The following is a 288358-nucleotide window of genomic DNA, read 5'->3' on the forward strand; positions in this document are numbered from 1 at the left end:
CAAAAAGCCAGAATGCTCAGAAGCCATGTTTTTAAGCCTATGCAAAACTATCATAATTGTCATTACTGCTACAAGGCAGAGGTAATGAAGTGAGTGTGAACAGGATTGCAGGCACCTTTGGCAAGCCAAATGTTAAAACACATATTAGAATTACTCAAAAATTACAATACCATAAAAACCCCAACCCAAAGAAATAGTCTTACTTCTACTGCACAGCCATGATGTTTGCGTGTACTTTTCTCCTATGGATGCACTGATGTCAGATCACAATTCTGAAAAACAAATAAAGCTGCTTTTCTATATTCTCTATTCTGCATTTCTACAAATCATGTTGCTTCCCCCCCTTAATTAAGGAAAGTTAGACTAGATGCTCCTTCTTTACAGAGAGGACTTAATGCTGCATCACTCACTGCTAGCAAAATCTGGTCAGTCTTAACTAGCACGGAGTCTATCGCAGTAGCTGAAACATTTACAGAGTCTAAACATTTTTGCAAGCACTTTAGGATTAACTTTCTACCATTTTCCCAGCAGCCCCATGTATATAGTAGACATGCAACCGCATTCAAATCAAGAAGATCTCCTAGTTAGGCAGTTACCGTCTGACTGCTGTGCACAGCAAACTTCTTCAGGGCAAACGAGTCTCTTACCACCAAACGCTTTTGCCCTCCATTAAAGTTTGGGTAGATGCTTCACCCTCAGGGCTAGGGACTATCCCTCAATATACACACAGCAGATCCACTACACTAGACACTTCTTCCTCTAGGGAAAGCACTTTATAACTATTATGCACCTGATATGCTGTTGACAAGACCAAACTAGTCAGTCATGATCAGACTGAGATGGAAGTTACCTACCTCTTCTGAAGTTACTTGCAGAAATAAGGAGGCAGAAAAGATCAGCCAGATCCTCAGTTCTCTCTACAATTTTTGCATTATATTCATCATTCCAAACTTCCAACATTATGGAATCTGAAGACTTTTTCTCTATTAGCAGAAATATCCTCCTATGAATGCTGAAATTAAGTTCTGGTAATTTTATTGTCGAATTCTTTACAAGTAATTTATGTTTAATGTTTGCATACACATTTTGATTTAGCTGTTTGCTAAGAAAATATTTATTAGGATTGGAAGTTTAACATAGTAAATCAAACACTTAACATTCACTGGACTTCAAACATAGATATAAAATACCTTACAAAATTTTTTATGGAATTACACAAAGCAAATGCACAGGGTTTGTCTGTTTCTACACTGAATTAATCCCAAGCCAAAACCAAAAAAAAACCCCTAAAAGATCACAAAAAAGGCATGATAAACTGCATTTTTGTCATTGTTGCACTGCTATGTAATAAGCCCTTTTTACAAACATTTACTTAATGTTAAAAAAATCAATTAAAAATGTATTCCATCTAAAAGAACTATTGGATTAACAGCTGATTTTTTAACTGACCTTACACCATGAAATTCTATTAATAGAGGTACCTTAGTCACTTAGTTTAAAATAGGGAGAGTAGAGATAGAAAAAAATTAACCTTTAGTAGTCTTTAATATAAAATGCACTAAATTTTCCAAAATAAGAATATTATGACACACTAGTGCCAATTTATGCTGACAAAAGCTGATATCAGCTTCTTTCTAACTAAAATTCATTTCACAAAACCTTTATATATTACATGAATATTCAAGTAAACTATTTAAAAATATTTAAAAATGCAAAAACTGAACTATACAGTGTTTCAGAGAGATGGTTAATTTGGGAATGCTGTCATGTCCAACTAAATATATTTATAGATATACTTTTTCTTATTTTTAAGACCATCATGATACTACCTGATATTGCAAGAACTCCTTGTCATTAACATTTGATTTTTTTCAATGTATAACTTCAAAAAAAATTATAAGGGTTTAACACATCACTCTGTACTTTTTCATCACTGTTTCTGTGTACTGTGCGACACTGAATCACACTACTGGCTTCCCTTTGTAAAGTGCTGAGTAACAGCCAAATTACATCAGATTTAACTGGAGATGACAGTGCTCAGCGTCTTGCAAAAAATCACCATTAAACTGCTACAATCATACAATAAAATAAAAAGTTCAGCTGAATAGCGTGTGTTCACCAGTGTCAAATCTCTAACAAAACCCTGAAAGACTAACAACACTTTTCTTGCTGGCTGCATTCTTTATATCCATTAGCTGCAAGGACATTAAAATATTTTATTAATGATTCAAACACTGGACACCTTCTCTGGTTGAAGGCGAGTTGCTCACTAGTTTTGGTCAAGTGGCTTTTGGGAAACTTTCAGAGCAAAATAACCCAGCAACAGGAAATTGGAATGAAAAATGCCAACCATGCACAGTTATATTACTGCAGGAATTGAGTAACACATGCAAGACAAAGAAAAGGTCAGAACATACCAAAGTAGCAATGGTTAAGAAGTTAGTAAAGTTTTCACAGTGTTTCATACAGCCTTTTACTTTAACACAAGTGCATCACTTACCACCACTATTGCTCAGACATTTTAAAACATCTCTTGGCCATGCAGATCAGTTTGAGAAGAAAACAGCAAATTACACTTCTTAGGCATTTTTAGACATTAAGTACAACTTATAATTTTATTTTTATATTCAGTCTTATCAAACAGATGTTTTCAAGATATAAGCATTCTAAGTGTTGGGCTTTAACATTCCTTCCAATTTTGTTGGATCCTGAGCGCTAAATGCCCAAAGAACTGGCCAAATATACAAAGCTAAGCTTTGTTCAAATAGCCAAGTTATTACATAAACAGAAGGTATAGGGAATTTCTTATTGGCACTCCTAAATTTCTTCCTTCCTAACCTTGAGATGATCCTAACCTTGAGATGGTTGAATTTTATTCTGTTGTTCACATACATCTTTGCCTCCTGGAAACATTACTCTGCTTGGGTGATTTATGAAGAAGTAGAACTAGACTCAAGAACACCACTGACTTTTTTTTTTTTTCTCTCTGTCCAAAGAACAAAATACATATTTTTTCCCCACTTGGCAAATTCTATTTGACGCCACATCACCACCACTCAACATTAACTCGTAAAACAGACTTACTCCACTGTCAGACACAGCAGGGGAAAAATGTCCAGAGGATAAACGGGAGGCTCTTTATCAGATATAATTGCTTGCTCATAAGGAGAGAATCCAGCTTCCCCTTAGTTATTCTTTCATAAATTAATAATTTGTTAAAATCATAGTCACAAGAACTTTAGCTATTACACAAAATTCAAGTTTAAAAAAACCAAGAATAAATTAGTTACAGCCTTGTAAACAATTGTTCATTTATGTAACATACTTGGGGGAAAAAAAAGTTCCTCTACATAATAAATCAGACAGTACAAGGCACACATCACACTTAAGAATCCAAAGTGATAAAACCAGCAGATGCCTTCATCTTCTTTGTTCGCTGGTGTAATTGTGCTATAGACACTGTAAAAATATGTAGATTTTTGTTTACATTACAGTCATTTGAAAATATTTCATGACTGTGCTTTTTCTGGTAAAATATTTGTGCTATTTTACAGTACAGTATGATTTGAAGCTCTTGGAATGAATCTTCTCAAATGTTCTCTACAAAGCTGCCGGGGAAAAGGCCAGTTTTTCCATTTCGTTGCAGAGTACCTTTGAACCAGCCATCCTCACGTTTTTTGTGTACAAAAACAATGTCACCTTCTTTAAGTTCAAGTTCTGCTTCACTCTGAGGAGGATAGGATACCACAACCCTGTACCTGTGTAATTAGAAAAAAAACCCTTCATTTAGGTTTTTTTTTTCCTTAAACCAATGCTGTAAAAAATATTCCTGTCCATGTCAAAACTTATGAAAACAGGAAACTGCCTAGAAGTGTTTGCTGAGTACATAACAACTTATAAATTAAGTACAACTTGAACAGAAAATAACAATAGCAACGTAATGAATTTAAGTCAAATGTATGCATCTCCTATCAAGCTTTTTTCACCAAGATTCCTGTAAAAATACATACAATGGTTAAATAGCAGGAGAAAATTGTAAACATATTTTTGGATATAAATTTGCAGACTCTTCCACTCAGCATGACTCAGCAATAATCAAAGCATTACAGCAGTAACTGGGCATAATTTTACAACTGTATGTCTAATATGATATTATCCCAAGGAAGGCTCTTAAGGAAAGGCACAGAACAAAAAGCAGCAACCAACAAAACCTATTAATTTGCATTGTTGTTTTAAATGATTTTCATTTATCTTAGAAACTTTTCAGGATAGAATGCATACCATCTTGTTTGGACACAGTTGCACAATTTATGTACTACTATATTAAAAAGAAACATTTTTAGAAGTGTTCAACTCAACAATTTTCTTAAGCACCTGATACAAAGAAGTATATTTTTTCAGTTTTTCAAATTAAAATCGCTTTTCAAATATGAGCGCATTAAAAAGAGGCTACATTCTTCTATCTCTATTTTTAAACGTGCATAACACCACTCAATCTCTTCTACCATGGTTTGAGTTCACATCAACCTAAAATTCAAGTGTTACAGCTCTGTAGACAATTGCATCAACTTCTTGATCAAGTTTTCTGATAGATATTATAACTCAGTTTCTAGTTACACAACCAATAATGTCTGCATGTTGAAATCAAGTAGAATCCATGGCTGACTGTAGAATTCAAAAGTTTCTAAGGTTAAGAGCCTTAAATGCAGTGCTAGGAGATCTGTTAGACAAAATCTAATTTCCTGTTAAAATCAGAACACTTTGCACTCATGAAGATTACATATTACTTAATAGATTAAGATAATTATTATCTGAGTAATCTTAAAATAATTTATGATCCTAATAGATTAAGATAAATTAACAATCTGATAAAAACACAAAATAACAGGATACTTCTAGTAAAGGATGGAATAGCAACTATAGCTCAATACACACGTAATAATACAAGTTAATTCTGTAGTACTGAAACGGAGAAAGATACTGTATTATAGTAGTACATTTTGCTTAAGAACATATAAACCAAAAATGAAGTATGTTTATATAGTTAAAAGTATTCAGAAAAGAGTAGCAGCACTGTGTAAATAATTAAAGTCTCTTGGAAAATCTATGTATAGCAAATCATATTAGGACTTAATCAGTTGTCAAGTTTTATTTATTAGTGATTTATAAACTATGACTTTGTTTCAGTTATGACAATCCCCAGATTTCAGAGCACTGGAATTATTAGATTCATGCTTCATAGAAGTTACCAAGCCAATTACAAGATTTATTAGTGTACAGCTTCAGAATGCTCCTCATTCAACCCAGGCAGCATGGCAGATGCCTGCACTAACTTCTGCTGTGGGAAATATGGGTTTTAATGCCGACTTAGGACATAAGAAGCAAACATTTTTAATAGACTAAGTTTAATTAAGACTGTAAACTACTTGAGATAGAACAATAGCCTCTACTCAGGCAGGACAACATAGTAAAGGATAAAGAACTGCAATAAAGCTATGAAGAACTTCTACTATTGCAATAAACAGGTTGCTTTCAGGCTGAAAATTAACCAGCGCACTACATAAGACACCCATAGCACTAGTTTTATCCAAAAGAAAGCCGTTAAAAAAATGGGTTTCAAGAAAGAATACCTGCCTTACTTACCTTGCATTCTGTCAAATCCTGCTCTGTAAACATTTGACTTGAAATATGCTTGGTTTCAGTTTCTAATGCTGTCTGTCAGTAACCTCTACGCTCTCCTGAATTGATAGACTAGTTCTGTTCTTTCCCTAGCTTCTGCTGCTGCCTCCTGAGTGTTAAAACCAACAGCTTTGGAAAAACCCATCTTCTCTTTGCCCTCCCTAGAGGATCACCAACTTGCGCAGAAATACAGTTCTCCTGAGCTTTCCATACAGTTTTGAACTCCCTCAACCCTGCAGTAATGTAATTTAGTGCTTCTTGTTAACTTTTAGCTTCCCGACTACTTTGATATCCATCTTGTAATCTAATGTTTAAAAGCACAACACCCCTCATGTTAAAATGCTGGTTCACTATATTTTTCACTGTTTAATGAGAAGAAACCCAAAGGCTTTACACCTTTAAATCACATCTCCTTCTTCTTTTGTTATGAGAAGCCATCAATTTTTTTTTGCCACATTTTACAAATTCTATTTGCCCAAATAGAGGTGATCAGATCCAGACTCATCACACATTCACACAGCTGTCTACTCAGATCACCTTTGATCAGCTATGGAACAAAACCTATTTTTCCATTACCTATTTCATCATCTACAACATACTGCCAAAAGTACCAATTTCATGCAGGGTAAAAAGCTTATGCTTCAGCTCAAAAGTTCATTGCCAGGTCCCTGGAGAAAAATAATCACATTTACTAAGCATGACCTATGTTTTGGAAAAACTTGTTCGTTCCCACATGTTTGACTCTTCTAAAACACTTCCTTGTTTATCTCCCTATTCAGAATTTGCAAATGTTTTTGAAGGTCAAATTTGCAGATCTTTTGTGGTCACCTAATCTATAATATTTTATATGCACCTAAGCTGCACAGTATACATTTTCTTCCTTCTATTTTCTTTGACTGTCTTACGGTATTTTTCATTCATTTTCCAAATATTATCCTAATTCTTTTTAATCAGCTAGTGATAAAATATTAATATTATAAGAATAAAAGTACTTTATCTTCCCAGAAGCAGCCCCTATATTTGCCATCAGTTCTTTTGTGATATTCCTAATGTGTCTGGCTGTATCCCACAGTGCTTTTGCACTTTGTATTTGCAATTTTTTTTTTTTTTTTGAGGAGGGGAGTGGTGGCAGTGGTGGTCTGTCTTCACATTTCTCCATTCTACTTTTCATTTTTAATATTGGCATTTCTCACACTTTTCAGTAACATGAAAAAGATTATATCTTTCATGTGTTTCACCCTTTCTTCATTGCTTCTGTTTCACTAGACACAAAATACTGCTTTTCTTCCCAGCTATTTGTAGTTGATTTTTGGACAATTATCTGTGATTTTCCTGATCACCAAGTGGATAAAAATATTATCTCACATGCAGATAATTTTAGCTGAGGAAAACACAGAAAGTTGGAATTACTATTATTATACAAGTTAAATTCATACTTATTATTCAACTTCTTGCTTTAGTTTCTTTTTCTTGCACTGAATTTTCACTTTTCAGCTCACTTATGCCCTGCTGCTGTGCAGCTCTCTCCTGTCTGCTGAGTAGGTGCCTTGACTCCTACAGATGATCAATGCCCATCTAGGGCAGACTGATTCTCAGCATTTAATTAACAGCATTAAATGCTGCCAGATGTGATAAAACCTGCTGCCCTCTAAAGCCTCTGGCCTGCTCACTACAAGCAGATGTTACACCGGTCATTTTGTGGTGGATAAAATCACAGAACAAAATTACTGCTGTCTTTCACTGTAACTGGATGAAGGATTCATATTATAGTTTAGGATATGCAGTGATGTGTATTTAGGTTTAACTTCAGGTCTTTAACACCCTTGTGGGATGCTGGGAAATTTACTATTATAGTGCTGTATATTTACTGTAAAACTTAAGGCTATTTAATCAATGTTCCCCTCTAAAAGAGAAAGCTCATAAAAAGAGCTTGAAATATTCTTTTACCCCTTGTCATGGAAAAAACTAAACCCCTCAGATAAACAAACTACTGTGTATTCATAGCATAACATGGCTCCCTCTGGGAATTGCAGAGAGTTGGGTCTATCTTTATAATGAAAAGACAGTGATCCTTGGTTTTGTCAGTGCTGCATCAACACAAAAAAATCACACAACTTGTGTCTTGGCTGGAGAATCAGAAGAAATGACCGAACACCACTGCAAAATCTCAGGTGACAAGAATTCTCCAAACTGCTACAAACTGGAAGCAAGGCTTGGCTGAAATTTACGTTTAAGTTCTCTGCTCCTTCTACACAAGGAACATATGAAAGACCATGGACCACAGTGAGCAAACAACCCAGTTCACAGAAGAGTGTATATAGGAATGGGAACTACAGAGAAGACCTGCAATAGTAAGATGGAAGGGAGTGTCATCACCTTCCCTTCCTTTAGCGAAATCGCCACTGGTATTAAATATCCACCTGTAAATCCATGTCACAAAGAGCTTGTTTGCTATCCAACAAATCAAATGCCCATCCATTTATTCTGTATGATAGGAAACAAGTTCACAATTTTTATTTCCAATTTTATGTAGAACATACAGGAAAGACATACTCTAGGACAACTTGCAATTCTAGTGAATGAAGAAACAGTGGGATTAGAGTAAAAATGTGATATTGCATCTTAAGGGAAGCAAAGCGTTTGGGGAAAACTCCATATCCAAAACAGGAACATTTCAAAGCATTTTCAAGTGCTTTCCAGAGTTGAGCAAGCTACTTTTGCTCCTAATTCATGCAGAATAATCAGCACAACCTGACTCCTAAATCCTCTAGTCACCTTCGAAAATAAAACTTGAACACTAACAATTACACTGCAAAGCCAGAGCCAGAATAGAAAGAGTACTGCTTCTTTTTCCAGTCAGATTATAGCCTGTGATTGGAATTGTGATTCGTAAGAGCAGAATAATCTTAGCAGGAGATTTCTGTTACTCAGCTTTTTGTTGAGCTTATCCTCATGAGTACTTTCCTCCTCAACCCCAAATTTTCATTGAAGATACTACTGCATCATCAGTATGTTTCTTACCCACCTCTTCTTCCAGACTCATGAAGATTAATCAATGCTTATAAATTACTTTGAAAATACTGAGTACAATGTAAGTAGTAAGTATTATTAAGCAACATACTTTAAGCAATTTGGCCTAAGGAAATGGAAACATGACAAGAGAACATCAGCAGGAAAAACATTAACCCTGCCCTGAAAAGGACTAAGGGAACCCAGATGAAATTCTGTCTAGCTACTGACCAAAACGCAACAATTCTGCACGACTACCAGGGAGAATGATCTTGTGGTAGCACTTCTTTGGTAGCAATTATCACTTAAATAATAGTAAGGATACTGAGATATAGTAAAAAGAATGTTTGAGTGTATGTTATTATAAGATCAATAAAAATATACAGCACCATTTTCTGTAAGTAGTTCTGAGAAAAAATTTCCATCATGGAAGTGAAAAAACTACTTTTTGTGAGGATGCAAATAGCTTTACACAGATAGCCACTGGTCATGCCAGAATGAATTTGATATTATTTTCACATTCAAAGTATAAAAACATATTACAGTGCGAAACAGACTTACGATAATGTGAAAATAAATGATGTTATTCTTACAGAATAGTCTTTCAGATTTTATTTTCCATCTGTAAGTGTAAAACTACTTCAGAAATCCAGTACAAAATAGAAATTTCCTGCAAGGAAACTGCATAGAAACAGTAATAACCTTTTAGAAAATATTAAAGGTATGACAGAAGTAAAATAAAAGACAAAGTAGAAACTTACATACTGTCTGGCTCTTACTACAGGAATATAGCTTAAGATCAATGGGCCTCTGGAAGTATAATGGTATGCCCACACACCATGAGTTAATAGTACCAGAACAAAGTCTACAATAGTCGGCATGAATCAGTTCAGTCCTACAGCTGTTAACATTGCAACTCCGCATTTTTGTTCTGTACACCACAATCCTGCAGCTACTGCAAAAGAAATCCTATGACACTCTACATACTGCTTGTCTACTACCAGGAATAATAAAAAGAGACAGTAGTTAGAAAACAGCCACTTTCTTCACAGTCCATGCAATCTACTGAGGACTTGGAAATTTGAAAATAGAAGGTGGACACAAAAGAAGTGATGGAACTTTAAAGCAACTGCCTGGCAGTTTCAGAGTCCAGACAACTTATGTGTTTTTCAGGCTCACTTGCCAGGACACAGAGGCTGCCCTAGAGCTTGCTATGTAGAGTGCACAGTAATGGGGCATTTGGGTAGTAAAAGTATCTTTGCAGCAGCTCAAGAAATCACATATTAAGCCTACTCATCGATAAGGATCTCATTCACCATATATTTAGGTTGGCAGTTATGCACTTCTAATAATCTTAAAGGACTAACCTGATATTCATAAATCCAAGAATATAACGTGTTCATGTTTTGCCAAATAGGAGGCCTATTTTATCTACCTCAGTTCTCATATCAAACCTGTGATCACCGTATTTGAGTGTCTATTCATTCCAAAACCTCAAAGTAACACAAAAAGTAAACAAACATGAGTGTTGGTTGATAAGCATATAAAGCATTTTTTAAAAAGTTTCATCTTGCTACAAAATCTCAGCATTTTGAAGCAGTTCTAATATACACTGCAAGTGTCAGAAAGTAGATTTTTTTCTTGGTTTGCCTGAGTCTAGCTGTGTAGGATAATTTACCTTTCACAGACAAGAGGCCTGGATTCATTCAGGACCGGACCCAGGGATGAGCAAGGCTGCCGAGGCGGCGGTGCTATTGGAATAGAGGAATCCAGGGAACTTGTTTTCCGATGCAGTGTCTCCTGTGCCAGCCCAGAGACCTCACTGTCGGTGGGACAGGATCCAGCTTTGCTGTGACCACCTGTTGATGGAAGCTCTGGCCCGACCGCACCTTGCAGGGCTAACTCTGCAGCTGCCTGCTCAGCCTCCAGTGTTGGTGATGCTGGAGGTGACAATCGGGGCTTGCGTTTAGTGGATGCTCCAGAAAGCAGTTTCAGCAAACCTTTTTTTTCTTTCTGTAAACCAAAAGCAGTGCCTCATTTTAGAACAAAAGTCTCCTGTGAAGAGCTGAACACTGTCTTCTGATAGATGGCATCATGATCAGAGAGGACTTGGTAAATTATGAGGAGATATTTGAGATTGTACAAATTACAAAAGATAATTATGAAAATTATAAAAGAGAAAGATAATTATTAGAATTCTAAAGAGAAAAACAGTAAGTAATTTAGACCATAAACCGGCTAAGTCCTTTCACTTAGTTAAGTTAAGGCTTACCTTAAAAGCCAATGGCACTGGCCCAAAAGGTTGTCTAGAAAAAGGAGTGAGGAGTTAAGATTCCCACAATGGGAATCTAAGTAGTAAAACATTTCCTTAACGTGGAAGTTTCTAGGAAGGCATAAAGAGTCATTTCAAACCAAGGAGGGAGAAAAGTCTGCCCTGGAGGCTGCTGTTTAGATAAGTGTCTTTTATTTATCCTCTCTCAGTAAAGGGAAGACCTTCATGATTTAACAGAAATTTGCCGCAAGGGGAATGTATTGTGTTTTGCTGCTCTGCTAGAGGGGAGAATTGTAAACATTCTTTTTGCTTGTCCAGACAGGAATCCCTGAAGACTATTACTTACCCTGAAGAGAATTATTTAAGTAGCTTTTGTATTTCTTGTCTGTTTTTTAAAGGGGTGTGGCAGTGATCTTCTTACCAACCCTTTGACTGAGTGAATTTAGTGCTTATGAGAGGTGCCAGATTGTAAGCCCTGGAGACAAAAATAAGCTATTAACCACAGAAAGAGAAAAGCATGAGCAATGTGAGATTTTTAGTATAGCTTGGGATGCAGTGGAATTGGTGAACTGTGAATGAAAAATCCTAGGTCCTTCTTCCAAGTCTCCAATAACTTAAAGCTAGTTCAGCAGAGAACTGCTGTCTAGCAAGTGGGAAAGAAAAAGAGAAGCTCAAAAAAACTAACAGTCCAAATATGTTAGCATCTTTAACCTTAAACTATAAGTTTTCTAAAAGCCCTGCCTAAGGGCACCTCAGTCTGATTTCAGTGGCTATGGCTAAAGCAATTTTAAAACAAAGTTCTAAGTACCTCCATTCAACAATAATCAACAAAAGTAATTAAAAAGTGGGTGAGATTAGTGTACAGCCTATGATTAAAACTTTCATAAACTTCATTAAGGAGTGCATGAGGCTGAAGAGTAGGAAGGTAAAGTCTAAAACATTTGAGATGTAAAGAAAGTTGTCAAAAGGAGGAAAAAAAATTATAACTACACCCCAACTATAAAACAAAACCAGTTAGAAAGTTGGAGGAATGTTTCTGCCTACAATATATATAACATAATCACATGGCTTGTTGGACAGTGACAATGAGTTTAGACACAGAGGAAAACACTTCAAATAGAAGGAAGGAAAGCAGAATCACTAGAGACTCTACTGGTCGACAGTTAGAAAAGACAGTTCCGTGCGTTTTTATTTTTGTCCAATAAACACTGCTGGTAATATGTTTTTCATAATCTCTCAGTGTGTCTGCTTAAAAGGAAGGCAACCTAAAAGAAAACTGATTTTCACTAAATATTAGGTTTATTTTACTAGACTGAACTTTTTATGTTCCCACAAGTTCATGGGGGTTTTTTCTTTTTTTTTTTTTTTTTTTTTTTTCCATTACAGGCTTTTTAGTTTACAGATACTTACTGATAACATTTGCTAATCACACAACTTTCTAAAGTATTCAGGAAACTGACTGCAGGTAAAGAAAACCAAAATACTTAAAATTCCAAAAATTCCAACAGTCAATCTAATAGTTCTTCTGAACTTCATCCATTCACCTTTTGTTTTTCCTGCTTAAGGCATGAACCTGCTACCCTGTACTAGCCCTTCTCCAAGGTCTGCTCTGTATTTTACCCATCCTAAATTACTCTTGTATGGCCCAGAATAAATTTGCCCATAGCTGTAGTCACAAAACAGCTGCCTGAGTTTCAGGCTCAGTCTTAAAAACCTTACAATGCTGCTACTCAGCAAATGTAGGAAAAAAATATGGATCTCTTAAAAGTCTGCATGATGAAAATGGGAGAATTCAAGGGAATGATTTTATTCTTTACCCACCTTGCCATCCTTGTCTGCTTTACTGGCAGCAGCATTTCCACCAGCTGCTAAAGCACTCTCTGGAGATGCAGGAGCTCCAGGGTGAGTGTTTACAGTTCTTCCACTAACATCTCCCTCCAAAGATGAAGCAGCAATGTTGGGAGAATTCAAAGAAGCTGCTGCACATGCCAGTGGGATGGTTGAGCGGTTCACATTCACAGCCGTGACATAAGCAGCAGTATTTGGAAGCTGGGGCTGGAGCTGCTGGGAGGCAACAGAGTGGTGGGGAATGATCACAGCTGCAGGAATAAGGCATGTTGGACTCTGTGCTTGTATGGGTGTGACTGCTGCCGTAGGTCTTTCTTGACTGTGTGCAGCAACTAGAACAAAAGCATAAAATGTGAAAACATGAAATCTCCTACAAGACACACAAAGTGAGGTAGGTACAGTCACTGTGTTATAGCGGATCAGGCATAAGAAGCTTCCTTCCTACCTTTGTAACTTCCATTTATATTACTGTAAGGACATCTTACACAGCATCAAATTTATCTCACAAGAATAAAGTAGCAGCATATGCTACCATACTTGCATCAGTATGCAACAGAAGAATAACAGCACTGCAACTATTGTGGAGAAATTCAAGCTGCTAAGCAAAATGCTTCACATACAGACAGAGATGCAAAGTGAAGATTACATTTTAGTTCATAAGAGCTAGCTAAATACTGCCTGGGACTTGTTTGTTCCTTTTAATATGCTGTGTAGTTGTCAGGGCACATAAAACAAAGTTGGAAGAAACACTCCTTATAGAAGCTGCTAAAAATATAATTGGAATGTTTTCCCTAAACTATTCACAAAATCCACAACAGATTTAGTGGGTCTTTCAAACAATAAGTACAGTGGCAATTACTGCTATGAGTGGTTTCTCTGAAAATGTAACCTATTGTCTCTTGGGATGTTTAAATATGGAACGGGATTTAGTCATACCCCTGTGAAATAAAAGGAACATCTACACTGGAAGCTGGAGAATAGCACAGGGCTGAATACACTAACCTGGGCTCCAGCCTAGCTGCAAAGCATAGAGCTCTGCATAAACTAATTTACCCTTTCCAAGAAGCAAAATTGCTATGATAGTTATATGGTCAACCATACATGCTTTTGGATCATTTCAACAGCTTGGGTATCTCTGTACCACTGGGTGGTATGAAGTGCAGACATCTTAACTGAATAATGAGGCAAAATGCAGCATTCCAGTGCTGCCCAGCCTCTTTCCTTCAAATACTCTGAAACTTAGTATGTAAGGAGGGGTCATCCCTCTAGCTTTGTGCATGTAGGTCTCAAACATATCAACTCACTCTGATTTTTCAGATACTAATTAGAGTTTGGGGCTTGTTATAAGTGATATCCTGGAATCAAGCCTCCAGCACTTGCTCTCTTTATCCTGCTCTCTACAAATTCCCCTGGTAATTTGGTTAGATTGCATCAACAGTGTATTAGAGAAGACTGACAAAGTTCACAAATTTGACATAACAATCCAACAGTATTATAACCAATTACAATCTCTATGATAAGAAACACAAATTTTTTCTTAAAAAAAAGCACCACTGAATGCTATGTCTATTTTTTGATACATAACCTCTTCCCCTGTAGCAGACCCTTCCTATGTCTGAGTACCATGAACATTTCAAAAAGGAAGATAGGGAGAGTGCAGCAAGATTTTTTGTAACAAACAATTTTTAACGCTGCCTTCTGTTTATGAGACAAAGTCAGTTTTCTTACAAGCAGCTGCTATTCTTCGAGATATGACTATACTTACATGCAATCAGTGGAGTACAAACATGGAATAGCTTTCTGGTTTTGTTTTCTTATCCCTGATGGAATCCATAGGAAAAATGCTTCAAGTCACCCTGCTTTCTGGTTTTGTTTTCTTATCCCTGATGGAATCCATAGGAAAAATGCTTCAAGTCACCCTATTTTCACATAGTTCATCCTTTAATGAAATAGGCAGAATATACATTTTCTTCTCAGTTCCTTTCCATCAAAGAATGCATACCCCCTCAGCGAGGGTGATGTCAAGCAATGTCTCACCAAGATCATTTGAATAAGGGTCCTCGAAGTCCTGAGCTAAACTGAAACTGAAGAACAGCCCTGCAAAATGCAGCATCGATCTGTGAAGCCTCATCAAGAGAGTAAGACTCAGCAAAGGTGCTAGGGAAAGCTCAGGATGATCACATTTCAGATGCTGACTACAAAGTTCTCTGTACCATTTGAACATAAGCCATTATTGCTTTAGTTCTCAGGCCTTTAGATGGGACAGATCTGTACTTGTGACCGAACTGTACACCTTTACACCACAATCCAATGCTAAGTTCTCTGTGAAGAGAGTGCAGCCCCTTTGATTTTTCCATTTTGGACCTGAAAAGTTGGTGGGAAGTATGTTGTCATGTCTTCCAGCTGAATGAAACTGTAAGAGCTTATTCATCTTGACAGCGGTGCAGAGATGCGGGGACAGAAAGGCCTTTGGAGCCCACATGAGCCTTCTCCTTTGTGCTGTCACTTGCAAACTTCTAGGCAGCTCAAAAGAATGATTTAGAGTAGAAACCACCTATGTCTGAGAGGCAGGAAAGTACAGATGCTTTGCTTAGTTTCTCTTACCAGCTGCCAATAGCACCTGGTTATTTTTATTTAAAGGTAGAGAATAAAGTTGTTACAGAGGACTATCACATCTGTTCCAGCGTAAAATCAGACGGCAGGAATATGGGGCCAATTAAGAAAATAAAATATCTAAAGACATATGTACGTATCCTACCTCCAAAAGCAAACCTGGTGCTGACATCTGAACATGCACAGGGTGTTTTAGGAGATGCATGACTCCAAAGAGGGAGTGCGCTAATTCATGGATCTTGAGATCATAAGAAACAGTCATCCTTAAGGGGATAACAGAGAATACCATTTGCATCTTTTGCTTTCTCTTCTACTCTGCCAGTAAGAATTTCGTGATTAAAAAAAGCCTTTGTCATGACTCTCTCAGCCAAGAGATCTTAGGCCCCAAATTCAAGGCTGAAAGAGAGAACACTGGGATAGTTTGAAATGGAGGTTTGTTTTTTTTTTTCTTTTTTTTCTTTTCTTTTGATGCTCTAGGAGCAACTGGAACAGATTAGGCTCCAGTTGTGTGGTATTTTCCTAGCCTGGCAAATCCACAGAGGAGTGCATGGATTTGGTAAACAAAAACTCCTGAAAACACCACTATCAATCTTTTTGGATCTGGGTTTAAATAACAAGGAGGCATGTTTCACTATGATGTGGCCTGCCCCAGACAGTAAAGGCAGAGTTATACTTGTCAGAAATATAGAATTTTATGACATAGATTGTATGGATCTTGAAGCCAGTATAGCCTTAGTGTTTCAGAGTCAAAGCTGAAAGAAGTTGCAGTCAAGGTTAGAGAACAAACTGGAATGCCTAAGGACCAACCCTGAGTCAGAGACCTGAAAAAGAAGAAGGAATGAATGCTAAAGGTCTTCAAAGATATTAGGAAATAATTTAAAAGTGAATGCTAAATCAGAGCAATCTGTAGCTGTTATGCAGTTAACAAGAAAAAATAAGCTATGACTCAGATGTTCTTATCACTTTTATTACTATAAGAATTGCATATAAGGGGGGATGCTCAAAGAATGTCCCCATCCCAGATACTGCTGGAATAAAAAAAATTCCACCTGAAGTACTTGCATATAAATTCCTAACAGTAGGAGTATGTACATACACACAGTTGCTTAGAGGAGAATAATAAAAGATTCAACTATCCAGAGAGATATATTGTCATTCCAGAAAGCATTCAACTCTAAAAAACCAACATAAAAAATACCTTAAAAAAACCGCAACACATATTTACACACACCTTGACTCCAGCCACTTGCCCAGACAGACCCTACAGTTTGTCTACCACACATAAAAAAGCTTTATTTTATTTTATTTTTTTTTTTTACCTGTTCTAACTGCATTGCGAGCCTGGTTGACTGTCATTTGTCCTGTCACGTGCATAAGGACCTTGGTTTGCGGACTAGTTTGGATATGTGCTGCAGAAACCACAGCTGTGGGTACTGTGCTGGAGTTCACTGCCACACCATTCCCCTGGAGCTTCTGAGATGTTCCACTAGCAGTGGAAGGGCTGACCATAGTTACCACTCGTCCAGTTTGGCCAGCGGTAGACATGGGGACTTTTGTTTGTGATGCACTTGTCACTGTCCTGCCAAAATTAAAAGCAAAACACTAAAACACAACTGAAAAAAGAGCTAGTTACTAAAACCTGCAGGTCTTTTATTATCCAATTTTAGCATTAAATACAAGAACAGAATCAGTTTGGACTTGAAACTAGATAAACTATTTAGACACTTGTATAAAAATATACCTTGTAACTGGAGCCACATAATTTCCAGGAAAAACACCAATCTTGCTTGTATGCATGGAAGTTCCTTTGAACCAGCCATCTTGACAGCGTTCAAACACTAAGAACATTTCTCCCTTCCGCAGTTCCAGTTCATCTTCTTTTCGAGGAGTGTAAGGGTATATAGCAATATACCTAAAAGACAGGAAAGTAGATGCAATTGATAAACCTAAAACAATTGAAAACATCACTTGTGTTTTCTGGCAGAGAGAGTTCAGTCAGAGATGAGAAGGCATGGCAGAAAGGGTTATGCATTGGTTGATCCATCGTACTGTTACAATATTAAAACAAGTTATGGCAATATTAAGGGAAACAATGACCTTTAAGAATATCCTCCTAACTGCACCTTAATGTAATGTACAATACTCCTAAAAATACTGTCCACTTTCTTAATTTAGTGAACTTAATTAAATAGGTGTTTATCAACTACAGATCCCAGCATATCCCACCTTTCTCTCCCTACACCTGCTTCTAGTATCACTTACACTTTGTAACATGCCAACTTCTTTTTTTTTTTTTTGGAAGGATGGGGAGCATGGAGAAGTTCTGTTAGTTGAGAGTGAAAGATCAGTATCAGAACTACTTTTCAAATTGCAAAATTGGAATCTCCCTGTGCGACTGCAGTGCCAAAAAAAAGGTATGTTACTAGAACTTGAAGGCTATGGGTAAGGTAGGTAGCAGTTATTCACTTGTAAAGTTTATTTCCCCTTTTTCCTTCTAAGCGACATTAATGTATAATACAGTGCATCTGAAATGATAGTGAGAGTTCAGAAACATTTTGCATTTTTCTTTTTAAAAACACAGTCTTAGAAAAAAAAAAAAGTAAAAATAAAACTGAAGCTCCTGCAGTTGCATGCTGGAATATTCCTAGGGAAGTCTTCAAATAAGATTGCACAGTCTCCTATTATCACATTAAAAAGCGATAGTGTTTTAACCACCACAGTGTTCTATTTTCTGCCACAGTTTGAATGTAAGAAAACTGTTTTAACAGTTTATATAAAAATGTTTATATAATTATGGACCCAGACCTATGGGAAATAGCATTCTAATAAATCACTTTTTCTCAAAAAGAATATAATTTTCACAAGAGGTAGCCAATTAGGGTAGATGGGTAGAATATCTCCTTTTTTGAAAAAGGATCCACAATTACCTGCAATGCTAGTCTTTCCCACTCCCCTTGTAACCCCAAGGGTAAAAAAGCAGCTTTACAAAACATTCTTTCGCCAAAATTGTCTCTTGTGCATAGTAAGGATAGCATTATCTGTATGCTTCTCCTTTTTGCTTTCTATTTTTTTCCTTGCTGTCCACCCAGGAAACTTTGCATTACCTGCAAAAATGCTTTAAAAGCAATATAGGTACCTGGTAAGACAAGTCCAAAATATGCTTTAAAGGCAACATACGACACACTGGCAACAAAAGGCTTCACTGGCATGTGATTTAGGGGTGATCTACAAAGCCACATACTCTATGGGAAAGCAACTGATGTGCTTTAATTGGTGTTCATTAACTTCCCTTTTAGTTAAATCATTCCAAATTTCATTAGTATCCTCATATAGAGCAACCCTTTGAAGATGGAGGATGGAAATAAACGAGATGGGAACTTGATTAACTGCACTAAGCACAATAATCCATAAGAAGCAGTGTTAAAATGCTTGACACCAAAGAAACAGCCCAAATCCAGATGCACCTGCTATACAAGAAGGGTGCTCTTTTGGAGTGGGAGGAAACTGGGTGGGAAGATAAAAATAAAGACACAGAACAAAAGCGGTCCTTGCATTATTCAAATATGTCCTGTTAGATGGTTCAGCCACTCCTGATTTTTATTTTTTCTTTTATCGTTCTTATTCTCCAGGCTGCACACAAAGAAGTTTCCAAGAACAAAGATGTCGTCAGCAGCACGTTAATATACAAAATATTTTCACCCAGAAGGATGACACGCATTTGCTTGCGTTACAAGTACGAAGACATAATGCTAACTAGCAGCTTTCTGCCTTCATTCCAAATTGCTATCCACTAATTAAGTGAACTGTAGAATCTTCAGTCAAATTTCAATTGCAACTTACACAAGCAGTCTGACAATGACATGCTAATATAACAGTCTAAATGAAATACAGCACTTTCTGTGTTTTGGCATAGGTTATTCCATACGAGAATAGACTTTTCATACCTTACGTAACAGAAAACATTGCATAAATTCACTCCAGTATTTGCCACTTGCGAGTTACACAGTCTTCATCACTAACTCAAGGATTCATTCATTTTCTGCATGATAAATACGTCATATTTTTGATGTGAGTCCTTTCTATACACAGCAACAGCTGATTATATTTATCTCAGACATAAATAATCCTCAGTATGAAGGCTATTTGGGGATGTCACCTTTATGTATGTTTTGGTGCTTTTGTTCTCAGTTGTGTGCTTGACTTTCTGGGAATTCTAGCAGAACATAGCCAACTGGCATGATATAAGTATATGTGAAATTATTGATCTTGTTCCATATTTCTGACTGGTGAAGTTTCAATTTTACTTACACACTTGGACGAGTTTGTGGTCGTAAATGTGCCATTTGGTCAGTTGATCCTGATGTAGGCCTTTGTATTACACCTGCAGACTGAGGTCCAGAAGAGGCCGATGCAATGATTGCAGCAGACAAGAGAGGTGGTGGCGGAAGTGGGGGATTCATATTCTGATTTTATGAGAACAAAAAAAAATAGCAACAGATGATCAATAGTGTTTGATTAATTGAATCAGCTGCAAAAAAAAAGTATGATATTCTAAGGAAATGGGAAAAAAACAGCTGAGTTCAGTATTCCTTTACCTACTGGTACGATATAACTGGAGAGTTAGGTTTGTCTGTATTTCTCTTTTTCCAGTTTAAAATCTTGAAGTCTTGGCAGCTAATTAAGCAAATGACAAGCAGTTTCTCAGCACAGGAAAAATGGAAAGCATTATTTGTAATTATAACATCTTTAGGATAGGACTCCACAAAAATTCAGAAGCCTTCCAGGAGGTAGATTTTGCATCCTACTGCTGACTGTACTTCAAAACATGATTGTTTTTGTAACCTGAAGCTGAGACCTAATATACAACTCAGCAGCAGTGCACCCAAACCTACCCCTTCTGGGGAAATTTTCTTTTGATGTATGGGTTACAAAAATGAGCACAATATGAGACCGTAGTCACTGAGCTATTGTTACCACTTTCTCTTATGCTTCTAGTTTAAAGAGTTAGGTTTTGAAATTCAGTATTATCAGATTGGTAATCTTTAACAAACACCCCAGTAAAAAGGCACGGTTCCTTTACAGGGAGATCGTAGTGGGGGTCCTGCCTACAGGCTTCTATGCCTTTTGAGAATCAATGGAGCAATTGTTACCTTCTGCGCTGTAAAACCTCAGACAATTCTTTAGGACCTTGTGTACTGACACTCCTGGGAAAAGTCTCTCACAAAAGGAGAACTTTTCCTTCCCCGCTTCCAAAAGTAATTATTTGTGTTACAACGCACACAAAAAGATTAATAAAAAACCTCCAACATTTGAAAATGTAAAAATTAATTTCAAACATGATCTTCAACTTAACGCAATCCTTTAATACTGAAACAAAACTCTAAACCACCCCATTTCAGGTTTAAAACCCACATAACAAAAACATAAATTAACAAAATGTCCTGAAGTACTGCCTGGCTGTTCCAGTACATCAGCATATGAACGCACAGCATTACATTATCAGTTTGGAAAATATATAATTGAAAGTCATTTTAATTCCCCTCAAACAGCCTACTTCTAAAGGTTGGGTTTTTTGTTTTTCTAAACAAAAACCTATAAGGAAAATAAGTTTTACTTCTACACTGTGTGATTACTACCTTGCTGCATTTGGTGAAAGTGTTAATAAAAAGACAGCTCTCTGAACTAGTCTTAAAGTCAAGACACAGTGAAGAACTGCATGATTAAAAGCTTTCAAGTCTAGAGAAAACTGATTAACTCTTATAATTTTTCAGTCAAAATTCTCATGCTTAGTTATGATATAAATTGCATGGTATATTGTGAAATATTCCTGGTTTATTTAAAGCTTTTTTCCTGATCGTACATTAAGAATTTCTTAAGACCAAATAGGTGTCCTGTATCCAACACAAAGCAGACATGACCTGCTTGAGAAACATCATTGTGTGCTTTGATACTAATAGTTGAGTTATTTACAAGAATGGCAATCGCATTTGCTTCACATTCTAGATCCCCATCCATCCAACAATCTTTTAAAATAAGTTGATAATTCATACTGAAATACCAACATTTCTCCTTCAGTTGCTTTACAGCAGAAGTTATCTCCCCCCCTTCCAGTCAGCTTCAACAAATGTCTTAGCTGAATCCAAGCTGAATGTGAGCATCTAACTTTTAGGCAACCCGTCTATAGAATATAAATTCAAATCTTTTTTTAGGCATCTAGATTCCTTTATACATGGTAGAACCTGTAAATCCACATGAGGAGATGACTAGCTGGAAATCTTAAAATTAAACCTATTCATACACAACATCAAGGTTGTCACGATTGCACACTTCCTGCATCTCTAAAGATATAAATGCTGGGCGTTGTATTTTTTTCTTTTGAACATACAATATACATTTAATTTTTAGCTGCAATAAAGGCACCTTCCCAGCTCTATTTTATTCTTCTTTATTCAGGTTCTGCTCCCCTCCCGTGTCTATTACTATGGTAATGAAACCTGCAGTAGAGCCACAGCCCAATTAAACTCCTAAAGACTTGGCAAGTACTTAGAAATCTAAATAGACTACCTGATAGTCTTTAGAGGACTAATGCTCCTCAGCTTGCACTGCTGCAACTTGATAAAATAGATCCAAATGCTCTAGCCAAGTTTTCAAGAAGTCTTCTGGCATGTAACCATTTTTCTAGCTCTTGAGAAACATACCTACCTCCAGAGCACAAGCTAGTTTTGATGGTTCCCATATTCAACATTCTGTGAAAGAATATATGCAAACCTCATGTGATTTAATAAAATATGCTTCTCAAATTAATTAAGAGTATTTTTATTTTAGCTAGTTGAGGGGGAAAAATTGAAAGTTTCTGCAACTACTTTTCAGACAAGTGTACTTTCAAGCATATAAAACAGCAAATAAGTGATAATTTATTTTTTTTTAATTGGAAGATGAAACATTACATAATTTGATACTTAATTTATGTAAAAACTTCAAATAGTACCTATACTCATGCCCTAGAAACACATATGTATTACTAAGTTTAAGTATCATTAGGCTGCATTCCTGTATCAGTCAACGGAAGATCAATAATCAGTTTATCCAAAGAATAACAAAAGGCACAGCAGCGAAAAAAATCCCATTTGTTAACTGCCTTCACTCCCACAGGGTCTAGGACAAAATATATGACTTGCAAAACCCCCTGAAGGCTAACAAATTAAGGGTCATATTTAACAAAATTCCTGAACTATAAATATATGTTATCAAAAACAGGCCTCTCATACAAAACCTCATTTCTTTCATCTGCTTCCTCTTCCCAATAAAAGTTGAATTTTTGTTGGTTAAAACTCAGACAGTTCTCATTTAAACCTCCTCCTGACTTACTTATGCTATTGAATCAGCTGCAACTACATGAAAGAGAGCTAAATGTCATCAGTATACTATAGCCCTCACAGCTTGTGCCTCATTAATAATAATTCAGACTACCTTATATACTTTAACATAGGGGAGCAATTTTTTTGTGTGTGTGGGCAAGAGAACAGGACCAGAAAAAACAGGGATTTTTAAATTTTTGAAACCTTCAGCACGTAAGTGAATGTAAACCACCCAAATATAGACCACCTATCTCTGCTAGTTAAGTGCACATACCAAGACACCATTTCAAAGTCAACATATTCAATCTGCAGAAGTAGCAATATGGATATCTAGGTCAATTGCTGTCCAAAATACTTTTAACTTCTCAAGAGACTGTAAAGACAGAATGAAAGGAAAGTAAGTTATCTGTCATTGCTACATTCCCTTTTTCTTCTGCTGCTTTTGAATGTAACTCTAACTTTGCTGTGGTGTCTTTTGTCTCTGTTTTTCCCATATCATGGTTCAAATCACATACTTCCCTTAAGAGTTTTTTCAGCAAAATCTATGGCAACTAGATCTCCTCCATTAGATAACTACCTTATAAATTACACCCAAGAATTTCCTCCCAAGTAAATGAGCCTTACATAATTGTACGTGCATACTTTCACCCAACAACTACTGAACCTGACATCTGCTATTTATATTTTATAAAGAACTTTAAATATACTAAGCACCTACAAGGTTCAAAAATGCCAGTGGCCAAGAAGAGAAGACCGATTAATGCCCCCATTAAGGGCAAAGTTGTGGTTTGAAGTCCCAGAGAACAGTGCAACTGATAATATCACAGTCAAAAGCCTCAGCTGTGAGAAGTTTGTCTCAGTTCATAGCTTCTTCAATTTCAAAGAATCGAACCTCAAAACACAAAACAAGAATTAATGCTGCCAGCTAAAGAACTAGGCTAAAGAACTGCTGCTGTAAAATAAAACTTTTAAATAAATTATCACAGCTTTTCTGAATGCAAATTAAAATTTGCTTAAGTGATACAAGCAGCAGATAGCATATATGGTTACTCAACAAAAGCACTCTCATTCCTAAGTCTTATTTGTATCAATTTTGGCTGCAAATTTGGAAATTACTTACTTCATACAACATTTGGTGCCAAATAGCATCTACAAAAGATTATTATGGACAAAATAAAATTAATGCAATTGGCATTTTTTTGAACCACCATAATATATCCCAAAATAACAATGTAACAAACTAAAATGTGATCCTATACATGTACACAGATAAAAGACTCACAGGCTCCTTTGGGCTAGGAATTAATTTCAACTGTCTTAGAGAAACTTGCTACCCAACAAGACAGCTCAAAATATCTCCTCTCAACAACAAAAAATCCATCTTTCTTACAGAAGATAAGACACTAGCTTTTCTTTGCTTCTAGATTCAGGACAGATAAACGTAGCAAAGATGCATAAATTCAGGATTACTGTAAATGACTATGTCCTTCTCTTCTTCACTGATGGGGAATCATGCTCATCATCTCTGATATCTTCCTTCTCCCTTAATCTGAGTTTGGCATGAAGTAAAACAAGTTGTATAAATGGCTTGCTCTCAAAGAACAATCAATTACTTTAAATAGTATTATAAACACCAAAACGACTGACAGGAAGAAGATCCAATTAAACCATCTTCATGCTAAAGAGAAACTCTCCCTGTTCAATCCAACTCCCTTGTCATTTGCTTAGTATTCAGAAATGAAGAAAAAGCTAAAGGGAGAAGCTTAGAGAAATGCAGGACTTTATACTTACAAAAGCGAAAAATACAAAAGCAAAAGACTCAAGCCAGCCACTTCTGATGTATTAAATAATACGATCACAATTGTTCCATAGCTTAAAATTAATGCTCAGAATGTCAGGGAGGGTTTTTCCAGAAGGGAAAGATCTAGAGAAACAAGAACACCACTTTGTCTCTTGACCTGTCAGAACTGTTTTGCACATTTCTAAAATTAAGACAAGAGTTTATGAAGCAAGAGGAAGAGTGGACGTAAAAGACACACTTCACAGTCTGTGACTATAAACTGCATCATCATCTAATATCATCTATAATAAAAGAGCACAGGAACGACCTGACTGTAGCCTGAGCTGCCAGCTTGTATTTTAGTCATGCTGAAAACAAGTCAAGAAGAAACAGAACATTATGTACAGAAGGTTATTGACTTTTAAAGAGGGTGGCAGAGAATAATTCAGATTCTCAATGGGAATTATATGCCTAATTGGAAACATAACCAGGAACATGGTTATCACAAAGAGAAAGTAGCACTCCAGGATACAGGACGATCATGTGGCAAGAGTTTCACTCCATGCTGCACTTAGCACTGTAATTTAATTCCTGTGGGTACCAATGGTGAGATTGCTTTTGAACAAGCTTATGCAGCTAAAGCACCCGAGGTGGTTTAATGACTGCACCAGCACCAAAATAAAGTATTTTTCCATGTTGGCATCAAAGAAAGAACTACTGATTCTTAATAACTAACAGAAGTGTTTGTTACTGAGAGGAAAAAAAAAAAAAAGGAACTTCTGACAGGCCTTTTGAATTATGCTTTGAATCCTGCCTACCCCATCCTCTCCAAAACATATCTCAGCCACAAATCAAATCAGTCACTCAATGTTTGCAGCATATATGTTAGCTAGGCTTGTATTCTGACCAATAGCACAAATGATACAAAAAGTGGTTTTGCTTGCTCAGTTCTCACAGGTATTTTCTGAAGGACAGGATGAAAGAAGTATAAAAGATGACATGGATTAGTATATAAGCAGCTAATTGTTTCTAGTATTAGATGTATACCTCATATGCAAAAAAAGGACCTGGGGATCCTTCCTGGTGGACACCAAGTTGAACATGAGCCAACAATGTGCCCTACTGGCAAAGAAGGGTAATGGTATCCTGGGCTCCATTAGGAGGAGTCTTGCTAGCAGGTCAAGCGATATGATAGTTCCCTTCTCTTCAGCACTGATGAGGCCAAACCTGGAGTACTGTGTCCAGTTCTGGCTCCAGTATGTCCCCAGAGATACATGGGCATACTGGAGGGTCCAGCAAAGGGTCACTAAGATAATTAAGGGACTGGAGCATCACTCCTATGAGGAAAGGCTTAGAGTGCTGGGACTGTTCAGCCTAGAGAAGGTTCAGGGGGATCTCATCAACATATATAAGTACCTGAAGGGAAGGTACAAAGATGACGGAGCCATGCTCTTTTCAGTGGTGTCCAGTGAAACACAAACTGAAACACAGGACATTCAGTCTGAATATCAGGAAACAGTTTTTCACCGTGAGGGTGACTCAACACTGGCACAGGTTGCCCAGAGAGGTTGTAGAGTCTCCATCCTTGGAGATATTAAAAAGCTGTCTGGACACCGTCCTGGGCAACTGGCTCTAGGTGGACCTGCTCGAGCAGGCGAGGTAGACTGGATGACCTCCAAAGGTCCCTTCCAACCTCAACCGCTCTGTGACGTTAAAATATGATTCTAAATATAAGGAGATTATTAATTGGTTCCAGATGAGCATACATTTAACAGTAGGATTGCACAGATGATGCACAGACTGAATGAGTTGTTAACAATAAAAGGACACAGCACTGCTACAGCACAACCTGCATTACTTAGTAAGGCAGGGCAAAAGCACGCCATCTGTATAATTGTCAATAATAAGGTCATCTGTCTGAAGAACAAAGAATGCGAAATACATTTACTTGGATGAGAGCAACTACTACATCACTAATGACAATGAAAATTTGTGGGATCATGGTGGATATTTAGCTGAACACAAACTTTGTGCTACACTCAGGCTGAATGAATGGATGCAAATTCTCAAAGATATAAACATCAGACTAACAGGATAAAAGTAAAATGGTCATACAATCAATAGTTTCATCAGTGAAAAAGACCACGCAGTACTGTACCCAGTTCTGGAACGTGCTTACAATGTGCTTATCATGCCAGAAGGAACTACTGCAGATAATTCAGAAAATAACAGCATCATAATTTTAAGGACTGAAAAACATAACTTAGAGTCCCAAAGAAATCTATCAAAATGCAACCTCTCAGCTGCAACCAAGCCACACCTAAGCATTTACTTAAAAAAGTTGATAATAGAAGACAGACAATTCTGCCTTCGGTTTTGCAGACAAATGTGTAAAATGATCCAAGTGCTGAAAGTTGGAAAAAAAACAAAACCCAGACACATTTAGCAGCAAGGCTATTCATCATGTTTTACTTGCTTTAAAGACTGCAAGGATAATTAGACACCTAAACAAGATCAAGCCTCGGGTTTTTTTGTTTGGGTTGTTTGTTTTTGGGTTTTTTGGGGGTTTTTGTTTGTTTTAAACTAAGTGGAGATTTATTATTTGACTGTGCCCCCCCCGCCCCAAGGTTAGGGGCGCAATTTTTGGACTCAGAACAAGAATTAAATTTTGAGAATTCCTATGATCAGAATAAAGGCTCATTAAGTTCCCTTGAAGATCTCTGAAAAACTGGTATCCATAATCTTTACTGCAGTTAAGGTCAGGCTCTGATAAGTGAGGTATGATATAGGGCATTCCAGAGCTTCTCTACCACAAGCATAGCAAAATAAAGAGTTTCAGTTGGTTTTGGAATGAAATCCTACACTTTTTGAAGACAAATGTAATTTTCTTTGTCCAAAGGAAACAACATGGCAATGTATTCCTTCCTTTAAAAGATGGCCATTTGCAACAGTTTTTCATATCTATCTCCAAGATCTCATATGTTCTTCATCTGCCACAGGTGTACACACAACTAAAATCATCTTATCCAATTAGGAGAAAGCAGAGTTTTGAAACTTATTTCAGAGAATCTTGATAATATTGAGTTAAGTAAGGCAGAAATATCTGGCAGCTGTGGTCTCAAGGTGATGTTTTTTGTAAGATCTTGCTTGTTTCCCCTAACCTCCCTCCCAGCATAATCTCTTTCTACTTATGCTGAAAAGAACCACTGTTCTGGAAGGAAGTTGCTTCTTGTGTTTACTACAGAGAAATGACAGAGGAAAGCTGGAGAAATGGATACACACGACAGGATGCAAACATTACTGTATCAGTAATGCTTTTGCTATAGTTCAATTTATACCATCATCTATCCCATAGATAATCATCATAAAATCATCATTTCAAATCAGTGTATCAGAACTCGAGAAAAAAAAAAAAAAAAGGACTGTACAGACCAAAGATAAATGGGAAGGCTGAGTTTTTTTAAATGGTACTTACACCAAGAGCAGCTTGGTAGGTAACTTCTGATGGGAAGGTAAATGAAGGCCCTGTTGTGACTGGGCTGCTAGGAGGTGGAGTCACAATTAACCCTGTAGTACCGATATGAACCTGTCAAAAAAAGAAAACCAAACCCCAGCAGGGTCAGTTCTGAGTAGTTTAATAACAGCTGGTTTTGACACAGCTGCAAGCTTCACGGTCAAAATCACCAGTACTCTACTATCTTTAACTTTAGACTAGAACTGATTTTTTGTTAGATACTTATACAAACAATATTGGATCACACTGCTCACTTTTTTTTTTTTCCTGACATTTCAGAAACTTTGGAGATGTATTGAACTAGCAATGTGAAACACACTTTTACCAATGTCAGTTTTCTTTTTTTTCCATAAAAAGCTGTCAGATCCCAAAGACATGCAAATAAAACATATTTACTAGCTCATGTAAAATGACACCAAGACTTCTTAGTCTCCATTAATATCTCTTCTCGCAAAGTGTAGTCTCTATGTGAAACAGGCAATTGTTCACTAACCAATGTAGCTTGTAACTAAAAGCTTTGAAGAAACAGGAGATTAAAAAATAAATAAAGCTAGATAAATATTTCTGCTTATCACAATCTGATTAATATGGTACATTTCTGGAATTCATGCAGTTTTCAAGTTGAATTTACCTTTTACTTGCAGGCAAATTATTAATATCCAATATTATATTCAATTTAGAAAAAACCCAAGAAATTAAATCACTCCAGTTTCTAGTTTCCACAGTTTAATAAAAATTTTTGTGGCACTTAAGAAATTAACAACTGTGAAAAAAATTAGCTTACAAGACCAAAAATATTTGCTAGCATTGTATAAGAAGTGTTATAAAATCTTTGCCTTAAATGCTCTCATGTTGGAAGATAAACTTCGTGAAAGCGTACATTAATATTCATTACATATAATTAATAATTTGAAGTAAGTACTCTGACAAGATCAGAAGCCTTATAGTAATTTAAAAAAAAATACACACATGATTTATATTTTATTTCATGTAAATTACCTGAGAAGGGGCACTACAGGAAAGTCCCGTCAGCTCACTTATGCGGGCTGCTGCGGTTGGGTTGCTGGAGCTGATGAGGACAGGAGGACTAATTTCCATTGAGTGGCGATTCTGAGAAGACTGTGAAGACTTGTTGGACATAGTGAGGGAGGTAAAAGAGTGCCGTTTTTTGGTGTTTTTCTTAGTATCGGTGTGCTTTTGGGTTGAATTGTTGTGGGCTGCCCCAGAGGTACCTTCTCCAGAGTCAACAGCAGAACCTGAAGGCTTGTCCAATTCTATCAGCTGTTTGGCTGCTGTGTTAAACTACAAAAGATAGTCACGCATTACTAATTTTTTATTTATAAAAATCACCTGAATATAAAAAAAAAAATCTATTTTCCTTTTATTCATAATATAATAGAATTTAAACCATGCAACTTAAAACTGTGACATACTGACCTACTCTACAAATTAGTCATTACACAGAGTGACAAGCCTTTCGCTACAAACTCAACACACCTACTGTTGGGCTGGTGTGGACTACCCATCAGAGGTAAAATTTCAATCAAGGAAAGACACTATGCTTTAGTCCAGACATGGCTTAATTCAGCAATTTCCGCTGCCTGTGTTATCTAGAAGTCAGACTAAATCACAGCGATCCCCTTTGACCTTATAATATAAAAATCTCTATTATAAAACTTCTTGAATGTTCATTTCATTTTAAGCCTTTTTTGTTTTGCTTGTATGACATAAGCCCACACCTTTGCATGTGGGCTCTTGAAGACATTCCTCCTACTATACCTTGGTAGGTATGCACATATCTTTAACACTACCAGTAGTAAAAAAAAGGCTTCCTAAATGCAGATTTAAGAACATAGTAGGATAGACTAAATATCCAGCTATACCAGTATACTGCCTGACAACACATAGCTACACAAGCATAGGACCGTAAAGGGAGAAAAGAAACATATATTGGCAATTCTGTGGAAAAACCTTCTCAGCTTCTGAATTTTCTAATGCACAGGCAGCATCTCTATACCTAGGAACCCTCAAATGGATTTTTCTTTTTTTAAGCTTATCTAATGAATTTTTGTTCACAATGAAATTTTCTATTTGTTAATTTGTTACAACAATATTATATTAAATGCAAACAAATGTTTCCTTTCCAATGAAGAAATACAGACTCCCACACATTTTCTTCTTACAACGAAATGTAAGTTATGTAGGGGAGGGGGCGCAAAACAAAATACAAAACCCCCTACATTTTTCACAAACCCTTTATTTCCAGAAGATCTTATTTATATTTTAGAGCTATTGGAAATAATAATGTCAGAACTCTCATTTATTCATGAGCTGAAGTAACACCAGTACCAGTTTTCTGAACAAGTTAACTAATGTTAGTATGTACCACTAAATATGAATACTGTTACTTGGGTAAGTGTAGCAAATTATGAAGAAGGGAAAAATCTTTTCTGAAGAACATCAGGATGAAAGAATGAAATTAATTACTGTGGAAGTACGATTTCTATTTCTTCAGCATATTATTTCTTCTATTTATTTCACCCATTTTTCCACAAGTCTTGAGATACGTACTATGCTCATGAAGAGTTTTAAAGCAGTATTTTACCCCATCAAAACTTTGCTAGACAAAACCCATGTCATTAATCATGACAGCATCAACACTGATTTAAACACAGCTCCCACAAACAACAAGAGCTTATACCCTGAACACTTTCCTATATCTGAGGACAAGTAGATATATATAAAGTGGTACAAAAGAATAAAGAATATATTTTTTTAATATAGAAAAGGTTTTCAAGTGGTATTTGAAAGATGAGATCTGGAAAGAAATTCCATGCACACACAGAAAAAATAAGACTGAAAAAGTTCAAAACTAGAACTACTGGAACAATGAGGAGTTGACATAAAAACCTACTAGGATGCAACAGCAGGAAAATTAAAATTACGAAATGCTCAAAGAGGAAGAACTACCTAGAACATACTGCAGTTGAAGAGGGGCATAATGGGGGATTTGAAAAAGGATATGATGATGAGAATGTAGAATTTTTTCCTAAATGTTGTTACTGTTGGTCCTTTAGAAGGCAGCTGAAGAGAACAGGAAGGATAGGGGAAGACAATGTCACAGTAATAAACATTCCTAAGAAAAGGGTGGACGCTAGATTTTCCTTCCTGCTAATACTGGACATGGATCATATGGACAAAATAATTTTGTACCACTTGTGTAGTACAGAAGACATAATCATACAGCCTTCTCCAATTAACTTGCAAGCCTGTTATCTAGATAATTTTGGGGTTTATTTATTAAATTTTAAAATTAGAGCGGACATACTTCTAAAAGACCAGTGAAAACAATGGTATTTTATCACAGAACTCTGTTATGAGGCTGAAGGATACAAAACAAGTAGAAAATAAGACCAAAAAAGCCTGCTCTGCTACTCATCCTGTCAGGGTCCTATCCTTCATCATGGAAGAACATGCAGGCTTTTCAAAGAGTAATCATTTTATCTCTTTTGCACATTTTATTTTTTTCAACTCAGATTGAAATTCTTCATGTTCTTCCTGAGAATGTGTGTCTTCCATATTGTCTCATACAATGGCTGCAACCACTTCTATTCTTACCTAATCTACTCCCTTATTTAGCAAATAGCCTGTTCACAAATAACACAGATCAGAGAAAGAAAAGCACTACTCATTTCTAAAACAAGAACTACCTAATCGGAAAAGTTAAGGGATCACTCAGGAATAAAAAACAAAAAACAAAACCAAAACCCACTCTGCGAAAAGCACCCTGAGGTACCTGTTACACCTAATTATGTTTGTTTACCTCCTGAAGCTATTAATGCCTGCAGAATCTGGTTATTCTATGCAGTGAACAACCTATTAGAGAAAAGTTAAGGCTTGCCCATGGGATTGATTCAAGACTGATTCAAATATAAGCAACATACTGAGCTTTCTTATGTAGAGAAGCAAGCACAGGACAGTAGCATGAACCTAAACATGGAAGTGAACCGATTACTGGGCTTTTCTTAGAAGCAACCTGAGGACAGCAATAGTTGCAGGATACTTTGCAGAGCACAGTTTCCTTCTTCCTTGAGAATAGAAATGAAGAACTTGCATGCATTCTCCAATGAAATGGCTAGCAACCATTCAAGGTCACCATGGGAATGCATCCCACTCATGCTATGAAGTGTTTCAATACAGCATTCCCTTCTGCAACAAATACCCCAGTATCTATTGCCACATTTTCTACGTCAGCCGTTTTCCTGAACAGACGTATTTGAACCGAAGCTTCTTTAACATTTACATTTATTTGGTTTTTCCACTCAACAAAAGCTTTGCTGTAACAGGTAGCCTGAAATCCAATTCCCCTTCCTATCAAAACCGAGAAAACAGAACAACTTCCCCAACGGGGGCAAGGCAGAGGGGCCTACTGAGCCGCATCTCAGTGCTGCAGTAGGGGATGAGGCTAGCACATAGGTTTCAGCCTGCTTGCAGCCATCTGGAGAAATTACCAAGTAGACTACCATGCAAGACCTATTTCAAGTCTCTTATAACTGTGCTTTACTGTACTTATTTTACAAATGAATTCAGGTGTTCTTCACTCACATATAGATAGTTGGAATTCAAATATCATCACTTTCTGAAATTAAGTGAAAACACCATCTTCTCCCTCAAACGATCTTTCTATTCACGTTCATCCAAAGTTTTTATTTATGCAATTTTACTACATCACCATACGTCAAGGAGTTATTTTTCCACGTTACCAACACTATTGTTAGCCAAATTCCAATTTCTAGACATTTCACTTTCACATATATTTGGAAACAAAGGAGTAAAGTGTAAGTAGAACTAAAGCAAACGTTGTCCTTATCTGATAATATTATTTTTGCTAAATATCATCCTGGAGGATAGGTAATAGCTTAGAAACTCAAATGCAGCTTTGCAATTAAAGTTTTGGAACAAATATGTTTTGTCCAAACCAATGGAAAAATCATTTTGCAAATCTTAAACAGATCACAATCATGAGCAAAACTGCATTTATATTAATTTTTGAAACAAATGAAATAGTTCTATATTGCAGATTTTGTTAGGGAAATTAATCAAAACTATGACGCTCAGAAGTTGTCACTGGAATGATAACATTGAGATTATCACATTCAAATATAGTGGGGATTAGACTATTATTTTCTACTCAGAATTAACAATTCTACTCAATGTGGCATAATATACAACATTTAGCTTTTGCATAAATTTTCTGTTTTAAGTTCTGGGCATGCAAAACAGTCAAAAAGTAGAGGAAAGCTTCCATAAAAGGTTTTATCTTATTCATCTTGAGTTAGTATTGTTACAAAAGTCTGATTTTTTTTTTTTTCCTAAGCAGGTTAAATCAGATCAAATCATCTACCGGTGGCAGGCAACGTTTAGCCTAGTAAGTACAACGTTACAAAGACCATGCTAGAAATCCAGCCAAAAATCCGATCTAAAATGTATAGACACAATAAAAAATAAGTATGTTTTGAAACACTCCTGTTTGGTACAGGAGGAGGTGCTAATAAAAAAACCCAACCTGACACACTAGGTACATAAAATCTTATGTTCCCGTTGATTAAAATTGTGTTAACTGATGGATGTAGTCATATAAAATGACAATGAACTTAAAATTCTACTACAGTGAATATTTTAGATCATTTGGAGGTTTTTTCCCTACATTTCTGTGAGATTGTTTATAAATAAAGCTAGAGGAGCTGGATTAATACAAAGGTGTCTCCCAGTTGTTCATGTTAACTTGGGAAAACAAAAGCTGTCATTATTTTCTACTGACATTTTGATTGAAAAGTGATTCATTTTCCCTGATTTTTCTTTTTCTGTTCTGGGCATTTATATTTTTCTAGTTGTTCTGTATGAGTGCTGAATAACCTGTAAAAATTTAAATACTTTTTAGATTTGGAGTGTGTTTACTAAGTGTTAAACCACATCAAAATGTCAAATTTGAGGTCTTTCTAAGAAATTTATACTGTAGCCAGAACTGTACTCTATGTAGAAAAATTCTAATAATATCTGTTTAGTTCTGATTAATCATTTTTTTTGGAACAGAGATAAACATAAGTGTAACAAACTTAATCATACAGTTTCTAGACTCACTGCATTTTATTGTCACTGTACAAGAACCTGGTTGACCTGCTTTTAATGCAAGCATGTTGAAATTCCATCAGTCAGGAGTCTAGTAATTTAGGTATGTTAATCAGGTCTTACTCTAGTAAAACTAAAGGGTTTGTTTGGTTTTAGCACTTCTTAGAAGACAGAATTTCATTTTTTGCAATGTTTGCATTACTGATTTTTCATTTGCAGATAGAAGTAATTATTTCATAGTGCTATGTGCCTACAGATAAAGATGTAAATGTTTTGTGAGTCAGTTAACAAACTATATTTTTAATGGAATCACTATTAAAATTCTTCTCAAAATGTTTTCAGTCTTAGCTTTTATTATTACCACAAATTTAATAAGTGAAAGTGATATAAAATAATAGAGCAGACTAGCAAACGTTGAATCATAAAATGTTCCTCCAGGTAAAAAGTTGTCCTCAAATATAATCAGTTTTTCATGGACTTCAACATATCTAAAATTTTATCCTGTGACCTCATCATACAAGAAATATCGCAAGTATCAGACTTATACTACATAATAAACATCACAGACTACACTCATTTTAAAGTTAACGACTTCAGAAAATCTCCAGTAAATGCAGCTACTAATTCACATTTTTAAAAAAAAGGGAAAAAAAGGATGTGGACTAATATACACAAGGCAAAGATATGTCTGTCATTACAACAAAAATAGGCAACGATTACAGGATTGGGAAATATAACTAATAATACCATATAAAAATACCTCAAAAAATATGAATTACTTCTCATCTTTGGTGTCTTTAATAGTGACATAGGTAAGCATGGTTTGATATACTTGTTTGTATTAACTGTCTGTGTATTTTCCAGAACAATAGTTATACAATCTCAGAAAACAGGTATTTAAAAATTCAAATTGGTAAGTTTTCTGCATATCTCACTGCTCTTCACCACAGCACGTCTTTTGGTTTAGTATATACTGAAAAAAATCACCTATCTGATCTGAAGTATCTCTTTGGGTATTATTTATCATTCTAGATTTCCCGTATCATTTTAGTGGGGATTTGCTACTGTGTACACAAGTGCTTGTGCCTGTTCCTAAAGGGTTAATTGAAGATACATTTTCTTAGTTGACGGAATTTGTCTGAAAACATCAACCTTGAAATGTATTTTGTGACTGAGTATCATTTTTGCATAATTTTTTTCAAGAGTATATCTCCATTTTGCCAACTTTTGTAGAGGTGGAAAGGGAGTTGTTAGCTAAATAGTTAGCCCAAGTGGCAGCCCTAGGAAAGGCCTTTTTCTAACTTGGCTAAGTTCAGTGATTTAGTTTTAAAAAGCACCACAAAAAGCTTTACTGGCTGAACTGAAGGGGCAGTTAATTGCAAGGAGCTAGGAATGAATAGCCAGGGGCAAGAACTTCTTAAATTGGCTTTTAAAAACTTCTTAAACTGAAGCCAGATTTGCACTAAGCAGGTTGAAACCCTTTTGGTTTTGTTGTTTTTCAGTCATGTGAAATTTTCTATCCCCAGATATACAGATCCTTACATCAACATATAAAAATGAATATACATATTTTCCCTTTTAAAAAGAATAAATTCTATGTTGGCTGAACACAGTAATCTTTTTAAAAGTTCCCATCTCATCAGGGCATTCAGAAATTGAATTAATAAAACCTGACTTGATTATTAGTACGGTTACACATTTCTTCTGTGACCTGAGGTACATATTTCTCATCCCACAGGTAATGTGAAAATACTTTTTTCTTTCATCATTCTGCCGCATTTATTTAAATAAAATCTTGTCAATGCAAGAAGCGTATCTTACCAAGTATCCATAGCATACCTATCAGAAAAAGACAAACACTGTTCCAAACCTCTATATATTTCTGTAATAAAAATTTTAATAATCATTGTTGCAGCTGTACACACTGTTCTTAATCACCTATGTCTTTCTGTATAGAAGATACAGCTTTCAACTCTTAAACCTTAAAAGGTTCAGGAAACTTTCTCAACTGCTACCTCTCACTGCATATCGTTGCATCACATATGAGAAATGCAGGAAGATACAGAAGATTTTATATAAGGGTCTGTTGGATGTAAAAGTCAATGCTTTACCTGCTTAACAACAGCCTTTATTCTTTGACTTTCTAGTTATGCTAATTTGCTTTTGGGAAGCAGATATTAGGGACAGTGCAAAGCTTACTATTCCTCTGACTTGCTGATTGCTTTCATTTTGCAGTTAAGTGTGGTTTGTGATTGACTGCATGACTCCAGTATTAACAAGAAAACACACTGACTGCCTCCAAGTACTCTCATTCCAATTCCATTCAATGAAAATAGGTATCAAACAGCTAAGTAAAAATCACTGGTTCAACTGCTGAGGTCATTAACCTTCCCAAACTAAGCACACAGATCTTAGATTATTTTAGGTCTAAGGCTATTTATATCTCAGGCGATTTTAGAATCATCACCTGTACTGATTATTTTTCTGTTTAGAAAATGAAATTCACAGTGGACACAACCCTGCTGAGGGCCCAACTTTACTCACCTCAACATACGAAATTGGAAATATTCCTATCTTGTCAGCCAGCATTCCTTCTGCCCAGTTTTCATCCACACGGCGAATTACAGTCAGAACATCATCCTGTGTGAACATGCAGTGATTATGTCTCCCAGCTCTAATTAAACTAATTTAATTTCCCTCCATAATGCACGGGTAATCAGAGAAGGCAGTACATGGACAAGAACCACCGAGTAGGCACTCTGTAACAGGAACATGCTGCTTTGGGGGTTGAAGTCGGTTCCAGCCATTCCTCTTCCTATTTTGTCAGAGTTCAGCTAACTGTCCACAGCTAATCTCAGCCATCTGACTTTGTCCTTAGTGCCAGATTTCCTGCCATGTTCTGTCCATGGTATTCATCAGCTCCCCTTTAAGTCATTGGCATTAATCAACAGAACTGCAATCTTTTTCCTTCTCAACTGACTCATTACCTAATCTTCCCTAGATGTTGCTTTTCTGCTTAAGTACTTAAGAACACTGGTAAGTGATACGATTCTTTCACATGGAGCATTTGGATTAGATATGGTTTTGAGAAGGTCACATAAAAACAGGATTTACATGGACATTAAACATTGCTCTCACTTATACTGAGATATGTAATTGTTTCATATGCAAGTTAAAATATTTAGAAACATATATGCTTACTCAAGCGAGACCAGATTTAAAAAAAAAAACCGACAAGTCTGCCAACAAGTTAATCAAAATATGCAAGCTAGTGCCAATCATCCTCAACAGTATTGCTGTTCTGTGTTGTAATAACCGTTGTCTGTCCAGATGTTAATATCCTTCTTTTTTAGAATTTTAGCCATCCTTTTCATTTTTAATAGGCAAGGGTAGAAAAGCGATTAGTTCACATTTGATCTTGCAACATTTTCGTGCAATTTGATAAACTAAAGAATCAGAAACTGAAAAAAAGGAACAGCTCTGATTCCTGTTAAAATTCTGTATCATTATATGCCTTGCAAGACAGAAAATTAATTACAATAGAAACAATATAAGAAGAAACGTCATACTTCCCAGAAGGCAAGTAGTAATATGATAGAATGACACAATTTAGTAGTACTTTGTGTCTAGTATCTAGATCCTAAAAATGTTGCTTACTGAATGCAAAGCTGAAAATAGTACCAACTTCAATAATTTACTTTTAATTCATAACATAGGTTATTTCTCATAAACTAAGAGCATTACTACTGCAATTATGAAAAACTGCGTTCTCAAAAATAAAACCTCAGAGAAATTATATGTAATTTAGGAAGAAGAGGAAGGCAAAACTAATCAACATAGGAGAAATACCTGCAGAATTACTTGCTCTTTTCATATTTGTGCAGCTCCATTAAAAAAAATGCAGGAAAGACTACAGAACAGTCTTATTATTTCTTATTCAAGTGAATGAAATCATTAAAAGAAAATAATAATCATATTCTGTTTTTACCTTTGCAAACGGTAAACAGTCTTTATCTGCTTCCTTGTCTTTTACTTCAAAGTCATAAAGTGCTTTGCACTGAGGCGGAGGTTGAGGTAAAGGTTTAATAATCTGAACAAAATTGGTAGGAAAAAAGCCATGGATGCCATTGACTTCTCCATGATACCAATTTTCATCCACCTGTCGACGCAAAATGATGATGTCCCCTTTACTGAATTTAAGATCTCCAGGTTCTTTTCCCTCGTAGTTATACAATGCTTTGGCACATGGTAACTGAGGTACACCCTAAAGAAGAAGAAAAGAAAGCACTAGAATTAGATGAGTAGTAGTACATACAATTTGTATTACATTCTTTGGAAGACTATGAATGAAAGTGTATAAAACTGCAAAGTAAAATTATACACAATAGAATTATTTTATTGCAGTGATTCTACTGATTTTAGCCAAACAGGTAGGAAGAGCTTCAGTTCTATATAGTCTTAACATCCCCCTAAATTTCATGATGATTTTCAGTAATGGTACAATGTGGATAGACACAAGACAGGCAAAAGACTGTAATACCTTAACCCTCATGTACTAATTCACTAAGTTTAAACATTAAAAAACCAAAACAAACCAAACTGGAAAGTATCCTGACCACCTGACACTGGACAGAAAAATACTGCAAGAAAATATAGCACTAGAATAACAAATTTGCTGTAAGACCTTTAAGGCATGTTTTCTGCCTTTCTTATTATTTTCCTCAACTTATTTATTTCATGGGCACAGAATGCTAAGGATGAGGACGTAAGGGAGGTGTTTTCCAGCTTTAAAAACAAGTGTCACTTCATTAAAGGTGAGATATTTCATCCCGGAACAACCCTTCTAATTTAATTATTTATTTTAAAACCCAGATAAAAAGAGTTACTGGAAAAAAATCTGTTGAAGGTGTGTATGGTTGGGTTTTCTACACTTGATTCCTCCATAATATCTGAAAACTATGGGTCATTGGTGCTGCTCTTGAATGCATGTCAGAAGGATTACAATATAATACTGTATCATCCTCCCTTATATAGACGGCAGGTATTATTTTTTAATTGCTCAGTCTGTGCCTCGACATTTTGCAAGAGTGAGCCATAAAACTCTACAACTTTAGTATTAGGGCTGCTGCCTTCAAAACTCTCTTTTCTCTCCAACTTTAGATTCCTAGAGGGGAGCTCACCCCCTTAATGATGCAAACAGCAGTAACCTGCACGAGTAAGACAGTCTTTCCATAGCAAAGACAGCATTTATAGTCAACTAGAGCACAGAATTTCACATCTTTAATGCTATCCCTTACAGAAAAGGCAAATTTTAATGAAATCCAATGCTGGCAATATTATTCGCCACATCTACCCCATGGTATGTCTCTCCTCTCAAGTATTCTATCAGTTCGGATTGTAAATTGGAGTGGACTTGCAATAATATCTCAAGAGGTACACACACAATGCAAGGAAATTCTCAGAAGGAATTACCACTTCAAGTCTGTCTCATTGGTCAGAAGACAGTGTGCTTGATAATTTATTTCACATTTAACACTTCAAATTCTGTCTTTCAATATAATCCAATTTGTTTGGACATCTTTAATTTTTGTGTATGATTTTATAAACAGATTAATGATTTAATGAATGGATAAATAATATCTTAAAGATTAGCTTATTAAATAATTTTCTTTCCACACCAAACAAAGTAAAACCATATGTATATACATAGGTACAGATGAGTATGATTTACATATGAACACAAGAAAATCACAGTTCATTCTATTGCATCTGGGATGGGTACTAAAACTATTATATTAGCAGGATCCATGCAATTGGTCACAAAACCCAGTGATCTTCAAACAGAAGCAAACAGTATTTTTCTTCATGATCACATTTAACTGCATCAGTGCAGAATGTAAACACTACTGGCATACTCTGTATAAACCTGGATAGGGAAAAAGACTAAGACGACATCAACTAGAGAATTTGTGGGCCCCAACTGATTGACGGGGAAATTCATGGCCACAATAGAAGAATTAAAAAATATTGTATGTATGTATTTTTAGTCCTGTGTGCTCTCTGCAGAGTAAACAGACAGAATGAAGGAAGGAGTCAGTGTAGATGTAGCAAGGACAAGTGCAGAGAGAGAACTGGGTGGGGACAGGGCAGGTTGGAAGCAAAAAGAAACACACCTCTACACAAGAGAGGAAACACTGCTTGCTTATCCATTTCCATCCCACTAACAAACCAACCAACCAAAAAACTTACAGCCCTTCAGTGATTACGAGCCAAAGAATTACTTGGTAGAAAAAGGGCCCCAAGCAATTATGGCTACTACAAGGCATACGCATCTCTCTTGCACTGGAGGGAATAGCTGGAGTTCTCCCAGGAATCACCCCGTTGTCCCGGGAGAAAGCTTTCTATGGCCCTGTACTGAGGAAGAACTTTAAGATTGCTGTGTGTATGAAATACAGTTGGAAAAAAAATCGTTTTAAAAACAAAGAAAACCAAAACAAACCAGGAGTGCCAGCACAGCAGATCACGTCAAAGCAATCAAATTCATCAATTAGTCATCATTTAATTGTTAGGAACTCGGTATCGCATTTATAGAGTTTATCACAAAGCCTCCCATGAACAAACCTTCTTCACTCAAACGTACAAACATCTGTTTATATTTTATAGGAAGTTCCTTTCCCAGTGTATACGTTGAGTTACTGCAAAGCTTGTTTCCCACGTTAAATAATAACGGTTCCAGTCCATAATTTCAAACAGAACAAAGTACAACAAAACACACTTAGTTCTCAGTCAGACTGCCAGGGATTAAAGAGAAACGGTTAAACGACTCCGAAGAGAAGTGAAGCAAATGCCTTTTCCTTCTGTCCCGGGGGAGGATGAAGCGAGAAGGAGCGGGTGCGATGGGGAGCGCCGCTCAGTTCTCAGGGGTCTGGTACCAAGGGCCCTAGAGCACCATCTTCACATTCCTCCTCCGAGAAACCTGGCAACCTGGGAGCCGCGGCTCACGGCCGGTGCCTTCCGGGCCACTGCGGTTAGCAGCCTTGGGCAGCTTCGGCCCCCCATCTGCTTTACCCGCTGTTCACCAGGAGAGAAGGCCATGAGGATACGCCGAGCCGGAGTTTACATTTCACTCCCTGTCTCTCACTTGGCTAAACATGAAAGGCAGGCTTTGGAAGAAAAACTTTGCAGCCTACCCTTAGGTTCACAGCTGCCATTCACCCTGCCAGCTCTTTGAGAAAGCAACAACAACCAAAAAAAACCCCCAAAAACCAAACCCCCAGACAAAAACCATTTTAGGAAATTAAAATATGAAACTCAGAAAGACTCCACACAAAATAGGTTCTTAGAATTATTTCCTCAGTCCTTATGCAAAATCCTTACGCAAAAATATTTGAACATCTCATGCTACTGCTGACATACAAACTGTTTAAAATTCATGTTTAGCTAAGGCATGGATATACATACATGTCACATGCCAGATTCCTTTAAAGAAAATAAAATTAGTAATATATGATGACATCAAAACAAACGGCTTAACAAGAATATGAAAAAATGCGTATGCATTCACATATATGAGGCTCAGGTCCCTCAGATTTCTTCTCCCAACCCAGATATTTTGTCTTAGAAACCTACAGAATTCGCTTACAATTTTCCTCTTTGGATTTATACTTTGTCTTCAGTCACCTTATTTCAAACTTTACTCTTATTTTTTTAACGGACAATATGCAACTGTATGTATTTTTCATGAGCTTAAGCCAAGACAAACTTATGCCTGCACAGAAACATGAGATCTGATTTCCTTTTAAAAAGGAGTTTCTGTGGCAGAAGCCCAAATGTAAATATGCTTACACTGGCATAAAACAGCGTTCATTGTGTAACTTACTGCACTTGGAGAACCAGCATAAGCTAAAGTAGCAAAAATAGTAAATCCCCTCCCAAGGAAATGAATGGAACAGTTACTGGGTCATCTGCATCTCTGTTTCCTTCCAAGCCTCCCCGGCTGCAGTGCTGCTGTTATCACTTTTCCAAGCAAGCAAGGCATTCCCTGTTCTTCGGCTGTGAGACTGGGATGTGGCCTGGGCTGCCCTGTGAACCAGTTGAACTTACCCCGAGTATCTATGCCATTTTCACCTGTTTGAGGTTCTCAGACACTGAGTGTCTTCAAGAGGCCAGGAAGTCTTCTTTTTACCAAAGTACTGTTTATGTTAGTAGTGGGACAGACAAAAAAGATTCCTGAAACTGTCTACATGCACAACCAAAGCACTATCAGCCTCCAAAAAAGCTGGCCTTCTCAGACACCTCAGCAGCAGTTTTTATGCCTAGCTTTCCTAAATAACTTCTGCCTTTCTTTAAAGAAAATCTAAAAACTGGAAGTTACTATCATTTTGATCCATGTTATCAGAGGATCTTTAATAATCATCAGTTATGTGTAATTTTCTTACAAGTGAAGACAGAAAAATTATTTTTCTTCATCTATCTTTTTTTTTTCTTTCCATGCAGTTCCTAAATCAAACCAAGTCACATTAATAACCAGGACAAGATGAGAAACTATTACAAAATATCTCCAACTACACAGCAATTTTAAGTATAGTAACTCTGGTGCTACAGAGGCGCTTTTACCAGTCTAACTTTTTTTTCCCAAAGAACCAGTACTGTAAGACATACTTGGTTGCCAGTAAAAGTTGCCCTTACATAAGGAAAGGAGCTTGTTAATATGCTGCAGCCAACTTGTTTGCAAGGCAGATTTGGGTCAAGTGGGTTCTTCATGTGTACATTCTCCAGCAGATACAGGTATACCCAAGATTTCCTCTTCAGACTCCTAGTCATTCAAACCTTTTGAATGACAATATTGCTTCTTTTAATCTTCTAGTCCATTCTCTTTCATGTTGCTGCCTTCCTGACTCAAATCTTTCAAATGCATCCTTTTTATTACATTTATTAATGTGTATTTTAGCTTTCTTGCCTTCTTTGGCCTTTACCAAGCTGTCCAGTCCCACATGCAAGAACATCCCGTTTTGCACCTATACTTTTTTCATGTCTCTTTCATCTTGCTGGCTCCAATGCTCATTTTCAAGTCTTAACTTAAAGCCATCTGATCTGTCTAGTTCCATTTTCTTTGTTTCAGCCTCCTTTGTTCCTTCTGTACCTGCATTTAAATTTTCACGTATTTTGAGACACAGAGTTTATAAGAATACTTCACTGAAGACCTTCTTAAACTGCTTATATTAAAAGATGTGTTTCCTTCAGTAGGACTGCCTTCTAAAGGAAGGAAACATGCTCCCTGTGTTAAGCTATAGATACACTGCTTTCACCTGAACAAATTAAATACTCAGTTTTGCAGAACACACCAACCTAGAGGCAATAACATTTGAAACTAAGTCTCCCCATTTCTTTTTGAGTTCCAGAACACAAAGTGTCTCCATAATCCAAGAAGAATGTTAAAAGCTGGCTCCCAGCATTTATTTTTCTCATCTAAGGAACAAAACAAACGTGGTCAGATTTGCTCAAAGAAAGGCTAACTGAAGCGTTATTAATCTGTATCTGACACCAAATTATTAGTGGAATCAATTTTACATACTTCTACCATAAGAACTATCTTGGAAGACTGCAGAGATCATCAGTGCAAATGAAATTATTTCTAGTTAAAGCACCTCTGAGGTTCCTGTTATCTGAATGATAAAAATGTAAGATATTTTAAGTCAGGAGGCTGTTATCAAGTTGCCAGTATGCTGTAAGAACCATAAAACCAAACCTTTGGTATCATCTGATATGAATTACTATTGCTCTACTGAATACAGTAAACCAGTATTTTTTATATGACAGTTCACTAGATTAAGGAAGTAAGCATTGTTAATGTTGGCAAGTACATTAATTTCTACTAGTTTCTAATGATATAGTTGTACTAAATCTCATTCTTCTCAGCACATAAAATAAATAACCAAACATTTTACTTAAAACAGTAAAAAATTTGCAGTTGTTTTGAAATGCCATATTCAAATATGGTTAGTCACAGCTTGGTACAGTTTTTTATTTTAATAGAAGTTGTGCATTGAGAGGAAACTAGCCAGCCAGGTTACTCTGATTAAAGAAACCCATCTGTGTGTAACTTAACTGTGACCTACATAACAATAATAATTTTGAACAAAGATTACTTTAGGAAAAAAATAGGATGCAGGATAAAAAACACAATCAAGCCAACATATTCGTTACACTTTTGGAAAAGCTGAACAACTGCAATCAGTAAAAATTTTAGGTTCTTGATAAATGAAGAAATGGGATGATATTTTTACAATTATTTAATTCAACCATCAAGTTAAAATTTATTTAGTAGACATGCAAAGCTTCTCTGCTACTAGCTAACTACTACAGAATATGGTAAATTTTCTCTAATGCTTATACATAACACCAGTACTAGCTCTAGATGTAATAGTGTGTGACATATCAGAATACTCTTTATTAATTTCCAGGTTTCAGCCATCTAATGCAGGTTGAAATGCCAAGCACTCATAAAGCCCTTTGCCCGATCTTTTGAGGACTTTATCAGTTAACTTTGCTCTTGGTAACTTGCAGAAGAACCTCATAGCACAGGCTCAGAGAAACCCTGTGTTTTGTAATAGAAGGGTAGCTCCTCTCTTCATGTAAACAATTTTTGTGCGTTCTTTTGAGGTAAACTATCAATGACCTACTTAAAGTGGCCAGTTTATGAAAGTCCTGTTTGCTTCCTCTGTCTTAACAGCTTTTAGAAGAAAACATTTTGGCATTTTTTCTTGTCTGCTGTCAAGGAATACATTTAAGGTTGTTTAATATAAGTATGAGCAACTCTCGCCCACAAAGTTGTTTTGAAATTAAAAGCTGGAATACAGGAGAATGAAAGGAATTTAAAAATGCTGCCTTAAGGCCTAAGCAATCAGACTAATAATATGGAAGGTTAGAAAGGGACATTTACAAAGCTTTCCAAAGGCACTTAGCCCAGTCTCTTTCTGTGCAATACCTGTGGTTTTGAAAACTTTTTCTCAAATGAAAAAATGAGTGTCTTCAGAATGCTGCCTTCTTTCCTTTGCCTATCTGAAATGCAAAGTTCTCAGCTACTTACTTTTCTGAGGTTTGTTAAAGAATATTTTGAACACTTTCCACTAAACTAAGCTCTCAAAATAACCGAACAAGTAAGTAAAAAATAGGAAAAAGTAGAAAGGAGAAAATAATAATATCCTGCATGTCCCCAAATATTTTAATTGTATGCACTTTGACAGGTTAAAGATTGCTTCTTTCCATGGGCAAAAAACCCAAGAAGTGTGAGAAAACTGCTCTGCACAGGAAAAACTGAGAAGGTAATTTTCAAGATGCAGAAGAGAATTTGGGTCTGTATTCCCATTGATTCTGAAAAGGAAAGCCAATCCATATCAAACAATTTCACTCCAAGACTTTAAAAACCTTTTGATTAATTGTTTACTACAGAACCCTTTTGCTTTGAAAAGAATAGATCCTTGTAAGAATCTATACAAAACTTTAAAGTGTGCATTACGTAGAGCTAAGATGTTTACATAAAAGAGTTCTTTCCAAAAGCAATGATTTGCTTTAAAGATCTGCCCTTATAAGCTGTTATACCAGCCTCACTGGTCAGTCTGAAAATGCTACTTATCCCCCTAGGTTTTCTCTTGGTATGTTACGACTAACTGGCATTTGACGTCTCCATCAAACTGTTAATTATTCCTGTCCCAGTGCCGTTGTACAGCAATGTGGATCTCCTAATCTCTTTGAGCACGTCAAGTTGATATGCAGCACAAGTTCATTCCATTCCATTTAAACTCTTCTACCAGTGTATTCTATTTTCATGTAATATCACCTATGGCTTCTAAGACCAGAATACTGCATACTCCGAGAAGAAAAAAGAAAGACACCTACCCCTCTTGGCAAGCATATGTCTAGAGGAGCAGTACAATTGTGAGACTGAGTAGTGGTACTTACTAGTCCTACTCCAAACTGCCACTATATCCCTGAAGAAGTCTCAGTGTGGAGTGGGATGTTAAAATGTATCTAGTATTGCCCAATCACATCCAATTTGTCAACATTAAAAACCCTATGAACACCTAAACCTACAAAGGCAAGTCAACACTAAGTGCTTTGGAAAGTTTTGCTGTTTCCACTTTCTCTACATACACCTATAAAAGTGCAAGAAACTTACCTCACAGGTATTAACTTTATCTTTTTAAAGAACACTTCGGAAATGGAAAATAGATGCAGTAGATTACTGATCCACTGCTACACTTTCATTTTTCCAGCCAGCTTGAGAAAAGTGACTTACCTTTATCATCATAAGGCAGAGACTTTTTTTTTTTTTTTGGGGGGGGGGAGGCAGGAGGGGGGAAGAGAAGAAGAAAAGTGAATCGGAAAAGTGTAGCAAGAAAAGAAGTAAACAAATGAAACAAAAAAATCACATAGGATGAAGGATATGAACGTCAAGAGCCTGTCAAAGACCTGGTAAAAGACTTAGAAATAATATGTCTCAAGTAGTTTTCTAAGATATATATCACTGAAGCTGAAAATACAGAACTATTTGACTGTTCAAAATACATAATTGCTAGATAGCACTTATGTGTTTAGCAAGAAGCCTCATTTTGCCTAGTCACCCGGTTAAATGCCTTTCGTAACTATTCGCTCCCCATCCAAAATCTGTTATGGGAAGCGTGACAACTTTCCTGTGCCAATACAGATTCTTAAATATCACTTACTTTTTTTGCTTATTTGTTATATGAACATAAAATCACAAAACAGTAACTACAGAAGAGGCAAAAAAACTCCCCCTGAAAACTACCAGAATACAGACCACATCTGAGTGTTAAACTCTTTCCCGAAATTCATTCTTACCTGGCTATTGTGAATCCTTCCCTTTTCACTCTTCATTTTAGTTTCCTCATAAACTGGAAATTGCACATCTTTGGCATCCTTTTGCTGCTGCCTAAATTCATACTTATCCTTCTAATACAGTTATCTGGAATGTACTCTCCCTGTCAAAAGCCATATATGCAATTGCTTAAACAGCCAAATAATTAAATTCCCAAGCACGACGTGTGCCAGTCTGAGCTCCAAGTCCAGATTAAATAGAAATTTTCATGTAAACTCAGAATACTCTTCTTTCCCATTGGCTTCATGGGAGACAGCTAGAGATGCCACAGACCTTCATATACCCTTCCACAAACAAATAAAGCTTCAATAACTGCAACTGTTACCATTTGAAACCTGCCCTACTAACTGAACCACCATCTAACTTTTATCAGTCACCAGAAAGGAAAAAAAATGTTAATTCAACAAAACATTCCCAAAATAACATCTTGCTGTAATCTATATAATCAGTATGGCAGACATACTGTACATGACAGCTGGTGAGAATTTCTGCAGCATATGTAGTAGTTAAAGATATAGGGATACAGTCAGCAGCAATCTCAGACAAAGGCACCATCTTGCAATGCTAAGAAACATCTCCCTTCTTTTGTTTAATACAGTCTCTTCTTTTTTTTTTTTTTAATGCACTAACACAAAACCTCACTGCATTAGAAAGAAATAAAAGGGAGTCTACATAACCCCATAGGGTATCGCTAACACCTAGAGAAGATTCCATTATTAACGTGATACCACTAGGTTGTGCTATGCTGGAGTAGTGGTAAGAAACAAATAGAAGTATCTATGTCGTCTACCAGTCTTAACATGGCTAATCAGAACACATATCTTCTCTTTCATTTTTGCATTAAACATAAGCCATCAACATTGGAAATGCAGATCTATTTTAAAAATTCTCTCACAAATCTACACTTTGTAATGCCACTTTACAAATCACTTTACAAAACACATTCTGTTTGCTCACTTTAAAAAAAAAAAAGTTAATCTACGTAGTGCAGAAGACTGGAACATTTGGCTTATCAATGAAGCACTGGAACACAGGAGGCCCTGTGCCTACTTCAGGGAGCTGATATTTTAACACAAGTATCAAAAGCTCCAGAGGGTTTATCAACAATGTAAAAATTTAAGAGTAATGCTCTGTATTGTTCTAAAGGTTTTTATACTTTGAAAATGAACGTAAACAAGCTTCCCTCACTGTGATGTGAAAATGAGTATGTTTACTTGTTGAACCAAAAAAAGGAGAGGGAATTCCAGGTGAGAAGACAGATTGAAAAAAATTGAAAAGAATAAATGAGAAATGAGATTGCCAAGAGCAAACTCTTACTGCGCTTTGAAGGTGAAGAGTTTGAACATGATACAGAAGGAGCAAAGCCAGCAAATGACTCTGAACAAGGGAGTGACTTGGTAAGATTACTCTTGGTGAGATCAGCATGAAGAAATGTTCCTTTAATCTCTCAAATACTTTGCTGCCAAAAATTGGGCAATGGGAAAACACAGAGTTGCAAATGAAGAGGTTGCTGCATTTTTTGATGAAACCTATCAAGGTTGACAGGTGTGACTTTTTATCTGAGCATGGTTTGCTTTCCATTATGATCAAGTGTTAATGTATTCCCCGCCAAAACAGTGTAAGGTCTAAAATTAAAACGACCCTGTCAATGATATTTAAAAAAGAGAGTAACCACACACAGCTCTCCTATTTAAATTTGATTTTAAAAATCTGAGATAGCATCTGACATTCCACTACCTGCTGAGAAAGTGTTTTTAGGTTTATTTTCTGTCACTTTCACTATTTTGTTAATGTTCAGGTGCTTGTCCAACCTTCTGGATAAACACATCACTGTCACACATCCTTCTCAGGTATTCCCTGCAAACTCTTGTTGCCAGGATCTGGAGGGCCTTTCGCTAGGCGTGATTTGGGACCGGTACTGTGTCCTCCTTCTCCTGAAACCCCCTCACTCCCTTGAAATTCTTTCAGAATCAATTTAATTCCTTTAATATGTTGACTTCAAACAGCCCCTTGCCTACTGCGGAAAAGAAAAGGTGCTAATTTTAGCTGTCACTGTAGTATACACAAATATACGTCCGCTGCATGCACAGAGTAAATTACAAACTCCATTTGCTATTTATTTTTACTTATTCTTTAAATTTTTCGTGCCTCAAAGCTTCCTGGAATATACATTCTTCTTCCAAAACATTTTTATGGTACTCTACTTGAAGCAGCTGGTCGGCCTTTTGAAAAGGCAACTAATCCTAGCCGAAATTATGCATTTTTTTTCCAAGATAAATGTTCCTGTACGCTTTTTACTATAACAAAAGAGCTGAGTGAGCCACAAGAATGCTACGTTAACATTTATCTCTTGTCCGGTGACAAGCTGGAGTTTGCAACTCTGGTTATTTCAGCCAGACTGTAAAAGTAGACAAACAGCCTGGCGCAAATCAGCTTTCTGCTCAGTGGAGTACGGCTAGAACTGGCTGGAACCCATAATGCCTACAGAGAGTACTATGCTTCACATTTCATATTGCTCAAATGAATACATTTTAGCGTAAAAGTATTAGTGTAGAAAACAAAACTGATCCGTATGTCTTTATCGGGTCTGAATTGGTACGTAGCCACTTCCTAGCCATACCGTGCATCACCACGCTCCCCTCTGCTGTCACTGTACCTTTACAAGTCCTTCCCGCCGGCCTCCATAACCTCCCCGGCCTCCATTCTGCCTGAGCTTTGCCTTTCTTAATCCCATACCGACACGCTCAGTGTTTCTAAGTTCCTCCAGCGTCATCCATCCCCACATCCACATTCCCTAAGCTTCCTTTCTGCAAGGGAGCTCCGTGAGGAGCTCCCCACTCGGCTGGCCCGGCCTTCCCACCCCAGCACCCCCCGCCTCCAGCTGTCCCTGCCCCTGAAGATGAACTGGCTCTCCTGGGGCCTGACGTTACTCTGCCGCTTAACCGGCAAACAGATTTCCAGCAATATGTGACTACCTCTCTTTAAGTAGTGCAGAAATCCATATTCTACCCGTTTATGTTAGTTAATTAGTCCCTTATTCCATTAAGAGTTACGACTGGTTTTAGGTGGGAGCTAATACTTAAGCAAGGTGTCAAAACTCAGTTACTCCAGCAGATCTTGGCCAAGTTTTCTCCCAAGCTGCCCAGCCCTAGACTGTCCTTCACTGTACAGGAGTGCTTTAATTTTTACAAAAACTATGAGATCGAATACAGCAAAATCTCTCATTACTGTAATTCCACCATCAGAGGCAGGGAGAGTTGCATAAGGAGTACACAAAGTAGAACTAGGTATTTCAGGATAGACAGGAAAGGGAAAGGATTTTCCATTTTGCTTTCAAATGCAGTTGTTTATCCACGAGGTTTGTTTTGTTTTCAAGCATGACAGGTGAACAAGGGTTAGAAATGCTAGGCAATATGAGGCTTACATTGAAAGGATAACCTGTTCACCTCTCAGTATTTTACTACAGAAAAACTACCAGAACTTAGGTCCAGGGAGGTCTCGTTGGTCTGCATTTCCTCACAGCAGTTCTACTCCTCTAGTCCACTTGCACTGCTGACATTATATTACTAGTTGGTTACAACAAACCAAACAGATTTCACCATCCCACAGAAACTAGAAGCATTTAAACTACCTAAATGAATGGTCTTTCAGCAACTGTGTTTGCATTCACCTTGGAAAGAACAGGAAATTTGAAAGTAACAAGTTGATCATTACTATGCTGTCGTAACACAGATTAAATCTCTCTGTTTACAGATTATTTCATCGGGTAATCTTCCCCCATCTTTTTTGTATTTGGTAGATAGTGCCTCAAAATGGTAAGCTTTGAGTATTATATACAGACAGCTGCTTCTTTAGAGTAGTCCTTCAAAATACACACCCTTTCTACTTCAAACAACAATTTAATAGCAATTCTATCCTGTTGTCATATGCGTTTTCCTAAAAGCCCTTTGCCTCTCCAAATGTTATGAGAACTTTGTAGTCATTTTGTAAAACAACATCTGAAGTATCTCTTGGACTTGTACCACAATTTACCAGTCTCTCTATTTATGAAAAACACGTTTATACAAGGTTTGGGGTTTTTTTCACTCTCAAGTATTTGGAAAAGTTAAGGAAGGTAATTTTTTCCATTTGTCTATGATATAAACACAAAAGAAACAATGCATTCTTTTATCCAGTTCAATGAAAATGACCATTTTCCTTCCCCAACAAAGGGAGGTTATTTATATTTTATACTATTAACTGTCTCAGATCTGCTCATAGTTTTCATTTATGTGTTCATGCCATAAATTAAGATACATACTTCTATATAATGATTATAATCAAGTAGCTATATGTATGACAAAGTTTAATAAGTAGTATATTCTCATACATATTTTTTTCATTTTGGAGCAGTCTTAAAGTATATGAACTGCACTACTCTTTCATGAAACTAAAATGGAAGATGTGCTCCAACAGTGATTTGCTGTTCCAACATTCCCTGGAATCAGAGTAGAGTCTGCTCAAAGTATTACCTCTGAAAAAATACAGGGTGTGGCCACCAGGTCCTCAGCACCCACTGTTTTCCTTCTGTGGATCCATTCCCACTGCTGATTACTTGCTAATATAGATGTAGCCAAAGTTTTCCCAACCTGAAGCAGTTTTTAGTCCTCTGGCTGTGAAATGTGATACATACCATGATCTCAATGTTTTCTTTGAAATAATTAAAACAGTTCTCATTCCAGCCAGGTTAATCCCACTAGAAGTTTATTCCATGAAAATTAATTTCATGATACCCAGAGAGATTTTTTCCAAAACCTGCCTCCTACGGATAGTAAAACTGCTCAGATAAAATCACGAACAAGAAGAAGGGACTAGATATCAGAAACTCTTTTGTAGGAGATAGTAAGCTCTTCCATGGGGCTGAGACCATGCACTTCTTAAGCAATTTTAACTTCTAAAACTTTAAGAAGCCTGTAACCTCCTACTGCATAAGGACCTCCTGACTTTGAGACTCCATAGTAAGCAAATTAATAATCACCTACTTACATTAACAGGGAATGCACAGAATAATTATGTTCCACAAATAAATTCTCAAGAACAACTTACAAGGAGTACAACTTTCTCATTTAGATAAAAAGTATTTTAATTATGCGGTTCAATCGTAATGCGTTATTATGGGAAAGCACTGCTTTGGAGCCAAGAGTTAAGAATCAGATAGGATAATGAAAGGCTGACGGCTCTTTAATTCTCTCTCTTAACTATTCATGCTACTAAACTGGTTGAGATATATTTGGAAAGCAGAATTCAGTCATCCTGCTTCAGAACTCTCTGATTCAGACTGCCGCAAGGCCTGATGGAAGACAGCTCCTTGAGCAGGATATTCAAATAAACTGAAACTCCACCGCTTTTTGTCACCTTGGTAGCATAGCTTGTACCTTAAGGCCCACCACCAACGGAGCTCGTTTTTCTCAGCTCTTGTATGAGACTGTACCTCATTTATACAGAATCAAACTCATGCAGTTAAAAGAAACACAAAGTTATAGTAAAACCCCTGCGAACTGCAACTGCATTAACACAGCCCTCAGCTTTGTAATTGTTCCACTCAGCGCATTTGTGTGAATTGGTGCTGACGCAGAAATACTGTCCTGAATAAAAAGCCCTGAATATATATTCATGTAGGTACAAAACTTGCACATGGTATGACAATGCTGATATAGGCCAATGTACATGCCATTGTCACACGCATTCAACTTTCCTGCAGGGTAAACACTCTTCAACCCACTGACTTTAGCTCAAAGTGAAACAAATTATCTTGTAAGCAACAAACCCCACCATGTTTCTCCTAGCTGTCCTTCCCGTCAAGTTTTGCTGACATTCCAATTTTTCTCTTTATTCACTCAATTCTGTTCTCTCTTTGTAGGATGGCTGAAGTTTAGGATTTGATGCGACCCCAGACACAGTTTTGGAAAGTATAGAAACACTGATGTACACCATGACACATTCTGTCCAAAATTTGCTGCCTTCAACAAAGCTGGCTTGTAAGTCTGTCCCTACGCTGCCCAAAAGCCTGCATTTAAGGTTGTTTCTAAAGAGCCCAGTAAGCCTGCAATGCAGAAAATCACTTTTTCCAGAAAGGCACCAAGTCTTAAACTGAAACATTGACAGATGAACAATTTATCCCTTCCATTAGGAGGTTTCCAGTGGCTTACCATGCTACATAGATTTAGATACTTCTTAAAGTACTTGTGTAACTCACGGTAACTTTAGCCCATTATTTACCATCACTCTTCTGATTACGTAAATCTGTAATTTGTATTAATTGCTATTCCTTCTTTCCGCCACTTGTTACATGAGACTATTTTTGCCAAATTTGTTATTTTTTTAATCTTTGGGAAAGTAACCCTTTTGAATCACCAAACATAAACAGCAGGGGTTGCTTATACTGAACATAATTTTCTATGCAACCAATACTTTGTCTTGAACTTCATTGTGACAGCTCAAAATGACTAAATACCTGGACTAGGAAATCATACTTTAATCATATTTTATAAGTTTCAATACATTCTGTAAAGTAAAATAATTATCTATACATCTATGTTTTTAGAAACTAACATTATATTAATACAAGCTGCATAAGATCTTCAGAATAAGACTACTGTACATTTCAGTTTGAGACACTTCTTCCTTTATATTACATTAAGTGCTTAAGGAGTAAATAATTATCTTCTTTTTTAAGTTTTTAAAAAAAATTTATTTAGGGTTGACAGCTAATTACACATAATCTCTCTTTGCACTCTTCTTCCTTCCAATATTATTTAAGGTCTTCTCACATTTCCCAACAGATTAACTTTTCTCAAGTACAAAGTCACACTGATCCTATTTCATTATCTATATCAATTATGACTCCTGGAGGAGACAGAAGCCAGACTGTAAGAACAAATACAGAGAGCCTGTGAAGGTCTGTTCCTAAATGCATTAAAAATCCTTCCAATACAACAAGCTGTTGCTGACAGCTATGTGCAGGTAACTTCAGTTAAAGAAATATATTTCCAGTATCCTCTATATTGGAAACAAACTCTGAGAAGGTATTTTGAAATCTGGGATTTGCCAAATCAGAATGGTTACATTAATGTTACCGTTAATGTTGCTGCACTGCAGCAAAGTAAGATCTCCTCAATATCAAAGAAGGATCAAGTCACATGAGCACAAATTCTGCAGCTTTGCAATATTTACACAGAACTGGCATATGAATACTTACACTTGTGCCAATTTTCATGTGCTTCCATAATTCAGTCACATTATTCCAGTTTCTGTGACTTTCAGTCTTCTGATTTTAGTATTTATTTCAAAACTCTAGCTTTACAGTTACTTAAATATACACTCTGATGTATTCACAAATAAATTTAAAACTCTTCTAGCTACAAAAAAAGGCCAAAAAGGTAATGCTGCAGTTTCAAAATCTGAAAGTTAAATTAAAGTTACCTCCAAACTTGACTTTTTGCTTTTCATTAAACATGAATTTGGAAGGCGCCCCCTCCTCCCCGCCCCCATCCTGAATGCTTTGAGTGGCTGGTAACAAAGACTAAGTAGGTTTAACATTATTTATGAGACCTGGAGTACAAGAAAGAAACAAGCAAACCACAAACTGCCATGTACCTTTCAAAGCATGCTTTGTCTCCTCTACAGGCAACTCAAATCTTCCCTATTAATAAACTTAACTGAAGTTTTCTCTGGATCCCTTAACAGTCTTTATATAATTTAGGAAGGAAAGGCCAAAGGAATAACTTTCTGTGATAATGATCGTAACAGGAATCCTTATTTACTAAAATTGTAAGACTTTCCACATGAAACTACTTTTTTCAGTTCTCTGGATTCAATTCACAAACTTTGCAGACTGAGGAGGAAATCTAAATGCAAAAAAAGAAGCCATGGATTTTCTATTTAAACACAGCTTAAGATGCAAAAGCAAGGTTACTACAGCTCTTTTTCCAAAGTATCAAATAAAATGCAAAGCAACAGAAGAATTTCTTTTAATAGTATGTTATCTACCATAAATTCTTGACAATGTTAAAAAAATTAAGAATATATAAGGTCTGCATAGAATAAAACTAAATTAATTTCTAAAACATGTCTTCATTTTATATTTACAGTTTTTTGGGAACCCCAAGAAACATCGTGGTACATATCAGAGCACTTTCCTTGTAACATGTCTCCATTTTGGGTAGGCATTAGTGTGATCATCTTGCAGTACAAACAAAATTCTGCCCTTCAGAAAAAATGCGTATGACACCACACTGCTTCTAAGTATTCTGCCGTGTTGCACGCACACTTCTGCAAACCTCATTTATCATCCATGTATCAGACAAAATATGTTGCAGATTTATTACATTGCCTAAAGGAAATCAAACCTATTATCTCATTATTCAAGTGTTCAAATTTAATTTTCTTACAGTTTTAAGTCTACATTAGCAGCTTATATTTAGTTTAAACTTCCAGATGAACAGAAAATAATTAGTTCTACATAAAAATGGCCGACCTTGTCAAGATGGTGTCTCCAGTGCTCCTTGCATCATGCTATTTTTGTGCTTCCCAAACTTTCAGTTAGGAGTGCTAAATACGTGTTCCTATTTGTTTTTGCAGAGCCATACTGCTCAATAGTTTAGTAGCATAAGGTCTGACAGCTGGCTTTTCCAATTAAATTATTTAGATGTTACGACAGGTCAGACATTGCCTCTCCTCTCCCCTGCTAAAAAAAAAAAAAAAAAAAAAAAGGACAATTGTAGGAATGTACTTAAATTGTTTTGTGTGGGTAAACACAGCACTGGCTTAAATGGCCTCTGCAAATATACCACTAACTAGTTACAAGTAAAAGCTTCTCCAGATGTGTAAAATGTAGTACCGTTCGGTTTCCTAAATTCTCTTTGCAGCTGATGAAAGCTTCTGTGTGAAATGCTATTTAAATACAAAAAACGATTAAAAAAAATTCTTTAGCGATTCAATCTACAGCTGTAACGTTGCCCCTAAAATTAACTATACACAAAAATCTTCTGTTTAAATTCAACATGAGTCTTTGAACATTGTACAGAGGAGCTTAACATAAAAACATATCAGAAGAAACTATTTTGCAAATCAGCATTGTGATCAGCATTGTCATCATTACAAATCAGCATGTATTTCAAAAGCATGTCAATCATTTTTTTTAAGATATTAAAGACAACAATAATAAAAGCCACACATACTTTGGAAGCTTGTTCTAAACAATAACTGTTATTGTTAACATCTGCTCTAAACACAAGCTAGAATATAAACCTTAATAATGTAGATGAAAATTCCAAGATCCAATCACGACTTTACAAAAAAAATCCAATTTGTATGAAATGTTCCATGTCTGCTATGGAGCCAAAGGCAATTTTTAGCTTGGCTACATTTGAAAAGGAATCCCTACGGTCTTGGCCAGCTCCAGTCCCTTCTCTATCAAGCTGCATTAAAACAAGCAGGCACATAAAAAGGCAGAGTGCCACATTAGTGCCATCCTCCACTTGGTTCTCTGTGGCTGCTGGCTGCTCGCTGAGGATATGTATAATTTGACACCAGCTACAGGCGTCCCTCTTCCAGCTGGCTGGTAGGGGACAGAAGAGCAATAGGGGACACCAACAAACCCCCAATACTGTGGGACCAGTTAACATAGAGGACATGAAGAGGCATCACAGGTCACTGCAGTGTTGGTACAGGCCTAAATCTTAGTCTAATGAAAATAAGCAACTTTCTTAACCAGAGGAGACTTCAAGTTGAAATGCCTTTCAAGAAAGTTACATGTGCACAAATTGGAGAAATAATGTAGATGGTCTTCTACTCTCCCCTAGCCAAAGGAGCAAAGGAACAAAACCAGTTCTTTCTTTCGCTTGGGTTCAGTGGTTTGACTGTTGCAGCTTCTCATTAGCTAATATTCAACATAATCAACAAAGATCAATCAGCCAGTAAAGGGAAAATTGCTAGAAAGCAAACATTCAGGAAGGGTACCAAACTAGTAATTACAGCATAACCACAGCATGAGTAATGCACAAACTGAGGCAATGGGATTCACCTGGTCTCTCTAGGAAAAGAAGAGACCTGCACTTCCAGATTACCCTAGCACACACTGACCACTTCGCTTCATTCACTGATGAATGTCCATTACCTTATACCTGCTTTGTTAAATAAAATTATCTACCCTGCTAGGGAGTTACAAATCCGGCCTCCCTAAAAAAAAGCTCCTAGCTGAGAGGGGAACAGGACAGTGACAGGCAAACCCAACCGCACAAGACAACCATCAAAATCTAGACTGCAGCAGCCCTCTGGCTACCCGAGCAATGACTGCTTCACCTCCCTACAAGGGGGATAAAACACACATCTCCTATCTTAACGCATAACTCACTTGTCACACAAAAATAAAGCAAGTCTCAATTTGTGAAATGTGCAACAGGGTGACCATTGAGCGTAAGGACTTCTGGCAGGCTGCTCAGATTAGGAGACCTGCCTAGCTTTCAAACCCCATGCTGCACAGTGCCAGGAAGCCTCAACACTCCTGCAGGTCAGAAAAATTAGGAGCAACTCATTATTTAGCTAGCTCTTAGTAAGGACCAGGACTACCCACATACTGCCATGTAAAAGCTCACCTTACAGTTTCTGGTACAAACCACATCGTATTGACTTTAGCTTGGTATGTGTTCTCAAGCTGTATCAGAAGACTTTAAATTTAGTCAGTCATCCACCTGAAATCATTTACTGCTTCTTCTGTTACCTTCTGTTACGTCAACATGGCTTCACAGCCAATGAAGCAGGCTTACGTCCTAAAAATACCAGACAGACTGTAATGGCCACGTCTAGAATCCTTCCAAATGGCCTAAATCCTTCCACTCCAAACTATTCTATGATTCCATGTCTTATCATGCCAATGAACTTCAACAACAAGCACACAAAAGCCTATACTTAAAATCTTATATATAAGATATACTTACAGTCTTCTACAAGAATTGACTGTTTTCTCCCACTCAAAATGCCCCTTTAGAGAAAAATCTCACATCAAGAGGAGGAGGGCAAAGGATCCCAGTCTAGTTTCTCTTCAAAGAGGTCATCATCTATCAGGTCATCCACAACACAAAGTTTAGATTTTCCAAAAATGCACCTGATATTTTGGAACACATAATGTATTAAACTACTTGATTTACATAACCATAGACAGATTATTCTCCCATTACATCACCCCTGAAAGGTCATTTTAATGATACTTCTTTATGCTTCATATTGCATTAACAAAGGTTCAACTAAAAAGCCTACTGAAAGTTAGCTTTTTTCTCCTTAGATGAGATTTTGACACCCAAGTTAGCCCAGTAAGAACTCAAAGTTGAATTACTGAGCCTTGTTTTACTGCATACACTAATTAAATTATGCCAATATATATATAATGCTAATATATTTTCTCAACTTTAATCCTCTGAGATTATACCAGTAAAATATAAAGTCAAAAGAAAAATGAGTCAGAACAACTTTGAATATATTTGGACTGTATAAAATAAAACAGAACAAAATTCTACCTCTCTCCAGCCAGTTTACCAACATGTTAATTTTTAAAATTTTTTTATATTTACACATAGACAGAGGTCATAATACAAAAAGATTTGCTTGTAAATCTGAACATAGCAGTTGAGAAATGAAGTTTTGTCTTTTAACACTAGAAATTGAAGAAAACTGCACTTTTTCAAGAGTTTTAAAACTCTACAAATTATTTCAAGCAACAAGATCCTTGTCATATGGCTGTTTCGTGCTTAGTAGATGAAAAATTATATCTGTAACTCCATTTAAGTACCTGTACTATCACTGCGACTGCAAGTGCAAGCCAAACTCTCTCCCTGTCATGTCCTTGCTACAAGTGGTTAACCCTGGCATAGTTAATTACTTTGCAGGTTAAGAGTTTTCTACTTCTCCAGTCTTCAATTTTCTCTTTTACTCTCCATAAAATTAACAGCTCTTTCCAAAGTCTTCCAGTAAGAATAACTTTTCTTTATACCCCATCCTGATGAAACTTCCAAAAAATGCAATGCAATAAAAAAGGAAACTATTAAACTTCTAAAACTGTTAGTTTAATCCTCTACATTTTAAGGTGTGGATTAACCGCCCCATTTCTTTTTTTTTTTTTTTTTTTGTAACATTTCCCAAACAAATTCTTAAAGTGATGTTTTGGTGTTTTTTTTTTTTTTTTCCACTATATCCAGCAATTAGTTTATTCCTGCAAAGACAATATATCTGCATCATTAACTCTCCAAACATTAGCTGATCCCTATTGCCTTGCATTTATTACTACCTACAACTATTATTTATTTAAATCCCTTGAAACCCCATTTGTTTCCACATACATAGGTAGATCAAACTAAGCGGAGCAGGGAAAGGCTTTGGACAAGTAGTCTACCTGAGACTAGAACGAGGCCTCTGAAGAGGCTTCCATAGCACAAGCACTCCATACCCAGACCGACACCTCCCACATCAACTGAGGATCTCCTCAGGGAGTTCAGCAATTCCTCTGATAAAGTAAGTGACAGATTCTAGTCTGCTCAACTGGTCCCTTCCAGAAGCATCAAAAGCTTGATTTTGCTGTGTTTTGTCCAAAGATGAAGGAGTAGTGATGCCACAGAGCCACATAAACCTGCACTATGAACAGAGAAAGCTTTATGCCAAACAGCATTTTAATTCATTTTATTAAAATATTTACCTAATAAGGAACTTAATCCAGCACTTGAGTAAAGAAATGAAGGATGGGAAAGCAAGTATGGAAAATGAAAAGGTGAAGACAGGAAAGGCACGTGCCATGCAAGTTAGGAGATCCATCCACAAAGTTAATACACTGGTTTTATATTTAAGAGGAAGGGTATCGATAAGACACACTGCAACACAAATTAGGATTTGAATCTAAACACAACTTTTCTCATTAGCTTCAGAAAGTGTTAGTATTTTGCCTTGGTTACAGACTGAAATACAAATCATGCAAAGGTTTAATAATTTTCATAAACTGGACTGATATGATCCCAGACTTCTGACAGCCAAGTAACTGGCTCAACAAGTGTCATCCCATGGAGGATCTCAGTAGCTCTCCTCCCCTCACCCCATTTTTACCAAAGGGATAAAAAAAAACCAGCAGAAATCTGTAAGATATCATGCTTAACTTCATCCATCCAGGCAAAAATGGAAAACTAATAATCAAAAAAAGCCCTCTGGAGACAAAGCAGGTAGTGCAGAGATTGTACATTAGCTACTGGTGTCATACCGGGATCTGAAGATGAAAGGCATTTTAGTCAAACAACAAAGCAACCCCTCCAACAATACAGAAAAGCTAGTCTCATTTAGTTCATTACTGGAACCAACTTACCTTTAGACACAAGGTAGCTCTTCTACTGTCTCTCCCTTTCAAATACAACTTATGTTAAAAGCCAGTAACATTACACATTCAAGTCCTCCAAGTTAGTAAACGCTGAGCTGAGATTGTCTGCAAAACTTTACATTATGCCTCTATATATGCACCATAATACAGCCTCTAATTACATGATCACTGTTTTAACTTTCTAGAGATGAGACTGTGTTTTTTCTTATCATTAATCAGTGATCATAAGTCTCCGTGTCTTACTCACTGGACCAACCCAGAATACTAAATTTTCAGTTTCCCTTACTAAGGTTTTAATTATGTTAAGCACAATAAAGTTATTAATAAATATTCAAAATTGCTTCAGTGAGATGAGGGAGTGGTGTAACTTTCATTTTACAGATAGAGGCAAAAAGTTAACAACCAAAAGTCCTCATTCCCTTCAGCTGACTTGTTTTGTTCCCTTCTCTCTAGCCCTCCTCTCCAGAATACAGGACACTTAGCTTTGTACTTCAGAGATTCACACAATAGGTACCAGTGATGACAAACATCAACGTGCCAAAACACACTCACTTTTCCATAGAGGGAACTACTGCATACTTATGAATGGATACTGTGTAACAGGTTAATATTGAAATTTGTTTAATTACGAAGTCTGGGGAAAAGAAAGACATCACGCAACACTACTGTAGATGGAATACCTGAAGTACTCAGCTAGCCACCAAGAGACCAAATGATGCTATATCCATAGGTGAACAGAAGGCATGCTTTTCCTTTCCAAATATTCAAGAGCAAAAAAGGTGAGGAGAGCAGTTTTTATCTAGAACGCTTGAGACAGTATTTTGATGGGGCCCACCCTAAGTAGTATTGCCATATCAACCTTTGTGTTGTGGTTGTCCAAGGTGAACCAGCTATTAGATTCAATCTTTTCTGACAATAGAGAGAGGCAAAAGCATTGGTCCCTTCCTTGCATTTCTGGTTTGCAGCATTTTCCTGGCCCTGCCTGCCTGAGTGGACCAGCTAAATAACCACTTAAATACCTTGGAGAAGAAGGCTTCCAAGCAATTGCATGATTGAAGTAACGCAAACACAAGTTTTTAGAAAAAAAGCATCATTTATATCCCCTAGGCACATACCATATTATAGAATTTGTCCCTTGCTTTAAGACCTACAACATCTATTCTCTCCTGACTTAGATTTTATTTTTAGTTAGCTATAGATGATCTCATAAAAATACATCTGGCCCAGGAGAAACCAGCTGCAATATGCAACTTTTACTGACTTAAAATTTTTTTGTTCTTATTCTCTACCCTCCCCTTCCCAGCAATCTCACTCTTTCCTACCTCAAAATGGACTGAGCTCCACTCCCTCATGTGGGCAACAGAGACTCGATTCAAATATCATGACTGGGCTTACATGCCATCATTATCTGTACTTTCATCAGTACAAACTCAGGTGTAACCTAAACTTTAAAGTCTGAGCACAAAAAGTTAAAAACTTTATAACTGTGGTACACTTCCTAGTTGTTAAAAATAATAACAGTAAAAAAAGTGAATGTACACATTTCTCCCCTCATCTTCCACATTCTACCTGAAGGCAAATATCAGTGAAAAACTTTCCTCTGCAAATGTATTTTCCAGTGTTGAATAATCAACAAACTCCAGAAAACTACTGCAGTTAACATTATTAAAAAAAAAAAGTTCTATTAAACGAACCATTTAAATTCATTGTGTTAAATACTTTCCCATTCTGACAGAGTATTTTGAAGTCTGACTCATAGTTAGGATTGCAGTATTTGAGGCAGGCAACTGAAAATGGAAAAGCTAATGCCCATCAGCCTAGCTATTTTCTCTATATACTGTTTGTCTATTAGCATTTCAAAGGATCTATGAATTAGAAATCAGCCGTCTCCAGATGTACAGTGGGACTCCGGTTACTCCAAAAAAAAAGACAAATTATGTCAGGAAGTCCAAGAAAAACTCATCAGTATTTCAAAAATTTATTTAATGCAATAGTTAATGACTATGTTATTATAGCTTGCAAAATGCTTTTTAAAATCACAAGTGATTTAAAAATGCTCACACACGTTTACACTTATGGCAACGCATACAGACTCATCTTAGAAACTGCTTGTTACTACATGGGTAGTCAGCATCCCTACTACAGCAGATTTTGTGTGTTTTACTATATCCGTTAAAAAAAAAAACCCAAACCAAACAAAACTCTTATACTTCTGTTTCTCTAAAAAAATAAGCAATGTAAGGTTACAGTTTAGAAGTTAGACGGTGTTACCAGAAGCCAGACAGAACATTCATTTCTAGGTGAGCAAGTGGTCCTCATTCATATTTTGGCACAAGCTGGTTCATTAGCAGCTTGACAGTAAAAGCAGAACAGCAGCTTTCTGCAATAAAGACCTACTATGCTATCTGAATACAAAGCAAGTTTTGGACACAGCAGAAAAAGGGAATATTTTAACACATGAGTTAGAAAATACACAATTTTCCATTCTGATCCCTCAAAACTTGTAGTTGAATACATTAGAGAAACAAATTTACACAGTTAAAATATAACTAACTTCCTTGGGAATAGGCTTCCGTTCTGCAGATGCATTAGGGGCTTTGAGGCTTAGAAGGAAGCACTTGGAGAATGCTGAAGGTTAGAGTTTGTTTTGTTTTCCCTGAATATTTGTTGCAGGGAATATAGGCTCTTTAGAAGAAATATGCTTTTTTGTTGGCCCTCATTTTTCCCAGCAGACAATAGCTGCTACTGTCCAGCATTTAAATGACCTTTGCCCTGCCCTCCTACTTTGTTTCCCTTAGGAATGTCATTCATCCTTTTGTAACACATTGCAACTCATTATTGCCTTATTTTTTCCTGCCACTTTTGTTCTGGTCTTTAAAAGAGAACATATACACTCTTTCAGTCTAAGGAAAAAAAAAAAAATGAAAAGAAAATCGTTAGGACTTGGGAGAATGCTCAGAGACAAATACTCATGTTGTACTCCAACATAATCTGAAGGAGTTTTTACCCATAAACTTACCAAAACTAGTTAGTGACTTAGTGAACTAACCATAGATACAATGAAATACCACAATAAAATACAAAATTTAAGGATATTTCTATTTTCTCTCATTATTTCTTCTTATATAGGTTGCTCCCTTATCTTCATCAACATTTCATCATACGTTTGTAAGGCAAAAGGGGTTGCCCCCCCCCATCTCAGACCAACCTATATGTGATCTTCATATACTCACACCTTTCCTTAGGAACTCTGAATTTATTTAGTAGAGACATAATCCTTATCTACACTAATAGAGTTTTCACAACATATTCACACTGTTGCTATCGCTACTGATACACCGGTACTGAAGAACAAAGGCAGACCTCCCGCTCTCGTAACACACTGATGCAGCTGGGTCAGTATTAGCAGAGACTGAACTTTCTTTAATAACCACTCCTCATGTATACAGAGGTACAGTAAGTTTCTTTTGAAAATGTCTTTGAAAAAGTACCTGAAAAGAATAATTTTAACTTAATAGTCTAAAATACAAATGACTTTCAATTTCCTCAACTACTATACAAGAATGGTGTTTTCACAGCCAGCAATACAGACTAATAAAGTCTTCCTTGAGCACAGTTCTTTGCCCAAGAGTAGTAAAGAACCATCCAAAGTTTACAGGGGAATGGCACCTGCAAAAGCTCAAAATGTTAAATTACCCTAGAACTCCTACATATTAAAATATACTTTGGTAATCAAACCTAACTCAGAAATATATAGAGTGGGGATACAAAGATTAAAATAAGTGTTTTGAATAATCCTTTTTAAAAATAAACATTACATGCAAACACTTATGAAAAACTTACTGTTACAAAAATGATACAAAACATCATTAACAACACTGTTCACACACTGACAGTTTAGTCAACCCAGTGAGAAAGGCACAATTTAAATCACTGCAAAAAAAAAAAAAAAAAAAAAAGGTTTCTAGAGGATGTAGATGAGGAGACACAGAAAAGATTCAAGATTACAACCATCTACTGTGAACCAGCAGCCCTGGAGGGAAAAATGTTTCTTCTCCTTTTCTTTTAGTTCACCAGATACTTCTCCCCGTGCCTGTGCTACACGCTAGCAAGAAAAATGAAGTCTTTGTTTCCCCTCTTCCTTTTACTTATAGTTCTGTGGCTCCAAAAGCTTGCAATCTCATGCGATGAAAACTGCCACTGGAAACATTACAACATCATGTCAAATCACACAACGAGGTACTTCCATATCATGTCAAATTGCTCGCTGTGGAAAACCAGAGGCCTCTCTTATAAAAGGACAGCTGATAAGTTGAGCATGGTATTTCATTCTTTATCCTTTTTCTTTTCTGCTTTTTTCAATCCCACTTAATAACCCAGCTGCCAGTCACCGTACCAGCCACCAGTAAGAGGGTTTCACATAACTGTGTTAGCTGGTTCCTGCTGCCGAAGCTAACATCGGGATTTAAAACGGGCCCTCCTGCAATCCATCCCTCAATTCAGAAATTCTCAACTTTTGCAAACAAATAGGTGCAAAGATCAGCCCAAATCATTTACAGCTTTGCCAACTGGCTCCTCATTCCTCAGGCTGAAACCCTGTTTAGCAGAGCTGCTCTTCTTGTCGGCCTTCCAGCTGCCTGCTGGGATGAGCAATATTTACCATCTTACTCTTCAGAGGGCAACAAATAACAGCACGAGTTAAAAGGGGACTGATTCCCATTCCAACAGGAGTATTTGAACTACTGTCTTCGGGGGAAAATTCAAATAGCCTCCTACATACTCACCAAAACTTGACATAAGAATAGCTTTCATCTTCTAGATGCAACAGTGAAAAGCTCCAGCCACTTCAGAGGAGAAGGAGTCAAGAGCCTAACAGCGTGCGCCTTCTCTACAGCCCAGCTGCTAGCAGCACAGAAACCTGCTCTGCCGTGAGTTTTCTTTCTGGAAAACTGTTCAGCATTTTAATGCTGTAACACAACAACGTGTGAGTCACTCTCTTCGAGGGTATCGTTTCATTTCAGATTAATAGGAACGAAGGAAAAATTACATTTTACAGTTACAGCCTTAAATTTCTTGTTTATACGTGAACATTTGGGATTAGATGCACACAGGCCTAAATGCTTGCAGAACAGTATAAAGGATATGTAGGACGATGGTTTGGGGGTGATTATACCCAGTCCTACAACTAAAGACATCTCTGCCTAGCTGGTGAAAATTAAAGTTGTAGTCCTTTTTCCAGCATGGAGATGAGGGAGGACCAAATTCCTTTTAAATAATACTGCTTTTACAAGTTGATATGGCTTGCACATTGTGATAGCCTTCAATCAAAAATGATTTAAAAAAAAAAAAAAAAGAAATATAAATTCTTTTCTGCACAACCCCATGTGTAAGGTCACATATGCACAATCCATCAGACAAATAGTAATTCTAATCATATTTAGTGTGATTTGAACTGCACTTAATTTTTAGATTGTAAGAACTATAGACAATTAATACAGTTTTCTTCTTAAAGTATCACATCTACTCTAACTACCTCTAACAAAAGGCTTTTGGCTACCACCAGATGACAAATAACGTAAACTAAAACCACAAGAATGTCTAATTAAGAAGAACTAGAAAACGATGGAACTTGCTTCAGTTTGCTTTATTCCTTTACTAGAATGGGTACTTTTTTGAAGCAAAATGCTGGGCAGAAGTAAAATAAAGTGTATTGTGTCAGGCCATTTTACAATAATTAACAAACTGAAACTTAAAAACAGAACCAAAAAAGTCAACCTACTTTAGACTTGCCTGCTGGAAGTCCCCAATACTTAGGAAACAAGTCTGCTTTTGAAGGACAAGATGATAGTATGAGGCACACAGCTGATAGACTGTACACTTTTCCCATGTTTCAATGAAGAATAAATTTGAAGAAAAAAATGTTAATTTTTAAATTTTTTTTAATTCAAAAGTGAAATGTACCTAAAAAAAAGTAGTCAAATGTGGGGGTCATTGAAAAGGTTTTCACAGAATACAGAAATTTCTGATTTTGGTGATTTAGGGGCTTTACTTCAAGCAGCAAATGAGCTTAAAAAAAAATGCACTCAGTTTAAACAAAAATATTGGATGCCACAGCTCATGGTTTACATTTTCTGTAACAAAATTTGCATACAGCAACCCAAAACATTTGCTCCTATTCCTATGTTAGATATTTGTAGTTACTCGTAATAGCATGAGATGCTAATAGTTCGAGTTCAAATGAGAAGAGCAAAACCTCTGAATTTTATCAGTTGCGATTATTAGTAGTGACAGGTCATAATGCTTCTTGTGCTTTCTCTGATCGCTTGAGTGAAATTTGATAGCATCTTTAACGCCATACTTTGAAACAATGCATACATACAGACTTTTCAGAAAGATGATACTATAGAATTTTTACAACTAACGTGGTAATGTACACAATTGGTTATTTCAACTCTGTTCCATAGGATAAAACTTTCTGTATTTAACCTCCAGACTGCATTAACTAGCCCACAATAAAGCATCAAGCTCTGTGGGTAAATCATGCTTATTACTGATTAATTTAAGAAAATCTGGCCTTCAAAAAAGCACCATGCCAAGGAAAAAAAATCCTATTTGTATGAATGGTAGCAAACCAGTTAGAAGAAACCTGTATATCTACAACATATCTTAGGAAACACTCATTATAAAGTTGAAGTCATACAGGCAAATTCTCAAAAAGATCAAGAAATTAACAGGCAGAGAAGTTTGATTATCTTCTATTATGTATTATAACATGTAGAAAACTTAACATTGAAACTTGGGTAATCTGTTTTCAAATTTTTACTGCTACTATAAGGTTCTATACTTAATGCACTGCATGCTCTGCAGTTACCATGTACTTCTCATGTGACTGATTAAGGTTTTATCAATCTAAGCACAGTAAATCAAAACATATGTATCCAAATTTTTAAAAACTGTATTATAAGATGACATAATGCAAGTAATTAAGGATTGCACATGAAACAGGCTAAAGACAAGACTGTATTCCAATTTAATTACAACTTTGTGAGGTGAATACTCAAGCGTATATTAGTAAAGCTGTACACATACAGCTAGAATAAGAAAAAGACGATTTTTCTGTTTACTGAATATATAATAGAAATACTTAAACATTAATAAAAAAAAAAATTCACAAACACAGCACCCTACACAGTTAATCTAATTTATGCTAAAAAAATCTGATTTATATTGCTATAATCTACAGGGGTTTTGTAACCAATTTTGCGAAGACTTGCCTATGTTCTTTTAATATTCTGCTTGCCATTTCATTCCGTTTCATCAGTACAATGATTTCAATTTCAACAAGTGTGTAGATACAATCTTTAAAAACTCATTTATGAGTAAGCAAGCTTAATTTCTTGTGTTACAGAGTTCAAGAGCAACATATATCATCTGAAAAATACCACACAATATTCTAGCATAAACACCATCAATATACTTCCATGTTTGAGATTTCTTATCTATTACACCCACAAAGGAGATCTAAATGTGTTAGAAACTAAATGTTTTCTAAGTATACAAATTATATGTGCTCATTTCATTAAAAAACAGAAGGATATGCAGGGTTTTTTGAATGACAAATATCAAATAGAAAACACATCTGCTCCACTTGCTACTTGAAAAAATATATTTTAAAAATCAAATTAGGCCTCAAAATACAATTAGAAAAATCATGTCAAAAAACCAGTTCTACTTCTGTTTGCTACTACTAGTTATCTCATTCACTGCTTTAGCAATGCAAGACCACTATTGCAATCAGTAATTTACAATTACAGTAACAAATACCTGCTTATGTAAAACTGTACTACTTTTAAGATTTGTTTTGGGTGTAATAATTTTTTGGTTAAAAGTTTAGCATAAAAGAAAGCACTTTTCATGTATTTAATAAATGAAAAATAATTTACTTCAGCAAGCTTTCTGTAAATTACAACAATTGAGAGATTTAATTGCATAAGCTAGAGAAATGCCTTATTTCTCTTTTAGGGCACCTGGATGTTCCCTCACTCCAATATCTAAATGTAGCACAACATGATTTCTGACACCCCTCAATCTTGGGTACAAAGTAACTAAGCAGTGGACAAAGTTTTGAGAAAAAGAAAAAAGGAAAAAAAAAAAAGAAAAAAAGGTATTATATTTATTTCACAGATCAAGAACTAAAGACTAATTCATCCTCTCTGGAAGACATTACTACAGCATCTAAAATGTTATTGCCTCTATTTTCTACTCCACTTTCCTGCTGAAGATTATTGTCCATTTGGCAAGGACAACAGGAGAAAAACCCCATGTGGTAGCTCATCAGCAGGCATAGTTCATAACCTGCCGATTAGCCTAAACTGACTTTGTCAGTAACCTCCAGCAGAAGACAGGAGTGATAACAGTTTAAACTGCCACAGATAAACCTGTCAAAGATCATGATTCAGCTCACAGAGAGACTAAGTGATATGCCCAATGTCATATATTCAACTTAAGAGCTGGAACTTAACAGTCTTAACTACAAGATAGCGTTCATTAATGTATTATTGAGGGCAGAAAATGAAGTTTCTGAATTCATCCTGTAATTTTCAGATTTTTATAAGTGCTTCTGGTCTTTCATTCTTTTCCATAATGTACAACTCCACTAAAGCCTACAAAAAGCTATAAAAACTCCACAGCTTACCTAGAATACTCTCTCTTGCAAGACACAAATTTTATCAAATTCATGCACCACCATATTTTCATATGGCTGGGCTAGGGAGCAACCCTGACCACATGAACCTGAGCTGAAAGAATACTGCTAGATTAATTCTAGAGCTGTGATAAAGTCATGTCATTCAGCAAATTCAGCTGGAGTTGATTTTTTTTCCCCAAAGTAGCGTTTATTTTGCCTTTCTTTTCAAAAGTACAAGTCCGTCAGCAAAGAAAAAACCCAAACTGATAAATAGTAACCAAAAAAGAAGCAAAACCTTAGCTGTGAATAAACAGAAGTTATACAACCACCATGAAAGAGTTTGTTGGATACAGCACTAGACAAAGATTAACTTTGCTCAATATTTCTCTTTTCACCTGCCCATGAAATAAAAAATGTATTTTTTTTTCAATAAACAGACCAAACTATCTAATTTCGTGACATATTTCATCGTTTGCTCCAAAAATAAACCACATTTATTCAATACATATATTTGAGCTTACCACAGCAAAAATTATACTGGAAATGGTGATTCATCTATATTTGTTTCTCAAACAGTGAAAGAACACAAGAAAAAAGCACCATATAACAGTCCTGACCACCAATGTGTAGCACTATAGAGGTCCCTAGATGTATGTAAAACCAAAGCATGGGGGGAAATTGCTGATATTGTAGGAAATAGAAGAGTATAGGACAGATAATGTATTAAGAGGTACCTTGTATATGTAACATTGACTGAACACATAAATACACCAATATTTATGAATGTATGACTACATTGACTACTAAATATAGGAGTATACTGAAATGTTGCTGTGCCTCCACCTTTACGCACACACAGAAGTGAAAACAACTTTCTAGTACAACCTATTATTTGTTTGAAAGGAAATAATGGGCTTCAATCATACCTCTGAAAACAACATGTTATTTTCACAGCTTGCTATACTTACTGCAATGGACAGTAAGATAAACTGATAAGAAAGTTTAGCAGAGAAGGAAAGTTAAAAACCAAACAAGTGGTATGTAAAATGCATCTTGACTACGGGAGACAGTCTTCTGAATCAGATTCAATCTAACTCTCTTTGTTCCATGCAAATGTACTTATTGAGAATTACGGGCCTCATCTCCCCATCTGCTGGAAACAGGATCTAAATGGCAATCCAATTCACCAAATATATTTTATAAAGTATTTTGGTATCATAATATAACCTTTCTACTAAGGGCTCAGACTTAAATAGAGAATCCAACAGCAAGAAAAAAAAAAACCCAGGAAAAAATGGTGATTGTTAAAATGCAGATACAGTCTTAGGTGAAACTAATAAAAGATTATTTCTTGTCCCTCTTCCCCACAAAAACCTAGGAATACTTGCATCACCTCTTTTATGAAGAAATATAACTTGCCATAAGTTTATCCACCAAGTGAATCGCTAATAAAAAAATAAAAATTCTTTTATTTGATAATACCCTACTGTGCCGTTTCAACAGTTCTGTACAGAACATGTACACTGAAACTAATTTTCAGTATCTTCATTTCACTTACACACTTACTGAAAACAAGAAATATTTATTTTGCCACTGCATAAATTAATACTTTCCTACTACTACTCAAGTCATGCATTTTTAAGAGCCACGTTTAGGTTATGTATTAAGATGTAACATAACCCTGAAATCTTGATGGCTCTTTCCTTATTTATGCCACTTAAGGCTACAATTTAACCTATTGTTCCAGGCTCCTTCATCTATGTATTAATTTATAAATGAGACCATTCCATTCAAGATGAAGGCAGCAGTATAAAATGGTCAATCACTGCCACGCCCCAGAATAATTGAGGGGCAGGAACTACAGAATTGCTCATAGCTCGTGTCCCAGTAATTTCCAAAATAATTCCTGAGTCAGAAATATTACTAAAAGAAGCAATTTCTACAGTAGCTTGGAATCCTAAGCTCTCTAGGCGTCTGACACATCAGGTTTTCTTTTATGAGGGATTTCTCCCCCACAAAATTTGTAAGGAAGCTGAACAGTAGCATAGAACATCTTCTTTGTCAATGAATATTTAATCTCACATTATTTTATATTATCCAGTATTGATTTTTAAAATGTTTATAGTAAAACAGGCTTTAAGTCAATTTTGCATATTGAAACTAAAAATTACTGTTGAATACAAACATAGTATCTGAAAGCAAATATAAGTTATCTTAAAAAACTGAGATGGTAAGGTGACTAGAGGCAACTCTTGTTCACCCAGTCAGCATGCTGACACCTCTTTCCCTTCCACCTTCTATTTGAGTTAATCAAATAGATTGATTTTCATTTGGGAGATCCAGATTAATCAAAGTACCATCACGCATTCATTTAAAATTTGTTTCCCTAAAACTGTGCCCTCTAAAGTCACTGAGATGTTTTTTAAGAAGCAAAAAAGATAAAACAACCAAAGTTTTAAAAAACCAACAAAAACACTTCTCTCACTGTGAGTGAGGACCTGCTTAACATACAAGTGATTTGATAACATCTGACCTACAATACAGTACTCAGTCTACAGACGATCCTTAGCTATGGCTGTTTCATGCTTTTGTTCCTGATTTAAAATTTTTATTTTTTACTACCTTACATCTATTTCAACTGTATTATATCAGAATTTTAGCATATTGCCACCAGTGGCACTTACTAAGCTCACCACATTAAGCATTAAAGCAAACTTCAATTTTACCTTCGAGAAATTAAGGAGAGAATACCATCCCTCGTGCTGATTTGGAGGCATTTGTTATCAAGTAATACTGAATGTATAAGATCTTCTTGAATCAGAGATGCCTGTCAGCCCTGGTAGCTGCCTTACTCCCTGTTCATTTTCTGCTGACCTTTTGCAATTGAGTCAATCAATTTTATTTTTTTTCTGGCGTGACCTGAACAAGAGGGTGGAGGTGCCTTACAGCAATTCAGCCTGTAGGTGGGTGGATACCACCCACCCTCCAGAAGCAGCAGCAGAAGAGTCTACAGCTCCAGCAACTGAGAATAAAAGATCAATGTATTTTGGGAAGTACTCAACTCACTGGAATACTGGGTAGGTTTTTTGCTGTTGTTGTTTTAAGTGACTGCTGTATTTTGGGGGGAGTTTTCTGTTTTTAAAGAAAAAATTATTTTTGAAGGCATCATCAACATAACCGTTTAACTCTAGGAGAGGATTTCAGACTGTGAATACTGGTGAAATAGTCCTCTACAATTCAGAATTAGCTCCCTCAGCTCTGGAGAGGCAGGATTTCAGACAGATGCTGCTTTTCATTGCTGCCTATGAGCTACCTGCAGTAGGTCCCTTTTGGAATACCGGTCATTGGGAAACGTAAATCAAAGCTCAGCTATGCGATCAAAGCTGCAGTATCTAGCATCTTAACTGCCAAGTTTTTGTCAGTCTAGCAAAAGACTGTAAGAATATAAACACAATTGGGTCAGACAGCCAAATTTGATGTCACCCACGTGACTGCAACAACAGGTTTCTGCAGAACAGTGTGTGGGATAAACATCTGCCTGCTGCAAAAAACATGCCTAAAATTAGTTTCAGAAAATAGCATTTAAATTAAGATCTCTCACCAATAATTGTCATCGAAAGCACACTGAATTTCAACAGGAGCAAGTGTGGGGGGCAAGGCTTTGATTAATAAACTTTATCATTAAATCTACTACTGTTAAGTCTATACTCACAAAGATTCTACAGCTTATTAACAGTTCTTTCTCAACTCAGCAACATATTAGATTAAGAGACCGATGAACAGCTAACTTTTACTGTTAAAGTGCTAGAGGCTACATTTAGGTTTTGACAGTCACAGCAGTTTCGATATGCCTTGGTGGCACATTTCATTGCAGTGTTATAGTTACAAACTGAAAAATCCAAACACTAAAAGCACACACAGGAAAACACTGGTGGATAGGCTTAGCATTTAATGGTCTTGTCCATTCGAAGATGATTCACTTCAGAGAAGCTTCCAGCACAACTTCACTTACAGTAAGAATTTCTCCTAATTTTGCCACCCTTGGTCTAAGCAAGTTTGGGGTTCCAACCCCAGCCAAGAACAGCCTGTGTCATACACTGGTAATAACCTTGGCAGCACACTCCTCTGCTTCTATCACTGCCAATACTAATGAAACAAAACTAGAGGCAAGAGGTTTCTTAGAAACTTGGTGTTAATGCTGCCTGGCTGAACTATCTGTAATGCTTGTACTAATTATTCCTGAGTAGATTAGACCAGAGAGTGCCAAGCAAGCCCAGCAGCCTTTTCTGTGCACAGTCTGCTGGGTGACCAAATTCAAAATTATATTAAATGGCTGACACCAACATAAATTGCAACAAAGCTACAAGTTTAAGAATCATTATAGCTATGTTAAGACAATCATTGAAAAAAAAAAACCTCAAGTAATAGATAAAAGTAACTTACATAAATAAAAAAATAAACAAGCGATACATAAACAGTAGTTTTATTAAAAAAAGGCAAACAGTAAAATACACCCATAAAAATCCAAATTTTGCTTTTTATTTGAAATATTGCACAGAGTAAATAAAGAACGTGGAAAGAGAACAAAGGGATGATTTCTACGCACCAGCAGTTCAGCTTCCTAGTGCCAACATTTTATGTAGCACATTACAGCCACTTTTATACCCTCATCTGCATGCATCAAGTAGAAGTTAGTCTTCATCTAGAGCCATAATATAAGTACGTACTTGTACCTCTCCATAATAATATATTTGTACAGCCTCAGTTGTTCTCCCTCCTTGGAGGTAGAAGATTGTGGTTCTATTTTGCTTTTTTAGAAAAGGAAACAAAGGAACATTACACTGCTCAGTGATTCTTTTAAAATACAGATTCACTACTGAGGCTTTCAAACACTTTGTGCTGTAACATAAAGCACACAAAATCTAATCATTTTTTCTACCACCTAGAAAGAACATACCTGACACTCATTTCTTATTAAGAGAAGAACACTGAATTGGTAAAAGTGAAAGTCTAGATACAATGTGCAAGGTCATCTGAAAAACTGAAGTCCACATATATCTCAATGCAATTTGCTGTTATTATTTTTAAGGGAATAACATTACACTGAAATTACTATTTTTGTTATTTTTCCTTCAAATTCAATAGCAGATATATAAACCCCACAAGATCATAAAGATATAGCTAACCTGAAATGTAATATTCAAAGTTATGTATGCTATTAAAGCTGTCTTTTCAAAAGTGATTTAACTTGTGAAAAAAACTTAATTTATGCTTTGATAAATATTAGTTTCTTTCACAACAATAATGCTCCAACATCTGAAAGTTTATCCCAAGAGATACTATTTTCTCATTAAAAACAGAAGTCAGAAATGAAGTATTTTCTCCTAAATTAATCTCATCTTTACATTACAGAGGAAAATGAGAAAAGAAATATCACAGCTAAGCCAACACAAACAACAAATGTTATGTTCCCCATCTGATAGTCAAAAAATAGAGGAAAACCACACTTCAAGCCATACTTAATTTTGTGCTTTTTAGGCAAAATATACAGTTGGAATTATTTTATCTCATCAAATCATTCATTGGGGACACAAACAAGGAGATTAAGAAAAAAAGAAAAAGGTGCTATTTCCATAAAAAGTGTCATTAGTACCTGCAATACATGATCCAACGTGACATGAGACCGAACCACCAAACCACATATGCCTTGGCAGGGATTCCCCTTAACCTCTGTTACAGCACTGAAAGGGACAGCAAAACAATTCTCTGGCCCAATGACCCAAGGACTCACCTGGGATGTGGGCAGTTGGATTTTAATCCTTTTTCCAGTGGATATTTTATTTCCATAGAGCAGAACAACTTCGATTTTAGAAAGGGGGCCAAAAGTCTACATGATCAAGCCACTACGATCACCAGTACCAATCTTCACAGTATGTTAAATACTGAAGCAAAGGCTGAATTCCCTTAATTAAGGTGATTCACTTAAGGCAGATTTAATGCATACTGGCAAAATGACAAAACAGAAAAAACATGGGACTTCTGTATCCAATGCTATTTTTCCAGTGTCTTTTGAAAACATTGTGTGCAAAGACAAACAAAAACCATAGAGATAAAATACAAAGTATTTGTTAGCCCTTGATCTTAACCACTAGCCAACATTCATAGGGCCTTGCTGGCTTACCTCCATTAGAAAGACAAAATGATAATTCAAAATAGTATTTACCAAGAACATTCATAAAATCATGATTCTCTGAAAATAACATGACCAAGAAACAGCACCCACATACTTTGCAATTTTTAGTGCTACCAGCAAGTCCTGTCCTCTCTAGAGTGCTGTCTGTTGCCTTGACGGTTCATGCACAGCTCTGGTTCCTTTCTTCCTTCTTTTTAACCCTCTCTCAGAAAATCCATTTTTCTTCAGGCACTAACGAATGACCCAGCTCTGGTATTTATGGTCAGTTTTATCAGTCCTCATACAGTAGTCTCCCCTGTTCCAGATTTATTATGCTGATGAGCGCCTTTAGCAGCAGCTTCTATTGCTTCAGCTACCACAGGAACAGTAAGACCAGTGTCCCCCTAATGAAGGATAACTACTGCACTTACTGATTTTTACCAGATCTGTTTTCATGGAAGCCATTAACACTCTTCTGTATTCCAACAGAATATTTTCCAATGTATATTTTAATAGCAAAGTTCAAAACTGCAATTTTATTTCTATAGCTACAAGACCTTGAAAAGTATAAACACAGTGAGTGTTTATGTAAGACCACTTTGGACAGATTTCTTCCATTAAACTTAATATGCTGAATAGAAGAAAGAAATCTGCAAAAAGTATTCTTTTTTCAGAACACAGCACAAATCAAATGCTATTTCATCCACTGAGTACCGCTACTAAGACATTCAGATTTATTTATCCTAATAAAAATCAACTACCTTCTCTGAAAACAAAGCACAGTTTGGCATCTAACGGTACATTCAGCCTAGACTTCAGTAATTGGAGTCCGCACCCAAAACCAGAGCTCTGCGGTGCTGACAAAGCCCTGCCATTTGACTTCTGTTTGGTGCTGAGTTTGGTGTGCCTTTGTACAAAGCAAGGGGCTTTCCCATAGGTCATAAAGCCACACTCTACCAAAAGTTTCATTGACTCTACCTCTTTCCCCAAAATGAAACACATGGAGAGTGTGAATCTGAGTTTTTAAACACATTCATGCATTCAAACCTAGAAAATCAGTGCATAACTTCATTTCAGCTTATCTAGAATCTTACAAATTCTTACTAATGTTCTAGGTTTGAGCACCAGAGGTATTTGATTTCCCAAGAATTAGAAGCTGTTCCTAGGATGATGTGGGGTCCTAACCTTACATTGTAAATAGCAGTTAGAAGAGAGCGTGCCATGATTTCCTAAACGAGACTGCAGCCAACATCCAGATCTGAGAGTGAGGTTATCTGTTTAAGCATGAAGAGGATTTCTCCAATATCGTAACGTACCTTACACAAACAAAACTTATGAATTCCTGGAGGCAACTATTGAACATTTGCTTGCAACACATGATTTGGAATACTTTGCTTTCCATTTACTATAGGCGAGACTAACCAAGCCCAGCCATCAAATATGGTGTGGTTACTGCATACTGGGCTACAAGATTTTTCGAGCTATAAGACATGTCTAATTACAACGACCAAGTCAGAGCTTCTGTTTGATTCAGATAAACTACCTTGAACTTCAATCTTGCTATGGGTGACTGGGCTTCAATCTGACTATATCTAAGTGAAGCTGCACTGAAATCCCCTTGTAAGCATATAAAAAATTTCACACACATGGATTTCTTCTGAGGACTGTGCCTCTGAATATTATAAATCCATACCCTTCCATTACTGCAAGGACAAAACTGGATCTAAAATAATTTTATTCCTTCTTTTTTAACCATTTTTTATCTTAACTCTTTATTTGTGAACTGAGCAGTACACTCCAGACAAAAATATATACCCACTTATTTGACAACCACAGCCTGCAAAAACCAACAAACAAGGGCATGAACTTCATCAACCAATCTATCTCATTAACTATCGTAACTCCCATCAACATAAAAAAATAAGGAATCATGTGGTAGGGATGCCATGTTACATAAAATTTTACTCAGGAGAATATTTTTAAAATGGCATCCGAGTTTGCATGTAAAATTCTGTAATTGCTGCAGGAAAAAAGGGCACAAACACTTCCTGACAGTTGTGCTGTTTTAACTCATACTCCTTTTTTTCTTGGATTCCTGTAGTGCCAACTCAGAAAATTTGAAACAAGAGCATTACACTAAAAAAAAGTCTCCCTATCAATCACTAGGTAGTCAATTATGAATATTTCCTATTTAACTGCATTGGAAGTAGTATTTAATATTTTATTATTTTTAAAGAAATAAAGCCACAGAACCTTTGTATGGAGTATGTAGAATAACCAGTTCCTCTTCTATGCCGTTTAAAATAAATTTTGACCTCTTTTACGCTGTTCCTTTTAAAGGTAGGGAGCTGGTAAAATAACAAATAGGGAAGCATAAACGACATCAGCTCCCTGTTGCAAGCAACAAAATTCTGAATTGAATATACGAAGAAGTATGATTTCCTGAGTAAAGAGCATATACCCACAACAGGAGCTGAAGTTAGAAATAAGCTTTCATTGACCCTTATGTTTCTTTCTGGGTTTGGAGGTTTCAGTATGAGAAGATAAACATTTCTTGAAATTGTAAACTGCTTTGGGAATCTGTTTCCAGAAACAGCCCACTAACTATTCTATTTCTCCACTGAAAAACCAGTTCTACTTATTAGTGAAAGATAAACACAAATCTCCCTTACTGAACAAAAATCATGTATTTTGAAAACATAATTCTAGAAAGATAGTTCTCCTTTTAACCATATTACAGAAAAGTGAGCTGCTCCATGGACTGAAAACATACTGAAAATATTCTGTTATTTTGCTTGGAGAACCTGCCCCACAAAATCCATTCTTCTTATCTGTCATGACTAAATTCAAAAGAATAGTATGTGAGATCGTAGCCATGCTCTGTAATGCCAGTAAGATGTTTACATCCTTATTTTCAGCTATTACTAACTGAAGGACTACACAAAAGACTAAGGAAACATGGAAGCAAGGTGAAAGAAAATGCTACCAAATCAGAATAGTCACAAATGCTTTTTTTTTTCTTCTTCCTTCTTTGAGAGTCTTTTCCAATTTCTAAGCAATTCCTAGGATACTAGCCCACCTTTTCCTATATTCTTTCTGAGTTCATTAAATGGAAGATTTAAATTTGTAGCTTTATTAGTTCTATAAGAACTATGAGAATAGTTTATTAGTAATAAAATTGACATTTTTAGAATCCTGTGAAGAATCTCAAAGTGCTTGAGAGATATGCCAGAAATAATCCTCACAGTCCTGAACAGGAAGTTCTTCAACCATTTTGGAACTGAAATATTCTAAATATCACACACTATTTCAAAATAAACAATGAAAAATAAAATATACAGTATATTAAAATTAAAATACACACACACTGGAGGAGAATAGATGGCATGTGAGTCAACACACTTAATTCTTGTTTTCACCTCTTGTCCAGCCAACTCCTCCATATCAAATTTTCTATTTTGATGCTCTCCAAAGCCTTCCTCAAACAACACGCGAACTCTTCAACTTGTTCCTCCACCACCTCCTCCTCACCAGGTCTCTAATTCAATTCCAGTGAGCAGAGAGTCATTTGCTCGATCGGATTTCGTCCTCCATCATTTTTTATCCAATCTGTCTGTTGCTATGTTCCAAATCTACCACCACTGTTTTCTTTCAACATAACCCACTATCCCTCCACTACCCTTATTGCTTGACCTTTCGGGTCTTTATCACCCATCAGTATTGAAGTTTCTCTGCTTTTCAGTCATCTCCTCCCAGAAGCCTTCTCCCACCCTTTCAACGAGATGAGTGATTGTTTTCATGCCTCATACTCGCTGTGTGCTCGGCTCTTCTGCCGCCCCCTCCAAATGCAAGGTCACCCTTAGCATCTCCTGGACATGGCTTGTACCCCACATCCACTTCCTCTGCTTGTACTCTGGTGCTGCATGAACATGCCTGGCAGGGATCCTCATGTTAGGCTCAATTCTTCCACTATAAACTTTTTTTTTTCCCTTCCTCCAGCTCCACTACCCCAGGAGCTCTGCTCAGGAGATGGACACAGCTTAAGTTCAATAGGGCTAAAAGAGCCAAAACTGAACAGAAGTAATATGCAGACTGCAGTGGTGGCCAATACAACATTATCTGCATTAAAGTTTTTTTTAAATTCTGGTCCACAGACTACTGATCACCTGAAAGATTTTTAAAGATAGCTTGTGAAACAACCACAAAGATGCTTTCAATCTGCATATGCATAATGGCAGGGAAACAGTTATTTTTATTTACCTCATTCTATATTTAAGATTTAAACTTATTTTCTTGGGCTATAAACCAGGCATTAATGCATTAAAAAAAGAAAATATCCTTTATTCCTCCCCATCCCCGCCGCCAACAAAACAAAGTAACAGTCCTTTCAACTTTTTCCTCAAATTGTAGGTACTGTGGTAGTGTGTCTTATACTCAATGGAAGTTTAGATCAGCATTTCTCAACCTTTCAAAACTCAGTGTAGATATCAACACTTATTTATGGAAGACCTATATATCTTCTGAAAGATTATCCATTCATCTACTTATTGACTATCCCTGCCCTGCTTAGACCGAAGATCTAAGAGGATTACAGAACTTGGTGGCAAGGCTGAAGGCTTGTTAACTTAATAAGGCTGTGGATTTAAAACTGTGTTAAATTAAACAGGTTTTGAAAATGGCTTAACTCTGCTAGTGTGGATAAGATTTAAGAGTCTCCTCTCAGATCTGTATCTATCTCATGAAAAAGAAGACCATGTGAGATAGTAAGGCACTGGCATACACGAACAGGTGAAGGTCTACAAGACATTGATTTTTCTTTTAGCAAGCTCTCAGCTTCAGAATAAAAGCTTCATCTTTACTCAGAGGCACACTACCACAGCACACTGAATTCATCTTTACTGGATTTGTTTAAAATAAGCTTCTAGAACAGCTATGCCCTATATATGCCAACTCAGATCGTCATCTGATTATCTTTGAATACTTTTCATCTTAACACTTTTTAATCAGTCAGAAGTGCCTCATTCTTCCCCAATTTTTGTATATAAATAAAATGCAGACTATAACCTAAAGAATTAAGATAGCATGGTAATAAAGAATAATCAAAGAGACTTGCTTCAAATTATGCAGTATTGATCTTCTCACTCCTCTGTGCAAGTAAGACTACATTCCTTTTCTTGAGTTCAGCAGCCTGAACATCCGGTAGGAGTGACTACTTTTGTCTTTAACCAGGGTTTTTCAAAAGCTTGTCTTGTAAAATTGTGGTTCACACAAGATAAAACAGTGCTTCAGTTCTTTAAAAAGCTTTTAATGTACATGTATATTTTGAAAGTTTAGGTGCTGAGAAGAGGAAGTCAAGAGAGGTCATACGCACATCCTTCCTTTATAAAAAGGAGGGCAGAGTTATCTCACGTTACTGCAACTCTGATGCCATGAAACAAAATCAGTTTTATTAACAAGGGAACACTAAAGACTGAGGAGTGCTTCAGGTTATGAAGTCCAACAGGACACTCTCTGATGCCTGGCTTATCTTCTGTGCAGCACTTCTTCACTTCAGAGAGGAAGAAAATGATATCTGTATTAATTTTTAAGCAACACTGAAATGCTTACCTTTGATCAAAATGCATTTATGATTAATATCATACTTCCCAGCTAGAAACTGTAAAATTATACTTTGCACATTTACAGAAAATAGAAACAGTCTATATTCAACTCTGAAGAATCATGCCAACTTGAAAGATAGAAAGAACAGTTAAGCACTAGACCAGACCTTTTAGTTCAATTTAAAAAAAAAAAAACAAAAAACCCCACAAATTTATACCGTATTTTAAAAATTATATGCAGAAGGCTGAGCATATCAGCACCATTTCAAATAAAATTACTGCGCGAGAGAGACAGCGCACATACATGCGCACAAGAGACTTGTTCTCATTTTTAGATCAGACACATTCTTGCAGGTTCTATTTTTTTTTATACTTGAGAGTTTAAGTGCTTATACTATAGGTGATGGTGGTGGGGAATTAATCAAGGGCCAAATAAGATAGGAGCAAAGACCTAGACAAGAAATTAAATTACTTAAAATTCTGAAGTGTTCATACTCTTACACTACAAAAACTTAACTTTGGATAACAAATCACACGCTTGAGTACCACAAGTGTCAAATGAGCGTCACAGTCCTAAGCTTCTAAGGGTACAGGGATAAATGATTTCCGTGGTGGATTGCTCATATGTGCCACAGTTAATTTTCATGTACCTAGGAGGCTCAGATTCTGAGACACTTTGGCAACAGTGTCTGTAAATGAAATGTGAAGAATTAAGTTTGACTTCTGTGTTTCATTTTCCCCTCAACTGGAGAATCCAAACCTGTACGTTTCCAGGAAACATTGAATGACATTTTAAAGATATGCATATAAGCATCACATGTCAAATAATTCCAAATACTGGACTCGGTTTCTCTCTTTGGAGTGACTGTCCTTATCTCCAGAGCATCTTCCTGAGTCCCAACAATTTCCTGACTTTAAGAGCATGCAGAAGAGAAAACAGACTTAACTGTTTGCCTCTGTGCTGACCAAGACAAGCTAGGGGCTTTGTGTCCAAACTGCACGGCAGCCCTGGCAATATCTATGGGACGAGAAGATATGAAAGCAGTTATTCAGACGCTCTCAGTGCAGCAAGGCTCTAACTAGGACTAGCCCCGCTGTTTAGTCTGATGATCAGAGGACAGTGCTGCCATCTGCCCCTCTATACTCAGGAAAGATAAGTGCAGAAAAGAGCACTTGGATAGGCAATTCTCCCACCTCAGGGCTGCTCACTTCCTAAAACTAATCCAGCTCACCTCAAAGCAGCCATCCTTCATCCAAAACACCCTGCTCTCTGAAAAGATTCTGACTTGGTGATGTGAAAAGAAATGCTAAGAAACTGATCTAGTGCACCTGACCCAAGAATTCACTGCTTATTTTCTGAGATGAGCTTTTGTCTACTAACAAAGACGCACCTGACAGGAACTGAGACATAACAGATGCACACTTTTCCTTCATGCACGAAGTAACAAGGTGTATGTATGAACAGGGCTGACCAGGTGATATTTCATCTTTAATTACTGAGACACATTCTTGCCCACACTAGGATGTGCAATGATTTAAAGGAGAAGAAAAAAAAAAAAAAAAAAAAAGGAAACTCTTACACCAAAGGAGGCTAAGCAATACCGTAATATTAACCTACACTTTATGCTCTTAATTCATTTAGCAGATTTAGTCATAAATACCACAAGAGTGTCTGTAGTCCAGATACTTCAACAGAACATTTTCTTTCTTATTACTTTATGTTCCCTATGTTTGACACAGTCAAGGACAAATTGGACACAAGAGGGAAGAAAAATATATGTTTTCTTTTTCTTGGAAGTACTACACTAAGATCAGAAGCGAGAGAACGTTTGAATAAAGGACAGTGATGGAGCCAAAGAAAAGACCAAGGAAGGTGCTAAGCATATCACAAGGAGAAGGCCAAATACACTGCAAGGGGAAGCCCACCAAAAGACAGACAAACAACTGAACATAACAAGTTTCCAGTTTTATTATCACAGCTGCAGCTTCAGGCTTGCTGTTTTCCACAGTTCCTATCTATGCACTAAACATAGGGGTAAGAAGAGGAAGTACCATGTGAAAAAACATTTCACTCAGGTAAAGGAGAGAAGAGGAGAGGAGAAGGATTTCAAGCTGACCCCATCCCAATCAGCCCCTTCAGCTCTTCCTACCATACAGGATGTCTATTAAGCCACCAAACAAGAGGTACCCCTTGCAGAAAGCCAGGCACTATGCATACAGAAACACAGCAATAGCACTACCGACTGACTTTTCTAACCAGACCCTGGACCACCTATGTAAAGCAATTTTATGGGTATCTGATTTCTGTGGTAATAAGACAAAAATTCAAAGATTTTAATTCTCCTAAAAAACAAACAAACAAAAACAAACCCCCAACCTGCTCCCCTTCACAAGCCCATTAAAAGTAAGGGCTTTAGACTTCCTTTTTGTGCAGAAGTTTAAATTTTCTGAGCGATCAAAGCTTTTTGAGTAGAGCTATAAACTGTAACTCACCGGACAAAATAAAGTGGAGAAAAAAAGACACCATTTTATTTCAGGTAGGTGGTTTTAAACAAATCTACAGAAATGGAGGAATATTACTTTGGAAAGTGAAGGGAAATAAAGACAGCCCCCTCTTTCACCTGAAAACAAAGGAATCATACAACAGTATCTTCCACTAATACACAAAAAAAACGTGTTTCAGAAACAAAATAAAAAGGGATTTAAGTATCACACTTAAATACTGTGGATTTGTTTTTTAGTTTATAAATCAACTTACTTCAAAACCTAATTATTTTCTAAATAAAGGGATTACACTAGTTTTGCAGCTATTTTATCAAGCAGATCAATGTTAGCTGGCAGGTTAAAGATTGCTATCATGGTTCAAAGTATGGAATTAAATATTTCTGTACTACCAACAGCATTCACATTAGATACTCTCTTTTTATTCTTTTCAAAACACACTCAAATCTACACACCAATGTGCCAGTCAGATGCAGATTACTTACTCTAGCTGAAGAACGGAACACCAGCTTCCGCAGATTTTTTCACTGTCTGGCTTTTCCTCACTGAGGTACTTATGTGATTCCCTATTAAACATCCAAACAAAACGAAGTCCGTTTAACAATGTAACACCAGGCACTGGACCATCTTTGGTACAGGAAATGGATTATGAACAGCTCTCCAGTAATGTGGAAGTCAATGATTTAAAGAGTGAACAGCAGTATCTACTGACCTCAACTGAGACTGTAGACCCATTGTAAAACACCCTATAGATACATCCAAAATAAAAAGTCAATCTCTGCTCTAGAGAGTATACAGTTTAAATAGCAAGTCAAACAAAGGAAGTACTATCAGTCATATCTGCAGATGGGAAACAGAGGCACAAAGAGCTTTGAATGGCTCTGTGCAAGGTTATAAAGGATGTCTGTGGCAGAGCCAGGAACTGAGCCCGGAAGCTCTCAATCCTAGCCCCTTTGGATACGGAGACAATTCTTCCTTTTGCTTATCCTCCGTCTCTTTACTTAATTACTTATCTCTGAGAGGAAACATATTAACAACATGAGAGACAGTCTATTTTCCTTTTATATTTATAATCTCCATTACATTTTCTCTAGGTTAACATAGCATACAGAAGTGTTACAGAGAAGTAATTAAAATTGTACAAGCAATTGTAAATGTAAAAGCACAATCTGGTATTTCAGAAAGCATTAGAGGAAACAAAAGCACACATACATGATTTAGAGAGACTTCCCAAAATGTTTTCTGATGATCACTCTGGAATATGAATAGCCACCTATCTCCACATTCACAAACTAAGGTATTTCACGTCAAAGTTGCACCTCTACACTCCTTACATTTTTATACGATGGAATACATACAGGAATGCATAATTAAAACTACACAGACAACAATAAGATACGCTTTTGTTTTTTTTTTTTAATAGGAGGGAAAGCAGGTTTTGTACAAATCTGTACACAAACATCAAAAATGAGGTATCATCACATAATGATTCTCCAGCCTACCATCACAAATACCAATCATGAAACTAACTGCATTAGCCACTGTTTCTTGCATATCTCTACAACCACTTTTTCCCCCACAGTGGCATACTTTACAATCTGATCTATTATCACAACGTGAGCCTCTTCTAAGGGTACCTGACCACCAGGTGTTTACTGACATGATATTTCTGTGTACTGTTTTATTCTGATAACTCTTGTTCAGAGACGATTTAAACATCTGTTCCAATCTACACCTGCTGCCATTCTTGGCAATCCCCAAATTTATTGTCAATCCTGTAATAAAGTTACTGATATACGAATGCAGATTTTCAGTCCCGTTGCTGTTTTCTAATCTAGGAAGTTTCCCTTGACAACTAAGTTCTGCCAGGATCTCAGTAGGCCAACAAGTGCCATGGCTACAACAGTAGCACTTGTTTCAGCTCCTGTCAGGTTTTTGAATCCTGCTAAGTAGTCAAACTGTGCAAACTGCCACCCTGAGCTCTCTTCTCCAGGGTGGTTAGGATAAAAGAAAACCGATTGCTAGCATCATGCATTGAGTCCAACAGACAGAGGAGCCTGACCTGCTTAAGTCCTCACAGATGAGAAGGTGGCCCGTCATCCCTACTGCCCCAAGTTGTGTGCTGAGTTGAAACACCACAGCGGGGGGGAAAGAACCTGGCTCCATTTATTTCCCTTCTTGGCATTAAAGCTGCTTCAGCAGTTCCCAGGCAAGCCTAGTAGATCACAAATGACCACTGCTGCAGCAGTATGGATGTGGAAATTTAAAATTTTACTGTTGCTTTCCTGTGATACACAAGCATGAGAATGGATCTGTGGGTTTACACTACAATGCAACACAGCTGAGCATTAGCAGAAACTCACAGACCCACCTCCAGTTTGAGGGTTTTTCTTTCCGCTTCGGTTTAAAAGAATTTATCACAAACATCTCGGATGTTGGCGGTTCTCAATAAAAAAAACAAAGTTTTAGGAATGCAGAGCAAGAATTTATTGATGCAGCTAGAAGGCCCCCTTTAAACACCTAAATGAGCATCTTCTCATAGCCTGTAATGTTCCTTTACCCTCTCATTTCAAGAAGACTTCAGCACAAGTGATATCACTAGAGGTCTCTATCCGCTTTCCAGAATAAAAACAAGAAAAAAGGGAAAAGCTTTAGGACTTACCCATTGTCTGTACTGTAACATTTCTTGATAAGATGTCCCACTGACATACAGTATAATACACTCAAATTACACCATCAATACTTAGCATAAGCATCAACTCTATTAGGCATGGCCAACTTTCGTGCTATTCATGCTTTTCTTTTGAAAAGGAAGATCATCTGAATCCTTTGCTTATCTCTTCCTGCCTACACGTGGTCCAGAGAACAGCTGAAAACATAATTAAAAAATATTTTCAACAGTGATGAGATTTCAGACTATCTAGACAACTCCACTCTAGGTTCTGCTGAGAAGACAGCCCTAACTTCAGAAACTTGGACTATAAAGAAACTAACAGGAGAATTGGTATGTCTTAGGCACATACAAATTCAAGGGAAAAGTTAAATGTGTATCACCTTAAGTCTGTCCTCTAGTAGAGAAACCAGAACAGCTCTCCAACATCTATCAACTTAAGCACACAGCTACATTTAAGACTCCTGCAGTAAGCACATCCTTGTAAAACTACTATAAGAAACTTAAGATAATACCTGCTCAAAATATTTTGTGAAAATGACAAGATGAATAACATGAGCATAAGTTTGAAAGTAAGTACCCTACAATTTTCATATGCTCTTTTGAAGCAAACAAGGCTCATGTGATCATGCAGTCCCTCAACAGCCCCTCAGTAACTTGTTCCTCCTGACCAGTCCCAAGCAGATTTGGCAGCAGGCTGCGGTTCGTAAAGCTCTTCCAAGCTGTCAACCTAGCTGAAGGTTTTCACTTAAAAACAAAAACAAAACCACAAAACCCAACAAAACAGAAAAGCCTTAAATTAGCATCCATACCAGAGAGGAAGCTGCAGCATGAACGTAACTACTATTTGTTCTCCCAGGCAAGCTGGCTGCTTAGAACAGAAGAGCTGGGCAGCCAGCAAACAGTTTTCTATCAGGTACAGCAGTATGCTGCCTTTGTCCAACTGGTACCCGCGGAAAGGCGCAGAAGGCTTTATGCGTCAAATAGCAGGGAATAGAAAGAGGTTAAGAACTTGCAGGGAGAAATTGCAGCTGTTACAGGAGTGAAATATTACAGAGGTTACAGAAAGAAACAGGGTTATTGCAGTGGGGGAGATACAAGGCACAAGATTTGTTAATCCCCACCACCCACCCAGCTTCATTAGTTTTAAGACTCAAGGAACCATTTGTTTGTTTATTGCCATGTGTCACCACATACATACAGAGAATGCAATATACATAGTACTGTGCAATAACAGGGCTGGCAGCTCCACAGTCATTGATACAGTTCAGGAAATCATGCTGCAGTACATGCTGTATTAACCTTTTCTGAAAATTATGGCATGCTCTGAAAGGGCATTTATGAGCTTAGTATTACTTCAGGGTATAAGCAGAATGTTTATGACTTGACAGCCTTCATCCACGTTCACTTCATTTAACATAACAGCAACTTTCATTTACTAGCTCCCCTTCAGCAAAATTAGTTCAGGAAATCTGACTCTGCCACTCATCTAGAAACAGATTTTCCTCTCTAATTCCCAGAGAGGAACTGTATTTGCTACCATCTTTATGTTACAGTTAGCAAAACTAAATCGGGCATTTGCTTCAACCCTGTCCATTAAATTGGCATTTTGCTTTCTGGACTTTTTAAAAAAACAAACAAACAAACAAAAAAACCCCCCAAACCAAAAAACTCCCACTTTTCATACAGAAAAAGGAAAAGTTCTTCTTATCTTCCCCTTCTTATCCCTCAGAGTCGGCTCGGGTTCTTAATAGTACTGCCTTCCTAGTAAAAAAGGCTCTGGACAAAGTGGACAAAAGATGAGAAGATGACCTTTCCCTGTCTCCCAAAGGAAAGAAGACACAAGAACGCCTGTGAAACCCCAGAAACAAAGATGTATTCAGACTTACTGTAAAATGTTGAAATCTATCACTAATATACACTGAGTATCAGTTAATTGCATGAGGAATGCACATGGTTACAATTTTAATGGCACACAGTACGGCATAACTAATAAATTGAAGCAACATTCCACATGTTATCACTTTCTACTCTGCACAACATCTGGAATTGCAAATGTTGCACAACAGGGTATTATAGAACATTTTAAAAAGAGAGAATATTCCATATTCAAGTTTTTTTTTCTAATAGGGCTTTAAGAAACTCTGAAGCACAGTCATTCACATATGCAGTACACTGCTGCACCGGAAGCTTTTTTGGAGGAGAAGCAGTCTCTGAAAATACGCAGTTATTTACAAAGGTTGACAAGAAAATATATAAACAAGTTATATGGGTATTTTGCTTTGTTTTAAGTTGAAAAGCTTTTGCAAATGCAAGGTATCATGGTAAACACCTTAAGGTTCTGGAGACCACCAGACTGGTTTTGATACTGCTGAAGCTTCTTTGCAGTATTTTTTTTTTTTTTAAGGTCTACCTTCTGAAAGAAAAAAAAAAAAACAAACAACAAAAAACACCAAAACAAACCACAACACATCATCTTCTCTCCTCCCTTACCAATTAATCTATATACAGAACAAAACTAATTAACAGGAAGTGGCATGATAATTATTATTTTTATATTCTAAAGTAAAGAACCTCATGGGAGTCTCTACCAAGCAGGAAAAAAAAAAAAAAAATCTAATGGAAGAACACCTGTGTTTTAAATCCCCTTGCAATCTTAAAAGGTATATCTAAGATGTTTTAGATAAATTCCAATCAGCTAAGTACAGCTGAGGACAAATCAGTGTAAGGCTTCCTTCATCAGGGAAGGAAAATAAATCATTCAGCTATACTTTAAAATAAAGACTAGTCCTGCCAAATACACATTTAAGCCCTCTCCTTGGATCTCCTTGAGACATTCCTTAAAAATAAAATAGACTTCACAACAAGGAAACCACCTAAACCATTCAGAAACTCCACTTCGAACACAGAACTCTGAATACGGAAGCATCACTAAGTGGGCAGCAAGACCTTTCAGAGAAGCTGTTCTGCCTTGTCGTTAGAAAAAACAGAGCAAGGTCAGACATCTCATAAAACTATATTTCCCGATACAGGCTCTAGAATGGATAGTCGTAAATAAGACTACTGAGTCTTGATTATAAAGGTATGACAGAGTCTACAAGTTGCATAGATCCTGGGAAGGAACAGGAGTACAGGCAATGTCTTCCCATCACAGTACACAGATTTTCCGCATCACTTGGAAAAAATACTTTGGGGAAAAACTAATTAAAGAAGGGGTGAGGACTGACAGTACAAATAACTTATCAGACCACAGTAATTCAAAGATTTCTTTTTAAAGGAAGAGAAGTAAAAATGTAGCTCCTTAGAAGCCAAAGGCAAAACCTTCATTGACTTCAACAAGAACATAACTTCCCTGCTCATGTTTAACATTCATTGTATCTAACTCAAAGGAAATTTACTGATAGCCAGAATCATTACAGAAAGCGCAAGAGCCAAAATAAAATCTCTAATCTTGCAGTTGACAAACCAAGAACCATTTCAAGTGCTCTTCACAAGATGTTTATCCTTAACAATTACTTAAGCTTTCCACATAAATTATCTTGTTCTTCCTTTTTAATACGACAGTTAAGGTATTGAGATGCTTTTCTGCTCCTTACCTCAACAACTGAGAGTTTTAATAAGGAAGTATTATTTCTGGTATTTACATAACAGTAAACCAATACTGGTAATAACACCGATGTGTTTTGCTAGAAAACTACAACAATTCTCAAAAATGCTTTGTTTTGCCGTATTTACTATCTGACTGCCCTTATCCTGAAGCAGAGGCCATCAACCGTTTTGAAATGGTGCAGGAAAAATACCGTCATCACATAGTACTTACCCTAACAGGAGGGCTTCGTGCTTGCACTCTTTGCTGCTGTCCAACTTGAGAGCTCTGCAGGTCCTTTGATCCGCAATTAGCTACAGTGTTGATCGGGACCCTTAAAGCATTTGTGCTACCTGTCCCACCACCAGCGCCAGGTTTTCGAGGCCTTTGTTTGATGCCATCCAGTAGTCTGACAAGCAGAATATTACTGGGAAGTTCATCAACACTGCAGTCCACTAAAGTCCTGCACTCTGGGCATCGAAGCTCATTTCGAGAGCTCACAATGCCCAGCAGACAGCGTTTACAAAACGTGTGTTGGCAAGGCAAGACTTTCGCAGAAGCATCAAGGCGTTCTAAGCAAACAGGACACTCCAACAGATCCAGCAAAGCTGATTCATCCATTTTCTTTGTATTACTTAACCAAAAAACAAATCTTTGCAGAATTTGTGTGTTTTGAGCACTCCAAGGATATCATGTTACATCCATTCCTCTTCTGACTGTGCTCTGAAATTTTTTGAGGGAAAAAGGCATTAATAAGCTGGAAAGAGAGTCAGTAAGACTACGTTATATGAAGATGTTCATACAAAGAGCAAAATAAAAGATCTCTAGATTAACTCAGTAGGTATTTTCAATAAATGAAGGAAACATCAAAATAGCAACAAATAATCATAGCAATCTACATTAATATACCTATTTAGGTGAACTATTATAAACAAATGCTAACAGCAACGGTTTTTAAATTCAAGTCCCCATAAATTTTAATCTTGAGTGATTCTATCTTCTCAAATTTTTCCAGAATGATGAGCTATCCCCGGTACAGCTTTATAACAAAGCTCGCTTTTCATAGTTCTTGCTTAATACACCTGTATCTCTGAACATTTATTTGAAACCAGTTTTTACAACAAGACGGCGGTGAAGGTAACTACAGCTGGGTCCAAAACAACAGAGCATACACCAGTAGGGTGTAGCAAAGGGAATTACATTTATGCCGAGACCAAGCCAACAGTGGACTACATATCTACCGTTTCTATGAAAAGTAACAGCAGCACATTACATACCCCAGTCTTGAAAACGGGCTCTAGCTCACCGGCTTTTAAGCTTACTGCAGGAACTGACAAGAGGGTTCACTGCAGTGCCGCCTTTAAGAAGCGCTTCAAAAAACTATCGCGAAGTGATTTACAGCAGGAAGTGCTACTGCCATATCGTTAGGACAACACGAGCGCTGCGTATGCAGCCGCAGAGGCAAGCCTTCAGCCAGCTTGAGTGTAGGCAGCGAGGGGCTGTAAAAAGGGAGGGAAGGGGGAAAAAAAAAAATCCCCCCCCACCGAAGAAGCCCCCTAAAAGATATCATTCTGCGGGAAGTCGCACCAGGCTGCTCCCCAGGGGAGAAAATGGCTTGTTGAGCTCGGCAGTCCCCACCGCTACGCGCCCGCGTACTTGGCGCGGCAAGGCAGCCCCAGCCCGGGCCCGGGCCGCTGCCCCTGCGCTTCCCGTGGCGAGGGGCCCGGCGGCGGGCCCGGCCGGCCGCGCGGCCCCGTCCCACCCGCCGGGGGGTGCCGGGGCCAGGCTCCGGGCGAAGTTGAGCGCCTCCACCCAGCCCCCGCCGCCGGCCTGCGGAAGCGGCTCCCGCGGCTCCCCGGGCGCCGGACGCGTGCCCAGGCGCTCGTCCCCGCACCTACCTGCTTTCGGGCTCCGCGTCCACCCCGCCTCCTTTATTTATTTGTACTGCCCCACTCCTCCCTTTAAAAGCGATTCGCAGGCAGGCAGACCCCGCGGCGGGCGGTACGCGCCCCTCCGGGTAGAGGGGGGAGCGGCGACGGCAGCCCCAGGGGGTGCATCCCGCGGCCGGCAGGAGGAGGCGGGCGGGCGGGCGGGCGGGGGGCAGGCCCGGGGCGGAGGGCTGTCACCCCGCCCCGCGGCGGGGAGGGTGAAGGCGGGGGGGGGTCGGGGGTGGGTCGGGCCTGCGGCCCCTGCCGCGCCAAGCCGAGCCGCCCCTCAGGGGGCGCGGGAGCGTCCGCGGGGAGGCCGAGCACCGCCCCCCTCCCCGTCCCTCGCCCGACTCTCACCGTGTGGCGCCGCAGCGGGCCGGAGGGGCTGCGCCGCCCCCGCTTTGTTCCCGTGAGGCGCCGCCGCCGGCCCCACCGGTGCCGCTCCCGCCGCGGCAGCGCCGAGGCTCCCGTCCCCTCCCCGCCCCGCCGCGCAGGGCTGACGCGAGGGGCGGCACCGCCCCGCCCGGCACCGCCCCGCCGAGGGGGCCGCCCTCCCCGCGGCCCCCGGCCCGGCCCGGCCCGGCCCGGCCCGGGCCGCCTCCCCTCGGCGGCAGCACCTCCCCTCACGGGAGGGGCGGGGCCGGGCCGTGACGGCCGCCCCCTCTTCCCTCCTTTCCCCCCCGCCGCCCCCTCGCCAGGTGCCGCGGGGTGACGGGTGGGGCTTTCCCGGGACGGGGGATCCGTCGCCGCGCCGCGGGGAGGGAGCTCCCCGCCCGTTTTGTGAGCTGGGGGGGCCCGGCCCGGCCCGGCCCGGCCAGGCCAGGCAGGCACCTGGGGCTGCCGCCGACAGCGTGGGAGCCGGCGGTGGGGAAAGAGGGCGGGTGGTCGGAGGGTTCCTCCCGCTCTCTGTGGTAAATCAGGCGCGGAGTGCCGGCCCAGGGCTGCGAGGCCTCGCGGAAGAAGGAGCCGGGGTGCCCGCAGCCCGCGGCGGCCCGGCCAAGGAAACGCTCCTCAGGCGGAGCGGGCTTGTGTGGGGCGGAGGGGCCCTCCCTCTCCCGGCGGGGGCACCCGGGCCTCTTCCCCCGGCCGAACGGCCTCCGCTCCCGGCGCGAAGGGCGCAGCGTCTCGGTGGTGGGAAGGGGTGAGGAGGCCGGGGCGCGGGGCAGTCGCGGCGCTTCCCGCCTCTGGGCGCTGGTCGGACGCCGCGGTGGCGGGTGCCCTGTTGCATCAGGTGCTGCCCTCGGGGGCAGCGGTGTTCTCGCAGGCCCTCGCAGGTCGCTCTGTGGCGAGGTCGAGTGCGGCGTAACGCATTAACCTCGGGTGTGCGTGCCCGTGTCAGGGTGGCCCAGTTGCTTGTTGGCGTTGCTCAGTTAAATTACCAAGTGAGGAGGTCAGAAACTGCCCCCGAAGTGGTGCAGTGTCGCTTGTGACACGGGCACCTGCGTTCAGGAGATGAAGCGCTTGCTTTGTGAAAGACTTCTCTACGAGGCTGTGGGAATGAAGGAGGAAGTAAACCCTAAGGTAGAGGCAAATTATCATAAAATAAAAAAAAATTTAAAATTAATTTTAAAGAATTCCTTTTTTTTAAATCAGATGAGGCACCTTGTCTATGGATGGTGAAAAAAAATCTAGAGAAACGTGTACGTTTCGGTTAATCACCTCGTCAGCTGCAACTCAAAGAGGAAGCAATCCTGAAAGCTTCCTTCTTGTGTGTAGTTCTGAGCTGTCCAAGTTTCTTGTCATTCTTAGACAATTTTGTGTGCATATAAAAGGGTTTTTGATTTTGTTGGGGGTCTTTTTTTGTTTTTTTTCATGGGTTGTGCAGGTTTGTGTAAGTTGATACCATGACGGGCTTTTCTGTCTTGCTTTCTGGATTTGTTAGCTTGGTTGTTTCCTATGGTGTTCTCTATTCTGTGGTTATTAGGATTTCCAAATAAGTGCTCCCACTGAATGCATCTCTATTGGTTTTATTTTTTTTTAGTAGTAGTAGAAATATTGGAAGCCCTAAATATCTACAGTTCATTAAGAAACAAAGTTTCCTCCCCAATGAATTCTGGAGTTCAGGAAAACTGATACAGATGGGGTTCTGGTCTGTGTCTGCACTTTCCAGGGAGTATCGTAATGTAAATAGAAGAGAAGGGTATAAACATTTGATACTTAAGAATATTCCCATGTCTCATGGGATTCCTCTATCTTGCCATGTCAGCACTGCCGCTACAGAAAGAAGGGTAATCAGGACGTTTCAAATAGGGACTTGTTGAATCTAAACAAAAGTTCATCTCACAATTGGATTTCCCTTTTGGCCATAGCTTAGCTTTTCCAAAAGATCTCATCAAGGTTGCATGGTAATAATTTGCCAGCCTTTCCAGCATAGTTTTGTAAGCAACGCAGTTATTGTTGTCTAAACTTAGTTTGCTGTCTAAGGAATGTAAAATATCTATTAAAACAGTAGAGGAATCTACAATACAGGTGGTGCACCAGGGAAGCAAGATGAAAGTTCAGGGAAGCAGGATAAAAAGATTAGCCCTTTATCAGGGCTGGTCTTTTATAATGTTTTACGTAAAGTCTGCAAGATACTAAATATATTGTGGGATACTAGCCAAAGCAGTAAACATTCTGAAGAGTATCAGATAAATATGTTACTTCCTGAGCAGCAGCAGTAGTTAATTTTCAAACAAATATAATCTGTGTAAAAAAACTGTGGGTGTGCGTGCTGGTGTACGCCACTGCCCTCTTACGGATGAAGTGTTTGTCTCGGAGTGGTTGCAATCGTCTGACGCCAGGACTGAAAGCAACAGAATTGCTGTTACACTGAAGCATTTATTCATTCTCATTTCCAGCCACAAGCAGGGAACTGTACACTTTGCACATTTTTACACGAGGAGACCTCCCTTCTTGAAACCATTCCATTCTTATGTACAGTTCGTTAGTTCCTTGCACAACTTTTACTAATTGATGCAAAGGAGAGATTGCACAGGGCAGAGAACCATTAAAAACACAGACTTGAAGGAAGAGAGGCCCTCCAGTTACGCAAATCCCTGTATTTCTATGATTATAATGTCTATTAATATTTGTTTGTATTTGTGAAAACATATTTTACACGTTTTTGGTGTAATAAATCATACTTCTGAAGTTGGTTTTCAGGCACAAACTTTTTTTTTTCTCCAGCATTGGGGTTTTTTTTTTTCTTTCTTTCTTTCTGTGCTGTTTCTCTTCATCTGGAAGCCATTGGGTAAAGGAAGAAGCAAAGGGCGATAGGCAGAACAGCAAAAGTCACAATGCCAGTAGCAGAACTGGTAACGCCTGGTTTCTTTCTTTTTTCTGTGTTCTGTGCCCAGCATCCTTGGTGCAATAAATGCACTGTGTCCTCTGTGCTCCTCCTTCCCTTTTGCCCATACCTTCTTTTTCTTCTGTGGACCAAACCAGCCTGCAGGCCTCCCCCCATGTCTTCAGCCCTCTCTGCCAAAACAATCATACTTTATATTCCTCCCTAAACCCTACTGCAGTAATTCCTGTTTCTATCACGTTTCCAAGTATCCTTAGTTTTTCCTCTGTCCTTAAAATGCAAGGCAGTGTATACTGTGCCTGGCTTTGGGCAACACCGGCTAATTGATAAGTTGGCAAGCTAACAAGAAGAGAGAACTTGACCTTTGCTACATGCTTTTCTGTAGGCGGGACAGTAAATTTTAGATCTTTTCTGGATATAACCACTGTTTTCCATAAAACCTATAGAATCTTAATATCTTTACAAATATTCTGTCAGGTTTTGCCAACGAATTATAAATAATTGGGAAGAGGGGCTCACAGATGCACTCTATGCTCATTTACATCTAGTTCCTTAGGAAATTTAAGAAGTAGTATGAGACATTTTAGAGTAGGATTCCACTTGTTAGCATGCAAATCTTTTGAAACACACAGACATTTGTAAACTAATGCAGGAAAGCGTTAAATGCACTAAAATACACTAATGCACTGAAAAACAAAACAAGGTCCAGTCTCCTTTCTAATGCTGCAAAAGGTCCCTGAAGATTGTGACCCTGATGGCAGGATAACCTGTTTGCCTGAAAAAGTCATGTTAGCAGTCTGTATATTTGGATTCATAAAACAAAACTGAGTGCTGTGTAGAGAAGCTCTGGCGTGAGAATAAACGTATGAAGGTATATTTAATTTATTTATGAATTCCATCCTTAAAATCTTGAGATGACTACAAAAGACTCAAAGGCAATAGGAATCATGGAACAAGAGGTGTTATGTCCTATCAGAAAGAAAATACAGCAGAAGATAGTGTCTTGTGGCAGTCATAGACTGAATTTTTTTTTTATTTGTAGGTTCAAGAACAAATTTTAACATTCAGATTATTTCTAATGAGAAGAATAAGCATGTTTTTGTTTTAAGATACATTCTTTGTACTAAACTATTTTTATATCTATTTTTTTTTGTCAGAAAGGGTGCTCTTTCCCCATTGGTAATATCCACATTAGCCCATCTTTCCCATGCAATATAGATCTCGAGCACAGACCAAAAAGGTTGATCTTATTTCCTTGTAAAATGACCCCTGGAGCTGCAGTGGCACTTTTCTTTCAAAGGCCACACAAAATTCCTACTGACATCAATTTAGTAAGAGTTTACCACTGATGGCCATGCTGATATTGCTGGCTTTTTATTGGCAAGTATAGCACATAGCGAAGCGTGGCCAACTTTCTTCAGTCTCTGGTGGAAATGAGCAAGGATGCTCTTCAATGACTTTGTTCCTTTTTCATGAAAGAGTTGGGGATTTTTTTTGTGGTTTTGTTTTTTGGGGGGTTGAGGGGATTGTGGTTTTGTTTAGGTTTGGGGGTTGTTTGGTTTGGTTTGGTTTTCTACAACGAGATGTCTATGCTGCAGTTAGCTCTAGCTTTAAATTGTCTAGCACAGTTACTAGTAGCGGAATTCTAGCAGCATTGAGCTCAGCGTGGTTGATATTGATCCAGTCAGTTTGCTGGCAAACCGAGTTTTGTGCTGCCCCTGCTGCACTTTTTGTGTTGTGAACTAGTCGTAACTAAATCAATGACTGTAATACAAAGGTACTTCTAAGGCTTCTGCATCCTGCCAGAAGGATCTCTGCTGTTCTTTTATTTGTGAGGAGGCAGGAGAAACGGGTTGTGCTTTCAGTACATTTTGACTTCTAGTTTTACATCTTTATTCTGTAGTCTAGGCATCTAGCTTGGGGTATAGACAAAAGTTGCCTGGTTGCATCTCAAACCTGACAAGACAGAGATGACATTTGATTTTTGATTACTTCTTAGTTTCCTGTTTTCTTGAGGAGAGTATCATTTGTGTATTAATGTCATGAACTAGCTCGCTCTGACAACGTGAAGCTGGGATCGTACCTTTGCAAATATTGATGCTTTTGTAATAATTTACGTCACGATGAGGGAATATGCAACAGAAAAAGTGGCTGTGGCATTAAAGAGCAAACATGTTAGAAATTCTCAGTGTTTAGGTGAGGTCTTTGTTACCTTAAGACATTTCCACCAGGCTGACTGGGCTTATGGGTGCTTATGATCCAGGTAGCCTAGCTGCAGTGTCCACAGCTGTACCTTGTAGAAATGCATTAAGGTGTTGGTGTGTTTAGGTGGTCAAGAACTTGATTTAAATGATCATTACACTGATGGGAACATAGTGCCTGCATCTCATTAACCAGCAAGCTTGAAATTTCCCGTACTACAAACAAGGTTAAAGAAAAACTGAAGGAGAATGTTTATTTAAAGAAATCAAGCTAGGGGGCACAGCTGTGAAGATTTTAGAAGAGGTACAGAAATGTTAGAATCCATTCTTAATAAGTTTATTCTAAAATCAAATTGTCTTTTTCCATCCTTGCATGCAGCTGATAAGCCACAGACCTCATCTGTGCAGCTGAAGAGTACGTCCCAATGCTCCTTTGCCTCTCTAGAGTTAGTGCTGTGCCCACAGGGGAGATTCCTGTGGGGATGGAGCATGCCAGATTCTCTGTTCAATCCTTTCCTAGGTATCTCTCAGTCTGATCTAGATCTGCTCTCCCAAAGATTCCCAAGTGATTCAGGATGTAGTTTTAGAATTACTGACTGCCCTAGACTTTTTGGAATACTTGCATGCTGTTTTAATAGTTTGCTATATTGTTAGCAAATTTTAAGCTATTAAAAAGCTATTGATGTTTTCCCCACTTGCAAAGGCTACGTACAAGACACAGGGTAAAGCTGTTTCATAGGAACAGTAAACCAATAATTATATAAATGTTTAAGTAGAATTATTGTGTTACTGACTCTAGACTGAGATCAGGCAGAACTGTAATCAACCACTTTGAGTGATAGTGGGCTGGAGTGACTAAACTCCAGTTTTATCTTTGGTGAACGTTGTGACAAATGTTTGGAGCTTTCAAAACCCAAACAGATGAGATGAGTCGTGGGGCCCAAACAATTTTTTTTCTTTTTAAATAAGCTAAAACATCATAAAGGATGTTCAACATTCATAAAAGTTTACTTAAGTCTTCATTACCACACCTCATTACCAAAGTATCTGAAAGAAGCTGAACGTCTGGAGACTGGATACTTGGCATGTATACTATTTGAACAAAAAAAATCAATATTAGATAGGAGGAGGTGGAACTGCTGAGGAGAGTCAGAGATGCTTTTGCATGTAGACTGTGCAGAGGGAGGGAGGTTGTGCGCATTGGGAGAAGTCTGTATCCATCATGTCAGATGTACAATTCCTAGTTTCTGTCTTCTGTTGTATTTTGTATTTCTAGAAATGCACTACAGCTTCACTCTCTAAAATCTTGTGAGACAGACAAAGCTGGTCAATAAGTTTCATGAATAGGGAAGAATTCACAGCACTGTGCTATTTTATCTAGATGGGTCCTGCATTCACATTAACCCTCCTAGAGCAAACATCCTTGGCCAAAGCCTCGGGGTCCTATCTTCAGAAAAGCATCCTCCAAAAAGTAGCAGGCTGGAATCTCGGACCTCTTCACTTTTTCACACCAAATGTCTTCAGAACATACTAAGCACCCCCTCAGTCTTTCTAGATGAGAATTTTTCAAGTCCACTCTGAGCATAGGCTCTATGGCAGGTGATGTAAGGGATGTTATTTCTCTTTTGGGCAACTGCACGACAACATAATGAAAACTCAGAAATTTCTGTATGTTTTAACAAACACCTTATGTGTGTCTTAGAATAAGAGCAGTTACTGGAAGTGCATTTATGGAGGAGCAACTCTTAAAAAATGCTTGTGCTTTTGTGGTCATTAAAGCATGAGAAATGTATAGTAACGGCAAAGATATGTCTGTACTGTGGTTTGTGTGTGTTTTATGGTGAGTCCTGCAGTTCCTCCTACTGTCCAAATCGGGAAGTCTGTTGAAAAGCATCATACTCCCCTCACTTACATCTCCTTTGCAGTGAGAGTTGATTTGGATTTTGTCCCAGAACAGAGTCTGAATGTAGCTGTGCCACACTTCCAGGCTTAGGAGCAGGGATTGGTAAGATGCTCCAGGGTAAAGATGTGGCATCTTTCCACATGAAACTTGTGTTTTTAGAGCAAAATCTACATGAAGAATTTGCTAGCTTGTTTGAATTCTAAACCAAGGCATTTTAGAATTTTGAGTGCTGCAACATTTTGATAGTTTGCCAAAAACAACAAAAAAAGAGTTGTCATGTTAGTTCTTAAAACCATGCTCAGCTAGTTTTTTGAAAGAGATTTATTTCTTTAAAATAGCATTTTCCTACTAAAACTGTCTGCTGGGCTGAGCTATCTGACAGGCAAGTAGAATTATCAGCATGTTTACTTTTCAAACATCTCTGCCACACTTAAACAGTTTTGCTGTGGTATCAGACATACATGAGTGATGAGGTAGGTTTTGTAAGAGTTTGTGTACTAGGATATAAAAAGATTAAAATGTGTTACAGCATTTAAAGTGCACCAACATTTCCATTCCAATCTAGTCAAAGCAGTGTCCTTATACCAAGGTAAAGCATTTTCTTTGACTGAAGCATCCCTTTGTGGAATGTAGCCTCAGCTACAAGGAAAGTTGCATTCCCATTAGCACAAATTATACTTCTTGTGTTGTCTCAAGGGTACAGAAGCTCCTTTAAAGCTTCAGTTATCTGCAGTTTCTGGTATGCTTATGAAAGGAGGTAGGCAGAGGTTTGGATGTGGTCAGTGTACCATCCATGTACCATTGTTATTGTCTGTGATATCTTAGAAGCAAAAACCAAGGATTTCCAATGTAGCTTGACTCCGAAGGAAAGTTTTGAATTACATTGGGATGAAAAGTAAGGGAATGAAGGGACAAGTTCCCCAGTGATTTTTTGCAGAATCTCTCCTATCATTCTGCTACCACAGTTCTTTACAAATGAGGAACGTAGAAAAAAAAACCCCAAGCTTTCCTTGTTAAAAATAAGATTAAGGAAGTGAGATAAATTTATGGAGTATTCATGGCACAACTTTGGATTTCTTTTATAAAGTTTGGGACTTAGCTTTTAAGTTGACGAAAACGTTGAGACGCAAAATGAATTCTCTGAGGCTGCTAGCGCTACAAGGCTATATAATCACTCTGGGATTGCCAAAGATTTTTTTTTCTTTTGTACATTTGTGTCACTCTCACTCCCACACATCTGGCAAGAGAGCTCTCTGCACAGGCTTAGTTGAAAATCTTATCTCATAGATCATTACTAGCAATAAATTCCAGCCTTTGTGCTTACTTATATTGTCCCACAGCCTGGAGTCACTGATTTTGTGGAACTAGGAATTTGGGCTGTAAAATATTTACTCACTAACACACACCAAACAAAAAAAAAAAGCCTCAAAACCAACCCGCTAGCTGTTTCTTTGTGAAGCCAGCTCTGAAAGTTTAAATCATATCGAACTTGACTCTCAGGGCCAAAGAAAACAGGCAGCTGGATTCCATCCCTTTAGCTAAGAATCAGCCCTTAAATACCTCTTAAATACACGGTTTGTATGAGCTATAGTCAAACTCACTTTCAAGTAATGTTTTCCCGCATGTCCCTAAAAATGCCAACAGCAACTCTCTGCACGTGGATGTGACTAGGGCACTGACAATGGTTAACTGTGCCAAAAACCTGTTTGCAAGCATCACTGTGAACTGCTAATGCAGTTCTACCACCATTCTTCTCTAAGGTCATACCTACACTAAAAAAAGGATGTATTTTTAATCCATGTCATAGTCCTTAAATATAGCTAAGGCAGCTGTGCTCAAAACAGCTGTTGGCAAATGGTCTGTGCTAGGTATTTTCTTATGTGCTAGTTGCCATTAGTGAGCGTTTTTCTGGTACTGCATTCTGGAAGCATTCTTATTTATGGTATTTACTGTGCTGTTCCTTTTCTGTATGACAGGGATGGAGAGCATGAAGGCAGCATTACCTCATACATTGAAGACTTCGCAACTAATAACGAAAAAGACTGGAAAGATAAGAGAAGGCAAGACAAATGAGGGGAGGTAATGACTGGCATAGATGCAGTTATCTCTGCAGGATAAATTAAATAATTTGCTGGGGAGGAAGCAAAGGGACAATTCCCAGAACTAAACCACAGATCTCCATTCTAGTGACTGGGCTCCTGCAATACTGTTAACGAGCAGGATCAGAGTTAGTAATGACCAGGAAGTGTTGCTGGGTAGCCAATGCATTCTCTAGGTGTGGTGAGAAATGGTATGGAGACGCTTGAGATGCAGTGTACCCTAATATCCCTCCATTCCTGATCATCAGATTTCAGAAGAAAAATTGGCAGCTGGCAGATAATAAAGCCAGAGTATTTTCCAGGAGTCCCAACAATCATTCTTGAGTAACTTACCCCAGCAAAAACATGGCAGAGTAAACAATCAGGGTATAAAGAACTTGAAATGTCTTCCCCTTTTGTTTTCATAGGACAAATGAACAACGTTTTGACTATAGGTAGTGTTCCGTAACATGAAACGTAGTACTTTTAACCAAAATACCAGGATAATCCAGGAACAAGCTGTAACTTAATTTTTGGCATATTTATTTTCAGTTTCCCAAGGGAATACTAGTGAGTGCGTGGAAGTGTTTTTTAATCAATCCTGATACATATCCACATATACTGCCATCTAGAATGGGGTTACTGCATTATAGCTGCTGCGGGAACCTTAACTCAGTTTCATTGACTTTAGGAGGATTAAGTCAGAAACTATACCATTCTAATGCCATTTTTTGTATTTACTTGGCAAATACTCTTGTCAATTTAAAGTTTCCCATGGGAGGTGTCAAGAGGTCACTGAAATTTTCCTGGGCAAGGGAGGGAGAGTGGTTGAAACCTTGGCCTCCCTGCTGCTTCCTTCAGTGTTTTTCTTCATGTCATTAGTGCTGTACTCGGCACTTTTCCCCCAGCTTCCATTAGAAGAGGGAGGGAGGGAGTGAATGTAAAAATGTTAGTGAGAAATGGAGGCAAGAAACACAGAGAAGGCTTCCCTGCTGTTTTATTTGGCTAATTCTAGGCCTCGGTAACAGTAAACTTAATCACAGAAAGTGAGTATGGAATATATTGTCTAGTATGCACAAAAAACTCCCAGATGCTTTCAGCACATTTTTTTTTTCCCCAGTTCATTCTATTATTCTACACAGTCTTCTGTCCAAGGATCACAAAGCCTTCTGACCTCTCTGTTATCCTATGGCAAGGAAATACAGTTCCCTGAGGCTGAAAAAGCACCAGGGTTTGATTTCCAGAAATGAGGTACCTGCAATTTCCACAAACATCAGTGTAACTGTACATGAGCAGCATATTTTTCAGATGCCACTAAGACAGAAATGCAGAATGGAGGGGCAGGAAAAACACCCCACATCTTACAGGCTTTGTATGCAAGGCTTCTGCATTTAAGCTGAAAATACCTGAGCTGAGGTATCAAAGACAGCTTTGTTAAAGCTAGTGACTGTAGGAAGGGATCTGACCTGTTTCACACTATGGATTAGTGTGATCCCTCTAACAAGCCGCCATGGTTTATCATATGATAAACCAGGCAATTTCACAATTACTAGATTTTTTTTTTTTAACAATTTTTATACATTTCTCACATTTTTAACTGCTGTAAGGCAGAATAAAACACCTGTGGGGAGTTTTGCCAGCAAGTGAAAACAAATACAGTGTTAAGTACATTATGGCTTGATTAACGCAAGATAAACATTATACACTATGCAGCTTTTGCTCCTCAGCAGGCCTATTTCACGTTGTATGTTTATACATAAATTTCTCTTACTAATACCGCACAAGCAGTCTTGCACCATCCTTGACCCATGAGCTTTAGGAACTGTTGCAAAGTGGTATAAGTTATAGCTCCATCTGTTATACTCCATCCTTCTGATAGAGATTGCTTTCACTGTGGCAGAATAAGCAGAATGGAAGATGTGTTCCTATCCTCACCAACTGCAGCTCAGAGTCTGGTGACTTGGCTCAAACCCATCGTCCCAGCAGTTTAATCAAGCGACGCTATGCTTTGTGCCAAAGCGTGAGGGTGGGCGCATGTTTCATTCTGCTGGTCCTGATAATCATCAGCAGAAGCAAAGAATAGACAGCTGAGAACAGGAGCATCTTAACAGATCACAGTGGGATTTGACTCAAGCTTTTTTCTGGTGGGAGGAGGGAGGCCTTATGACTGTGCTCATCCATGCTCTGCTATTGTATGTATGGCTACAAACTGGTATTTATGGTGGAAAATCTGTCCATTACTGACCTGAGCAGACTAGTTACTGTAGTATCACTGCATGGTTAACAAAGGTCGCAGGTTGCAGGGTTGAAACTGCGCTCCCTTTCCCAGCTGGCAGAGCTTAACCCCACTGTCTGTTAGAGTCAGAATTTCCTGGAGTCTCTTCCTGGACAAACAAGATTGCCCAATGTAGAGAAAGCAACAGTGGTCATCTGAGGAAAGGAGGCACTGCAGTGATTTAAGTGAATACAGTGAGTTAAGTTTTTCAGGACGCTGTGATCATTAACTGATGTGCTGAAGTCCATGGTGGAACTGGATATACAATTTAGTGCAATCAGGCTTTTCAACAGCTGAAAAAAAATGCTGTATTATTTGTAGCTAAAAATCACATTAGAGATGTTTTACTGCTGTGGCATATATGTTCACTGACAGTAAAATACAGATCTACTAAATAAGGCTTTAAAACTATTAAGCATGAAAAAATAAAATATACTAATATTTCTTAGAATTAAAAAGTCATGAAAGTATGTTCAGTGTTAAGTCCAAATTTACTCTATTGAGAAGCTCAACTGCCATAATCTTCACCTTTTGACTTCCTCTTACAAAGTTTGAAGAACAAGACTAAAACACTTCAAACTGCCATGTAAGTTATCAAAACTAACGTCAGTGGCAAAGGATCAACTAAGTGTGCTACAATAATGGCAAATTAGATGCATTTTACTACTGTCTTTTAGATGTCTTTATCAAGAGTTGTTACAGCTCAATACAGAGGAGGAAACAGAATTTAGAGGAAGTACAACAGCTACAGCAGTTTATAAAAAGGAGCCTGATGGACCCTGTAACCAGTGGTCACGTTGGTATAGCTCCACAGTAGACAGACCTCTAGCTCATCATTAATGGCATCTCAGGTTTTCTGTCTTTTCTATATCCCCACCAAATCAATCGCTTCTTCAGAAAAAGGCTGTGTACCTCACTTTTGCAAAAATACTCTGATAGCATTTAAAATAGTTCTAGCAGCAATAAAGCAAACAGCAATGTGAACTCCTGACGGGGAAGGTGGTGGAAGGAGAAAATAGCATCCCTGAAGTATTGCTTGAGATCTAAAATTTTATTAAGAGAGCTGGGACTGCAGAGTTTTTGCCTAAAATTTGAATGTGGGGAAGTTTTATCCTACATTGAGGATACAGCAAAAATGTGTACTTCATCCCTTCCCCTTGAGAAGAGATTACTGTCAGGACTGTCTGCAGGATACAGCAAAAATTAGGGTATGTCAAGGACCTGATTATGGTTCCATTATCCGCAGAGCACGTCTGCATCAGCTTGAGCCACAGCGCTATTTAAAACTGAACTGTATTTTGTCCTGGCTGACTATAGTCCCTACTGGAACATCCATCAGCCAAGCAGAAGTGACTCATGCAACGCCCCAGCCTCACACTTGATACAATCAACCTCAGGGATGACTTGTGAAAGAACTGTTACAGCCATCCTGAAACTAAGCAAATGCTACCTCGCTGGAGTTTTCCCTGCTGTGCAACCCGCCTGGTTTTGGCTTTTATTGTGCAGCTAATGTGAAAAAACTCTCCAAGTCTCTGGCTCTGTGAGTTTTTTAAACTGTGTTGTTAAAAAGAGAGTTAATGGAATTAGCTAAATCCTATCTTGGTTTAAAAATGTCTTGGAAATAAAATCTGGAAGAGCGCACCAGATCAGAGGTGCTCAAGGCAAGCAATTTAGTAGAAGCAGCTGAACTCCTATATATGTGGCTCACAAGTAACTACAAATTAATATATCTTTATGGAAGCAGTTCAATTAAGGTTTTAGTTGCTGAAGAAGTGTTTTTAAGACTCTTACACAAGCCAACTGTTCAAAGTGCTACTACTTGAATTGATGAACTCGTCAGCTCAGCTGGAAAACATACCAACTTGGAAATGCATTTGAAGTCTGTCTTGCATTAACACAGATTTAATTTAAAGGAAGAAGTTCTTTATGGATTTTAAAACTAGTACTTAAACTCTGCAAATTGCTCCATCTAAACTGCTATGATAAAAATGGCAAAAAGAAACATTCTAGGAATGGTAACCATTGGTTTCTATTTTATGCTAAATTTTAGTCTACATGGCTCATGAATGAACAAGTGTTAAAGTAAGGTTTGAGAAAGCACACAATTATTTAGGAAGAAAAATGTTTAAAAGGATTGAAAAATCAAATTTCTGTATTTGTGTTTGGTTTATCACAGTTAATAAAATGAAGCAGAGGCTAACTTCATTTGAGCCTTGATGAGGTGCTTTTAGTGGAGAGATAAAAGTCAAATCAGTAATTTAGTCAGGGGCATGCTTCTACCCCACCCTCTGGCCGAGGGGAAGGTCGATACAGAGTCCAACCATGCACAACACCGTAACTGTGCTACAAGTGTCATATTTTGTTTTACTTAAATTTGCACCTAGGCATTTGGGGAAACTGGACGTACCCTGCCATCCCCCCCATCCCCCAGGAAAAGGAGCGCAAGGATTGCACGACTGATACAAGCTGAGAAACTGCGCTCTACCTAAAAGCTTGTTACCCAGCTGAGTAAGTTCTATGTATTTCTCTGTATCTTTGCTTTGTAAATTATTTGTGAATAACGCTTCGTAAACGTACGAAGATTTGTGTTTACGTGTAGGGTTTCAGAACGTGGCCTTGTACAAGGAAATACTTGTAAATCATGGGAACTTAAGAATTTCCGTGCTGGTTCAGACTCACCATCGACCAGCTTCGGAACCCTACCTAGAGCACGAGGTAGCCCCCGCCCCCCCCGCCGCGCCCGCAGTTATGCCGCCACCTGGCGGTCGCAGGGCGGCACCGCCGCCCCGTGACAAACGCCCGCGGGCGTGGGCCGTCTATTGTAACCGCCATCTTGGGAAGGCGCAGGTCAACTCCGAGTGGGGGACAGTCAGAGCTGTGAAACGGCGTAGTTTCCCGTGCAAACAGATGTGAGAAAAACTATCTTACAAAAATATTTTTGTAAGTTTTCAACAGATTTAGGCAAGCTCGTAAAGCTTCAGAAGAAATGGGTTAGTATAGAATGCACGTTTGCATAAACATGCAGCGTTTATGCACAAATCGGAGCGCAAGGGAGACAGAAGCACTAAAAGCTGAAATAAGAATTATTGATAAATGATGTAGATGTCTCAAGAGCACAGAGAACCTTGTCAGCAATATGGTACGCTGGAATTTTGTTTCAATCAGCCATTCGCTTACAAGACTGCAGAAACGTTCATCATCTGCTTTGGTTCATGTTGCCCAGCCAGGCAATACATTTTTCTGGCATACCTTCTAGTAGTAACCCCAAATACACAAAGTTCAGCAAACTGAAGAGCAAAAGCCTCTTCAGGCTCTGTTCTTTGAAAAAGATTTAAGGCACCGATGCTCCGGGTAGGATGACTGTACCTGTTCGGCTCAAAACGAAGCCAGTTAGCAGTCGAGACTCCATCTTCCCGCCGCAGGCCCTGAGGACACATTCTCTCTAGTTCTGCCGCCTCACGGCTGGGGCTCTCTGTTCTGCTGGAGGTCGGAAAACCCCAGGCGGACACACAGCTACAGATAGCACAGTTAGCCAGGAGAGTCCAGCGTTGGGGACTACAATCATGTCTGCAGGGCAGCACAATAGAGGCATTACGGGTTTGGCTTTCTAGGGTTGTGTTTTGGGAGGGGTGGATGCATGGTTTTTTGTTTGTTTGCGTTTTCTTTTGTTTTTTTTTTTTTTTTTTTTTTTTTAAGATTCCTCATCTGAACTGCAGTTGGCTGCGGGGGTCAAGAAGAAAGACTGAGGACAGGGACATAATGTGAAATAGTTTATGGAGTACGTTTTGTGCCAAAAATACCATTCTATACCTCAATTTGCTGCTAGAATGCAACAGAAGATTCTTTATTAGAAATGTAATATAAAGACAGACCAAATACTCAACTAATTTCAGTAAGTTATTACATACAGACCAATAAATCATCCTGAAGTCACACTGTCCTTGATGTCATTACAGTGTACATTAAATAGGGATTTACAAGTTCGGATAAAAGTATTTCTTTAGCAAACTTATTTACTGTGTCATTTTTAAATTAGCTCTTGAGGGATTTCAAGGATATCCAGTATTGGTTGGCAGGTTTGAAGATTATTCTTGAAAAGCTGTGCACAATCTACGCATATTATTCAAATCATTAATTGATAAAAAGCTCTACGTCTGTAAAGCTTGAAGGCTGCAGATTATATCCATTTTTCTTACCAGAAGCAAGCTAGCACACTGCATAAGAAATGAATGTCAATAATGGTATGATTTCAATTTAGAAAGAACTAAACACCCCCAACCCATAACTTCAGTAAAACTGTATCACCTTGAGAAAATTCAAAACCATAGAGTGCAGAATATACCAGTTGGTATATTTTCTTCTCTCCATATGGTTAATCTATATTCTTCTAAATCTGAAGGTGGGCAAGGTATGACTTGAAAAGCAAACCTGAAAAGGGAAAATGATGTAACTCATGAGGATCATCTCTCTGAATAGATCATTCAGCAGTGAAAAGTGGAATGGAAGAGAAGCCTACTGAAAAGCCCCCAAATTTACTGTGGGAATTTTAAAACAAAACAAAAAAACAACAACAAAAAAAGGATAAGAGAAGCAGCATAGGACAGAACCAGCACTGTTTCCAACAATGACCATACTTTCTCATCAGATGAAGCAAGAGGTGTTTATCAAGTAAGTAAGGATATAAAAAATTGGTATCTTAAAGGCATTTATGATCATTAATTTTATTCTCATCACAGGTTCCCAGGATACAGCTGAAATAGATTAAATTTGGTCTACCTTTAAGAATTGGATGTGGTTAAAAAAATTAACACTTTTCAGTGGGCAAAACTTTAATAACAACATCATAAAACAATTATACAAAAATCATGTACATATTTTGACAGTTCTAAATAATATATATATATATATACTTGATTTTACTTTGTGGAAAAGTAACTTTTGACAGTTTTAGACTGTGACTGGCTGTAGCTGGAAAAAAAAAAAATCTATTTTTTTTTCCTCCAATAGGGCAGTTGGAAGTTCGACAGTTCATCAGATTTGTAGTAAGAGACTTATTGTATGGGTAAGCCAATAAAGCTGGTCCAGAGACAGTGACTGGAAAACAACAGCATACCTGATGTCTGCCCTGTATAATACTGCTTTTACAGGAGGAACAAGGAAATGTGGGTCAGAAGAAACCTGTTTTTGATTTTGGGGTAGTGGAAATCAAGATACAAAACATGAGCCAAAAGATGAGAAGTATTACTTAGCACTTGTGCCTGCAATATTTAATTTTCCCCCATTTCTGCTAGAGCTATGAGTGCAACAGTAAGAATTTAAAAACAAACTGGAAAAAACCCACTCCTTTCAATTCAACAGCAGACTATATTATCATTGACCAGATTACAAAATTCAAAAGAGCTAAATACTTGGGATTTTGGGAAGGGGGTGGGGAAGGGGAAGAGGAGGAAAAATATTGGGGAAAAAAGTATTCCAGCTCCAACTGAATTTTACCATCTCAAAAAACCCCAGACTTTTCAATGATGGCTGAAGTACCAGTTTGCCTTGATTTAGAAACACCATTAAGATATTTCAGGTGACACTGGTTAAAAAGTGACAGAACCTTTCAGCTTCAAAATACAGTAATTTTTTTATTAAGAAAAAAGTAAAATACTCAAACTGGACCACTAGATTAAGATGCTCTTAAAATACAACCATGAGGGTCAATAAAAATGAAGTAATTTCTTTATATAGCTGTAAAGAGAGGCTATTTTAAGTATGTAAGTGACTAGCTAGATGTGGGTACTTCCACAACACAGTAATGCTTCCAATTGCTTAACCGTACCAGCCAACTGTTGATATGGCAGAAATTCTGTTTTACATTATAGGTCTCAGTTTTGTATCAGAATATCTACAGGTATTCCTTTCTATATTTCTTTTGGACTTTGAGAGATTACAGGTTTGGGGATTTTTTGTTTTGTTTCGTTGGTTTTTGTTTTGCTTTTTAAATTTTGAGCATCTAATATTTAATGAACACATTTAATGAACATTTAATATGGAAGTACACACAAGAGAAGTGTATCGGTATCCCAGTTTTAAAAGGCATGTTTTTCCACTTTTTCGTACAATGAACGTTCTTTTTTGAAGTCTTGTTTCTCCTGCCCCATGTTACATTCTCCACTACAATTTGTTATTCAGCTGTGCAGACTTCAAACACCGATATGTAGTGAGTCAGGTTTATTCATCATTATCTGTAAAAAGCAGAGGGAGAGAGACGGGGTGAAAAGGAGTGACAAACACACACAATCAAGCTGAGCTTACAAAATGAACTAGAAACCACAATTTAGTAAGCAATGCTACAAGAATTCATTAAATTGGTCACCAATGAGATGACTGTTACCAAAACTGGCTTGAAAGCACTATGTGTACAAATACTGAACAACATGTCATCTTTCTTGGATTAGTGAATTTAAGATAGTTTCATCTCAAGTGGCCTGCTTCAGTTAGAACAATCCTCTTGGTAAAGAGCAATATAGATTTTTTTTTTTTCTAACTTTTCTTATTTCAAGGGTATAAAACTTTTGAGACAGAAGCTCATGAACATGCTTCTGACTGTCACTTGTCCTCTATTCACCTTTATTAGCACAGGATTTTTCCTTTAAATATCTGAAATTTAAAGAACTGCTTTAAATGTAGTTCTTTATGTACTTTAGTACTAAAGTACTATGTATACTTTAAATGTCTGAAATATAAAGAACTTTTTCTTTACATTTTCATATGCTACCACAGATTTGTAAAATACAGAGTTAGAACTGAAGCTATTAAAAATAGCCACTTGTTAATCAGCATTTTGCAAGATGAAAGTCAGCTTATTTTAATAGGATTCACTCAGACAACAGCTTACAATTTGTATGCCAACATTTCAGCAAATTGTCATTTAAGCCTTTCAGTACTAGTTTTAAAATATCCTTAAGGCAAAGTGGCAAGGAAAAGAAACTAGTAACACTATAGTTACCATTTTCTTCTCGTTCTATATTGCCAGTCCTTTGGACACTTGAAAAATGAACTGCTAGAATATATCTTTCTAATTCTATCATTAAATCAATAAATTGTGGTTGAAAAAATATTTTTCAGACACTTTTCTGTCATAGTTCTATAACACAGCATGAAAACAACATGGTACTGCTTATTCTTGCTGAGTGGTTCTACTGTATCGGTAGCAAAGAAAAACTGGGAAAATATGATTTATATTAGAAAATTTTTTAATTATTATGTTTTCAAAACTTATTTTTTTTTCAGACTTCCCCCCCCCAAGCATTTACATGTAAAAACCATAGAAAGCCGTAATCTTATCTGACCCTTTATTCACTGCTGTTGCAACACATTTGTTTAATTTAAACAAATTCAATTTGTTTAATTTAAAAGATGCAGAAAGTAGATGTTGGTTAACATCCATTAGAATATTTTTTCAAAATTGAAATACATTAAATAGTGATCATTGCACGCATTTCTAAAACCAATATATAATGCTTCTGATTTCCATAAAAATAATTGTAATTTTAAGATTTCTTTTTTTCTCTCTCTCCAGTAAAAACTTTCATCAGTAGAAATCTAAAATTACGTAACTGCAGTTAAATTTTTTACATGAGAGAAAAAACCCCAAACAAAACCATTTCTCATTAATTGTGGCCTGTGTGCTATTTCATAGAGTGACTCTGAAAGATCTAGGAACTATCAGTCTGCCTAGTAATCTGTGCTAAGCTAGGCAGGGCTCCCAAGCAACATAAATTCTCTTCATGTATTACTGAGCCACCTGAAAACTAAGATGGATGGTACCTCCACATCAAGTTCTTCTGAAAAATGACGATTATAGGATAAAGAGCCACATGAAATTTTCTTTTCAGAAAAGCAGTGATACTGCAACCCATTAAAAGCAGAGTTTTGGAAAGAAAATATTATTTTAGCTAAAAATCCATTAACTCTTAAGATTGTTGATTAGATTGCTTTTAATTCTGAAAGCTTTATTCTAGACTTCCATCTTCCCAATCTGTATAACTGTTTTACAGAAATTAAATAATTATACTGTACCTTTCATAAGACAACTATTGTTACAATTGACTATATATACATACATACTGTTAATCAGAGTGGCCAGCATGCTTCATCAAAGTTTGCCACATTTTATTGCAGGAATAAAAATACCCTTTGTGAAAAAAATTAATTTTATCAATTTAGCTAATCAATATAACAAAGCACAGATATGTTTTAAAAGTATATTAGAACCTATTGTATATGACCAAGAAAGAATGTAAGACAAGCCATAGTTGCCAGGATACAGTAAGATTACCTTCTTGATAGGCTCCGTCTGCCATTACTAGGTGAAGTATTTTGGCATACAGGTGTTTGTGTTCATTTCCAAGAATAGTCTGAACAATGGTTGAACAAATATCAATATTTTCATCTTCATCTTCATGTATAGCCTGGGAGAAAGGACAATCCATGTTGCCAAAATTAAAATGGGTATAGAATTAAATAGTTCATGTTTATTAAATGCAATTCATGGTTAAACCAAAGAAGTTTTCCTGTTTAATCCACTGGCATGGCATTTTCTCTGTTAATATTTTAGTGTGTTGAAACAGTAGAAGACTAAAGAAATAAGCATTGATTCTAGTCACACAATGCAATTAGTTACTGGCACAGTAAACAGCCCTCGGTACTTGTTTCTTAAAATATTTTCCACTTGAGGTTATCCCACAAACCTTTATTTTCTCATAAACTTCAATGAATTTATCAAAGCCTATTTCCTGCTCAAGGTTGTATCTCAACTCCTCCAAATGGCTGAAAATACTATCACATTCTTCACATTCACTGGCAATCTCTCCATCACTATTATCTGTAAAGAAAGAAAACAACAGTAAAAACCCCTCAGTTTTCCTACATTCTTAATGTTGTTTCCATGTCCCTAAACTTGATATCCACACAGACCTCTAAATGTAATGAAAGCAAGTAAGCTCAGGAGCACTAGGCGGTTTTGGCAGATGTTCTGAACAACCTGCAAGGAAATAGGAACAGTCCCTTTCTTGACAGCAGAGAAATTCTGAATCCCAAATGGGAAGCATCTAGCTGTCTCCTCTAAAACTCCACTCTGATAGTTAACCATAAGGGTATTCATACTGAAAGAAAACAAGGTATGGTCTTAAAGCAGACTTTTATTTAGCAAAGCAACGTTAGTAGGTCAAGTTCCATATAACCATTCCACATATGTTGGAGGTGGAACTGATGCAGGGTTCAGTGGCTGTCCCACACCAGGGAGAGGAGCTCCCTAATGAAGCAGCTGTCTTCTAACAGAAGATATGGACATGTATATTAAGAATAAATTATTTAACTTCTGCACTGAGATGCATCTTGTTCCATGGAGCAAGTCTAAAAACCCAGTACGAATTTAGCTACAAAGCTCCTCATTCTTTTATGAGTGCATCTCCTTTGTGTAGCAAATTCAGTATGCCATCTGGTACAATAAGATATGCGAGAGAAATCAAGATGATTTTGCTTATAGGCTACAGAAACCTTACAAATAGGTTTGTAACTGTCAAACGTTAGGTGAGTGTCCTGGTTTCAGCTGGGATAGAGTTAACTGTCTTCCTAGTAGCTGGTACAGTGCTATGTTTTGAGTTCAGTATGCAAAGAATGTTGATAACACTGATGTTTTCAGTTGTTGCTCAGTAGTGTTTAGACTAATGTCAAGGATTTTTCAGCTTCTCATGCCCAGCCAGCGAGAAAGCTGGAGGGGCACAAGAAGTTGGCACAGGACGCAGCCAGGGCACCTGACCCAAACTGGCCAACGGTGTATTCCATACCATGTGACGTCCCATCTAGTATAGGAAGGGGGAAGTGGGGGCAGGGATATCGCCGCTTGGGGGGACTGGCTGGGTGTCGGTCAGCGGGTGGTGAGCAATTGCACTGCGCATCATTTGTACATTCCAATCCTTTCATTATTGCTGTTGTCATTTTATTAGTGTTATCATTATCATTATTAGTTTCTTCTTTTCTGTCCTATTAAACCGTTCTTATCTCAACCCACGGGTCTTGCTTCTTTTCCCGATTTTCTCCCCCATCCCACTGGGTGGGGGGGAGTGAGTGAGCGGCTGCGTGGTGTTTAGTTGCTGGCCGGGGTTAAACCACAACAGTGAGTTTAACAAAAAAAGGATCTATTTAAAAATACAAGATAGAATCCCTATGTAAAATCCTATTATAAAATGCAAACTGCTTTTGCCCAAGAAAAATACTTCCTTAAATAAGTATTTGAATTATGAAAGGACTTATCTACCCAGGCAAAAATATACAACTTTTTAGATTTCAGATCTTATATTACCAAATCTATAAAAAAAATACATAGTATTTCCTGGTAGGTCACAGACTTTCTGAGTTAGTATTAAAACTCTACTGGTTTCCATTCCTATATATGACTAGTGTAAGTTATAATCCTGACCAAATCATATCCCTGATTCAAGTATCAACACTCACATCAACAAGAAATTATCATTGAAATGAAAAGTTGTATATGAGTTAAAAACTCATGAGATGACTTCTAATCTTGTATTTAACTTCTGGATCTTGAACAGATTTGGTTTCAAGTTCTGTCTGTTCCTCTGAGTTTTGAAAGTCTTCCTCCCGCCCCCAACAATGAAACCTGCAATTCTTATGAAACATCATGAATCTAGAAGGTGGGACACTGACACCAAATACCGTAACGCTTGCAACAACAGAATCACAGAAACAGATAGTATTGTATGTTATCGGTGTGTAACATCAGCACTGTCAAAAAATGAAGAAGATGGTATTACCCAAGTTTATTTTACCTTAAAATACTTATTGGAATGTATTATATCAATAATATCTAACAGGTATATTCACAGGTTTTAAATTTGTTTGAAATGGTCTTCAACAACCCAAAGTTACACAAAAGCTACATTTTAGTTATTGATTTTCTACATCTTTCTATATCTATATTTCTAAGTGTACTTTATTCTACAGGAGTAGTAAAATACTTATATTTCAACCAGTATTTAAAAAACAGAACTGAGACTTCAGGACACCATGGTGTATAATAGCTAATTTAAAATGCTTAAAAGCAGTAATAAATTTTTCTGTCTCATTTTTAGTTTGACTGCATTAATAGCTATTTTGGGCTAAGGACAAGTTTAATAATTTCACGTTCCTTTTGACTGCCTGGTAAATTACTTAATTGTAATGTAAGCTGGATCCCAGATACTCCAGTCATGTCAGTTGCTATTTCTTTTTCACTCTTATATTGCAGTCATGATTTATTCAAAACATATGATGTGTACAGTCTTTGATCCTCCTTGAAGACAAGTTTTAGACAAATAGAGAAAAAGTGATTTATAATCACTGCCTAACAAATAGCCAACATTTGTAACATTGAATGTTGCTTAGATGTTGACCATAACATTCAGACAGTCTAAATATCTGATTTTTTAAAACTTCTGTATAAAAACTATTAATTAGAACTTTATTTCATTGTAAGTATACAATGCAAAAACATTATTCTGTGTTTGAATTGTTAACAACAATAAATAACTTATAAAACAAGTATAATAGAATTATACCTGACTGCCATTCTTCATTAAGTACACTTTCACTGCTGGGGTTATTTTCGTCTCCTTCATCCAGCTCTGTACCATTTGTTATGCATTCGATGACATTGGCCTTTAAAGTAGACTCCTCCTCTTCACTGAATTCCTCACTAGGCTGCTCACTAAGCAATTGTTCCATTGAGGCCCGGAGTGCCTGCAAATCTGTATCTGCCTCCCCAAACATACTAAAAGAAAGTGTTATAAAGTTTATATAATTAATACTTTACAGGACAAACTCTGTAAGAAGAGCTCATTCCTTTTGTTAAGCCAACAAACTGGAAAGCCAATGTAGATGGAGGGAAAAGAGGGGAAAAAACCCCCCAAAAAACCAACAACAAAAAAAGAGGCAAATATTTGTGTCCTCCGTCCAACATGATTACAGCACTGATACCATGATATCATGCAAGGCACAGGGAATAAAAATTCGCTGAACAGATAGCGGACCATTTCATAAAATGATGATGCTAGGTCCTCAATTCAACTTTATTAGTAAGATAATTTCAAAATCTTTGTATTCATGCACTATTATAGACCCCTGGCAACTATACCATTCCCAATCCAGATAAAAATGTGTCTGGAGCAAAAGAGATCTAGATCTCATCAGATGATTTTATCCCTCAGACTACCCAAGCTGCAGGCAATAATCAAGAGCCAGGGTCAGATTTTGAAGCCCCTGAAAGAATTTGGGGGACTTAAAGGACATCCCAATACAACAGTAGAGAAGATAGATGAGCAAGATTCCCAGAACATATGAAGAAAGGAAATATTCAAGAAATCTTTATTTCTAGAAGAGCGATAGCCATCAACTTTGATCTGCTTCAGCAGAATGCAAGGTGCAGAAGCCAGACAGAATAGCATCTTGGATGGAATTTGGAAAGGAAATTCAAACATTGTAAGCAGTACATCCCATTAGCTTCTCAATTCTCTGGAACAAGACTCAAAGTAAATGGTGATTCAATACAGGATTTTTAAAACTTGGGTAAAAACCCCATGCTGGTATACTGTGTATAATTGTTAGTGTCTAACCAAAAATATTCTTGATCTAAGATGCCTATTGAAATACTTGATAAACTTGATACACTCACATATCCTCAGAATCAGAGGGTCCTTCTTTGGCTTGCTCATCTTCTGTATCATCTATTTCAAGATTATGTTGATGCTGCACATCTGCTACACTGGGGACATCAACTAAAGTTCTGTACAGTTTGTAAAGATCTGGGAGCGAACATGTTCTCAACATCTGCAAAGGCAATAGAAAGCCTGTTTGGTAACAATACTAAGGACAGTCTGAGGTTACAAAATACTTTAAAATGAGATTTTTTTTGTCCTTTTTCATTTGAAAGTCAAAATAACCGTGTCCAGCACAGATACTCTAATTGTTTAAAGTTTGACATCTTGAATTTTGCCTCTTAGCTAAAAGGAAAGCATTCCTTCTGCCTTTACAGCTTACAGTGATTGAAAAGCTTTAAGAACATCAACTGACATATAGATCCTGGTTTTGTGCAGATTTGTTCATTACCTTGATGGCTATCTAAAGAAAAGGAACGTTGCAGTAGAGAAATAAAATATACTTATATATATGTAATTGTTCACAACGTATGTATGTCTATCACACCTTAGAACCATTTTAAGTAGCTGACAAAGGAATATTTTTTAAAATTACATTTTATTATTTCTCTAGGTTGGTCACTGAAAACAGTAACTTCTGTTTATGGTATGTTTCAAGGCAGTTCCATAGTATTAGAAAGAAGTTCATTACAAGAAGTATTAGAAAGAAGTTCAAATTACAACAGTAATTTGTTGCAATGGAAATAAAGCAACATGGAAACAAAGTAACTGTTTGCTCAGCCATCTACCAGATCTCTCTTTTAAGAAGTCTAAGAACCCCCTAAAATTACTAAATGTTCACCATAGTATTAATAAACAAAAGGAACAAGACCTAATCTGCACTAAGAAGTTTTACCAGTAAGCCTCACCTTCCTTCAGCGTAACTCTGAATACATGCACGTTCAGTGTTTGCTCCTAATGAAAACTTCTGAATTTTAATAAAAAAAAAAAAGTTCCTCAGCTGCAATTTATACCAGCACAGTGTATTCATATGCATGCTCAAATATCAAATCTCTGTCAGCACACGGCCAGAATATTATTGCCATCAAAGGAATAAACGCACCCTTTTTGACCACTACTACCAAAGTGAAGGAACAATTAGAAGACTGAGTACCCCATATTTTGAAAAATGCTTCTTTTCCTATTAGCCTACTTCTGTTAGCATACAGACCTGCATACAGATAGGACACTAACTCTGTCTGCCCTGCTCCCTGCTAAAGGTTTCCTTAGTTTCTAGGTAAGAGCTGCAGCAGAGGTATATGGGAAATTCCAGAAAGTTACATTTGCAGATGCTGCAAAGAAGTACTGAACGTCCTCTTATTGCAACCAAATGAGGAAAGGGAATTTGTTGTTACTGCTGCAGCAGACTTAATGAAAGAGAGCAACAACACATCTGTCGCTTTTCTGCAAGCTCTCTGCTATTATGTAGAGCTCATCCGATACTGCATTAACAATTCTGTGACAAACACTTATGGCCAAAATGCACACCAAATATGCAGTAACAAGTGACATACTGAAGCCATTCATATTGATACACTGAAGAACTTCATTATAAAGCATATCCATTACTTCCTAAATCTGATAAGGGTACAAAGAATGTTCATCTTGCCCCTACTCACAAGTTAGCTTTTATGTAATCATTGTCCAACTGCCAGATAAACAGCTTCATAAACTAGGGAAGTTAGTGATAGACTAACTCTTGAGGAATCAAAATTAGAGTCATAAATCCATTTATGTGAATATATGGATCTGTGAAAACAGATGCAAGCTTGTCAAGAAGCCTCATCTTCCCACAGATGCAAATAGCACTATCCCTGACACTATGCTTCCTAGCAATGCATCAACAAATAGATATTATTCAATATTCAATTATTCATCAATACTGCAACTTCTTTCATGCACTCACAAAAAAAAGGCTGGGAGTCAAAAGAAGAAACATTCTTCCTTATCTGGCATTCCACTACCTAGGAAATCCTTTACTACACATTGACTGAATGCAGTGCAGGTGTGCAAGTTTCCAGAGAACCCTTGCCACCATTGTTTCTCCAAAAAGCAGCTACTCTTTTACGCACTTTCCACTTTAGAACCCAGGCAAGTGTTGCACGTAATTTAAGAAGTCTGTTTCATCTACTAGTTCCATAACTATTATTAAAATATTTTAAATTCATATCAAAACAAAGTTCCACCATCCTATGCTCATTTTACAGACTGTAAGCTGCCACTCAACCCTATGCAGCTGGTCAGTAAATGCCTTCAAGCAAGCAGTTAGTTCCATTCACTCTTCTTCAGTCTTCCTGCTTCACAGCCAGAACCTGTGCTAGCTGGTTAAATCCTACAGGAAAAAAACCCAGTCACTTGGTTGCCAGAAATGGCAAGATACCTTTTGCTGATCTGTTCAGTATTTATATTTATGATGGCAAGGTAGTGATAAGTCTGAAAAACTGCAGAAAAGGGAGAAAGCAGATAGGGGAAGTTAGGAATTTCCTTATGAACTCCCTCAGTTATGTCTCAGAGAAGCGGTGGCATTCCTCCACAAACACCCAGACATAGAATGCTGAATGGTGAAACCAGAGACTCTCACTGCTGCGCAAGTCCTGCTGATACAGTGAACACAGTGCAGTCATACTGCAGGGCAGACACGGCTAGACAAATACAAACACCTGCTGAAACAGTTGTGCCATCTGTTCTGGCCTCATTCAGCCTCAGTAAGAAAACAGAATAATATCACTATAGAAAAACAAGTATTCCTTTTTAGTTTTTTAAACTTGCCTTTGGGTCGTTTGCATCAAAAAGCCCTGTAGAAAGTCCAATCAACAATGAACTTTTGCCTTTATTTTTCGCTGGTGATATGGAACGTGAACGAGGTACAAAAGGCTCTTCCTGTGATGACTGAGCTGACAGAACTGGTGAGGCTGTTGGTACAGCTGTGGGCTGTATTACCCTCTGAAATAAGGGTTCAGGTTGCAGAGAGTCACTGGAACAAGTTTCTGATGTGTTAAAAAAAAAGTCTGTTACAAATGTAAATAGATTAAAAACCCCAAGCTCTTAAGCAAAAGGTAACTAAAGTGAATAACTAATTTCTGTTGTAAAATTAAAGGGGAAAATAGATAGCACTGTAAAAGTATTAAAATCTCTTTGGATTATTTAAGTAAATACATTATAATGAGAAATTCTCCCATTTTAACTTTTTGAGAACATACAGCCCTCAGCTATTGCCTGTTCTCTTCTCATGCCTTCTAGTTCCTCATTATCTAGTCCATGCCTGAAATTATGGTGTCATCCATTTTCATCTGTTGCTTCTTCCCTTATACTAGCTTTCTTCAAAGCTACCTCAACATAATTCACCCAAACACTGGACCCCCCCCCCCCCCAGTTTGCATAAGCCACCCATAAATAGATGCAATAGTATCACCAATGATACTTGACAGTATTGACAATGTATTTTCTATTCCACTGTAAAACATGCAGACCTTCTGAAGTTACTTCAAAGACTTCCAAGAGCAAGAAACTCTTCTATGCAATAAAGATAAAAGATTATCATTAGCAGCTGCTTAAAACATTTTATTATCGAAGCTGCAGCTCAATATTAATTTGAGATGTCTATAAACAAAGCAACACTTTTATTAAGTAAACAATCAGATTTTATAATGTTTTAAATAATCGTTTTAAAAGGTTGTAACATTCAGAAACTTGATATTCGCTTTTAAGTATCAGTGTGGGCCACTGCCCTGTTCACCTCTACATAGCATAGCTTTGTTGTTAAATGTTTTCTTCCAAAGTGGCAAAAGTAACACCCACAATTTGTCTTCCTAATCCATCAGAAATTTGCTTTTTAGAAGTATGAACTAAAAAAGAAAGTGAAAATAGAAAACCTGCTCTTTTGGGGTTAGTGAAGAAGTAAGAAGGGATGGTTCAAGTACTCCATACTGCCAGCTACAACAAACAAGAGACTTTGACTGACCTTCTGGAGCTTCCTTTTGTGGTGGCACCTTGTCAAGTGCTAGTTTCTCAGAAGCTGCCTCATTTCTTCTGTCATGTTGTGCCCTATTATAAAATACCACATCCAGGGGAAACACCATGCAAAAATAGTCATTAGTCTACTGAAAAAGTCACTAAGTGCAGTAAAACTAACACGGCAGACAAGGAATGAAGCTTTAGCTAAGCTTAACATTTTAACTGATGTATCTAAATCCTACTCAGTTAAAGCTAGTTGTTTGAACTGGAGAGAGAGGGATCAGAAGAAGAGAGTACTTACCTATCCTCCTTCTCTTTTACCCACACTTCATTAACAGTGATGGGAAATTCCTTACTCTGGTGCTTTTTATCTTCTGTTTCTTCCAACATCTCTGCTTCCAAATCATCAGGTTCTAAAATTAATAAAGTCATATACCTCATTAAAAATGAATCCCAACCAAACAAAAAGACAGGACAGTCTATACATCTTAAGATTACACTTAAATCCTTCAGCTTTAGTAATTTTCTGCATTTTGCAGAACCAACTGAAGTTTTGTAACCCCAGCACTAAAAGTTTTTTTCTGATACAAGAAAAGTATCTTAAAGTTCCAACAAATTGTGTGTTCTAAAAACCTCAGTAATATTCCCCCACGTCAGCAGGGTGCTGGCATCATATAGAGGAAAAGATTCCAGCACAATTTATGGAGAGAAACAAATAAAAAAACCCCCAACAACAGCAGCAAAAAGTCTGAAGCACTTTAGAATTCCATTTGTATTCTAGAGTTTTTCATAAGCAAACAAAAAAGGTTTCTGGAGATTTACAAAATACATTAGTGATTCAAATTACAACACAGGCATAGAAAGCACTTGGTCCTACCTAAAAGGTGTTAATAAAAAACTGCGCATTACTTATGGGAAGATATAAAAGTATACAGGATCGTTACTTCCCTCATTGAATTGGAAAACAGATTGTAATTGGAATTACTAATGAAATGACTTACCATTCAGCATAGTAGGCTTGCTCTGCACCTGGGTAAGTCCAGCTCTTTGAGATTCTTCTGGTACAGTCATGTCAGACTCTGTGACACCAACTGGTACTGAAGACTGAGCTCCAACAGTAGGAAAAGCTTTCACTTCCTTCTCCTCTGATGAGGACCGATGATCTCCTTCAAGAAGTTCTGCAGTACCTAACACAAAATTATTCTATTATTTAAACAGTGCTTTAACACAGTTTGATAATAAACTACAATGTGACTACAAGGTAAGTCTAGAATTTTTGTTTCTTTAAAGGAAAACAGAATAGAAAAGTTTGCATGCTGTTATTATAACTATTATGAAGAGGAAATCTAGAAATATTAAAATTTGAATTTGACTTGCTATATTATTATTAGTACAAGTTTATACTTGGAATAAACATAAGTCCTTTTGTCCTTGGAAAGGACAAAAAGCAGGAGTTGACCAGAAAAAAAAAATCTACTGCTAACAAGAAGGTTATAGCACCTATCTAATACAATATTCAGTTGATGACATCCTTTTAAAAAACAGACTTGTTTCTATCAGTAAGCTAAGTCCAGGACTTTTCAACAAAATGAAGATCCTTCCCTTTCAGCACGTCCTTCTTACTTTCTTACCACTTCAATGAGTTTGAAAAATGTTGGTGTCTTCCAGTACCAGCTTGTGCTGACATTTAGAACTGAGGCAACACCCAGAAGTAGAAAATAAGAGTGATGATAAAATATGCTTCTATAGCTTCAAAATTGTTCCAAATAGACAAACTGGCAATCTGGCACTTCCTACACCAGCTATGCTTACCATTTATTACATCTAGTTCCTCAAGTAAGTCGGTTTGCAGCTGCAACTCTGCTTCTCCTAGGATCTTCAGGACTGAATCAGTAGGGCTTTTGCCCCAGACTTTCCTGTGGGGTTCACCAATATCTAACCTAATTACTTCCCCCAGAGTTTGACCTGTTGGGATACAAACATAAATATAGAAACTTTCAGAAATTAGAAACTTTTGTTCACTTTATCTATAATAAACAAACAACCTCCACAAAACTAAAAACTACAAAGTCAGAACTCATGTCACCTCACCCCAAGTCAGACAACCTAAACACTGTGCTCAAAAGCCTAGCGTTTTTCTTCTGCCAGTTCTATTTGATGACAGGAGTTACTCAATGCCAGTTAGCATCTGCAACTTAATAGCAGCAGCAGATCTTTTCAGCAATTCAGGCACTCCAAAAGAAAACAGTATGAAAAATGTTTAAAACTGGCATGAGACGGTCTTAGCTTTACCTGAAATGGGAAACTATAAAGTCTCTTGTCCTGCTATCCTTTGACATATGTTTCTGTTATTTCTCCCGCCAAGGAAAACAGAGGATAAAAGCAACAAGGAAGAATAGAGCAAAAGAAGTTTCTTGATCTTCTAACATCCTAGCCATGTAAAACTACTAAGCTATGAAGTAAGTCTGTCACATTCTCAACGATTATTTACTTCTACAGTGTGAAACAGACCCTTAATAAGACACTGAAACCAGGAAAAAGGTCTTCTGCCCAAAAGACCAGAGAAGGCAGATAGAAAATTTGCAAAGACAGGCTTGATTTAAAAAAAGAAGAAAAGCTAAGAAGGGCACAATAAAAGTAACAGATCTGAGTTTTTATTGTTCAGTTTTTCTTGTTCCACTTATAACATAAAAGGGTTTTGATGTTAAATAAGAAACTTTCATGTATCTTAAGTGCTTTTTATTCCTTCTGTCAAATTAGTGCCTTTTTAAAAGACACAAAGACAGCTTGAAGAAAGTAACCATGCATTTAATTAGGTAACTATTTGTTGAAATTAGGAAATTATTTGTTGAATCTTCTGCAGGCCATTTAATTACTCAGCCTGTGCCTTAATCCTTATCCAAGGGAGTACATAACCACCTGTTTTTTTAGAAGCAGATGACATGCAACTGATAACAAGACAATAATAATAATAAAGAGTACTTGCTTTAAAAAAACCAGACACTACACATGGTAAACTGATTTACTAATATCATGGTGACAAAAAAAAGTACTTACGGTCTGTTCCAGAGAGAGAATCTTCCATTGATAACTGAGCTAGAGGAACTACCAACTCAGATGCCCCAGATTCCCATTTTTTGCGATCTCCTAGAAGTGGATGGTCACCTTCGTGTTGTTCCTTACCATCTTCAGACCCAGCTGATTCAGAGATATTTTTACACTCCTTTTTCCCTTTCTCATCTTCTTGAGCTTTAAGATTTTGATTTAATCTTCTCAGTATTTCTCGTTTATTCTGAAATAAGGGCCAACATATATCACTTAAAATAGTACCTTTCTTAAAAGAAAACTAAATGAAACTGAATACAATTTGACATACTTGCGTTGCAAAATCTGGCTTTTTTATTTCCTCCTCAGCTTCCTGGATAGCAGTTACATTTTCATCCTTTAAGTCGGAGAAGCATGAAATACAATGTAGAAGAAAAAAAAAAACTTGAGAATATTAACAGATATAATAGCGAAAAGTCACCTCTAAAACCTTTTCATTGACAACTGCAGATAGACTGAAACAGAACATATGATACTTCTGGTTTTGTGGGGCTTCCCAAAGACAGAATTTCAAGGGCAGCTTCTGTCTTTGAACTGTTCACTATCTGAAAGTGGTGAGCAAATGAATCAGACTCAGTTTAAGCAGACAAGTGAAAATTCAGACCATGAAACATGTAGAGATAAAGCTAGATATGACCTCTACAGCAAAACGCCACCAAATTCCAATGCTAGAAATGAGTAATTCTATAAAAGAACAAAAAAAGTGGCAAGGACAGAGTCAAGGAGAACCCATAAAGAAGAGCAGAATAGAGAAGAGACAGCTTTAGTGATATGTAAAATAATCAAACTAAAAATTGAAGGCAAAAATGTAGAACTTAGAACCTTTGCGTACAAGGCTTGTCTTCTCCGATTCCAATTGCTCTGTGTGCTAATTTTTAGTCAGTTATAGTCACCATCCTGCATTACTATAAGACAAACTATCCACATGGAAAAAATGTGCTAATGATTTAAGTATTTGTCAAAACACGATTTGTTTATTTTCCCAGCTATCAACTGACATCTTTCAGTGTATTACATTTTATATACACTATTTAGCCCTAAGTTTCACTATATTCCCATAGTCATAGCCTTCAGGGCTGTATACAGTATGTAATCCCACACTACACTGAAATCTAGAAACAGCTTAGGTAAAACCACAGAAGTTAGCATCCAAATTAACACAGATTGTGTTAAAAACCTCAAATTGTACAACGATACACTTGTATGCTCAGTTTCACAATTGTTACTTAAATCAAATGGTGGTAGTTGAGGTAAATGTGTAAGCACTTACAATATCAGGACCCAAGATCACAGAAAATAGAAATTAGGAAGCCTCTAATACTGTTTTAGACAAGAAGAAGAGACAAAACTACCAGATTAAGTCTCTTAAACTTTATACTCTCTGTTATATTCAGCACATACTTTCAAACTCACTGAAAACAAGAATTAATATAAAATAGTCCTATCATTCAAAATTTATATTCTCACTTCCACCAGGTTACAAGCTCCACCTTGATCAAAACTGAAATTGCAGCCTAGAGTTCATCATAAACCATTTTGTTCAAAACTGACTGAATTTGAGTTTCAGTGTACAGATGTATTTCAACAGCTTCCAAGTTTTGGTTTCTTCTTACATTTTTATTTCTTTTTTATTTTCCTTTCCCTAATTAGAAGCAACAAGTATCCTTAATGATTTTTTTCTACTTAATCTACACATTCTTCTAAAATTTCTTTTTCAAATCAGTTTGGTTTTGGTTTGGGGGGGTGGGGTGGGGGGAGGGGTTCCCATTAATTTTACCCTTTTAGTAAAAGTACCTACCACACCCACTTCCTTCAAAGCAGAAGTCATGGAGATGACTGGTGTACCAGGTTTCACTGGAACTTGTGGCTTAGGAAGAGCTGCTCCAAGCTCTTCTAGCCCATGCACAGGACTCTGTTCTGTAGCTCCCACATTAGGATCCTTTACCCCTTTCGCTATCAGCTGTATAGATTGAATTAAAAAAAATGTAAATCAACAAATTAACTTTGAGACTTTGCACACTAAACACAGTATTATCAAATAGGCTCATGTAAACCTTAGAAAAGGACAATAACACCACACGTTTTCATACAAAAGACAACTACCAACTGCACATGTGAACTATTTTCAGTTTACCGGCTTCACAACATCCTGCTTTTTGTAGCAAACTATTACTAGTTGGACTTGTCACTCCACAGCACACAGAAGCAAAAGAAGATTAAGTACACTTTGATAAGTTACAGATCTTTAATGAAATATTGAGGTGATCCTAATGATTCTTGGGTTTGATGTTCTTAAATTCTTGAACTAAATTCTTCATTCAAGTATACCTAAGATGAGGCTTCTAATGAGGGAATTCTGACTGACAGATGCCCTCCTCAGTTGCAGAAAACTAATTAAGCTTGAAAAATCACAGTATAGAATTTTAGTTATACAAAGATACGGCACTACATACTTTGACTGTGTGTAACAGATTTATTTTCTTACGTGTTCTTCCCAGGCTCTTTTCTCTCTTTCATATGCTTCCTTTCTCTTTCGCTCTAACTGTTCTTTCAGAACTGCAGCTCGAGCATTTGCTTGGGCCTATAGTAAACAAACAAAGCAAAAAAAGACCAACTTAAAAATCATAAAAAGCATTAGTACCCCATTCCATTGAACATTTTAAAAAGAAACATGCCTGAATTACTTCATTGTCCCTTCTCTCACTTATTACTGTATAGACTGTGAAGGGAGGACTCCACTGACAATCAAAATCACCACACAAGTATAATAACTGGTCTTCTATGTTGAAAATAATGGCAACTCCTCAAAATTTAATTACAGTTCTTGATTTGCATGGTTATATTTTTAGTGTACATAGTAACCTTAAACAGCGTAACGTAAAATTAGAATCTCTACTTAAAATTAGTTTTGAAGCCAAATGCATTAATCACAAAATATTAAATATCTGGTTTAAACTTTACAAACTTACTCAACATAAACACAAAAAGTTTCAGTTGCTGTTTTACCTCTAGTTTTAAGGCTAGGCATAAGGTTAGCTTGTTTTTACGCTGCTCTTTGCAGATGATGGGGAAAAAAAAAATCATAGAATAGATAGAGTAATACTTTCTATGTATCGTATGGTAGAAATAGTTATTGATACAAGAACACTGCATGGAATAAAGTTCCAATCAAACACTGGATTTCTGTGAAACACATTTGCTTTAAATGTACTTCATCACAGGGGTATATAGCTCACCTTCCAATCCACACATAGCCCCTGTCAGCACATGTAAGGAGTTTTGCCTTCCTTTATTCTTTTAACTAAAATAAAGCTGCTGTTATTTAAGGTACATCTTCCTTTCGCTTCCAGTATCAAGATGCTATTTTAGTTATACCAAATTGCCTTTAGGACTAAAGCTAGCGTAGAGATAAATCTCAAAGGCAGGGATAGGAAAAATCCTTGACTTGCCACGCTATGCCAGAGCATATTTTAAAATTACTTGTATAAAAAAGTCAAACAGAGTTGTTACCTCAATACAGTTAAAATAAAAACCTCTGTATTGGGTTTGTGTGGCAAAGTTTTGGTAGCGGGGCGGGGTTACAGGCATGGCTTCAGTGAGAAGCTGCTGGAAGCTTCCCCTGTGTCTGACAGAGCCAATACCAGCTGGCTCCAAGACGGACCCACTGCCAGCCAAGGCTGAGCCCATCAGCGATAGTGGTAGCGCCTCTGTGATAACGTATTTAAGAAGGAAAAAAGTTGTGCGGCACACAGAAACGGCAGCCGTAGAGAGGAGTGAGAACATGTAAGAGAAACAACCCTGCAGACACCAAGGTCAGTGAAGAAGGAGAGGGAGGAGATGCTCCAGGCGCCGGAGCAGAGATTCCCCTGCAGCCCGTGGGGAAGACCATGGTGAGGCAGGCTGTCCCCCTGCAGCCCATGGAGGTCCACGGTGGAGCAGTTATCCACCTGCAGCCTGGGGAGGACCCCATGCCGGAGCAGACGGGTGCCTGAAGGAGGCTGTGACCCCGTGGGAAGCCCACGCTGGAGCAGGTTCCTGGCAGGACCTGTGGATCTGTGGAGAGAGGAGCCCATGGAGCAGGTTTTCTGGCAGGACTTGTGACCCCGTGGGGGACCCTCACTGGACCAGTGTGCTCCTGAAGGACTGCACACCATGGAAGGGACCCACGCTGGAGCAGTTTGTGAAGAACTGCAGCCCGTGGGAAAGACCCACGTTGGAGAATTTCATGGAGGACTATCTCCCGTGGGAGGGACCCCACGCTGGAGCAGGGGGAGAGTGTGAGGAGTCCTGCCCCTGAGGAGGATGAAGCAGCAGAGATAACGTGTGATTAACTGAGCACAACCCCCATTCCCCGTTCCCCTGTGCCGCTGGGGGGGATAGGTAGAGAATCCACAGTGAAGTTGTGCCTGGGAAGAAAGGAGGGGGAAGAAAGGAAGGGTGGAGGGAAGGTGTTTTGAGATTTGGTTTTATTTCTCATTACCCTACTCTGGTTGATTGGTAATAAATTGAGTTAATTTTCCCCAAGTTGAGCCTGTTTTGCCTGTGACAGTAATTGGTGAGTTGATCTCTCCTGTCCCTATCTCGACCCGTGAGCCCTTTGTTGTATTCTCTCTCCCCTGTCCAGCTGAGGAGGGGGAGTGATAGAACAGCTTTGGTGGGCACCTGGCATCCAGCCAGGGTCACCCCGCCACAACCTCTTGTAGTGGATGTATGAACAAACTATTGATAACAAAACAAAACGTAAGATACTCCATGAGATATGAAACAAATCTGAAAACAGTACGTTACATCCCCTCCCTCTCCACAATTACCTTCTGTGCTTCTATCTTTTTGCGTTTCAGTTCTGCTTCCTCACTTGATTCTTGTCGATCAGAACTGGCAGCTTCATTCTGCAAAGTAAGAGTCCTTAGAGAATTATCACTAATTCACGTATGTAAAAGCTGAGTGATGTAGGTGACTACTTGGATCATTTAGACTGACTGTATGACTAACATGGGTCATAATTTCACTAGGTAGCTCCCCACTCAAATGTAAAGTCTACTTGGACGGAACTTAATCTTTGAGATTTGTGGGGGTTTTTGTTTGATTTTGGGGAGGTTTTTCAGTTTTAAAAGATATGAAGCTTTTACAAGCCAGGAACAAAGTAATGTGCCTACTGTTGCAAGGGAAGTGACCTAATGATGCTGAGCTCTCACCTGCCACCCCTCATCACTGTTGCATGCTCTGCAGGTAAAGCATACAAGAAAGGTTTGATGCTCTAGAATTCCAGTCTCTTCCACTGTATGTGCTCCAAAGAAGGTGGAATGGGTGGGGAGGAAACGGTAACAAGTAAGAATATATAAGGTCTACCTCCGAAATCTCTGTTTTCAATCTCTCTTACTTCTTTCCATAGCCTCTGTATATTCCTGTTTAGAGAACAGACTGAGAGCTATGCAAAAAGGTTCTGACAGGAGCCTTTTATTGTTCATAACCAACTTGTGCAGACCTTTTATTTAAAATAAATGATTTAGAAGGCCTGTTTAGTAGGCTTCTTACAGTATAAGAAAAAGACTATTATTAGAAATAATTTGGGAAAACACAATCAAGAATTTTAGGTAATCTTTTTAAGTGAAAATAAAAAAAAGGTCATGCCCACCTTGGCTCCAGTCAACTAACAGGAAAAAAAGATGACTGGAAAGAACACTGAAGATAGAAAAACTTCAGAAAAATAATTTGGCACTCTTCATAGGCAAAGGAATGAATACATATATTCATCTATTCATCTATCTATTGTATATAAAATAGGATACTATGCAGTAGTGATAGATATAAAATTGTTAATCAACATAAGGAAATAGACATATCTGAGAGATTTGGTCTGAGATGGTGTTCCTCTAGAAGTGAACCTCCATACGAAAGTCTGCATCCGCAGGTCACCAAGAAAAAAAACTCTTAAACGTGGTCTCTGAATTCTGAAAATTAGTTTAAGCCTACTTCCTGGAAAGATATTAATCTCTTCTCTGTTCCTTTGTAGGTGGCATACCTTCTGGGACATACAACACTACCCCAGGTAAAGTACAGACACTGGGAAAGGAAGATAGTTTCCTGATACGCCTAATAACCTATACAGAGAGTTAATGTCATGGTCACAGTAACAGTACTTTTGTTTGATTTTACTAGCACAAGCAGCCTTGGCCTCCAGAAAAAAGGTTTCTGGAGAGTACCTTTATTTCTGCAGTTAACCATACTGCAGGTAGAGTGTGGGTCCTCCTAATTTTGAGAAGTGTTGCAGCTGCTCAGTGAAAAAACTGAAAGAAATGGCGCAGTACAGCAATGGCTCTATACTGGTAACATTTTAGCACTGTCCTCAGTGTTCTAAGGGTACTCAGGAGACACAGTGGGATTTCATAGGGCTGTATATGGAGATAACTAGTCCCACTGCAGCAGTTTTGAAGCTTGTCCAAAACAGCAGAGGAGACAGAGTTATGAGTGAAATTAGCACCAAATGCAATTAAGATAGAATGGGCTTATGGTGCATCAGTTTAGCATTTTATGTGTCAGTGCTAGTGATAAACTTCACTGACCAGCCTCTACAGTAACTTCATACAAGACCTTGATATTCCTCATGCTCTTTAAGACAAACTTAAAAGAACAGCCCATGTTGGTCCTATGCCAGACTTAGCCACTAGCACATCTTATAAAGTTTGCATAGTCTTCTCAGGTAGAAACATACATAACTTTTGCCCTGGATCATTCATGTTAGATTTAAAGGGCATGGGTTCCTCTTCAATGCACTAAAGAAGTTTTGCACCTCAATCAAGGGATTGAATTTGGCTCTGCTGCGTCTCGCCAGTGAGATGCAATCAAGGTTAAAGAAAATTAAAAAAAAACAATTCAAAAGAAGTCACTAATACAGAGAAAAAATTAGAATATTTTAGCATTAAAAAAACCAACCACCCAAACCTACAGCAATATGGAATACTTTAGCTGGGACAGTGGTCCAAAGAAACTGAATGGTACTGGGCATACTCTTGCCTTTATGTCCACTCACTATACATAATATGCACGAAAGCACTTAATATGGGTGCTTAAACGGAGGGGTGGGACAGGAACGTTTCTATAGTTTTAAATCACAAAGTACAATGTGAATACATAAGCAGGTAAACACTTGAGGAAACCCAAACACTCTATTAAGACAAGTGGACAGGAAGGGAAAGAACAAACAGGAGTACAAGATCACACAGGAGGTTAATGAAAAAATGGAAACAAACTCCAGACCGTATTTACTACATAGATTGCCTCTCAAATGAAACTTTTTTTAAGCAAGTAAATGGATTGTTTCCAAGGGTGCCTTGGACTATTCATTTGACACCTTAAGATGTGTTCGTTCTGAATCTACTTTATGAACATATTATTTTGGTTTTGTTGTATTACGAACATATTTTGGTGTTCTGGTTTCAGCTGGGACAGAGTTAATTTTCTTTCTAGTAGCTAGTATAGCGTTATGTTTTGGATTTAGTATGAGAAGAATGTTGATACACACTGATGCTTTCAGTTGTTGCTGAGTAGTGTTTAGACTAAGTCAAGGACTTTTCAGCTTCTCATTCATGCCCAGCCAGCAAGAAGGCTGGAGGGGCACAAGAAGTTGGGGGGGGGACACAGCCAGGGCAGCTGACCCAAAGAGGCCAAAGGAGTATTCCATATCATGTGACATCATGCCCAGTATATAAACTGGGGGGAGTTGGCCAGGGGGGTGGATCGCTGCTTGGGAACTAACTGGGCATCAGTCAGCAAGTAGTGAGCAATTGCACTGTGCATCACTTGTTTTGTATATTCCAACTCTTTCAGTATTATTATTGTAATATTATTATTATCATCATCATTATTATTATTTTCTTCCCTTCTGTCCTATTAAATGGTCTTTATCTCAACCCATGAGTTGTACATTTTTTTCCCCTATTCTCTCCCCCATCCCACTGGGTGGGGAGCAAGTGGCTGCATGGTGCTTAGTTGCTGGCTAGGGTTAAACCACAACATTTGGAAAAGTGATGTTTGAAAAAAGCGTATTGATTACATTGAGCTAATGCCAGGAATTTCTAACTTTCATACGCACCTACAGACCTACAGAATGTATGAAAATAATCGCTTTGCACATATTCTATGTGAGTGTTGTCAAAAAGTGACTGCTGGAGAAGTTTCTATTAACTAAAGCAAATAAACATGCTAGTGCTTGATGAGAAATTTACATGTCAAGTTCAGATGTGACCTTACGTTGTCTTGTTTTTAAAAGATTGTTAGTTTACAGGCACTGAAGCTGCACCCCCAGCACTGAAACAACAAACAGATTTTGCATATTCTGGAAGAAGAGATGGAAGTACACTAACTGTGGAACAGAGTTAAATGTCAAAAATGTATGTCTATAAAACTGCCTATGAGAAAAGTCTTCCCGCAGGGATAAAAGAATACATCCCACAGCCAACTTCCGTAAGTATTTAAGACTATTTTTCAAACCAACCTTCTCTCCACGAAGTTTTGCTCTAATCTGTTGACGTTCATTAAAGTTTTGTAGCCGGATCTGTCTTAATCTTGCCAAATATTCCTAAGGCAAAGTAAGGAAATAAGTTTCAGTTATACTGAAACTGTCTCTAGTATGGTTAATTTAAAATACGTAAGAATCCACAAAAAAAATAAGATGGGTGAAAAAAACCCTCCACACTTACTATCACCATATTAGCATTTACTAATCTCCAGAAAAACTCTCATCTAATGAAAATAAAGACAACTGGAGCGCATGTTTCCCAGTATTAACCTATCATTACATTTTATATCATTGAAGGCTAGGAGTGGTTATATTCATCACCACAGAATTAAGATATACAGAGTCATATCTATATGTATGCACATTCAAGAACCATTCTGAGACAGACTGATGTAGACAACTATTATTTTGATTATTAAAAAAACCAAACCAAAACAAACGAATCACAACAAACACACCCAAACTCTAGAACTTTGTACAGTAAATTATTTCCTAGGAATTTATAAAGTCCTTTTATTTTGTTCCACAGATGAACCATGCAGGGAAACTAGGCACAATCAAGGTCAAAATAGTGCTATTTGTGTGATGAGCAAAGTGGCAAACATGCGGCAAGCATACCTCTTCCTCCTTGTTTCTGGATTTCTTTCCTCTTGCAGAAATGGGCCTGCTTCCATAGGTATCTGCCACGTTTTGCAGTGTACCCTGTTTGCCATTTAATGGTATCAAATTTAAGGTGGCTGGGGCAGTAAAATTATCTGCTTTATCCAATAAGTGTTCACTTATAAGAAACCAAATCCATCAATGATCTGCAGTTGTTCTGAAGTTAACCGATAACCCCTTTTCACTTATACAAAACATAACGACAGTAGTAACTAAAGATCCTGAGTAGCCAAAGAGCAACACTAGAGTTTTAGGAATATAGTTGCGTTCTCCCTGAAATTCTTATCTTCTCCTGCTATGTTAGAAAGCCTAAGTTCTGATGCGCGTGAGTTTTTTCTACATCTGGATTATATACAAATTGTGGCACAGAGTTGGCATTTCTGCCATTGTTGAGCCAAGACTAAAATAAAAAGTGGAATCTTTATGTTCTTAGATTAAGCTTTTTCCACAATGACGACTTTTTAAAAAATATACTACAAGTAGCAAACTCAAAAACCTATTAAAATACTTAAATATACATATTACATCTAACAAGCTGTGTTAAATGGCTAATGCATTTGCATTCACAGCATATACTCTTGGTTAACGTGATGTACTCAGTGTCCTGTCACCAAAAGGATTCAACCTTTAAGGAAGTCCAATACAAAACAGTACAAGAATCATTTAACTCCAGGTTTCCTGCTTGGATTAAAATGCAAAATATTTAAATTATTTTGTTCATGATATACGATAAGCCTCTGCTGAACAGGTTAAAAATAACTTGATTTGTTAACTCAACATACAATAAAGACAGTAAACATACATGTGATAGTTACATGGACCTTCTGCCTTATAAAATACTAGGGCTTGAGCTTTCTCAAGCTTGAGTGTAGAGAACCATCGGTAAAGTAAATACTCCAGTTAAAGTTCTTGATAGGGATGACTAAATCCAAATATTCTGGCTAAATCTCTCAGATTGAGCAAAAAATCAGTAACTCAAGGAAACAGCACATTTCTGCACTTCTGTGGTTTAGTGACTGGGGGATCAGAGAACAAATTAGAAGAACCATCCTGCAGATAAGTACACGTACATTCATGAGGACTGCATGAATGCTCAAGCCGAAGCCAGAATTAATTCATACAAAATGGAAAGGAGTATTTTCCATATTCACCTTTTCAGAAAATTGGTTTTATTTTCAACTTCTTTATGCATGTTCCTGAGCTTTACAAAAGCTAACTGGCACTATTCAAGTCATCTCACTGTTCTTCATTCTAGCATTTAAGTTAGTTTACATATTTTCATCAAACTGATGGAGATTTATATCACTGCTCTTAAACAAGAAAGAAACTGGAAGCAAGATTTTTGAGAACTGATTTTCTTTCTGTAGATTGTTAACTTTTACTCATCTGCCTCCATTAAAATTTTCAAAGACCAGGACTCAATGTTTTGCAATGCCACACAGCTACAGTGAAGTAGCAAATTAGGTCAGCAGCTGTCTTAAAGAAGAGATGACTGGAAGTATCATCAACTCAACTACCAAGTCAAACTTTAGACCATCACCTGAAAATTAAAATGACAGCAACTATATTTAACAGGAGCTAGTTAAATTAGTGTGAGTCATTTGACTTACAAGTCTTTATATGACAAAGAGTTGCAAATTAGATGATGATTCCTACTGATTTCTCCTCTCAGATCATCACGGTCTGGACAATAGTCCCATCCCTATATGAGCACTCCTGCCAGCTAGTCAAATTATTTTCCTGCATGAATAGAAGGAAGCTGCTGAGAACTTCTGCTATCAATGGCAAATGACAGTACATGAATTTGGAACCCTGGCTTCAAGTTATAAGTCTCAAACATCTGGAAGTTACTTTTACAACTGTTCCGTAACCTCCCTGTTTTATTAAGGCAGCCAGTTAAGAATAAAACATTTGGGCTCAGTTGAACACATTAGAGAAACACTAACCTGAATACTTGGGTATCTTGCATTACTTGATCTCATAACTTTATAGTAATACCAACAAAGTCAAAACCAAAATGGAAGCAGGTACTACTGAGGACTTGTCTAAGAAGAGGCAGTCTTAACAAGATTGTTTTAAAAAACAGAACCATAATTTTAAAGTGGAAGACTCATGCTTTAAAACATATACACTAATCTAAGGATACTTCACCATCAAAGCAGTGAATCAAAGTATCTAAGAATTGCTTACTGTAAGTGAAATAATCCCTGAAACAAAGACCTGACTGTAAATCATGATCTGATAATCAGATATAACTCAGGAGATGCTTCTGTAAATCTGCAGTTGGTCTCATCTCACTGCAATGCCAGCATGGTCAGTTTAATTTCAGCAGCTGACAGTGATATTGGGACTTGGTTGTGTATGAATAGTGTGGAGAACCACTCAAAAAGCAAAACTCTCCACATTATGAAAACACATAGTTCAATCACACAAAGTCCTAGTGCAATTGAATAATTTCCAAGATATCTTTACTGTAAAACAAACTTCCTAAAGGAATACTGAATTTAGAACTGCAAGCATAAAAAACAAAGAACATTTTGTGACACTGTCCACTAGTTGATCTCTAGAGAGTAAAGGTTTTACAAACATTAAACTTGACAGAGATAGACGTCTTTATAATACCTTCTCAATAAGCAGAATGTGGTTTTGTAGAACACACTACTGTATCTGATCATTAGCTGTATCTGTTTAATCAAACTTCATTTTAGGTTCAAGCTACTGAATAATACATAAAGTTTAATTTTAACCAAAACTTTAAAGCTATGAACAGGAAAAAAGTGTCAATGAATGTTCTAAAATTCATAATATCAAGTTAGACACATGCAAAAAAAGTTATTGTCCTTCGTTAATAAATTTACAGTCATGAGAAACATATTGCACAATTCTGTTACATTTTAATATAAACAGTGACAAAATGCAAAAAACCTACCTCCCATTCTCTTTTTTTTTTTTTTAAATAGTTAAGGAAAATATTTAGCCAGCATTTCATGGTTATGATGCTACTTCAAAGATTCATAAAGCATGCTGAAACAGTAATATACATAGGAAGACCAGATTCCATACCATGTGTCCCTCAGCTCGGGCTTTGTTTTCCATGGCTTCTCTCTTTCGTTGCCAGAATTCTTCAACTTGCTTTGCTCTATCTGCAGCTATCCATCCTTTTTGCCTGAGTAATTGCAACACATAGCAAGATGAAAGTCTCTGAAATACGACACTCAGAACCCCCCCCTGCATTTATTCTAACTAGGACACACACAAAAAAAGTAACTTTCTATGAGCAAGGCATCTTCAAAAAATGCCTTCCATCAGCCAAAATACAAGTCAGACTTCCACGAAACGAAGGAAAATAGGCTTAACTAAGTTAAAAGAACAATTTAAAAAAAACCCCACCACCCAACAAAAACAAAACACCATGTTGTCCTTCCAGATCCTGGTCATCAAAACAAAAATGAACATCAAAACACAATCTTAATGTGATTATTTCTGAAAATGTCTCAACTTGTTTCATTATTGCCATCATTTGTGAAAAAGACGACTCCTTCAAGGTTTCCCTTCAGAGATGAGCAAGAACTCATCTCATGAGCCAGTCACTAAAGTCAATACTGCAGCAGTCTTTCAAGACTATGTTTGGAGTAAGAGATTGTACCACTTAGATAATTAGTACAGTGTTAGTATTCTCAGAGTGTTCTGGCAACTCCTTTTGGGGGATCTTGGGGAATTTTTGTTTGTTTTTCAAGGGACTGTGAAGGAATTTTCCTACCTTAGAATTAGCCAGAACAAGATGGTTTTTTCACATGTTCCACCCCAGGTCAGGGACCTGTTTGGGTAGACATGAAGGCTATGTTCAAGTTACCATAACTGAGTATCTGGCAAGTCTCCTAGTACATACATATGATCACTTTGTAGAGGAACCAGTTTCTGACAAACTGGTTAGAAGTGGACTCAGAAGCAGCTCTCTATTAAAAAAAAAAAACGAAAACAAAACAGTGAGAAATGGTGTAAGATATTCTAACAAATGGTAGAATGAGGAGGCAATCCCCTTTCCAGGGTTCCCCTAGCCTCATTTGACTGAGGACTATTGGGGGTCCAGCAACAGGCAGGAAGAAATTGGAATAAGCTGATAGCAGTAACTCATCAGGCTGAGACAGTTAAAGAAAGAATCATTTCACAATACAAGAGCTATTGCTAGTAATTCATAAACGAATTAGCACACTAAACATCCTTGCATCTTGTTTTTTCTCTCCCCTCATCCCCCACCCCCAAGCAACAAGGAAATGAAATATTTCCATATGCTACAATTCATTAAGAGGAAGACTGAGATAAAACTACTGTGATACAATAAAACAAACACCATAGCTGCTCTGAAAAGGCAAGACAATCCATGTAGGTGTTACTGGTAAAGAAAGAAACACTTGATAATCTTTGTATACACATATTTGACTCACTACAAGATTTTTACTGTAACTGTTTATTACATATGAACTCAACTGGTGGATAGTGAAATATGTCCAAACCTGTGTCATATAGCTGAAGTTTAGCTTACAGCATTGGAGGAGAGGTGCTTCCCAAGCAAAAAAACGCCAAACCTGTTTGTCTCAAACCAAATTCACAGGAAAAACCTATTTCAACTAAATTTTATGAAAATGGTTTTCCCTACTCTAAAGCCAAGTGACTCATTTTGCTAAAACATTTCAACTGATTACTTCTGGGCTGCACTTCTGTCCAAGAGACAATTTTTAAGGATTGTTGAAGTTGAATATACTTAGCTTCATGTTAGTTGTGGTAGTGTAATCAAAAAGATTGCAACTTGAGGATTTCTCAACTTCTTTAATATACATTCTAAATTACCTGTCCTTAAGAAAGTTCCCATTATTTAAATTCTTTGTTTGAGCTAAACATCTGAACACTTATCTTTATATTTCACCTCCAGCTGAAAGAATAAAGTGCAGGAGAGAAATACTGCTAGGCTAGCTATGATAATAAAATTGCTTCTAGATAATGAAGTACAAATACCTACTACATTTTAAATGCTAAGAAACAGCACCTCAATTTAAGGCTAAAGGTAATCCAGTTTATAAATAGAAAAAAAAGTCTCTACCTATTTTGAAACTTCTGCACAGTATTTTCACTGAATGCTTCCAAGTTCATGTATTTGAGAAATACTGAACCAGCTTCTCTTCATGATCTCGTTATTCATAATTTGCAGCCCTCTACTATAGTTCCTTTCAATTTTAACACATTTAAAACACTTTATGCAGGTGTTGCCTATTATCATTTAATATTGTCAAATGTGCGAGGCAGTGTTTCCTAATCTAGGCAAGATTTGGGGATTGTGGAACTTTGTGCAATGCATTGAGAATAAATAGAGGAGGATGGAAGTACACATGTACATCAGCTGGAAAATACACTGTCCACTACTTGGTTGTACCAGGAGGAATTTTAATTAGCTCACAACAGCCCAAATTACTATAAAGAAAATAAAATATACCTTGTAGCTTGCAAAATTGTAACATCAGTGTTAAACGTGTTATGTTATTGCTGCAGATTTTAAAATAGAAAAAAATCTACAAAGGCAAAATATATCATATTAAAACATAAAACTGAAAAAAATTAGTTTAGACAATGTTTTCTTTGGCCACTTCCTTTTTCTCACATTAGCTCCATTTATTTCTTCCTCCATGGGACACATCATTGGATCTGCAGAAGTTTAAGTAATACATGAGAAAATTTGTCCCTCTATGAAAGTTAGTTAGCAACGCTCACATACTAAACTTCTAGGAAAAAAGCTATTTTCCCATTTACTGCTCACAAGTGTGGGCACAGTTCTCTGGGCAATACTAACAGATCTGAAGGACAGCAAAGTAGCTTTGAAGAAGCTACTTGAAAGAGTAACACAAAACAAAACAAAAAAAATCAGTACTTGTTTACAATCCTTTTACATATAAAATACTTAGTTTATATTAATTGAAAAGAATAAGCATCACTGAATTAGAAGTTGTACACCATTATAACACCTGACATTCACATCTCGACAAAGAAAGCTCCTACAAGTTTTCCACTGATCAATAAACAGGAGCTGACAATTCTGGGAGCATTCTAGACACTCTCCTGTGCTATAGAGTCAAAGACTTAGATGTAGAGAAGGCAGTCAGAATGACATGACAGGAGAAGTAAGCATCTTCGCAGGTAACACAAAAAGTGGAACTATGAAAAAAGCAAAGAAGGAGGCTTATAACGTTATCTGCAACTGCATTAGGCCAAGAATTTTGGCTGAAATCTAGTTTAGTTACAGTTGTTAGTAATCCATTTTTTCCACTATTGGGGAAGCCAAGGTTTCCATTGGTTCTAAAAGAATTGTGGTCTGCAAAGGACTAACGCACAAACAGATAGCACAGTACCAATGGATAAAAGTGGTTTTGAGACATATCCAACTACTAAATAAAACAAGACACAGAACAAGAATCTAACATGTAGGGACAGATTTATGGATTATCATAGTCCAACCTGTTTGCATTGACTTGTTTAGACACCTCCTTCAATCTTTTCATTTTTTTCCTAACTGCACCAGCATCAGGTAAATGGTGATGACCTGCAGGCCCCTTAGGAACTCCTGGACGTATTCCAGGTGGAATTCCTCTGTAGATAAATATGTACAGCAACTTTCATTACTTTCATCTAAAGCAGACCACATGCAACTTCTAATGGAAGGTAGCCATACCTTTCAACAACTTCTCGGCCTTGTACTTTCGCCCTCAATTTGGCTTCCCTCTCTTCAGCTACTCTAATGTTTTCCTTTTGCTGTTGCATCTGGTCAAAAATAGCATGATAGTGTTCATATTGTCCTCTGGAAGGCACGGGAAAAGGACCAACACCACCTCCACCGCCATAATATGGTGCCTGGAAATCAGAAGAGGTAGGGTGGAAATCTCAAATACTGATTTTAACAAGCCCTTCCAATTTTCACCTCTTCAGCAGAATAAAAGCATTAATATCTCCTGCAACAATTCTGAATTGGTCCTAGTTTTATTCCTGGCATGCCCCTATTTTAATGAACTACAAGATAGATAAATTAAAAACTTATTTTTTTGTTAGCACTTCAGAATAACACACCATTTTACCTCCCTCTGACAATAATCTAGTTATACATGAGGCATCTGTCACACATTTTGGAAGTTATTGGTAACAAATCCATTGAAGCGTAATTGGAGATAGTTGTTCTACACAGCAAAAAAATCAAAGTTTTAGCACAAAAACTAGAAGTGATACACTACTAACTGAAGTACTAATGAGTGTTTTGTAGCCAAACAGCCATTTTTTCATGAAGTTGGAAACAGTTAAACACACTTCTAAGGTTAGTGAATGGTATTAAGTGCAGATTTATCTGAGATTCCCCATTGTTACCAATCTATAGTTTGGTTTCATCACAAGAATTGAGATGCTTCCCTACTAAAGCTCAGATCAGGGGAACATCTACCACAAGCTACTGCTTTATGCGAATTATCTCCGTCATTCTCAAAGAATTAGAATTCCTACAGAACCTTCATGTGAAAATAATAAAAAAAAAATGTTGCAAGCAGCTGTGTACAGTAGTAGCCAAGGATGGATGCAGAAAATGTGAAACTGGCAAAATAAGGTTAAGGTTGTCAGCACATGCATAAACATTCCCATTACACCTGGGGGAAGCAGTCAAATAGCCCATGGTAGTGCATCTATGGAATTTGTTTTTACAATAGTGTCAATGGTCCTTTCAGAGCAGTCTTAAGTATTTTAAAGAAATTCAAATAGGTGAGTGCAGATGTGGCAGGTTTAAGATTGCCTCCCTAGAAGTTCTTGAACAGATTGTATTTGACAATGGAATTTAACTCACATTCTGAGTTTCAGTTGCTCAACACCCATCAATAGCTCCCCATAATCCATATGATAAAATACTGAAAGATTTATCCAGGCATTCAAATAAATATGCAGGTATGCTGTTCATCCAAATAAAAATAATTTACTATACAAGTCTATAGTTTCTACAAATAGAAGGAAAAGTCTTGCTTTAGACACTATTCAAGGTTTCACCTACAGAGCTCAGTTTTCAAAAGGATTATCTAGAGAAATAGTATGATCAATCACTAGGCAAATACTATGAAGCAGGTGCTCATCAATAGTCTGCAGAACAGTTACAGCCCCTGCTAGAACCACAAACCCAAAGCCAAATCCTTGCCACCTCTGTCCCTACTTTCCCTCAGAAACAGGTGCTAGCAACCAACCCAAAAAGACAACAGGAGGAGAAAATCATGCAGTGCATGACCCTGCTCTGCCTTCATAAGAGGCTATATGGCTTGCATTACTGGAAAGCTTGAACAATGCTATTCAACAGCATCGTCAGGGAGCTGCTGGATACACTGTTTTCATGTTGGAGAAAGCAAAAGGATAATTAAGTCAAGAATACTATAATAGTATATGGAAACCTGGAGCGATGATTACCTAGCAGCCTGCAGTAAGATCTGTACTAAACTATCCAATTTGGAGAAGACATTTCAATGAATTTTAAAGCATGTCTGCCATGACATTTTACACCAGTGACACTTAGTGAAAAGATACACAGCCACTGAACCTCAGTTTCCCTAGATGACTGAGAATACTGATAATGATGCAGCTGTAGCTACAACGGAACACTTTACACATTTGCAGTGTCTAAGGACCTTGCAATAAAACTCTTAAAGTTAATCAGAAACATGATAGTTTTCAGGAACATACATAGCTCTCATCTAAATGTGATGATGCTGATATATTGTGTTGTATGGAAGCTTGTACTGGTGTCTGCCAGTTTCATCTTAGAGAGAGAAGAACAGCATAGGAACCAAATGATGTTTTTTGACCTTTCCATTAAATCAGCACCTAGTAGTTTTTAAAGTCTGGTATGCTTAAGTTTGCTTTTATATTTAAGCTTTACTTATATGATGTGTGGCACATATCCAAAGATGATGTCTATTTTGAAATAATACATATTTAATAAGCAGCTACTGAAACCTGGTCAAGTGCTTGTGTATTCCTCATATTCTTGTACAAGGAACAGGAAATAAAACCTTTATTCATTTTGACTCTACTGCTCCATCAGAGCTTGTTTACAAAAACCCTACTAAACATGTTTAGGCCAAGTATTTTTGTAAGACTCACTACCACCACAACAAATAGCTGTGTTTTAATCCATTTTCTACTATGAGACAGATTTACACCACAGCAATACTGAACTTCCTGCACTGGCTCTGTCTGATGAAAGTACCCAGACCTTTATATTCAACTAACTTCATGAGACTACTTCCCAGAACAGTTATGTTTCCATGAAACTATGACACACACAAACAGGCAAAAAGAAACTGTCATAGGAATCAGATAAAATTATATAATTAAATTATGTAAGACGTGAATGGCTAAAGAGTTTACTGCTTTCAGAAAAAAAAAAAATTAGATTTACTCAAGATTTTTTACCCCCCTCCTGAACAACTTTTCAGTATATATAAACATTTATGTTGCTAAGTAACAAAGAGAACTTAGAAGCAGGTGTTTAATACTGGGGAAGAAGACCATTATGATGAGAACCTGGAAAAAGATTTCAACAAAAGAGTTCAAGAACAAACTTGAATGTAAAAGAAGCTGTCCATGCATAGATTCAGCACAGGAAAAGCAGCAAAAGCAGGAGTGGAAAAAAGAAAGTGGCACATGAAAACCATTATTGGCAGAAAGAGAAGAGATTCAGCAATTTAGGAAGTATTAAAAATGAAAATTGCACATTATCTCCAAAAAGCCAGGGAAGAGAGTCTGTTATACAGTTTCTCTTAAATTATCCATAGATTAATAACGGGCAGCCCCAAGAGTTGACCTCCAAGAGCAGATCTTTCTGAAAAGAGAAGACCATGCCAGATAACCAAAGGTGGGGGGAACAGACTACACCACATTTCTGCATCTGCTGCCAACCTTAACATCACCACTTCCACCTGAACCAAGCACATTCCTCCATCCTTGTTCCCTGGCTCTGTTTATTCGTTCCATCTGAAGGAGAAAACAATACAGGAAAACATAATTCAAGGAATCACAAAGTAAAAATTGAACTTCACTATTAACACATTTTAAACATATTTTACCCTTTCTTTTTCCAATCTTCTCATTTCATCTGCCTTCAGTAAACTGATCTGCAATGTGTAAGGATTAAACATGTTTAGTAACGGGGAAATCAAACTCCTCCATATTCTTATGCAACATGTAACACAGCACAAAATATTTCATTAAAATTACTATAGGTGAAAAAAGAAAGTCTCAAGAATCTTGTCTACCTGATCTCTCTGGCGTTTTTCTTTTTCAGGCAATTCTAATCTTTTCTTTTTTGAAGGTTCCTGAAAAATAAACATATAATTTGACATTTATTATTGAGCCATTATTCTGTCAAGTCTCTGTCAAGATAGGTTAGCGCTCCAATTGCTGGTGTCTGTCCACGAAGATTAAAAAAAAAAATTTTTTAAGAAAAATCACTGTTACATAATGTTATGAAAAAAAGATAAGGAGGAAAGGTTTGAAGGTTTTACTTTGTCATTCTTGCTCTGGACTTAGCTTTTGCTTAGTTTGAAAATTAACAGATGATTTTATGGTACCTCAAACATTTTCCTCCTTTCTTCTCCTGGATTCATTTTCTTCATTGGAGTTGGAAAGGCCTAGATAAAAGGTGACACTTCAAATTAGATAGCATGATGCCAGAATGAGAGAAAAATTCTAATAGGGGGAAAAAAAAAAAAAATCTTAAACCCACAACTTAGTATGTGCAAAATGGGGTTTAAAATAATTAATTACTCAGGAGGTTTTAAATGAAAAGCACTGCTAGGATCTAGGATTAAATGCTACTGTACTTGCTCATCCTCTACTAAAAGCTCTGTCTTGAGAGCTGAAGGCAGTAATTTTTAAATCTCTTTTGTCTTAATTTTTCTTCTCTGGCAATATCATTCTGCATAACAATCTTTTCCTATTATAAGTCTTTGAGGGTCCCTAGATATTAAGATTCTCTTTTATTTGGAGAACATATTTATTAGGTTATCTTTAGGCTCTTTTGCTTGGGTAAGTCTAACCAAGGTTCTTGTTACCTATGGAAGAGGAGAATGCAGACACTATTGAATGCCTTGTAAAGAAGCAGCTATACATAATAAATGATACTGCCTACTCTAATCTTCTCAAAAAAGTTATAGTTACTTTTAAAGCATTTTTTTTCTGACCATACTACAACACAGAGCGCTTCATAATATTTTGACAACCTAAAATCCTATCAAATGAGTACTTTAAATTCAAGTATTTCAGAAGATGGAAGCCTTTAGAGACTTAAGTCAATGTAGTTCAACTACAGTGAGTTAACATAATATCACTAAACAAAGGAGATGATTGTTAAATGCTCCTCTGAAAAGCCAGTTGAGAGCTGCAAGCTCAAACTACCCTGGAAAAACAGCAAAGAGAAGAAAATGTCTATTACTGTAGCCAGTTTCTATCCTACATCTTACCCCTTATCACTAGGTACAATCAACACAAAGAATGTCTTAAAATTGCAGCATTACTGACTCCTTACATGCAGCGAGAATATATTTCCTCAGTCTCTACCCTGCTGCTTTGAGTCTCTATGCAAGTTGGATTGGTGCTAGCTGGTAAAACTCGATCACAGAGAACAGCAGACCAGCAGATGGTTGCACAATCAAGCCTTAAAACATAAAAACCTCATGGTCTCATAAGGACACACAAGAAGTCTGTGCATTCCCTTCTTCTTGCTCTCTTTTTCAAACTGTATATCACAAGCCAACAAGGCCTGTGTGATCCATGAGCTTTTCCCTAAACCCCCGATAACTTTTGAACCGCAAGGATAATTAATATCTCAAGTATAATTTTCTAACCACCTATCAAATTTGACAGATGGATAGGGATCTCAGTATTATGTTCCCCAAAGTGCCACGGGGAGAAGTAAAGAAAGAAAACACAAACCCCACAAAAAACCCACAACAACAACAAAAATACTACTTATTCAGAAGAAAATTTGAATTAGTTCTCTTGATGAAGTGGGAGCTTCTTGGTTGCTAGTTGTCTGGCACATGCATATAGCTCAAAACTAGCTGTATCATAAACATCTCCTGGCCATGCAGTAATTAAAGGAATAAAGAGAGAGAAAAAAAGAATTTTATGTAATAAGGAGTACAGAGAAGATGACTGGAAGATCAAAAGTACTGTATGAAAGTATACAGAAGACTATTTCTCATTAGCTCATGGAATTAAGTCTGGAAAACTCCTCTTCCAATTACACAATTTCTCTCCCTGACAACACATTAGAAAATGACTACAAAACTTTTCTATGTTTTGAAAATTTAGATTATCTTTGAACAAGGAAGAAAGATGCAAAGATTCTTATCCAGTGTCAATGATATTGGTATACCTGACAGACTTCCAATATTTCTAAGAGTGGCAACACCAACAAAGGAACTGAAAACATGCAAAGCACATCTAATTCAGCAGTGGAATTAAAAACCAAACTTAAGGAGCAGCCTCCAAAAATCATTATATTAAAACAACCTAAAAAAAAAAAATATAATCAATAATGAAGCAAGCCAAGCATTTAAACTACTACTACTTTCTCTGCAGATGCATGTGTCCACATAAAAGACATTTTCAAAAGGAATGCATAGTATTTTCATAGCATTTAAATAAGGTATGAGCAAAACAGTTCAATTTGAGTAACTTAGCTTCTTACCTGTCTAGATTTAGCCAATGGTTTCTTCTCATTAGGCTTCTTAGGTGCATCACAAGACTTCCTGATTACTAAAGGCACTCCATATTTTGCAGCAGGTTTGGTAATTTTCTGAGCTGGTGCAACTGAAGTCAGTATTTGTTCTTGAGCTGGTCTTTTAGCTAAAAAAGAAAGAAGACGTGTTTTGCAGCTATCCAGGCTGGCCAGTGTACCATATTTCCCATTCCCAAGGTCTTGGAACAGCAAAGCTGGAGGAAAAATGAGTGACCTGCTAACATTTCATTCACACGAGCTGATACCTAAGTGCAATATACCCAGGTGTCCAAAAGAGTGTGTCTAAATTTCATGCTTGATAAGAAACAGCAAAACACAATCCCTGAGCTTTTCACTCTCAACACTTAAAACTGGAGAACTGAAGCTTATTTCAGCTGCCATGCTTTTATTATCCAGTTGTCATGGACACAGGGAAGTTTTCCTAGTGGAACAGAGAGACAGGCCTCCCTCCACTAACGACATTGGATTACAACCTGCAACACTAATGTCAGCAGAAGATGAGTTCTGGAAGAACTTCAATGGCCTTCAGGGATATTGTTTTCCCTGCAGAGTTCCTGAAAATATGCCAATATTGTGGATTTGATTCTGTGTTAGCAGGGCTCTCTTACTACAGCAGGACAGCCGCGAAACACACAACACTATCAAAAGACGCAGAAATACTTGCCACAGCTTCAAGTAATTACAAGGAAATAAAATAAAGGGGAATAAAATCTAGGGAAAAATGGGTAAACTAATGCAGGAAAATGAAGTAAGGTAAGACAATCTTGACAAAATGAACCATGATCTAATTTGCTACCAGTAGTAGAAATCCTACTGCTTTGGGCTGAAGTCAGGGCTTAATCCTGGAATCTGTAATGTCACCTCCCACATTTTTACAAAAAATGGTATTTCTCATTACCCGTTTGTCATTAGCAAGGGGGAAAAAAAAAAATCGTACAATAACTACATATAAATTATTGCCAGTATTTGTAGTCTTCACTGTCTCCTTAAATTTTGGAAGCGTAGCATACTGCAAGACGAAAAAGTACACCTAAAATATTACAGGACCACAGTTTGTATTTGCATCACTTGTACCCTACATACATCCAGCTCCCCAGGGGAAGGGGGAAAATAGCTCCCCTCTCTTTTTTCCTTAAACTTCTACAATCAGGTATAAGAACACACCAAAACCAATAAAAGAACAAAGTTAGGTACACTATCTTGCCAGAGCTGAAAGCAAAAGCACTTTACACGCTTACTTACCCGGTGCAGCATGTGGTCCAAACTTATGGAAGATTTTGTGATTGAATTCTTCTGCAATAAGCTAAACAAAAAGTTGAACAGTTAGCCAACAGTATTTATGACTGAAGCTAGAAAGAACTTTTCAGAGAAGTGTGCCACTCCCAGTAAGCATCTAATTAAAAGTATTTACTGTAACTTAAATTTAAATGAATATTCAACTTTATGTATTCAATTTAGTATTACTAACATGAGTATGAGGCTGGATTCAGTATTTTCAAACATTTTTTCCATAATTGCTCCAAGAATTTTAAAAAAGCAATTTAGTCTGACTTCTGGGTGGCACATGTTACCTCATTTATGAGCTAACTAAGAATCTAGAAGAAAGTTAATGTGAGCATCAGCATAGTTTATGCATAGTTTATTTCAGATTTCTGTATAGTTGCCAAATTTCACTTCAATTTCTCAGACAGCTTGTGTCAAAAAAACAGTCCTTTAAAAATGTTTGTAGTTTTTAAGTTTCTCTATGCTTTTCAAGATGGGAAGATTACTACATATGTGGATATCTAGGAACAATGTATACAGTGTGCTGTCAGGCATATCAAATCAGCATAAAATGTGGAAAACAGCCTTCCTGGAGTAAAAAAAATTGGAGTCGAGACAAAGAACATTCAAACATCAATAGGCTATCATCTCGAATACTGTATGTAGTTCTGAACCCAACACCTCAAAAACCATGTAGTAGAAATGAAAAAGTTTCAAAGAAGAGCAGCAAGGATAATTAAAAGTGTTGAAAAGATTCAGTACAAAGAACAAATAAGCTTGCTCTTCAGCCTATAAAAAGACAACCGAGATGTAATATGACAGGTCTAGAATACCACATGTGATTTTGCAGAGAAACACACAAGGGCAGCAAATCATAATACCAATATAAGAAGTGGGGTACAACTGAATATAAGGAGGAAGGTTTAGAATAAACAAAGTCGATGCTTTCTGCAACAAGTAGCAGACCTGTGAAATTTCTTACTGATCATAAAATCTTACACAGGTTCAAGAAGAAATCAGATAAGCTCATGGACAAGAAATCTATTGAGGATGACTAAATACCAAAGAAGATGCTTCCTGAACTGATGCAATTGAGACAGAAAAAGATGAAGGCTGGGAGAGTATTATAGGGTAATGTCACGTACGCTTGCCTTGTTCTTGTACGTCTCACCAGGCACTGTTCACGGCCAGTGTTCACTGCCCACAGGATACGGAGTGAGACTGACTTTTAGCTGAGCCAGCACCATGTTGTTGTTTTCTAACATCCTGCTCTCAAACTTCTTGCTGAATCTGAGTGCCACAACTGGTGCTACCAATACAGAATATTAAAGGATGGGAACTAAAAAGGAGTTTTTTTACAACAGTAGAGCTACTTGCAGACAGATAATGGCCATACTACAGACCACCTTTCTAGAGATGGAGCATGCCAGGAACGCATTACTTTAACATTCTGACAACAACAGACAGCAACGTTAACTGAATAGTTGCTAAACCCCAAGGTTTTAAAGAATAGTCTTTATAGAATCTTGAACTATCCAGATTATTTTGATTTGCTTAGAGGCTACCAGTCAGTTACAATGATGCTGAGGAGTTAAAAAAAAAAACCCCAAGAACCAAAGTGCAGAACTTAGGACTCTGCACATGATGGCAGGGAAAGGTTTTAACCTGTATGGTCTGTCATCAAAAGATTCTGTAAGCAAGAAGTCACACATCAGAACAGTCTCCTACTAACAGTATTTCAGTGATCTTGAAGCTTTTATTTGGGTAGTAAGCAGTAACAACTGAAGTGTGATGTTTCCATGATAACAGAAAGGAAAAATAACTCTTCAGCATCTTTCAAACAGCCCTTTTTTTGTTGTTTTTAAATTGATGCTAATTTAGATCCACTCTTTACTGTAACTTAGTAACTATAAAAATTGAGACAGAATTTATATAAAACTGGAAGACTGATTTCTTGTCATTTAAGAGCAGGATTTCAGCAATAGTTGCAACACGTTGAAGATGTCAGCTATGGAAGATCTCTTAAGCTTAGACTAAGTAAAGCAGAGGACAACAGCATCAGCCATGGATGAAACTGAAATAAAATAGGTGTTACAGCTGTGTCACAGAATGACCACCTCTGGCACCATTTAGTAAAAGGTGCTTTCTAGCTGTGGGGTTTTTTTGTTGTTCTTAGGATTAGGTAGCATCTCTAAATCAAACGTGTTAGTGATTCAGTTGGAAAAATTGTGTGCAAGTATTCATACTCAATCTAGGAGCAATTAGTATTATCAACTGGTTGTAGTCTATTACTAATTATACTTTGCCTGACTAACTCCAAATAAAAATTCCATATCCATTCCAGCTACTGGAAATAAAAATCAGATCAAACTATTGCTGTTGTCAAAGTTAGAACAAACTTATCTGCAAAGACTTCTAAATCTTACCTTTCACTGCAACTTTAATCTGAACTATTATTAGTTGAAAATCTATTTCATATACAATTGAAATTCCAATTATATATGGCCTTCTCATGAAATTTCGTTAGTTGCGAGTTGGAATCCATTAGAATTCTTTATACTTAGTGAGGTCTCCTTTTGCATTCATTTCCTCCCTCTCCTTTCTCTGTCTACATTTATTTACCTCGTATCAGTACTATTATTCACTTGTTAATCTTGATCTCTTTTGATTAGATTTATATTAAAAGGACCTGAATAGAGGTCAAATGATATCAACAGATTCTAAACAGAATAGCAAGAAACTTCTTCGAGGTTATATACGCATGATACATTTAAACATCAAGAAATTTTAAGATTAGTTTACTTAGCAATATTTCATAAAACATGCTTTCAGGCCATTCCAAATTCCAAACAAAAAATGGACTGAAGAAATTTCAACAAAGCAGCGATGCTGAAGTCATTGACAGCACCATTTTATGAAAAAAAGTGTATCTAAATAAATCAACATCTCACTCATAATTCCTCACTACACAGAAAAATACACAAAACAATGCACTTAAGAAAATGCCAATTTAAATTGTTTGTGGAAACTAACAAATACTTAAGTAATTTGAGATTTTTCTTTACAGTTCATAATAAAACTCTTTTTTCCTCAACTGAAAGTGTGTCTATAAAAGCTCTAGAGAATACCATTACACAAATTTCTCATGTTGTACATTAACATTACAATAAAGAAAAAGTCCTGTGGTGTTTTTAGCAAAACTAGAATTAAAACTAACGCCATACCTGTGGTGTGAGAAATTTTTCAACCCGTTTGGCTATAAAGTTTTTCTCCAATATGGAGTTTACTGATGGTCTATTCCTAGGATTCCTTTTAAATAACTGTGACAGCAGATTACGTAGGTCATAGGAGTAATGCACAGAAACAGGAGGAAAAGGTCCAGAGATTATCTTCAGTACCAAGTTCTTCATGTTGCCAGCTTCAAACTACATCACACAAGAAACAAAACAGTTACTACGTACTACTTACTGTCTGTCCACCTGCAAGGCTGCATATAAAGATGAAGAGGAAAACAAAAAAACAACACATCTTCCCTTGCCTCAACACACCAAAACAAATTTTCAAGGCCATCAATAGTTTACATCAGCAGTTTAAAAAAATCTGCTGCCAAGTGTTCTGATTATAAATACATCACAGTACCAGTATTTCATACTACAGGTATAAATTTTGCTAACAAATAATTATTTCCCTCCAGATCTAGACTGACAATGAAATATAACTAAAGATAAAATAATTACATAATTATCTGCTTGATCTCTCTCCCAAACACTTTCAACCATCACGTCTTCTGCCCTTTTTAGCAAAGCCATATTTCAAATGAAAGAATGTAAAGCGTTCACACTCCTTCAGTGTTAAATCCAAAGGAATGCTTAAACTTCAACTTAAGGTCAGAAAACCGAGTGCAGCACTTCAATTCCTTTGCACAATAAAAAGAAAACAGTACATATCACCCAGGTCACAGAAAACAACCTATTGCCATCAACTCTCAGAAAGGCAACATTGTCAGCATTCATGCCACAGACAAGACTAAGCAATAAGAAATTACAAAAGCTTGAAATGAAATTAAATCTTTTTTTTTTCATGTCGTTATAATCTTTTTTCTTTTAATAAAAATAGCTATTAAAAACAAAAACGAGACAGAAAAAAATGTTTTTTCTTCCCTTCCTAACTGGAAAATCAGTGATAAAGATGTATTTTTCAAAACAACACACACACATAGGGGAAAAAAAAGAGGGGGGGATGACACAACTCTTTCACCTTGGAATTTTTTTCTAAGAACTCTTCCTGTTCTAAACAGAAACGCATTAATCCACCTGCACAAAAGCTGACAGTCCAAATTCAGACTTTCAGTGAAAATGTCAAGTTTTTTTGAAAGAAAGGAACACTATTCACAGTATCGTTTGTTACAACACCTAACAATTTTTTTTCAGCTAACACAGTTCATTAAAAACCTATATTGAAAATAAAATATACAGTGCTAAGATTTCTGGAGAGATTGGCACGAACCAAAATACAGACGGAAAATGTTGGTCAGTATAGGAAAAGGAGATGAAAATGCTGAAGGCAATTTTAAACAGTCACCATGAAAACCTTTCATCAACTGAAATCCATTTGTGTAACATCAGGAAAAATTCCTGTTTGAAACCACTATTCTTTTAAAGACACAAAAATTTTCTACTCACCGCATGCTTAAGTGTACACATTTCATAGAGAACACAACCAAGGGCCCAGATATCGCTAAATCAAAGAGAACATACCTTAAGAATTAGTTCTAGATGTAACATTGCCAAGTAACTTATATCTGTGAAGTCTATCTTTGAAAAGCAAAAGGTTGTATTTTGAGTATGTACAAGCTCCCTTGTACGTATATCTTCCACTCCCCAAACCACAAAATTCCAACCAAAAAAGAATTCAACAACCAAAAGTAAGACCAACCTGAAAACCAGATGAGGTTATTTTGGGTCCAGGTTTTATTTAGACCTTTTCATCTGAACCACCTCAATCACAGAGATTAGACAAAATATGGACAAAGGCTTTTTTTCTTCAAATATATATTTGCCTGAGATCTTAGAATTAAACAAACAAAAACCCAAACAAAACTCACCACCTAATTCAGCAAATACAATTCTTAAAGTCAATGTACTCTGTTTAACATTGACTTACCTTCCCTCACTCATTACACGACTACAGAATTAGGTTAGAATACCATTGGATAATAAACCCCATGTAGAAGAAATTGACGGACAAGGAACTGCAACAATTTTTATCTTTTAAGAAACCAACTGAAATTAGTATAAGGCACTCACAGCAATGGACACAGCAGCTTAGTGCAGTATAAGACTAACTTGATAATGACCATTTTAATTACATTAGAGACGCTGTTACCAGATAACAGCCTACTGCCAGGACAGCAAACATATAAGCAAAGTATCTGTATGACTTTGTTATCTGAAGCAAGCTGAGCCACCTATCTAGGCATGTGCTTAGAGAATCCAATTACTATGTTTGTGATTTCATCCTTAACACAGTTTCACATTCATACTGCATAAATTAAGGCAGTACAACTAGTGTGCAGATAGACAAAGGCAGAGCCATAATTAAGAACACTGCTAGATCTAGAACTCAGAGCATTAAGCTAAGTCATCTCTGCATCACAGTGCTTTGTACTGCACAGACCTACTAAGGTCCCACCTGTACAGTGAGACTCAGTACCTTTTTGGGTAAGAGATGAACTAACAGCTGTTCACTATCATACAACTAGAATAGCTTTAGATTTCTAAAAGAACTCACTTTCTACTCCTTACCAAAAACATTTAATAAAATGCTTATTACTACCTTTTATTGTTGTAAGGCTTGTTCTGACATATTTCAGGTGACAAGTAGTATGGCGTTCCTATGCAAGTGCGAGCCAACTCCGCAGTACTAAGAAAAAAAGAATGAACGTTAACTCACATGAAGTGCATAGATTGCATTTTCCTAGATCAAAGCAATTTAAATTAAGTCAGAGAAAACAGCATCAAAAAGGAGTTACCTGTTAAGAACTCTGGCGATCCCAAAATCTCCCAGCTGTATTGTTCCATCTTTGGTTAAAAATATGTTCTTGATATAGAAATTTTAAGAAGTCTGTTAATTAAAACATTCATACAATTGCACACTTTTTGTTCTCAACATGTTTTGGGAAGAATAAAGTTTTCTACCATTCAATCACTCTGAAGTCGCTAGCAACAGTGTTATTGACTACTATGAAACACCCGACTTATTCTACTCCTTCATCAAAATTAAACACTATAATACATTCTAAAACATAACCTTTTCTGTCCCCACACATAAACATGAGTAACACTCAAGTAGCTTCATCAGATAGTCTCATCTCTTTGTACAAATATCATATAAACCTCTTCCAGACAATTCTGAAGAAAAGTGTTTCCAGTATTAGAAGCGTTTATGTAAAAAGACCATTTTATCTAATTTGCCAATTTACACTAGCAAGATATGAATTTAATCACTTTGGAAGTAAATTCAGTTAAAAAATAGTTACCTACATACCTGTGACTTTATGTCCCGATGCAAGATTTTTCTATCGTGTATGTGTTTTAGTGCTAAACAGATTTGTACAAACCAATCCAGAATCTATGTGTAAAAGAAAATGCAACATCAGCATCTTTATCTGAAAGCTTCCCCAGTTACATAACAGAAGATTATAAAATCAGTTTTAAAATTATAACTCAAGATTTTACCCTCTTCCCACAAACCTGTCTTCATTTATACCATAGAATAATTAAAAATGTTAACAGTACTGTCACTATAATGCAGACTTTTCAATGAAATATGCTTATTACCCAAATTAGATATTAAGCCTGAGACTACTAGTTTCATTACATATTATAAACCTAACAAAAGTACGCAATATGAATTTGATTGGCTAAAATGTTTAAGATATGGAACTTGCATCTTAAAGATTGTACTTTTGCTGTAACCAATACGATAAGTCCTCTTGCAGTAAGTCAACCGAGAGTCCTAGAACGCGATACTGATGTTTACAGAAACACTTATTTTATCACACAGTAATTTTATGTATTTTACATTAAAAAGAAAAATAGTACAAAGCAGATTTCAATGAGAAAAGCAACAAACAACATATAACTAGAAGATCATAAACAAGCCAACAAACCCCATTTTTTTCTGTGAATTTGTAAAAATCACAATATAAAAAGTGACTAACAGCAAGAACTTTTCCATGTGAAAGGTGGTTTCACATTCCCAACTTAGAAGTACACACATGTCAAAATTACAGTATAATGCAAGGTGTAAATTTAACTTTTCCACCTTAAGTTCTTCCTGTAAAAGTGAGCCCAAATTAGAAAAATAAAAAGTTTTACAGATTATATCCAAAATATTTAATGATTACCCTATTCTAAATACCATCAATAGACCCAATATACTAAGCCTTTCCAACCACAGGCAAATTGAGATCTTACTGGATGCAAACACAAAAGCATAGAAACAATTTATAAACAAGGAAACATATGTCAGTTCTAACCAAAAAATTGAATCCTACATAGTCTATTTTCACTTAATTTAATCAAATCTGTACATTAAATCCTCTCATTTATTCCAAATTCTCCCACAGTACAAATGACTTCATAACCAGTATCATGAAAAAAGAAAATCTGCTGATATACTTCCAATATTAATTTTTTTTTCTAATTGAAAAATACACTTTTGCATTATGTCAAGTTCATATTGCTTGTATTATTATACTTACAAAGTATGTTATTTTATACTTCTGATAAATGAAAATCAGTATTACCAAACAAAAATCCTGCACCATTATATCTTTTAAAAAAAAAAATAAGGTCAAAGGCTTAAAAATATTCATGTTGTCCTTCAGTATTTTTCATTTCTCAGATTTGGTTTACTTTGCAAGAGATCCAACTTTTTTTTAAAGCATCTTACACAGACAGACAAAACCCCAATAACAGACCCAGGACTTCTAGCTACATTTTCTTTCAAGATACTACTGTGACTGATGGCAACGAGAATCACAATTTGAGAACCTCCCCTTACATTAAGCAACCATATCTACTAAACTGAACCAAAATAATTTAAAACTCATGAAGAAGTATCATGCAACAAAACACTATAGCAGCAGTTTGTTCTTACCTGATCTTCAGAGAACAAGATTCCTTTCTGGGCATTTATTTTTTTAAATAGGTCTCCTCCTTCACAGTAATCCATCACTATGTAAAGACAGCCGTTTTCTGTAAAATAAAACATAAACTATTTCAAAAAGGAAAGAAAACACCCATCTTTAACATAACTTTCTGAATATCTTCACTGCAGTCACAGAAAAAGTAAAAAAAGTAACCTTTCCACATGCAGCTTCAGATATCATTTATTAGTCCTTTTTTCAAACTTCAAGCAAAAATGCTTTTATTATTTTGAGTTCCACAACATAAGTTTCCCATTTCTGGTAACATTGGACTATTTTGATATAGAAAGAACGAAATGACATCTGCTGAACCAACGCCCCAAAATGGGGTTCAAAACCACTACGAAACTAAAGGTGTCACTTTATAAATGCAATATAAAACCACTCTTCAACCTGTTTTCAAACATCCTATAGATCCCCTACCCTAAAAATAGAGATCTTAAGTTCCAATTTAGGTAGTTGCCTCTATTTGCCTAATTCTTTCTTGGAGTTTTACCTGGACAAGGTATTACTCACACGAAATGCAAGAACGTGACAATCATCAGCTCTCATACCAGACATACCGTTCATTTCAGTGACAAATGGAAACAATTATTTTCTCATTTTTTAATGAAATTTGAGGAGACTTCCAAAAATCCTATGTAAGTTTCCACTAGGAGTTATGAACATATATAATACATTTCATACAGAGATACAGTTTTGTTCCCCAATGCAACCTTTTCCAGTTACTGATGAAAAAAGAGATTAGGCAGAGGCAAACTGCAGGTTACCAAAACCACGGGAACTACACTACTCGCTTATTAAGCATGATTTTGAGAAGAGCTGAATAAATGCACAAAATCAATCACATGCTGCTCAAAAGAAAAACTCTTATGAGTTAGTCATAGCACTTTAAGTAGAGTCAAATTTAATTAAATCATCTAAGTCGTTTAAATTTCACTCCTGCAGAACACTTCTGAAATCTGTCTTTCAAAGTATCAAACCCAGGATTTTTCTTTTGTGCTTACAGCTGTTTGTATCTTGGTTAAGCTTTATAATCAGTATTATTTTAAAAGATGATTCTAGGAGTCTGGACTTCTTGCAGACCTGCTGCTGAAATAATTCTCTTTTATAAACCAAATCAGTATGTTCAAAAGTCCATGTGCTTTAGCAATAAAGATGCAACGTGAAGTCTTGTGAAGTACAGATTACAGAATTTACCTTGTAAGAAGAAAAAAAGAAAAAAGCAGTCTTACAGAACAGGCCTCTATTGCAGAGAAGACAGAAGAGTGGATTTACAAACCAGACGACCACGGCTGTGCAATATGACTACGGCACAAAATTCTAATTTAATGAACAGAAAAAATAAAAGCCGCCAATCAAAAGACATATGAAAGTCAACAGAAAGGAAGGAAAGGAGAAAAGAGCAGTGTCCCTAAACAGTATCTCAAATAATATTTAGGGGTTTTTTAATAGTATTTTAACCTAGATGATAGGCTCTTGGAATCTTTTATCTGTTCTGCTCATTTCCCAAGACATACACTGTGAAAACAAGGTGGAATTACATTCTCCTTCCTTCATAGCTTGATGAAGTAAACAGTCCCATCTATTTTTCCAGCTCTGAAAGCAGTGATACAATTGCAATTACTGAAGACTGCATTCTAAGACAACAGACTTTGAGATAAAATTGCTCTTGCTAGGTTATCAATACACAAATTTAGACCATACTCATATTTAACATACACAAGCATTCAAGTCGTTAGGGTATACACAAGTATTCAAGGAGACTTACACTCTGGATAAACAAGAGAACATAACCCTTTCATTTAAGCATCAACCAAAATTGATGCATGTAAGGAAGACACAGGAACATTTCTGTTTAATTGTTGCACTTTTTAAAAAAAGTACTATTATTTTTAAATGTGCAGGGGAATTGTGAAAAAAACACAACCAAAAAGAACTGAAATAAGTAACAAAAGTATGAAAAAGACTGATTAAAGAGACAAAACACACAGACTTTTAAACTAAATGCAGTAAGTAGTGCACAGACTGTCACTTACTGTCATTACTTCAGGTTCTACTGTACTAATTAATCTTACCTTCAAATGACTCCCTATACAGGACAATATTCGGATGTTTCATGTTAGCCAATACAGCAACTTCTCTCCTTGATTCTTCTCTCTCCTTATTTGACATCTTCAGAAGGAAAATAATGATTGTTGAGAACAGAAATACAAAAAGAATGGATCAGTAATTATTAATAATCACTCACCTTAGAGATGTTTATTTCTTTAATAACGTACTGTTGGCCATTTTCTTTAGCTTTGACAAGAATTGCTTTCCCAAAGGATCCTTCTCCAATCTTTCGCACTTTAATATATTTATCCATAGTTATCTTCTTAAGGCATCCTTACTTGAGTACTAGGCAAAAAAACACGTAACAGATTTAGTTAGCTGTACTTAGTCATCTAGTCTGCCAGGTCACATTACATTATTTTTTACTCAAAACATCAATCCATTTGTCTCTTCAGTTGCATCACATGCTTTGTAGCTTTTCAGTAAATCATCTACTCTTAGTCTCAATTCTATATTGGTACAGTTGGCTCACTTGGTGTAGAAAAAGGGCTGCATCGCTAAAACTGGTTTAATCCTTCATCTTGACAGATAGTATAAAAAAAAAAAAAGGATGTGTTTTATCTTTAAAAAAGATAAGCAGTCACAGTGCCATAACTTCTGATTCAGCTAGCACACAAACATCATATGGAGCTATAGCACCTGGTTAGCAATCTTTCATTCACCTTTACTTGGAAGAACTATAATAGTAGGGGGGAGAAAAATCCCTACATGTTGTTTCTTAAGAAGCAATAAATCCAGTATTTTGGAAGTTAGTCACTATAATGAAGCCAGAAATGGACTGAATTTTGGATCCCCATCAAGTTTAGAATCATTAGTCAATATAGTAAGGTGTGACATTAATTCTGACTGAAAACTTAGGTAATTTATTTTTCCATGTTGCATATAAAATAAATTCATTACAAATGACCACTTCGACTACCTTTTGAGATTAAACAGATTACTCAGCTGAATGTTGATTGTGTTGAAGGTTCTATATTAAAAAACTTTGATAAAAATAATGTGTGTGGAAGGTACAGCAATTTAGAGAAGTGTCAGAACAGCAAAGAAAATTGGCAAAACAAAGACCAAAGTGACAAACGTCAAAACAAATTCATGGTGGACTAACAGGCCATCTTTTCTACAGTAGAAAGAACTTCCGTACCCTGAAGAAGTTTCCATAAGCTGAAAAAGACAAAAGGTTCCTAAGCTTTTCTGCATCCGAGCCTCATTTGAGAGCACTAGCAGCATTTGTGCTTTCCTGTACCCAGCTTCCTTCCAACAGGAGACCCTAGTAGCTTAGATCCATACTTCACGCACTTCTCAGGTGAGGCTCTTCTCCCTGATTTGGGGTCATATTTTTGTCACAGAATCACCATGCACCAGACACAGACGCTGCTAAAGAGTCTCAGGAAGATGAAGGACCCCTACCATGAAAGCAGACTAAAATGAATAAGCTTGATTAGTATAGCAAGTCAAAACACAAGAGAACCAAAGTAATCTTCTCTGCAAAATAACTACCAGGAAAGAAAAAAGTGAAAATGACAGGCCTGCAATGTCTTGGTGGTTTGGTTGGGTTTTTTTTGCCTTGAAGTACAGAAAAATAGTTTAGCATAAAGTTGCACTTCTAAAAGAAGACTCAGTATTAACATCAATATTGTCTTTTGGGCAATAGCAAAACATAGCAGGTGGGACACAATTTGAACTTCATATGGCTTTAAGTTCTCTTCCTACTCCTGCTTTGTTTATGAAACAACCTATGTCGTACTACCACTAAACCAGCTGCATTAGGCATAGCTTAGGGCTCCTACTGCACGCTGTTCTGCGCGAATATAAACGATCAATAAGCAGCCTGTGGGCGAGAAGGGACAGTTCGGTCAAAGAGGGGAGATAATTTTGTAGGAGTTAGATAGCTTATTTTTACCCGTGGCATAGCAAGTACAAGTCTTGAGAAAGGACATCAGCGCTGACAGGGCGTTGGCTTTTCAAGCCCTGGGCAAGAAGTCATTTTATCCATCACGGACAGGCACAAAAGCGGCTTGTGCGGCGGGGCACAAGTCACACCCCAAGACAACCCAACCGACCGCTGGGCGCGGAGAAAGCGAGGAGACAAACCTGAACCGCACAGCCAGGCCAGGACCAGGCGGACGGAAAGAGGCAGCACGCAGTGCCCGCCAGCCCCAGCCCAGCGGCAGCAGAGGCCCCCAGGCCAGGCGCCGGGCTAAGCGAAGCGCCGGGCCGGGCCGCACTCCTCAGCCAGGCCCCACCAAGCCACCGCCCCCACACAGCCGGGGCGAGACTGGCGCCAGGGCGAGAAGCGCGCCCGGGGACCCCCTCCCCCGCCTCAGGGCGACTGAGAGAGGCGGCCCGGCCCGGCCCCGCCAGCTGTTGCTGCTACTGCTGCTGCGGGTGCCGCCACCGCCAGCCCCGCAGAGGGGCGGCCCCGCGCCCCGCCCGCCTCATCCCCACCCCGGCATACCTCCCCGCTGCGCCTGCCACGGCCGCGGCCGCTCCACCGAGCCTCACGCCCGCCGCGGGTCCGCCCCCTCAGTCCCTATTGGCAGGCCCGCCCCGCAGCTCGACTCCCATTGGGCGGCCTGTGGCAAGGCGGGGCAGCAGATGCGCTCGACCGCCCTTTCCCGCGTTAGCGGTGCTTCACCGTGGTAACCGCACGGCCGGGAGTCACGTGACGGGCGGGGCGGGCAGGCGGGCGGCGCGCGTTTGCGTTTAAGGGAGGGGGAAATAAAAAAAAAAAACCCCAAACCCGGCTATCAGTCTTCCACGAAACAACGACGACCCGCGAGAGCGCGCAGCCTGGCACCGGCGCCTCCTCAGGGACTGCCCCGGGGCGGGGTTTGTAGGGTCCCAGCGGGGCTGTGCTCAAACCTTCGCGGGGAGCGTGACGCTGCGCAGGGCGGCTGGCTCCCAGGTGGCTTCTGTGGTTCCTCTGCTCCCCAGCCGAAAGGGCGAGCCAACGGCACGTACGAGGGAATGCTTGGGACTCGCAGCGCTCGCTCTCTCTCGGTCTTAAGTGTCTCGATCCGCCACCCCGCACGCCCGCTACAAAGCGCCGCTCAGACTTGTCAGCCTTTTACCTAAACGAACCTGCGGGTATTTTATCATTTTTTCCTTGGGGAAAAAAAAAACCAAAAACCTAACCTGCTGCAGTATTTTGCGGGAACATCCATCCCGTCGAGGAACGCTAAGCAAACTCTTTACCGGCCCCAGTACCTTGGCAGGCACCGAGATGCCTGGTGCCCGCCTCGGCCTGAGAGACCGCAGCAGCTCAGCCCGCGATCTGCGTTTCATCTGTGGACCAACAACGTTTTTAAGCTCTCGGGACTCTACGTAAGGTGGAGCGCGCGGTGCCCCTGACACTTCAGGCGCGCCGTGGTTTCGCCAGAAGCCAAACGATGCTGCGATGTACCGACCCACCTCCCGTCCCTGGGAAACCGCCTTCCGCCCCTTCCGAAGCACGGCGGTTTCCCGCTGCCCCGTTGCCGCCCGCCCGCCCTGCGCAGCGGCCAACTGTAACCCGGGGCCGTAACCCGCCCCTCACAGAAAGGGCCGCCTCCGACGCGGAAGGGAGCCCGGCGACGGAGCGCGGGCCGGGCCAGCGGCACTGCAGCGGAGCAGAAAAGCGGCTGCAGCACTGACCTGCCCCCCCCCCCTCACTGGGCACGCGCCTAACGGCCGCTCCCCTCAGCGGCCGCCGAGAGGCCACGCCCCTCCGCGCGTGCGGGCGAGGTGGAGGGACGGACCCGTGTCGGCGGCGGACCGCGGGAACCGGAAGTAGCGACGGCGACGGCGGCGCGCGTGCGTGGCAGGAAGCCCCGCCCCCCAGGCCGAGGGGGCGGGGCGGCTGGCGGAGCGACCGTTGGGCCGGGGGCCGAGCCGGTGTCCGCGGCGTCTCGGCGACCCCGCCCCGCCGCCGCAGGAGGATGAGCCAGCGCCTCCCCGGGGAGCAGCAGGCGGCGCCACCCGGACAGGTAGGGGCGGGGCTCGGCTCCCCTCGGCTCAGGGCCACGGCGCGGGACAGGCACCGCGGCACCGCGACGTGACAGGAGGGGCCGCGGGCGGGCCGCTCGGTCCTGCCCGCTGGCGTCGGAGCGAGCGAGCGAGCGAGCGGGGCCGAAGTGGCGGCTCCGGCCTGAGCGCGGCGCGGCGGGGTAGGAGAGGAGAGGAGAGAAGAGATGGCAGCCCCCGCCGCAGGGCCCGCCCGCGGAGCGGCTGCTGCGCTCTCGTCAGCGAGACCGCTTCGTCTTGCGGCCGGGAGGCGGGAAGGGGCAGAAATGGCGGTTCTTCGCCCACCCCTCAACTTACCTGTCCTCCTCCCCCGAAAGGGGAAAGGCCGGGGTGAGGGGGCGTGCCCTGCCCACTTACACAGCCTGTGATCTTTTGTCACCCGATGTCGGTGTTCTTCTGTGGCAGCTCCCGTTCGCCTACGGAAAACCGAGGGGCTCTGCGACTGGGAACATCCAGAGTCTCCTCCCCACGTAAACGGCGTTAGAAGTGTTGTTCTGCCCGAGTTGCTCGCCTTATGTTGGCTCACAGGTTTGGTTAGTAAGGCTGCTGTTACACAAGAGAGGGAGATAATGGGCTTTTCTTGGAGCCTCCTAAGTAAATGAGGAGGGTGCGGGTCAGCGAGGTTAAAACCGAACATTGATTGCATTCTTTCAGACTGTCTTCCCTACTTGTTCAAAATCCTTCCCTTCCCTATCCAAAAACGTGGAGCTGACTGTAAAACAAGTATGTATCCGTTCTCACCTAAAATGAACAGTGGCAAGCGTGACAGTGGAAAACCATGTGCTGATTGTGAAATATGTTCGGTGTTGAATAGTAAATTTGCTGTGTCACACTTTAAAGTACCGAACTAGGTAAAACAAGGCCTTAAAAGCAAATTAAAAATGTTTCTGGTGCTAAACTGTGTTAGAACAGGCCCTGAAAAATATTTTTGGAAAGATGTCCCAAAATGGTAATCATTTGGGTTTCAGGAGTTGCACCTCCTTTTTGAGGTTGTTGGACCTCTGAAGTTTATGGTGCAGAGTTTGTGAAAGAAATTAAGTTCATTGATTATTTAAGTGTCGGATGTATTGGTACTTTTTGCTTCCAGGTGCCTTTCTTCTTGGTGTACCTGTGAAGGGTTTTATGTTCTGTATCCCTTGGCAACATAGGTGCTTCTTTGCAAAAACAGCTGTTTGAATGAAAGAGGTGTTGGCGTGACAGATTTGAAAGCAGATAGTTATCAATACTGTTTCCCTAGTTAAGGAAACGTCAATATGCTGTAATGTAAAATTAAAAAAAAAAATCATTCATGCATTATAGGAAACATACCTTTGCGAAGTAAAATAAGGCCCTAGATAATGCACCAACTGTCACTATCATTTTTTCTAAGATAAAAGTTTTACACTGGCTAACTGCTTTAAATTTGATGTCTTGTCTCTTTGGTTGGCAAGCAGATGTAAACTTGCTGCTCAGTACTCTGAGTTGTCAAAATGGGGAGCAGTTCTACTGTGGGAAAACTGCAGCTAGCTTAAAACAAAATGACTTTGCATCTGTCTGCAACACCTGTGAAAATAAAAGGTATATAGTGCCCAGAAAAATGGAGCTTGTTTCTTGTTTGCTGCTGTTAATATTGGTATCCCAGTCCTAAAAATTCTTTGCCTCACAATAGTAGATGTCGTACACAATGTGTATTGCAAGATTTCTAGAAATGTATTTTCCTTGTTCTATGATTCCCAAGGCTGTCCTTGCCCAAATCTTTATGGCATCCTCTCTGTGGGTGGTTTACAATACTGCTGTTTTCCGTGTGGTGCATACTTGCAATTTGAAGTAATCCTGGGGTAAATCTCTTCTCTCTCTCTCTCTCACTTGATATTGACTTGTAATAAGAACAAGCCTATCCAAATCCTCAACTGGGAAAGACGTTTGAAGCTGTTGGTCTTTGCTCTTCGTGACTACATTGCTCTGAGCCACTTTATTTTATGAGTTTGCCTGCATTTTTCTCTCGCAACTATGTTGGTACTTCCTCTTGTGCTCTCTTCCACACTTAATGTTTGTCACAAACTGATTTTTCAGTAACCTGCAAGTGAGAACCTGCTGTGCGCTGGTTATTCTATGAACAGCTGGGTCTAGCTGTGTAATACATGTTCTCCCGTTCACTGAATATATGCTTTAGCTTCCCCCCTCCCCCAGTTTGCTTTGGGCCTTTGGGGGCTCTGTGTGTGTGTGTCTTACCTTGGTATTTGAACAGCAGAGTTGCATTCTTTAAATGTAAGCACTAAAGCTGGGACAACTGTTCCAAGTTCATAACCGTTGCCAAAAGGCATTCTAAGAACATTCCGAATTTTTTTTCCCTCCCCTTATTTAAGTGACTTTGTGTGCACGTGGATAGGTGTTACTGTGCAGATCAAGTTTTCAGGGTAAAGTTGTATAATGAGTTGGTAGTAGGGATATTTTTAACTTGATCATAATAAAAAAGTGGGATAGAAGTTGTACTGTTGAAGAGATTTGTGCCAGAAATGGTAGTGCCAGTTCAAGTTGTTTGAAGAGTTAATTTCCTAATTCTCAGACTCTAGGTTGCATGTTCCTAAACTTGCTTTGGCACCTCCTTGGCAGCAGCAGTAACCCGGTAATCTCTGAAGGCGGTCAGCAGTGGCAGTGGTCAAGCGCATGAAACTGCTTATACACCCTCCCTCCTCATTTTCCCCAAACTAAGATTTCAACTTTATACCTGCGTGCTCCGAGAGCAAGTTCCCAATTCTGTGCTCCCCACGTCAGTCTTTCCCTTATGTCATAACCTGAAAGTGCAGGTTTTCTGTTGGCTGGCTTCCTAAAGCTGTTCAGGTGTCAGGCCATGTTTTTATCTCTGCTAGTGAATGAGGTATGCAGCTCCAGGCTCTGCTACATAGTACTTCGTGCTTGTTTATATGCCAAGCTTTGCAAACTGAAGATGCTTGGAATATTAGAAAGTTTACAATTATAAATTTTTATAGCTGTTTAACTTGAAAATTGTTTTCTACTTTTGGAAGCCTTTATAAAATCATCTGCGAGAATAACATTTAGACAAAACAATGCTCATTTAAATTAATTCTGAGGGTTGTAAACGGACTGTAAAAATAGCATTTGCTGGGACATGTGTTGTGCTTTAGAAAGACAGAAACTGAAAAATCAACATAAAACGTTGAGATGGTGGTTACACTTAATGAGCTGATAATACCTGTTATTATCAGAGAAGAGAGTTGACAAAGTAGTTCTTGGGTTTCATGCATAATAGAAAGAATTCTAGACAAAGCTGTTAAAATAGTTGTAAATCTGTTTAAATCCAGAGTATCCTTATTTGTTTGTGTTGCCTAGTAAGTAGTCTTGGATATGTACTCCTGCAAATGAATGGAAGGAAGAGAATTTATAACTTCATAGGGGGTACCAGTGGTTTTTTTAAATGACTTGCAGAGTGTTGAACTTTCCCCTTGAGCTTTCTAGACATTCAGCTTTTTTGTTTGTTAAGCATTTTGCTTAGGCTTTCCAGTTACAGGATTAGACTCTGTGCTTACTTTGGGAGGATAAGAAGGAATAGTAAATGAAAAAGTGAATTAAGTTCAGTCCTCAAGCACTGACCCTTTGATAAAAATAACCTTTGCTGTTACTTTTTTTCTTATTTTTGGTATATTTTGATACATTTCTCTAAAAAGCACACGAAAGAGGAGGTACTCAAATATGCATTTTGCATGTTCATATTGCAATACAGTATAATGAAGAAATGTTTCCTAATTGAAATAGTAAAAATGTAATTTCAATTCAGTAATACGTTTAACTTATAGATAGAGCTCCTGAGGTGACTTAATATTTTGACATCCTGCCAGTTAAAATTCAAGTACTCGTTTTCCTGAAAGATAAGATTGTGTTTGAGTTCCTTCTAATCTCCAAATTAGTGTTCTCTGCCAGATTTGTTGGTTTTGATGTGTTATCTGCAGTTCTTGATCTACTGCAGCTTTTCCCCTGAGGTCTCTGTTATTAATTTGTCTCTTGTGTATGTGTTGGGGGGGGGAAAATGCAGTTCTCCATATGCTTCCAAACAGGCTCATTTTCTGATTCTGAAAAGTGAATCTACAAATTTCCAAAGGGGGTATCTCTAGGAAAGGAAACTAAAGATTTTTTTAAATTATTTTTGCTGCTTGTCTTGCAGAAAACTTCTATTCTCATATGGAACACTACAAGAAAGAACAAGTAAAAACTCAAAATTATTATCAGTCTTGCAGACTTATTAGTTTTCTTCTGTTTTGTGCTGAGACATGAATATTCTTTTAAATTACCCAACAAGGCTTATAAGAGTGCAGAACACTTGAGGACACCTAACAACCTGTGCAACTGAGTATTCATGTTATTACCACAATTACAAAAATCTCAATGTTTATTCCTCTAACAAATTAAAAAAAAAACAACCCCCAAAAACCCCAAAAACAAAAAACCCCATAAAAACAAACACAAACCCTTTTGGTTCTTTGGATAGGGGTGGATTATTTTTTAATAAATTTGATTTATGAAGCCCGTGAAATGACCTCATCTCTGTGGTTATGTAACACATTTAAGACCTTCTTGTGTACTCTGTTAGCTAGAAGCCTTTTAGTAAAGTATTGCTGAATCTTTTCTCTGTAATTTTCAAAATTAAAAATCTCCCATGAAGTCGCTTTCTTTTTTTCCTCATAAAATATCCACCTTGATTCTTGCTTTCAACTTGATACCACTATTTAACAGTAATAATTTCCCTCTAGACTCTGCTGCCAGAAAATTGTCTGCCATCTGTAGATCCTGACAAAGTACGCATAGTTGGCTGGTTGGCAAGTACAACTTCTAAAATTAAGTTTTACAGCTGGAGAGAAGAATATTCAAGTGAGGGGAACTTGCTGTGCATTCAGAACTGCTAACACATTTGATTTAGTGAATACTTCACTTTTGGTGGTGTTTGTGCACGTAGGGCTTCACTGCCTTTGGGTTTTTTTTGTTTGGGGTTTTTGGGGGGGGGGGGTTTACCTCCTTTGATTAGCATATATGTTTTTATTAAAAAGCAGAAAGAAGCCATTAACAATCTTATTTATTAACATCAGAGATTCACAGATATTTCTTGACAGATTTATTTATTTGTTTCATCCTTTGAAGATGACCAGAATGGCAATCAGTAATGGTTGGATATGCTATAGTTACAAAAACGAGGTGGCTTCTGTCTAGTTAGAGCCAAGAAGGTCAGCCATGAGCCAGATCCTGGCATTGATTGCAGATCGCTTCAGTCTTTGCTCACCTTGTAACCCTAACACTGCTGCTTGAGAGGATCTAGAGCAAGAAAAAGAGCAAGCCTATTATCAGGGCTCATAGCTTTGAAGTTTGAACAGCTCTACACAGTGCATCTGTCAGTTTATCTGTCTGTTAGACATACCAAGAAGAGTTTCTGGCTTTTCTGATCTCTTGATGGCCAAAGACTTGTCATTTCTAACCAGAGTACAGCGAATGGGTTCCTCATTAGCTGCTATTTTCTTCACTTTGAAGTTTGAAAATCGGGAGTAGGGAGAGTAAGTGAAGAGGAACCACCAGGGGTCCCCACAAGATTTCGTAAGCAGTGGTCCTGTGCCTGTGCTGTACTTTGGAGAACTCGGTAGGACTTTTTTTCCTTGATTTCATGGGCTTTTGTGTGTTTATGAAGAAATTGGACTTCAGAACAAAGACCTTAAAAATCTATGGAAGCTGTTGTTATCAAGAAGATGTGTAGAGTTAAAATGGGGATAATGGTGCTTTTTCAGATTCCAGTTTGACAACCCTGAATTATAATTTTGCCTGTCAAGAATGAATACTTTTCATGTGCTTCTCTTTCTGCTGGAGTCAGTGCTGTCATATGCCCTTGGTCCTGGCTCACAGAGCCTCTTTTCTGTGATGGTCTCCTTACTTCCTTTATATTAAAGGGGTTTTTTTGTTCCTTGAGTAGTTTCAGATCATTTGGATACAAATGCATGAAAACTTGAATGAAATTATCTGAAAGGCACGTAACTCAGGTGTGACCCTGAACTTACGGATCTGTGCACATAGCGAAGGACTGTTCAGTGCATTTCTCCAAAAAGATAAAGAACTGTAGTATAAATAACAAGACTTCTGGTCATTCTGGTGGTATGTAAAAGCTATACTCCATTGTTTGTGTATCCCTCAGATGACTGCAACACAAGTCCACGTTCAAAAGGAGCAAAATCCTTTAAAAACTGTAAAGATAAGGTTGCACGCTGTTGCTGTGTCTTTTCATCAAACAGAAAGTGAGCATGTTGTGGTTTAACCCCAGCCAGCAACTGAGCACCACGCAGCTGCTCACTCACTTCCCCGCCACCCAGTGGGATGGGGGAAAAAATCAGGAAAAAAAAGAGTAAAACTCGTGGGTTGAGATAAAGACAGTTTAATAGGACAGAAAGGAAGAAAATAATAATGGTAATAATAATAAAAAAATAATTGAAATATGCAAAACAAGTGATGCACAATGCAATTGCTTACCCAATCACTGACTGATGCCCAGTTCGTTCCCGAGCAGCGATCCACTCCTCCCCAGCCAACTCCCCTCAGTTTGTATACTGGGCGTGATGTCACATGGTATGGAATATTTTTTTGGCCAGTTTGGGTCAGCTGTCCTGGCTGTGTCCCCTCCCAACTTCTTGTGCCCCTCCAGCCTTCTTGCTGACTGGGCATGAATGAGAAGCTGAAAAGTCCTTGACTTAGTGTAAACACTACTTAGCACCAACTGAAAACATCAGTGTGTCATCAACATTCTTCTCATACTAAATCTAAAACATAACACTATACTAGCTACTCTATCCCAGCTAAAACAAGGACAGAGCATCATGGCCAAAGACTCAACAGACAAAAGTTATGTTGTCTACACTGGAACCTACAGTCGTATTTCCTGCCCTTCAAAAGAGGAGTATGGGTTTTACCTTTCAGTTGTCCTAACTAATTTCAGTGTTAGTCTCATCTGAATACGAACACAAAAGGAACACCAGAGGGTTTTTTTGCTAAGGGTACTCTCCATCTTTTCTTTGCTGGATGGGATATTTGCAGCTATAGGTACTGACACATTAGTTTAGAAACGGTATCTTGCAGGTATTTTAGGCTTGCACTGAAGTAGCAGCCATGGACACGGTTGTTTACCATGACTTGGCTAAGGATCAGTACTTGCCTGTGAAGCTTAGGCTTTTGAGTTATATTTGCTTTTATATCTAGTTCAGGTTCATGCTAAGGGATTATGTTCTTAATAATTAGAAAAAACCAAACACCCAAACCCAAAAAAACCCTAACTAAAAAACCCCAAACCCGTTAAAGACCTTACCACTCATGTAGCTGCTTATTACTGGGCCTGTGTGGGAGACTACTCTTCAACTCTGATAGCAGAGTTGTTTCTAATGTATCAATAAATGAGGTTAGGTGAGTAAATTTAAATCTTCGTTTTTAGCTAATTCAGCCAGTTTGGGTTGAAAGAAATTAAAGAGTATTCACATTAGTAACTTGATGAATGGGAAAGAAGCAATCCCTTCAATCACGTAGGCTAATATCTTTGTGCTAGGTGGTACAAGTCTTCAGCTGTCACAACTATGGCTAGCCATAGCCTTAGTTGTTAAGACATTTTAGAGAGTGGACATGAAGTAGTTTTTAATACTTTCTACAAACTGAAGTCAATGCCTTTAATGTTTGAAATCATATGACTAGAAGCATGAGTTCAGTATTCATCCTGTAATTAGGGTGACAGTTTTCCGTTGGTTTTTTGGGTTTTTTTTTAAAGCTGAGAAGATTAAAAAGTGCTATCAAAAAATCAGTATTTATTATTGATTTTGCTTTTGTGAACATCAGATATAGTGGTGATATTCTGTACTGGTATGTATCATAAAAGTGAAAAAACTTTTCAGGCTGTTATGTTATATTAAGCTTTTATAACTAAGACTGGTAAGATTCAGTAGAATCTAGAAAGTAGATTTGAGTCTTGTCGTTTTAAAGCTAAGATCGTCTTCATGCTTTACAAGTATTAACTTTTCATGTAGTTTAGTCTATGTGTTTCTGTGCTTGTCCTTGTTTTCTTTTTTGTTTAGAGAATACTCGAGTATGTGTCTCTCTCCTCCTTGGACATTAATTTTATTTTGGAAGTAGCTGTGAATGGAACTAGACTAAATTTTATATATGTATATTTTTGGAAATTGACTTTTACTCTTATATTCCAAGAGTAGCTACTACATAAACTCAAATAGTGGTTTTTTTAGTTTTGTTTGGGGTTTTTTGTTGTTTTTTTAAAACTCAAGTAGCTTCAGTTAACTGGCAGTGCTCCCTCGTTTTTCTAAATATGACCTAAAAATTGACCAAGAACCTTTCTCACTAAATGGCTGCAATAGGAGCAGTACTATTCTGGACATCAATTAAGTTAGTTTCAGATGGGGTTTTTTGAATGCTACAGAGAATGATCTTCTGTGTATTTATTTTTATAAGGTTACCATATGCATTCCCTAATTTTTAACAATTTGGGTTCTTGAGTATCCTTAAGAATTTTTGTGGTCTAGGATGACTTGAGAAAGTTCACAAAAGCTGCTATTTCACTTATTTTCCCTTCTGTGTTGTATTTGAAGTGTAAGGGGTTTTGAGCCTTTTTATGAAGAAATAAGTCTGCTAGTGATCTAAACATTACATTGAGAAATTCCTCGCAATTCATTCACCCCTTTTCCAAACCTGAAGTTTGGAAGATGTGAAGATTGTTAAACAAGATGAGAACATCACTCGTCACAGACAAAATAAATAAATTGACCCTAGATATGCTGGGGCTGCGATGAAAATGGGAATGTAATTTTGACACTGGTGAGGCTAAGGATGGAAGAATGGGCACAACATGGCTTTTGTTTTAAAACTGCTGTAAAAGGCTTATCATTTGTGAGCTCAAAATTTCTTTCTGAAGGGCAGGCTCATTTAAAAAAAAAACTGGCAGTGTACTATTTTAAATTAGCGTACTATGGGAGGTTTGAAATTAAGTGTTCAAAGCTAGTCTTGGCTGCTTCCATTTTTTGGGCAGTTGTTCTGACATATATATTTGGGATATATGTTGGAATTTTAATTTAACTGTGGGTGTGGGGAATGTTTTTACCTGTTCTTGAAGTGTATGGTAGTTGCTTAATAAGATGATATGTATAGAACTCCTGACTATAATAAATAATCATTTTTGAAGGTTACCAGTTAAAATCTTTAAAATCCTATCATTTTTTTCAAAAATTTTCAGCAAATGACTACTCACTCATTGCTATCACTACATTTCCTCTACTGTAGAACACATTCTTATGTGTAAAGATTTTATTCTTAATTTTAATTTTATCTGCTTTTGTTTTATGTCTGTATAGCATTTCTCACTAGGTACTGTCCTTGTGTAGGTTTTGCAGGAAGGTATGTGTGAGTTAGGGGACAGATGACAGCCTTTTAGTTCTTAGTACTGAACAGAAAAATTGAACATTACACTGTTAACAACATCAATTTTCAACATTGTCCGCTCTCTTTTTTTTTTTCTTTTTCTTTTTTTTTTCCTTTCAACTATTTAACGCAGATTTGTAGTCTGGAATCTGGAAGAGTACTTTTAAGTTTTCTCTCCCCTCCCCTCCTGGGGAAATAACAAACTTAGATGCCTTTGTTTCCTTGCCACCCCTTTGAGATATGTAAGAATGTTTCTACTTGCTTTTATGGGACAAAAGAGCACATACCAGAGATTTACAGATTGCTCAGATTGCCAGACAACAAATGTCCTGTAAATCAGACTTCTTACTGTCCTATTCTGTCTTCTCCAGAGACACTTCACCTTGTTGGAAGTGGTTTCCTCAGCTGACTCGCTTCTCTGTTGACCTTTTATTTGTAGAGCTTGAAAGATAAGCAGGATGTCACATCTGAGAGCAGAAAAGTGCCTGAGGTACTAGACTGTGCAGAAAACTGCAATAGCCTTATATGCTTTTTCCACTACAAATGTAGCTGTTTCTGTGCTGTTCTCCTTTACCTATGTAGTTCCTGCCTGCACTGTATTTAAATAGCTCTTTCACAGTTCAATATACCTGTATGCTTATTACTTTCTTCCCTCTCCCTAGTCATAACAAGACAGACATCCTGCTTTAGCTGTGTCATCTTTGGTTTTGTTTGGGTTTTTTTGTTGTTGTTGTTTAATTTTTTTAGTGTCAGAGGCTTCTCTGTTAACCTGCTTTGTAGAAGAGTTTTGATGGGTCAGGACATTCTGGAAATACCTTAGTAATGGAAGCGTGATGGTTTAGTTGCAACCTTTTTTGTGAGTTGAGTCAAATTCCTTTCCCGTTCCAAGAACTCCCTGAATGTTCCTTAGATTTTCTTTTCTTTATTCTTACAGTGCATTACTTCACTATTTTTGTTTTTTTCAAGGATGATCTGAAACGGTTTTGAGTCTGCTTTCTGCGGTATCTGGACTGGACTCTGGATCAAAACTATGATACTTAACAGAAATAAGTTACATGTAATATCTTTAATGTTCTCATTAATCCTTTGTAATGTCTCTTGTGTTTTTACAGTAGTCTAGGTTGAAAAAAAAGGTTTATTACTTAAATGTTTTTACTGTAAATAGTGGTTGTTGGGAATCTGGTATAGGATTTTTTGTTTGCTTTTTCAGGATATTGGGTTTGGCTAGCATTCAAGCAGTGCCTTTTCTCCCCGTTTGCAATTTCTCGAGTAACTTTCATCTTTTCCCACTTGCCTTTTAGTGCCTGTTTGGATAGGGCAGGCAATCTGTGGAATGAATCTGACATTATAAAATGGCAAGTTGGCTGGTTAGTTCTGTCTTCACAACTCCATAAGCATTTGTGCAGGCTCTCATGTATGAATGCACTCTTCCAGTATCTGCAAAGGTTAATCTGCACCAGACTGGGTTAGGCACAATACTGGTTCTCTTCTGGCTGTTGTAGCCATAGAAAAAACATTTTCCTGGCTCTTCCTTTTCTTTATTATTACTGGGAACAGCAATCTCTTTCTGAGGAGGAGTCTACTCTCTGTGTCTATGTCACTCGGTTTCCTTCACTCAAGTGAGGCAGATCTCTTACCTGCTAACAGTGTTTTAAAGTCACATGAGCATACACTTTTAAGTTGTCTGAATCGTTTAACACAGCTCAAGATAGTGTGTCCCTAACTTTGTATCCTAGTTTGTTAAACAAGCCGTTTTGTTAAAGGCATACAAGGAAATCTGTTGTATGTTGACCTAAGCTGTCCTCCCCGCCATTAATTGCAGGTAGTGGTGGACAAATTAGTGACTGACATGCTCTCAAGAAGTAAAATTTTAGTCCTATGTGAAGCTTTTTGAACAGTTACCTTTCTCATTATCTTAGTTTCCTGCATTCCTGCCATTACTGCATGCAGCTGTAAAGCAGTATCTGTAACAGTATCAGATATGAAGCAGTTGGGGTACTTGAGTCTCTGGGAATGTGGAGAATTAATGTACAGTTCTTAAGAATCTTGGTTCGGGTCCTCAAAATGAATGGTTTGGTGTTACAGGTTTGCTTGATTGTTGGAGAGGTCTGTCAGCAGCGATACTTCTGCAGCAGGAGACACACAGTGTTTCAAAACAAGAAGAGAAGGCCTGTAGTTTCATGCCTATCATGTAACTGTAGGCACGTATGTGCCAGAGGAGTTGGCATGTGGAATCACGTTTGTGCAGAGATGATGTGGGGATTCTTCCCAGTATGCTTGGTCTGGCTCTGGAGAGTCTGTGGTTTTGTTTGTCAGTTACTGACTAATTGATGAAACTTTCCTTTCTATTGTAGCCCAGGCTGAAAGCATTTTTGCAGTTATGGGAAGATTTAATATCTGTAATCCACTGCCCTGACATTTATCTGAAGTGATTTAAAAGACATCCAAAGGGAGAGTTATTTCTCTTCACAGAAGTGGTAGTACTCTTGGGGTCTAGATTTGCTACCTCTTTGTTGTTTTGATACATTTACAAACAACTTTTTGTGATTGCTAACTCAACAGTGGTCTTTCTCTTGCTTGTTAATTGTTTTCTCCTTTGTAATGAAGATTACTACATAAATAAAAAAAATAACTATTAAAAATGTCACATATACAACAGGAAGAGGACACAATAGACTAAAACTTACAATGTGCTTGAGGGAGGGGTTTGTGTCTTGTGCTTTTTGTATTCTAGTGCTACTTTTATGGACAAGGCAGGAGAGTTTTCTATCTCCTTGCAAACCTCATCAGAATGTAGGAAAAATCAGATGAATGTAAAAGTAACAAAGATTTCACTCAGGCAGGAGGCCAATTGGCAGATGAGAGTCTAGAATATAATTTTTGGTGCATGGAGCAGGTGGAAGAAGGTGACGAATGATGCAGTGAGTGGAAACACTTCTTGGAAGTCCCAGAGTCTCATTTCAGCTGAGCTCTGTGGTTTCCATTTATGATAGTACCCAGCTGGTACAGGCAGAGTGATGTTAACAGGACTTTCTGTGAGCATGGTAATGAAATAGTCAGACTATTCGTGATCTGACTTTTTCTTGGGCATGTTCTTTGTAGGTACTGTTTTATTGGGAATGCCAAAAATTACCGTGTGTGAAAAGTTAGTATCTGTTGAACAGTTTCAAGTATAGCTTCTGAATAAATTATAAATTGTGATCTGATCTATTTGGGGGAAAAAATGGAGATGCTTCCATTGTTTCCAGGTGTAAGCAACTGTATTTTCAAATAGGATATGCTTCATCGTATGACTGAATTTTTTTTGGCTGTTCATTCAGAAGCTTTTCTCAGTGCCTGTAAAATGGTAGAATATTAAGACTTTTCACATAAAGATGAATGGAAGAAATTTATTTGAAGAAAGAGTATGTTTTAAATTGTAAATATTCTAAATAATTTTTTTAAAGGAAATAAGAATGGGTAAAGCCAAACGGATCTGTCTTGCCCAATAACAGATCTCTAGGGAAGAGTATAAGAACAGAATAAACATATGCACATCTGCAGAATGCTCTCCTAGCCTCCAGCATTTCCACCAGAGGTGTCACCTTTAATAGCTTTTAATGGTTTTTTTTTTTTCTTCTGTGAATTTGTCAGGCTGCTTTATGAACCATTGCATATTTCTGAAAAGTGGCAAAGAATTACACCCCTTCCCTACATGCTGTGTGAAGAATCAGCCCTTTTTTCTCTGTTTGTCACCTCATCACTTTCATTATAACACATAGGGACTACCTAAAAGCAACGGAGGCTTTTCACTTTCTTCATGCCACTTGTGATTCTGCTGACATCTATTGTGTTGTCATCTACATTACATCTTTTTCAGACCAAAAAGTCCTGATCCATTTTGTTGCCCTGTAGAAGGAAAGCTAATGTGTACTCCATTATCATTGTGCTCTTTTGTAAACCGTTTCAGCTCTTATGTAATCTTTCTGGACTTTTGGCATTATGTAAAGTATTTCAGGTGTGGACAAGCTGTGGATTTATACAGAGTTTTAATGAAGTTCTCTCTCTTAACTGGTAATTCTTGTATCACGTTAATTTGGGGACTGCTAGTGCATGCTGAGCTCTTTCTTGTAACTTTATTACTACATTTGTGAATGGTAGTAGTCAGGTCAGAGCCCATTGCTTTATAAGATAAGTTGGGATTGGTTGTGCTGCCCCCTCGCCAAGTGACGTGATTTGTATTTATCTGTACAGAATTTTATCTTGTGTTATCACCCAGCTGCACGGTGCTGAGAATTCCATCTGCAGCTACACAGCAAACCTTGTTGCTTCATTTTTCAATCCTTTTTCTACGTAACTTACGTAGAAGGCTGAGCCATTTGCCAATATGGGAAAGCTGTCTGTCTGACCTCCGCTAGTAACTCTTGATATTGGCCAACCGGTTTGGCTATACTTCACTGTGGTGGGTTGACCCTGGGTGGACCCCAGGTGCCCACCAAAGCCAGTCTATCATCCCCTTCCCAGCTGGACGGGGGAGAGAAAATATAACAAAAGGCTCGTGGGTCAAGATAAGAACAGGGAGAGATCACTCACCAATTACCATCAGGGGCAAACCAGACTCGACTTGGGGAAAATTAACTTAATTTATTGCCAATCAAACTGGAGTAGGGTAATGAGAAATAAAACCAAATCTTAAAACACCTTTCCCCCACTCCTCCCTTCTTCCTGGGCACAGCTTCACTCCTGGATTCTCTACCTCCTCCCCTCCCAGTGGTGCAGGGGGACAGTGATGGGGGTTGCGGTCAGTTCATCACATGGTGTCTCTGCTGCTCCTTCCTCCTCAGTGGAGGACTACTCACACTCTTTCCCTGCTCCAGCGTGGGGTCCCTCCCATGGGAGACAGTCCTCCATGAACTGCTCCAACGTGAGTCCTTCCCATGGGCTGCAGTTCTTCACGAACTGCTCTAGCATGGGTCCCTTCCACGGGCTGCAGGCCTTCAGGCACAGACTGCTCCAGCGTGGGTCCCCACGGGGTCACAAGTCCTGCCAGAAAACCTGCTCCGCGGGCTCTTCTCTCCACAGATCCGCAGGTCCTGCCAGGAACCTGCTCCAGCGCAGGCTTTCCACGGGGTCACAGCCTCCTTCGGGTACCCACCTGCTCCGGCGTGGGGTCCTCCCTGGGCTGCAGGTGGATATCTGCTCCACTGCGGACCTCCGTGGGCTGCAGGGGCACAACCTGCCTCACCATGGTCTTCCCCATGGGCTGCAGGGGAATCTCTGCTCCGGCACCTGGAGCACCTCCTCCCCCTCCTTCTTCACTGACCTTGGTGTCTGCAGGTTGTTTCTCTTACATGTTCTCACTTCTCACTCCGGCTGCAATTACTGTTGCACAGTTTTTTCCTCCCCCTTCTTAAATATGTGATCCCAGAGGCACTACCACCATCGCTGTTGGGCTTGGCTTTGGCCAGCAGCGGGTCCATCTTGGAGCTGGCTGGCCTTGGCTGTATCGGATATGGGGGGAGCTTCTAGCAGCTTCTCACAGAAGCCACCCCTGTAGCAGCCCCTGCTACCAAAAACTTGCTAGGCAAACCCAATATGTTCACAAGGCTCAACAGCTGGGTAGAGGAGAAGGATCTGAACTGGAAGTCCTGTTACCTGTTTTTATTGCTGCCAGCTGTCTGGATGTTTACAGTGCATATAGCTTTGCAGCAGTTACAGTGAATGGTTACAGAATTTGCAGATAAGTAGAGGAAAAAGGGTGTAAGGAAAAGATTCAGACATGGGTTGGGGGGGGGTCATCTACTTTACTTGGAGGGAATGAGTGGTTTCTTATTACTGAAAAAACGTATGTTGGGTTGTATGTTAATAAGGAGTGATGACGTTTGAGAAATGACAAACAGGAGACTTCCTTTGGGTGAAGGAGAGCATGGAATCAAGGTGTGATCGTGCCTTGTCCTCCCTCCCGCCTCAGTCACGAAGTTATTTCTGTGAGATTTACCTCTACAAGGGAAAGGAGGACTTGGTCTGAGTCTGAAAACCTAATGTGTTAGTGTTATACTGAATGTGCAAAAGAATGCATTGCTGACACCTCATTGTGTTTAAAAATAAAAGAACCACTAAACAAAAGGCGTATAGGTAAGGGGTTTGGAAGTTTTATGTGGACATGAAGATTTTGAGCTGTTTTCCACTTTTATATTTGCACTCTTCTGTGCAAAAGACTGTGAAGAGTTTTGTTCAGGGGACTACAGCATTAGCCTGCCATCTGTTTCACTCCAAGCAAACACAGTACAAAGACGCCACTGCTAAAGAAGCTCCTTTTTTAACCTCAACATTGGCTGGATTTTGTACCAGCTCCATGGTGCAGTGCACATTCATGGGGCATGCACATTCCAGCCACCGGTACTGAAAGTGAAATACTTTCATGATGATAACATCAAACTAAGGAGAGCCAAAGAAAGGGTGTGAGGAAGCATCATCCAGTTAAAAATCACTAAAAATTTGTGAAAAATGTTCTATATATATAATGTTCTGTATTACTGCTATGTTTTTTGTAACTTGTAGTATTGTGACCTTAATATTTTTTCCCCAAAGCATGAAATACACTAGTTTTGTTTTATTTGATATAAGCTTCTCAATCTTTTGTGCATATTCAAATAGAAAATAACTCATTTTCTTTATATAGGTTACAAAACAGCTAAATGGAGTCTGAGCAGCTGTTTCATAGAGGCTACTATCGAAACAGTTACAACAGTATAACTAGTGCAAGCAGCGATGAGGAGCTTTTAGATGGAGCAGGTGTAATTATGGACTTTCAGACCTCTGAAGATGACAATCTCTTGGATGGTGATGCATCAATTGGTAAGTTAATGTTAATTTCAGCTTAAAAATTTCTTTGGGTTTTATTTTTGTGGTTTTGTGTGTTTTGGTTTGTTTTGTTGGGGGGGGTTGTTGTTTTTTAATAAACAAAATCAACCCTTTTTCATGACTAATTAATGTTTCTCTTTAGCTAATCTGTCCTTCAGAGGCATGCTTTAAACCTAAAAGTGGCTGAACATTTTTCTGTGTGCATGTCTTAAGTTGCATTGTATGGGATGGCTTCTGATACAAGGCAGATATTAACTTACTTCTGGCAAATGACAAACTTCTTGTCAAGTAGGGGAAGGATGGCTATTCTGCAGCTACCTGGTCTTTCTTCGTTGCAGCAGGATTTTGGAAGTCCCACTGTCTTCAGTATTTCTTTGGGGCAGAAAGTAACAGTCACTTTTAATTGTTACTTGTGGAGATAAATCTGTTTTCTGCCCCAAAGAGCAAAACCCTTAGAACTAGCGAAGGTTATTAGAAGCAACGGAAAACACCATACGAGTTGAACTTTTGACTAAGTGAAAAGTTACAAAAAAACCTTTCTACTGTAAGCACTGATAAAAGCACTGAAGTAATACAAAGAAGAAAGAACTGGGAGGCTCTTCCTTTTTTTTTTTTTTTTTTTTTTTCAATTAACAAAGCAGTTAATGGAGTGAAAGCATTAACATTCTCTTAGCAATGGTCAAAGAGGAGAACAGGAGAGAAAGAAATGAATTTCTGTTTAAGATGGTAAACTTAGTTAAATATATATTCTTATCACTTCCACTTGTTTTGTTTAAAATCAAACTCAGCATCTTGAGTTTTCTTTTTTATCAGTCTTTCCTTCCCCATTAACATTCAGTTGTCTTCTTTCCCTGCAGAGTCTCTTCCTTCACACATTTTCCCTTTGCCACACTTGGCAGTTGGATGTTGGCATTGTACTAGATAGTTGTGTCCTATCGTTATAAGCATCATTCTCATCTGTATGCCTTCTATCTAATTAGATACATCTGGAATGTGCAGTTATTTAACTTGTATACCAATACAGGTATCAAGAGCCAGGGCATCTTCAATCTACATAAAAATTCCTTCTGCCAAATTACTTATAGAACACCAGCATGGTGAAGTCAAGCACTTAATAGTTAGGAAATTATTAACTGAACAACTGGCTTCCATGTGTAATGTTTTGTTCTGAATATCTGGCACTTAATTAAAAGTGAGTGCCTTGCTTGTCTAACATATTTGCAGCCTGTACTGAAAGTCTGAAGCTACTCTGGTTATTGTTTATATAAACCCTCTCCATCACTTCAAGCTTGAAGGATAAATAAGTTTGCAGTAAAATAAATAGTTTCAGAGCCAGTGTTCTGTCCCTTACTTGTTGTGAAATTATATCTGTAAATTGAGACCAAACACATGAGGTGGTTGTTTTGTTTGCACTGTCAAAAGCAATGCTAGTTGCTGCACATGCCAGCAGCCCCTATCTCATTGTAATGCAGAAGTATTAGAATGTGCATTAGAACATAAATATTAATGTATTTTCTTTCCTGGAGTTGAATTTTTTTGCTAATGACATATCTGCTTGCCCCAGTTCTGGTCACTCAGTAAGAGGCAGCAGTAGTAATAAGTCCTATTATTTTATTTAAGCGAATGGTGATCTATGTGTCTCTATGCATGGAAAATATTTTCTTGTACGGTAAATCAGAGTAAATATCTTAGCAATAGATCAGAATCTGGTATAAATTTTCTTTTCAAGGTGGTAAGAATATACTTCTAAAAAAGTTTTAAATAAACTTACATGCAGGAGGTGAACATCTGTGTTTCTCATAGCTTAGGTCTCGAAATGTGTAAGGCTTTTTTTCTTGTGTGTTTTTAATTCAGCAAATCTCATTGACAAGACCAAATAAGCACTTCCTTGCTGGACTGCATGTGCCCTTTTTGTAGTCCTCTGTTATTCACTTAGCATCAACTGTTTTGTTTGTTTTAATTATTATTATTTAAATACTCTTAATTGTCTCTTTATTAATGTATTTTTGTTCTGTTGAGTCTAAGTACAGATGAATTCACCATACAGAATCTGTCCCACCTCCTGAGGAAGGGCAGGACCATCCCAGTAACTGGAAGATCCCATGCTTCTCAATACTGGAGGCCATCCAGAGCATGATGTGAATGCAGAGGCATTATGGCTAGCTCCATCCGTGCTTCAGCTGGTGAACCTGCCAAAATCAGGAGCCCTGTTTAAACATATAGGTTGTGTCTTAAGTCTGTAGGGCTGGAAGTACTTATAAGCCTCATTTCTTAGCAACATGAACAAAATGGCAATAACGTATCTGTACTTAAAATGATTATGGAAATAATGTAGTTAAATTGAAAGCTGCATAGCTGCAGAATGTAAGCTCAGTGTACAAATGAGCACAGACGTGAATTTATCCAATCTGGATAAGTTGCCATGAACAATAGAGTGTTCATCATAATTTTACAGTTTATGTAATAAAATACAGACTGACAGATTTTAAAAAATCAAGACCATGCAATGAGGAGAAACTGAAGGATTAAGAACTTATCTTTTTTTTTTTTTTTTCTTCTTTTTTTGGCTAATGAAGATTAAACCATAAACTGCACATATATTATGCAGATAAAAAGCTAACAATATGGAATTTCTAAAGTCATTGTAGTCTTTCCCCCTCATTCAGAGGGCAGTAAAGTAACAGAATTCTGCTTATTTCAGTAGGCTTGGTAAGTCCTTTGGCTGTCAGGACAGCAGTTCTATAAAGCCTGCACAGTACTGCCATTCACATTACCACTCATACTTAAGTACTTAACTGAGGCATACAAAGTCATTGAGGCTGTTACTCAGTGGTGAATATGCCTTCTGTTGAAAACATGTGGAAGGTGGATGATATTGGGAAAGAATACTAACGATATGTACTACTCGTCTTATGTGGGAAATTCCTTGATACTATATGGGACTAAACAAGTGAACATTAACTGGAACCAGTCTTCAGAAAGTCTTATCACCTCGACTTTTAGGTTTCTTTAATATTTAGTTGATAGAGATTTGCCTTTTTAGTGTCACCTCTGGTTTGCAATTTGAATGGTTTTGTGTAGTTCCACATGGGGGATTCACCATTATCTTAAAAACAATGCTGTATAACAATCTTGTTTCTCTTAACACCATCTGAAAGCATGTATATGACCTGTCCCTTACTGTGTCATCTGAGAAGAATACAGAAACTGTGAATATGTAGTATTATATACTAAATACATATATTATATAAATACATATGTATAGTGATTATACCATAATTATATATATACTATATCACATTGCTGTTATGTTCTCCAGTAGCTGTTTTCTTTGCACAAATTTCAGACTTTTAGTGGCAGCATTATGGAGAACAAGTAGGTATCGTGAAATTATGAATTCTTTAGGGTGGTGTGTTTTAACATGCTAAATAATTAAATTGCTATGCATGTGCAGGCTTGGATGGCTTGCACCAAAGCCCTGCCTAGAAGGGATACTGCCTGTCAGCTTTGATCAAAACTTGCTTTTGTTGCTTATCAAAACTAATCTCTTTGTAGTACTGAAGTTAGTGTTTTTCCTTGTTGAACTACTGTCTAATGAGAAGTACGGTGACATTATACTGATAGCAGAAGCATCTGCCTCTTTGTAGGGACAACATCTTACCAATGCTTGTACATGCAATGTACTTCCATGTATGCAATCTGTGGAGATCATTTTCATCATGGCTTATCTATGTTTTATTTTTAGACTGTTTGTCCTGCTTCTTGCGAGGTCAATTTAAGCACGTTATACTTACTATTGAGAAGCTGTCAGTTCTTTAATAGTTAAGCCATATAAGCTAATATTCACTGGTTTAAATTTTGTATGAGTAGATGTATACTATTTAGCTTTTAAAAAATTGTTACACTAGGATAGTTGTTTTCCATCACTTTAACAGAGGAAAAAAGAATTCTTTCTAATCAGAAGTGAAATCTCCAGAAGTGAAATATATTATCAGATTAATTTTTTAACTGGGGAATATGAATGAGAAGATTAAACGTCTAATCCATTCTGTTTCTCTCAACATTGGCTTGCCTTGTCTGTCTCTAAAGCTTGAGACATGCAGTTCTTGGCTACTGGCTGGGCTTGAAGGACATAACAAGTATCTTCAAAAGTTCAAACTTTTTTCTTTTATGACTCAGAGTTACCCAACTAGTGAGGTGAAACTGAGAGGTCTCCATAATTTTACTCAGAATTGAGGGCTGTTTATATGACAGAAGAGAGGACTGCATCAGTTTTCACTATTTTTTTAATTGAAGTGTAGAGCAAGCTCTGCAGGGGGTGGATTTTTGTGGTGTTGCCAGACTGCAAATTTTTCAAGGCACTGACTGAAATCAGATGATTAAACCTTATTCGCAGTAAAAATGGTTTGCAAACAAATGATCTCACTGGTGTTATCTCAAGGTACTTTGATCTGTCTGTGGGAGTCTGAGTCCTGAATGAGCTTGGCATTCTTTTCAATAGCTATAGTGATTCCTGCTTCAGTTGAAGGAGCTTAGTTGCTTATATTGTGACTTCAGTGTGGAGACAGTTTACAGTCTGGCATATGGTGTTAACATAAAATTGGCAATAGTTAACCTTAATATGACAACCTGTAAACTGGTAATTCAAAAGCTGCTGCTACAGCCGCTACTATCTCCTTGCAGTAACAGCAGTGCCACTAAGAAAAAGACTATGCCAACAGGTCATGGTGTAAAACACTGCAGCTCTCCTAAACTGTCCTTACCCATGAGTTGGGAGTCCTTTGCTTAAAGTGAGAGACCAAAACAATCCATTTTTGGTGCCCTAAATACCGACATTAAAAATATGGTATAGTGAACTAATATTATGGCGTTATTTGAGCAACAGAATGTGATTTTCAGCAAGTGTGAGGTGGCTCTGTATAATCAAGAAATTCGTACCACATCAGAGGTTAATTGTTCAAGTAAGATCTAGACATAGTTATCTTTTCCAGCAACACATGAATGTCCTTTCATGTGCATGCTTGTTTCTATTTAGCTATCGCAGTTTATAAAGAAAAGAAAGAATATAAAGAAAAGAAAAGAATAAAATAACTTATTTCCTGCATGAAGAACTTAAGTTCCTGTTACATTCTTTATGCATGGAAATTGCATGAACAGATTCTTCCTGTTGGGCAGAGCTGTATGAAGAAGGGTCTTCAAAGTCATTTTGCACCATTGGCATTTTTCGTGTTTTCCATGCATGTGGTATAAAACTGACGTGACTGAACAGTCATTATGACAGCTTGACATATCTCTTTCCTAAGTTACATACAGCCTATTTTCCAAGTTAGCAATATTTCCATTTAAGGGTTCATTCTTAAGTAAGGAATATATTCAGTCTCAAATGATGCCATACAAATTCAAGCATGAGATAACATGACTTGCTGTGATCACAGGGGCAAGCATGAGGCACAGCTAGTTTATTTTGAATAGTTAAATTGTCAGTAGCTGGTTATCTTTTACTTTTTTTCCTGTTGGATTGTAGTTAGAGCTGCAGACATTTTGCCTGTGCTCCATACTACTAATGCAGCTGAACACAGGATATCTGACAATACAGAACCATGTTTTCATTTACTTTTTTTATTAGTAATGCATTAAGTTAATTTTGTCCATCTTTTTGGAACACAAGTTGTTATATGTTATGTTTACATGGATAACTGGGCTAATTAACAAAGTTCTTCCTTCAAGGATTTCAAAATTCCTGGCAGAAAACAAAAAAATAGGCTGGAAGATTCTTAGATTAAGGGGAAAAAATGTTTTATCTTAATTATTGGATGTCATTATTGAATGAGTGAGTTGCAGGTGTTTGAAATGTCTTTTGCATCTTACCTGTTTATCATGATAGTGATTTTCCTGAACTCTGATGTATTTTTTTCTTTTTTAACATAATTATTGTGCGAATTGAAAATTCACTTGATGTTGTTTTAGTTGAACAGCCTGTAATGGTGTTACAGCGTTAGTTAGTCTGGGCCTTCAGATTGTAATTGGATTGATGTGGCATTAGACTTTCTGAGGGATGGAAATTATGGCAGTGTGTATGTAGAGTTTTAGTAACGGATTAGTTTCTTCTTCTCTTAAATGTTTAAAAACAAATATTGACCATTTCAATTTCTCACAAATGCCATGGTCAGTTCTTTGAGGACTTGTTTATGAGAACTGTTGTTTTTATAACTTCACTCTACCAGCAGTCCTTGAATGGTCTCACCAGTCTTTCCCACCAAAGTTGTATTTACAAACTTAGGTTTCATCACCTTCCAAAACACACAAGCATATGCATTTCCAGCCTGATACTCTGGAATAAGATGAATCATAATACTAGTAATTCAGTCCTTCCAACTTTCTAATACTATATAGTCTTGTTGGTTTCCTTCTGCAGCTCTGCTGAAGTTCTTAAAGTGCACTGGCTTTGTTAACAGATGCTGCTGATGCAGTTACTGCTGACTTGACAGCGTGGTGTAGTGTTATTTTAAGTAGGTCCTTCTCCCAGGCATACTGTATGAATAGTCTAAGATGAAGGAATGAAAGCAGAAGAAATGTGATGGCATATATGTAGGTATGTAGAAAGAAGAGTCTGAAGCATACAATAAAATAATTTAGTCTAATATGACTGTAAAGTCTTTAGGTACTAAATAAACAATTTTCACTGCAGCTTTAATAATTTTTCATTCATTCGTTTTACCTTTGATTTGTCCCTCAAGTCAGCCAAAGGAGGCGGATACTATTCTAACCAAATTGATGTCAGGCTGCACTCTTGTTCTCTACCTTTGAGAATATTCTTGCTTACCAGCATTTTAAAGTGAAAGCTTTTCATCTGCTTGGATTAAAGAGAAATGTTATTCTGGAAGAGGATATCATGATGTCCCTGAAACATGAGAATGGCTGTACTGGGTCAATCCACAAATCCACCTAGCCTCGGCATCCTGTCAAAAGTCAGTGCTTAAGGAAGAGTAAGAACAGAGTGAGTAAGTGGTAAGCATCTGAGTCCTTGTACAGCAGTCCTGTATGGCTGAGGGCCTCCCTCAACTCGGTGGGGATTTTTAGTTTTAGTCCTTATCAGTGGATTTTTCTTCCACTGACTTTTTCTTGAAGCAATTCTTTAGTACCCACACCATCCTTTGGCAAGCTCTAACAGCTTAGCTACATTTTTTGTGAAGAACTACCTTCTTTTCTTTATTTTGAACCCATGTCCAGGTATAAATATTGCTGAGAACAGTTATAACTGCCAGTCTTGCCTAGGCTAACACCAGCCTATGCATTAGCATGGACTGACACATGGACTGCCTTGTCACTCATCCTTGTACAGCATAAATGCTTAAGCTCTGTTTTTGTTGTTGTTGATAGTTGCAGCTGTGAAAAATCTTTCTGCTGATACATACTGGTTTTAGGGGGTATTATGAGCTTATTGAAATGAAACTGTGCTTGATACAGAAAGGTTTGATGTGAAACTAGGACAGGGTGACTGTCACGACCCAGACTGGACAGACCAGGAGTGTTTAATTCGAAATTCCCTCGGGCTAAATTAAGGTGAAACAACACCAAACGATCAGTTAAAGATTTTATTTGTGACAGAAGCAAACTGAACTGGGGAGGTGTGGTAGTAGGTGGCAGGGTTTCTCACAACAGGAATTGGCATAGGACTGCTTCTGTAAACTGTGTAACCATATACATCGATTCAGGGAATAAGGAGATCCTTCCCGTTGAGTCACGAGGTTCAGAGCAGACCCCCTTGCTTTCCAGACTCCTCCTCAGAGAAGGGTCTAGGGGCGGCTGGATCCACTCTTAGTCTCAGACTTGGTCAACGGTTTATATCTTGAAACTGTCTCAGTAAACCAGGTAACTTGTGGTAACCATATACATTGATTCAGGGAATAAGGAGATCCCTCCCGTTGAGTCATGAGGTTCAGAGCAGACCCCCTTGCTTTCCAGACTCCTCCTCAGAGAAGGGTCTAGGGGCAGCTGGATCTAGTCTTAGTCTCAGACTTGGTCAGCGGTTTATATCTTGAAACGGATGAGGTGTAGGGATTGTGGAAAAGAAAGGAAAGAGAGAAGATGACAGAGGGAGAAAAAGGAAGAGAGAACGATTTCACCGGTCCTGGGTCCAGCGTTGGTTCAGTCAGCCGAGGTGTCCAGTCAGCTGAGGGGTCCAGTCCCGGTGGGCTTGCGCACCCGGGGCTTCAGTTTGTGTCCTTTTATCATCCTTGCCCCTCCTTCGGGCGGGCACCCGAACTTGTCAGGTTAATTAACAGTTTGTGAGCTTTCCGGCTTGGGGGTCGTTTGTGGAGTAACTTCTCCTTCCCTGCAGACACGGCCATTGTTTGATCTTTGTATCAGAACAGCTTATCAGAACAGGGAGCTGCGCACCCTCCAGCACGCCCTCCCCCTCCTGTTGCTGTTGTCTGAGCTGATGGGCTTTTCACCTTGGCTCCTTGCTGTGCAGGGTTTGTCTTTAAGCAGAACTTGCCCCACCACAATGTTTGAGACATTAACTCTTTCAGTCTCTCACAGTGACCTGAAACTAGGATGACTTGATTGTCTTGCCAAATACACATACTTTGATAAGGCCTATCATGCGTTGGCCATATACATGTAGAAACTAACAAGGATTAACATATCGATAGCATGGTGCTTCACTGTGAAAGGTGGTAGTCCTTCTCCCACTTTTAAGAGGAGAGAGGAAAGAATCATGGATTAAAATCTCAGGTGTCAGAGCAGTGATTTAATTACAGCAAATCAGTGAGCAGTTGTATTTATTAATCACCAGTGTGAGGTATCAAACTGTTTATAGCTTATGTTTTGCTATACCTGTATACAATGTATACTCATTAATTTCTTGTTGTCCTTGCCCTTGTCGTTTGTAGTGGTCTTGATCCTCTAGAACAATAACTGTCTTAAGAGCTCTGTTATTAGAACAGGTGGTTCAAAAATTGAATTTCATTGCTACTTATTTCTTTCCCTCCTCAGTTATCTCTTTTCCAGGTTAAGGACTTCTGGTTGGCTCAGTTGGACCTTGCAGCTATCCCATGCTTTGGATCCTTTTCGCAGCCCTTTTCTGAACCTTTTCTAGTATCTGTAACTTAAGGGTGGGATCAGAACTTCACACAGCATTTGGAAGATGGGCATGTCATGGAAATAAAGTAGCAAGTCTTACTCTGACCACTACTAAGTACTGAGCTCATAATTTCATGGAATTCAAATATGCCTGGCATAGTATAGTATTATGTATTAACAACATACAAAATTGCTGTTGGCACTATGTTCACACAGCTTATGTATGTATGGAGAAGATGTAATATTCTTGAAGGTAGAAAGTAAGCTTAATATATATGGCATATCTAGGGAGGAATACATGTTGGTGCTGTAATTTTATCCCCTGCACATACTTGGAACAGCAAGTTGGAAATAGTGGCCAAAAATAAACAACCCTAAAACAGAATAAGAGCAATCTAGCAGATAAAACCTATTTCCTTGTCTGCATTTAGGTAAGAGGAAAAATAGAATGATCTCAGTAGCAGAATTTTGACTAGTCCTAGAAAAGGGGGAAGTAAACTTTAGGAAAGCTGCTAAGTAAGCCAGGATCGCTTCCTAGTAAGGATGCCAAATCTTCTTGTTGATGAGTTATAACTACAGTTTTAGCAGATTGGAGTGTGAGGAAAAGCCACGTATGCAAAGCTGAAAATGCAGCAAGACTGACTTTCTTAGTAAAACCGTACCCTGTAAGGAAAAAGAACAGAAAAAATAAAGGAAGTAAAGAGGCTCTTAGAGAATCAGAGAAAGCAACTTGTTTACAGAAAATAGCCTGCTTTTCCTTCCAAGTCCTCCTTGCATGATTAGTACAGTAAAAGTAGATACTTTTAATGTCAGTGTGAAGCTGACCAACTTTAAAAAAAAAAAAAAGAAAAGAAAGAAAACACAGGAAAAAAAAAAAAACACCTCTCTCAGCTGATAGCTAGATGTAGTCTGTTGATGTCAAGGATTTTCTTCCAGCATCATTGGGTTATGGATCAAGGAGTGTGTGATGGACAACCCCAGAAAGAACTGAAAAGAAAACTGAAGAGAGTAGTCTTGTGTTCAGTGTTTTGGGCCAAGATGTCAAAGCAGTCTTTAGGGACCAAATGCTTGTGTTTTTTTCCAGTTTATTTTTGGTCTTAGGCATTAATGTTGCATCATGATTTCATTATTTCCCCTTTTTTCTGTCTATTTCTTTTTTCTGCCCTGAAGTTTTGCACTGCAGTGGGGAGCCTTCACTCCTGTTTCACTGATTTACGGTGAAGGCTCAGCTACCCTGAGGGGGGAAGTCAGTCTCAGAACTGATTACACAACATCCTTGTGGCTATATGACCTGTTCTACTGCATTCTGTTTGCTGGTTGGGTTTGACTTCAATTACCATCTTCTGTGTCTGGACAGCGAGTAAAAGCACCACTGGAAGTTATACAATGCTGTAGAAGAGTAATTCAAGAACCTGTGGTTGGCCAGTGAAGAAGCGAGTTTACTAGGCTAGATCCTGGAATAAAGTGTTTTCTGCTGGGTGAAATGATTGTAAGCAAAATTAAGTGACTAATTTGTGGGAAACAAACGATTATGAAAAAAGAAACTGTGATTAAGGAGCTGGGGTTTTTTCTGTATAATAAAATGTAAGTAGAAAAAAATTTTATCGTGTATTACTGCTAAGCACATTCCTCTGGGATTTTTTGACTCCTGTTTTGTTTAAACCCCATCTGCCTTGAACTACTCAACAGCATATGCTATAAATTTGTTTTCTTCTGCTTTTACATTATACTTGGTCTAGAATTTTTCCTGTCATTGTCTGTCTGCCTCATTGAGGCTTTTGATGAGGTGGCAATGGAAACAGCTTAATGGAGTCTTCTGATTATAGCCTGATAGGGAGCTGGGAGACTTTTGCTAACACCACTGTGATCAAGCACAGAGTTCTATATAATGCTGATGAATGAATGAAGTTTGGGACTCTGTAATTTAAGTTTTTAAAGTTTTTGGTTTTGGTTTGTTTTTTTTTTTACTGTGTCTTAATTTGAAGCTATGTATAATTGAACTTTTTTTTCTCTCTTTTTTTTTTTTTTTCCTTTTCTGTGATTGCATCTTTGAGTTATTTCATCTTGGACCATGTCTGGGTACCAGAACTAGAAGAAGGGTGTTTGTTCTTCTTTTATTGTCTTTAGTGTTTCCCACTGCTGGCTCTGTGTGACTCAGAGGAGAAAGTTGTGTGATTTTTATGCAGAACAAACAAAGTCAGACTGAAGGGGCTGCAAGATCAGTAAACTGAGACAAGTTAAGTAAGAGAAGTCAAGCTGGTAGAAGGATTAGACCTAGGCTTAATTTGACCGCATGGATTGAGAAAGGGTAAATGAAAGAAGAAATCAGAAAAAAAGGCAGGAGAATAAAGCTGGAAAGGAGTGGAAGGAAGAGGAATGGGACACAGTAGGTTTTGAGACATTGGCACCCTGTTGTAAATGAATGCTTTCATGCCCAACCTTCAACTGAGGGTGCATATGAGTTAAATTCTTTTCAGAACAGTTGGAGATGGTAGCTGTTTTGAGGCGTGCTCTATTATGTAGCATTTTTCAAGAGAACATTATCTGCTAGCTCTGCTGAAGGAGAAGCTTTAGTTTTGAATAATAATAATAGGAAAGAAACTGACAGTTAAGAGTCACCAAAATCTTTTGCATCAGTCACACTAACATTTGTAATTATCAGACACATTTTTGGCATCTCTTGTTACTTTAAAGAAATCATTCAGCATCCCCAATCTTACATTTGGAATTTCATAAAAACCACAATTTTAATTTTCATTACCTGGTGCAATGAAATTATATATTCTGTCACCAAAATAAACCAAGTAATTGAGGGAATCGAGAGATTATGTTTGGTTTATATGTAACAAGGTGCTTGGCTGTCTTCCTTAAACCTAGCTTACTTTTTAACATGAAATGGTGGGATAGTGCTTCAGAATTAAGGTCTTCCCTCCAACCTTGGGTAAGCAGGCCATCATACCTCTGTGATACTCCCCTTCTTTTCGCTGGCCTTGTTCTGTCACCTCAAAACACCTTTCCCTGGGTGTACCTGATGTGTCTAACCTCTGATTTATTCTTATATTTTCAGATACTTTATCTTGAATATGTATCTTCTCTCTCCCTAAAAGGGAAAAGATAAGGTGTGGAGGCAGGATTAAGGTATCTTTCTTCATTCTTACTATGCCTTAAAGGTGTGTCATCTGTATACATTGTGATATTTCTAGAAGGATGGATGCATCTAAGTAATGGTTAACAACAGTATGTGCCTGTTGAGAACAATGGGAACACTCAGATGTGTGAAGTTACTTGGACATGGAGGGATTGAGGCCTTGGTCTATAATTACTGTGATGAAATCTCCTTGAAAGCAAGCTGCTGTACAAACCTGCTGTTTACATATGAGCTGCTCTATGTACTAAATTGGCCATTTTAAGGAGTTCTCAGTCATTGAAAATAAGGCTACTGTAAAACCAACTTTAGGCCTTACAACAAGTGTTCATAATGTTATGTACTCCATAATACCCAAAATACCTAGTTAACTAGAGACAGCATTTCACTAACTACAATTTTGGAATTTGCTGAACTTCACAACAGAAATAACTGACATACTCTTTTGAATATAAAATTGTCAGACAGTTAAAGTCAGACACTATTTCAGACCAGGTAGAAAAAGAGTTATTTGGAAAGATTAAATTGTATAGACTTCTAGATATTAAAAAAAAAAAAAGACTGGCTTAACTAGGTCATGTTAGCATACATAGTATCTCTCTCTCTTGCTTACAAAAAAACCCCCACCTTTCATGGTATTGTAGGAAAGGGAATACACACAGTGGTAGTGGGTATGAACAATGGAAACACAAGCTGTTGGTAACTGAGAAGGGAGAATGACTGTTCTGCTTTTTAAGACAGACAAAGAACTGTATTTGGCAGCCTGTCTATAAGCAGTAACTTTGGAAGAGCTGTTGCAATTTAATATTGGGGAGTCTCTTGAAATTGTATGTAGCAAATATGAAGTTGTATGTGTTTTACACTGCAGACTTCTTGTCATTATTTTCCCTCATATCTAAAGTTTATCAGATATGCCCTCCAACTAGTTATACCCTTTATCTTTTCCAGCTCAGACTGAATTTCAGACTTGTATAGAACTTTTGCATGTGCCTTAGTCCAGTGAACAAGTTTAGTCCAACAAGTTAGCCATTTCTGTGCTGTGACCAATTTTTATTATCATTTCTAAGACATTCCAGGCCTTTGGTAACTACATCAAACTCTTAAACTAGCGATGATCTTCCAGACTGTGTTAATACAAGTCCTTTATATCCTTTATTTCATGTTCTCTCAAATACAGAGTTGAATTTATAGTGTTGTCTTCTATAATCGACATACAATAAATGCATTAACAGTTTATTCTGTAATAATTCTCTTTCTTCAGGTTACAAAAATCATTGTATTTTTTCCTGCTGTGAATGACTTTTTTAGAGCCTTACAGTAAGATTACAGACTCTTTCCAGGTGCTGTTGAGATAAGGAGTTGAGAGTGCTCAGGGTTTTCTGTTGTACGTCTCCTTAAATCAAGGTAATGTAGATAATTTGAAGTTCAGAGGTGCTTAGGGTTTTTTTTTTTTCCACAGGCAAAAAATAAATGGTGAGAATGCATAATGGCTCTGAAAGTCACACCACTTTCAGGTATTCAAGATCTTAAAGATTCAGTTGCTCTCGTTGAAAAGATGATTGTAGGAGGCCACTCTTCAGAAAGCATTTCCTTGTATAGATGACAGCAAATGGAGATGTCTGTTTAACTCAGTAGAAGACACCAGTATTTTAGAACTGTGTATCTGTGGCTCAAGGTTTCCCTTTGTCTTGGAGCTAAGATAGTCTTTAAGGTTTTGAAATACATTTTGTTCTATGCTCATACTTTTTTTTTTTTTTTTCCTTTATTCTCACTTGTTTTTCCATCCATGGAGATACCAGCATTTTCTCAACGTTTGTATTGGAGCCATATTTTTAAGATTTAATTATTGACAGGTCTGTGAAGTAAATTTAATTTCTTTAAGTCCTTCTCTGTGCTCAAAAAGATCATTTACAGTACACAGCCTGTAACATTGGTATTGGCTTATAAAAGAAGTAACTTCCTTGAGAATAAACTTGGAAAATTATTTAAGAAACTAATGCATTTGAAAACTAAAATAGTTGTCTGTCTGTCACACTTAGAGGTGAAAAAGTGTACATAATGAAATTAATTCCTTCCCTTGTGTCCTGTGTGAATGAAACTGAAGCTGGGCCTTGGTGCTGCAGGCATGCCGTATTCTCAACTTTACTAAGCATGAATAGTCTCGGTAATTTCACTGGGACCCCTCAGTTATGGAAATCATGTGTTTGTATGTATACACACACATATGTACAAGATATATTAAAGTGTTATGCTGAGGCAGTGTGTGTAATGACTTGCATATCCATCTTCAGCTCTTGAGAGCATTTTTTTTTTACTTTTGTGTAGTTTGACAAAAATGAATCTCTGCAACTTAAGTGATAGCGTAGTTAATGTATGACCCATTTTACTGAAGCGGAACACTTAAAACAACTGAGAATAATAGATCAGGGAACAATAATTGTATATTACCTGCTGGAGGGGACAAAATGAAAAACAATATGCACATCTTACACATTTTGTTACAACTGAACTAACTATGGAAATCTCATGTAAAATAGTTTTCTTATCAGTAATTGCAAGATAGGACCAGTACAAGATCATACAGTAAACAAATTAATGTATGGATACAATATATAATAACATCCGTTTCAGATGCAAGCAATTATGTAGTCAGTTTAAGATTTCCTGTCTCTAGATACTGGTTATTTGAAGTGCTTGGGTTTTGCCAAAGCTGTAACAGTCACTGTTTGATGATGTATCACATGAACGCCTTGGTTAGCATTCATGTGGGTTGTTGCCTATTTTGAGTGTGTGACTTTTAAGGGCCTTGGAGCATTTTGTCAAGCGTAGAGTAATGCAAGCTTAAGTATGGACTTGTGTTTATTACGTTTGCTCCCCCCCTGCCCTCAGTATTTTAATATGAGTATGGATGTTATGCCGTTGTAATACCAGAATAATCATCACCAAAAGAAATGGAGACACCTGACCATTTTAGCTAGGTATGTGATTAAATTCTTGCTTCAATGTTTTTGATTACATATGTTCAAATCTGACATTCACTGCTGTAGAATTGAAAGTTCTATAGCCTGCATGGGGTGGGTTGGGGGGGGTGGAGGTGGAAGCGGGGTAAGCTAACCCCGTGGAGCGGAGCGGTTGGCTTTTACTAGGTTACATTGTTCTTCCTCGGTGGTAATACTTTTGCTGTTCGAAGAGAGTAAATACGATTACCGGGAGACAGGCTTCCCCCCCCCCCCCTCCCCCCCCACAGCGGTAAGACACGAATTCTCCCTTCCAAACAAAACGCGATTATAACCGTTTAAAAACTCTCGGCTGGCGTGGCTCCAGAAAGGCGAACAAAGCAAGTGCCGCTGTCTTTGCCTTTTTAACCGAGGGGCTCAACCCGCCGCTCACTTGTTGACAGGGCTGGCGGTTCCGGCAGCTTCGCGTGCGCGAGTGAGCTGCTGCCGCCGCCTGTGCGTTCGCCGGTCCCCGCCACCCTTCCCGGGGCAGGGAAGCCCTAGGCCGGGGCGGGGGCAAAACCCTGGCCGCCCGGTCGGGTGTGCTCCCCCCCGCCAGTTGCCGGCGGGCTCTTTTCTTCTTCTTTCTTCTTCCTGTCAGCAGTCGGCTACGTGGCTTCGTTTTCCTGTGTAGATGAAACGACGCGCAAGGGCGAGCGCTGCCGCCCGGGGCGGGGCGGGAGGCACAGGTAGCGGGGCCGGGGCCGCGCCCGCGGCCGCCCCGCGGGGCCGCGCCCGCCGCCCGCCCAGCCACTGGCGGCGGCTGCGGCCGCCCCGCGCTGACATCAGCGGCGGGGCAGAGCCCGGCTCCTGCGCCAAGGCGGCGGCGGCGGCGGCGCGCAGGCCGGATCCCGGTCAAACATGGCAGCGTCCCCCGCGGCCGCCCTTGCGTAAGAAATGCCGCGGCCCTCCTGAGCCGGTAGACGGGCTTCGGGTTCGTTACATCCATGGATGTCTCTTCGGATCCGTATCTGCCCTACGATGGCGGGGGAGGAGACGGCATTCCGCTCAGGGAGTTGCATAAACGAGGTATGCCGAATTTACGTTTGAGTTACTCGTTTGCATATCTGGATGTGTGAGACAGCCGTTCAGGTTCGAAGTAGAGGTGTAAAGGCCTGTTAAGTATCGCATTGCTTTGTTTTGCCAGCCTGACGCCTTTTGTAGGAGGAGAATTCGGTTCTGGCTGGTTCCTGTGCTGTCAGTGATTGTTTTCTCTGTGGGCAGATTAGTCCTGCTTCACATCTCATCGGCTTGTGACTCCATCTTCGATATGTGGCAGGCAGTCTTTCCTTTCTCTCTCTCTCTCTTTTTAAATCGATAAAACCATCTCGTGCACAAAAAAACCCCAAATTGTGGTTGTGACTGACCATGACCAAACTGGCAAGAGTTTATTAAATACGCTGTTTTCATGCCTTTCGCTAACTTGAATAGGAACAGCGTTTGTCTAGCTTTGAAGTTTCCGTACGTGCTTTTAGACTTGACTCTTTGTTGACGTCTTTGATATGTGAAGGGAAAGCTCTACAACTGTAATGTCAGTTAAGCCAATATTGATGAGCTATTAAGAAATTGGAGCTTTGTGGTAGGTTCTTTATGCTGTTGCTTGTAAGGAAGCAGATTTAAAAATAAAAGTGTTATCCATGTTTGGGGAAAAAATCCTCTTTTGAGCTTGCCTTTTGTTTCTTACTGCAAACTTAAAGCAGAATACGTTCTATAAAGATTTGGTTTTGTACTGAGAGAGGTTGTAGTAGGAATAAATTAAAGCTAGGCCTTCAAATTCTGAGGATATAAGTTTTTTTTCTTGGTTGGATTTGGTGGTTACATGTTGGTGTTTAAAAACAGTAAATTTGGTAAATTTTCACTTTAGTTTTGTTTAAATTGGCTAATCTAAAATCAGGAAGTTATCAACACTTATGGCTGGTGATGGCATTAGAGAGGTGGTAGGCTGAGAATAAAGGTATGATTTACATAAGATTAAATTTTTTTCTCTCCATGTTAATTTATTTTATCACCTTTCCTTGTAAACTCTTATTTTTATAAATAAACTAGGTCACTTTTTTATGTTCATTTAACATTTTTATCTGTGTTTTAGTAGTTTACATAAAAGGTTATTTGTTGTCTTTTTATGATTCTTAGAGTGTTTTTCAGCCTGTGTTAAGAATATCAACAAGTTCCAATATGGCTTATTTTAAGACAAGCAAATTTTGCTCTGCCCAGATCATTGTTATATAGCAAGTGCTGGATACTTCTCTAAGTCAGATTTTAGAATCGATTCTGAGAAATCGAGGATGGTATTTTCTTAGAACATTTGCATTTGTGTGAATTGGAGGTCTTCTCAATGTATATGAATACCTGAAGGGAAGGTGCAAAGAAGGCAGAGCAAGGCTTTTTTCAGTGGTGCCCAGGGACAGGACCAGAGGCAGTGGGCACAAACCGAAGCATAAGAGGTTTGCTCTGAATATCAGGAAGCAGTTTTTTACTGTGAGCGTGACTGAGCACTGAAACAGGTTGCCCAGAGAGGTTGTGAAATCTCCTTCCTTGGAGATACTCAAAAGCTGTCTGGACACGGTCCTGGGAAACCAGCTGTAGGTGGTCCTGCTTGAGCAGGGTTCTTGGACCAGAGGTCCCTTCCAACCTCAACCATTCTGTGAGTTTAGATTTGTAGATAGATTTAAAGATGAAAACTGCAAAACAGCCCTAATATTACACTTTCACAGCTGTGTTTTCCTGGAAATTACCAGATTTTAGTTGATTTTACAGTACAAAAGGTAGATATTTGCAGTACAAAATGGTGTCTGGCACATTGGAGTATTGCTATTAAACATACAGTTTACAAATACTGTAATGAAAACAGTCGAGGGTTCAACTAGGTGTTCCCATTGTGGTGACACCACTAGGAGCCAGCAAGAGAATTCCCGGTTGTGACTTGTCCCTTTTTGCAGTTTCATTGAATTCTGTTGGGGCTTGTACTTCCTATATTCTAATACTGTATTTCAAAACCAGTGTTACTGGTGCTTCTTGGGTTTGTATAGTGAGTTTACTTTAAAAAAACCAAAACAACAACAAAACCCCAACAGTGTTACCATAATCTCTTGCAAATCTTAATTTGTCAAGTGCATATGACTCATAAGAAAATTGAGTCTCCAGACCAGTTTGTTCCATAGCTTTCATCAAAATTTGTGGGTATTTCCAGCCGGTTTACAATACCACAGCAATTTGTTACTGTCATCTAGCTATCAAAACAGACAAAACCAGAAATTTAAAGTAAATTCTTGACATTTCTTAATTATCCGTGAGTCTAGAAAAGGATATTACCGAGACTTTTTTTGCCTCCCATGTAGATTTCAGAGCATTGTAATAACAAACTAAGAGAAAATGGATAAAGATATTTTGAGAAAACAGGTTTAATTGTTAAAGCCTGTGGAATTTTTTCCCTTATTCATGTACTGACAGCTCCTCTGTCCTGCAGAGTAATGTTCATGTCATGCAAAACTGCTTTGTAACATCAAAGCATTTGTTGCACTAATTGACTGCAGCGGCTCACCCAAAGTGGCTGTACCTCAGCAGTGATGAAATGACTGTTTAAATCATTAGGGGTCTTTGAGGTTTAATTAACGGCCTTTACTAACGTTCAGTGAGATGAAATACAAAGTATTGTAATACATTATTACTAAAAGCTGGACCCATTGGTCTTTATTAAGAAGATGTTTGGTTTTTTGGTTGGTTTTTTTTTTTCAGTGCAAATATGCTGCAAAACATTGAATGGAAAGGTTTTAAAATATGTATTTATTAATTGTGTTTATCTTTGAATGTTGATTACTCATCATTATTTCTTCAAAATAAATACGGGTATTATTGAATACTTCTTATCAGGAGTTCCTTTAACTTGCTCTGTTCTGAGACTTCTCTTTATGTGGTACTAAATTCATCGTTCCAGACCTCCTTATCCTCCCTGATAGACTAAAATAAAACTGCAGGAACACAGTTCGCTTCCACTCTCTTCTCTGGTAACTAAAAGAGTTAAAAGTACTGCTTCTCTCTTCAGAAAGGGTTTTAAAGTCCCGGTTTAGTATTGCATATATCATAAGCAACTGACATGTACACTTTTTCTTAAGAATTTTTTATGTAATAAACCATATGCTGGAATGTATGTTGTGTAAATCAATTATTTGTGTTGCTCAATTCTTTGCCCTTGGATTTATTTTTGCATCATTTTTGCTAGCTGGACCCTTTTGAAAGTTCCAAATTACTGGTATCTTGCTTGTCTTCCAGCCATTCACAGACACACTCACACTCTTTAATTCCCCTCCCCCCCTTTTTCCCTAAATAAGCATCCATTTTACCATTCTTTAAAAATTTGAAATCTGAGCAATAGTGGTACATGTATAGTGGCCAGGCTACCAGTAGCAAAAGTTGAGCTTCAGCGAACGTGGGGGTTGTTAACTCCTTTATATTTGTTACATGTACATAAGCACATCTTAGATTTTAGATTTTGGAAGTCCTCAAGCAAAATTAGTGAAACGCTGTTGTTCCACTAATAATCTGCAATTGAGTCAGTAGGCAGGAGATGTGAAAATTATGTATATAAAGAGCATGCCAAATTTACCAGTGACTTAGTTTTAGTGAACCTAATTTTTTTTGAGAGACAAAATAACTCACAATTTCATTTATTGTGCACCAATCACCACTGCATGTAGGTGCAACTCCTATTGCTTAGACTCTACGATTAACAGTAACACTGGGGAGACCTCTCTGCCCCCTCCCCCAGCTTCACCTGTTATCATAAGCTGTGGGGCAGAGGATATTTAATAATATCCTAGGAAGAGTTTGAGTCAGATGCATACTGAGCCAGTTCAGATCCTCTAAGTGGTAAAAGCTATACTTTGTATTTTAGGCTGCATTTCTGCTTATGGGCGTCTTATGTTTAAGAATTAGTAATAAATCAAAAGCTCTTAGAGACTGAAATTCTCAGTGTGGCTTTTGAAGTAAATGGGTGTGAAAGTTGTGTACACATGCTCAGAGCTAGAGTTTGACCCTGAAATTTTATTAGTAGCAGAGGAAGAGTAATAAAATTAATTTTTACACTAATTACAGGTTCATGACAGAAGATATGATCACGATGATTATAGTTGTCTAACATTGAATGCTTTGAGAAGAAGCATTACTTGGAGAAACTCAGCATGGTTACAGCACTGAATTTCTGCTGCACTTGTTTTAAGGTTCCTAGTAGGGAATAAGGACTTTCAATTATGAGTTTAGCGTATTTGACTTTGGTGATTAACAGAAAGTACCATGAGATATAACTACAGTTCTTTGTAGGTAGTTGCAGGTTATCTGTGTGCCTGTGCTATACGACTGGTAAGTTTCTCTGTTAGGCAAGCATTTCTCAATTTTGGAAGTAATTTTGAGATGTACTGTTATCTGAAAGAAAGCTCATGAACAAACCGAGATTATGGCCTCCTTGGGCCGGGACATGGCCTCATTGAGACAATCATATTAGCAGAATTATTATTTTCGTTGCATCCTGCCTTTGCTTTCCAAAACAACATATAAGTAAGTAGCTCTTACGTACATGCAGCAGCAGTGCTTAGAAATCTGATTATCTAAATTTCTGTTGTTCTGACTCATTGCCTTGGCCCTTGTTACGTGATAGATTACTTCCCTTTTGTAACATTTGCTTTATCTAACTTTATATATCTTTATACCTTTTATTTTTCTGATCTCCTTCCTGCACTGTTAATCTTAAATATAAGTTGTAAAGTTAGTAGTGTGGGGATCACCATAACTTTTCCCTTGCATATCTGAAGTCCATATTCATTATAGACTTAAATAAATAAATATAGTCCATTCTGTCTTTAAGACTACAAGAAAAGAAATCTGTAATAATAAAGCCATTTTTTTGCAGCATCATAGAAACAGAAGTGTTTCTTCCACCTAAAGTAAAAAGCCAAAGCTATTTATGTTCTTTTTTTAATTATGCTGTACACGTTGAGCAATACTTGACCTCCGCTTTGCCGCCTTCTCAGATTCCTGTGCATTTGCAGTGGACGCAAGTCTTCAAAAGTCTTGGTTTAACTCTGAGGTGCTAATATTCAACTTTTGTTTTACTCCTACTTTTTAAAAGGTTATTTTTAAACACAGATTTTTTTTTTTTTTTTTTTTTTTGGTCAGAAGAGATGGAGAGGAGGGGATTACCACTCAGTACTTTGGTAAAGCATTTTATTTCTTTTCCCTGTTCTTCAAAGCTTGTTCTGAGTCTTCCTGTTTCCCACCTGTCAGATTTCTTCCGGCTGATTTTTTTTTTTCGGTTCGTGTATATATAGTTTTGTCATTTTTGTATGCATTTTGATTGCAATGCAGAGACCAATTTGTGCTTGTAAGCATTTGATGCAGTTTAGAAGAGCCAACTGAAGAGACAGGCTGAAAATTCATAGTAACATACAAAGGGTAATGTGTTACTTGATTACAAAGACTTTAAAATCATTAATCATCAACAGTAGCAAATGATAGCACTCTGGCTTGGCATGCTGTTCTCCTGATTCTGAAATTTTAAAATTACTTTTAGCCAGGAAAAGACAATAGTGCTTAATGATTCTTCTTGAGTGGTTACAGACAAATTTAAATAAACTGACGATTGTTTCTTGTCTTTTTTTTTAATTGAAAGCCTTGTACTTTGAAGTCTGAATATGGAAACAGAAAGAAGCTGAGGCACTGACACATACCTTGTGTATAAAATTCTTCTTTGTTACAAGTGTAAATGATCCTTCTGGTGTGCATTGCACTCGGGGTGCTTCCCTGCCTCCATTCCCCTTGCCATCTAGTATTCAAGGACACACGGGTGAAGTGTGTATTAGTACACACTTGGATTAGTATCTGGCCTCTGGAAAGGTACAGCCCCTGCTGATTTTAACACTCAGCAGGTTTCGATGGTCACGTCAGAGAGAGCTTTATTCCAGCCTTTGCTGTAAACTGATTAGCTTCATTTTCACTCTGAGGTGCATTTATTCCCCCGCCCCTCCTTTCACTCTGCTTGGAGTAGCACAAATGAAACATGTTGCCCTTCTGTCAGCCAGAAGGGCAGCTGCTGAGGGCAATACTGTGTAGTTGTGCGCAGCCTAGAAAAAGGGATGTGTGAGCAGCAGCAAACTAGTGTATTCTTGCTGTAAGAGTTAGCAGTTACATAGCTTGTAGAGAAATACCTTTGAGAAACTGGGTCCTGTTATTGCTCTGCCATTGACTCCAATATTGACGTTGTTTATCTGTTGTTGTATTCACAACTCCGAGATGTTTCTAAACATAGCCACCTTTGGGAGTTTTGAGCTCTGTGAAATGGATATTACTGTATAGTGTCAGGATATTAATATTTATATAGAAGTTTTGAATTGTTTCCAGCAAAAGGATGTAATTAAAATCTAACAAGACCCAAGGGTGCATTTATATATTTCGGTATAACTAGTCTGACAGTTTGTTGCTGTGGAAGTGGGTGAACTTGCTTGCTGTTCCCCATCTCCTCTCTCGGTTCTGGCTCTTGCACTGGCTCTGTTTCTTGTCTGACAGCACAGAAGCTTGATTCCAGTTCTGTATAATGGCAGAATTTTTTTTTTTTTGTTAGTTTTGTCTGCTTAGTTGGATTAGCACGTTTGCTTGGTTTACTGTGCAGTCAGATCCACAGGTGACAGAGCTGATCTGAGGGTGAGAGTGGGAGTGTGTGACCAAGAATGAGAGGGAGAAATAGGGGGAGCAAGATCTCCTATTTGAGTGGCAGCAGTCTGTTAGATCAGCTCAGCCTTGTTGTGTAATTATGTCCTGAGAAATGTCTCATTTCATAAAATGGAGCAAGCTGATACATGCTCAGTTTGGGACAGAGTAGTGCATTCAGAAGACATATATCATATGCTGTAGAAGGGGTCTTCAACTTTATCATAAAATTGTGGTCCCTTGTTAATTCTGCTAGCCACCGTCTTGAGCCTGTTCATGTCTCAGTTCTGTACGTTATCCTCTATGGAGGCTGTAGTTGTGTGGATTTGTTCTCTAGGTGATACTGGGTAATTGTTCAGATAATCACATGGTGGAGAACCACATAAAAATCTATCATGCACTGTTTGATTACCCGGGTTGCAGCATTTGTCTTAAATCTTGATGTTCCTGTTATTTTTATGAGAAAAGAAGGAACACTGCACACAAGGAAAGAGTCGGGAAGGATTGTTGAACAGCTATGCAGGAATCGGGAGCATCAAGTATGTTGCAAAACCCCTTTCTTGTGTGAAACTGTATTTAGATAACTGTGAAGCACTAGCTCCCTTGTTTCTTTAACTCAAGGTGTTTTAAGTGTACTTTCGGTGGGATTTTTAAATCAGAGAGTGTGGAAACTGGAACCCACTGCCTCCCTGGAAGAGGACGCAGGTCCACTGGCTCTTCATTTCTTCATACCAGGGACCAGGATGGCAAGACCCTGAAGATCTTTACGATCTGCTGGGTTTCTTCACTGGGGACTTGTTCCGAGAGGTCTGTGAAGCGAAAAATGCAACAGCATATGAGTGTTGGCAACTCATGTTTTGATTTGTTAGTGTTTTAAAATGTTTTATCGTGAAAATTTTTGAACTGTACCATCGAGAATAGTCGGTGATGGTCTGCTTGCATTTTAAAAGTATGAGTCCTTGCTGACGTGATCTTTTTCTTTTTAAATGAATTAGCTAAAAACTTACCAGGTATTTTTCTTTAAAAAACCACGACTTTTATCAGCTGTGTGTTGCCCAGGCATGCTTTCAAATCTGAAAGAAATCTACTGAGTTGCAAAAGGACAAGGGAGTATGGGATCACTACTACAGGAGATGAGGCAGCCTTTGAAAATGCTATGCATGGCACCTGGAAAATGCTGTGTGTAATCTACATAAATCAGCTTTTTGTCATGTTTATCATAGTTCCAACATCAATCAAGATTGAAGACTGCTTGTATGAGGCATATATATAGAATACGAAAGAAGAGAGATTCCTTGCCTCAGGGGGGACGTAAAGCAAGGAGGAATCTGTAATGTTTAAAACAACTTGTGTGAGTATAGGAAAATATTAGTTCTGTAATTTCTTTGTTCATGCTTTACGTCAGGAGGGACTACCTAAGCAAAGCAGGAGGTTGGATCAGTGTTTGGGGCTACAGCCATTCAGTATAACTTCATGTGCAGAGGGAAATGAAGGAGAACAATATGGTAAGGACTGCTTTTTCTATCAGGCATAGTGTCCTCTCAAGCGATTTTGGATTGTATTTTTTTCATTCTCATTAAAAAAAAAAAGGAACAAACAAACCCCCCACTTTTTCAGAGGTGAGAGCTTTTTTTGGTGTTGGAATTTACTTCTCTTATTCCAGTTTTGTCCATGTAGCATTTTTGTTTGTTTTTGCTGTACCTCATTCTTTGGTGTCCCAAAGTACAGTGTTTTACTGTTAACCTTAATGCTTATTACAGGTTTTTTCTTTCAACATGATGCAATATTCTTTATTAGATTTTTGTTGGGGTTTTTTTTCTGAACAACTTCACTGGAAGCAGTTCTTCAGCACTACCAGAGCTGATTGCTGAGAAAGGATCGTGCTGAAGGCTTGAAATTACATGCATGGAAGGGTAACAAAAGTCAGCTGCCTTCCTAGAAGGTAGTTCAGGCAAGACCTACAGTGACTGAATCACCTAAAAGAGACAATCTCCTTTCTCTGAAGCATGTTGCTTTTATTGTCTAGAAGCTTACTGTCTGCAAGCTTGCAGTCTGTGATTGCAGCAGCTTGCTAGTTTTATGTTGAGAATACAGGATTGTTAAAGATGCTGTTGGAGAAGAGTGTGCTAATAAAGGGATGCCAGCTACCTTAGTTTTGCGAAGTGTGGAAGGATTGTGTTGAATTTGCTTTGTAAGGATTCCTGTGAGCTGTATTGAGCCTCTGAGAGGATCAGTATATTACTGTTTGCCTCCCTGTAGTAACGTAGGTTAGTTTGGAATAACAGTAATAATAAAAGTTCTGCCTGCTACTTTTACCATCTGCTTCCCAGTCTAATAAAGCCTTAAGCAAACTCATATGTAACAAAAAGAAGGCTTTACTTTCTTTACAGCTGCAGAATGGCTCGGGTGTGTGCATATGGAAAATGGAGGTGTTCTCTTATTGTATCTAGAGGCTGTGCCTATGTACCTTGTGTGTTAAGTGCTTGTTTTTAAGACTAAGGCTGCTTGAATTTTGGTGAAAAGCACTTGCATTGAGTTGTAGCCTGAGAAAGAGTCTTGAAACTTGAGGACTGGAGAGAAGGGGGAGGAAGGGAGGGGAAATACTTTCTGAATATTGGGAACATCAGAAGGCTACATTTGCTAAATGCTACGATTTATCAGGGCAATGATGATTTCCTGGTTGGAGGTTAGAATCTTGTGATGAAAAATGTATATTATGGTAAGGATTTTAACAAAATCTATTGAGTTGAAAATAAATTTAATAACACTTTGATGAAGCTGGCAGTAAATTATGAGAATTTCCATGTGTTTATGCTGATGAAAATCATTATCATCATAGCTGGAAAGAGCATCTTACTGTGTGAAACACTAGAGAAGGAAAGGAAGAAAGGGAAGTGGAAGTTTGGGAAAGTGTTGAGTATTAGTAAAGGTATATTTCTCTAAATTCTCCTTTAGAACAGCTATATGCTATCTAGATCATAATACTAGCTGGAGCATGTCCTCTCCCACTGCTGTCAGACTTACGTGTCTTAGATACAGAGCATCAGATTTTGTACAGTTGTCCTCTTCGTGGTCCTCTATAGGGCAGCCTTTCTACCACACACTAATGCAGGGTATCACTGCTGCCTGTTTCTCACTTGGTACAAGATTATAGCTATTCAGCTGTATCAGGCATTGACGGCAGCTCTGTATTCAACAAAACCACATCTTCAGCTTCAGGTCTTGTTCTGTGTCTCCTCCCCATCATACAATAATCATGTATATTCCAGTATTTGGTGTGCCAGCAAATGCTGGCAAAGCAGGAACCTGACATGGTTTCAGTGGGATTTTTACTGTATCCAGGCAATGACCATTCTTTGTAGTCTGCTCCAAGTTCTGCATGGGGTCTGGTGCAGTGAGTATGGTACCATTCCTGATGGTTTCCCTGGAGAGAATTCCAGTTCAGCACTTTGTGATATGCATAAAATCATCTGTTACTGTTTGTGATACACTTATAACTCTCAACTCTCCTTTGCCTTGTGTGGCATAGGATTGCATGCTCTTTATAGCTTGATACTGCTTCATATATAGGAGGGCATAAAACCAACTCCCCCATGGCAAAGGCAAGCTTTTGTCCTACCATGATCACTCAGGTTCAGGAGACTGCTTGATAACATTGTAACTTTGTAAGAAATTAATAGTTAAACTGTGGCTGAATATAATTTATGTCCCTTTGCTTTGCAAAGGAGGTTAATTTCATGTAAAAAAAAAACCATTTTCATAATGTATTCTGTTACTCTCTTAATTTTGAGAGCTAAACTAATCATTACAGTGTGAATTTTGTTATTAGATCGGCTTGCCCTTTCAGCTAGCCAGACATGTATCTTAGACTTCCTTTCTAGTTAGAATTGGAAACAGCAAGAGAATTGAATCCCTTATCCTAAAGCAAGGTTTTCACAATTACCTTTATTAGCAAATCTGATTTAATTTGTTGTTGTTAGCTTTTTATTAATGGAAGCATAGGTAATGCTTCTTTACATCTGCTTTAAGAGAGACTTAGCAGCAGCTTTGAGAAGAGATTTACAGAGCTTAGCTATGGTGAATAGATGAGGGAGAATTTAATATGGCATAGACTGGGAAAAAAACAGTATTAGGAAAGATGGCAGCCAGGCTAGTATGAGAGAATGGTATTGGCATTGTTGAGTTGTTGTTTCCTGCATTTGCATTCTCTTCTTTTTCTTTAAGATTTAAAAGTCTATAATTTTTTTTTTTTTTAAGCTTTTCTATATGTAATGTGTATATGTAATTAATAGTAGTTTTTGTGTCTTGAAAATGTTAGATTGCATTTTGTCTTAATAGGATTTTTGTATTATTTTCTTGTGTGTTGTCTTTCACCACCAAGAAGATGTCCAAATAAATGCTGCGTTATATAGCAGGCATAAACGAGACCTCTCAAGCAATAGATGGCTGAGGCACACCTTTGGGTCTGAGTATAATGCCAGGTGTTACACTGCTTCTGCTAGATCTCAGACTTCACAAATTTAAAGGGAAAAGGCACATTTTACCTATGTATAAATCTAATTGTCAGTTATTGGGGAGAGCTGGGGCTGGTGAACTTGGCATTTGTGGCATTTGGAAGTTTACAGGTAGGCCCTTCGAAGACTTTTTTTTTTTTTTTGTAAGTTGGAAACTTCTGCTGACAACACCAAGAAGCTGAGCCTACAATTAAAAACAAAAAAACTCAAAAACCCAAACAAACAAGACAACCCCGTGCAGAAAACACCCCACCTGCCTAACCATCCCAGTGTCAGTCTAGTGAAATGAGTTCTAGTGCCTGTCTGAGCTGATGCAGGCCCAAGTTGGCCAAGACTTCTGTCTTTAATAATAGAGATTATTGTGCTATGCCGTATAGTGTTGGCCAAATTATTTCGTTCTTAGTCAAAAAAGTGAGAGTAATCACTTTTTAAATCATTGTCTATATTCACCTCATTATAAATGTTCACTTTATAGCAATTACTGTTGCAGAAGCAGTTTGTGTTGGGTGGGCAAATGGTGGCCATGCTATATTTAGGCAACCATACAGCAGAAAATTATACTTGGGGTCTGTGAATATACCGTAGGAACTCAAAAAAGCCAAGATATTGCAGAATTGATGACATTTGAAAGCTTAAAACAACAAAACTTTTGTGATCACTTGTGACGAGGGAAAAATTCTCAGTACGCCTCTTGCTCTTTTTATTCTCATCACTGAAAGAAATACTGGGATGTTGTGCAAGCTGCTTGTGAAGGAACGAGCTAGTGATGACAAATTAGTAGAAGACATTTTCTTTATACAGTATTTCCAACTTTTCATGACTGAGGTCTGTTTTGTGGGTTACCTGAAATAAATAAAATTTAAAAAAAAAGTATTCGCGTGGCTTTCTGTTACTTTTTAGCTGCAATGATAATCTGTTGATAATGTGTTTTAAGTTTGGTTTAGACATGTAGGAGAGATTGGTAATCAATGGTATATATATTTAAAAATAACTGGCAACTTATGGGAGTGCTGTGAACTTTATATCTAATAATCTGGTTTTATTTTCTTACAGTCAGATTTTCCTCTAGTAGCTCATAAACTGAAATAAACTTCAAGGTAAATGTGTGTCGAAGCTGCTCATTTTTTCCACTTTGTTCTACTGAAGTTTATCTGGAGTCTGCACACAAAACAACGACAATTTGACTAGTATATTCATATTTAACCAATGGAAATACAAAGTCACTAACGTGCAAATTTAACCTACAGATGTGTGACAGAAAAAAATAGCGACATGCAACATTGAGAGACCTAAATGAATGCGTATTATGGGAAGTGTCTTAATTACTTGTTCCAAAATTTTATATGCCATAGTGTTACGAACATTCAAATACTTCGTTTATTTGCAGAATTAATTCATTCCTGTCTTTCCTCTGCCACAGGAACTCATTATACAATGACAAATGGAGGAAGTATCAACAGTTCAACACATTTACTGGATCTTCTGGATGAACCAATTCCTGGAGTAGGAACGTATGATGACTTCCACACCATTGACTGGGTTCGAGAGAAGTGCAAAGACAGAGAAAGACATAGACGGGTACTTGAGATGAATAACAATACTTGGAAAATATTTTTTTGTTGGATGTTGGAATTAAGGTCTGATCTAGTAACACATACAAATATGTGCGTACTTTAAATTTGTAAGTAGTTACATCAGCTAGAACTACTTGAGTGCTATTAAGAAAGCACCATTTCATTGATGCCTGCAGTCCTGCAACAGTATTACAACTTGGAAAGGCAACAGTAATTTAATGGGGGGGGAATAGTTCCCTGACACCCAAATGACATTTTTACGGTACTGCTTTTTTTGCATGCTAGTATATTTAAGGCTATTTTCCAGAGTAGATATATTTGTAATAGTACAATAGTGCTTATGGCGGTACTTGTACAGAAAAGTGAGCACTGATGTATATTGCTTTTATACTGAGACAAGTGTATCTGTGCTACTGCTGTGTAGTGCTGCGGTTGTTTGGATTATGGAAAGTGAAAATTCTTGTATCTAAACCACTTACATCAGTGTATATATGCTTAACAAAAAAGTAGTCTCAATATGTGTGGTAAATGTCCTTTCCACTCTTCCATCACAGAACTTGCTTTTTTCCCTCTTCTCTGTTGATTTCTTCAGAAGATCTTCAAAGTTCAGGCCATTCATCTTTATCCCTGTGATCTGTAACCAGTTCTTTCATGAAGCAGGCTCAAGTTGTATTAGTAACATGCTAGATACCGTCATTCATGCAGTAGACTTGTTTAATAGCATTTTGGGAGGAAATACGCTATTTAGAGCCTTATTGCCATACTTTTGGGTTGCTTACATTAATTAATTTTAAAAACAGAACAGATTTGGAGATGTTATTTCTCCTAAAGTATTTTTAACTGATCAAAATGAATAGTTAAAAGTTAATTATAATTGTATGGAGAGGTCAGGGGAGAGGTTCCTTCACATACAACACTGTTATTCTGCTTTCTTTGGAAACACGGTTTTTAACTTTCTGGAAGCAAATGTAGGGTGCCTATGCTGATTTACTTTGACATGGTTAAAAAAAATAAATCTTACACTTAAAAAACAAAACATCCACAATTGCACTATTTAGTGCTTTTTTAAGGAAAAGAGATCCTTGGACAATGGATCTGAGAACACGTACCTTGTTCAAATGCTTTTAATGAAAAGTAAGAAGGTGTTTTCCATGTAATGCTTTATATTGTATTTTGATGTCAAAGCAGTAATTAATACAACGCCATCTTTACATTGCAGATACATAGGTTAGTGTCTAGTGGATATGCCATTGGATAGAATGCTGGGCCTGACCAAATCCTGGCAAGGCAGATCACACCAGAAAACAGGTTACCTAGGGTGAAGTCTCACAGCTGTTTCTCATTTTAATATCCGAGACCAGAAAAGTCAGACAAGACAGTTCACGGTTATAGTCACAGAACTACTGTGAAATTTATAAATATGCCCTGAATGATAGGAGACTGTCTGGCCATCTAATCAAAGATGTAGAAAGAAGAAGGAATGAGTACTAGTGGGTGGTTTGGGGGGGGGGGTTTGCTGTTTGTTGCACATACTTTCTTGCTCCTTTTACAGTATGAAAAAATCATAAGAATAGGATCCAATTATATAATGAAGGTTTAATCATAAAACAAGTTATGCACAAATTTCAGCTAAGTGCACAAAGTAAATAAGGCTAAAATAAGAATTACTATTTTTTCAGTACAATAACTTTAGATGTCATTAGTAGTAGTTGTCTAGAATATTAAAGGGTAGTTATCCAGTTTTTGGGTTTGTTTATTTTTGTGTGGTTTTTAGTCTAAAGATAAAAGAAAGATGTTTATATTTGAAATAGAAGTTTAGGAATTTGAATTGTATGGAATAGCTTATTAGTAGTACACTAACAGTTTATTTGAGGTTCGACAAAAAATAATTTAAGATTTAGGAGAGAAATAATTTTACAATTACATGTTTTTAGATGTGTATCATAGAAAGTATTCATTTATCCTAATAATGCATTTCCTGGGTTTGTTCTTTAAATTAAGCAAACTTACTTTCCTCTGTCGGTTGTTTGATGTCTGAATAACCAAGCTGATTTATCTATGTAAAGCACTAAATACAAGGAGAATGCTTGTAGTTTAAAGAGAGGGTATATTTGCCTGTAGCTTGCATCACGCAGTCTGTATGTCATACTTACTTTTTTTCTCCTATTCATATTGCAGAAACACATACAAGTATATATGACAATTTCTCTTTGCAGATTAACAGCAAAAAGAAAGAATCAGCATGGGAGATGACAAAAAGTTTGTACGATGCATGGTCAGGATGGCTAGTAGTCACACTAACTGGTTTGGCATCAGGTAAATTAAAAAAACAGAGGATTTCTTTCTTACATTAATCAGCAAGTATAGTTACTGTGCTTTTCATTTGTGTGTTATCCACCAACCTGGATAAGAGCTGGTTCAGACTACTACCATAATTCCACGAGGGAAGGAAAAGGTTGACTATCTTCCTTTACAGGCTTTAGCGTTTTGAGGGGAGGGTTTACTAATCAAATGGAAAACAAAGTCCTCACTGAATTTAGTGAGAGTTTTTCAGAGTTCTTGAACTTCCACCTACTAAACTATCACTGTTCTTCAATCCTGTGAATGAAATAGGGAAAACACCAACCTGTTAAATTTTGCTTTTTTCCTGCAGAATTTCTTGTGAAAGTGTATTCATTGATTGTGCTAGATGGTTTTCCTGCTATGAATTTGTTTGGGTTTTTTTTTTTTCTGCTAGGAGCTTTACTGAACCCATAGCTTATTCCCTATGGACCAAAAAGTAGCTCTGGTATATGAGTTTTGGTAAACACACTTCCTTGTAAAGCATGTGTTTATACCTGAGTAAAGTCTAGCTATATGTTTATGTCATACCTTTCTAGAGGTTGTTACAGAGAAAATACTAGCTTTAACAGGTAGAGTTTGTTGGCCTCTACTTCAACTCTATCTTTTCTTTTTGATGTACTTTAGGATGAGTTTTACAGCTCAAATCATCTGATAGTTTGTGGCCCCACTGTCATGCAGTGCTGCTTTCTATGAGCATAGTTTGGAGTGACCAAAATTTGCAGGAGTGAGAAGTCACAAACTTTGTGCTCAGTTTTTCCAAAAAAGTATTTCAAACAGAGTTCTTAGATTAAATGCTAGGAAAATTGAATTAGTTGCAGAGTATGGCCACACCTGTTAAAAAGGCATGGTAACTGTATAATTACTACTTAGATATATACATAATCACTTTCACAAATCACATATAAGTTAATATATATGCAAAGTTTGTAGCATGTTTATATACCTCTGAATGTACAAACTGGGAGTGCATAATTGCTGGAAATTGCTTGTGATAATTTGGGTGGCAATGTGCAGTGTTGTGTTTCCACCTCCCAAGCTGCTATGTATGTTAAAATTGCTCTGCTATGTTTCTGAGCATCAAAGTGAGCAAATTCTGGCCATGAACATTCCTAGGTTTTTCAGTTTCAACTGCTTTCTGTTGCATGTGTCTAGTGAATCTTAAAAGATACAACCTTGATTTCAGTTATGGGGAGATCTTATGTCCATGTATTTTAATTAATTTGGTTGAAATTTTGTTCTACTGAAATACTGCCTTTGACTTTGATTGGCTCAGGATCTCAAACTGAGGGTCTGTCAAGATTAGTAAATATAAATTAGTAAGACTGAGGTAATTCTTTACTACCAACTTACACAAGTAAATTGTGGCTGTCTCTAGACAGCTGTTTCTAGTAGTGATTAATACCTTAAAAATAGTAAATTATAACTAATTAACAGTTGTACATGCTCACAAAAATACTGACTTTAGAAGTAGTTTTTCAGTATACCGCTACCATGAAAAATTATTTTACTTTTGTAAAATAAAGGGGTTTTTTTAATTGTTTAAATCCTTTGAAGCAATTTCCTAAGTAATGCCTGTTTTTGAGGATTCTTCAAGTTTTCTGCATGTAGTTATAACACAGAATCCATCTTAAGCTTTGAGTTTGTGAACTGCTTAGTATCTATGCTGTTTGTTACCTGCAGTAGGAATTTTACACGCTCACCATGTTACAGAATGAAGTCATTTTGTATATGGATCACATGAGTGTCATCAGGTTTTATTTGGTGTTTTATTTATGTTGTTCTAAACTAGTTGTTGGCAAGGTAAGAATTATTTTCTCCAAATACGCTGTTCTGTACAAAACATAGTAGAATAGTTCATGAGTTCTCTGAGGCACGGCAAGGTAGTTTTGTCAGAAGGTCTGTTGTCTTTTTCATCACAAAAATGTATCAGTCTTCTTTTGATTCTTAACTCCTTAGTTTCAGTGGACTGTTGGAGAACTGTGGCATAGGAAAAAAAAAAAGAAAAAATATGCATTTAACTTCGGAAATATACAAGGTACTAGATTCTTCAACAAATACTAATCCTACCATATTGCAAGTAGGATATATTCCTGGAAATCAGTAATATTTTAAATGTCTATTTCTTTAGGTTTTCTGTGATTTCAATTTACATCAATTAATACCAGCACATTTCTTCATTTTAGCGATGTGTGTTATACCTATTTACTAGAATATTAATACAAAATTGTTTCTACAACAGGGGCATTGGCAGGATTAATTGACATTGCTGCTGACTGGATGACTGACCTAAAGGAAGGCATTTGCCTTAGTGCTTTGTGGTTTAACCATGAACAGTGTTGTTGGGGATCAAATGAGACCACGTTTGAGGAGAGAGATAAATGTCCGCAGTGGAAAACATGGGCAGAACTAATAATTGGGCAAGCAGAAGTGAGTATATAGCCATTCTTTGGTGGTCTTGCTCAGTAGCTTGACTGAACATGGAAAGAAAATAATGGTCTTAAGGTTAGGGTACTAAACACAGATTTGGGTTGTACTGTCTGCTCTATTTTTCAGCATTAATTAATAGGTTATAGTGTAATAAATGTGCTTTTCATGCACTGCAAGGGGGCTTGGAGTTTTGCAGATGTAAGGAATTTATGAAAGTATAGAACTGTTAATAACACAAGAATTTCTATTCTTGATCATAACTATACATAAAAAAATCATAGAATCATAGAATGGTTTGGGTTGCAAAGGACCTCAAAGATCATCTAGTTCCAACCCCCCTGCCGGGGGCAGGGACACCTTCCACTAGACCAGGTTGCTCAAAGTCCTATGCAGCCTGGCCTTGAACACTTGCAGGGATGGGGCATCCACAGCTTCTCTGGGCAACCTGTTCCAGTGCCTCACCACTCTCACAGTAAAGAATTTCTTCCTAATATCTAATCTAAATCTACCCTCTTTCAGTTTAAAACCTTACCCCTCGTCCTATCACTATATTCCCTGATAAAGAGTCCTTCCCCATCTTTCCTGTAGGCCCTTTTTAGGTACTGGAAGGCTGCTATAAGGTCTCCCCAGAGCCTTCTCTTCTCCAGGCTGAACAACCCCAGCTCTCTCAGCCTGTCCTTATAGGAGAGGTGCTCCAGCCCCCTGATCGTCTTCGTGGCCCTCCTCTGGACTCACTCCAACAGGTCCATGTCTTTCTTCTGTTGGGGGCCCCAGAGCTGAACACAGTACTCCAGGTGGGGTCTCACCAGAGCGGAGTAGAGGGGCAGAATCACCTCCCTCAACCTGCTGGTCACGCTTCTTTTGATGCACCCCAGGGTGCGATTTGCTTTCTGGGCTACGAGCGGACATTGCTGGCTCATAGTCGGTTTTTCATCCACTAATACCCCCAAGTCCTTCTCCGCAGGGCTGCTCTCAATCCACTCGTCACCCAGTCTGTATTTGTGCTGGTTTAGTTGTCCATAAAAATGAAATTTGTGGTGGTCTCCGATAACTAAGAATAGGTTGGTTTTATTTTTTCTACCATAAATTTTTTTAAATAAGGAAAATTTACTCAGTATTCAGTAGATTTTAGCAGCTAATAGCTATTAAAAAAACCTCCACAACTGTGCTATGTTTATTTTTTCTTTTTAAGATGAAGTGTTAGAACACTTTCTACCTTGTATAACCCAGTCTTTGCTGATGTGCAGGTATCATGACTTTATGCTTTTCAAACAAAGCTCGCTCTTTCTTGGCTTGGTAATAATTACTGTCCCTCAAAATATGTGCATAAGTGTACTTTGCAGCAAGAGTACTTCTGGGTTATTTTAAGTAGTGATTTTGCTCCTACATCAAATTTATATTCTAACATTTTTTTGGTTTTTGTTTTTGCTTTTAGGGTCCAGGTTCATACATAATGAACTACATAATGTACATTTTCTGGGCTTTGAGCTTTGCCTTCTTAGCGGTTTCTCTGGTGAAGGTATTTGCTCCCTATGCCTGTGGCTCAGGGATACCTGAGGTGAGGTCTAACTAATACATACATTATAGATGTTTCATATTAATGTGAAAATTTCTGCTGCCTTACAGGGTTGGGGGAAGGCAAGAGGGGGCGCCTTGTGACTTTGAAATACATTAATAGAAGTATTCAAATTGAAATAATGTAATTGTGCTAATTGTAGCTGAGAAGAATAACCCCAAATTGCAGAGACTCTCCTGAGTTTGTAGATTTTGCTGCATGCTTCTGGCTGGACTACTTTTTAAGGAAGCATTTAGCTTGAGAGAGTAGACTTCTGAAGAGTGATTTCCAAACCTCCCCCCAGTCCCCACCCTCTTTACACTGGTAAGAGAGCAGTGGTTCATTGACAGAATACACGTCCTTTGATACAGCAATTGATCTTTTGTTGCATTGGCTTTAATTGCCTTAACTAGCACAAACCATCGAACAGTCACAAAGTAAAATGTGTAATAGCCTCAAAAACTTTTTTTTTTTTTTTTTTTAAATTGCTGTGTGCTACTATACACAGAATGGGAGAGAAAAACCCAAAGTCGAAGTCTGGTCAGTCTCGCTTCTCCAGTCATTCTGTAAATATTTCTTAATGTATGTGTATTGTAGAAGTTGACGGACAAATCTTGCCTCTGAATAAGTCTGGAGTAGTTCTGTGCCATTATTCCAGAAGAGATTTCATCCTAAATTGGTTTCCAAATTTAGCTAACCTTTTCTTTCTAGACAGCTGCCCAGTGTTTTGTGTACATCCTATTTATAGACATGTTGTCCTTTCCTATGATAACTATATTATTTCCTATATATGGGCATATTTTCCAGTCTAATATGACACTGTTAGGCAAAGTAATACCTTAGGCAAGTGGCACATCTTTTCTAGTGGAAAAAAGGCTGATGTTTTCCATCTTTATGTCAAGAAATCTACTGTTAAATTTTTATGTAGAGAAGGTAAAACATAAGGACAAAACAGAGAGAGGGGTAGAATCGGTGCAGATGTGATATGGCTACAATAGATGACCCTGAGTATAGTTTTTGCAGGTCTATTTTTCCTTCAGGAGTTTTCTGACTTTCACTTGATAATTTACATTATAAACCTATGAATGCAGTCTTAGAAGCTACTGCAGATTAATTTTCTACTAAATATAATTGATAATGTTGTTGTATGTTATTGTCCAGTGTTTTAGAGTAAGCTGCAAATGGAAAGCCTCTGGCAACCAAATGGATTCAGTGTAGCAATCTGAACAGTACATGTTTTAAAGTGTGATAAAGTTAGTCATTTGAAAGTTAAGCAGCTAAAATGATAAAATTAATTATTTTCTGATGAAAGCAGAATACAGTAACAGATATTATTTTCTTTTTCTTCCAGATAAAAACTATTTTGAGTGGCTTCATCATCAGAGGTTACTTAGGGAAGTGGACTTTGATGATAAAAACAATTACTTTAGTCTTGGCTGTCGCGTCAGGTTTGAGTTTAGGAAAAGAGGGTCCCTTGGTACATGTTGCCTGCTGCTGTGGGAATATTTTTTCCTACCTCTTTCCAAAGTACAGCACAAATGAAGCTAAAAAAAGAGAGGTAAGTTCTTGTAAAAGCATTTCTAGGATGTATTGAGTATCCATGCGTTTACACTGATTTGTTTAAAAGACGGTATTTGTTCTCTCAGACAGTGTTTAGGCTTGGATTATTAGTAGTTATTTATTGTGTTAAGAACAATGGATTATCCCTAGCATTCTCCAAGGTAAATTGTTTCCATGTCAGAGTAAGTTTGCGTTTCTCCCACCTCAGAGACCATTTGATTTTACTTAAATTCTTTTTATTCTTGGTTCTGCATTTTGGTAATTAATGAATGTCTTCAGCTGTGAGGACAGCAGAGGACTTTTGAACCCGTGAACAAAGTATTCCTGGAAAAGGGTTGATGACAACTGTGTTTCTGCTCTTTCAGTTTGCTGTTGTTAGTGAGAGAGTGGTGGGTTAGCCTTGGTGCCCACCAAGATGCTCTCTCACCCCTGCTCCTCAGCCAGCCAGCAGGAGAAAATAAGATGAAAAGGTCATAGGTCAAGATACGGACAGGGAGATCACTCACCAATTACCATCGCAGGCAAAACAGACTATACTTGAGGAAGATTACTGCCAATCAATAATAGAGTAGGATAGTGAGAAATAAAAACAAAACTAAAAACACCTTGCCCCCGCTGTCCTTTCTTCCCAGGCTCAACTTCACTCCTGACTCTTCTATCCCAAAGCTGCACAAGGGGATGGGGAATGGGGGCTGCAGTCAGTTTGTAACGCTTTGTGTCTGCTGCTCTTTCCTTCTCATGCTCTTCCCCTTCTCCAGCATGGGGTCCCACCCATGGGAGACAGTCCTTCATAAACTCCTTCAGCATGGGTCCTTTCCACAGGGTGCAGTCCTTCAGGAATGGACTGCTCCAGCCTGGATCCCCCACAGGGTGCCAGAAAATTCCTGCCAGAAAATCTGCTCCTGCATAGGCTCCTCTCCACAGGCCATGGCTCCTGCCAGGAGCCTGCTCTGGTGTGGGCTCTCCACAGGCTGCAGCTTCCTTCAGGGCACATCCACCTGCTCCAGCGTGGGGTCCTCCATGGGCTGCAGATGGATATCTGCTCCACCCTGGACCTCCATGGGCTGCAGGGGGACAGCCTGCCTCACCATGGTCTTCACCACGGGCTGCAGGGGAATCGCTGCTCCGGCGCCTGGAGCACCTCCTCCCCCTCCTTCTTCACTGACCTTGGTGTCTGCAGGGCTGTTTCTCTCACTTTTTTCTCACTCCTCTCTCTTACAGCTGCTGTGCAGTGTTTTTTACCCTTTCTTAAGTATCTTACCACAGAGATGCCACCAGCATCACTGACGGGCTCAGCTTTGGGCAGCAGCGGGTCCATTTTGGAGCCAGCTGGAACCAGCTCTGTTGGACATAGGGGCAGCCTCTGGTGTCTTCTAAACAGAAGCTACCCCTGCAGCCTCCCCGCTACCAAAACCTTGTCACATAAACCCAATAGAGAGTGCCATGCTAATGAAAGCAAGTATAGTCATAAAGAGTAGCAAGTCTTAACAATCTTATTAATTCAATAAAATTTTCATACTGTAAAATAAAAAAGGGTATCATCCCAGCTGTGCTTCAGTTCTCAGGCTCAACTTCTATACTTGTAGAAGGAGACTGCAGAAATGGGAAATTTGAGTTCACTTGCTGTTTCAAAGCTGTGTATTCTTAAATCATTTAACTTACCTGTGGTTTAGCTGCTCATCTCCGAATAATGTAATAATACTTTGAGCTTCTCTGTGTATTATTCCACAGGTGTGTAAGGGCTACTACCTGGGGGTCAGTGTTCTTGCAAGGAATTTGTCCAATGTTGTTACAATTAGCATGCACTTTAACCGTCCGCAAATATTGAATGTAATTCATCCATGATGCTGTAGGACTAGCTGCTGCTTCAGTTCCTCTTAATCTCTCCCTTAATCTCAGTTCACCTCAGAACTTTTTTGCAAGTTTTTGCTTGGAGACTACTTGTCGTGGTTTCAGCCCAGCCGGTAACAAAGGACCACGCAGCTGCTCGCTCACTCCTCCCGCCCCACTCCGGTGGGATAGGGAGGAGACGGAGGAGAGAAAAGAAAAAAACCCTGGAACCTCGAGGGTTGAGATAAGGGCAGTTTACTGGGACAACACAAAAAAAAGGTTACAACAACAACGGTACTAATGAAAGAATATACAAAATGAGTGATGCACAGTGCAACTGCTCACCACCTGGAACCCGACGCTCCGCCACCGAAAGTCGAGAGACCTCCCCCCGGCCCGCTCCCCATTTATATACTGAGCATGATGTCACATGGTATGGAATAGCTCCTTGGCTAGTTCAGGTCAGCTGCCCCGGCTATGCCCCCCCACCTCCCAGGTTCCTGTAAAAATTAACTCTATCCCAGCTGAACCCAGGACACTACTGAGCACAAATCTCCAGGACTGATATAAAAGCTATTGTCATTGTGTCGTGGTTTAACCCCAGCCAGCAACTAAGCACCATGCTGCCGCTCACTCACTCCCTGACACCCAGTGGGATGGGGGAGAGAATCGGGGAAAAAAAAATGTAAAACTCGTGGGTTGAGATAAGAACAGTTTAATAGAACAGAAAAGAAGAAACTAATAATGATAATGCTAACAATAATAAAATGACAATAATAATAATAATAATAAAAGGATTGGAATATACAAGTGATGCACAATGCAATTGCTCACCACCCACCAACTGATGCCCAGTTAGTTCCCAAGCGGTGATTCCCCCCAGCCCCACTTCCCCCAGTTTCTATACTGGGCATGACATCACGTGGTATGGAATACCCCTTTGGCCGGTTTGGGTCAGCTGCTCTGGCTGTGTCCCCTCCCAACTTCTTGTGCCCCTCCAGCCTTCTTGCTGGGCATGAGAAGCTGAAAAGTCCTTGACTTAGTCTAAACACTGAAAACATCAGTGTGTTATCAACATTCTTATACTGAATCCAAAACATAGCACTATACCAGCTACTAGGGAAACAATTAACTCTTACCACAGCCAAAACCAAGACACATTGATTTATGTCCCTTGAATAATATTTGTGATTGATGGACCTCTGTGCCACACACATCTAGAATAGAGTAGAATAGAATAAAATAGAATAATTTCAGTTGGAAGGGACCTATGACAATCATCTAGTCCAAGTGTCTGACCAATTCGGGGCTGACCCAAAGTTAAAGCATGTTGTTAAGGCATTGTCCAAACACTGACAGGCTTGGGGCATTGACCACCTTTCTAGGAAGCCTGTTCCGGTGTTTGACCACCCTCTCGGTGAAGAAATGCTTCTTAATGTCCAGTCTAAACCTCCCCTGATGCAGCTTTGAACCATTCCCTTGTGTTCTATCACTGGATACCAGGGAGAAGAGATCAGCATCTCCCTTTCCACATCCCCTCTTTAGGAAGCTGTAGAGAGCAATGAGGTTGCCACTCAGCCTCCTTTTCTCCAAACTAGACGAGCCCAAAGTCTTCAGGTGCAACTCATAGGACATGCCCTCCATGCCTTTCACCATCTTTGTTGCCCTCCTCTGGATGCATTTAAGGACCTTCACATCCTTCTTAAATTGTGGGGCCCAGAACTGCACATAGTATTCAAGGTGAGGCTGCACCAGCTCTTGAATACAGCAGGATAATCACCTCTTTTAACTGGCTGGTTACACTGTGTTTGATGCCCCCCAGGATGGGGTTTGCCCTCTTGGCTGCCAGGGCACACTGTTGACTCACAGTGACCCTGCTGTCGACAGCACCCCCAGATCCCTTTCTGCAGGGCTGCTCTCCAGCCACTCCTCTCCCCTTTTTTACTTGTGCCCTGTGTTACTCCGTCCCGGGTGCAGAATCCACCATTTGGACTTGTTAAACTTCATCCCATTAATCATTGCCCAATGCTCCAATCTATCTAGATCCCTCTGCAAGGCATCTTGTCCCTCAAGAGATTCAATAGCACCTCCCTGTTTGGTATCATCAGCAAACTTGTTAATGATGCGTTCAACTCCTGCATCCAGATCATTGATAAATATATTGAACAGAACTGGCCCTAGAATTGAACCCCTGAGGAACACTGCTGGTGTTCCAGGGACCAGTGGTTGCCAGCCAGATGTAGCCCCATTCACTATAACCCTTTGAGCCATTCAGCCAGTTCTTCACCCAGCACACCGTGAAACCGCTCATTCCACAGTTGGACAACTTGTCCAGATCGATGCTGTGAGGGATGGTATCAAAAGCCTTACTAAAATCCAGAAAAACTACATCCACTGCCTTTCTTTCATCCACTAGGCAGGTGACCTTGTCATAGAAGGTTATCAGATAAGTTAAATGGGACTTTCCTTTTGTGAACCTATGTTGACTGTGCCCGATGATTGCATTATTCTTTAAATGCCTTTCAATAGCACCCAGTATAATCTTCTCCATAATTTTTCCAGGAACTGAGGTTAGGCTAGCAGGTCTATAGTTCCCTGGGTCTTCCCTCATGCTCTTTTTGTAGATGGGAAGAGCATTGGCTAGCTTCCAGTCAGCAGGGACCTTCCCAGACTCCCAAGACCTTTGTTAGATGATCGAGAGGGGTCCTGTCATAACATCTGCTAGATGCTTCAGTACTCTTGGATGAATCCCATCAGACCTCATGGACTTGTGAGTGAACGTTCAACTGATACAGCTGGTCCCTTACAATTCTGGTGTCCACAGATGGAAAGTCACTGTTGCCACACTTGTGGTCCTCTAACTCAGGGGACCGGGCAGCCCAAGGTCTATCAGTATTATTAAAGACTGAGGCAAAAAACACATTGAATGCCTCCGCTTTTTCCTCATCCTTATTAGTCAGATGACCATCTTCCACAAGTATCGGTCCAATGTTTTCTTTAGACCTCCTCTTGCTGTTAACATACTTAAAAAAAGCCCTTGTTATCTGACACAACACTGGCCAGTTTCAACTCTAATTGAGCTTTGGCCTTTCATGTCTTCTTTCTGCATATAGGAACCACAGCTCTGTAATCTTCCTACTAAGCCTGACCTTGCTTCCAGAGATCATAACAATTTCTTTTTCTTCTTGAGCTCCATGAGGAGTTCCCTGTTCAGCCAAGCTGGTCTTCTGCCCCACTTGCTTGATTTATGACACAGTGGAATTGCCTGCTCTAGTGCAGAGAAAACTTAATACAATTTCTTGAAAATGAGCTATCAGCAGTTTCGTACTGCAGCATAGACCCCTTGGGGTGCTTCACTGGGGAGGTTTTGAGCAGCGTCCTTGGCTTCATCATGGCTAGTACCTGGTCAGTGGCTGCTGTGGCCACATCCTATGAGCATTCTGATACGCTTCCTTGATGCTTATCTGTTAGCAAGTCTGTGTGTCCTTGATAGAAACATAGAAGAAACTGATAACTATAATGAGATTCTGTTCTTCATGTTTAAAGTGTATCACAGACTGCAAAAAAAACCCCTCACCATTGTTCTTTTCCAGGTGTTGTCAGCTGCCTCAGCAGCAGGAGTATCTGTAGCCTTTGGTGCCCCAATTGGTGGAGTCCTTTTCAGTCTGGAGGAGGTATGTCAAGAGATGGCACTGAAGGATAGATATTTTTAAAAAATCTCTTTTAGCATGAATAATCTTAGAGTCCTTTAAGCTGCAGAGTCTTTCCTAAGAAGGAAATTATTTTTGGACCCACATTTCAAAGTCAAGAGTCCTGTGACCAGCAAACTCCTAGAGATACTTTTTCTTTTCTTTGGATGAATGTCAGCTTTGCTTTATTCTTAGTTATATTTTTCTGGAGAAGGGCTGAGTCAGTGAATAATTGCAGTTTACATACAAATAGAGATACAGCAGTTTTTCACTCTAGGGATGTATTCTAAAAAAAAATAATTAAAAATCAGGCTCTTTTTTTTCATTTTGAAAGAGGCTTTAGAAACCTATTGGACAGTTTTGTGAAGCAAGTTTTTAAACATTAGTTTTCTTAAAGTTTCAGACACTAAACACAATTGAATATGTTAATTATTAAAAAGGCAAATATGCTATGACTGACCTCCAAGGCAACCAGACTCTGTTTTGTATTAGTTTTCATTAGTTGTTTTCAACATACCTAAGAATGTTATTTAGATCATTAGCATTTTTAAAGAAAACTAAAAATCTAAAAATCTCTGAATTGAAAAAAGGAAGCAAAATATTCTTTTATGTGTAATTTTGCTGTATCACTAGGGGATTTTGAGGAATTCCTTTGTTGCAAAAAAAAAAATCCAAAAAAGCTCAGAAGAAAACTCTTGAAATTCAGATCAGGCTATGTGGGGCTTAAGTATGAAACTGCATGTTCTGTTCTGAGGATTTTTTTTTTTTATGTTTTAGTCATACTTCATAAAAAATAACACATCTGCCAGAAACCTTTCAATGTAGATTGAATGGAGATGAAACAGTATTAGCAGGAAATTTGAGAGAGCAACTAGTATGCAGTCTGGTTCTTATGAATGCTAGAAAGAGATACTTATAAACCGACAAGCTTTTAAACATAAAATACTATGCATTATTTCCTAACAGTCTTAAAACAGTGGTTTCAATACTGCTTTAGTATTGACTTTAAAACGGATATAAGTATGAATTGTTATAGAGCTTTTTAAAAATGTAGTATGTGCTGGAGCACCAGTGCTCCAAGTGATAGGAATAATACTGATAATAAGAGTAGTTTTGGGGGGTTTTTTTAGCATATACCATGTGAGCAGCAGTACTGTAACACGTGCATCAACCAGTCTTTCCAGTATTTTTAATTGAATCACTAATAATTCCTATGTATTGCCTTTTGCAGGTCAGTTACTATTTCCCACTGAAAACTTTATGGAGATCGTTTTTTGCTGCTTTAGTAGCTGCATTTGTTTTAAGATCCATCAATCCTTTTGGTAATAGCCGCCTAGTTCTTTTTTATGTGGAGTATCACACCCCTTGGTACCTTTTTGAACTGCTTCCTTTTATTCTTCTGGGAGTATTTGGTGGGCTCTGGGGAGCATTTTTCATCCGAGCAAACATCGCATGGTGTCGTCGACGCAAATCTACAAAATTTGGGAAGTATCCTGTCCTGGAGGTTATTATTGTTGCAGCAATAACAGCTGTCATTGCATTTCCTAATCCATATACAAGGCTAAACACGAGTGAGCTTATTAAGGAGCTCTTCACAGACTGTGGGCCATTAGAATCCTCTTCCCTCTGTGACTACAGAAATGATATGAATGCGAGCAAAATAGTAGATGATATTCCTGACCGTCCAGCAGGCACTGGAGTCTATTCAGCTATATGGCAGTTGTGTTTAGCACTCATATTTAAAATAATCATGACCGTCTTCACCTTTGGTATCAAGGTAAGTGTGAATGCAGTGGCTGTATCATCTGCTGTGATTACTTTAATTATTGCCTTTCTCATTTTCCATCTCTCAAAGCCAGCAGCTTTGTTTATAGAATTTTTTTTCATGTGTAGTTCTCTTAAAAAAAGTCTTTTTACTATTAATTAATAAGCAAGTCTTGTAGAAAACAATATTAAGTTTAATTAAATTCAAACTAGCCCTTTGTTCAGCTGAACAGAAACATGTGCTAAATTTAATAGGGAACAGTAACTGTGTGGGTGGATGGCTGTTTGTATGGGCCTGATTCAGCAATAAGGATGATTCTAAAATTTCCAAGAGCTGAGTTCAGCTGAGTTCAAACATAACCACTCAGGTTCCTTAGTTGTGTTACATGGAAGAATAAAAGACTGTACCTCTTGAACAACTTGTAGGGTTTTTTTAAATCTCCTCATTTATCACATAAATGTAATTACTGCAGACTGTCAAAGGGAGCCAATGATGATTTCTTTCCTGAAATTTCCAGTATTGCATGTCATGACTAGAAAGCGGGCTTTGCTTATATGACTGTGATGGGAATTTCTTCTCCATTACGAAGCAGCATAATTTTTGTTTTTCGCGGTCATTTCGTAAATCTGTTTTGGAGCTCTCTTCAGCTTCTCTCCAAGCTGTGGCTGTTCTCTGAATGACATATAACTGTCATGCCCTCATCATTTTCTGTCTTGTCAGGCTCCCTTCATAGTTTTTTGCAACTACATCATTAGCAAACATGTCTTAACACAAACGTATTGTAGAATGTTCACTAAGCAGGATTTGTGTTTAAACTGGTTTTAACTTTTCAGTCTACATTGCTGTTCCATGTAACTGCATGGATAAGAAAACAACTTCTTTACTGTGAGAGTGGTTGAACACTGGAATGGGTTATCCAGAGAACTTGTGGAGTCTCCAACTTTGGAGATACCCAAAACCTGACTGGATGCAATCCTGGGCAGCCTGCTGTAGTAGACCCTGCTTGAGCAGAGGTAGACAATCTGGAGCGGTCACATCCAACCCCAACCATTCTGTCATTCTGCAACTAATAGAACAATATCATGTTGTGTTTCTCATGTGTTGATATTTTAAAAGATGTTGCAGTCTGTTACTTGAGGTTGTTTCCCATATGTTGGTTGATGGGTAAGAGAAATCCATTGTGTGTATTTTAAATGCTAGTTTTCCACAGGTCAAAATTTCAGACATTATTCTTTAATGTGACCACTCCAATCTGTTGTATTGTTTTGTAATCACTTGCTGTATTTTACTTATATCTGGGCCTCTGCGCTTCTAAGCATTCTAACATTTTTTTTAACATTCACGTGTTTGTGTGCATCTGGCTCCTTCTCATGGGGTTGTCACCACAGGATCACATTTTGTGTATTATAATTCACTAGATTACAGAATGGTAGAGCTTACACTTCATTTGGTTTTGGTTCATTTTCTCAGAACTTTGGCATCTGCAATTTGGTGGAAATATTTTTGTGAAGTTGTAAGAATACATTTATTACTTTGCCAATAGGCAAAGAGTCATGCTGCTGTCAATGATGGGACTGTGCTATATACATTTCTCTGAAGCTTTAAAGCGTATGGCTGGTTAGAATGTCAGCCAGTATCTGCAGAAGGGGACATCACTTTAATGTTATATTTATTGGATTTTAAGCTTTATTTCTATGAAAGGAGAATAAAATTCAGAATTTCAAGGAAAAACAAAAAAAAGACAATTTTGTCATTTAAATCATTATTAAGGATCCTCTGGGCTCTCCAGGTCTGTTCCTGGAGCTGTAGCCGTATGCAAACACGTCTCCCCCACAGGAACTGTCTTCCTGTGAGGTAAGCAAAGCAACTTAGCTGCCGCCTGTGGAGCATGGTGATTCCTGCTGCTCTTACTGCCGTGAACAGGGAGCACCAAGAAGCTGATATGGCAGTGGTTTGGGTTTTTTGTCTTGGTTTTTTTTTTTTTTTCTTTCAGGCTTTTGTATGTATACTGTACTGCTTCTTATTAGTAGACTCATCACTGTGTCGTCGTGGTTTAACCCCAGCCAGCAACCAAGCACCACGCAGTCGCTCGCTCACTCCCCCCCACCCAGTGGGATGGGGGAGAGGATCGGGGGAAAAAAGTAAAAAACTTGGGTTGACATAAAGACAGTTTAATAGGACAGAAAGGAAGAAACTAATAATGATAATGCTAACAATAATAAAATGACAATAATAATAATAAAAGGATTGGAATATACAAAACAAGTGATGCATAATGCAGTTGCTCACCACCTGCTGACTGATGCCCAGTTTGTTCCCAAGCAGTGATCCACCATCCCTGGCCAGCTCCTCCTAGTTTATATGCTGGGCATGATGTCACATGGTATGGAATACCCCTTTGGCCAGTTTGGGTCAGCTGCCCTGGCTGTGTTCCCTCCCAACTTCTTGTGCCCCTCCAGCCTTCTTGCTGGCTGAGCATGAGAAGCTGAAAAATCCTTGGCTTAGTATAAACACTACTTAGCAACAGCTGAAAACATCAGTGTGTTATCAATATTATTCTCATACTGAATCCAAGACATAACACTATACCAGCTACCAGAAGGAAAATTAACTCTATCCCAGCCGAAACTGGGACGTGTGTAAATGCTGACGATCAACAGTTGGGGTGGGATTACAGCTTTGCCTCAGAACCTGGCTGGTATGCAACTGCAATACCAAAGAAGTGGAAAGTCGCACACATATCCTGATTCCTTGCTTGTCTCAAAGATGATGCATGTGCCACAGAACAGATCTTTTCCTCTGTAGTATAACTTGAGTTAGGTTGGCATGCACTGGAGAAGAAAGCTGAGACAAGGTAGAACCTAACTTTTTTTCCTTGCTCCTTCTCAGTGAAGGTTCCTCTCCACTTTGTGACTTGTGATTCAGAGGCTTATGCAAATGAATGCAGCTGTAAAATCATAATTACAGTTAGACTTGTAACCGTTATCCACATGTGATGGAAAGAAGAGAAGGAGCTAGATGCATAAAAAAGTTATGTTAACCAAGTACCAGAAACAATTTGGATGTCATTTCCATGTGGTGGCTGAACTTCTGTGGCATACTGCTGTAGCAGACTAGAATCTGAGGCAATTTCAAAGATTTATATAATATTACTTTTATATCTGAAATGTTATTTTTTCAGGGTGCTATTGAAGTGTTCACCAAGAAAGAATTTCACTCAGGAAAAAAATGGGATTTTAACAGTTAGAAAGGGGTTTAGATACATGATTAATTGTGGGAAATAACAGTAGTGGTATAAATGCACAATTTGGATATTACACTAAAATGGTAGCATTGAATAGTTGCCTCTGTCAACACTGAAATATTAGGTAATTCAGGGTGGGAATGAAGGATAATTAAACTTTTTCCCCAAAACCTTTGCTGCTGGCTTTCAAACACTAAGTTTGCTATGTTTGTTTGTCCTTGGTTTGTCTGTTAGAAATCATCTTTGCAACTGTAAATATTGGCAATCTAATAACAATAATAACACCAGTAATGTGAGTAGATTCTGAAATACAATTCTGCACCTGCTATTGGATTCCATGGCAAGATCTATAGTTTGGAATTGCATAATACTTAAATTTCACAGCTGTACAGTGGAAAAAAATTAAATTATGTGTCCTGTTACACCAGGACATTTTTTAATGAAGTTATTTTGACAAGATGGGTTTAGGTGCATTTAGACAAGAAGTAAAAATTTTACTACTTATTTGTAGTCAGATCTGTACCTCAGTCACAGTAGAAAATATTTTGATACGAACAACTGCTATGAGGAGAAGCAGTGGGCATTTCCAGTTTAATGAGACATGTAGACACCAGTATGTTTTTTGGAAAGAAGATTAGCTTCCTAAGGAGGAGAAAAGATACACAACAGCAGTTTCTCAGATGAACCCTCACTCCTTATGAAGCTGCTGATAAAAGCAAGACTTACAATAATATTTTACTAAGCCATGTTGGTATAACAAGGCTGTGTGGCCTTTTCAGGTTTTAGTTAGTAACAGAAAAACAGTTTAAATAATTAAAATTACAGTAGGAACTTTTTTTTTACAGTAATGTTATCTACTTTTTGCATTGGGAGTTGTCCTGCCTTTTTCTCTCTCAGTGTATTTAGCATTCTATATACACTCCTTTGTATGGGAAACTGCAATATAGTAAGCAAAGCCTCTTTTAAAAATCACCTGTTTAGTTGGCCTTCTAAGTTACAGCAGTTTTAGGAAGCAGTTTAGGAAGGCAGTCCTATGTGCAAAGTTTGTTTAGTAAGTGAATGTTGACTCAGAGAAGCATGAAGTAATAAGGGAGATGGGAAGTTGTAAGAAAGACTTTTCAGTACTAGTAGCACAGCTCAGGTTGGACACACATATGGTAAGAATTGTGCTGTTGCCACTGAGAGTCTGGTTTGTGGTCCTGTATTGGTGATAGATTTGCTTTTAAATACAGTAAAATATAAACAAATGTGCTCATAAAATGGATTCAGCTAGCCAGGTTGATCAGAGGTATCAATAGCATTGTGTTAAGTTTTACTAACCTTGCAAGGTCAATTTACATGGTTTTAACCTGACAGTTTGAGTATCTGCATCTCTTTTGGCAAAAAAAAAAAGAGTTTACTTATAAAACGATGCATCAGGTATGTTCCCATCAGCATGACAGTAGTTCTTACATTTTTGTTGCAGGTTCCATCTGGGTTGTTCATACCTAGTATGGCAATTGGAGCAATAGCAGGAAGGATTGTAGGAATTGCAGTGGAGCAGCTGGCTTACTACCATCATGACTGGTTCATTTTCAAGGAGTGGTGTGAAGTTGGAGCTGACTGTATTACACCTGGTCTTTATGCCATGGTTGGTGCTGCTGCATGCTTAGGTAAATAAAATATAACGAAGTAAACAATTATCTGATTTCTTGTATGTTGCCAAAATAATGATTAAAAAATGAAAGGAAATATAAATGTATGCGTTTTGGAACACCTTTTTATGTGGACTTCTCTCTCTGCAGAATAATACATTCACATCTCTATAAGAGACCATCAGATCCTTGTGATCTGAGGACTAACGTGAAATTCAAACTGATGAGAAATAGAAGAATTTAAATAGTAGTGTTTGCTTTCTCTTTTTGGTATCAAGAGGTGTCATTACTGCATCAGTCAGAAAAATCAGAGAGTGAAGTACTGTTGAAATTACTACAAGGAAGTGACGTGATCAGCTGCCACATCTACATGAATTGCAAAAAATGTTCTTGAAATCCATAGTCCAAACAAAACTTTCAGAAGTGTTTAATGATTTGGGGAGTCCAGCTTGAGGTATTTTGAACAAGTCTGATTTACAAACTGTTGAAAATCAGCTCCATGGAAAGAGACTTAAGTTGGGCACCTACACTAGGAGAGGTTTTTTGAAGGCCTTGTCTCATCCTAGCTTATAACTTTGTTGCCTTAGAAATTAAACTTAAAAGCTATTAGTACAGATTCTGCAAAAAGTAGACATTTTCCTTAAGGAAGAGTGCATTTGAGTGATCAAATAAACTAGTGGTACAAATTTAGTTTTTGGAGAGGTCGTTTTGTTTTTTAATAGTTCAACTTGAATCACTTCTGAATGTATTGAAAGAAAGACCATATTCTTCTATTCAATGAAGATAATGGCATCAGAAACCTGGGCAGAAAAAACATCTTGAATACTAACAAAAGAGAAATACAATCCCTGTCTTTTCCCATTGTCCAAGAGAAAGATTTCTTTTCATCAGCTCAGAATTCTCTTTAGCTTTTATGATTTGGCAACAGCATTAAATTCCTAATCCTTTGGACAACATAGCTGTTGAACTGCTACCTGTGACTTCCCTGCATTAGTTCTGTTCTTTTTCCAAATTCTTATCTTACTGGATTTCCTTGCATTTCACAGTATTTTTAATCTAGATGTGGTGTGGAGAAATACATAGTTTTATTCTTAGTTTACATGAAATAACAGCACATATTTTTCAAATCCTTTTATTTTCTAACTTTCTAGGAATTTTCCCTAAAGCTCTTTTTTTTTTTTTTTTTTAACTTCTAAAAGTTTTGTGTTAATTTTTCCTGTCTGCTCCTGTTTGTATTAGACAGAATGATGTTTGTCAGATGACCTTTAATGGCAAAGTTATGTTTGTAGTTCTCAACAGGAAGGCAGGGAATTCTAAATTCATTATTATCTGATACTAGAATGTTACTGGCTACCATTTTTCTTGCAGGTGGTGTGACAAGGATGACTGTGTCCCTGGTAGTTATTGTCTTTGAGCTAACAGGAGGGCTGGAATATATTGTGCCCCTAATGGCTGCAGTCATGACCAGTAAGTGGGTAGGAGATGCCTTTGGTAGGGAAGGCATCTATGAGGCACACATCCGACTGAATGGATATCCTTTCTTGGATGCAAAGGAAGAATTTACTCACACCACACTGGCTGCTGACGTTATGAGACCTCGAAGAAGCGATCCACCTTTAGCAGTTCTGACACAGGATAATATGACAGTTGAAGACATAGAAAACTTGATCAACGAAACCAGCTATAATGGTTTTCCTGTTATTATGTCAAAAGAATCACAGAGACTAGTGGGTTTTGCTCTAAGAAGAGATTTAACTATTGCAATAGGTAATGATCTTCCAGTATTGCATGATAATATATGCCAATTTAAATTCTTTTACAGCTTAAATAATGTGTGTTTCTAGACTTATTTCAGGTTCAGATACCTCACACAGACTGTCTGTTCCTTTATTGAAGTACATGATTATCTTCAGTAGCAGGCTCTGAAATAGAGAAAATTATAATCTTTTTGTCAAAAAAACAAAAGTTGTCATACTGAAGTAGGCCAAAACATCATCTACTCTGGTATTTTTGTTTGTTTTGAAGCTTTTCCTAGTATCTCTTTTCCTCAAGTGATGCTACACTAACATACTTCTTCAAAATTGAGTAATTCTCATTTTAAAACAGCAGGATTTTGTGAGAATTACTGTCCAAGTAATTTTTTAATTTAAATGTATATCGTACTTGTCTCTGACAGTATGTTATTTAGTGTTGTTACAACAACTAAGATTGTATTATGGAGAGAGAAGCAAAATGTTAATTATTTTAGGTTTCTGTTTTTCAATTTGTGTAATGGGAAATTTGGCCCTGGGCACATGAGCTCACAAGCCGTGTTTGGGCCCTCTTTCTCTGGGTGACTATTAGAACTTGTGTGATACTTGTGACAATGCTTTGTGCACTGGCAGGAAAAATTCTCTGGATTTTGAGGATACTATCCTAACAAAAGGAAAAAAATCATTGTTATGTAAGAAAATGTTACAAAACTGTAACATTTGGTGCATGAAATCAGTGATGGAAGTTGCATCTTAAACTACTTTTTTTTTTTTTGTAATTCCTAAGATGGTACATTGACAAGTATGTCTTTGTTAAAGACACTGAAGAAAGAGACGCAAAAGTCTCCTGAAACTTCTTAAAAAAAAGTTTTGTGAACACAACACTGTTTACTTCAGTAAAACTTTTGCCTGTGGTCTTAGTACTGTGTATACTATGGTAATACCCTATGTAGGACATATAGGAATATCCAAAACTTGGAAATTATTATAGACATATGGGTTTAAGTTTACATTTACTTAAGAGTAAATGGGGGAATAGCAGAGCATTCTTCTAATAAGACACTTTCACAGTAAAGACTCATTTCAGCTGCTGAGATTGCACAGTGCAAGTTGCTTAGTCTTAGATTTTGGCTGGTTTATGAGAGTCATTGTGTGAAATAGTTCAGGGTATGGGGGGGATGCTGTTGTCAGCAAGGTGATGAAGACATGAAAAGGAGGAGGATCCAGTTCAAAAAAGCTAAATAAATTAATTATAAACAAGAAGACAACTTTTTCAGAGTGATCAGAAATGAGTTCTTTGGTTTCAAACCAACAATAATTACAGCCATTGGTATCATGACAGGGGGCCTGTCAACTGAGATTGGCTTTCCCCTTGACAGTTTCTTCAGCAGCCGTCTATGCGCCTCCTGCATGTTATTTTTTAAGTCTTTCCACCTCTTTATAGTAAACAAAAGTTATTTACTGGAGTGAGAAAAGTAGTAGCCGAAGAATGGCTAAAGCTGTATGGTAGATGGTTTTTGTGATTTCTGCACAAACACTTCTTAGGCATAAAGCAGTGGCTATGGAAACACATCAAAATAGCATATATCAGAATATCAGCATCTAGAGAATAACATCAGAGTCTGGTAGTGTTGATTGATCTGTCTGTTTGCACTAAATTATCTTACTCCAAGAATGTAAATTCTTCCTCCTCTGCTGTTTCCCCCCTCCCCTCTTTTTCTTAAAGAAAGTGCTAGAAAGAAGCAGGAAGGGATTGTTGGCAGTTCCAGGGTCTGTTTTGCCCAGCATACCCCATCGCTTCCAGCAGAAAGCCCTCGGCCTTTGAAGCTTAGAAGCATACTTGATATGAGCCCTTTCACCGTGACAGACCACACACCAATGGAAATAGTGGTGGATATTTTCCGGAAGCTGGGTCTGAGGCAGTGCCTTGTAACACACAACGGGTGAGTCGAGTGGCAGCAATGCTGTTCATTTTGTTAGATACAGTGATTTTCATTTCCAGGATTAGGGTATTTGAACCAGGATATATTCCAGGATCATGGTATTTGAACCTGTAAGTTTGGTACTGCAACTGAGGACCCTAACTGTTCATTAAGAAGGTGCTGTGCTGTGGCACCTCTCTTAAATTCTTACTCCTCCCTTGTATTCCAAGTAAGCAGGCAGGTGATGACAGTCATTTTAAGATGTTCTGTTAAAAGTTAGCTCTCATTCAGCAAGTTTTCTGTGCGTGACTTGCATGTGGAGGAGACGCAACTTGTGTCACAGAAACTTAGTCTTGTGTGGTACACAGTCCAAGGCCTGTATTTCCTCGTTCATATATATGTTCTAGCAACATGCAATGTATCAGCTATTGAACATCTAGAAATACCTGGGTTCATAAAAGTAAGGGAGACAGTGATCCAGTCAGTATCTCCTTTTCTGGTGTTCAGTGATGGCGATTACCACCAAGCTCTTGTTTTCGGAATACTAACAACTAAATAACTGCTACTAGTTCTGGAACTTCAATCTGCAACTTTTGTTTCTACACTTCAAAATATTTCAAGAAAGTAATTTTAAGATTTAGAATGTTTGTAAATGAGACTATAGGGAGTTGTCATGTGATTACCCACTAAATAAATCAAACCTAGGCATGGAAACATAAATGTTCATTATAATTGCCTCTTATCTAAACTACTTTTTTTTACATGATCTTTTTCTGTGTAGCTGTTCCTTTAACATTCTGCTTTCCTGTACCTCTTGCATTAAACACTTGACACACAACATCGCAGCTCCTACCATAGTATCTTGCTTTCTCTTTGGCATGTCTTTTAAGGCATCTGGGGAATGAAACATTGTCTGCTAATGCACCTTATTTAGGATCAAGGTACATGGGACAAAACCCAAGAAACCTGGAATATAGGTGGGGCTTTCTTTGTTTCGCTGTGGGCAAAAGGACTGCTGCTATAAGTGGCAAATATTTCTATATCGCATTGGTTTCCAAGTTGTATTTTTTCAGATGTATTTTAAAACAAATTTATTTAAAATGCTCTCCTGCCTTTTTTTTCTGCAATGCATCCCTGTATTGAACGGCGAGTAGATGTTTTCAGAAGCATAAATGATTTTAAGAACCTTTCTCTGATAGGGAAAGGACATCATGATCTGACACTTAGAAGTCAGTGCAGGCATGCTTTTATTCTTGTTTTGCGGAGGGAGATTCGAGTTGATAAAAATTCAATGAAGAATATTTCCTGTGATGATTTTTTTTTCTTAGTTTCTGTTGTGGTTGAGTCCTCAAACTTTGACATTGATGTTGAAATTGACTCTTAATGAAAGCTTAACTGTGCAAAGCTGTGTCAAACTGTACTATAAATTAACTATTTTATGGTAACGTAGCAGCAAGTATGGATGGCTTTAATAATTAGCTGTTTTCAGATATTCATATTTGTTGTCACATTTCAATTTACAAACTTGTGATATTCCATGAGCACACTGTCCATTACAAGAAGATCATATAGTAAATACTAGTACTAGTGGTATTTAGCCATGGCATATAGCCGTGTTGGACATCAAGGACTGATCTATATTTTGGCCAATTTTCTGTAAATTGAATGTACCCACATAAAGACACACATCAACTTACTGGTTCCGAACCAGATTGGAATAGGAACTGTGCAGAAATTGGTGCTTGTGACAAACATAGAGTTATATAAAGACTGAGCCTCACCCTTCCTAATTTGTACCAGAATATACATTCCAGGGAGTTGCTCTTTATTTATACTGTTATGAATGAGAAATTTGTCTGAATTTGTCTCTTTCTAGGGAGACCAGATAACCCCGCTCTGTAGTGCAGCTTCAAACCTCAATTGTTATGTTACAGTTATTACTTTGTTCATCTATTGTGCCTTGTTAAAATGCGAATAATTATCTGTATGTGTGAGAAGAAATAACTGTTAAACAAAGGAAATAAAGTAGATTTTAGTTTCAGTGCCTCTAAAACCTGAAGAGGTGTGAATTTGGGGAGAAGATATGAAGTATGCTTCCCTGACGTGTATTTGATATGAGAAATGTACTGCTCTGGGGTGGTTGAAGACCCAGCTGTGTTCAGCATTTTGGGAGCAAAAGAAAAAAGGCAATGTCTGGGAAAGGGTACTGACTTTCAAATCATTTTTCATTTAATTATCTCATTAGCTTTCCTGCAACCATTCTTTTTTTTTCTTTTTTTTTTCTTTTTTTTTTAGTTTTGCTCTAATCCTTTTTCATTATGATTAGAACTTTTTTTATTTGATTTCACACACAGTTATTAGCATAACATGATCTGTTTCAGGATTGTCTTGGGGATCATCACAAAGAAGAACATATTAGAGCATCTCGAGCAACTAAAGCAGCACGTCGAACCCTTGGTGATTAGATATATCAGATCTCATAATTAGACACATTAGAAGTCAGGAAGCATGAAACTTGTGAACTGTTCAGGGCTTTTATGACATCGGCTGAACAATAAAATCATCTTATGCTAAAAATTTGAATTAAAACATAAAAAAAAATGTGCAAAATCCTTTTGTAGAAATGAAGCTGTTAATATGGACATACTGTTAGTCACAACATTAAAGGAAGGTAAACAGTAGACTTTCTGATACTTTTGTTCTTGAGATCACATAGATCCATCTAGTTGAACTGCTGATTTCCCCAGGTGGGAAAGCATGCAGCTAGGAATACTTTTTCCCTGCCTAATGCAAATTAAGATTTTTGTATATGCCAATTCCTTTTTCTGATCTTGACAGCTTTAAATAGCTGTTGAATAGCAAAGTAAGTATCAGTGTCTTTTGAGAAGCAAAGCCAAACATGTTTTTAATGTATCACAGCATTAGATCTTCCCTGTAATCCCCCTCTATCAACAAGATTTTTTAAAAGTATTCTTATTTTTAGTAAAGTCCTGTGATTTTATGTAAAGTCCTGTGATTCTGCTGCTGTTACTGACAGCAATTAATGTTCTCCTTTATAAAATGTTCAGTGATATCCTAAGCCACTAAGTGGCATGCTACTATGTTGACTGTTGACTTCAGAATCTAGACGTTGTTTTAACCATGATGTTGTGAACTAACCTTAGATAGATGGTAGACTTTGTCTTAATTTGGACATGGGTTGCTAGTTACATCTCTACTAAACATACCCACCAAGTTTAGCTGCTTATATGCAAAACATGCTAATTATGTTCTCATTTTATGCTAATATTTCACAAGTATTTCATGCGTCCTTTAATAAGACAAAACGAAATGTACTAACCAGAATAACAAGGGCAGCAGCTCATTCATTCTGCTCTTTGCTTCTCCAGTGATATTATCCTTTTGGACAGTCTCACCCTTTCTGATGCTTCACAGAGTTATAATTTTAAAAGCCACGAAGACCCTGTCATAAGAGCACAGTATCTAAATTGGAAAATGAAAATTTTCTTTCATTATTCACAATTTATTTTCTAAAGCTGTGATCTCCAAAAACTAGTTAACTATTGTTTATTTTACAAAAGTTTCGTGGTGAATACAGTGTGCTCCTATGAATACATTCAGCCTGAGCCAGTGCGTCAGACTGGAAGGATCCTAATGATTTAAAAATGGAGGGAAGGGGAGTTTGATTTGCTATTAGCATTTTGGGCCATCAAGCGGTACGTCACTTCTGATGGCTAGGTTGGAACATGCCTCCCTTATGAAATGGGATTAATATCACTTCTTTTTCATACCTCTTTTTTTCTTTGTCCCTCTTTGTTACTTTTTTGTTGGCATACGCTAATCAAAATTTCATTTTTGTAGAAACAAAAAGTTAAATAAAAATTGTCATGGGCTCTACTTGTATTGCTTGTATTTCATTAAAATGGACTACAGCTGTCAGAGACCATCTGATATGGTGTCTCAGCATTGCTGTCTTTTAACAAACCGGTGGTTCCTCAATATTTTGATTAATAAAATGTTTTTGTTTAAATAAGAAAATCAGGCTGTTTACTTTTGCTCTATTCCTGTCAACAAAAAGGACTTGGCTACAGATTTGTTCTGCGTTATTATTTTCCTGCTTGGATTAATATCGATCTTCCATTTATCCTTTTCAGGCGCCTCCTTGGCATTATAACAAAAAAAGATATCCTCCGTCATATGGCCCAGACGGCAAACCAAGACCCCGCCTCAATAATGTTCAACTGAAACCCATAGCTGAGGAGAGAGAGGAAACGGAAGAGGAGGTTCATTTGTTGAATAGCACAACACTTTAGTCTGGGGGATACTTCTAAAATCAGAGACGAGAGCTGGGTTTTTGCGTAACAGTGCTGCTGGAAATCAGGAGTTGGTCTGGGGGAGTATGTGGCGAGGAGGAAGGCTGATGGGAGCGTGGGAAGGGAGAGCTGCTGCCCTGCACTGGATGCGTCCCGAGACGTCAGGTCTGCCATGATAGTGCAGTGGGCGAGCCGTGCGAGGTGGTGCAATTCTCCAGCCCCAGCCTGGTACTTCAGCATTGAAGAGATGTGTTATTAGTCCCTGTTTCTGGAGGGATCATTCTGAATTGAGCCATCTTACGGAGACTGAAAGGTCTTGCCCTTTTTACCATTGAAAACTGTTGTGTTAACTCATGAAACGTATTGATTATTACACGTCACCTTTCTACATTCCAGAGGAGCTTTATTTCTCTCTCTCCTGAGCCGTAACAAAGCCTCTTTAAAATTGGTGTGCCCTTTCGAAGCAGTTGTTTCTCATATTGAGATGTACTGTGAGTTACTGAGGTTCGATCACAAGAAGGGAGGTTTTTCTTGTGCCATTAAATGTGTCAGTTTGTACATCATGAAATGCTCGGGGCAGTACAGATCCACTGCGACAAAAACAGATTGAACAGGTAATACCTTGCAAGAACCATGCGAGACTTCTTTCAACCCATGTGCTGTCGTGATATGAGGAAAAACTAAAACCAGATGAAACTAGCGTATCAAAGAAAGATACTGGTTTTGCTGCAGAAAATATCAATAATGTGACCTGGTCTTATGCAATTTTTGTATTATTGAAAACACTATGATATATACCAATGTTGTGCAGTATAAGGAAAAATACTGCTATTCTACTAGTTAAGAGCTGGAACAATTCTGTATACGTGTATCTGGTAAAAATTGCATGCTACAACACTGGAGATCTTTTTCCCCCCCCTGTAAAATTTGAGAACGGTCATTTTTGTTTCTTCTCCACAAAAGATGTTCCACTGCTGACATGGTAGGAAGAAATGTAACTCATAACTTGCACTAAATGTATATTATTTTTCTTGAAGTTTTACCATTCTTTATTTATATTTGTATGGATTAAAAAAATTATTAAATATGAATCAGTTAATATCTCACATAACTAATTACCTTTTTAATGTGATTTTATAGAATAATTTGTAATCCTCTGCAAGTAATGGAGGATTAGCAAATGTTTACAACTAGATGAAGGGTTTAAACGAAATCTTTTCTTTATGATCCAACATGCATATAAGATCATTTTCAAATGTAACTTTCACTGCCGTTACCTTGAGATTTCCTTTATCCTTTACTAGCAGATAACTGGAACAGTAGTATTAAAATTTTATTTTAAAAAACTGCAGGGTTGTAAAAATAATAGGAAGAAAGCAACTATGATTATTAGATTGCTTTTGACTTTTTTTTTTTTCCAAGTATATAGAGGTGTAAATGGTATGTAGCCACAGAAGGTGAGCAGCAGGGCAGAATCGAATCCAGTACTTGAAACTTTGGCAGGACTTTAAAATTCAGCAGCAACACACACGCTAGCAGGTGAACTGACAGATGCCTAACTTATTTACTTTTTTCTCGCAAGTCACAAGATTAATTTGTTTCATATTCATTTTACCAAACCACCACAAACACATGCAGAGGAAAAAAGGCAATATGCTTTAAGCCTAAAGTAGGGAGGAAAAAATTTAAGAAATGTGGCTGACAAAAATCATGCTTTATAATACAGGGTTAGATAAAATTTCCTTCTTTAACAGTTTTGCCCACAAGACTGCAAAAATATAAATGGTAAAAGTCTAAAATAATAATCCTAGCTGTCTCTAAGGCATTCATCACAGTTACCTCAAACATCTTTATTTGCAAAGTACTCAGTATGATTTTTATCTTAAGTACAGCAACATACTGAAATGAAATTCTGGTACTTTTGGCAAGCTCCAAAATAATGCCTGTGCTTAAGTGCGCTGCTGAATTATTACTGATTTTTCTGAGTATAAAACTGCCATCTCATCATCTCGTCTCTTGCAGCAACTGGAACCAGTAGAAAGCGAAATTTGCCAGCAGGCTCATGGTCATCAGCCCCTGTATTAAAAATGGGTTTGGTACTGAAACAGGGAAGCAGGCCATGGTAAAATGGGAGCGTTGCAGCAACTAGCTGTATTCTTCCACATGAAGTCAGTGCTAGTGGTTCAAAATTTGTTCTGTTACATTGCGTAAGCCTGAAGAAACTTTGTGAAGTTTCTTCTGTAAAGAGCAGGATTTGGCCCATTTACAGAAGGCAGCTCTGGAAGTTGTCCGTGATGCTGATTTCTGTTGTCTCTTTTTTTTCTACAGTGGAAGAATATAAGCGTACGTGTATAAAAATTGCTTTAAATCAGCTGGAAACCTCTGCCATGTCTGATGTTCTCATAAAACACTGCTGTGTGTACTGTGTTAACTTGCACCTAATTCTACAGACTGTATGGTCTGAATTAAAATACGGTTCACACCCCTGCTGTGTTTTATAATTTCAGTATGGATCCTGAGTGCTGCATATAAATTGTGCATCTCTGTTTACTTTTCTTACCTGCTAAGCTTTCCCTGTTGACATTTAAAATGTCTTCTGGTAAACATACGTTAGAGGTTCTGATAATGAAGAATGTGTGCCTGTGCTGTGCAACAAAGATTTTCTAATGTAAAACTTGCAGCGCCTTACTAATTTGAAAAAAGTTACTAATTTGAAAAAAAAAATGTGGTGGATTAGAGGGGGAAAGTGTCAGCATTTTTTCTTTTTTAAAACCATTCGGTTACTGGTTCATGAAGAATGCATTCTTTGTTAATCTGTGATGTTGCCTAGAGCTGTATTTAATATTGATCTTAATGTTTTTATTTATAATAGTGTGGTAGAGCTGCATATCATTACAGTAAAAATTCTGAATACTGTGATGATTTAATCAAATATTAAAAACTTCTGTATGACCATTTATTGTTTTGTCATGTTTTCTCATTGTTTCACAAAAAATATTTGTGTTGATTTTTGTATTTATTTTCCCTGAGAGAAGATTAACAGCTAGGAGTTTTACATACAAAACTAGCAAGCAGATAACAAAGAAAAGAATGATTTTAGGAGGAGATGCATTCTTTGTATTGCCTAGTATTTGGCTACAAATCAGTAGCCAAATCAACCCAATCAAACAGATCAGTATTAGGTATTTTTTTTCCAAAATATACATTTTAAAAAATTGTTTTAATTGTAGAATAGTTGGCTTCCCGGTTTATAAAAGTGTGTGATGCTTTTACTGTCTAAAAGCCAGGATTATGTAGTTTCTACATGGTACATTTTTAGTACTTCTGGTTTAAAAAAAAAAAAAAGGTTAGACAGCTGTTGATGATCTATATTCATAGAATGGTTTGGGTTGGAAGGGACCTGTAAAGGTCATCTAGTTCTAACACCCCTGTCATGGGCAGGGACACCTTCCACTAGACCAGGTTGCTCAAAGTCCCATCCAGCCTGGCCTCGAACACTTCTAGGGATGGTGCATGCACAACTCTCTGGGCAACCTGTGCCAGTGCCTCACCACCCTCATTGTAAAAAACTTCTTCCTTATATCTAGTCCAAATCCACACTTTTTTAGTTTAAAACCATTACCCCTTGTCCTGTTGCAGCAGGCCCTGCTAAAAAAGTCTGTCCCCAATTTAATCATGTACAGTACTTTGGTATTCAGTTGGTGTAACATTTTTCCTTCTCTATGAGAGGTTAATAGGCAAGACTGGAAAATCCACACTAAGGTCCCCATTTTTGCAGATTAAAGTTCATATTGAAATAACAATGCAAAACGTGCATACTTTTTTGTTACTTGTATGATCTACAGGGCATTACTATATGAAGGGCTCTTCTGCTTGGAACCTAAAAAGTAAGGGGGAATGAGATGGAGTTTTCAAGAAACTACCTCTGTTTTATACACAAAAAAAAAAGTTCTGGGCCCATGAAAAAGTCTTATCTATGCTTGTGCTTATGTTTGAATAAATGGAACATTCATATGCTGATTGACAGAGGTGGGGGTTATCAAATTTACAAAAGTAGATGTGGCATGTGATTCTGAGGCCTGAAAACACCTTTTTGATTTAAAAACTTGAGATGATACACTTTTGAAGCACGCTGACTTACACCATGAATTATTTATTAGTTTGCACTGGAAGGGACCTTTGGAAGTGTAATAATTTGCTAAAAACTAGGGACAACTTTCAGATTTGAGCATGTTGCTTGTGGGCTGTGACCTTCCTTAGCAGTACTATCATCATGAGCAATGACATAAACTGCTACAAGTCAAGTCAAGTCACTGTACGATGGCAGCAGGCCTGTTGAGGAAGAGCAAACATTATTTCCCATTGGTTTCTAGGCTGTTTGTTATTTCAAGCAGTTACCTGAGAATAAACTCTTGAAGTGTACTAACAATAAAGGAGGTTAGTGGGCCACTGAACTTGAAAACAATTTGCATTGTGTACAAAATCAATTCTGTTTTCAGTCCAGATGAGTGAAAACAGGGTGACTTCATCTGACTAATAAGGTAGCAGCTGCAGTGGAATTTCTAATTAATCTTGTAATGTCAGTTAGCTGTATTTTAATCCTATTTGTTTCCTGTTGATTCGGCCAGATCAGGAAGACTGAAGCCAGATGCAGCGCTTTGTAGTAATGCAAAAGAGAAAGCTGCTGTAACCACACGTTTTACCGATGTGGTGGGAGAGAACCGAGGAAACGCACACCGCCAGTAAGGATCACCAAGAACAAGGAAAGGGAGCGCGCCAGGTGTCAGTCCGTCAGGCACTGGTAGCGACGTCCGTGTCCGAATCGCTTCCCCAGCGCCCACCGATTCTCTTTACGGGACGGCAGACCATAGCCTCCCTCGCTGCCTCCTTCCTTACGGTCAGGGGCACGGTGACCCTCGCGGGCCCGGGTTTGGCCTCAGGCCCAGAAACGGAGCCGAGTCCCGACCGGACAAGGCGGCGCCGCAGCTCTTCTGCGCGGAAGCCGTAGGCGCGTGCAGGCACTCCCGCCACCGGCCGCGCTTCGGTGATCCTCGGAAGGCGAAGGGGGCGGGGCCGAGCGGGGGGCGGGGCCTCCCGGCAGGCAGGCCCAGCCCCTCTCCCAGCCTCACGCGCGCCGGCTTCCGCCCGTCGGTTGCCGCAGTAGCGGCACGTGACACCCCCCCCCACCCCCTCCCCCCCGCCCAGCTTTCGCGCCCGCCGCCGAGGGTCGTGCGGGAGCAGTCAGTAGCGGGAGGCACCGACCGCCGTCCTGAGAAAAGCTTTACTGACCGCGGGGGAATCGCCGCGGAGTACACAAAAAAAAAAAAAAAAAAAAAAAAAAAAGCACAAACACACACAAAAAGGAAAGGAAAGGAAAACGGAAAGGGAAAAGGGCGCCCGCCCTGCTGGGGGCCGGCTCAGGGGGCGAGCTGGTCCACCTTCTCCTCCCGCCGGCTGGCCAAGTGCGACTCGATGATCTCGGCGAAGAGGTTCCTCTTCAGCAGGGTGTAAGCCAGAGGCAGCAGCTGACCCACCGTCTTGTGGAAGTACTGCGGGCAAGAGGGAAAACGAGAGGCACCCTGGGGGGTCAGTGGCTTTGTTCAGAGAGGGAGGGCAGCCGCCCCGCTGGGCTCTGCCCCCTTCCTTCCTTCCTTCCTTCAGGCTGACTGACCCCTTCAACCCCTCCCGCACTCCTGCTACACCTGCAATTGCCACAGCAGCGTCAGGCTGGGTTACCCAAACTGCCGCAGAGAGATGGAAATGCTACTTTCAGCAGCGCAAGAGATGATAACTACTGTTAAGGGATGCAGACATCCAGCCTGCGGTTGAAGGCCCACATCCCATCACACTCCACCGCTCAAGGGGGTTATGATGGTACTTACAGTAACCATGTAAGTGCTTCAAATGCATAAAAGCCAGAGCATAGCTGTTAGCATTTGTGATGGTTATTGTACATGTAAGCCCACTGCACCTCCCCTTATGAAGGGGAAGAGGGTGAAGTCCTTTTCCATGCCTTGAGCTACAGATAAAGTGCCAGTGTTTCTTCTGGCTCTGTAAGCAAGGGGACAGGCAGGCTCCTGTCAGAACTGGAAAGCAGCTCCAAGTACCTTCGGACAGGCAAAAGCACTCGGACCAAGCCCTGGTGTTACTTATGTACAAAGCCACCCTTCTCCCTTTCTTTTACTAAACTAGAAAATGAAGTAAGGTCTCTATTTTTAGAAACAGCTGCAAAGTTACAGCTGTTCCAAATTGCTACATAGCATAGATATCAGGACACATCACAGCATTGTAGAGACATAATTTGTCATCGCAGGAGTTTTTCAGCGGTTCATCTCCTGTGCTGAGAAGCACGAAGCGTGAAAGATGGGGGTTTGCCTCCACCTACTCAGCCAATTGCACGTAACCATTTCCTTCACTGCCCTCCCAGATGCAGGAAGGAATTGAGCAGTTGAAGCAGCACAGTCACTGAAGGAAGGGTCTCATAAGCAGGGTGTCAGAGGAAAATACAACACATTCTCAGATGCTGCAGGGAGCTTACTTAAAAGGGCAGGGCAGGGAATCCAAGAAACACAGTAATTTAACAGTGTATGGAAAGAGCTGTGAGTTCTCCTTTGTTTCAGTAGCTACATATTTTAACTAGCATTTACACAACTTTTCTGGGCCTACATTTAGTATTGCAAGATTTTCATCCTTCTATGTGATGCTTTGGAGTGCCCCTTAGCCAATAGTGTTTTACTAAGAGAAGCTACTTTGCATTCTGTGACCATCCATTCATATTACATTGATGTTGAGGCTTCTTTATATGTTATTTCCTAGCCACAGATTTATTACAGAGGTAACCCTTTTCATCAACGGGGCAGTGGCTAATACAGAACAAAAAGTGTTAAGTACAATCTTTACATGTGATTAAGTGCTAGTAAGTCAGTCAGCTTACTTATGATACCCCCTGTTAACACAGAACCAGAGACACCTGGTGGGAGGTCTTTTATGCAGCCATACAGGCAGTGTAGCTAGGCAATGGACCTAGGTTCCAATTTTTTCAGCTGGGGTTACTAACATCAATCTGTTCCTTGATCCCGTTGAATATGAGTGCTTGCACCCATAAAAGTAGTTGGGGTTAGCTATTCAGTGGATCTGGAGCAGACATTCTGCGTTTTTAGGAGTCTAATGACAACTCCTTGTCTTGCGCACATCAAATCACAACAGTTAAATGCTGCTTAAGTGCTTCTGGATTGCGGGACTGCACTTTCATACAATCAATTTTAAATTCAACAAGGAACGGTGTCGTAAGTGTGACTTTTTAACAGTCTTCACGAATTAAGAATATTCTTGTAGACTTTCATGATTCCTAGGGATAATTATGCAACAGAGTTGGGAATAAAGATCTACGACACAGAACAACTCCTGGCCCATGCATAAAACAACGCATAATTTTGTGAAGTATGATTGTTGTAGTACTCACATGTGATCCATAGCAAAACAGGTCCATGCCCAGTTCATACCCCATTCCATAGTCACATTCATCGTTAGCAAACTGAACAAAGGTCAGCATTTCTTGAATGGGTGCAAAGGCCTTCAGTCTCTCATTATCAGTAGGAGCATCAACAATGGCCTTGCAAATTTTTTTAAGATTAGCTGCAAAAAAACAAAAGCAGAAATATTTAGATGTTTAAATTTAATATTGCGTAGAAGTAGTTTGTGGCAAAAACGTATGTGTGTCACACTTACATGAAGACTAGGTGGGCACACCCTGAGCTGCTAGTGAAAAAGCTTCCCCATTCCCTTTGCTGCTCATTCTTGCCCACCACGCTCATCTATCCGTTGCCCATATAGAGACACAAGCATTTGTGTGGTGAGCTTGCATCAAGGAACTGATTCTGGTTAGAACAACACTGGGAGAAGAGGGGGGATAAGAAATAAACCCACAAATCCCTGATTGTAAATCAGTTTTTTTTCTGATCTACCTCCTGCACAGCTGTGCCAATACAAGAGACAAGGTCATCAGAACTACTACTTCAGGAATTATTATTTCAGATTTAGCATGTTTCATTGATTCTCATCTGGTTCATTTACAGAAAACACTTTGAGCTCAGGTGTGATGGTTAAGAATTCTGCCTTTTACTCCCACCACTCATGTTCTCCAAGTAGGAAATATGAATGCAGCTTGGTTTTTGCAGAGTAGCTGTGTGACTGAAGGTTGTTTATACTTAAATAAAGCAGAAGAATATAGTAAACAAGATATTTACCATTTGTTTCGGGAAGTTCTCTGTATCCAACATCGTTTTTGTCTACAGGAACAACTAGGCCTGCTCCATGAAATGCTTTGGTCACCACCTAAATAAAGAGACAGGATAATGAATATAGTGCTGTAAGTCAATACTGTGACATAAAACCACTCACCTCACTAAACAACATTAACACTTGACTGCTGGTGGTCAAACTTAAGGTAGTGTCCAGGCTCCAGCACATCAACTTAGTTTCAAATTATGTAGCAGTTACTTTTAAGTATTGAACTTTAAAATAACTGGAAACTCCATTTCAGTCAAGTTCTGAAATCTAGGAATCCTTGTAGTCACTTGTGTAGCACTGTATTACATTTGTTTAGTCACCTCCTACCATAATTACTTCCGATAGGTATGTAAAAAACCTCTATTACTAATCCATATCATCCTTAGTAGTCCCGTTTCCAATAGATCCAACCCAACTGTTTACATGAATCTTCACTTTGAAGCACTTTTCTCCACATTCCCCCTTTGTTTTAGTTTTTAGACTATTTATTTCCCTTGTTGGCTTTTTTCTTTATTGAATGCCAAGCTATGGTTTACAAAAGTAAAGTGTTTTGATTTAATCCCATTATTTGGAACACACTTGTATTAATCTTCCCTCTCCTGAAGTTTTAGAGAGAGAGCTGATTAGCTCTGGAAATTCCTAAATGAAGCATCCTTACTGACTAGAAGGCAGAAAAATTAAGAAAAAAAAACAACAAAATGAAACAGGCAAGTAAATGAAAAAAGTTTAACAGAACTTAGTTCTCTCCAGTGGATCAGGAAAGTCATACTTTCTTATCTCTCTGTTTCATCTTCATGGTTTTTTGTTCCAGAGAATAACCCAGTTCTTTTGCTGTTCTTGTTAGTTTTTCATCTATGTCTTTCAAAATAGCATTTTTCTTTTTATCAGTCACTTCCTCAAGTTTTTTTGACAAAAATAATCTGCAAACAGAAGAAAAATGTCTTAAAAAAGCTTAACAGAAAACAAACAAATGAATAGCCTTCTAATCACTAAACCTCCAAATCTCATAATGAAGATTAGCAGTCACGGGTTTATTTATACACATAGAAATGGGAATGCAAGCCTCTTAACAACAAGATAGAAAAAAAGCTGGGCACAGACAGTACTTTGGCATTTCCTATCTGTATTTGCATTACAATATAGTTTATGCCATCTGCATGTGCTGAAAATTCTCCTGGACTCAGTAGCTGTCCATCTCTCTATCTTAGGAATTCAGTTTGCTGCTTCAGTGCCATATACACTATTTGTCATCCAAGTCATGCACATAAATACATATTTATGAGTTTCATCATGGTGCTTGCAAAACAAATGTCCTCGTTTAACTCTGCACTACACAAGCATTCTTTTGCAGGAGTTATTCTTCAGTATGCCTTCACTTACTACACACGTCTGTCCTTACAGAGCTTTCCATTTTCAACTGACAGGTGATGAAATCTGTTGTTTATATTCATTATGCAGGACCATGTAAAGCTTCATGAATCACACTGAATTACATATCCATATAAATGTTATCCTGCCCCCGGTCAGAAATGGTACTCCTTGTAGTTATTCATTATATACAAAAATAATGTATTTTTACGTAGGCAAGAACAAGAGCTAGATGCTACTTATTTAGTATGATACTCAGATTTCATTCACCACTGTTTGAGATGCTCTTTCTTTACTTATGAAGTATTTTAACACAACCAGTAGGCATTTTTTTTCCCCACAGAGCCTATCCCTGCCAATGTATTTAAAGAATGAGATAATTAACACTTATCTATTTTACTTGTAAAAGGAAGACACTTTCAGGAAGTCTATTAAGGCTTATGAGAGTACCTTAAAACTTGCTAGCAAGAGCAGAAAGTAAGTGAGGGTTTCTTGAGAAACAAGATACACAGTAAGTTAGCTGCATTATTCCACATCACATCTCCCAATTAATAGTTTCCCTTCTACTCTACTTTTTATAAATAAAAGTAAATATGAACCTTACTTGACTGCAGCAAAGATGTTATCACCAACTTGTGCAATCACACAGCCCTTCTTAGCTTCATTAGCACCAACCCACACTGGAAGCTCATCTGGCACATCCCTATTTATAGAAAAAGTACACACAAATAGTCAAGCTGTATCCATTTCTCCTATTTCAAAGCAAACTGCCCTACTGCAAAGTAGTTTTCTTCCTCACCATGCTGCCATCTCCTTCAGAAACCTAACAAGAAACGCCCTTAGATGCAAAGCTCCAAAATTTTACAGCATGGCTTTGAAAGGAGCTTCTATCAATACATGTAGAGAGAATACACGTTCCCTTTATTTCATAAGGCTTGACTTTTTCTTCTAAGTATCATGGCAAAAGTTAAAACTTAGTAAGCAAAGGTGCTCTGGAGGGTTGGGGGAGGTGGTTTAATAAATATTTAAATCTAGTCTTCAAGTCCAGTATCTGTGATCTTTTTTAATAAAAGAGATCAACCCATGTGTTAATATCTTATTACAGAAGAGAAAGATTGTTTGATGATAGTGCACAATTCTCAAATCCTGCCTCAGGGAAAAAAAGAGGAGACAAAGCTACACATAATTATAGTCCAGCAAGAGCATATATTCAATAAAATACCTGAAATATCCCATGTGATACTGTGTTTTGCTATCCCCAACAAGTATTGTCTGGAATTCTGGGGGATCATAGAAGAACCTCCAATGAAGATTGAAGTCCAGATCTATTGAGTTCGCTTTTTTGTGTTTTCCAGCAAGAATATCATATGGTCCAACCAGCGTAAGTCCAACACTTGACACAAGTGCATCTGAAAAGCAAAGCATGAACTGGTTTACTTTCTGGTGGGTGCATATCTAGACCAAGAAGTTCCCATGTCACTCAGGTATCAAAAGCTTCCATAACTCCAAACAGTCAAACACTGTTTACCAGACAAGGAAAAAGCTGAGACATTCTTCTATTCAGATAGCTTTCATTCAAGAGTTAGGTTATTACACTTCCCATAAGTAGTAGTCAACAGTTCAGTGTCTGGATGGAGATTGGTGAAGAGCGGTATCCCTCAGGGGTCCATACTGGGACCAGTACTGTTTAATATCTTCATCAGTGACACAGACAGTAGGATCGAGTGCACCCTCAACAAGTTTGCAGACAACGCCAAGCTGAGTGGTGCAGGTGGCACACCTGAGGGACAGGATGCCATCCAGAGGGACCTGGACAAGCTTGAGAAGTGGGCCCATGTGAACCTCATGAAGTTCAACAAGGCCAAGTGCAAGGTCCTGCACATGGGTCAGGGCAACCCCCAGTATCGATACAGGCTGGGGGATGAAGGGATTGAGAACAGCCCTGCCGAGAAAGAACTGGGGGTACTGGTGGATGAAAAGCTGGACATGAGCTGGCAATGTGCACTCGCAGCCCAGAAGGCCAACCCTATCGTGGGCTGCATCAAAAGAAGCGTGACCAGCAGGTCGAGGGAGGTGATTCTGCCCCTCTACTCTGCTCTCGTGAGACCCCACCTGGAGTACTGTGTCCAGCTCTGGAGTCCTCAGCACAGGAAAGACATGGACCTGTTGGAGCAGGTCCAGAGGAGGGCCACAAAAATGATGAGATGGATGGAACACCTCTCCTGTGAAGACAGGCTGAGAGAGTTGGAGTTGTTCAGCCTGGAGAAAAGAAGGCTCCGGGGAGACCTTATAGCAGCCTTCCAGTACCTAAAGGGGGCCTATAAGATGGGGAGGGACTTTTTGGTAGGGCTTGTTGCAATAGCACAAGGGGTAATGGCTTTAAACTCAAAGAGGGTAGATTGAGACTAGATACAAGGAAGAAAATCTTCACTGTGAGGGTGGTGAAACACTGGAACAGGTTGTCCAGAGAGGTGGTAGATGCCCCATCCTTGGAAACATTCAAGGTCAGGTTGGACTGGGCTCTGAGCAACCTGATCTAGTTGAAGATGTCCCTGCTCATTGCAGGGGGGTTGGATTAGATTACCTTTAAAGGTCCCTTCCAACCCAAACCATTCTATGATTCTAAAAAAACCCCTGTCATTTCTAGAGCATCCAGGCATGCCTTATTCTGTTGTATAGTAAATTTGGGGAGTTGAAACCCAGATTCATATGAGGAAACTTCAGTTCCATACTAAACATTTTAAATGTACTTGCAAGAAAGGCAGGTTTAGACAACATTTAGTCCCTTTGTATTACACAATTTAAGTAATTATATTTCAGAAAGCTTGAAGCATACCAACATCTTTGTGATTATCTCCAGTATTCCTGTTTAGACTCACGTAAATATCCTGCATCTTAACTGGAAACTGAAGCAGTGTTAGAATGCATCTGACCACCTCCAGTTTGTCTGCCTTCAGGTTGTCCTTGAGAGCAGAAGTTAGAAAAGGCAAAAAATATTTAAAAACCCACCACTTGGTTTCTCAGGATCTAGTTCCTCACAAAACTTCCAAAACTGATAGAAGTCTTCAGGCAGCCTAAGCCGATAGCATGTTTCTGCTTCTTGACGAAGACTGTCGGGGATATCTGCCTGATTAGACCTTCTCTTCTTGACATCTCCATTTTTTTCACACTGTGGATAAAAAAAACCAAAACACCAAAGTTCATTTAGTTGCTTTCTGTCAGTTCTACTGAAGGATTTTACAAACTTTCTGTATTAATGGAGGAACAATGATTAAGATAATTACATCACGCTTGTTACTTAAACCAGGATATACAGCAATTAGAACACTTATTTTGGACAGAATCCCTAAAAAGTGCATTATCTGAGACATGTGCTAAACACATATGAAATAGCAAAGTACTACTTTGATATTAATGGGTCAACATAACCAACAGAAGCACTTTCATTAGTCAATCAAGGTGTAGTGGTGGGTTGACCCTGGCTGGATGCCAGGTGCCCACCAAAGCCGCTCTATCACTCCCCCTTCTCAGCTGGACAGGGGGGAGAAAATATAACAAAAGGCTTATGGGTCAAGATAAGGACAGTTTAATAAAGTGAAAGCCAAGGTCGCGCGCGAAAGCAAAGAAAAACAAATGATATTATTCTCTACTTCCCATCAGCAGGCGATGTCTAGCCACTTCCTGGGAAGCAGGGCTTCAGTACGCGTAGTGGTTGCTCCGGAAGACCAAAAATGCCCCCCTTCCATCTCCCTTTACTTAGCTTTTTTATATCTGAGCTGACGTCATATGGTATGGAATATCTGTTTGGTTAGTTTAGGTCAGCTGTCCTGGTTATGTCCCCTCCCGAGATCTTGCCCTGCCCCAGCCTCCCATTGGGGGGGGGGGCAAAAATGTTGGAGAGACAGCCTTGATGCTGTGCCAGCACTGCTCAGCAGTAGCCAAAACACTGGTTGTTATCAACACCTTTCCTAGCTACTGATGCAGAGCACAGTGCTATGAGGGCTGGTATGGGGAGTATTAACTCCATCTCAGCCAGACCCAATACACAAGGAAAGGACTAAGCAATTGCCAAGTTTAATCTAAGTTCTACATTGTTTTAAAACGACCTTTTCCAATCACACAGCAGCTTGCATCCAAGAAACTCGTGTGCTTTACAGACAGTTGGAAGCAGCGATACTATTTTGTCATGTCTGGTTAAACGACACAAGAAAAATCCCCTAAGCCTCTACTATCTGAGCTACTCCGCTATTCAACTCCTGAACTGGTGCAGTTTACAGCAGAGCATTTTAAAAACAGCTTAAAGTTTAAGTGGTTGCAAAAAATGACGTAACATGAACCGCAACAGGCTAGGAGACGATCCGTTCAAGCACGCACACCACTAAAGCGGTAACCTCAACTACCTCGTCCCCACATGAGGCTCCAAGAACGGGTCGGAATCGTTACCCGCGTTTTAAAAAACAGCAATAATGATAAAAACTAAGAACAAGAGCAAGGTTTCTCTTCCCCGGCTAGGACAGCACAACGAGGCAGACCTTCCGCCTCTTCAGCTGGGTACCCGATGGCGGCCCCCCGCACCGCCAGCACCCGCTCCCAGCCGCAAGACGCCGCGGCTGCTGTTCACAGCACACCTGAAACGCGGCCGCCGCCCGGGAGAAGCCCGGCTCGAGAGGAGCGGCTCCCGCCTCAGAGGACCGGCGGCCCTGCGGCTTTCCTCAAAGCCACGGAGCAAACCAGGACGAGGGGCAAGGAGGCCGAGGCCCGGCGCTGCCACAACGCAAGCCCCGCCGATTCGGGCCTGCGGCCCCACCACCCCGGCCCGGCCCGGCCGTGCCTCAGGCCGCGGCTGCCGGCCCCTCTGCCCGGGGCCCGCCGGCAGGCTTAGCCACCCGCCGCCCCCCCCCACCCCGCGCTAACGGCCACCTGATCGCCGGCCGGGCCCGCCGCCCCGCGCGGCCTCCGCTTCCCGCCACCTGTCATGCTCCCGCCGCCGGCCGCATCGCATCGCGCCCGCCCTCCCCCGCCCCTTCCGAGGTCCTGCTCGGCGCCCCCGCGCATGCGCAGGCGGCGGGGGCGCGCGCGCCGGGCCGGCCACGCCCACCCCCGACACCCTCGCGCGGCGGACAGGCGTTGAACGGCCGCGGCGGGGTCTCGGTGTGCCCGCCTGCAGGAGGTGGTGGGGAGGAAGGGGGGAAGGAAGGAAGGAAGGAATACCCCTGGAGGGGCCGGCCCTGAGAAGGCCAGGAGGGAGCGGGTGTCTCCGGGAGAGAGGAGGGGCCTCGCAGGGGGCCGGCTCGGCCACCGCCGCCAGCCCCCGCCCGCTGAGGGGACTGAGCCTCAGCCCGAGGAGGAGGAGGCGGCGGCGGGGCAGAGCGCCTTTCCTTCCCACGTAGGCGCCCTGCTGCCAGGTGAATAAGCGCTTTTACAAGGGCGGTACGCAGTTTTACATCTGCGCATCAGCTCCGGAGCCAGCCTGTTCCGGAGCTGGCTGGCAAGAGAAGGAGGATTAGAGCGGGCGGGAAGAGGGGGCACAGCGGTACCCGGGCTAGAGCGAGCATCCCTGCGCCTGAGGGGGGGGGCGAGGTGGGAGGAGAACGAACGCAGTTAACCCTTGACTGCGAACACATCTACGGCTGGAGCAGGGTGCTAGAGATCAAGGCGGGGGGAAGCTTACAGCTGTGTTTCCTCAGCGGTAGGCTAGGTCACCTCAGGACTGCCTATATACACACATGTTCGAGGCTGATTTTTTTTTCTTTTTCCCCTTCTTACGCATACGTGCAAATTCCTGTAATACAAATTAGGGGAGTATATTGGGATGAGACAGAAAAAAAAAAAATTACCTGAATATTAAGTGTAATCTTTCCCTTCAGAGCTAAAGGCATAAGAGAGAGAGAGGAAGCAATACTAGTTTTCAGTACACAGAAAAAGGGAAAAAAAAAACAAACAACCAAAAACCCAAACAATCCCCTAAGCCTCTGCTTTAGCATCTCACAGCTGCCAGGAATATAAAAGTGTCATCACATTATCTCACTTCCAGTGAAAGACTCAAGGCAGCAGCGTGTTAACATGTAGCAAGTGGGACACATCCCTCAGTTTAGGAAAGCACATAACCACATTATGCAACATCCACTCATTTAAGTATATTGCTGAAATGCTTTGCATAGAAAAAGGCCTAGAAAACCAATAACACAGAAGGAGGCAGTGGGAAGCTGGTTATATATATAAACCTTTGCTTTTTCATTTCAGCAAGTCAGATTGCAGTGGATGTATTTAAAGGAGCATAATGTAGTGTAGCTACAGGAATTCTTTCTGGTATGCAGTGTGTGTTCAGCAGAGATGCATATATGGCATAAATCCAGTGGGGTTTTTTCATCTTGCAATCCATTAAAGTTGTAAATATTTGCTGTAGTATAGATAATTAGCTTAGGTCTAGGAATAAGCTGCAGTGCCTTTCAACTGCCTGTGACATTGACAGTTATGCAACTCACACAAAAGCTTGATAATTTTGTCTACAGCATTCACTATGAAGAGTTACACACAACATCACAGGAAACTTGATCCTGACTGATGATGTAACTTCCTGCATGTAGAAACAGCTAGGCACTTCATAGAAACCATGGGTTGATATGCAGGTAGATGCAGGACAGTCAGTGACAAAGTCTTCTCCTTCAGCTGGAAAAATTGTTGTTTAAATCAGCATACATATTAAACTGTTTGCTTACTAAAATCCTGCACACATAAGGAATATGAAGTTTCAAATCGAAACCTCTTTTAAGGGATGGATTGTGTTTCATCACCTGAGGTTAAGCAGAAACGAGGTACAAAAGCTCACCAAGAGACCACAAACCTAATTTTCTTCCTGAAGAGCATGAAGAGTACCGCCCTGAGGTTTCTTTGGGAAATGCTTTCTAATATTAGCCTCACTCCATAATTTCTAGTATACCAAACCTTAACCATAGTGAAGGCTAGACAAATTGGCACCCAAAGGAATGACATTTTCCTCAGTAGCTTGGTGGAAAGTGTTCTAGGTGACTTTAGAATAAAGGCATACTTCCCCCACCCCCCATCAAGAGTATCCATTGTATACCCGAGCTTAGCTCGCCCAAATTCCAACCTCATGCAGCAAATATAGATTCAGTGACACCAAAGGCACCAATATTTCCCATTTCAGTATTAAAGCTAACAAATGCTACATTCTGTCAACCATTACTATTTCAGGATAAGCTTTTTTCCTATTGCAAGGTGAGCTTAAGGAATTAAGCTCACCTCCAAACCTATAGCTTTGCAGATGCTTATCATGCCCTCCTTTTCTCCTCTCAGTGTTTACTTAAGGAAATCCTTCACATAACCATTTTCAGTTCCACAATTACAATTTTACTAAGGTGAATGCAAAAGCAGCATGGGAAGGGGGTAGATCAAGCATGCCTCATGACTTAACCTAAAGTCTCAAGTATGTATTTCTGCCACGTTAGTCTTCTGCTACAAAACAAGTAAATCATAGAATCATTTAGGTTGGAAAAGACCTTCAAGATCATCAAGTCCAACCATCAACCATGCCCACTAAACCATGTCCTGAAGTACCCCATTTACTCGCTTTTTGAATACCTCCAGGGATGGTGAATCAACCACTTCCCTGGGCAGCCTATTCCAATGTCTGACAACCCTCTCAGTAAAAAAATTTTTCCTAATATCTAACTTAAATCTCCCATGCCTCAACTTGAGGCCATTTCCTCTTGTCCTATCTCCAGCCACCTGACAGAAGAGACCAGCACCCACCTCACTACAACTCCCCTTCAGGTAGTTGTAGAGAGCGATAAGGTCTCCCCTCAGCCTCCTCTTCTCTAGACTAAACAGCCCCAGCTCCCTCAGCCGCTCCTCATAAGACTTATGCTCAGCATGAAAACATCTATCTTTTTTTTGGGTCAAGAAAAAACCAACCTTTTTACAGGTGGAAAACTTCAAAAACTTAAGAGATTGACTTTTGCCTCTTACAATATTTTGCATTATAGCATTGAGAGAGAAGTAATGGAAGCATGAAATAAACTTGTGGCAGCCCCATTTTAGGTATGCCAATATCTCACAAGGCAAAGCTATGCTGGAAAAAAAATGCAAGTTAACTAGAAAAATGCTCCTGCATCAACTTACTGTTAATATTAGCGCTAGGTCTCAAAAGCCTAACTTGGAGGGCCTTTACCACTTCACTGAAGATACAGCTCTTGTATCTTTGTTGATTTTTTTTTTATTATTTTCTTCACACAAGCTATTAAAATCTCCGAGAGCGCCTCCCTTCTACAATAGCCTGCAGTTTGGTGATACCCTAGGAGAAAAAGACACAGAATCCAGGAGGGAAGATACTGAATCCTCTCCATCTGAGGAACTCAGTCTCTTACACTTTCCAGGCAGGTACCCCAGCCACTAGATTGTTGGTTAAGAGTAGCAGTGTTTGGCTATATTTAAGATAAAATGGGGTTTTAAAAAGACTTATGTGTGTATATATATATATGTATATATAGTGCAACTCCTAATCCCTTTATAGATATCTTCCAAACAATTTTAGAATGAGTACCTCAATAGAAACAGTTAATGAAATGCCCAGTTGCCTCATCCCGTCCCATCAGGCTTGAAATATGAGGCAGCTAGCTTGGTTCCATTAAGATCAGATGGTGGTTATGTTCAGAAAACTAATGTCATGGTTTAACCCCAGCTAGCAACTAAGCACCACGCAGCTGTTCTCTTACTCCCCCCAACACCCAGGGGGATGGGGGAGAGAATCAGAAAAAAAAAGTAAAACTCATGGGTTGAGATAAGAAGAGTTTAATAGAACAGAAAAGAAGAAACTAATAATGATAACAATAATAAAATAACAATAATAATGATTATAGGACTGGAATATACAAGTGACACACAATGCAGTTGCTCACCACCTGCCAACTGACACCCAGTTAGTTCCCGAGCAGCAATTCTCCCCAGCCCCACTCCCCCCAGTTTATATACTGGGCATGATGTCACACGGTATTGAATACCCCATCAGCCAGTTTGGGTCAGCTGTCCTGGCTTTGTCCTCTCCCAACTTCTTGTGCCCCTCCAGCCTTCTTGCTGGCTGGGCATGAGAAGCTGAAAAATCCTTGACTTAGTCTAAACACTACTGGGCAACAACTGAAAACATCAGTGTGTTATCAACATTCTTCTCATCCTGAATCCACGACATAACACTATACCAGCTACTAGGAAGACAATTAACTCTATCCAAGCCGAAACCAGGACAAGGGGATAGGTGTGTGCAGTCTCCTCATCAGTCACCACAACATACTGATGACTAGACTATGCAGTGTAAATATAAATAAATTCTAATTTCTGTTCAAGGACTGATTTTTTGCCAAAGAACATGATACTGCATTTTTCTTGCCACAAGAGGGAGCCATTTAGATTCTTGTCATTAAAAAAGCAGTTTGAAGAACAAAGACGAAAAAAATAAGAATACATGATTGGCCACGTTGATGTCCTTTTGTACCATTCAGTATAACTCCTTTAAAAGTAGACGTATTGTTTCTAAACACCAAATAATTTAATCTTATTCTAAATAATCCCAGCATATGTAGCAAATATGTTGGATTTTTGTGCACGTCAGCTGTCACATTGGGGTTGTACAGAATGCAGTGAATCACAAATGCAGTGAAATTATGCTACTTTAAAATAGTTTTAACAGTGCAGTTTAAGTGAAGGTCTGGTTCTTAATAAGTTGCTTTACAAAATTGCCAGCTGCCTTCTCAGGTTAAGCCTCAAATAATCCTCAAATCACATAGAGCCTCTGTTCCTTGGGTTATTAGCTTCTGTAGGGCAACTCCATGTTCTGAGGTTCAGAGAAGGACACATCCTCCCTTCCATCAAAATAAGGATGAGCTGGAACTGTGGACACATTCAATGTCAAAGACAAGATTTGCCTCCAGGAAGGTTGTGAGTGAGCAGTGCTGCAGCAGACTGCAAAGAGACACAGTGCCTCTGCTGAGTCACCATCTCACTGCTGCCTGTGCTGACAGGTTATCCTGGTTGCCTGCCAGCTCCCCTTGCAATTCTGCGAGGTAAGCTATATACATCACGATGAATGAAAGAAGAAAATGCAGTGGGAGGGGAAAAAAAAAAAAAAGTCATGTCACTGGAAGAAAACTCATCAGGATACTGCAGGACATATCTTTCCAGAGAAATCCTGGAGGCTTCAGGTGGTTTTGTATTGTGAATGTTTAAAACAGAATATGGGTGAAGACACATAGTAGTCTTGCTGTGAAGGACCTGAAGTTAGGTATACATTTTAATATAGCGATTAATATTATTTTGGCATCAATTCAGTGAGCCTTGCAATAACTGGTCTTGACAAGAATGTGAACTCACAGCTTGGTACTGCTGTAATCCAGCTTTCTGAACCACTATTAATGTAGATCTGGCAGCTAGCAGTAGACTATGATTTTAAGGTGGCAACAGTATTTTACTGCAAGCTAAAGTCTTTCTTTCTGCTCTATTTTGAATATAGGGAAACCATTCTGATCACATAAATTAGTGCTTGGAGCACTGACCCCTATATCTACACTATTCTGCATTTAAATTACTTGTTAGTCTTGTGATTGTACAGAACCACAATTTATGTAGGACCATGTGCCATACCTACCAGTTAAATTTTACTGATATCTGTAGACATAATATTATAAAAGTTGCCTAGTTTACTTGGAAGCACAGCTATGTATGTTCAAAGCAGCAGTGAGGCACAGTTCAGCTGAATGTATTATCCCAGGAAGTTACAAGTCTTCCTGTAAGAATCTACTCCTATAAGGGGCTGCTAATGTAAACACCTATCCAAAAAAAGGTGTTTCCCCCAACAAAAAAAGAACCATTCTAAGGGTCTAATTCAATTTTATTTCTAGTAGGATAGTTTCTGAGCCAGGCAATCTAGGTACAAGATTCACTTTTTCAGTTATGTTCTTTTGTCATTTATGGGTATCATGCTGCTCTTCATCTGTAACTTTTCGCCTTAAACCCTTACCTGCATATATACAAAATACAGCATACAGGTATGGAAGATAAAATGTATAAAGTAAAATGGGTGCAACTGGAGGCAATAAATGAAAAAAAAAATCTTTGGTCCGATACATAAAAACAAAAGTTATCTAACAGCGAGATATTTTAGTCAATGGCTTCTTGGTAGAAACCCCCTTGTGAGGCTTTGCATTTTTAATATGAAAGAAGAATCACTCGATAAACATGCTTACCACCAAGACAAACCCTGCAAACATTGCTTTACCATTAGTAACTTCTAAGACTATGTCTTTCATATTTACTTATATTTATACACACTACCTCCCAGTCTTCAGTTTCAGAACCCTGTATTAGTGCGACAGTTTACTAACATACAAAGCAATTCACATTCTGCTGTCACCAGATATTAGGGTGACAATCAATACAAATAATGAAACAATGTGTATTCACTAAGTGTTGACTGATGACATTAACATTTCATCTATGGCTTGGTTTCCAACATATGCCTTGGTTTCCTCCCCCAACAGATAATGGAGTGAGGGGGGGGGAAATAGTGGCTCAGTCATTTCGGCTTAGGCTAGAGTGAGTCAGGAGGCAAGCAACTCAATATAATTCCTTCTCTCCTTTTTCTTCACAGTCCAAAGTTGAGTGAATTGATCATATTCCTATTATCTGGTCTTTAGAAACAGGGAATTGCTGGCTATAACTGACTGACTGGCAAGACTCCTTTAGGAACAGGGTAAATCCGTTTTTGTATTTTAACATCCTGAGAGGCAGTAGTTTACATTTTCAGATAAACCACTCAAATAATAACTTTTGTAGTCATTACTGCTGTGAGAGTCCCTAAATCTGAGGATTTAGTGTATGGTTTAGGGTGAACAATCCAATTATATTTAGCAGCTTCTGTAAGAAACATTTCTTCTTGTGTTTTTTCTGGGCACCATGGCAACCACAAAACATTAAAAGGAATGAAAGCTGCACTTAGCATAAATCTTAGCAGCAGCGCTGAAGTATAACATTGACTTTGGACTTGTGTTCATATTTAAGGCTCTTCCTTCAGACCTGCTCAGATGTTTCCACTCCATATGGCTTCTAGTGCAACAGTACAGTAGATTTTTGCTGTAGACTTCTCCTAGCTAGTAACACAGAACCTAGCGTATTCTCACTGTGCCATTCCCAGCTAACAGCTTCAGTGCCTAGAGCTGTATAGCATTAGCACAGTCTGTTCCTAAATAAGTTAGCTTTCTGTCTATAAGCATGACTAATTAATTCAGGTGCAGCACTGTGCTGACACAGCTCTACTGTTTCCAGTTCTGGAACCAGTCAAGTATGATGCTCACCTGGGATTGCTACGCTGTGGTGTTGCACAACACAGGTAGCAGTGACAGCATATCCAACTCTGTTTTCAGTGATCCCATTTCCCATTAATCTGTCTTGATACTATAAGCTACCATAAACAAGTGCCACAGCAGGGAAATATGTCTAAAGCCCTCCCCCATGGTTATAGCATATTCAAAGACAATGGCACTAAGGCAGGCTTATGCCCAGTATCGTGAAACAACGCTCTTCTCATCAGGGTGGTGGTGGGAGAAGGTAGACCCTGGCATCCCCCCTTGAGGCAGACCTGCTGAAGTCTTAGGTTTGCTGCCCCTTTCACATCGGGGCTGAATCTGCCCTTAGTGCAGTAACCACCCAATTACTACAGACTCCACTGGGAAGCTGTAAATATAATATGTCTAAAAGACCAGGCCTTCACACCACAAGAAGAGACTGACATGCTTCCTCAGCTTCAAGGAGCCAACATATTTCTTATGTAACTTCAATTCTCTAGGGCCCACAACTTTTTGTACAGATATATGAAATATATATAAGTAATTTAGACAGCTGTAATATCAACACTGAAATATAAAAATAGGTTAATAGCCCCAAAAGATGGCAAATGCTTCTTTCACAATAGAATTCTGGTTTTAGCATCATCACTGTTTCCTGTTGAGGTTTTGTAAAGTTAAGCTTTGTCTTTGTTGGGGTGTACTACTTTTCACGAGCCACAAATGCCCATAGCTCTTGGGGATTAGGGATATTCACAAGTATACTGAAACTGCATTTCATCCCCTACCCATAGTAGTACGCCAGCTTTGTAAGCCACCAACATAATTACCAGCACAATACAAGCTTTAAGCATTTTTATCATAATATATTGGCAAAGAATACACAGGCTTTGCCTCTGTCTTGAAAGCTGGGGACTCCCAAGTTAACTGTTATTAGCACCAGCTAGCCAAGATAGTTTTGAAGAAAATACCCACCCCTCTCAAAGAAAACCCCACAACATCTCACAACAAGAAAACCATAAAAAAGAGTACCAACCAACCAAAAAACCCCCCACCAAACCCAAAACCCAAACTAACACTACCACAGAAAAAGCCAAGGTCATTAAGAGTCTTTTCCAGGTATTACATAGATACAAGTCTCCACATCCAGAGACATCAGTTTTCCAGTTTAGAGGTCAACAACTGTCTTAAGTTTATCATCAACTCCACCCTTTGCAACAAACAGCAAAAGAAGAATCTCCAAATTGCATTGGTGAAGAATTACAGGGCAGCATCTTTTTTTACTCCCTTTGCTTCTTTTTCTGTATTTACACCAAGAAAGCTGTTTGATAGTTAGCCTTTTCTATTTAAGTATTTTCTAAGCATAAGAACACTATATAGAGAATAGTTTCAGTGCACAAGACATTTTTGTGTTATATTTAGAGCCAAATTGCTACAGTTTAGCCAGGTAACCCAGTTCTTGCCACTCTGTCCCTCACAGTTTTAAGTATTTTTTTCTTCCGTAATTCATAAAGGAGTTGTTAGAGCAGCACTTCATCTCAACACAACCTAGCTAGTACCGCTACCAATCAGCGGTTGTTGCTTTCCCAGCAGAAAGATAAATACACCAGCTATTGTTAGACTAGCTCTCATTCTTCTAATGCTCTCAGAGCAAAGGGGTATAAAACCTCTTATTAATTACACATCCCAGCAGATTAAAAGAACAAACCACTCTAAATTAAAATTCTTACCATTGCACAGCAAAAAGAATCCAAAGTACTACCAAAATCTGTGACCTTATAGAAGCAGCTATATGACTTCTATTAACAGGCTTGTTCTCTTATGTAGAGATGCTCTTACCAAGGTATCAGCATTGGCTGATGGGTTGCAGCTGTACCTGCTGCCTGGCCATTTAACCCCTGCATTTCTAGTTCCAATTTTCAGTAGATGTAATTGGAAAAAGGATATTGAAGATTTTGGATTGTTTAGCAGGACATAGCTTAAAGAATTTGGAGTGTCCCCAAAACCACAGTATAACTTACCGTAGCTGCTTTTTTTCCTGCATAATTTCTGTATTTTTCCCTTACTTGTTCCAGTTTTTCATTTAACACCTCTCCTTTATGTTGCCTATCAGAAGAGATAACAGGTGTAAAATTTCCTCTGAAAAAGAAGAGGAGGAAGCTAGGCAGGGACCTCATCGTAGAAAATGTACTCATTAATATGGCAGTTGCAAGTCTTTTCTTTGTTTTTGTTACAGTGTCAAGGCTGGCTTAAAAGTATAGCAATACTTCTTATATCAATTCTATCATTCAAATAATCCTGTGTAACTAGAGGGATCTAATTAAGGAAAAGGCAAGTACTGAAAAGCAGCAAACGGAATGGATGTTGCAAGTAGGGCTTGTGTGAAACCCTTGTTGATCTACCACTAGTTGTGCTTTCACTGTAGTTGGACCATGGTGCATTAATAGTAAAGAACTAAATCTTGGATATTACAAATACATTCTAAAACTGACTTCTTTTTAATGCAAACTGTTTAAAGTCTCAATGTCTTCAGAGTGTCTGCCCATTTAAGGACCTAAATATACCATTTAAGCATTACTGATTTTTTCAAATTGGTACCTGTTAGGTGCTCTGTTTCTATCATTGGTCATGTATAAAGCCCTCATGGTGCTGATGCAGCCTACAGCATGGAATTTAAGCTAAAACATCAAACATCCTAAAATGAAATTCCTTTTTGCTAGAAAAGTTTGGACGTCTGATACCTTCTGCAAGGTTCTGGGAGCTCTGAACTGTAGGTTCAATACACCTTTCAGGATTGGACCTCTGTGAGCAAACTCATCACATTATGGGTTTTGTAGCACAGTTCATAGTTCCAGCAATATAATAAGCATGAATTTTAAAATAAAACCAAACTGCAGTGTATAGCAAAACAAATTTAAAAATCCTTGCAAAGTCATTGACTCCATCTCTTGTCTTTATTTCATCATCAGATATAACTCTCACAGAGGTCAGCATTTTACAAGGACAGTTTTTACAATATTCAAAAAATTGAAACACAGTTATTTTTCATTACTTTTTGATCCCTTTGATAACTGAACAGAACAACTTAGTTCTGAAGCATGGTGCCTCCTAACAGAATTCAAAATGCTAAGATCATTTTCTGCTGGCTTCCTGTAGGATTTTACTGAAAGACTTCCATGAACTTACTTCCCTGACCATCATCAAAACACTGTTGTGAGAAGAAAAGGAAGAGGTGTCCTCTGGAATGGTAAACTGGATAGCATAATTCATGCCTTAAATAGGTTCAGACTAGTGACTTCAAAAGTTCATGGCAAAATGTGCATTGCAAAAAGTGTGCATAAATGTGTTGTGGACATAGGATAGAAAGTTATTAAAGGCTTTGAGCAACTGAAGAAGTAGAGGGACTTGAGTACACATAAACAAGAAATGATTCCAAAGATATTACTGCCACATCCAGAAATATTCAGCCATGTGGATATTCCAGGGCCAATGTTCAAGTCCATGCAATGTCATAAGACATCCTAGAAAGATGCATTGAGTACTGATAGTTATATCTAGCATATTTTAAAATGTTGTACTATATACTTTACTGTATGTGAGTGTTATGTTATCATCAGTAATTAATTGTCTAAGAAAGAATGTAGGCATCTGTACTTTTAAAAGGTTCTAGCAAGACCTGTTGTTCTGTTGTGTAGAGACTCCTGTGACTTTCAGCTGCCCAGCTAGCATTAAGCCATTGAATGAAATAGGCTATGACTTTTGTCAAACACTATGGTTATGTATAATTGTGGAATAATATCTCAGAAACCCCATAGAAAAGCATTTGCTGTCTATGTCTTGTTAAAGAAAAGGTCAGGAGTATTTTTTTCTTTCAAAGAGAAGAACTGGTCCAATGAGGCTGGTTTCCTAAGGAAAATTTGCAGATTAGTCCTCTTAATACTATACAGACTTTTTACTAGGACAACAATATTCACTGTTATGGGCCAAATTCTGATGAAAGTATCAATTGGGCTGATAACCAAGAATCCAAAGGAGAGTGATGGGGCTGAGAAGACTGCAGTGTATTATTTCTCTTAAGTAAATCAAGACCAAGGAGAACATAGAGATTTAGACTTGTGGTTCAGATGGGAGTTGAAGGTCGAGCAAAGCAGCCGCTTGAAACTCATCTTCCTCATTAAAGCTTTCAGAAGATTCCCATTCTGTAGTCCCCATCCTTGCTCCGAGGGTGTCCTGACTGCTAAGAGCTTTGTGGTAGCTGGTGCAACCAGGTTTGTGATATGACTAATATCTTTTTCCTCCTCTCAACCCCCTCAAAATGTATATTTTCACAAAATTTAAGTTGACAATCTGGGTAAAACAGTTTTTGAATTTACTTCCTTTTTGGGGGGAAGAAAAATTAAAAAAAACAGAATGAGTCAACTAAGCTAGCAAAAACATAATCTGAAGTAGGCAGGATTATTACACAGTTATTATGGTGTGTACATACACTTGAAAACAGCTATAAAGCACAACAATGCACAGTTGTTGCAGTTGACTGCACACTCATCATATTAGCAACTATATGTATAGTATGATATTGATAATCAAGCAGTTTCTGTAGTACAAGACCAAATCCAAAATGTACACAAAATGGAGAGTTTTGTTGTGAGAGAAATTAAGAATTGAAATCATTAAAGAAATCACTTTTTTTTTTTCTTTAAAATAAAGCATGGTAATTTAACCACATGGCTGCTAGTGGTAATAGGAGGCAAACAGTTAAATTTCTATAAATCAGAGCATTAACCTCTTACAATTTCATCTTTTGTAAAGCAAATGAAATACTGTATGATATGGCAGCATTTCTGGCTAATAATAGTACTTATCAGAGGTTCTTAAATTAGTCTATTATCACAAGATTAATTAGTGTAATCATTTTATTCTTAATTAAGTAAGCAATTTGTAGCTAATTGCTAACTCCTTGCGTTTCTCAGAAATCCTTCCCCAGGATGGTTTTTTCTTTCTGCCTGTATGATGGTGCCTCTAATGGGATGCAGCACAGCTGTTGAATGAGTACACGTGCTTTTTGGAAAAAGTAGGTAAATGACATAGTATCTGGCACTTCTTACATGCATGTAGTCAGTGCATGTAATCTTACTTCCATGTGATCCATTTATTTCCTCTCTCCTGTTCAGTCCTGACAGTAGCTTTGGCTTTCACTGAACTGTTCCACAAGTGAAAAGTTGATTACAATTTGCAGGAGCCTTAATCCAGTGGAGAATACAACATGTGGCTAAAGAAGCTGGAAATCCCTTGTGAGTATCCTGTCAGAGTAGATATGGAATAAGATGGAAAGTGAAAGTTCACTGCATCTAGCTTTGAACCAAAATGTGTCTTATCACTTTAAATGAACGGCTTTACTTGGGGTCCATCATGAGTAAAGCAAGTTGTCATGGAAACCTTGATGGCATAATTACTATCCAGGCAGAGCAATAAGGCCCCAGAGACTGTGTAATCAGGTGGCCATTTATTCTGGAAGACTTGGGCTTCTGTCTAGTAAAGGAGTATGGAATTGGTTGATTAAAGGAAAGCTGCTCTAGTAGGATCCAATAATGAGATATAAACATTTTTTCTTGTCTATCAAAGACAATTACTGCATGGCACTTTGATTTATTCACTGGTAAAAATATTCTAAAGCTGTTTAGAGGAGCCCAAGTGTGGAAGCTAAAGAAGGTTTTGTTCCAGAAGATAGTTTTGCTCCAAGTTCTCCTCCCTTCCACATTTGTCTACACTCTTGCTGTAATTATCACAATCATGTTCTTTCTTGTTAGCTTGGGTATCTCTGTATTACACTGCATTACACAGTGTACACATAACCAAAGTGCCAATTACACCACTTCAGATAAAGATCATCCTGTACAAAAAGAATATGCGTAATTAGTCTTGTTTAATTTGGGTATTTCACAGTGTAAGTGCAAAGGACTAAAATAATCATGTGATTGTGGTTGGAAATGTTTAAAAAGTACTTCAACTACTTTTGTGAAATACATGATTGGAAAGCTTATTGAGTCCTGTGAGTCATACTATTTTGGTTATCCAGGAATCCAGAATTCAAGCTGCACATGTGTCCTTGATGTAGTTTTTGGAGCAGTTTCCTAAATTCATCACATTTTAATGTAGTTACCACAACAGAAAGAAGATGGAAACTAAAAAGAAATGGCAAGATTGTTTGCTAACTCAATACTAGGACTCTGAATCTATTCAGGGTCATGGCTTGCCCTTTAAAGGTGTATAAGGTAACTATTCAGAACTGTCCACTTATTTACACTGGCACCATGTTGGAGACAGTAGTGTCTTAGACTGTAGACATCACTTGTAGGATGGTTAAAAATAAAATTGCAATTCAAACTGGCTCCTTCTGAGTTTCAAAACTGTCATGAAAGCAATCTGTTCACACAGTACTGCTATACATCAGGGCTGGATGCAGTTAGGATGTGAATAAGGGTGCTATTGAACCACACAACACATCTTCTGTCATATGACATAGAGAGCACATCAATCTGTGCAAAGCAAATGGGGTTGAGCAGGAACTGTAGCTCCTTTATGTGCCTGCTGGTAAATCTGTCCTTCCTTCTGGAAGCAAAAATACTAAAACTATAGGTATAAAGAGGCTTTCAAAAGGATGGACTCCCCTTTTTGGTCTGCAAAGCTAATGCTTATTATGCAATTTTGGTCAGATATCTGCATGCATGAGGCACATCAGTGGATCCAGTCAGGTGGTTGGTACTCTGTGAGACTCCCTAAGTATCATTCCTTTAAGCACATATTAACTTAGTGAAAAAAATGATGGGCAAACAGAAAATACTGGAGTGGAGGATCAGTTTTGCACAGGTGCTGGGGAAGAGTGCAGAGAAGATCTGTGTTTAAATAAATAATTTTTCTGCAGAAGGAAACCAATCCATGAAACAACCTGTGTGAAGGTTGGGTGTTAAGGTAATTCTACAACCACAAACTCAGCCAAGTTGTTTGTCTTTTGAGAACACAGGTCTGTGTGTTTGTCTCTCTGAAGAGCACAGGTAGTCTAACTGGGTGTCTAAAGTATCTGTAAGACCCCGCTGTATTTACAGAATCAAATGGAAATTTAAGACTTCACCTACAAATGGATTGGATTCCTGCTGTTTGGCTCGTAACTCAGGATCAATTTAGAGTATGTTTTGTGCTATCTTTATTCAAATACATGCCCCTTGGAGGACAAAACAGAGTTTGTGAGGTGATATCTTATTACTCTCATCAGAGCCTTAAAAATAGCGGTTCAATACAGTATTTAGTCCTGAATATGAAAGGGTTGGGTGTTAGAATGGATGATTGTGTCAAGTTAAAAACCTGTTTAAAGACTGATTTATTATCTGAATGAGCTAAAAGCAGGTAAGTATGCTATATAAATTGTGGTAACAGCCCAGCAGTGAGGTAAATGTCCCCCAAGACAGATCCAGCTAGTGAATGTTTTTAGCTGCAGCATAATTCACTAATGTGAGCGGGATAGCAGTTCACAGTAATACAAAGACTGAAACATTACTGTGGAATCCATACTGCTATTTCTACTACAAATTCTGCACTGCCTTGCGTGTCTAAAGAAGACTTTGTCCTTTTGGAATGTTGTTGTTCTATCTGTATTCACTTTTGTATTTTTCACCTTCAAAAATTGTTAAAAAAAAAATTTAGGGATATCCCTACTCTTTGTTTTCCAAAAACCCACCATGTACAAAGGTGACCTGAGACAATTTCATATCTATTTGCAAACTGAGCAAGAATTATTTTTTTCTAAGTGCTGGGACAGACTGAAGAAAACATGTAATTTGAGTGTACATCTTAAACATTTCAGTTGTGACATTTCTGGATAAACCAGGTCAAGACAGTCTGAGTGATAAGAAAGAACTGGTTAAAGTGTTTTTCATACTGTTAAGTCCTAGACTGTAGCCTGTGAGTTTATTGCAAGAAGTCAGTTGCTGTCTTAAAGAGATCAGGATTTTATTTTACTTATGTTATCTTTACAGTGTTTTCAGCAAAAAATTATGATGGGCAGGGAATAAAAAAAAAAATTCTTATAAGTGATTGTCCATTTGTCCAAAAGGTTTATGTACTTGTGTTTTCTATCAGTATTTGTGTAGAGGGTTTCCTTTTTGTTTATTTGTGTCTGGCAAAACTTGATCGGATTTGTAAAAATTCACATGGGTCTCTGCTGGCATATAATAACTAAATAGCATTTGGATAAATCCATATTTTATTTGGGGTTAGCCAACACTTTTTCACTCCTTGACTTAGTTTCTGGTGAACATTATTCTAGAAAGAGGTGTCCTGTTGGCTCATGGAGTTAGATACAGGAATGACAAAGCTCTGCAGGAGTATTCTGCAGGAGTTCGTGCTGGAGGAACATGTCTCAAGGAGTGAAACAGTTTACTTCATAGTTGTTAAACTCCCTATCAATAGGGAAGGTAACTATGGAAAGCTGTGACTTTGTGCTGTTTTGAAATATGATATGCTGTCATATTTGAAATATGATATTCTTCTCACCTAGGCTAGCTCTTACTGAACTACATTCATACTGCTAGATCAGCTCTGAATTATGATGTATAGATGAAAGACTGCCATTATCAATATCCAGAAAAAGCATTGCTAAAAGTTTATTCTTTCTGCAGTAGTAGCTTATCATGGCCCCTGAATTCGATATTGACAATGGAGTTTGCTAGCAATGTAGCTATAGGCTTTGACATTTTGGTATCTGAGGCACGAATATTCTGAGATTTAGTCAAGGTCTAGGACATTGATGAATATTCATAAATTATTAACCTAAATACTTCCCCAAAGGTAGAATTGTGGAAAGAAATAGATGCTTCTGTTGCAGCTTGTACTATTCTATGCTGGTTCTTACTGCTTCCAAATTGTAGAAATAAATGTTGACTCCAGTCCCAGCAAAAATCATCTTTTGGCTATCTTGTATGCTAGCAGTCAAATCCTCTTGTGATGGATTGCAGTTGACAGACTGTTGCAACACACCTGGTGCATACCAGTTGAGAAATAAATGTTATGCAAGGTTAAAAGTATGATGAAAATACGTGTTGTTACAATAACAGTAGGTAAAATTGCACTTTTTTTATTAACTTCATATGATCTAAAGCTTCTTAACTTCCTCTTTTCCTTTCAGTCCCTTTTGTACTTGATTACCTTCGCAGTGTCAAGATCTATATGGCAGTCAATGTCCCTTTCTGTCTGCAAACCTGATTCTGTGGCTACCAGCATGTGAAATAAATTATTTAATTAGTTCAAATGCCTTTGGATCCCTGATCTGAATGACCTTTACCCATTTATATTTGGTCATCTGAAAGCAGCCTATTGTCGTGGTTTAACCCCAGCCAGCAACTAAGCACCAGGCAGCCGCTCACTCACTCCCTCCCCACCCAGTGGGATGGGGGAGAGAATTGGGGGAAAAAAAAGTGAAAAACTTGGGTTGAGATAAAGACAGTTTAATAGGACAGAAAGGAAGAAACTAATAATGATAATGCTAACAATAATAAAATGACAATAATAATAATAAAAGGATTGGAATGTACAAAACAAGTGATGCATAATGCAGTTGCTCACCACCCTCTGAGCAATGCCCAGTTAGCTCCCAAGCAGTGATCCACCGTCCCGGGCCAACTCCTCCTAGTTTATATACTGGGCATGACATCACATGGTATGGAATACCCCTTTGGCCAGTTTGGGTCAGCTGCCCTGGTTGTGTTCCCTCCCAACTTCTTGTGCCCCTCCAGCCTTCTCGCTGGCTGGGCATGAGGAACTGAAAAGTCCTTGACGTAGTCTAAACACTACTTGGCAACAACTGAAAACATCAGTGTGTTATCAACATTCTTCTCATCCTGAATCCAAGACATAACACTATACCAGCTACTAGAAAGAAAATTAGCTCTGTCCCAGCTGAAACCAGGACACCTATGAAATTGTGTCTTTCTGAATCTGTTGATGGCATACTGTTGTCACTCTATCACCACTCCCTTTTGCTATGATGGCTCACACTATAACTGGCATTTCACAGATCCTTGGGATTCTCAACCTGAATCCCAGGTCTCAGCAACTCTGTCTACTGATCAATTGCTCTTTTTAGACTCTCATAGTATTAGTAGCTGTTATAAACCCACCAGTTCTAGATATTTGGTTTGTTGGTATATTTTGGGAAGTGACACTTTTCAGTCTTCTGTGTTTATCATCTTTTTACTGTGACAAAAATGTTTGCGTTCCTTTTATATACCAATACTAAAACAGTCATGAGAAAGTGCTCTGGATTCACTTCTGCAACATAACAATAAATTTTATTTATCATTACCTATCACTGTGCATTGGTCCAGCCAGAGAAAGAATATGTATTTCATATAAATATATGCAATAACATATATGAAAGAAGTTTTATATTTCTGAGTAAGAAGTGCTAGTATAGGAATCCAAACTATTGCAATAGCACCTATCACAAACACTGATTCTCCTTACTTTCCCACGATTAGGAAATGCTTCCGAAGTCAGAAGACTGGGTTAAGCACATTTGGGTTTCTGGTGCTAACAGAAGGGAGTATGCTGTGACTCCCTTCCAGACCATGTGCTTAAGTGTCTTCCTGCTTGAAAACAACACACACATAAGGAATAATGCATATGCTGATGTGCAACCAGGCACATGTGCCTGTACCCAGAAAGTAACAGATGGTCTCAGATCCCACGATATAGACAGAACCACAAAGGCCAGATCAGATTTAGATTCATAAAAAATGTATTCTGCATCTGTAACAGATTGTCTGTAAGAAAGCATTTTCCTCAAATAACTGATTTTTTATTTTATTTTCCTAAATAAAGTTTAAACAAATAATTTTATATGTAAAAATATTCTGCCAATACATGGAAATTAGACTAATTCCATTCGCCTTTTCATTCCTTCTTTCCTGATGTTGAAAAGGATGGATTATTTTCATCAGTAAAGATTGTAAAGGATGCTGGTGAAGCCTTGCAAATGACCTTTGAATTTACAAAGACAGTATTTTAATTCTGATGTCACGCTGGACTGTTACTGTCAGGATAGCATTTTTTACATCACCTAACTCTCTGTGCAGTAAACCAAGCGGGTGCTGTTTTTCTCTAACTTTTCGCACTTTCATGCTACTAAGTCGCAAAAAGGAAAGCTAATACCGTGGACATTTACAAATGCCTGTTTTGGAGTGTTCAGTTCATGAAACCCGTCTTGTAATTCAGTTGAAATTGCAGGGCTAGAAAGATTCTGCGTTTGCACCAAACTTACTTATTCATTTCAAAGTAAGAGTTACTATTCTTTGTGTCTTCAGGGACTGGCAAGGGAGGAGGGAAGGAGAAAGAAAACTTTGTTAGGAAATCTGAGTTCTTGCTGTAAAAACAGAAATGTCAACCCTGATGTTTTTGCTGTAATTGCAACACCACTTCTCCACTATGTAGAAGGATGTTATTCAAGCAGTTTCAGTGCATGACTCTCTCTCTCATGTCTTCAAAAGCCTCTGCTCATATGAATCTGTAGGCCTTGATAACCCGTCCCCTTGAATAGTTACTTCACTGCATGAAATACTCTTTGGCTTACATATGCCCTGCATTCTGTCCAGGAGGAACAAGGGGCAAATTATTAATTTCCATCAAAGAAGAACTGAAGTTGTCTCTCAATTTTTCTTGAATGGAAAATCTGAATTATTCAATTAACATTTCAAAGATATTTATTTTTTAAGGAAAGAGCTTTTTTAATAACGATGCTATGAAAAGCATTTTAAACCATTGTGTAAAAGACTGATCTGCTTAAGCAGCTGCAAAAGTCTTCCTTCAGTACTTCAATGTTAGGTGAACTGTTTTGTATCAAGGTTTTTCTTATTTTTCTTAAAATTTCTTTTCTTCAAAACTCTGCCACCAATTTTCCAATCCTTTTTTTGCCAGGGTCCCTTAGGAAGCCACATTTTCTGACTTCCCCTACAATCCTAGACTGATATTTTTCTCTGTTTTAATAATGCTTCAGTATCTCTTTCTTATCCGTTAGCAAGATGACAATTTTTAAAGAAAGAAATTCTTTTGCTGATGTTGAATTTACATCATTCTAACTCTACCTAACTCTATCTGCCAGATTGTTACAATAGTCAGGATAGTAATTCTGATTTAATTTCAATTTAAATGAGACCAATGCTGAGATGGGCAATACTAACATAGACTCTCAAGGAATCATAAATAGTATTCCAGAGAATTTGAACACAAATACATTTGACCTAAAATATAAATTTCCCTCGTTGAATAATGTGCTGAGTTTGAAAGTAGATGAATGCAATTTCATGTATGTGCTAATGTGCTAATAGAACACCGTTTTGCTTTGTGATGGACATTTACATATAATTTGTCTATTTTTCCTTCTCATAACTATTCATTTGCAGCATTATAGGACTTCTTTGGGCCTTCGGAATGGCGTTTTCTTTTAGGCAATGATTGACATTGTAGCTTTCTAGATGAGCAAATGCCTTACATTTAAAGAATTTAAACTTTGTCAAGGGTATTTTGTTTGTTTTTCCTGAGTTACAATATGAAATGTTTTAATTTTTCTGTGTTGTTTTGTTGTGTTTATAAATGTTTAAAATTCTTCATAAAGTCACTTTGCGTTATATAAAAGTAGAAGACTCCTGCTTATTACAGTATTCTGAAGGCTTTCCAGTTAACATAGAAAAAGGCAAATATTGGGAAAGGAACAATAAAATAACAAACATTTTACAGAAAATAGTTTAAAAAATCCTTTATTAAATTTCTTCCAATTTGTTCAAACTTTTTCAAGTTATATAATAAATAATTCTGATATAAATTAACTATTGTTTTGTACACATATGTATGTCTCACACAGCAGCTTTCCTATATGGTAGGGTATATATATACATTACCTGTGGACATAGATGTTTGTTACAGGTATATTCTTCACGGTTATCTTTCTGTGTTTATGCTTTGTGACATTTCTATTGCATATATGCATAGATATGCATATATACTGTTTTCTAAATTACTGAAATGTTGCAAAACTTTTAAAGCTTCAAAGAGCTAATCTTTTCTTCCACAGAATCTTTGTTTCTCCCAGTTACTATTAGGATAAATCAGTTATTTGTGTGAAGACGAGAAGGACTCTGGTGGAGTCTGAAAGCAGTGCTGCAGGATTGCTGCTCTATTATTTTGTTTTATATCAGCTATTTTGAAGCCTTTGATCTAGTTAGTCACAGTCTATGTTACAAAGGAGAGAACATACAAAGTGATTTAGATGATAGCAGATGCTAGATAGCAAGTATATATACCTAAGCAATGCCTGTATCTTCCACTCCTGCCACAAATGGGAACTGTTCCTGTATTTTTGTTTTGTGTGACCTAGCTATAGAAAACAGTAATTGATTAAATGTAAGTGTGTTTCTTCAATAAGGTGATTTGAAATAGGCTTAGACTTCTGGGTAGGGGAAAAAACAAGTGTTAAATATCGACTAGTGAGAAATTGAGCAAAGGGATTTTTACCCCTTCTCCTCACTTAGTTGCCCGGTCAGGTGAAGTTGTAGGAGTGTGTGATGGGTTAACCCTGGCTGGACGCCAGGTGCCCACCAGAGCCGTTCTATCACTCCCCTTCCTTCTCAGCTGGACAGGGGAGAGAAAATATAACAAAGAGCTTGTGGGTCGAGATAAGGATAGGAGAGATCACTCACCAATTACCGTCACGGGCAAAACAGACTCAGTTTGGGGAAAATTAACTCAATTTATTACAAATCAACCGGAGTAGGGTAATGAGAAATAAAACCAAATCTCAGAACAGCTTCCCTCCACCCCTCCCTTCTTCCCGGGCACAACTTCACTCCCGGATTCTCTACCAACCCCCCAGCGGCACAGGGGGATGGGGATGGGGTTTACGGTCAGTTCATCACACGTTATTTTCTGCCGCTTCATCCTCCTCAGGGGGAGGACTCATCACACTCTTCCCCTGCTCCAGCGTGGGGTCCCACCCACGGGAGACAGTCCTCCATGAACTTCTCCAACGTGGGTCCTTCCCACGGGCTGCAGTTCTTCACGAACCGCTCCAGTGTGTGTTCCTTTCCACGGTGTGCAGTCCTTCAGGCACAGACTGCTCCAGTGTGGGCCCCCCACGGGGTCACAAGTCCTGCCAGAAAACCTGCTCCGTGGGCTCCTCTCTCCACAGATCCGCAGGTCCTGCCAGGAGCCTGCTCCAGCGCGGGGTTCCCACGGGGTCACAGCCTCCTTCGGGAACCCACCTGCTCTGGCATGGGGTCCTCCACGGGCTGCAGGTGGATATCTGCTCCTCCGTGGACCTCCATGGACTGCAGGGGGACAGCCTGCCTCACCATGGTCTTCACCACGGGCTGCAGGGGAATCTCTGCTCCGGCGCCTGGAGCACCTCCTCCCCCTCCTTCTTCACTGACCTTGGTGTCCGCAGGGTTGTTTCTCTTACATGTTCTCACTCCTCTCTCCGGCTGCCGAATACCGCCGTCCCAACTTTTTTCCTTCTTAAAAATGTCATCACAGAGGCGTTACCACTATCGCTGATTGGCTCGGCCTTGGCCGGCAGTGGGTCCGTCTTAGAGCCGGCTGGTATAGGCTTTTCTTGAACACAGGGGAAGCTTCCAGCAGCTTCTTACAGAAGCCACCCCTGTAACCCCCCCCGCTACCAAAACCTTGCCACACAAAACCAATACGGAGTGGCACAGCTCTTTACTTCATGGCTACACCTACTATGATGCCAAGCATAGTCCATAATTTCTTCTGTAAGGTGTAAGCATATGTGGGTTTAAATGTTGGATAGTAATAGGTGAATATAGAAAAGAGGACTGAAATGATCTCTGGGTCACTAAGTGTAGCCTCCAGCTGTTTTCAGAAATCATATTGTAGAACATATTAGAGTCCCTTTCATGAACAGCTTAAGATGCATTTTGAAGTGAGTCATATTTCTAGCACCTACTACTCTTGTTGGAAGGCTCTTCTGAAAACTCATTTTACTGATTAAACTAGAAGCCTCTTCCTACTTCTGGCCTAAGTTTATTTGTGGCCAGTATGAATCTGTCTGTTCTTGTGCCAGTACTGTTTAGCCTAGATTGATCTTTTCCTTGCTGGTGTTCCACTTTCTGATGGGCTGTCATAATTGATTTAATTTTCTTTTTCCCAGGGTAAGCAAGCCAGTCAGTCTCTTTAAGTCTTCCCTCAGAAGACAGGGAATCTCTCTGTTCCTTTGATTATCCTGGAAGACTGCTCTGCACCTGATCCAGTTTGAATGTATCTTTTTTGAACATAGATGATTGGAAGTGTAGACTGTATTCCTACTGCAACATCAAAAGTGCTTTTTACAATGGCATTTATACTTTCTTTGCTGGAAATAGTTTTCCTGATACATCATAGGATTTCAGTTGCCTTTTCCACAGCTGTTATCAAATGGGTGTCTTGGGTATCCTGTGATGGCCATCCTTTTCCTATATTGCTTCCAGTTGTCTATATTTCATAGCAGCCCTCAAGTGCATAATGCTGTAATTTGTAGTATTAAAATTTAATCCAGTTTCTGTTACTTCAGTCCTCAAGGTCATACAGCTCTCTGTGTATGATATTCTGGTCCTCACCCAGACTGGTGCTGCTTCCCAGTTTTTAACATCAGCAAACAGTAATTAATACATGTATTTTTTGTGTCCAGGTCATCGATGAAAATATTAAGACAAGGCTCATCCTAAAGTGGATCCTTGAAAGCCTCTTTTAAGAATTGCCCCCCATTCAAGTAGTTCCACTTTTGGTACAAATCACTGTGTTCCATTTAGCCTGTTTCTTACCTACCTCACATTTCTTGTGCTCATTTTCTCCATCATGTCTAACTAATATTCCATGCAGAGCAAGTCTGTGCCTGAAAGTAATTGTGTTCCTTTGGAGGTGTATTCTTATCTTTTCAATACCTTTCTGAAGTCCAGATGTAATCTTTTCCATTTCCCTTGGTTTTATTTAAAGTAATGTAAAATTTTTTATGGAAAAAACCTGTCAAAATCACCTTCAGTAGAGACTAGGGAGGCAGCTAATAGATCCTTTTCTCTGTGTGTATTTATCAGAGTGAATGTATGGATACAGAGAACAATGAAGGCAGACTTCCCTGTTAGAATTGTTGGTATGTTAACCGAGCTCCAAGCTTTTAGCAGCCCCAGTCATGTGTCTGTGCAGCTGCCTTCATCACCATCAGATTCACATAGCATCTATGCCTTGTTTTCTCAACACCATTATTTAGGAAAATCATTCTCCTTGCATGGCTTTGAATTATTGAAAATAGGATATTTTCTCTCTTTGAATCTGCCCTCTTTCCAAATATTTATGTGGGATCACCTAGAGCCTTAAAAAGATTTTCTTTTAATAGGGCTCTAGTGTAAGAAATGTTTTAATGTTACTCCATTTCTCATATCTGTGATATGCTGCCATAACTCCATGATACTCAAGCTCAGTCTGTCCATGCACGAAGTTTTATTAGTTTCTCTCCACATAATACAGGACTGTCTACAAGCGAAGGTGCAACAGTAGTTGGCCTGATCTCAGGAGAATGTTCATAATTAGATAATAACATTGTTTTGTGGTTTTGTCCTCATTTGACAGGACATCTCTTCTAGTATAAGGTAGGACTCTGACATCATGGTGGGCAGCAATTCAGTGGTGTCCCTGTTCTTACTGTATGCATCAGTCTTTCACTTGAATTACTTTCATATGACTTATATCAATTACTCTGCTCACATTCTGTGTGGACCAATTTTTTCTTTAATCAGATGGTGCTTCCTAAGTCTGATCACTATGTCTCTCCTTCAAAAGATAAATCATTTACATTTAACACAGTACTGTACTGGAAAGATCTTTTCTGTCTCATCTCTATTCAATAGCAAAATCTCTGCTTTTCAAATGGAGATTGAGAGAGGATCCTATGAACTACCGCAAACCTACAAATGCTCCTGGTAGCAGTAGGAGCTGGCACCATTCAGTAACTCACTTGGATTCTAAAAGCTAAGATTAATGGGAAGCTTATGCTTGTGAGAAATTTTATTGACCAGCTCTTGGAGCCAGCCAGACCACCAGCATGGATCCTGTAAGAACCTTTTCCCCCATAGGAGAAAACCCCCTGTCCTAAAATGGAGCCACTGTGATGTCCATTCAGTTTCAGCATTTCTCTCTTTCTGTCTTGTGTAATCAATCTTACTCAGGAGCTTTTTTTTACATTCTAATTATGCAATGCCAAAGGGACCCTCATCTCAGATGAGGTCTTTAAGGGCTACTGATAACGCATATAACCTTTTCCAGCACCAAGATTTGAACTAAAAATTAGCGGGAAAAGGCAGGAGCTGAAATTAGGCCAGAAACAAAGTTAATGTTTTTACCAGGGAGTGTAATTAGCCAGTAGAGCAGCTTCTGGTAGGAGTAGCTGATCCATGGTCATTAAAATGTCAGAGACTTACTGTGTTTTTGTTTGTTTCCTTGTATTTAATATGAGCCATATGGCAAGGAACAATACTTCATTTTGAGTATCCAACAAGGGGAATTCTTATTAACAAAGGCTTTATAGTAGCATGTGTGAAAGAGGGCTTTCATTATATTTGTAGGGTTAATTTATATGTGGTAGTGTTTGCTCTCAGTTAATCCATCTGTCTAATATTTTAACAATATTTTAATGAAACCTTGAGCCAGATGTAAATGTAGTAAGAGTTGCCTATTTTATCTGTTGATTTTCAGTAAAATATTGAGCAATGAAAAACTTAAAACCTAACTCTAACAAAGGGGAATTACAGTGATCACCATTGATTTCAACAGGGTCAAAATTTTGTGGAGCATTTATATGTTCAGCAACTGAAGTAGTGAAATATAAATATACAGATTTAAGATTACCTTTATGCATGTAACAGAGGCAGTTCCTGTAAGACCTGCAATTCTGTCATATGTAGCAGTCATAATGTTTTATAATACATAGGCAAAAAACCCCACAAAAACTCAACCTTTGTAAAACATGAATTGCATGTCAGCTTCCTTCCTAGTTAATGATAGTCACAAAGCTGGTCCCAAATCTGTCACTGCTAAATGAACACTAAGTTGATAGTGGTCGTTCTGTTTATTGTTCCCTAGTGTGGTCATCACTATTCTTAGCCCTTTGACTAGAAGCGTCCAGCAGACATTAATATATGCTCATTACACACAAATTTTAACTGTCTTGAATCTTTTAATTGGTTGCTGCTGATCAAGGAACATAGACTTAACTTATCAGGACACTACTAGACCTTAATGGTCCTGGCCATCCTCACCTTAGGCCTCTGCCTGCACCCCTGGGTGTGGGCCTGGGAGCCTGATTTCAGCGCAGCCTGGGGTCTTCAGCCCCCACCTGAGCTATGACAGAGGACTGCTGGTCTCCAGCTCAGCCACTGCCCTGTCCTGCCTGGCCATGGGCTGTGGTGATCAAGACCCTAACCTGAAGGCTGATTTCCTGGCTTGACCTGAGCCCTGCCTCATCACCATGAATTTGCCTGATGATCTGGACTCTTGGTTGAGCCTGGCTGCCATCTCTGGGTCTGTCCTGCCCTGTTCACCTTGCCTGGGTACTGTGGGGCTGGGCCCTGGCTGGCAAGATGCTGGGCATCATGCTCGGCTCCCACCTTCTCATCCTTTAGGGAGCAGGCAGCCCTCACTGTACACTGCTATAACTGTCTACTGAAAGAGTTAGAAAAGCTTAGATTCAGCTCCTCTTCCAGTTGACAAAGGGATGTTGCTTATGGATGTTGGGATCATGGGTTGAGTCAGTCCCTGAAATATTAAAAAAGAAATCTGAAGCAGAATGTGGTGGGTTGACCCTGGCTGGACCCCAGGTGCCCACCAAAACTACACTGTTACTCCCCTCCTCAACTGAACAGGGGAGAGAAAATGTAACAAAAGGCTCATTGGTCAAGATAAGGGCAGGGAGAGATCACTCACCAATTACCATCACGGGCAAAACAGACTTGTCTTGGGGAAATTAGTTTCATTTATTGCCAATCAAATCGGAGTAGGGTAATGAGAAATAAAACCAAATCTTAAAACCACTTTTCCCCCACTCCTCCTTCTTCCTGGCCTTAACTTTACTCCCAGGTTTCTCTACCTCCTCCCACCAGCAGCGCAGGGGGACAGAGAATGGGGGTTGTGGTCAGTTCATCACACGTTGTCTCTACCGCTCCTTCCTCCTCAGGGACAGGACTCTTCACACTCTTCCCCTGCTCCAGCGTGGGGTCCCTCCCATGGGAGACAGTCCTCCACAAGCTTCTCCAACGTGAGTCCTTCCCACGGGCTGCAGTTCTTCATGAACTGCTCCAGCGTGGGTCCCTTCCCACGGGCTGCAGGCCTTCAGGCACAGACTGCTCCAGCGTGGGTCCCCCATGGGGTCACAAGTCCTGCCAGAAAACCTGCTCCAGTGTGGACTCCTCTCTCTGCATGGGTCCATAGGTCCTGCCAGAAGCCTGCTCCAGCAGTGTCCTGGTTTCAGCTGGGATAGAGTTAACTGTCTTCCTAGTAGCTGGTACAGTGCTATGTTTTGAGTTCAGTATGCGAAGAATGTTGATAACACTGATGTCTTCAGTTGTTGCTCAGTAGTGTTTAGACTAATGTCAAGGATTTTTCAGCTTCTCATGCCCAGCCAGTGAGAAAGCTGGAGGGGCACAAGAAGTTGGCACAGGACACAGCCAGGGCACCTGACCCAAACTGGCCAACGGTGTATTCCATACCATGTGATGTCCCATCTAGTATAGGAACGGGGAAGTGGGGGGTGGGGAATCGCCGCTCGGGGGACTGGCTGGGTGTCGGTCGGCGGGTGGTGAGCAATTGCACTGCGCATCATTTGTACATTCCAATCCTCTCATTATTGCTGTTGTCATTTTATTAGTGTCATCATTATCATTATTAGTTTCTTCTTTTCTGTTCTATTAAACCGTTCTTATCTCAACCCACGGGTTTTGCTTCTTTTCCCGATTTTCTCCCCCATCCCACTGGGTGGGGGGGGAGTGAGTGAGCGGCTGCGTGGTGTTTAGTTGCTGGCTGGGGTTAAACCACGACAAGCGGGCATCACAGCCTCCTTTGGGCATCCACCTGCTCCAGCGTGGAGTCCTCCACGGGCTGCAGGTGGATATCTGCTCCACCATTAAGCTCCATGGGCTGCAAGGGGACAGCCTGCCTCACCATGGTCTTCACCATGGGCTGCAGGGGAATCTCTGCTCCGGCGCCTGGAGCACCTCCTCCCCCCCCTTCTTCACTGACCTTGGTGTCTGCAGGGTTGTTTCTCTCACATGTTCTCACTCCTCTCTCTGGCTGCAGTTGCCCTTGCGCAGGTTTTTCCACCCCCTTCTTAAATATGTTAACCTGGAGGCACTACCACCATCGCTGAAGGGCTTGGCCTTGGCTAGTGGCGGGTCCGTCTTGGAGCCAGCCAGCATTGGCTCTATTGGACATAGCGAAAGCTTCTAGCAGCTTCTGGCAGAAGCCAGCCCTGTAGCCCCCCCGCTACCAAAGCCTTGCCATGCAAACCCAATACACAGAGTCAGCCTTAGTTGGATTCTGGTCACTAAAATGATTATATTTAATGGTTACATGCATGAGTCTGTGGTTAAGGAGTTGTTACAGAACTGTAATTGGTCATGTGCATTAGAATATTGAACCTGTTTGGGACTGTATTTAGTAAACCTATGCGTAATATTCCGACATATTGCAAAACAAGAGGCTTGTATCAGGCCATCCTTTCTTCACTTCAGAATAGTTAGATATCGCATGACATAACTACCCTGGGTGGCTGGGTGGGCAATTCCTGCATTCCTGATTTACTGAGTCTTTAAAATTTCACTGCTATCAGACCCTTGAATGCACTTGTGGCTGGATAACATTTTGGTTTCTGTGGCTTTTGGAGAAATCTTTTAGTTATTCTGCACAGCATTCATATCCATCCTCCCCCTCCTTATTATGTATATAACATTTTTTGTCTTCAGACTATTATATCCAGCGGTACATGACTCATGACCAATTGCAGCTCAGTAAAATGTCACTGTTATGAATATATTGCACAACGAGCCTGCCTTGCACATCTTTGGTGCAATATTTATTATTCAGCTCTTGGTGGAATCAATAGAAAGATTCCCATTAGGCTGCAAAGACATTTGGAGCAGGTCTGAGTTTGCCTTTAGTGTGCCAGACTACTGAATGAAAAAAAGGGTGTATTTGTAGACTGGGTAGCCATCTCTTTTATAACTTTAATGTAGTAACTACTGGTGACTAAAATGGAAGTTTCAGCATACTCTGGTTGCAAGACCACATACCCAGGGCCTTTGAAGAGCTCATAGGTTTTCACATGGCCTAACAATCAGTTGCATTAAGAACACCTCATCTACTTCTTGAATAGGAAGTCTTTAGCAGACGCCCACTGCGATGTTGCCCATGATGGTCTGCCCAGTAATCCTAACCTGTGAATTCTCAGCTGGCTAATGTCCATTCCTAGGCAGAGCTCCGTGCATTCCCGCTACTCTTTCACATAAAGGGTAAATCCCCGCTCCTTGCCTTCCCAGTCTCTCCTTCCTAAAGAGCCTCCTTTCTTTCTTAATTTTGCTTTAACCCTCATGAACTGCATTTCATTCCTGTTGTCTGTAATTTTTTATGCCTTGAGCTTTTTTGCCTGTTTACGCATTCCTCCCTGGGCCCGCTGTTACTTTTCCCCATATTCCCTTGTCCACATTCTTATGTGTCTCCCTGTCTATCGTCCTCTGTCCTCTCTTCCTCTTTCACCACTTTGACTTTGGTTCTTCACATCGGTCATTATCTGAGGCAGTGGAAGACCCACACCTCAACAGATACACTGTGATGCCATTCCCTCAGTCCCTCAGAAGTTGTACTTTTTCCTCCATTGTCTTCTATGGCCCTCAAGGCTTGCCTCTTTGCAAGGTAATCCTTTTGAAGCAAAACCTGTCTGTTTTCTTACAGTCTCAGAGCATTGTTATTACTTAAATTGCTAAGTAAAATTGTGAAGACACTGATGCTTTCTTAAGAAAAATCAGGATGTATTATACCAGCCAGGATAATCTGTGATGCGCTGGTATGAATAGGATCTAAAATAAAGGTATGCTCTGGGCTTGGTTTTCATGGAGTTCTGTTTCTTCTTGATGTATTTATGCATCCAGCCTGACCACCATATATACAGTCAAAGAAACCACATGTGCAATTTGTCTTGTGCAATGTGATAAAAATTTTCTAAAGCCATCAAGATCATTTCATATGACAGCACTGACTTGTGCCATTCTGTGTGGGCTCACTCGTTTGGCAGAGCTCCACAATAGCTGTGACTGATAGCAGGTTTTTTGCTGGATATCGCAGCAAAACAGGAAATGACTGGCTCAGTTTCAAAGCAGGGGAAAGAAAACAACATGGAAAACTAGCTTAAAATTATTTACAAGACAAATATGCAAATGGTTGGAGTAGTCACTATACACATTTAACCCATTCTTAAAAGCTTGCTTCTACTTCTAAAATAGTAAAACTGAGTAATATTGTGCTTTATGTTATCTCTTTGGTCTGAGATTTACTGATTTCTACTGCAGGAGGTGCAAACTCCCTTAAAATAGCATTTGATGACAATACATCATTACTACAGCACAAATAAGTAGTTTGAATCCATTGCTCCTAGCTAACTGGTATTCTTTGCTAAGCCTTAAAATTATGGAATTGATTCTTCATTGAGGCTGATGTGAATTGAGACTACCTCTGCAGAAATAAATGGAATAATAGGAGGATAAGAGGGTAGAGAATAAGACTCAACATCTCTGAAGGGAGGTGACATTTTTGGCTTAAAAGATTGTCAGTTTTTATAGTCATTTGTGACTGATTCCCAGAAGATGAACATTGTCTAAAATTAAATGCTTCAGATTTGCAAGGAACAATGAGTCACGGGTAGATGTAGAGAAAAGTAGCAAAACCAGCAATGACAGAAAGTGGGTGTTAAGAATAATACAAAATAAATCTGAGATCTGATAGCTGAATATTCATAATTAATCTCATTCTATTTCAGTTTTCTAGAAAGATTGTATTTGAATTTCATTAGCTAGTTTTTCAACATCAGCAATCCCAAATAAGATGAATAATTTGTTATCCAAAATAGCAAAATAATCAAATTCAAATAAAGGAATCTATAGTACATGTGAAAATAATTTTTAAAAGCATATTTCACTGTTTTTTGAATGAGTTCTTGTGTGCTTCTCAATTGTAATGGAGTCTGATTTTAAATGACTTTATAGCTATTTTTGCAAATGTATTAGAAGTAATTTAATGTCGTACATCTGTTCTTCATTATTTCTCCCAAAGCTTTTAGTTTGATCTTCACAGTACTCTGAATAAGATCAACTAATCCGGATAGCTGGTTGCTTAGCCTGGTACTGGCACATCAGGTGAATGATAACGATCAAACTTATCATGGGGAACTGTGGGATCATATCCCAATGCATATTTTCTCTCCTGGAAAGGCTGTGAGTAGCTGACAGTCATGTCTCTAGGGGATCAAAGGAAGATGCAGATGGGAGGTATGATGGCAGCCATTTTTGCAAAGATTTCCTTCCCTGAGGTGGGAGGATAAAATACATGAACAAACCAATTTCTACATGAGTGCATCTTACTGCCCTGCAGTCAGGTTCCCTTTTCCTTTCATTCCTGAAAGATGTGCTTAATAAAACAACAGATAATAACATCTATGCATTTAGTATCTGATATACTGAGAACATATTTCACAAAATCAGAATACATTTTAAAAGAAATTAAGTTTTAAAATTGGACTTCATACCAAAATGGGAAAACACCACCTCAACTTTTGACAACAAAGGAGAAAATAGACTCTGTTGTTAAACTTCAGTTTTTGATTAGAGACAAAATATCAGTTTTCTGGTTTCATGGGTGGTTTGTTAATTATGCATCACTGAATATTCTGACCCTGTTTGTATACTGGAGTGTACAATTCCTAATCTTCATGTGTTAAACACTCTCCAGGAAAAAGTATACCTTCTGTCCCAGGTAACAATAAGAAAACTTGATTTTCTAGATGTAACATGGAAAGGAAGGAAAAGACAATACCTCTAAAGAGGGCAACTTACTGTGTCTGGTAAAGCTCTGCCTGGCCTTCTGTTGTGACTGCTCTATGCTTCACTGAGCAGTTCTAAAGCTAATACAGCGACCAACCTGGGTCAGAAGGATTCCTCTTGAATAGAGCCAACACCAAGCACTTTGCCCTCTGCTTTTCTCTTTTCTTCTGATCTTTTCCCGTATTGATTAGTGCTTGCAGCTCAGCTTTGTGGGGAAAAAATTAGGGTAGCTTTCAAGCTCTCCTCCATATGCCTCCATTAAATTGAATTGCCATCATTTGAGTGGAGAATGTGAGAAGATGCCTGACAGCACCTTCCTTTAATTAGCAGAGAAACTGCCCATCTCTCCCACTTAAATTAGGATAGGAACTAGGGTTAGAACTTGAATGTGAGTCTTCGCTCTTTTGTTGGTTTAATATATTTACACTGGAGCTAGAAATGACTTTTATATACTTGATATTTAAAACACAGCAATGAAATAATAATTGGTAAAAGACTGCTCTATTTATTATTATATCCAAATGAAGTGACCCTTAGCAGTTCTCCAGAAGACTGAAAATCAAAAGTAAATAGTAATGCCTCCCACTGCCCTGGTGATAAGAACAGGTAATTATATTTTATCCAGAAGCAAATATCAGAAGCACAATGGAAAAGACATGTGAGGCACCTTACAGTGAAGGCTTCTTTTATCAAAACTCGAGTCTTTTGGCATTTAGGACACCTTTTGGGCCTCACACTGTGCAGTAGGCAGCTGGACTGCACATACATAATAACCTGTACACACCTAGAGCAATGACTCTAGCAGGGTATGTGAGGACACTCAAGAATCTTAGCCCTTACAAAAGGTGATTAAAAGGAAAGAGTAAAATGTGATGCATGAAATAAAGAATGAAATACCATCAGCTGATTAACTAGAGAACTGTGGTTAATTTTCCAAGTCCAGTGTAATGGAGATACTTGGAGACCCACTCATGGTGTACCTCCCTCTTGCTTGCATCACTGAAATTCAAGACTGACTCTAATACAGACTAATAGCACCACTACAAAAAAGCTGCAGGACTTGGTGACTCAGTGACTTGCTCTAATTATCTTTGTTTAACAGTGGTATGAGACCTCTGTATCAGTATGTGGGTCAGCTCCTTTTCTCCTTGCCTGCTTTTTCTGCTGCTTTCTTTTTTCTGCTGAAGTTTTTTTTTCTTTGGGTTTTTTTCCCTTCTGAGGCTGCTGTAGAAGCTATGTTTCATGCACTTTTCAGGCTGCACTGGGTAAAGGTGCTGTTGTTTTGAAAGATAGTATCAAGAAGTTAGTTTTTAATATTTAAAATAAGGTTTTACTTTGGAGCAATCCTTGGAGAGTTTGAAGCTGAAATAGGTTTCCTCACTAATACAGACTGCCTTTCTATTGTGTAAGCATAGGCTCACACATGCATGCTGACTTACTGTTCCAGCTTACAGCTGCCAGTTCTGGCCTGCTGGCAGGAAGATGGTATTTTATTCTTTTGGTTTTTTTCATTTGAGCACTGAAAGTCTTTGCTTTACTATCTGTACTTCCTTTTGAAAGAGAGGTGGCTCTGGCTGATAGAAGACCTAGGAAGAAACCAAATTAATTCGCAGGCCATAGAACTTCACAGTGTTCTGTTAATTAACACTAAAACCACTGGGGAAACAAACTAAACGAGCAACCAGCTGGGAGGAGGTGCACAAGCATATCACGATAGATGTGACTGTAAACTGATGGCTACAATCAGTTTCATCAGGGAATGGAAATAATGTACTAAGTTTCAGTGCTTCTGAAGTCTTCTCCATGGGGCTTCTTTCTAATCCTTTAGGTAGTCCCAAGCCAAAACACAAATCTTCTGAAGAACAGAGGGTGATAATTCTTCAGACAATGTTGCTGGAGGAATGGACGTGTCCAGGAGGAAAGGACACACATCTTTTCAGTTTGACCCTGCTTCTCCTTTATAATCCTCCAATAGCCATGTGCCAGCTGCAATGTAAAAGAACCCCCTGCACTTCACAGCCCCTTCTGTTAATGTAGATGCTCTCACAATTGTATTTGTACTTAATTATTGAGGACTTGATCCTTCAGTCTTTGCAGGAATAAAACTGTGTTGGTTTCAGCAAGAATATTGAGACAAAAGGTATGATCAGCCTTGTCACGAGGCAACTGTCTGTTTGTAGTAAAGAATATCTAATGCTGATTAAGTTAATCCTGTAGATTTCAGGTTTGGTGGTACCCCTGAAACAGACCTTTCTTCAGACCAAAACTTCTAAACTCTGATATACTTTGCCTGGGGACTATTTCTTGCTCTGCCACTTTTTTTTATCCTGTGCTTAGGTGAAACTGCAAGTCCTTAGGTGTACCTTATGGACAGAATTAGGAATTTCAGAGAATTGCTCAAGTTTAGTTTTGCACTAATGAATACAAGAGTTGTCATTTAGATTTAGGCCCAATGTCGGTTAGCTCTTTATCAAACGAGTGCACAGTGCCTGGTCCTTCAAGGAGAGATGCAAGAGCTTGGCAGACGACTGCTGTATTGAGGCTTCTGATGTCTATTTAGAGATTGGCCAAGTCTGTAAAGTAGCCAGTCTAATGTCCTTTCCAAGATCTTTATCAGTCTTATGCTACCACTTGATACCTTCAGTCAAATGCAAATTTTCATTCTAACTTTTGCACATTGGTAGATATCTGACAGCCTCTGGCAATGAGTTCCTTAGTTTTATTTCTGTTTGTGTGAAAATGTAGTTTATCAGTTGGGAACTTACTTTCTTTTTGTTTGATCGTATATGTCCTTATTCTCCCGTCACAAGTCAGAGATGATAGTTGCTTAGTATTCCACTCACGATATATGTTATATACTTGATGTCACTTTGTATTCCTTTTCCTGATGTAAAGTACAAATCCTTACAGCATCCCTTTGTCTTTCTTTGTTGATCACCGAACATTTCTGATTCTGATACATATTTTTACAGAGTAGGTGTCCAGTGCTGCACAGAATATACCAGACAAGACTGTACTGTTTATTCATATAAAGGTATTGTCTGTAGTACTGGTAGGATTTGGGGATTTTTTTTTTTTCTATTTTTTAATGCAGTTTATCTGGCTTTCTGTAATAACATGCAGATCTCTTTGGATGTAGTTAAACTGTACAGGTGGTTTATATATTTCTTTTAAATGTGTATGCTCTTCAGTGTGCATATTAAATACTCAATTATGCTATCATAATGCTCTTGTTTAGGTCTTTCTGCACTTTCCTACAGTCTTCTCTGGACATTACAAACTTAAGTAACTTGGTATGACGTGACATTTTGTCACCTTGCATTTTTTTTTTAATGAAGCATTGCATATTCCCTTTAGTAATTCAGTCATTATATATATGAATTGCATCTGCACTGTCAGATACACTATTTAGGCTTGATGACTTACTGGTTTTGAACTACTTATTTGCTTTTTCTTCCATACAGCTTTTTCTGAGTCTACCTCTCTTTGTTCATTCTGTTTCAGTTCAGTGGTTTTCTAGAGCCTGGCACCTGGATGTTTCTTACTATTTGGATACATTTGAATAATTTGATGAATGCCAGACTCATACTTGAGTGTGAAGAGACAAAATCCAAACTGTTAGCTTCTAGCAATGTCCTAGTCTGTGTTTACAGAGGTGTGTTTCCTTGATTTTTAATTTGTCAAAGGAAGCTCATAAAAGCTCTCAGGTTTCTCACTGCAGATTTTATATGAGAAAGCCTCTTAAAACTTAACATAGCTGATCTGGATAGAAATAATGAAAAAAATAATGAACAGGTAACATAGTTTAAAAATGCCAATAGATGTACTCTGTTGGTGTGCCAAATATTTCTTCAGTCAGTTATCACAAAAAGCAAAGATGATTATCAATACATTGCCTTAAAATGTACCCACTCAGGGTAAGCTTCAGTGCCTAAAACTCTCATCTAATAATCTAAAGGAATATTAAAGCTAACTCCAGGATTACCTTGAAAGATGGACAGTATGCACTGAAGGGAAAATGTGATTTGACTTTGGGAATAATTTGATTTGGTCAATGAAACTGGAAGTAAAATTTTACGATAATCACAAATCTCTTTAGTAGAGCTAGGGACACCCTCTTTCTTAGTGTCTACTGTTTTCCAGTAGACTAGTGAGCCTAAAGGGAAAAAAAATAGCCACAATTTATAGCTTGGACAGTATATAAACAACAAAAAGTAATGAGCAACAGTGATGGTTTTATGCAAGCAAATGGAATGAGTCACAAACTAGTTGTATTTTGTATTAGATTTGGGTTTGTCTTTGGCTGTTGGGAAAGAAAATGGAATCTGACTGTAAAACTTGCTTTTTCAAGTAGCAGGATATGGAGTACATTACCATAAGCTGTCACTTTCTGGTTCTTTTAGCTCTTATAGTTATGGGTGAATGTAACATAAGTGACTGATTCTTTTACACTTCATAAAATAGAAAAAACAATTGTCTATACACTTATAAACAGGAATAAAGCTGAAAATGGCACATAGACAGTATTTTCCATAAATACTCTTAGTATTAATGGATTGTTCTAAGGGCAGTTCCTGAACAATAATTTTTTAACATGTAATCTAAGAAGTATCTAAACTGAACAACAGAGCAGAGTAATGGCTTGCTGCTTCAGCTGTCCTATAAGAATATTTTATTATATATTTATTTCAGCTATAGATAACATTTTTTTACTGAATACAGATTAAAGATAAGAAATATCCTTTTTTTTTTCAAAGCAATTTGCTGCATTTCAAATATTATATATTGGGTTTTTCTTCCAAAGACAACCAGAGCCTTTGCTTGTAAAAAACCCAGACAACTTGGTAGCTTTTTATACTATATGAATAACTCTAGCACACAATTAATTTTCTTTTTCAAACTCTGCAATTAAACATTGTGATACATATCTGTACCGTGTATATCCCATTGACACGTATATAATCTGTTTTGAGTGATTTATTTTTGTGCATTTAAGTTCCACTTTTGTTAAGCTCATAACCTAGAAAGCTCTTGACAAGAAAATTTAATGATTACTATAAGGCATAATGTATTTTTGGAGAACAATTTTATTCTGTACCCAGGCTCTTCCCAGAAATAACCTTTCCTTCCATTTACACCATGTTGCCATTGCTGTGCATGCATTCATTTGTGTTTGAAATAGCAAATACTGGTCAGAAATGAAAAGAAGCAGAAGTGGATAAAGAAAAGGTGACGAGAAGATGATGATGATAGAATATCATGAAAACAGAATGGATGTTACTTAATAAATCAGTTCATCTTTAACATTTGATCTATTGCTCCCAAAATTCTGGCTATTCTATAAATGCCTTCCATTGTGTCTTATTACCTAAAAAGCCCAAAGGCTGTTTGGAGAGGGTTGTTACTTTAAATGCTTTGCAACTTAACATATGTAATAACCTGCTTGCAGTTCTTTGGTAGACAATGCTGTATGCAGATATTCTTCAGAGAAAAGATGAATATGAACTAAAACCCCACAATGTTCAACCTTGCCAAACTGTGAAGAAGTTTTACTCTCAATTTTAATCAAATTAAAAAACTTTCCTGCTGGCAGCTGACTCTGCACTGCCTTGGAGACAGAGCACTTGAAAGGCATCCTTTAAGACAAAACTGAAATATTTATTTAGGCTTTGTAAAGATGGCAGATTTTGAACCTGTTTTTTTTTTCTTATGTGGCAGTGCTGAAATCAGGTACTCAAAAGCATTTAACTAAGCAAATTTTGAACACAATATAAGACCCGTAAGTGAAGCAATTCTTCATGTTTTTCATGTCTCTGACAGAATGGGAAGTGATGTTTGAATGCAGAGATACTTATCCAGTTTAGATTAGTTACATTTGCTATCCAGGCAGCCCATTTCTATCTGATTTAAAAAACAAGCAAAGGCCTAATTGCTCAAATGTCTGGCAAGACCGTGCCGTAGCTACCAAAGTTTATGTGGATTCCAGCAGAAATTGTAACTTGGGCTCATTGATGAAAAGCAGTGAAAAAGAAAAGGGAAGTGCAATAACCAAGGTATAATAAAGCAGTTACAGAAACATAGCTAAAAGAAATATTCAGACAGTGTCACGTTTATTTAATGGGAAGAAAAAAAACCCCATTAACTAGGAAGTGGGAGGCTTCTTGGGCCTAGCTGAGGCCTTGAAGCTGTGAAATGACACTGTGGACTTAGCTGAATAAAAAAACGCACGGAAGGTCAATAGGATATGAGAGGAAAGGAAATCATCCAAGTTGCCTGGAAATTTCAAATTGCCTGAAAATTTCAAATTGCATATTGGTTTAGAGGAGAACACAGCAGAATGGGGATACAGGGGAAATTATAGATGATATATGAAAACTTTCATTGGTTATGACAAGTCCAAGTAATAGGAAAAAGAAAAAGAAAAAAAAAAGAGGAATTGGAGGATTTTGCTTGTGTGGGTGGAGTTTTATTTCTCCCTGGGGTTAACTGAATTGTAAAATAGAAAGCAGGATGTAAATAATTCACTATAATCCCAGCTAACTGGATTTTTCTGCAGGAGGATAGTGCTCAGTGCCTCTGTCTGTACGTAGTAATATCAGCACTCCTGATCAGCTATTCCTTGATGGACTTTAGAGACTTTTGGGACTTCTTTCCAAGGCAAGCACAAATAATGTATTGTGTATTACTGGATGCAGAAATAGAATAACCTGGGGAAAAAAATATCCCTAAACCAAATAAATAAATAAAATTCCCTGAACTATTTACATTGAGAAATCAGATTAAGTGATGAGTATAACTAGCAGTTTCTGGGCCAGAGATATAAGGCAACCTGTTTTAATTGTATCCAGCAACGGGCAGTAATACAGCCACACATTAGTCATATCCTCCCAGTGGGTCATGAGCCATTTGTACTACCTGTTTTCAGTCACACAGTTTTATTTGGAAGAGCTAGGATGCTCGATTCACTGTATAAACTGTTTAGATTGTGCTAGTGCTGCAGTTCTAATAGCAGAGTAGAAGAGGCTGGTAAATAAATAGTGCTACTGCGATGCTTGTGAATTCAGCCTTCAGGCAGATTTTCAATAAATGATGAGAATATGAGAGGCAACAGCATGGAGTCCTGAAGAACTGCCAGTTTTGCAGAAAAGAAAAGTAGAAAATAAAAAAGCAGTAAAGATAACCTGCTTAGAACAGATATTTTCTTGGCCACCAAAGCATTTTTATAGAAGGACTGTGCTGAAGTAAAGATGTTTAAGCAAGTATTTACATATCAGTCCTAACTACCACCATGGTTGATGAAATATGATGAAAGCAGTATCAGCTATTCGATGTGTATGGATACAACTTAATGTTGTCTGAACTGATTTCATACAGGATTTTTCATTTTCATATAGTGTTTTACTCTCTTTCAGTGAGGATCAAAGTCAGAAAGAGGGCTGTGCCTTAAAAGTGGCTTTACTGCAGTTGTGCCCTGTTTCATAACATTTAGTTACGAGAATTTTCCTGTTGACTTCAGAAAGAGTTGGGCTGGGCTCTTAATGCTTGGTACATGGAACATTTAATTCACGTTGTTGTCTTCCTAAATATCTGGAGTTTCTTTTTTTTTTCTCTGCTAATGTTCGGGCTTTGTAGAATTTGTTCCGTAGCACAGCTGATGTGTTACTGGCACACCACCACAAAAGTGAAGCATATTGTTCCTATTTTGGTATGTATCTGTTGCTGTTTTATTAGCAGGAGGGTTAAGATATTATTCCCTTTATGTGTCTTTTTGCCTTTGGCAGGGTGGGGAAAGGATTAATACAATTTGGGTCTGAACAACTGTAGTAAAGAGAGATACTGTGATGCATAGCATAGCACTGTATACAGATGCACATTCACCTGTGTTTACATACAAAGTGGAACTTTATTCTGATCTCATTTACATTAATAGGAGCTATGAATAACTTATTTTAAGTAGGCGGATTTACATAAATGCAGGACTAGGAATAGAGGCAAAGGTGTTAGACTAACAAACTGCATATAGTCTAGGATACTCAGTAAAGGAAAATAATTGGATTATAACTTTTGTACAACAGTTTTTGTGATCCTTCAACAAACTAGGAGT

At 38.4% G+C, this 288358-nt stretch overlaps 4 protein-coding genes and 2 long non-coding RNA genes across 25 annotated transcripts; 3 read left to right on the top strand and 3 right to left on the bottom strand.

Moving 5' to 3' along the window:
• Nucleotides 1–1084: 1084 nt before the first annotated feature.
• SH3RF1 (SH3 domain containing ring finger 1) lies at nt 1085–92132 on the bottom strand. Of its 2 annotated transcripts, none has more exons than XM_052778857.1 (12): nt 91993–92132; nt 89942–90430; nt 38191–38466; nt 36747–36842; nt 29073–29375; nt 28035–28145; nt 19730–19884; nt 17163–17333; nt 16741–17000; nt 12782–13140; nt 10367–10701; nt 1085–3758 (listed from the first exon to the last, which is right to left on the bottom strand). In XM_052778857.1, exons 2-12 carry the CDS (start codon nt 90326–90328, stop codon nt 3590–3592), a joined length of 2622 nt encoding a protein of 873 aa, XP_052634817.1. In that variant the 5' UTR covers nt 90329–90430; nt 91993–92132; the 3' UTR covers nt 1085–3589. The 2 variants fall into 2 exon arrangements, with proteins under 2 accessions (XP_052634817.1, XP_052634825.1); XM_052778865.1 differs by lacking the exon at nt 91993–92132 and adding an exon at nt 91606–91749.
• Nucleotides 92133–92884: 752 nt separating this feature from the next.
• On the top strand, nt 92885–110483 carry LOC128137816 (uncharacterized). Of its 2 annotated transcripts, none has more exons than XR_008233859.1 (4): nt 92885–93156; nt 105763–105886; nt 107075–107139; nt 108386–110483. It is a non-coding gene; the product is annotated as an uncharacterized LOC128137816 (long non-coding RNA). The 2 variants fall into 2 exon arrangements; XR_008233858.1 differs by lacking the exon at nt 92885–93156 and adding an exon at nt 103175–103572.
• On the bottom strand, nt 108080–161219 carry NEK1 (NIMA related kinase 1). Of its 14 annotated transcripts, none has more exons than XM_052778892.1 (35): nt 161053–161219; nt 156890–157038; nt 156717–156813; nt 154590–154687; nt 152973–153056; nt 152458–152525; nt 152262–152348; nt 151109–151163; nt 149651–149851; nt 146406–146466; nt 145113–145270; nt 142990–143049; nt 142675–142734; nt 142486–142533; nt 142319–142393; nt 139074–139252; nt 138860–138991; nt 135419–135521; nt 132314–132397; nt 131672–131755; nt 127989–128066; nt 125663–125758; nt 124976–125137; nt 123449–123514; nt 123130–123364; nt 121885–122037; nt 121074–121259; nt 120374–120485; nt 120080–120162; nt 118888–119105; nt 116097–116251; nt 114985–115196; nt 112117–112250; nt 111705–111837; nt 108080–109608 (listed from the first exon to the last, which is right to left on the bottom strand). In XM_052778892.1, exons 2-35 carry the CDS (start codon nt 157004–157006, stop codon nt 109595–109597), a joined length of 3888 nt encoding a protein of 1295 aa, XP_052634852.1. In that variant the 5' UTR covers nt 157007–157038; nt 161053–161219; the 3' UTR covers nt 108080–109594. The 14 variants fall into 14 exon arrangements, 12 of the variants coding, with proteins under 12 accessions (XP_052634852.1, XP_052634843.1, XP_052634837.1 ...); XM_052778883.1 differs by lacking the exon at nt 161053–161219 and adding an exon at nt 160405–160510; XM_052778877.1 differs by lacking the exon at nt 161053–161219 and adding an exon at nt 159209–159326.
• CLCN3 (chloride voltage-gated channel 3) lies at nt 160583–237036 on the top strand. 5 transcript variants are annotated; one of them, XM_052779008.1, is made up of 14 exons: nt 160583–160718; nt 176852–177027; nt 205891–206048; nt 208261–208360; nt 210627–210814; nt 212250–212372; nt 213721–213927; nt 219353–219433; nt 220680–221225; nt 225923–226109; nt 227460–227558; nt 229569–229785; nt 232146–232221; nt 233919–237036. In XM_052779008.1, the coding sequence occupies exons 2-14, from the start codon at nt 176868–176870 to the stop codon at nt 234075–234077; spliced, it is 2301 nt and encodes a 766-aa protein (XP_052634968.1). In that variant the 5' UTR covers nt 160583–160718; nt 176852–176867; the 3' UTR covers nt 234078–237036. The 5 variants fall into 5 exon arrangements, with proteins under 5 accessions (XP_052634968.1, XP_052634941.1, XP_052634955.1 ...); XM_052778981.1 differs by having other exon boundaries at nt 160585–160718; nt 227460–227858; XM_052778995.1 differs by lacking the exon at nt 232146–232221 and having other exon boundaries at nt 160585–160718; nt 227460–227858.
• A 2341-nt stretch (nt 237037–239377) lies between these two features.
• On the bottom strand, nt 239378–248789 carry LOC128137821 (histone PARylation factor 1). Its single transcript, XM_052779031.1, has 8 exons — nt 248655–248789; nt 246744–246903; nt 244957–245143; nt 244339–244437; nt 243136–243286; nt 242324–242411; nt 241540–241712; nt 239378–239626 (listed from the first exon to the last, which is right to left on the bottom strand). The coding sequence occupies exons 1-8, from the start codon at nt 248787–248789 to the stop codon at nt 239495–239497; spliced, it is 1125 nt and encodes a 374-aa protein (XP_052634991.1). The 3' UTR covers nt 239378–239494.
• Nucleotides 248790–259241: 10452 nt separating this feature from the next.
• On the top strand, nt 259242–261881 carry LOC128152538 (uncharacterized). Its single transcript, XR_008238685.1, has 3 exons — nt 259242–259331; nt 261055–261155; nt 261256–261881. It is a non-coding gene; the product is annotated as an uncharacterized LOC128152538 (long non-coding RNA).
• The last annotated feature ends 26477 nt before the right edge of the window (nt 261882–288358 follow it).

Source organism: Harpia harpyja, chromosome 2 (assembly GCF_026419915.1).
Source record: "Harpia harpyja isolate bHarHar1 chromosome 2, bHarHar1 primary haplotype, whole genome shotgun sequence".
NCBI classification, from domain to species: domain Eukaryota; kingdom Metazoa; phylum Chordata; class Aves; order Accipitriformes; family Accipitridae; genus Harpia; species Harpia harpyja.

Bases quoted from the DNA above. Each gene is read 5' to 3' on its own strand.
- SH3RF1 (XM_052778857.1), bottom strand. From the start codon at position 90,328: ATGGATGAATCAGCTTTGCTGGATCTGTTGGAGTGTCCTGTTTGCTTA. The intron at 38,467-89,941 runs GTAAGTACTATG...CTTCTTCTTTAG, and splicing joins CACGAAGCCCTCCTGTTAGG to GGTGTACCTCAGTTACCATG. The intron at 3,759-10,366 runs GTAAATTATCCT...CTAATTACACAG, and splicing joins AGGCCTCTTGTCTGTGAAAG to GTACAGGGTTGTGGTATCCT.
- NEK1 (XM_052778892.1), bottom strand. From the start codon at position 157,006: ATGGATAAATATATTAAAGTGCGAAAGATTGGAGAAGGATCCTTTGGG. The intron at 119,106-120,079 runs GTCAGTCAAAGT...TTAACACATCAG, and splicing joins ACAAAAGGAAGCTCCAGAAG to AAACTTGTTCCAGTGACTCT. The intron at 115,197-116,096 runs GTGAGTGTATCA...ACTTTCTTTTAG, and splicing joins CCCTCTGATTCTGAGGATAT to TATGTTTGGGGAGGCAGATA.
- CLCN3 (XM_052778981.1), top strand. From the start codon at position 176,868: ATGGAGTCTGAGCAGCTGTTTCATAGAGGCTACTATCGAAACAGTTAC. The intron at 213,928-219,352 runs GTAAGTTCTTGT...GTTCTTTTCCAG, and splicing joins ATGAAGCTAAAAAAAGAGAG to GTGTTGTCAGCTGCCTCAGC. The intron at 227,859-229,568 runs GTAATGATCTTC...TTTTTCTTAAAG, and splicing joins AGATTTAACTATTGCAATAG to AAAGTGCTAGAAAGAAGCAG.
- LOC128137821 (XM_052779031.1), bottom strand. From the start codon at position 248,789: ATGCGCGGGGGCGCCGAGCAGGACCTCGGAAGGGGCGGGGGAGGGCGG. The intron at 243,287-244,338 runs GTAAGGTTCATA...TTCTGTTTGCAG, and splicing joins AACATCTTTGCTGCAGTCAA to ATTATTTTTGTCAAAAAAAC. The intron at 239,627-241,539 runs GTGAGTACTACA...TCTTGCCCGCAG, and splicing joins TGTTTTGCTATGGATCACAT to TACTTCCACAAGACGGTGGG.